The sequence below is a fragment of the Acomys russatus genome, chromosome 28 (genome assembly GCF_903995435.1).
Source record: "Acomys russatus chromosome 28, mAcoRus1.1, whole genome shotgun sequence".
NCBI lineage: Eukaryota > Metazoa > Chordata > Mammalia > Rodentia > Muridae > Acomys > Acomys russatus.
Window position 1 is genome coordinate 18722225 of NC_067164.1, and position 276103 is coordinate 18998327.

Genomic DNA, 276103 nt, shown 5'->3' on the forward strand with positions numbered 1-276103 from the left:
TTTTCCAATCCCTGAGATAAAATGTATAAGTATTTTGGGCAGGCTAAATAATAATGTTTCTCATAAAACTTTTTTTAAAAAAAGATTTGTTTCCCTTTTTATTTTGTGTGTGTGAATGCTTGCCTGCATGTATGTATGTATGTATACCACATAGATACTTATTGGCTGTGGAGTCCAGAGAGAGGGCCTCTGGTCCTCCAGAGCTGAAAGTTAGAGGTGGTTAGAGCCACAATGTTGGTTCTGTGAACTGAATCCAGGTCCCCTGCAAGAACAGCAAGTGCTCAACCCCTGCAAGGCTGTCTCTCCAGCCTCTTGCTATAGAACTTTTTTTTTTTTAAAGATTTATTTATTTATTTTATATATATAGTGTCCTGCCTGCATGTACACCTGCAGGCCAGAGGAAGGCGTCAGACCTCATTATAGATGGTTGTGAGCCATGATGTGGTTGCTGGGAATTGAACTCAGGACCTCCGGAAGATCGGTTGGTGCTCTTAACCTCTGAGCCATCTCTCCAGCCCCAATCCTTTATCCTGTTCTTAATTGATATGTACCTATTTGTAGAGCACAGATGTGATCTCTTGATACCTGCTTAGAGTTTGCAGAACCAATTCTCCCATCTGCTTTAAGTCTACACCCATTGGCCAAACTCTCCCTGCTATACCGTCCCCAACTTGACACTAGCCTCTGGGGATCACTGTACTGTTCTGCGCTGCAATGAGATCTGTTGGAAAGATCCAGCTGTTTGAGGGTGCAGTCCTCCAAGTCCAAGTAGCCTTCCTGATCTCAGTGCTAGGTGCAGGACTCCCTCTCCCCAGCAGGGCCTCCTGCTCTCTGCCTGACCTCATCTGGAGAGTGTCTTTAGGCACAGATGCTCCTAACCACATTTGATATATGGCCTTTGACACAGTTCCCTGCTAGCGCTCCCCTCCCTGCGTCTATAGGATAATTAGGTACTGTGTTCCCTTTCATATGATAGGAGAACGCTGCCAAATGTAAACCAAGCATCATTAAAGTTTCAACCAATTATGTATATTATACCTGTCCTGGGAGCGTCCCCCCCCCCCCAAGGACTATATAGCCCTAAATATCCCTAAATAAAGTTGAACTAGCTCCCTGAAGTGGTTCCTGGAGTGGTGCTCCCTTCTGCCTGCCCAGCCCTGCACTTCTTCTCCTCCTCCTCCTGCCTTCATGGGCTGGTGGCCAACAGCCCCCTAGGGAAGAGGAGACCCACAGAGGCCAGATTTCTTAGATTCTACAAGTGAGTGTCATCAGGCAACATTCGCTGCTCTGTGTCTGCCTTATGTCACTTAACGTAACTTCCTCCGGTTCAAGCCACGCTGTGGGAAATGACAAGACCCTGTTATTTCTATGGCTGAGTCCTATCCCATTGTGCATAGATCGCTCACACTCCTCAGTCAGGAAGCCAGAAGACCACTTTCCTGTGCAGATGCACAATAGCAGATGCAAAATGCCTGAACCTGGAGCTTGCAGGACCAAATAACTAATGTGGCCAGAGCCTTTGGCTGGGACATGAGATGGGAAATGCAGGCAGGGGCCTGTCAAGAAGGCCCCAGCGACTCACTGAGCCGGAGTTAATGGTGTTTTCCAAGCAGGAAACAGCTTCTCCTGACCTCATGGACAGTCCCATATGATTCCAGATGATTCTAAATTGAAAACAAGCCTGGAACACTTTGAAGACCCACTACAGATGATGCTCTCTCACTCTACCCAACGTTCCTCCCCTCCTCAGCGCTCCTCTGGAGAGCGGAGCACAGCGCAAACACTGAGGTGGGAAGCCTCCTGCTAGCTCTGGTGTTCACAGTGTCCCTCGAGGGCTGACACCGACACGTGTGCAGGCCATGCTGCCCTCTGGTCTGTCCCGCAGACGCAGGGGTGTTTTGTTTCCCGCTTGTATATATCTACAGCTCTTTAATTTTTGGTGACTTGGAAGCAGGCCTCCTCCACCATTAGGAGGCTCTGCCTCTCCGCTGGGACATCTGCAGTGCCTGCCGTGACGCTTGTTTCGTGTGGCTTACACACTAAAAAGCACGCCTAGAAGGCTGCACGCTGCGTAGCAGAGGCCAGCGGAGTTCCCAGAGCCTGGGCCTCCTTCTTGGCCTATCCCCAAGAGATGAATTCCAGATGCTTTCCTTCTGTAGACATCCTGCTCTCCCCCTCCCTATTTCCTGTTGGGCCCCCCCTCTCCCTGCTGCTCTCTCCAACACCCCCAAGCCAGGCAAGACTTAAGGTGGAAGGCATTACTGACACAGGAGAGGAACTGCTCCTCTCCAGGAAGCAGACCACAGGATGTGTCACCTTGTCTGGGGTGCCTGGGGTAAAACAAACATTCTTCATAGTTCCTCTGACCAGTTAATCCCTCATGCCTCCCTCTGTCCCTCATTTCCCTTTCCCACAGGAGTGACTGACTGGCCTGAGGCCTTTCTCCTATTTACTGAGTGTTTTTCAGACACTTTCAAAGCCTGCAGATAAAGATCCTTTTGCAGTGGGGGTGGGGAGTAGCAGAGATGGAAGATGAAGGGTTTCCTGGAAAAGCTAGGAGCAGCCAGGCAGAGGTGGCAATGTCAGCTAGTGGCCCAAATCTTTAACCCTAGCACTTGGGAGGCAGAGGCGGGGCGCATGGGGAAAGAAAGAAATGCTAGGCGCTGGCGAGCCATACCTGGAGCCTGTTTCCATCTCCTCCCTCTGCACTGCGTGGATTATAGTTGTCTGTTTTCACCTCTTACAGGCTAGTAACTCATCTGAAAAATGGGCGTATTGACTTCTACTTCTTGAGTGGGGACTTTTTATCCCCTTTGTGGTAGTATTGAACCAACCACCCCTGAGCCTTTTCTGGATGACTGCAAGCACTCATCTTCGTGTCAGTCAAGGTCTTTATGAGTGTGTTAATTGGGAAATATACACTGATCACACTGTCCACACTACACAGACGAAGAAACTAAGTCCTAGGACATGAAGATGAACGTAGGCTTTGATCCACTGCAGCGCTGCACAGCAAACAAACAAGGACAACCAAACCCGCACACAAGATGGTCCCTGGGGTTTTACTGTCACAGACCTGAGAAGCAATGGGTCACCACCAAACTCCTAAGTCCTAACCCTTCAGCGCCTTGCCCACTGCGTTTCCCAGGAGGAAAGAACACTACAGTGGCCTGTGAAGAGAGACTGTCCCAATCCAGGCCGTGGAAGGAAGGCCTTGGGTGTGAGCCTGGTGACTTCTGGGGTTTATCCTCCAGCCTCAGGGAGCTGGAAGAGACAGGCAGACTGGCTGATAAGGCCAAGCCAGGCCCTGCCAAGTAATGCCTTAAAAATGCAGCTGCCACAGCGATAATGGATTTAAAAGGGGAGAGAAACAAAACATCTAAAACCAAAGAAAGCCAATGCTGTATGTCTCCAGTGACAATCCTTCTGAAGGCAAGCTTAAAGGCCAAGAGGCCATTCTCCACAATGTCAAGGCTGGGGTTGTATTTTATAACCCTGTCTTAAAAGACAAAAAACAAACCAAAAAACCCAACAAAACCAAAATTATTTTATTGCCACTTCATAACTATAATTTTGCTACTATTATGAATCGTAATTTAAATATCATTTTTGCAGGATATCTGATAAGGAACCACTGTGAAAAGATCGTTCAACCCACCCCCTTACCCCAACTCCCCCCCCCTTGCCCCCCCCCCCCCCCGCAAAGGGGTCGCGACCCACAGGGTGGGAACACTCTATCGCTAAAGAGTCTTGGCCTTTCCTTCAAGCCTTGGAGATGGTGGCATGGCTTCCTACCAGGAAGACCAACTAATTGGTTCTGGGTGGCAATCAGTGATTTCCTAAATAAGAACCGAGAGGAACAAGCTGAGCGTGGGTTCCTTGATGAAAATAAACAGGAAGGGGGCAGCACGCAGGGAGCCGCCAGGATTACGCAAGTGGCACATCTGGTCCTATACACTCTTTAGAAGGCTGAAGAGCAAGTCTTTAAAAAAAAAGAAAAAGCCTCAATCTGTTTTCCTAGTGACTCCTTCTGAGGCTTTGAATAAAATTAAAGCTGATATTTTCTTTAGGGTAGCTGGCTGCTTAGCTAGATTGCAAGGCCCTTCGACTCAGCAGATCTGAAAATAGGAAGCTGAGTTTGTCATCTCCCTGAAAGCACATTCATTGTCCTCCAGCCCACATCTATCTCATCCCATGGAACTAGTCCCCCGATCCAGAAAACCGGGGGCCCACTTGGGTGCAGCTCCTCCATGTCACCCTCCCCTTGGGCCACTGAGTTCGATTGTATGCAGCCTAAGTTAAATGATTAAGTTCCACCATTTCTCTCCATATCTATCACCTACATTGCTAAGTAATAGCTATAGATTTCCCCAGGCCCCATACCTGAGCCCTAGACTGCATGCACTTTGTCCTGTCCAGACCTCAGCAGCCTGCATGACTTACAGCACTCAGCAACAGCACCCACCACACTCCTCCTGACCCCAGCATCTCACACAGCCCAGGGATGAGGATCCAGCGGGGGAGCGGGAAGAAATGCCCAAGGACCAGGAGAGACGCAAAGGTTGTACCACACAGGAACAAACAGAACTTCCCCATGAATGTGCCTCTGCCTTTGTCACTACACTCGTGTGTGTGTGTGTGTGTGTGTGTGTGTGTGTGTGTGTGTGTGTGTGAATCTATAGCTCTAGTTTTTCTTGTTAACCATTTATTTGCTTTTCTTGGTTTTTCTGAGGCAGGGTTTCTCTGTATAATAGCCCTGGCTGTCCTGGAACTCTCTTTGTAGACCAGGCTGGCCTCGAACTCAGAGATCCACCTGCCTCCCGAGTGCTGGGGATTGAAGGTTTGTGCCACCCTGCTGGGCTATGCTAACCATTTTTAATTGTATCATACATCTTGGCAAGTTCCTTCAGTCCCAGTTACTCAGGAGGCTGAGGCAGGAAGATAGTGTAAGTCCAGAAGTATGGGGCTAGTCTAAGTATTACAGGAAGATAGACAATTTTTTTTTTCATTAAAAACAAGGTTTCAGCCGGGCGTGGTGGCGCACGCCTGGCCAAGGCTACACAGAGAAACCCTGTCTCGAAAAACCAAAAAAAAAAAAAAAAAAAAAAAAAACAAGGTTTCATGTAGTCCAGGCTGACCTTGAATTTACTTTGTGTCTCGCGGTGACCTTGAACTTCGGATCTTTCGGTCTATACCTACTGAGTGCTGTGGCTGTACCTGTGAACACCATGTCCAATTTGATTTGGTGCTGGAGTTCAAACCTAGGGCTTTGTGCATGCTAGGCAGGCACTCTACCAGCTGAGCTACATTCCCCAGCCCCGAGACTTTTCACAAAGAAATGATTGTACAGTTTAGTGGCACCAGACACATGGACGTTGTTACACATCAGCATTACTCACCATTCTTCTCTCTAGAACCTTCTAACCTTGCAAGCTGAAACCCTGTGCCTCTTACACATTAACTATTGCCAGGTGTGGTGGCGCACGCCTTTAATCCCAGCACTTGGCAGGCAGAGGCAGGCTGATCGCTGTGAATTTGAGGCCAGCCTGGTCTACACAGCGAGTCCAGGACAGCGAAGGCTAAACAGAGAAACCCTGTCTCGAAAAACTAAAACCATTAACTATTTACTTTCCTTCAGTCAGTCCCTGCCCCCACCCCGACCCTGAAGGCACCGTTCCTTTCCCTGCCTCTGTGCATACGGTCTTGACATCCCATGTGATTATTTTCACCCTCTCAGGGGAGGGGGGGGTGACATCTGTGTGACAAACCAGAGTTCAACCCCGCCCAAGGTCACCCGAGGGAAGCAGTGAGTTTATTAGGGTTACTTGCAGAGTATGGGTGAGGAGGGGTTGCAGACAGGAGTGTGGGTGGCCTGCCCCCAGCATGGATGATGATGTCCCCATGGCTGTGTAGCCGGAGCCCCGCCCCCTAGCTCTTCCCCCTTTATATACTTTACCCACTCCCTGAGACCCCATGGGCAATCAGGGCAGAATTGCGTATAAGAGATTGGGAGAGCCGACTGGATGCTCAGATGAGCCTCCCATGACTCGCCCCAGTCAACAAGCCCAGCTAGGGTGATCTTTTGGGAGCAGATCCAGCCAAACCCCTCAAGATGGCAGCAGCGTGGGCCACAGGATAGTCTGCATGGCAGAGGTCAGACCGCCATTCCTTTTGAAGGCTGAGTAGTATTTTATTACATGTGCATACAATGTGCCCAATCATCCTTCCTCAGGATTTGGGCTGTTTTCCCTTTTTGCTGGTATGGACAATTTTGTTATGAACATCAGTTTACAAAGTGAGTGCCCATCTTTTAATTCTTTGGAGGTAATATACTCAGAAGCAGTCCCCGCTGGGTTGCCTGGAATATCTGTCCTTTAGCTTCTTGTCTTTTCAGCTACACTGGGAATTTTTTTTGGGGGGTGTGTGGTGTTTCGAGACAGGGTTTCTCTGTGTAGCTTAGACCAGGTTGGCCTTGAACTTACAGAGATCCATCTGCCTCTGCCTCTGCCTCTGCCTCTGCCTCTGCCTCCAAGTACTGGGATTAAAGGTGTGTGCCACCACTGCCAGGCACTACACTGTAAACTCTTAAGAGACAAGGAGTGAGCCTGGACATAAATATTTGCTGGGTAGCCATCATTAGCTCAATGAGAAGGATTCTGTAAGAGACAGAAAGCTGAGATAAGGGTTGGGACGACTGAAGAGACTCCAGGCCCTCGTGAGGTTTGGCTTCTGATAAGCTTACAGAGCAGTGATTAAGATCTTGGGAAAGGAAAGGCCAGCAGGAGTCCTGCCTCTGCTCAAGCTCCCAGGCTTCCAGAGCCTGACTGAAGGGAAGTATAGGGAGTTAGTGTTTAACCCACATGGAGTCTCAGCTTTCCACACTATCAACCAGACAACGCTGCTAATTAAACTATGTATACCATTGACTTGAAGATGCATCTATACTCCCAAGATGTTAAAATGTTTTTAATGGTGCCCTTGAATGGAGTCTTGCTAATACATGCTACAACATGGATGACTCTTGAGGACAAACGTGCTAAGTGAAAGAAGCCAGCAACTACTGGTCTTACATTCGTGACTCCACTCATATGAAGTTTCCTAAATACATAAAGCTACAGACAGTAGTTTAGTGGCTACTCCACTAAATATTAGTGTGTGGGAGTTATAAAGTCCAAGGCTGCCTTGTAGGACAATATGAATAGTCTAGAACTGATTGTGGGGGATGATTTTACAACTCTGTGGTATACTAAAAGCCATAAAGTGATTGACTTAAAATGAAGGTCTTGGGCTGGAGAGATGGCTCAGAGGTTAAGAGCACTGACTGCTCTTCCAGAGGTCCTGAGTTCAATTCCCATCAACCACATGGTGGCTCACAGCCATCTATAATGAGATCTAATGCCCTCTTCTGTCATTCATGCAGGCAGAGCACTGTATACATAATAAATAAATAAAACCTTTTAAAAAATGAAGATCTATGTCTTGATATCATTGTAACAAGAAGAAAAAGAAGAAGAGGAAGAAGAAGAAGAAGAAGAAGAAGAAGAAGAAGAAGAAGAAGAAGAAGAAATGAAAGCAAGCAAGCCAGGTGTGGTGGCACATGCCTTTAATCCCAGCACTCGGGAGGCAGAGGCAGGCGGATCGCTGTGAGTTCGAGGCCAGCCTGTTCTACAAAGTGAGTCTAGGACAGCCAAGGCTACACAGAGAAACCCTGTCTCAAAAATAAAAAACAACAAAAAATAATAATAATAAAAGAGAGAGAAAAAAAGAAAGAAAAAAGATGGCTCTTAGAATGCAGAAAATATAATAGCACAATGGCTTTAAAAGAGAGATTAGGTCTGTTAGAGAAAGATTTAGAACACTTTTGGAGTACGCATGAAAGCTATGGACACAGGCAGAGAAATGGCGTCAGAGATGTACAGGCAAAGGTGTGTGGGAAAGGTGGTCAGATTAAGGAGGCAGCTGCTTATGTAAAGGCTGGGAGGGGGAGGGGAGCAGAGTGAAGCACAGTGGAAGCTAAAGAAAGCAGCTACGTAGGAGAAAAGCAGTTAAAAGGCGGGCTGGCACATGGAGGTGGGCTACTGGAATGTGGTTCTTTGAATATGCCTTGGGAAACCTTACAGGTGTTCCCAAATGTCCATTTTTAAAGCCCTGTCACCTCCGTCCACAATGGAAACATCACCAAGGCACCTTCTAGCTCCAGGGCTCTGCTGCCAACCCGACTGCCAGTAAAATCCCTTGTGGATCTTAAAGCTAGATGACCAAAAGGTTACAAGAGCAAAGGGCACTGACCCCGGAAACACTGTGTTTAACCAGAGGCTGGGAAGAACCGGCGTTTCTTACCGGAAGCCAAGACATTCCAGAAGCCGCATCTGCAGAGCCAGGAAGCAGAAAGAACTCAGTACTAAGACACAGCGGAAGAATCAGAGTCACCCCTGCGACGCCAAGGGAACTGAAATCTGCCACAAGGAAGAAACCTGCCTGTCCAGGAAGGGAGTGAAAAGATGCCAGGGAAGCTTACTGTCCCAGGTGAGGAACCCGCCAAACCAAACAGCAACCAGAAATCCTGAAAGCCTGCTGCGACCGTGCACAACTGTAATTCCTGCATGTGCCAGGCTGAGGCAGGAGAGTTGGGAGTTCAAAGCCAGCTTGGGCTGCAGAGAGGTCTAGTTAAAGGTAGTCTAGACCATGTAACGAATTAAATAAAATCCTATGGGTTGCTTTTTTTTTTTCTTTCTTTCGAGACAGGGTCTCTCTATGTAGCCTTAGCTGTCCTGGACTCGCTTTGTAGACCAGGCTGGCCTCGAACTCACAGCGACCTGCCTGCCTCTGCCTCCCGAGTGCTGGGACTAAAGGCGTGCGCCACTATGCCCAGCTTCCTATGGCTTGTTAGCTAAAGATTGGGACTGCCTGACCTGAAGCAAGCAGCCTGAGGGTGGACCATGAAACAGAGCAGAGAACTCAAATTAAGCCCAGCTCTAATTTCATAAACCTCTCTGCCAGGAAACACCCAGGCAGTCCAGCCCTGAGGACATGGACTCTGAGTAGTTGCAGACCCTTTATGGATTCTTAATCTGGGAAGAGGATTCCAGGTAGCTCGGCTGAGGAGGGGGCAGGCCAGGCTGGCCTCGAACTCACAGGGATCCATGATCATTTACAATGAGCAGCTGTGTCCACTGTCATCCTTTCTAAAAGTTCTGACTCATTCCCGAAGTGTACAGAGTACCATGAAAAAACGTGCTCAGGCCTGAACACTCCTATTTCAAGAATATTGGCTATGCTGCACAACACAGAGCATGGTGGCAAGGGGTGAATGAAAAAAAAATGCCCCAAGCATTGTGGGTAAAATCAGTTGGGGGGAGGGGAGTGAGGTGGCAGGTGATGTACGCGTTTAATTCTAGTCCATGGAGGCAGAGGCAGGAAGATCTCTATGAGTTCAAAGCCAGCCTGGTCTACAGAGTGAGTTCCAGGACAGTTAAGGCTACACAGAGAAACCCTGTGTGTTGGGGGAGGAGGTGCAGGAGGAGGAGGAGCGATCAAACAGAACCATTTTCACTTGACATGTGAGCCTGCCCAGTGCCACGAAGGCTTGGTGGCCCCCAGTCACCCACTGTACCTGTTAGCTGGAGCATGCAGTCTGACTTCTTCCAAAGGAAGCTAGAATCCTTTCCATTCGGTCTCTGCCTCTCTCCTCATAAAGAGCAGTCCAGGAAGATCATGGGTAAAGATGGGGATCGGGCACTCCTGCTTCCTTCCTCACTGCCTGTGAGAGGAGGCTGTGTTCGGTTCACGGTGGAAGCCAAGAAAACACATTTCAGACACAGAAGTTTAACATGAAAGCTTTATTTTCTGAGCTCAGGGAGGTGGCCAGTTCAAATCTGAACCGAGTCCTTGAGGGGAAGTTGTATTGCATATTTATATTTAAAGGTGAGAACGGCAATTAGCTCATGAGGAGGGGGGTTGCAGGGGAGGGGGTGGGGATGTGGGACAGGTGGTCAGCTCTGTATCAGTTATTTTGCTAACAAGAAGTTCTAGCAAACTTTGAAAGTGTGCCTGGAAGTTAAGGACAGCTGGGCTTGTGGTTGGGGAATTTTTGCTGATTAGTAAGGCCATAGGGCTGTAATCCCAGCACTTGGGAGGCAGAGGCAGGCATATTGATGTGAGTTCAAGGCCAGCCTGGTCTACAAAGCAAGTTCAGGACAGCCAGGGCTACACAGAGAAACTCTGTCTCAAAAAACCAAAAACCAAAACAAACCTATAGTCATGCTACCCAAAAGGAGCAGGACTCAATAGCTGTACCTTGCCTCTTTCGCCTTCTTCCTGGATGCACTCTCAGCTCTGCTCTTCCCAACCCAGGCAGGGACTTCTGGGAGACCAGGCTACAAGGATAAGGCAAGCTATGCAGAGAGGCTCAGGCTGGTGGGGGGGGGGGGGTGCAGATCTAGGGTTTTGTCTTTGGTTTTTCTCCATTTCATGACAGGGTTTCTCTGTGTAGCCTTGGCTGTCCTAGACTTGCTTTGTAGACCAGGCTGGCCTCAAACTCACAGTGATTCCCCCGCCTCTGTCTCCCGAGTGCTGGGATTAAAGGCGTGGCCACCATACCTGGCATCTTCACACCCTTTCTTGCATCACTCATATTGGAGTCTCCACTTTCATTTATAGTAGGCTGAGAACCACTCAAGCCTCACCCCATCACAGCTTTGCTCTTCACCTGACTGCTTTTCACAAGGCCCATCCTAACTGGCTACATCAGATCCAACTAGAACATGGCACTTAACCCGAGGCTAGCCAGTCCATGATTGACGCGACCTTTCTGTTGGCTTGAAAAATGGCTTTTCTGACCTAATTTTAAGAACCACTCTGATAAGTATGCTTCCAGAGCAGTAGGCTCAGAGTTTTCAGATGATGAAAGACATAGAAAGGCTGATTATAGAACTAGTTTCTTTGCTTCTGGTCATGGCCCTGACTCAGCCCACAGAATACTGATTCAGAAGTTGGATAGATTCTGGGCGTGGGCCTTTAATCCCAGCCCTCGGGAAGCAGAGGCAGGCGGATCGCTGTAAGTTCAAGGTCAGCCTGGTCTACACTGTGAGTCCAGGATAGCCAAGGCTAAACAGAGAAATCCTGTCTCGAAAAACGAAGAAGAAGAGGAAGAAGAAGAGAAAGAAGATGTTAGATAGACCTGTACACTCCTCGGTTTTATGAATCAGGTGTGCCTTAATTACTTGTTGCTATGATAAAATACACTGACAAAAGCGATTTTAAGGAAAAGCATGGGTCTCGCAGGGCAGGCATGGAAGCAGAAGCTTGAAGAGACTGGTCACATATGTCATCAGCCAGGAAGCAGAGGTGATGAACGTAGGCACCCAGCTCATTTTCTATTTCTATTCAGTCCGAGACCACAGCCCACGAGGAGCCACTCACAGTTAGGCTCCACCCACCCCCATTAATCCAATCTAGAAGACCTCTCAGGCGCATGCCCAGAGGCTTGTCTCTGCTAGGTAGTTCCATAGACTGTCAGGATGGCAATAGTAACCACCACAAACTATCTTGGCATTGGGTGTGTCAGGAAGCCAGGCAAGCAGCTGCCTCTTTGGTAGAGGCTGTGTGTAATCTCACTGAAAGAATCAGTGATTCTCAGAGTTAGGTGAATGGTCCAGTTGCGCGGATCACCGCAGACCACAGATCTGGACTGTGGCCCTATATCAATCATCGTTTCATCCCGCAGACAGTGGTCATGTCTGTCCAGCCTGGAGAAGAACCAAGCTGAGATGGTTTCATGCTTATTTTGATTCCCTCCCATCAAGAAATGGCATTCTTTTTATGAAAAATAAGCAATAGCATGAGAGCATTTCTAGAAAGTATGAGTCACTCTAGACAGGAGATACAGCAGTTGGACACTTTTGGGGGAGAGGTCGGGGACACAAGGGCAAATTTTCAGGCTTGCTCCAAATTCCTTCAAAGGAGCCCTCATAGCTGACTCTGCCACTGTATGTATATTGGATGCAGCAGCCGTCGCAGCCACAGGACACTGAGTGCCTGTAACTTGTATCATGGCAAAGACAACAAACCACAGCTTAAAGGTGTGGAGTTCCTAGGATCTCCTTTTTAGCCTTATACCAGCTTGAGATCAGGATGCCTGCTTCCAGCAAGGTGCTCGCCCTTCCCATCAGCCACCTGTTTTCCCAGAAGGCCCCACGCTGTTTGCTGTTCTCCTTCCTGACAAGAACCTGGTTACCTGTGCCAGTTTCCTCAAGAGAAGAGGGATTCGTTTCTTCCGTGAGAGAGTGTGCTTTAGTCATTCTCAGAATTCACAAGGAGCAAGATGGGGTGTGATAGTGCACGCTACATCAACACTTCGGAAGCAGAGGCAGAAGGATCAGGAGTTGGAAGCCAGCCTGGGCTACATAGCCTATTTCAAAAAGGAAAAAGAAAGAATGCACAGTAACCTTCCACCTCCTGGCTTCTCTCAATCCAGTCACTACTTTTGGGTCTAGGCCTATGTGTTTTTGTTGTTGTTTGTTTTGGTTTTTGGTTTTGGTTTTTCGAGACAGGGTTTCTTTGTGTAGTCTTGGCTGTCCTAGACCCACTTTGTAGACCAGGCTGGCCTCGAACTCACAGCGTGCCTCTGCCTCCCGAGTGCTGGGATTAAAGGCGTGCACCACCATGCCCAGCTAGGCCTACACGTTTTAAGAGATAAATAGCCATTTGTGGTTGTTAGTTCGTTTGTTCCCAGCCAGTTGACAGTCAGCAGGATAGTGTGGCTTAGTCAGGGAAGTGGCAGGTTCTAAGGCTCAGGGTTAAGAGGAAAAATGTTATCTAGGGAAGCAAGAGGCACCGAGGGCAGAGGGACAGTCTTAACGGAAGTCTTAACGCAGAAGGGCTTCCAGTCCCCAACCCTGAGGAAAATACACAACAGAACAAAGAGGCCACAGGACAAGAATAAGGGTAGAACCAGGAGTCCAGAGCCTGGGCTCAAGGTCAGAGGTCAAGGGGGTAGGTGCCAAGTTCTGTTTCCTGTTCTTCTCCCCTAGTAAACTTAGCATTTGCTGTGGAATTGGGGTGTGGTAGCTCATGCCTCTAACCTCAACACTCAGGGTGCTGGGGCAAGAAGAATAAAAGGAGTGCCAGCCTGAGTTATGGTATGGATGAATTCCAGGTTAGCCTGAGCTACAGAGGGAGACCCTGCCTCGAAAGAAAAAAAGAAGAAAAACCCTTCTGGATAACTTAGCATGGAAACTTTGGGTAGGTGATCCTAAGGAGCCAAAACTCAAGACAAAGCAAACTGGTGACAATGGGCCTGTGTGCCTGGACTTTTATGTACGGAACTGGACAGACTCATGGCCACTGAGGAGCCTCTTTTGAATCCCATGGTTCGTTTCTATTTGGAAATACCCAGTCATACAGATAAGTAGCAGAAGGAGACTTTCTCATCGTCAGTGTCCCCAGATGCTCACACTGCCTCTCTCCCAGTATGCCTCCCCGGGCTGCTTGAATGTACCTTGTCGGTATAAAGTGTGAGCCCCCTATGCATTCCGTGCATATCTTCCAAAAGCAAGGACTCCACTCTCATAAAACAAGGGAGAATTATCAAAACCAAGAAACACGCGAGGATGGGCTGGTGTACGTTAATCTACAGCTCTCCCCAGGAGGTCAGCCCTTGCCCCACTAATGTCCTCTGGAACAGTTTGTGGGAAGCAGGGTGGGGCTCCAAACTCCAGATGTGCAGTCATTGGCTGGGATTGCGTGGTGTGACTCCTGCAGTGGGTAGGGACAGCTGGGGACTGTCAGTCACATAGCAAGAGCCCCGACTGGTGCATTTCCACAGTTAACACAGGCAGCCTTCTTGTGACCAAACAAGAACAGGAAAGAGAGTTGCAGAGGGCCAGAGAGCTGTTCAGCGGCTAAGGGCACATGCCCCTCTTGCAGAGGACCCAGGTTCAGTTCCCAGCACCCACAGGGTGGCTCACAACTAGTTGTAACTCCAGCACTAAAGAATCCAACACCTGTCAGGCGGTGGTGGCGCACACCTTTAATCCCAGTACTCGGGAGGCAGAGGCAGGTGGATCGCTGTGAGTTCTAGGCCAGCCTGGTCCAGGACAGTCAAGGCCACACAGAGAAACCCTGCCTCAAAAAACCAAACAACAACAACAACAACAAAAAAGAATCCAACACCTGGGGCTAGAGGGATGGCTCAGAGGTTAGGAGCACTAGCTGCTTTTCCAAAGGTCCTAAGTTCAATTCCCAGCAACCACATGGTGGCTCACAACCATCTATAATGAGATCTAGTGCCTTCTTCTGGCATGCGGGTGTTATATACAGGCAGAACACTGTATACATGATAAATAAATAGATCTTCAAAAAAAGAATCCAACACCCTCATCTGGCCTCCTCAGGCTCTTTGTGTATATGACACACATGGATTAACACACGCAAGTGCGCACGTGCAGACACACACACAGTCTCTCTCTCTCTCTCTCTCTCTCTCTCTCTCTCTCTCTCTACACACACACACACACACACACACACACAGAGAGAGAGAGAGAGAGAGAGAGAGAGAGAGAGAGAGAGAGAGAGAGAGAGAGAGAGAGAGAGAGAGACCACAGCTCTAGACCGCCCAGCCTCCTGGTATCTAAGCCACTGGAAGTTGAGTTTCCTGTTGACTGAAGCCGGAAACATCTCTGGCCTGACCCTCTAGACACAGAAATGCCAGATCTTTGTACCCATGTGAGAGTGTGCCCCACATAGACACCAAAACAAAAACAAAAGAAAGAAAACACTAGTCTCCATCTTCCCCTTAGCAGTGCATTCTATTTTTATCACTTTAATTTATTTGGTGACTTTTAATAGACATGACACCTCCCTTTAACAACTCTCACAGGTTCACAGAATTTTCGAGCGACAAGAAATCTGAGATATGATCTCATCTAACCTACCTCCCTCACACACATGCAACTTAAAGAGCTCTGTTCACACATAACAGAAGTACCTATGAAGCGGGAAAGGGTGGCCTATGGAAAAGGATGCAAATATACTTCAATTATCTCCCACCACACAGTCTACGCAGGCATCTATCAATGTGCCCAACAAATAATACTTGCTACAGTTTTTTTGGGGGGGGGATTATTTCAGGTTTGGATTTGTTTTGTTTTGCTTTCTTTTTTCTGAGACTGGGTTTCTCTGTGTAGCCTTGGCTGTCCTGGACTCATTTTGTAGACCAGGCTGGCCTCGAACTCACAGTGATCCACCTGCCTCTGCCTCCCGAGTACTGGGAATAAAGGCATGCACCAACACAGTCTGGCCTCAGTATTTTTAACAGTCAATGTCATCAAACTCTGTGTGTGTGTGTGTGTGTGTGTGTGTGTGTGTGTTACTGGGCATCTCTTCTAGATCCTCATACTTTTCTTTCACTTTTTTGGGGAGGGGAGCAGACATTTCAAGACAGGGTTTTTCTGTGTAGCCTTGGCTGTTTTGGACTTGATTTGTAGACCAGGCTGGCCTTGAACTCCCAGTGATCCACCTGCCTCTGCTTCCCGGGTGCTGGGATTAAAGGCGTGCGCCACGACCGCCCGGTTAGATCCTCACACTTCTAAGGTAAACACTATTCATTAAGCTCCACTCTTTCTTACAGGTAATAAAATTAACAGATTTTACCAAAATGTACATATTTCAACATCAGAACTGTACACTGTGGTGGAAGAAAGCACATTCTTTGGTATCAGCCAGGGCTATGTAGAGAGACCCTATTTCAAACAAACAAACAAACAAAAATTACAGATTAGAATGCTCACAGGAATTCCTACTTCCTAAGGGGCTTATGACAACTTGGAATAGTTGCATTTGTTTTACAGTATGTCACAATTATTAAGGTGGGTGGCTCCTGCCCTTTGGTTACATTTACCACAGGAGGAGATGTGGGCTATGGCTTAAACTGTATTGTGGGCCCTGGCTACTCAAGGGTTAATGAACTTTGCACTCTGCCTTTCCCGGAGTCTGACTGGGGCCAGCCTGCATGCCTTTCCATTAAGGGCAGGAGACTAGGCCTCAGATCTTTGGAGACCTTTGAACCTAAAATTGCAACAAAGGGAGAAGCAATTTACTCAAAGGCTTTATTCATGTTGCCACAGAAACTGATCCTTCCTCCAGCCTTCCCTGGTTGGAATGTTTCTCAGCAGATTCTGGTCTGTGGAGCTCCCCTGAGCATCTCGCACTCCCAAACCAGGGCCTGCCACTCTCTCTGAGAAGCCCTCTTGTCACCTCAACAGAGCTGTTTCTTAAAGCTTAGGTGAACACAAGGAAGTGTTTTATACCTTAAAAGGGAAAGCTTTTTTGGGCCTGTGCCCAACTGAGTTGTTCCATGCCAGAAGCAACAGAAATGAATTCCAGCTGTCCAAGAGGCCAGAAAATTCTACCATCTTGGAGCCATTCCTGAAGGCCTTATTCCAGAGTCAGGAGGGATAGCTCAATGGCGGAGTACATGTTTAGTAAGCACAAGGCCCTGGGTTTGATTCCCTAGTACTATGAATGAATGAATGAATGAATGAATGAATGAATGAACGAACGAACGAATGAACTAACTTACCCCAAGGAACGTTCAACAACAGAAATCAACAGTGGAAAACGTAGGGTATGAAGAGCCATCAAAGCCAACACTGAAACAACTAATAAAACCAACTTCCCAATCACGATAGTTCCCAAAGTAGCTGTGCTTGCGTTGTCTACTTTATGCAAACTAGAGCCACCTGGGAAAAGGATGCCTTAATCTAGGAATTGTTTCCATCAGAGTGGCCTGTGGCACATTTTCTGGATTAAGGGTTGGTGTTTGAGGTCCTGGCCCAGTGGAGGCAGTGCCCCACCCCCACCCCCCAATGTGGTCCTGGGTTGTATGAGAAAACAACCTGAACAAGCCATGCAGAGCAAGCCATTAAAAAGCCTTCCTCCACAGCCACTGCCTGCAGATGCAGCCCTGGCATCCCTCCACCATGGCCTCTTAACTGTAAGCCACATAAACCCTTGCCCAAGTTGGTTTTGGTCAGTGTTTTATCACAGCTGCAAAAAAGCAAACTAGGACCAGAAATTTAAACAGGACATTTCTTGAAGTCAAACAAGTTTCTTGTTTGTGTTTACTAAGTAAGAACTAATAATGCTTTAATTCTAGGTTAAGTGTATTTCCCCGCCGTGTAAAAATGACACACATAATGAAAAACATGTTGCTACGAGGAGTGCTGTTCTTGGCCCTCAGACACTAAAGGACAAAGTGCAAATGCTAACCCAGCAACCAGCTCTGGGTCCATAAATTATCAGCTATGTAATCTTAGACAAGTGACCTTCCTGCTCTCTGCTCAGGTCCTTGATTTAGCTGCATTCCTCAGGAGAGGGAGAAAGGGGGGCCATTCTAGCTCTTTCTAGCTTGACCTTGGTGAGAGGAAGGGCACCCAGGAATCCAGGCTTCTGAAGTGTAGACCCAGTCTACAGTGTATGGAGTGACACTGGCTTGTGAAGTATAGACAGTGTGTGTGTGTGTGTGTGTGTGTGTGTGTGTGTAGTGACACTGACTTCTGAAGTGTAGACAGTGTGTACTGTGTGTGCAGTGACACTAGCTTGTGAAGTGTAGACAGTGTGTGTGTGTGTAGTGACACTGGCTTCTGAAGTGTAGACACTTTTACTCGTCCTCTTCTTGCCCTGTCTCCACAGCTCAGGAGCCTGGAGAGCAATCTTGGGAGACTCCAGCAGGCAAGCAGCCAGTGGAAGGAACAAAATAAGATTGTGAGCCCCCAAAGGACACTTCTCCGAGAATCATCATTTGATGAATTGTCAAGTTCCCTAGAGAACTGTACTCTATGCCCTAGTCTTTATTTGAATTGACTCAAAGCAGCCTGCCCCCAGGAATGTTGTCAAAAGCAATTCAGAGCCCAGTTGGCTAAGGCAGCAACTACAGCCAGAAGCTGACCAGAAAGCCGAGAAGGAGAAGCCAGGGAAGAGGACACTGGAGGTCTTATGAGACTCTGACATGTTTCTGGGGATCTGTGGGATGCAAGTGATAGGCCTGTGTCCGTGTTCAGGCAAGACTTATGTTAAATGGGAAGGCTGCAAGGCTTAGTAAGACAATGTTTTCTGCAGGGCGTGGCAGCAGTGCACACCTGTGATCCCAGCTCTCAGGGAGGCAGGGGCAGGCGGATCTCTGTGAGTTCAAGGCCAGCCTGGTCTACAAATGGAGTCCAGGACACTCAAGGCTACACAGAGAAACCCTGACCCCCACCCCCCAAAAGGACAGTGTTTCCTAAGCTGTTGACAGGTTTAAGGCAACCCTATTCTTTATTCTTTTGTTGTTGTTGTTGTTTTTCGAGACAGGGTTTCTCTGTGTAGCCTTGGCTGTCCTGGACTCACTTTGTAGACCAGGCTGGCCTCGAACTCACAACGATCCACCTGCCTCTGCCTCCCGAGTGTTGGGATTAAAGGTGTGCGCCACCACCACCCAACTCTATTCTTTATTCTTAAGAATAACTCCTTTATTCTTAAGTCATTCCTATGATGCATACTGAAGTGTAGCAGACCCTGGAGAGCCAAAGAACTTTTGAAAAAGAAAAGTAAAATTTGAGGAACATTTCCCAAGTTGTAAATACAGTTGCCTATGGTGATCAATTCAGTGTGATACCGTCCTGAGAACAGATAGGTCAATGGAATCCAGCAGAGTCCAGAAGTGAACCACATTTCTTATGTATACTGATTTCAACAAGGATGTTGAGACAACTCAGAGGGCAAAAGAACGGCCTCTTCCAGCGTGTTGCTCAGGCACGGTGGCTCATGCCTGTAATCCTAGATCACAAGCCGCAGTGGAGGGCTGCTCAAGGTCATCCTTGGATATCTAGGAGTTTGAAGGCAGCCTGGGCTACATGAAAACCTAGCTCAAAAAATAATTGATCTTACAGAAGACATGGGTTGGGCTCCTAGCACTGACATGGGGGCTCACAGCTGTCCATAACTCCAGTCCCAGGGGATTTTAAAGCCATCTTCTGGCATCTGAAGACCCCCAGGCATGTGTGTGGTGCACATACATACATACATGTAAAACCATGCAGAACAAATGGCCTACACTAGATCCTACTTGCTTTTGCTTTTATTTTTGTTTTGTTTGTTTTTTGAGACAGGGTTTCTTTGTGTATCCTTGGCTGTCCTGGACTCACTTTGTAGACCAGGCTGGCCTCGAACTCACAGAGATCTGCCTGTCTCTGCCTCCTGAGTGCTGGGAGTAAAAGGAATACACCACCACACATTTACACTTACAGGTTTCTAACTAGCTACTAGCATACCATAGTACTAACCACTACCACACCAAGAAGTGTCTCTATTTATAGTTGATAGAAGCACAAATCTATTGGTGTAAACATACACTTCACCACTTATGTTGTTCCGGCTGTCCTAAAACTTACTGTGTGCTATGCAGACCAGGCTGGCCTCAAACTCGCAGAGATCTGCCTGACGTTGCCTCTCAAGTGCTAGGTTTAAAAGTGTAAACCACTATGCTTAGCTATAAATATAAGTATTTTGATAGCATCTTGGCAACCTGACCATTTAGAAAAACAACATCAATAGCACCTTCCACACCAGGGCTTGTTTACAGTAGCAGGCACGGATGTGCTGGCCTGAAACCCAATCAAGAGAGCCATGCCCGTTCCCACAAACAGCCTTGCCACTGTTATACCAGTTGGCACATCTTGTCCGGTAGGTCAATATTATAGCATGCGGCACCCAGTACTAGATAAGACCACTGATATCTTTTTCAGAGACACCTGAAACATTACAGACTACAGCCATTGCTCTCGCATGCCCTCGGTAATAGAAAGACTCTATTGCTGAAGATATCACATCCTGACCAGAAAACTCTCTCCCCGGTGGCTAATTCTCACAGTGCTGAGAGACGCTATGCAGGCAGCAAGGGGAGAGAAGACAGAGAACACTTCTTAACATCACCAGCTGGAGGCTAATATTCAATACCTGGGTTGTGGTATGTACATTCTCCCATCCACTTTATCCCTATACCATAACAGGCTTTATACCTGGCGGGGTTGCTGGACCATATTGCAACCACATGTGACTTTATGAGGAATTGCCCAATAGTCTTCTCTTATTGGATGGTCTCACTGGCCCCCAAGACAGTTCAAACGGACCATTTCTTACCTTGAAGCAGTCATGCTCTCAGCCTCCTGCTTAGACATTAAATCCCATGAGACCGCTTCCCTGACCTTCCATCTTAAACCAGACGTAACTTGGGACATCGGGCAGGCAGTAGCGTGGCACATCTACTACATTATTTTCACTTACCCTCTTGCTCAGAGGGCTCTGTGGAGAGGGGGGCAGGTATCTTAGTCTTTAGCTCAACGAGGAGCATCTGAAAGGCACTGGGGAGAAGCCGAGACCGAATGACAGCGTGCATTCCATGCTTCAAAGAACCCCACTGCTTCAAAGACTTTGTAAATTGACTTATGGAGTCACTGAAAAAGAATGGCACATGGTATATAGGTGTGCACATATCTATGCATATCACACCAATATTTATGCTGGTCATGTCAGTGAAATACACACACACACACACATATGTGTATGTATACCGACTAAAACAGGGTCTCCCTCTTTTTTCATGGAACCTCTATGTAGACTAGGTTAGCCTTAAAGTCACAAATCTGTCTGACTCTACCTGTGCTGGGATGCTGGGATTAAAGTCATGACCCACCATCCCTGGTGTGTGTGTGTGTGTGTGTGTGTGTGTGTGTGTGTGTGTGTATGTGTGTGACTCCTTTGATCTAGTAATCATTTTTGATATTAGAAATGAACTGCATCACAATTTGTGTGAGTTTAGTATCATTTCACTATAGACTCAGTGTGTAACAATTTTATAAAACTTTTATTAACCTTTACTTGTGTCATACACACACACACACACACACACACACACACACACACACAGAGGAAGAACAGTAAGAAGTTGGCGTCCAAGTCTAACCCTCAAAGACATGTCTTCTTCCCCCAAGACCTAATTGTTTCAGTTAGGCCTCATCTCAAGTTTTCAGGTTCCCCTGAAATAATGCCACCATCTGAGGACCAAGTATTCAACATCCCAGCCCACGGGGGACATGTCAGACTTAGTCAGCACACAGGCAGGTGCCACATTTAATCACACCCATCCTTTCTGCTGCTCGCTCTGTTCCTCGCTTCCTGTAATCCCCTCCCTTTCGACTGCCTTCTTCTCAAGCCGTCACCCTCCACAGATGAGCAAAAACGTGCTCCACTTTTCTTCTGGTGCCTGGTGAATTTCACTTATCATAACCTCCTGTGCCACCCACCTCCTGCAAATGACATGATTTCATGCCTCGTTATAGCTAAATAAAGCTCCATTTTTGACACCGGTACCAAAGCTGGTTCCATAGCTTGGCTATCAAACAGTGTCGCTGTTTGACATGTATAATATGAGTGGTTTTCTTTTTGTGTTCAGGGATGAATCTGGGGACCACCTGTGTGGAGAGTGTCCCTGTATATTCTATTGCTGAGTGCTGACTCGCAGAGAACTGAGCACTGTCTGGACTTCGATATTGACATCATATTTTGTAAACACTCTTCTCCCTCACCTTTTGATTGGTTTAATAAAGAGCTGATGGCAGGAGAGAAAAGGCGGGACTTCCGGGCTGAGAGACAGGGTCTCTGTGGGAAGACTCAGACAAGGGGGATTTGCCAGTGTGGCACAGGAAGGAACAGGTGCCAGGACTGAGTGAGAGAGAGGTGACAGGCCACATGGCAGGATGCAGGCCAGGATTTGGGAGGTTAGAATACCTGAAAGTCTGCCCCATAGTGCCTAAGCTTTTCTAAATAATAATAATAATAATAATAATAATAATAATAATAATAAAATAATAATAATAATAATAATAATAATAATAATAAAAGTCTCTGTGTCTTTATTCATCCACTGGTAGGTCTAAGAAAGTCCTGTCTTGGACGTTGTCAAGATGAAAACTACACTAATACATACAGCGGCTGAGGCTCTTCTTGACCTTTTCATGTCTCAGCGTATGCTGTGGGATTACAGGCCTGCACTACCATGTCTGGCTCATTTAAATTTTAAGTGTGGGCTGGGCGTGGTGGTACACGCCTTTAATCCCAGCAGAGGCAGGCGGATTGCTGTGAGTTTGAGGCCAGCCTGGTCTACAAAAGCAAGTCTAGGACAGTCAAGGCTACACAGAGAAACTCTGTCTCAAAAAACAAAAATAAATAAATAAATAAAATTTAAGTATGGTTGTATTACCTTTTTAATTTCAAAAAGCATACAAAACACTGAAGCCATTAACACAAAATGGGTTTTAAAGTCTGCATGGTTGCAGTGGAGAGCTCTGACTTCCTGGTCATCCACGGTCAAACCTTGTCTACTGCACAAGTGGCCATTACAGTGAGTGCTGTTTACGAAAGACATGTTCTGAACATCTTAGCATCCTACCTCCCCACCAGCCAAGGTGGGAGTTTCCAAAAGTACTTCACAATAGTTTAAATGTTCTTCAGAAAAACAGAAAATACAAATAGAGACAGAAAATGCCTACGCTTTATATTTAAAATTTCAAAACTGTATTATATAATGTGTGTGTGTGTGTGTGTGTGTGTGTGTGTGTGTGTGTGTGTGTGTTTGGCCTGCATGTATCTGTGTGGATCACAGATGCCCTTGGAGGCCAGAAGAAGGCGTGTGATTTCCTGGAACTGGAGTTACAGATGGTTAAGAGTCACCAGGTAGGTGCTGGGCAGTGAACTCTGGCCTCTTAATTTTGGAGCCATTTCCCCAGCCCTTGTGCTTTATGGTTCTCTTGTGACCTTAGGACACGTTGCAATAGGCAGGGACCAGAGTCTCTTCCCTTCCAAGGTGGCCCCTTTGGCAGTTCTACCTGTTGAAAGCACTAGCTAAAAAAATAAAATAAAATAACTCCTTTAGACTTTCTTTCCTAATTCCAAGAGGCTTGTGGCTCAGTCCCTGTTTAGACATATACTTTGGATAAGCAATAACAAAGCCTTGCAGGCACTTCAGTGTAATTTTACCAATCGGAAACCTGTATATTTCCATTAGAGCCTCCTGGTCTGGCAGGGAGTCATCTCCCAGGGATGCCTAGGGGTGAGAAATGGGACACACACACATCCCCTGTGATCACAGCCCCAGCATACACCAAATCTATCAGTCGCTGCTTGTGGAGTCTCTGCTGGGAAGGCAGAAAATCCAGATGGGAATTCCACTATGGCATCTACCTTTCCTTGCCCCAGAGGGCACCTCTCGCATGTTAGTGGAAAAGGGTTGAGGTCGGGGAAGACATCGTAAGGCAGGACCCTTGGGCTAACACTGGCAGAGAGGACAGGGGCTGCACACCCCTGTGAAAGCCACATGGACTGCCAAGACAGACATCATGGATGGTACTTGCCCCTTCATATACCAGGCTAACAGTCAGCTCAAGACGACCATCGATTAGCCATCCCCTTCCTGGTAATCAGAATCCTGGACTTTGCCTAGGAACAGGCCATTGGAGGGGCCCCATGGCTGAGACTGGACCTATTGAATAGTGTTGCCTCAGTATCTCAAATCATGAAATCTCAGCTGACATTTAAATGTCATTCAAGAAATGGATAATTGGCTACTTAAAAAAAATAAAAATAAAAAACAAGGACAGGGCGTGATGGCGCACACCTTTAATCCCAGCACTCGGGAGGCAGAGGCAGGCAGATGGCTGTGAGTTTGTAGCAGCCTGGTCTACAAAGTGAGTCTAGGACAGCCAAGGCTACACAAAAAACCCTGTCTCGAAAAAACAAAAACAAAATCAAACAAACAAAACCCCCAAAACAACAACAAAATCAAGCAGCTTCTTACTTCGAAATAACTTCCAAGTGTTAAGTGCTTTACAAAGAACCTCTGTTTACCCTTTATTTCCATTTCTCAAATGCTAGTGTTTCATCATCTTTTTGTTGTAGTTCCCTTCCTATCTTTTCTTTTAATAATGAACACACACACACACACACACACACACACACACACACACACACACACGCCAAGAATGGAACCCACTTTCTACCTACCACTGAGGTACACTCAAGGCCTTGTGAAAAGACAGTTTAGGGATGCTTGAGGTTAACTGAAAAATTGAATAACAGTATTATGATGTAGTCTTAGGACACACCCATACCCACCCATACAGTCTCCCACATCTAGAAGCATCATACTTTAATATAGCTGCTATAATTAGTCAACCAATATGAACACACTATTATTAACTAAAGCCCTGCATTTACTCAGCTCTCCTTCTTTTTGCCTAATGTCTTTTCCTCTTTCAAGACCCCATCCCGGATGTGTTATGTGTAGCTACCCTTTCTCTTTAGGGTCCTTCACAGTGACAGTTTCTCCTACTTTGCTCACTTTTTGTTTTGTTTTGAGATAGGGTTTGTCTGTATAGCCCTGACCTTACTGGAACTCACTCTGTAGACCAGGCTGGCCTCAAACTACCTCTGCCTCCCAAGTGCTTGGATTAAAGGCGTGCTCTGCCACTGCCCTGCTGACTTGGCTCACTTTTGATGACCTGAGACATGGGCAGACATGTGATAGGTCCTCTCTCCTGAAGTGTGTCAAATATTTTCATGAGGGTTGGACTTGGACTATGTCTAGCTGGGAGGAGGACTGCAGAGGTCAAGTGCCTTTCTCCTTATATCACGCCAAGGTACTCATTCATGGTCAGAGTGACTCAACGCCACTGCTAGGAAGTGGTGACAAGTCTCCCCACCTTAGCCTACTCTTTCCTTACTTTCTACAAGGAAGTCAGTGTGATCAGCACACACTGAAGGAAGGGGGCCTGTCTTCCACTGTAGGGACAATCAGCTTGAATTCTACATGAGATCTGTTTCATTGCTCTCGCTTTATGGTTCAAGTCATAGTCCACTTTGCCTTGGTTTTTCTTGCTCGGCCTGTCGATGTAACATAAGTGTTTTTTGGTTTGGTTTTTTTTTTTTGGTTTTTCGAGACAGGGTTTCTCTGTGTAGCCTTGGCCATCCTGGACTCACTTTGTAGACCAGGTTGGCCTCGAACTCACAGCGATCCGCCTGCCTCTGCCTCCCGAGTGCTGAGATTAAAGGTGTGCGCCACCACGCCCAGCTGATGTAACATAAGTGTTAATCCATGAAAAATTATAACCTAAGATGTGAAAACTAGAAACTCTTCCCCTTGTCGACACTAGTTAAAGAGCTATCCGTGGTTATGTTTCTTTACCTTAAAATTGTGTTGAATTTTGTTTACTTTCAAATGTTTAAACACTACCAAGAAGAGACTTGATACCCTATGAGCATATACAGGGGGAGGAGGTCCCCCTCAGTCACAGTCATAGGAGAGGGGAGTAAGGGGAAAATGGGAGGGAGGGAGGAATGGGAGGATACAAGGGGTGGGATAACAACTGAGATGTAATATGAATAAATTAATAAAATATATTAAAAATAGAAAATCTCAATAAGATAAAATAAAATAAAATGTTTAAACTAGCTTGAAGATTCAAGACTCAAAACGGGAAGAGGTACTCAGAAATCATTCTCCCATGGTGAAATGCCTCCACGGGGAAATGCACTTGGTGCTGCCAAGTCTGGTGACCCTCAAACCTACATGGTGAAAGGCGAGAACTGACTCCCACTAGTTGTCATCTGACCTCCATATGTATACCATGACCTGCATGTACACCTTCCCACATACAAACAAGCACACATACACACATACACACACACACATACACACATGCCATGTGTGTGATAGTTTTGAAATGTGTTCACAAGTCTATGATAGATTGAGAACCCCCCTCCCCTCACCTGTGGACATCTAGACTGAATGACTCTTTTTCCAAACAGAGTCTGACAGAATTGCCTGAGTGTGGCTTCCAAGATGGTATCGGAAGACTCCATGGCCTTTGTCATGTCTGCCGTGAATCAGTTGTTCTGAAGGAAGCGAGCAGCTAACACGAGATCCCCTCACAACAAAGCCCTGTGGATGAGCCCACTTCCCACCATGCCCCAGATGTGGCCAAGCCTGCAGCAGTGGATGATGTCTTGACTAGGCTCTCCGGCACCTTGCTGAGCTTCAAACCACGCCCCCCCCCAACCCGAGGCAATGAAATGTGAACTAGTGCATGCTTGATTTATTTTTTTCAACTGCCAAGTCTTGGGGTAACGTGTTATACTGCAACATATAAGAAATAAATTATAAGCCAGGTATGGTGGCCTTTAATCCCAGCTCTTGGGAGGCAGAGGCAGGTGGATTGCTGTGAGTTCAAAGCCAGCCTGGTCTACGAAGCAAGTCCAGGACACTCAAGGCTACATAGAGAAACCCTGTCTTGAAAAAAAAAAAAAAAGTAATACATCATAATATTACACTTATGTGACCTAACGGTGAGGCCCTTAAAAAGATCAACAAGAAGCTGGGCATGGTGGCGCACGCCTTTAATCCCAGCACTCAGAAAGGCAGAGGCAGGTGGATCGCTGTGAGTTCAAAGCCAGCCTGGTCTACAAAGTAAGGTCAAGACATTCAAGGCTAGACAGAGAAACCTTGTCTCAGAAAAAAACCAAAACCAAAACCAAAACAAACAAAAATCAACAAGACAGTTTTGCTAGAAAGAGAAGGATATGTAACCCAGTGTAAAAGTTTGCTTTTCTATACATTAAAGTGTGTAAATAAATTAAAACTATAAAGTGCACTGTTGGTAGGGCTTCTGGGAGATAACCTCCTGAGTGGTACTTTAGTTAACATGATTCAGTGCCTCTGGAGGTGACAGATGCAATGGATTCTATAAAGCTATGCCTGGGGCAGGAGCGGGAAATAAAAGAGCCTCATACTGATTTTTACAATGATATTCTATCAGTACTATTTGTACTAATGAGAAAAGAGTCAGAAACCCACAAGTAATAAAATCATATGAATATGGGGTATGCTTTCTCACTGTTAGTTATTGAAACAACCTGGGTTAATCCCTAGCACTGCAATAAATAAATGAGTGAATAAAATATAAACAGGAAAACTCATTTACATGCGCTCATTTACATATATGCAGGTATGTCAGCATGTGTGCTCCATGTCATGTGTGAAGTCAGAGAACAACTTTCTGGAATCAGTTCTCTCCTCCTGCCATGCGGGTCCCAGGGATTGAACTTGGGTCACTAGGCTTGGTGGCAAGTGCCATTACCAACTGAGCCATCTCACCCAATCCAGACAATTCTTTAAGAGCAGGGAGTGATGGTCCACACCTATAGTCCCAGAACTTAGAGGCAGAGACAGGAGAATTGCCAAAAGTTCAAGCCAATCTAGTTTGCACAATGAGACCCTGTCTCAGAAACGGAACAGAATAAACCCAAAACGTAACTATATGATCATATGTACAGATAGGTAGGCAGGTATAGAAAAGATAGGGGATTGGTAGATAGATTATAGATCAATAGATGGATAGATAGATGATAGAGACAGATAAATGATACATAAATAATAGATTAGATAGGTAGACAGATCTCTTTTCCCACCCTTGTGGGTTTTTTGTTTGTTTGTTTGGTTGGTTGGTTGGTTTTTCGAGACAGGGTTTCTCTGTGTAGCCTTGGCTGTCCTGGACTCACACTGTACACCTCGAACTCACAGCAATCTACCTGCCTCTGCCTCCCGAGTGAGTGCTGAGATTAAAGGCATGCGCCACCACCGCCCGGCTTTCCCACCCCTATGTTACCTGATAAAGAGGCTGTGAAATATTCTCCCTAGGTATTAGGAAGAAATAAAAAGGTGAAATCCCACCCAGTAACACTGGCAGATCTGACCCATTTTAAATTGTCAGGTCAAGCAAAGTCCCTCCCTCCCTATCTGTCTCCTTAGCTTCACTGCCTTAAAAGCAAACAGAAAGACTCAGGTGTCAGGTAGCTGCTCTGCTCAGCAGCGGCCAGAGGTCCCTTTCTTTGCTTCCTGCTGGTTGCAGCGGGGGTGGGGGGTGGGGGGGGGTGAGAGTGGGGGGGGGGAGGTGGGAGGGCGGTTTCCTGAAGGTGGAGCCTTCTACCTGATAAGTTCCAGACCTGGAACACTGGCAAAGAAGCTGGACGAAAAACCATTATTCATGTCATAGGCATGCAAAGAATGATTGATGGCAGAGCGTGTTCCAACAAGTCAGTCTGGTTTGTGTGAGGTCTAGGATTGGTCCCCAGAACCGCAGGCAAAGAGCACGCACGCACGCACGCACGCACGCACGCAACTTCAAGCTTAGCCCTTGGAGGGTAGAGAAGGAAAGTGGCAGCCTGGGCTGCTCTAAAAACCCCTCAGCTGCTGTCTATCGCCTGAGGACACAAACACATAAACATTCTCTGTCTGCCTCCATCTGCAACATCCAGTTCAAACAGAAGATGATAATGATGAATTTGGCCAAATAATAAAACCAGCAGTTGGCACGTGGAGTGGGTGCCACTTTTGTTCTAGACGTTGGACCGGCACACACCGAAATGCTACCAATGATTGGCTCATGCTGATGCAATCAGAAGATGGTTGTGCTTTCTGTTGTTGTTTGTTGTTGATTTTTATGTATAATAGACAGTTATCATTTCTATGGTTTTATTTTATTTTTATTTTTAAACATAAAGGTAGCTGTAAAGTCAAGCCTTACAGCACATGGTCTGAGAATCACCTGCGTTTACAAGTTCAAGACCGCCCTGAGCAACACAGGTGGGATCCTACGTCAACAATAACAACGACAGGGAGAGTTACAGCTCAATGGTAAGACACCCGCCTACATGGGCAGGGGCCTAGGTTGAAGGCCCCAGAGAAAATAAACAAACAAAAGCCACTCTAAAACGTGTAAGATGCCGCCTTTTATTAACCACGCAATTTTAAAGATTTCCCCCTCAAAGGTGAATAAAGACAAAGTGCTTCAAAAGCCTACCCTCTCTTTTTTTGTTGCTGCTTTTGTTTTTCGAGACAGGGTTTCTCTGTTGTAGCCTTGGCTGCCCTGGACACCCTTTGTAGACCAGGCTGGCCTTGAACCCACAGTGATCCGCCTGCCTCTGCCTCCGGAGTCCTGGGATTAAAGGCATGCGCCACCACGCCCGGCCCCTACCCTCCCCTTTTAAATAAGCAAATTACTGTTTGTCTTTGTTTACATACTTGGCGTATTTTGTGAATGTACACGTGTGAGTGCGGGTGCACATGGGGGTGAGTGCATGGGAGGCCAGAGGACAACCTCTGATTTTTGTTTCCTATAAATCATTATCCACCCTGTTTTTTGAGACAGGGTCTCTCAGTCTCCTATTCTACTAGATTCACCCTGGAGTCCCAGGGAGCCACCTTCTGTGTGCTCACCCCCAGCTCTGGGCTAAGAAGCATGTGGGACCACAGTCAGCTTTATTATGTAGGCTCTGGGAATCAAACCCAGGTCTTCACACCTGCACAGTAGGTTCTTTACTGAGTCAGCCATCTTCCCACTGCTCCAAATATATTCACACACAGTTTTTTTTTTTTTTTTAAATGTTTTTGCCAGACGTGGTGGCGCACGCCTTTAATCCCAGCAGAGGCAGGCGGATCTCTGTGAGTTCGAGGCCAGCCTGGTCTACAAAGCTAGTCCAGGACAGCCAAGGCTACACAGAGAAACCCTGTCTCCAAAAACCAAAAACCAAAAAAAAAAAAAAAAAAAAAAAAAAAAGTTTTCAAACTGTCACCATGTAAAGGATATATAAGAAATCCCTGTCAACTAAAATAATTTATTAATCAAAATATCCCATTTCCACCAGAATAAGGTAGGATAGTCCCAAGTTTGAGAACAGCCTGGGCTACAAAGTGAATTAGAGGCCAGCTTGGGCCACCCAGCAAGACCTGGCATTGAAAATAAAAATGAAACAATGAACACACAACAAAAGATCCACTTGCCACAACTTTTGCTGTAGTGCCTTCCACTGCTTGGATCCCTTCCCTGGGGGGAAACTTAAACAATAGCCACCCCATTCCTAAGGCCCTGAAACAAACCCAGACTCATTCTGCCAACTGTTTTCTCCGGAGGGGCAGTGAGTGTGTTGGGCTTTACTTACAGAGCTGTGGGTGAGAGGTTATGGCCAGGAGCATGGATGACCTCAAAGCAGCCACCCAGGAAGGCCTGCACCCAGCATGGAGGATGACTGAAGAGATGCAGGCGATTCTATTCCTTCCCAGGGTAAATACTTCCTGCTCTTCCTTGAGGACATGCGCAATTAGGTCATCATTGGGAAGAGTGGCTGTATACTCAGGGTGGAATTTTAACCTCTTTCTGTCGAGGAAGATCAACAGTCAACACACCTGGCTGTGATGATCCTCTACAAGTGGGCACAGCTGAACTCATGAAGATAGTGGCAGTTGCTGGGTTGGCAGAGACAAGTTCAAGACCACCCTGCACCAAACAAGGACCATGCACTGAGAGGACCTAGGCCCCCTCCTCAGATGTAGCTGGTAGGAAACTCAGTCTCCTCCATAGGGGTCCCCTGGTTAGGGGAGCAGGGGCTGTCCCTGAGATAGACTCTGTTGCCTACTCTTTGATCACTTCCCCCTGGCGGGGTGCCTTACCAGGTCACAGGGGAAGAGGATGCAGGCAGTCCTGATAAGAGTTGGTAGGCTGGGGTCAGTTGATAAGGGAGAAGGGTCCCTCTTCTCTGAGGACTAGGGGAGGGGCATATGGGGGAAGAGGGAGGGAGGGTGGGACAGGGAGGGAGGAGGCTATGATTGGAATGTAAAGTGAATACTTTTTTTTTTTTAAAGAGAGAGATAGCCGCATTATATCTTGGAGAATAATCCTGTATAAGACCTTCCGCCCCCCCTTCCAATCCTGTAAAATAATTTGATTTTCTTTGAATTACCAACTATTCGTAACTTCAAAGCTATTTTCCAGCATGCTATAGCTTTAAAATGTGAAGAGATCGGATTTTATTTTCTCATCCCAGAAACATAAGTAAGGACCCTCAGAGTTTTGAATTTGAGAAATGCCACACAAAGATCCCCAAAGTGACTTTGAGTCAACAGTGCCTGTAGCAACACAGGCACAGCAGGAGACCTGTGTCCAGGATGCTGAGAGTGCCAGGAGAGGCAGGTCCACCTGCCTCTGATCTTCCAGGTGGTCTTGAGGAAGTTTATAGAAGGAAACCAACACCTGGACCCAGAAAGCACCTGCAGGTGTGAGGTGACACACAGGTAGGGGTATAGGGTTTTGGGCAGGTGGCACCTACGGCAACTAAGGCTGCAGATGTCTTTGTCCTGTGCCTAGATAATCGCCTCTTTTCCCTTCTCAAAGGATTCCAGGCTGTTCCAGGAGGAGGGACTTCTGTGGTTATGGAGCCAGCTGCCTCGCTCCTTCCTTTCTAAGAATCCAAGAGACTTCGTAAGTAAACACAATAAATCTCCTGGCACAAGAACAGAGACACAGCCAATTTGATGTCTCATTATCCACGCTATAGGAGACGCATGCGAGGGGTCTGATGGTAGAGAGCACTGAAAACCGAAACCTCAGATGTATCAAAACTCTTTAACGCGGAGCAAGTTCTCTTGAGTTTCAAGCTTCTCCCTCTGTGAATTCCTAACTCTGAAGTTAGCAGATAGAAATAAAGGCCAGAAAATAAAACGCTGGAGAGAGGTCATCTTCTAAAAGAACTCTGTAATAATGGTTCCAGGACCCAGCTTTGCAAGGCTTATGACAGGCCTCAGCAGTCACGCTTGAGGAACAAGGATGTTCTTTTTGTGATAAATGCACAGAAAGATGGTCCATCGGTTAGATACTACTGCACCATGCTGCTTGGTGGCATCTTAGACCCCTTAGGGATGGAGTTCAAAGGAGAAAGCAGCCAGTCTTCTGGGGTTCCCTCCTTTTGCTGTAATGCATTGGTAATACTGCACATTTGAGACTTGTCTATCCTAATCTCTCTCACTTTCACTTTTATTTATTTTAATGTGTGTGGGGACAGGGGAGTGGGCAGCATGCCTGCCTTGCTGTGCATGTGGAAGCGAGGGGAAGAGACCTGGGTGCCAGGTCATCAGGCTTCGTGGCTCATGCCTTTACCCACTGAGTCATCTCCTTGGTCTCACTTCTCGAGTATTTTTTTTCTCCTCATTTATTTATTTAACCACTTTATGTCCTCCCTCCTCTCCTCCCAGTCCCACTCTTATGCCCCCCTCCTCCACCCCCCTCCCCTTCTTCTCAGAGAAGGGGAGCCCCCCCCCCATGGGTACCAACCCACCCTGGCACATTTAGTCATAGCAGGACGAAGTGCATCCTCTCCCACTGAGGCCAGACAAGGCAGCCAAGCTAGAGGAAAGGGATCCAGGGGCAGGCAACAGAGTCAGAGTCAGGCCCTACTTCCATGGTTAGGAGACCAACATAATGACCAAGCTGCACATCTGCTACTCATGTGTAGGAGGCCTAGGTCCAGCCCATGCATGTTGGTGGTTCAGTCTCTGTGAGCTCCCATGGGCCCAGGTTAGTTTACTCTGTAGGTCTTCTTGTGGTGTCCTTGACCTCTCTGGCTCCCTCGATCCTTCCTCCTATCCTTCCACAAAAGTCCCCAAGCTCGGCCTGATTTTTTGGCTGTAGGTCTCAGCATCTGTTTCCATCAGCTGCCAGATGAAAGCCTCTCAGAAGACAGTTATGCTAGCTCCCGTCTGCGAGCACAGCAGAATATCATTAATAGTGTGAGGGGCTGGGTCTCTCCCATGGGCTGGGTCTTAAGTTGAGCCAGTCATTAGTTTGCCGTTCCCTCAATCTCTGCTCCATCTTTATCATTACACTTCTTGTAGGCAGGACAGATTTTGGGTCGAAGGCTTTATGGATGGGTTGGTGTGCCTCTCCCTCCAGTTGATGCATGTATCTGCCCACTGTTCCAGTGCTGGAGTTATTTTTCAGTGACTCTACTCTCATAGCTCCCACCTCTGGCAACCAAAGAGCCCTGCTAGGCAGGACAGCTGAAATGATATCCTTATGGCAAACTGGGTGCTCAACAAATTCCCAGTAAATGTACCCAGACTTGGTGGCATGGCTGCAGCTGCAGTTACTTAGGAGACTAAAGCAAGAGGATTGCCTGAGCACAGGAGTTGGGACTAACCTGGACAAGATGGCCATACCCCTCCACCCTGTTCTCATTCAGCGGAAAGCTACTAACCTGCACTCCCGGCATACTCAGGTAATCAAATGTATTCCTTCTCAAGTCTCTGATGGGGTTGAAGACAAGGTAGCTTAGTTGTTTAGGGGGGTAAGATGTTTTTAGATAGAATGTTTTAGATAGATGTTTTAAGTTGATAATGACAAGATGTGATGGAGACTGATTTACATTCAGAATTTTAGATGCACCAAGATAGGAAAGATGTTTTCTTCAAGGCTGTCAAGTACAAACAGTCAAAACACTAAGAATGTAACATTTATGTAATTCCTGCTTGTGTCATGGTTCTTCTTGCTGTAGGTAGTTTATTGTATATATGTGTAGTAATATAAATGTATATGTGAAAAAATTAAAATGTTTAATTAAAAAAACAAAGAGAAAGAAAACAGCAGTCAGCCTGGTATATTCAGTTGAGTTCAAAATGTTTTCTAATCTTCAAAGTCTCAAGGGACAATCAAAACACTTTGCTTAAACACATGGGATAGTCATATTACACGCCATGGTATCTGCTTGTAATGCCAGCACATAGGAGGCTGAGGCAAGAGGAACAGAATCAGGGCCAGCCTGGGCTACATGAGACATTGTCTCAAAAAAGTAGAAGATAAAATCAAAATACTATGATAAGTGAGCAATTCCAAGACCTGCACAGAGCATTCTGGGAATTCTAGTGGAATAGCCTGGCCTGCATCTGGAGGCCTGCACCTTGACTCTTCTACTTCTATTTTTTTGGGGGGTGGGGTTTCGAGACAGGGTCTCTCTGTGTAGCCTAGGCTGCCTTGGACTCACTTTGTAGACCAGGCTGGCCTCGAACTCACAGCGATCCGCCTGCCTCTGCCTCCCGAGTCCTGGGATCAAAGGCGTGCACCATGCCTTGACTCTTCTTTACAGGTTGTTTGAGCTATTCCTTGAAAGATACGAGCAAGTTTAAGGAGAAAGTAGCAAGTGCCTTCTAAGCTGAAGGAATCTAGGACAAAGACAGTGAGTGGGTAGGGCCTTAACACGCCCCCCCCCCCCGTGGGTGTGGTGCTATCTCCTGCAGGGTTCACAGCAGGGAGAAGCCAACTGAAGGCTGAAGGTCCTCCCCACCAGGACTTTGTAACATGAGCAAGAGGCTGAGCTCTTTCACCTGGCCCTCCACCCCCTCCACTTCCCTCGTGACTCCACACCCCCCGGCCCCCCCTTCCCTCGTGACTCCACCCCATCTTCCATCGCGACTCCACCCGCCTCTTCCACACAGCACTGTGGCTACTTGAGGGAGTTCTTCAGACCAGGTACAGCAGACAAAGGCAGAGGGACGGCCAAGAATAAGTCCTGATGAAAGCTAGTCTGTGACTGTGCTCTGACCACTGAGCAGCAGGCCAACACTGGCACTGTGTGGAGCCACACTGAAGCAGAGGACAAGAATGTGGAGGAACCAACAAAGCTGGTTTCTAGGGAAGGCCAGTATCATCACTCCTGGCCCGAACCAAGCCCATCTCAGCGTAAGGGATTCCCCCGGCCCCCTCGACTCTCAGAATCTTTCGGAAAGCGTAGTTTTAACTAAGTCTGGCACTTTGGAGTGCTACATTACATTGGTTTGGCTTCATTCCGGATCCCCTGATACATACACTTTTCTTTCTCTTACCGATTATTGCAAACTTCTCTGTGTTGTAATGTGGCTTTGAAAGACACCTTGGGAACAAGTCAAGATGGAAAGCAGCCAAGAACAAATAGTTTGGATTTTTTCTTTTTTAACTTTTTCTTTTCTTTCTTTCTTTCTTTTTTTTTTCTTTCTTTCTCTCTCTCTCTCTCTTTTTTTTTTTTGTTGTTGTTGTTCTGTTTTGTTTGAGACACGGTTTCTCTGTGTAGCCCTGGTTGACCTAGACTCACATTGTAGACCAGGCTAGCCTCGAACTCAGTGATCCACCTGCCTCTGCCTCCCAAGTGCTGGGATTAAAGGCGTGCGCCACCATGCCCAACCCGGATTTTTTAGCTCCTGTATCTGGGGAGACATCCTGTTCCACTCACCTTTATAAACCCCACAGCATTGCATTTGTTGAATAAGCTGTTCTAGTTGCGACAATATGGTATATATCCGCTGGCTCTCAAAAGGAGCTGTTCGCCCTCGGGAGGCAAAGGCGGGTGGATCGCTGTGAGTTTGAGGCCAGCTTGGTCTACAAAGCGAGTCCAGGACAGCCAAGGCTACACAGAGAAACCTTGTCTTTAAAAAAAAAAAAAAAAAAAAAAAAGGAGCTGTTTTCTAGATTACTTGCATAGATGTCTGCTCTGTAAATTTAAATTCTTACCCTCCACCCCACCCCAGTCATTTTCTCTTGTTTTCTGATTTGATTTTCTAGTTTCACCCTTTACGTACGGGATGAAAAGGCCATGTAGTCAGAAAAGTTCATAGAACTGACTATTTTGACAGTGCTGGGGGCACTTGAGTAAGACTCACAAGGTTCCAGGGTCCATCCCCAGAGAAATGCAGAGAGATGGACAAGAGAAAAAGATGGATGTCAGCAAAATTATAAAGCTAGGCTACAAAGAAACAAAGAGATTTGACAGTCACTGAGGCCATCATGTGAGGACATTAGCAGGAAATCAGCTGGGTACAAAATAATTCCTTATAACAATCTGCTGGTCTTTTAATGCAGGAAAATAACCTGAAGAAACACAAGAATATTTTAAAAATACAGCATCACACATGAAAATATTTCCATAGAAACAGTGAACTTTCCAGCCCTCTTTGGATTCCCATTCAGTGACTTGCATGTCCTTCTGGGGTTTGCAGAGACTTTACTTCAGCCAGGGACCCACACTGATCAGAACTGAATGGGACACTTCCTGTCAGACATTCGGTACTTCGAGGCTAATATTTAATCTTAATTGGCAAAAAAAAAGTTTAGTGCAAATAAAGTTATACTTAGCAGCTTAACAAAGTTCTGGTGCCTTTTAACCCTTACCGCTCCCCAAGAGTGAACCCTGCTCTCTTTCCCTGAGTACCAATGTTGACCTTTAACCTATGGAAAGCCCTCAGAGTTGACCCTGTTTGCTACTTAGAGTCTCCCTGCAGTTCAGCCATTACATAAGTATTACAAAATACTTTTATACTTGGGAAGCTCACTTTGAGTCAGTGCAAATCCCAACAAACAACAGCAAAAACAAACCACAAAACAAAACAGGGCCCAATGGGTGTCATTTCTCTAGGGAGTAGAACCAAGCTCCTACCTGTAGCTCACTCGGCTTGCTTCTCTGATCAATGGCAAAGACGCCCCGAGAAGACATCAATTTACAGCAAGCAAAGGCAGACGATTGCCCACAGGGCTGAGGAAGTCTCCTCAATCAAATCCTACACTCTCCAGTCACGCTTTTACCTCACTGACTGGAATTGCCAAAAGGCACATAAAGGAAATGAAGGCAAGCCATCTGACTTCAAACCTGCTGCCTTCCACTCAGCCAACATTTATTCTAGAGATGAGTAGAAGCCAGAGAAGACTGTGGGCTGTATCAGTTCTACCCACTGCCTCTCCTTGACTGCCATATCCGGTCCCTTTCTAGTAAGGCCTGCTTGGCACTACCTCAGAAAACACTGTGCCTACCTGGAACCAGACCCCCCCCCCCAGGCTTGACTGCCTCTGCTTTTGTCTGGAGTTCACAGCTCAAACATAGGCGCCTTCAAGAAGCTGAGATGACCCTTCACACCATTTCACTGGTCCTCTTTACCAACTCCTAGCAGTTTGTGCTTCCCTTTGGGCTCTCTCACCTACCTAGTGGCTTGGGAAGGGGGTGGGGCGGGGCGCTGCCTTCCGGAGAGAGGAGCCTACCTCAGTCACTGTATTCGTCTCTCTCCTTTGGGGTATGGAATTTCTCATACTGGCTGGCCAGCTTCCATTTGTTGTGTTGAGTTTTGAGCAAAGCAGCCAAGGAAGTCTTCCGGGTGATATGTCTAGACATTTCCCGGCTCTTGACCTTTCTAGCTGGGGAAGAGCTTTGGACTAAGGAATACACAGGGAAGATGGGTTTACCCCGGGGTGCACCCAGGAGCTGCCATGTTTCCCCAGTGGCACTGCTGTTCAGATACTGCCAAGGCTTCTTGCCACTGCAGTCCCGGATATTCACCCGAGAAGCCAACCTTTTAACTAGCAACTTGATGACTTCCTGGTGGCCATGAATAGCGGCAAGGTGCAGTGGGGTATAGCCACAACTGGACCTCACGTTTACATCTAGTGCAATCCCCGCCTTCTGGGCTCCAGAGACCAAGTCCTGAAGGGCACTCAGGTCGCCATGCTTTGCTATCCAGTGCAAGGCCGTGTACCCTGTCAGGAAGTCTCTGTGTAAAGCCCGCTGAGGGTCCTCCCAGAACAAAGTCTGCACTTGGGACCAGGAGCCAGTGGTAAGCCTCACAATCCACTCATGCTCCCTGGCATCTAGGGGCACAAGGGGTGACCTGTGTTCAGAAGGTCTGTGGGGTACCAAGTCTGCAGATCCATCCCTGCTGAGGACCCACGAGGAGTGTGGATGACCTGCCACGGAATGAGCGTCTGCCAATTTCTGCATTAAAACAACATCCACACTTGGACTGGGCAAGGCTCCTGCCTTGGAAGGTTTCCTGGACCGAGGTGGGCGCCGGCTCTTCTTCACCAAGTCCTCACCAAGATGCTCCTCATCAGAGGAAGAGGAAGATTTCGTTCTCCTTGTTCGAGAGCTTCTCCTGAAAGACCTCCGAAACTTGGGGGCTGGCCAGGGCGAATGCTCCTGGGGGTGGTCTCCAAGGCTTACTGCCACTGTTGGGACCTTCCGAGAACTAGGTGTGTTCCCTCTATTATTCCCGAGGCCTGGACGGATCAGGCAGGGGCTACCTTGGTTTGGTGACACAGACAGGACCTCAACTGCATCCCTGAGCTCTCCCAAAGAGGAAGTTTCCAGGACTGGTTGCAGCCCCTCCTCGGGGGTTCCGGGAGACTCTTTGGGTCCACTGCTACTCTCCTCACTGCCGTGGCTTTCTTGATCCACAAAGTCATCCAGATCCTGGAGGGACAGCTGACAACGAATGCTTCGAAAGACAGTGGGTAGAAGGCTCCCCGGCCAGGATTCTGAGAACTCATCAGCAGCCACAGGAAGGAAAGAATGAAAAGACAGAGCGGGCTCTGGCAGCGCTGAGCTTGTCTCCGAGACCCCAAAGGCGGTTTCTGAGGGTAGCTGGAGGAAGTTGTCTGGCAACACCGACCAGGCGCGAGTGGGCACCTGGTTCCCGGCCTCAGGAACCTGCGGGTATCTGGCTACCCACTCTCGAGTGCGCTGCTGCTGCTGCAGCTGTTGGACTGAATGGTTTGGGTAGCCTGCGGTAAATATCTCCAGCGGCTCTCTGGAGGGAGCCGGGAGGGGCAGGAGAGCCGGCGGGGGCGTCCGGCTGTTAGCAGGCTCGACGGGGACGGGAGGCCAGGCAGGCGTTGCAGACGCCAGCGCGCGCTCAGCCGAAGCTCTTTCCCGCAGCCACCCTGGAGCTCCCAGGTCATCTAGGGCAAGCGCAGGGCGCTCCGGCTTCTCGCTGGCGGCAGTAAGGTCTTCGACATCTCCCGGCAGCAGCTGTCCCGCGGGCTCCCCCCAGCCGTTCTGCTCGCATTCCCAGCAGCAGCGACCCCGCGTCTCCAACGCCGCACACCTGCCTCTAGTCTGGGCAGCCGCTGGCTCCGGTGTCCTCAGGTTCGGGCTGCCCCTTGGACTGCGGGCTGCCCCGGCCGCCTCCGGCGCGCCACTGCCCGCTAGCTCATCGTCACCTGCGTCCACCCGGGTCCTGGCACCTGCCGGCGGCTTCTTCGGCTCCGGGCCTCGCTGGCGGCGGCGGCTCCGCTGCGGTCCCTCTGCAGGGGCGGGTCGTTGCAGACCCTCTTCCCCCAGCAGGTCCCTGTACCTCCTCTTAAGCACTACGTACTTGGTGCCGTCGGGGTCTTGGCGCACTGCAGCCACTGAGTTCACGAAGCCCTTGAAGAGCTCGCGACGTTCTTGCAGCTGGTCAGGAGGCACGTGAGGGTCGCGCAGGAAGCTCTTGAAGTGGCTCAGCAGCTCTGCGTTACGCACGCGGCCCCCTGCCTGGCACAGAAAGTCCAGCAGTGCCTCTTGGCTCAGCTCTCTGGCCATCGCTGCCGGGTCCCTAGTTCCTGGAGCGATTGCGACTCAAGCTTCCAGAGCACTTCCCCTCCGGCAGAAACCCAGGCCTGGCGAGTGTCACCTGCGCCCGGGGCGGCGCCACCCGCTTCCATCTGCCGCGGAGGCCCGCGCCGCCCGCATCCCGGGAGCGCTACGGGAGGGCCGAGGGTCCCCAGGGGCGGGTACCTAGGCTCAGTCCCCGCGCGCCGCCCGGGTGGCAGAAAGGCGGCCCCCGGGCCGCCCCTGTGCGACGCTGGCCTGTCGCAGCGAGTCCCCGCAGCGAAAGTTCCCGGGATAGGTCAGAGCTGGTTTCACCTGCGCTCTGGCTACGCCTCCTCCCGGGCTCTGGGGGAAGGGCTCAACCCGCCTCCTGTACCTCCGCCCTCTAAGGTGTCCCTCAACCCCCGCCACCCGTCCGAGGTGACTCAGGCTGGTCACAGCGGGGGACAGCGCGGGGAGGTGAGGCCCCGGGCGAACTGAGCGTGAGGCGACTAGCTCTGCGTGACGCGCAGCCGCCCCGAGGCCTTGGGAGGTGGCAGGCAGGTAAGCGAGTGCCCGCCAAGAAGGAAACAAAAGCAAAGCAAAGTAGGCTCCCTTCCTCTCTCCCCGCTGCACAGGTAACATTTTGAGGGTAGGGGGTCAGTAGACAAGCTCTACACTGTTTCTCTTTCTTTATTAACGCGGTCTGGGAAGGGGCTTGGGGTTCCCAGTGGCAGGATTGAGACCCAGAAAAAACACCATGATCCAAACCAAATCTCTTTTGGTTTGGTGATACTTAGATACTGGGAAGGCCGCCCCCAGGGCACCGGCTTTAAGGAGTTCAAATACACCTGCCTAAGTCTGTGCAGAGAGCAAAATCACTCAGAAAGAAAGCTACAGACCAAGGTTGGTTTCTGACACACCCCCCCCTCCAGGTTATTGTCTTAAGTTACAGTGCAGGGGTTGCGGGGCGGGGGGAGGGGTGTCGGGGGGGGGGCAGATTCACTGTCAGGGAGTTTTATTGCCTAGGAAGCTAAAATCCATAGGAACGATCTCTTCCCAGCTAAGGTATTTGATACCCAGAGCTATTTTGTTTTTATTTAGTCTAAGATTTGCGAGCAGAAGAGATTCATTCCGCCTGTTTCGTGTTGACTTCTTGGTGAAGTCTTTGCTTTGAGTGGAAGTTTTCCTCCACACATTTAAAATGTTGAGCACGTGACAAAGGTTTGATTCCACCCCAGGGTTCCCCCTTCGAAGGAGTCCACCCTGGTTCGTTGACTTCTCCTAGTGTGGAACTAAGTATTTCTTTAACCTCTTTTGAAGCGGGAAGAGTTAACGCATAGCATCATTTATTGCAGCTGTTACTGCCCTCCATTTCTGTCTGGCCTGGGCGCCTCTATTCTCTATCTTGAGTCTATTTGCATGCTGTGCCTTACCAACAATATCTACTATTGCAGTCTCAAGCCCCTTCCTTCTTTATGGAAGCCTTGTTGCAGCTGTCCCCGCCCCCGCCCCCACCTTTCCCTAACTGCCAGCACAAATGTCCTATATCTCAGCATCCTCTCAGGACTGCCCCGTTTCTAGCAATAAATTCTCTACTTTCCTTTCCCTTGGCATTCGACACCCTTTCTCCTGTTGTCTTTTCCTTTACTTTGCTTCACTAAGAATATCTCCAGAGGCGAGGGCGTGGTTGGCACAAGCGGGAGGCAGAGGCTGTTAGAGGCCAGCTTGGTCTACAAAGTGAGACCAGATAACAGAGAACCCTGTCTCAGAAAAAGAAAAAAAGGAAATATATATATATATATCCACAATGTTGGCCTAAAAATTGTCAACATGTTTTAGTATGGACACCCTCCATTTCCACTCCAGCACTGGGGATCAAACCTGGGGCCTCACTTGTCACTCATACTAGGCAAGCCCTCTGTCACTACCACAGACCAATCTGAGTGGCTGTCAGGCCACATCAGCAATGCTTTATTTAAAATCCCAACAGAACCCTGGTACTTTTCCATGACTGACTTGGAATCCTTGGCTTTCAATTATCTAGGTCAGAAAGGACTGTTTGTCTATTTGGGGCAGTTTCTAGAACTGAAATCTAGTAGTGGGTTGACATGGAGAAACTGTTCCCACTCCATCTAACTTTGAGGTCTTAAAGTAGTTACGGAAACAAATGGTTTTTTAAAATATTAGACTTGAGCTCTCTCTTGTACTTATTTACTGGTGTTGAGTCTCGGTGGGGTTCACAGGTGTGGGAGGGGTCTCCAAATGGAAACCTCAGGTGGGCAAGTCAGGAGAATACCCCTTTGGTTCCTTGCACAAACATAAATGTTGCGTTGCACAAGCGGCAAAGAGGTAGAATGGGACCATGGCTTGTATCACTTTACGACAAGAGAGAAAGTGGAGGGTCAGACGCCAAACGTTTTGACATCATTCACCTTCTCTTTTGGGTTGAATTACCAAGTCTGCAATTGTTTTGGAGTCTGGATACGCAAGTGGTTTACCGGCCTCTTGCTTGTCTTAGGTAAGGGCATGGTTAGGTGGAAGGATCTACATCTTTATTTTTATTTTTTAAAAGTTTTTCAAGACAGGGTTTCTCTGTGTAACACCCCTGGCTGTCCTAGACTTGCTTTGTAGACTAGGCTGTCTGTGGACTCACAGAGACGCACCTGCCTCTGCCTCCTGAGTGCGGGGATCAAGGCGTGCGCCACACCACTCCCGGCTAGGATCTACATCTTATATACATGAGCGGCACCTTCATGCTTCCCTCCTGTTTAGTGCATTATTTCCAAAGGTGTTTTTTTTTGGCTGTATTGCTGGGCGTTGCTGGAAATGGGTATATATAGAGAAGAATGTGTGTTCGAGAACTCTGTGCTAGTACTAAAAGACAAGAGAAATGAGGTGGGTTTGTATGCTGCCTGATTTAGGAGCAGCACAGGCTGGGGGGTGGGGGTATAGCCTAGGCTCAGGTCAGAGTGAGAGCAAGCACTGAGACCTTTAAGGCAGAAGACACTTGTGTGCAGAGGGCTCTGGCTTCATTTAAGTGTTTTGGGCAACTAGCTGCAAATATCTCCACTTGGCTTTCAGGCAGAGGGTGCATCTGTGTAGGAAGGTGGGGGTGGGGGCAGAGGAGGAAGGTTTAGGAAGCAGGGGAGGGGGGAATAGAGAGCCCCTCTCCTCAAGGCGGAGCCTTTTAAGAATTTCCCAGAGAGTCGAAACCGGATCAGATTTGCACTTTAGAAAGATCTGGAGGTAGACGCTGATTTTTGAATTATGGGTAAAAAGAATGTGTATCAGAATGAGTAAAAAAGGAACAACTCGCTCACGCCTTTAATCCTAGCGCTAGAGAGGCAGAGGCAGGCGGATCTTTGTGAGTTCGAGGCCAGCCTGGTCTACAAGTGAGACCAGGACAGTGGGGGGGGGGGGGGCGGGAAGAAAAGCAATTCACAACAGTGTTGCGTTTAACCAAACCAAAGACTGTATCTCTACTTCAGAGGTGTTAAAATGTAAAGAGAAGTACCTCTGAAAATACAGGAATCACCAAATGATCAATAAATACGGCTGGGAATGGCGGTGCATGCCTTTAATCCCTGCACTCAGAAGGAAGAGGCAGCTGGATCTCTGTGAATTAATTCCAGGCCAGCCTGGAATACATAGTATAATTCCTGACATGCCAGGGCTACACAGTGAAACCCTATCACAAGAAAAGGAAGAAAAAAAAAAAAAATAGGAATTGCAGGATTTTTTTTTTTTAAACTTTCTTTAAAAAATATGTATCTGTATATTAGGGGTTCAGATTTGAGGTTTTGTTTTTGTTTTTGTTTTTTTTAATTATTATGTATACAGTGTTGTCTGCTTGTTTACCTGCAAGCCAGAATCGGGCACCAGGTTACATTAATAGATGGTTGTGGGTCACCATGTGGTTGCTGGGAATAACTCAGGACCTTTGGAAGAGCAGGTGGTGCTTTTAACCACTGAGCCATCTCTCCATCCCCAGATTTGAGGATTAACTTTAGTGTTTCTTACAAGCTTAACAGCCTTTACCTATTGGACTATATGTTCATTAATCTTTCATGTGAAAAGACACTTAAAAACAAAGTAACAGGGGCTGGAGAGATGGCTCAGCGGTTAAGAGCACTGACTTCTCTTCCAGAGGTCATGAGTTCAATTCCCAGCAACCACATGGTGGCTCACAACCATCTATGATGTGATCTGATGCCCTCTTCTGGCCTGCAGGTGTACAGGCTGGCAGAGCACTGTATGCATAATAATAAATAAATAAATCTTAAAACGAAAACAAAAACAAAGTAACAAGAGGTGGTGTCACCTCTTTAATCCAGGGGCCAGGAGCTAGAGAATTGTGAGTTGAGACCATCCTAGGTTAAAGGGTGAGACCTCATCACGGAAGAGAAAAAGACTACGAGGAGGTGGGGGAGATGAGGCTTCAACAAGAGGAAGAGTCCAGACCCTGCTGAGATGACCCAGGAAAAGGTTTAAAAAAAAAAAAAAAAGAGTTCAGCAGAAGCTGAGAAAGGGAGATGAACAGATGGAGTCAAGAGATATTTAGAAGGTGAATTCAATAGGACTTGGCACCAGAGTCAACCAGGGGATAAGGAACAAGGTTGGCAAGCTCCTGAGTAGCTGAGAGATGGTTGGCATGAGAGATGTTTGGCACCATCTCTCCGCTTAAAGAGAACATAGAGAAAAGGTAGTTCGTAGAAATACATAAAGATGGTAAATTCAACTTGGGGCATATTGAATTTGAAGGGCCATAAAAATAGAAATATATAGAAGTTAGTTGGCAATATAACTTTAGGTCACCAAAGGCATGGCATTTACATCTATAAATGGTCATTTAAACCATAGGAGAGGAAATTGCTTTAAAAAACAAACAAACAAACAAACAAACAAGAAAAAAAGAAAACAAACAGAAAAACAGTATACAGGCAAGTGGCAGGTGCAAGAGGCCAAAGTAGCAGTTTCCAGAAAGAGGAAAAGCCTCCCTTGGGGACTTGGAAGAAAACCCCAAAAGGAACACCTGTGAACCAGAAGAGCAGGCTGGGGAGGGACAGCTCTCTGGAGACACTGCCAAGGCTGATAAGAAGGGAAACAGGACGAGATCTGGCAGGTCACTGGGGCTAATCTGGAACAGTGTCAGAACAGTGGCAGGGACCGAAGCCAGGTCACACAGAAACCTGAGGGGTGTGATGGGGGAGAGTGTGGAGAGAGGACTCACCCACTCACCCCTGGATAGAAGGGAAAATGGAAGGTTTAGAAACAGAGACCCTGGTCAAATCATGGAACCTAGGCTTTCTTCTTAAATGGACAGGATATGATCTTGCATGGGTGCTGAGGGAAACAAGCCAAGGAAGGCTAAGGGGAGATCAGAGCCAAGTGAATGATTGATGCAGTAGGAAAAGGAGGTGGCCTTGGAGCCAGAGAGAGGGGGTGGGGACACTACCTCATTAAGAATCAAGAGGACAGCCCAGTGGTGATCCCAGCACTCGGGAGGCAGAGGCAGGTGGATCTCTGAGTTGGAGGCCAGCCTGGTCTACAAAGAGTCCAGGACACTCAAGGCTACACAGAGAAACCCTGTCTCAGAAAAACAAAACAAAAAGAAGAGAGAGGACAAGGATGTACCTTGCCTAGCACCCACAGAGCCTTTGGCTCCATCCCCAGCACGGGGGGAACGGGGGGGGGAGAAACAGAAGAAAAGTAGGTATTGTATTTGGGGTTGGAAATGTTGCTTAGTTGGTAGAGTGCTTACATAGCATGCATGGGGGTGGGGGGGAGTTTGATACCCAGGACTATTCAATCCAGGATAAACTTGGCATGGCGCATGCCGGTAACCCCAGTACTGTGAAGGTGGAGACAGGAGGATCAGAAGTTCAAAGTTATCCTTGGCTACATAAGGAGTTTGAGGCCAGCCTGGGCTACATACTGGGTATGTCTCTTCTCCTGTCTGTAGCCTTTATTTATTTGTCAAATATTTATTGAGTGTCTACCAGATGTATGTATTGGGAAGCTGAGAATGTGAATCAAAGAGGCAGTTTTAGTTCCAGGAGACTTAGGAAATAGAGTGACAATAAACGTAAAATAAACCGAAACGATCACTATTGGTAAGTGCTCAGATGCAAAGGCCAACCAACGGACTGATGACGCAACAGCAATGGTGACCAGGGAAAGCGTGTCGGCAACTAGAAGTGGGCAGAGATCACAGTGAAATGAAAGCAGCTGTGCACGGAAGAGGAGCAGGCTAGGAAGAGTGTGCCCTGCCCAGAAGATCTCTGTGTCCCTCGTATTTACTCTCTTGAAATACTAGAGGTTAGACACGGGAAACCACAGTACTGACAGAGCGCCTTTCTCTTGGAGCCATTGGGGGCATCTTCTCTTCCTCTCCCAGCCTTGGGAAGGGCCTGCTTGCCTTACTTTCTACGGCTTGTACTTGTACCACGCCAATCTCTGGTCCTGCGGCTGTTTTCACACCTCCTCCTCTGTATGTCTTTCTTCTTCTGTCCCTTGCAAGGACATTTCTCTTTGGAGTTATGGCCGAGTCCATAATCTAGGATGCTTTTATTACATCTGCCAGCTTGACCTGTAAAGTAACAGCCACAGGTCCTAGGAATCTTACACGTGACATGCCTTTTGGCAGCCTGTCATGCGATCCTTTAGATGAAGAAACAGAGACGTTCAGAAGTATCTTTTCACTGCCTTTCCTCCTCTCTTTGCTCCAGCTAGCCTGAATTTCAAGATCTGACTCAGCCATGGCCAAATCTGTCCCAGCAGATGTCCCTCCTGGGACCCAGTAACTTGTGCATATTCGACATTTGTTTCTTATTTTTTTGTGTGTATGGACCTATTTCTTGCTACAAGCCTCTAAATTACCCCCCTTGGTATGGCTTACATGGTCTGTTTTGTTTTCTCTACTGACCCCTGGATCTCTTCTAGGACAGCAAGCCCGATGGAAGCCACCCCTCCGCTCCTAACACCTGTGGCGGCACTTCAGGCTCCTCAGGCTCTCTGCAAAGGCTGCATACAGAATCCATTGAGTGGCAGAGTGATAGCTGACTGACGGTGAATGGTGGAGGGTTTTGAGTTACAAATGAAGACGTTTAGATTATTCGTCTGTTTGCTTAATGTGTGTGGGTATTTTTGCCTGCATGCGTGTTTGTGCACCACTTGCAATGTCTGATGCCCTCAGAGGCCCTGAGACTGGATTACAGGTGGCTAGTGGTTGTGAGCTCTCTTAAGGGTGCTGGGGATTGATGTATGCCATTAATCCCAGCACCAGGGAGGCAGAGGCAGGTAGATCTCTGAGTTCTAGGCTAACTTGGTCTGTAGAGTTAGTTGTTCCAGGACAGTCAAGGCTATACAAATAAACCTTGTCTAAAAAAAAAAAAAAAATCAACCCTGGGCTGGAGAGATGGCTCAGAGGTTAAGAGCACCGGCTGTTCTTCTGAAGGTCCTGAGTTCAATTCCCAGCAACCACGTGGTGGCTCACAACCACCTGTAATGAGATCTGGTGCCTTCTTGTGGTGGGCAGGCACACGTGTGGGCAGAATACTGTATAAATAATAAATAAATCTTAAAAAAAAAAATCAACCAACCAACCAACAAAAAACCCCAAAAAGTCAAAATCGCATCCTCCAGTATACTCTGTTATCAGGGCTTCGCCAACAAGATTTAAAATAGGCCGATTCTCATAAAAGAAAGCATAGATTAAAGATAGCACCAAACTTCCAATCCATGAGATAAGCCTAAGAGGCAGACATCTGTCCCTAGCATGAGCCTTCAGTCACTTCCAAAACTGAAATTGTGGAAAAGAACATTTGAAATAGGATTTTCCATTCTCTATCCTCAACGACATATTCACCTTGTGGTATTGGCGACTACAGTGCTTAGAACTAACCAAGGTTAGCAATATCTTGAGAATGGCTTGGTTATTTTTCTTTTTTACATATTTCCTTTTACAATTTGTACTTTTGTTTGTATAACTCACATACTATTAGTTCATGCATTGGGCAGCTTTCCATTGCTGTGACAAAAATACCTAAGACAATAACTAAAGAGAGGAAAGGTTTCGTTTCTTGGCTCACAGTTTCAGAGCGTTTGGTCCAAGGCTGCTGGGGCCTCTGGCTTTGGGCCTGAGACAGAGCTGATTGTCTCGGTAGAAAGCACACTGTGGAGCAAATATGGCTATAACAAATGAAAAACTTAATTTTAACAACTTCTTGTCTTTATTAATTACATGGCAAGGACATGGACACCACAGGCTTCCCGGCTTTAGTTTTCACATGAAGCTATGCATGGTACTTATCAGTCATCAATAACCGTGTTGTTAAATGTTGGTATTTATATACTACAGTTGGCACGTATCTGAGGAGAGCTCAGGATACTAATTTAGCATGCTATTAATAAGTCTGGCTGCCCCAAAAAAATCCTTGGCAAACACACTCTGGCAGATAATTGGATTTCCCCCAAATTTCAAAGGCTAATTTCTTTTTTATATATATAGCATTTTTTATTAAGTCTTGGAGAACTTAATACAATGTGTGTGGATCGCATTCATCCCTTTACCCCTTTTTCTCCCCCCAACTCCTCCCAGACTCATGCCCATCTCCTCATTCCTGCCTCTCCACCCCTCTTTTTATTTATTTATTTATTTATTTATTTATTTATTTATTTATTTATTTTTTGGTTTTTCGAGACAGGGTTTCTCTGTGTAGCCTTGGCCATCCTGGACTCACTTTGTAGACCAGGCTGGCCTCGAACTCACAGTGATCCGCCTGCCTCTGCCTCCCGAGTGCTGGGATTAAAGGCGTGGGCCACCACGCCCGGCTCCCACCCCTCTTTTTAATTTTTTTCCTCAGAAGCTAATTTCTTAACACATATAAACTATTATATTAAGGCAGTGGCGATATTAACTACAGTTCTTTTTTTTTTTTTTTTTTTGGTTTTTCGAGACAGGGTTTCTCTGTGTAGCCTTGGCCATCCTGGACTCACTTTGTAGACCAGGCTGGCCTCGAACTCACAGCGATCCATCTGCCTCTGCCTCCTGAGTGCTGGGATTAAAGGCGTGCGCCACCACGCCCGGCTTAACTACAGTTCTTATAGCCACAGAATTATAAATGGATATTAGTTTTTTTTTTTAATGAGGGGTGGGCAGTGAGAAGGCTGAAGTAGGTAAAGACACTTACTACCACCTCCTGACCTCAGTTCAAGTCCCCAGACCTTCATGGTAAAAGGAGGGGATGGATTCTCAGAAGTTATCCTCTGGCCTGTGTACTGTGCAGAGTCACGGGGGAAAGTCTGGGTACCAAGGGATACAAGCCAGACAGCTGAGAAGCTGCCTGGCACACGGTACATACATCTGCTAGGACCTGGCTCAGCACAGAGTGACAGAAACTAATGGTGACCGTAAGTTAGGAATCTCTTTCCCACACACTCATGGCAGCGCAGAGTCAGTGTACCGCGACTGTCATTTGCCTGGACTCCTGTCATCTTTTGTTCAACTTGTTCTGGGGTTTCTATGCCAGAGTCTAACATGGCTCATTGTATCTACATTCCAGCCGGTACAAGAGAAGAAAGGCGGAGAAGAGGACAAACTTGCTGACTGGAAGAATTTGCCCACAGCCAGGCATAGTGATATGCCTCTAACCTTGAAACCTGGGAGGCTGAGACAGGAAGATCATGATTTTAGGTTGGCCTTGAGCACACACCAGCTTTAGCATAGCCCGGAATACAGAGTAAGACCATTTCTCAAATACACGCACACACACACACACACACACACACACACACACACACACATACACACATGCTGAGTGCGGTGACATGAGCCTTTAATCCCAGCACTCAGGGAGGCAGAGGCAGGCAGATCTCTGTGTGTTCTAGTCTACAAAGCAAGTCCAGGACAGCCAGGGCTACACAGAGAAATCCTGTCTCAAAAAACAAACAAACAAACAAACAAACCCACAAAACAAAACAAAAGATATATAGATAATATATAAGATATATATTTGTTTAAAATGTTATTATTTGCGTGTGTGGGACAGTTGTATATGTATGTGCATGCACACATATGCCATAGTATGTTTGTATGCTGATCAAAGGTCAACTTCATGCATGATTCCCTCCTTTACCTGTGTTTCAGGATCAAACTCAGTCCCAGGGATTAAACCTGGGTTGTGAGGCCTGTGGGACAATCTACAGAGCCATCTTGCCAGTCCTGAAAGATTTTATTTTGTTTTATTTCATTTTATTTTTTTGAGACAGGGTTTCTCTGTGTAGCCTTGGCTGTCCTGGACTCACTCTGTAGACCAGGTTGGCCTCAAACTCACAGCGATCCACCTGCCTCTGCCTCCCAAGTGCTGGGATTAAAAGTGTGTGCCACCATGCCCGGCCTGAAAGATATTTCTAAAAATAAAAGTGAAAAAAAAAATAGTTGCCTACAACACTGCTGGTTACATTCCAATGCCAGAATGTAATCTCACAGCCACATGCAGGTGGGGAGAAAGATGCAGGAGAAAACCTCTTTGTTCTGCATAGGCGTGCTCACAATTGAGAACAGGAAGCACATTATTACGGAACCGGCTTTATCATGTAGAGCACTACAGGCCGTTTGCGCAGGCCAAGTCTTTACTGAATGACATCATCTTGGATATTTCAGGTCTTATCCCTCTAGGGCCCAGATACCTAAACACCAGTCACGCCCTCTCAGTCACAGTATCGACGCCTATACGTTTACATTACCCATAGGGAGTGGCACTGTCCTTAAACTTCAGGCTTCTGTGGAAGGCATCTCTCATCACATGGCAGTGTCACGTTGTCAGGGAGACTCTGTAGCCATGTGCTGAGCTAGACTCTGTGGGTGACTCTTCCCTTCAGTTACACAGAGGGAAAACCAGGCCGGTGTCTGACCCAGGCGAAGACAAATAAAAGCTTTCCCTAGGTTTTAAAAACCAGAACCAGGGAGAAAAGTTTCCATTCCTCTGTGAGATCAAAGACCCCACGTCATCAGAGCATTGCTGGGAGGGAAGATGGACAAGTCCTTTGGAAAATAACAAGGCATCTCTGGTGCCACCAGAGGCACCAGGTGACATAGCAGCTGTGCTCCTGAGTCTGTGGGCTAGTCAGCCAGTAAGGGTTAGTCAGCTAGGTTAGGATAGTCAGCTAGTTATGATTAATCAGCTAGTAAGGGTTAGTCAACTAGTTATGGTTAGTCAGCTAGGTAGGGTTAGCCAACTAGTTATGGTTAGTCAGCTAGTAAGGATTAGTCAGCTAGGTAGGGTTAGTCAGCTCGTGTGCATGTGGAAACCAGGGGTTGATGTTAGATGTCTTTTTTTTTTTTCTCCCCAGAGACACGGTTTCTCTGTGTAGCCCTGGCTGTCCTGGACTCACTCTATAGACCAGGCTGGCCTTGAACTCACAGAGATCCGCTGCCTCTGCTTCCCGAGTGCTGGGATTAAAGGTGTGGGCTACCTCTACCCAGCCAAGTATTGGCTTTTTAAAGTAAAAGCAGGTATGTGTGTGCCAGTTGCCAATGGCCTGTTCAGGGGGTCTTCATTGTTTGCCATCATGTTCTTCCTACACCACAGTACACTTGATTGTTATGCTATAACAAAATCCATCTACATAGACTTGGTCTTGGTCTCTGGTTCCTCCAAAAAGTCTTGTGAACTCAGGAGTGATAGGTGTGTCCTTGGTCATTCCTCATAAGTCCCTTTCTACCTTTCTGAACTCGTACCAATGCAGCGACTCAGACTAGACCCTGAGACAGGCACAAGAAAGGAGCTAGTCACACCAGGAAGACAGAGAGCATGGCTAGAGGGTTGGAGCTGTCAGCTCCCAGGAACTCGCTGCTTTTCTTGTCGCATGACAAAACACCTGGCAACTTGAGGGAGAGAGGCTTTATTTTGGCGGTACTTCTGGAGATCAGGGCTAATGGAGCGTATGTGTCAGTAGATGGGGGAGCCTCAGGTGGTATCTCCTCACATTTTAGTAGATTAGAAAGCAAGGAAGTAAGCCGGGCATGGTGGCACACACCTTTAATCCCAGCACTCTAGAGGCAGGTGGATCACTGTGAGTCTGTAAGTTCCAGGCCAGCCTGGTCTACAAAGCGAGTCCAGGACGGTCAAGGCTACAAGGAGAAACCCTGTCTGGGGGGGGGGCGGGTATAGGGGAGCAGGAAGCAAGGAAGTAGACCAGAAACAGAGTCAAGCCCAAGCCCCACCCACAGTGGCCTAAATCTACAGCTAAGTCCCTAGCCCCAAAGGTTCCAGAACCTTCCAAACCAGCCAGAGATCAATCAAATGTCCCAAAACATGCACCTGTGGCGACATTTTGCAGTGGCGTTATATCACCCATTTCCACTCTTGGGGGGCCAGACATGAGTCCAGTCATGTGGTTAGTAGTCAGCTCAATTAAACTTCCCAGTAGATGACATGGCAAGTGAGAAGTGGTCATGTGTCACACTTAGGGACAGAGCTGCCACCTTCTGACTTCACCTAAATCATCTTTAATATGGTTCTGTTTCTAAAGCTGGGCAAGGTGCAGGTACCTGTTATCTCAGCAGAGGCAGGAGATCAAGAGTTCAAGGCCAGCTTCCTCTAAATAATGGGAAATTTCAGCCTGGGCTACAGGAGACAACAACCAACAAAACAAAACCACTGGGTGCATGCCTATAATCCCAGCACTCTGGGAGGCAGAAGCAGTAGATTTTTGTGAGTTTGAGGCCAACCTGATATACAAAGTGATTCCAAGACAGCCAAGGCTACACAGAGAAACCCTGTCTTAGAAAACAAACAAACCAAAACAACACAAAACAAGCATGTGACTGTTTCTAATTTGGACCATTTACAGTAAGATGGTGCTGCTTCTGTGAGTCAGAGCAGGTCCTCAATTCTAAAGTGCACTCTTTGGAGCCCCTGATAGCCACACTGGTTAGTAAGAACCCTGGGTCATCCCTAGCGTTACTCATGCTGGTGTCAATCTGTGGGCTGAGCTCCTGACCTGTGGGATCTGTGTGAACTGCCTCCTGCCGGTACTATGGAAACTGAGTGTAATTGCTGGGCACCCATTTCTGCTGAGGAAGTGTTGACGCACACTGGGGCAGGCAGCACTCAGACATTATGCAAAAGCTTAGTGAATACTACCAGCAAGGACCTAGATCTTAAACACGAAATAGAAACTACTGTGATACTAGAGACGCTTCTTCAAGCGAGATTAAAGTATTGACTCTTTCACAGCTTATCTTATGTGGACGAGTGTCTTGCCTACCCATCTGTCTGGAGTGCCTCATGCAGACCTCACGCCTGTAGTGAGAAGAGGGTGTCAGATCCCCTGGAACTAGAGTTACAGATGGTTGGGAGCCACATCGTGGTTGCTAGGACCTGAACCCACATCCTCTGCAAAGAGCAGCAAGTGCTCTTTACCTCTGAGCCATCTCTCCAGCCCCAGTGTTGGTGTAAAAACATTATTGATTTACTTTGTGTGCAGGGGCAGTGTAAGGGGGGATCCATTCTCTCCTTCCTCCATTGTGTCCTGGGGATAGAACTCGGGTCCTCAGGCTTGCCAGCAGGCATCTTGTCCTACTGAGCCATCTCTCCTGCTGTTGACTTAATTCGAGGGAAGTTGTTCCTCACTACACAACTGCTACAAGGTCTACAATAAGCAACAATAAGGAAACAAACAAACAAACAACTGTCTCTTCTTATTGTTCTACTGATCCCCTGAAAGATAAGGACTCTGGTTTACACAGATTTATTCTGAGGTGTAGATCTGGCTGAAGGCTTCATTTTACTTTTGTTCTATCCCATCTGAAGTGAGCCCGCAGAGATCTTGAAAGGAAACAGCCATTGCCTCAAGTGACTAGGCACCGCCTCCCTGAGGGTAACAAATTATATTTCCTTCAATAGAAATGTTCTTTACATTGATTCTTTTAGAGGAATTCATTGTCTCCACACTTGCTTCCCGCCCTCCTCTCCTACGCAGCCTGTTATTCAACTTGTTAAATACGAGTGAGTTTCACGTGGTCTTTGTTTTAGCCTAGGCTCCGGGACCCCACCCAACTGAACTAAAAATCTTATTAAAGTTCTAGGCCACAAAAGGGAAACTAGACTGCTCTCTGAGAGATATCACGAATAGCCAGTTTTCCAAGCAGACCAATTCTAGTCGACTATGCTATTTCCCCCGCTTCGCTTCCACCCTCCTCTTGATAAGGAGCGGAAGTTAAGCTGCTATGATGCAATCCCTTGGTGGTGCTGGGTTTTCTATTACTTTGTTTCCCTGTTCCTGGTTAAAAGCAAAGTAACGTTAAAGCAACCAGGCCAGGTTTGGGGCTGTAAACTCAGTTGGAAGGGTGCTTTGAGTAGCGTGCCTCAAGCCCTCGCTATTTCCCCAGCACCACATAAAACCATGTCTGTTGGCAAACACCTGTAACTTCAACACTCAGAGGGTGAAGGCAGGAGGGTCAGAAATTAACCTCCAGTCTCAGCTGGAACATGCCACACAGGGAGATGCAGGACCACTAGACACGAGATCTGTTTTTAAGAAATGTTAATCCCAGCACTCAGCAGAGGAGAGGCAGGCAGATCTCTAAGAGTTCTAGGCCAGCCCGCTCTTCAAAGCAAGCCCAGGATAGCCAGGGCTACACAGAGAAACCTTGTTTCCAAAAACCAAAACTCAAAACACCCCTCCCCCCCCAAAAACCCCAAAATGAATGAATGAATGAATGTGAAACCCTTCTGCTCAACCCATTGCATTGAAATACATGGTCTACTTTATGGGGTGAAATTATTGTCAGATTCTGGAATCATTAAGAAAAATCCATTTAAGATCTGTCAGCCAAACTGTTTAATTTTTTTCTTTTTCTCTTTCTTTCTTTTCTTCTTTTTTTGTTTTTGTTTTTTGTTTTTTGAGACAGAGTTTCTCTGTGTAACAGCTCTGGCTGTCCTGGAACTCACTCTATAGACCAGGCTGGCCTTGAACTCACAGAAATCCGCCTGCCTCTACCTCCCAAGTGCTGGGATTAATAATTATTTCTTTTAGGACATCTTTCACCCTCACATAGGAAGGACATTAGAAAGTCAGACTATTAATAGCACAGTGGCAGAAATATTCAAGACGTTAAAGGGACAACGAATAGTTCATTACAAGGAAACTGCATCTCTATAAGAAGATAGGGAAAGGATTACGTATTACTTGTGTATCCTTAGGGTGTGAGCAGGCAGGCAAAGGACAACACGTTTAGAATTGCAGAAGGACAAAACTTCAAACCAATTCATGAGGCACAACACTGTAAAGTTATTTTTATAAAAGTATGTTTTTCAGTTTCTTTCTTACTCCAGCTAACATTAACATAATTGAGACTCTATTATATTTGTTCAAGAAGCTTCAAAACACAATAACTGAGCAGTTATTAGTCTATTCTTAAACTTCGAAGGTAATCTGGTTTCCTCCCAGCGTACATCCCAGAGATACTTGCATTTTGTGGCTTTCGTGCTCAGCTGACTCTCTCCTGTACCTCTGCCCATGGCTCAATCGCCTACTTCCTCCTCTAGCTCCTCCTCCCCTGGCTGGCAGGAAGTCCAGCCTTATATTCTCTCCCCTGCTCCGTGACTGGCTATAGGGGCTTTATTGGCATTTTAGGCCACAACTGGGGAGAAGTGTTTTCACAACATTGAGACGGGAGATTCTCAGAACAAGGACTGCAACCAGATATTGGGGGTACAGAAATCGGCATTGGAATTACACAACAACGTTATGCCTACACAACACACTAAATATTTGCAAAGTGGCCATTTTTAAAATAGGTCTTATTTTCTGCGTATGGGTGTTCTGTGGACACATATGTCTATGTATCACATGTGTGCCTGGTGACTGTGGAAGGAATGAAGAGGGTGTTAGAACCCCTGAAATCGAGGTTACAGATGGCTGACAGTTGTGAGCCACCGTGTGGGCTCTGGAAGAGCAGCTTAATGGATGTTCCACCTCCAAGACAGATTTTAAGAAGTTGAAGCAGGTGCAATGGCGCACATCTTTAAGCCCAGCACTCAGGAGGCAGAGGCAGGCATACCTCTCTGAGTTCAAGACCATTCAGGTATACACTGAGTTCCAGACCAGCCAGGGCTACAAAGTGAGAATCTGTCTGAAAGAAAGAAAGAAAGAAGTAGCTAAGGTGTAAGAGGCAGCGAATGTACAAGAGGACAGAGTCTTCCTTTTAAGGCATAACATCCTTATCACAATGGAACTTGATCTTACAAAATGAGTTAAGGTGTTTTTGTTTATTTGTTTTGGGGGGTGCTGGGAATTGAACTCTGGGTCTTGTCCACATTATTACGTCTACCTCTAAGCTATATTCCCAGCCCTAAACTTGTAATAAAAGACTTGCTTTACCCCTGGTTTCAAGCAATGGTTTTATGATTATTTCACATGGAAATATTAATGATTTCACAGGTTTATTTCATCAAATCATAATTGGAAGGACATAATGACATTTTTTCATATCATGATTTTCAGTCTTATCATGATGTGTCTTTATAAACTTTCTTTTGTGCAAGAGGCAGTATCATGCATCACTTTTCTAATATTTTAAAACTACACAAAACTGTTTATAACACCTTCAGAAAATTGTGAACATGAATAAAATGATGCAGTTTTTAGCTTGCTAACTTAATAACACTTTAGTTCATCTAAAATGTTCCTAGAGACTATAATAAGTAGTTCATCTATTTTTAATTGCTAATTTAATTCCAGCAGTAACAATTTTATTTAGGAAAATGATTTCACAGGAGAAAGCAAAAGTCAGCAAGAAGAAAAAATAAAAACCCAACTACACAGTAAGTAGTCTTTAAGATTCCATTAAGTAGGGGCTGGAGAGATAGCTCAGCAGTTAAGAGTACTGGTTGCTCTCCAGAGGGCTTGGGTTCAAATTCCAGTACCAGTGGCTTGCAACTGTCTGTAACTCAAGTCCCCAAGGAGCCACCCTCCTCTGGACTTGGGCATGAGGCACACACTTGGTGCACAGACATCCAGGCAGGCAAAATGCTCATACACATAAAACAAAAACAAAACAAAAATTAGGTACTGGGTTTAGGATACTACTTAGTATTTTTTGGTGCTGTTCCCATCCCAGGGAATAAACTCTATGCAGTGTCTATGGAGTTCAGCTCCAGATTTCCATGCTGAAGTACATGTTCCCTGCAGTGTCTTTCTGATGGTGATGATGAGCACGGCCTAGGGCCATATGCAGCGATGCCCAGTGTTACCACTTGCCAACCAGGTAACCTTTCTGAATTCCCAGTTTCTTTAACTAATTCTGGGCTAACGGCGTGATAGCAGAGGACGTTCTGCTTCATAGCCCCTCAGCCTACTGCAGCCGTGGGAGACAGCTCCTGTATAGAGATGTTTACTAGGTTATGTGTAATAATAGGAGGGGTGAAAGGAAAGAAGAAAGGAAGGAGAGAGGAAAAAAGAAACTGGGGGCAGGGGGACCAGCTTAATATTTAATAACCATAGAATGATGAAATACATTTCCATGTTCTCATGTCATGGATTTTTTTCCCTCCACAAGCCAGAGGGATGACTTCTACCCTGTGTGCACAAACATTTCTATTGCTCAGGAAAGAATTAAATACTCTCTTGGATTTACAAAGGAGAAAATGGGGCTGGGGAGATGGCTCAGTGGATAAATCATGTGCTGCACAAGTGTGAAGACCACGGTTCGAATCCCCAGAGCCCATTTAAAAGTAGGCAGGTATGGGTTAGAGAGATGGCTCAGAGGTGGAGAGCACTGACTGTTCTTCCAGAGGACCTGGGTTCAATTCCCAGCACACACACGGCAGCTCACAACTGTCTGTAACTCCTGTTCCAGCATATCTGACACCCTCACACAGACGTGCATGCAGTCAGAACACCAATGTACATAAAATGAAAATAAATTATTAAAGTAGGCAGGTATGGCAGCCAATGAAATCCTAGTACTTCAAAGTCAGATAATGGGGAGTTTCAAGGGCAAGCTGGCTAGTTAGACAAGCTGGAACTGGTGACCTGGTGAACTCTGGATTCAGTGAGAGACCCTCTTCAACAAATAAAGTGGAGAAACTTCGAGGAAGAAACTCAGCGTCAACTTCAGATCTTCACCCATGCATACATGCATGCACTCACACCACATATACACATACTCAACAGAAAAAAAAAAAAAAGAAAAGAAAAGAAAAAGAAAAGTTTCTGGAGACATTTTAAAAATCAATAATTGTCAAATAAAGCGGTAGAGAACTTTTAATCCAGCAACATGGCTGCTCTGGCATGGGATCACATCCAAAGACGGTCTAGGTCTATGTGATCCGACTGGAATGCAGACACTCTCTGGATTACAGTATGATATGGCTGGAATTACGGACACACCCTTAGTGCCCACCTTTAATCCCAAACAATGAAGGTAAAGTTAGTTTATAGAAGTGTTCGAAAGTGATGTCCAATTTAGAGGCAGACGAAGTGAGGAATCAGAGAAGGAGTTGATAGAATGAGTCAAAGATAGGATACACTCAACCCTCACGAGAGCAGGACGGGAAAGAGAGGCTACTTAAGAGCAGCGCAGGGGGCTGGAGAGATGGCTCAGTGGTTAAGAGCACTTACTGCTCTTCCAGAGGACACAGGTTCAATTCCCAGCACCCACCTGGCAGCTCACAAGTGTCTGTAACTCCAACTGACACCCTCACACAGACACACAAGAGCGTAGGCATACTTTTTTATCTATTTTATTTATTATAGTTTTTATACCTATACCTCCCGTCTCTATTCCAATCCCTTCCAACACCCAACACCAGGTAGGAGAGAAAGGTTAGTGGGGAGACGGGATGCAGTTCTCTTTAGCTGCTTCCTGCTGGTTAGGGTAGTCGAGTTCCTTGGGGCAAGTCCAGTCTTTGATTCAGGATATCTCCAATTTCTGATCAGACAGCATCCACAGCGACCAGGAGCAGTGGGGTTGGAGAGCAGCAGCCTTCCTCCTCAGAGCCCTCTTCTCTCCCACACCTGCGATTAAAACAAAAGCATGCTCACATAACGTAACTGAGTGCTGAATGATTATTAATATTTAATATTGACTTATTATTTTAATAAATCAGCTGTTACTCCTTAACCAGCTACATACCCAAATAACCACACAGAGAGACCAGGATATATTTAATTAGCCTAGAGCACAGGTTGTCTAATCATTACTCCATCCTAACCCTCCAAGCTAGCATAGCTCCCTCCCATTCAGATTCCCCACATTATACTTGCTTTTTACTCGTATCCTAGGTCCAGCTCATTCCTCCTGGTGTTTCCCAGTCCCCTCCGTGTGCATCCCTCTTGTCCTTCCTGCTCTTTCTCCTCCTCTCACTGACCAGGATGTCCCGCCCTATTCTCTGTCTTGCTCAGCGTTGGCTAGTTGGCTTTTATTGGCAATACAGAGAACAAATGGTGACATGTTTACACAAACTTGAGACAGGAGATACATGGTGGTGCACCCCTTTAATCCCAGCACTCGGGAGGCAGAGGCAGGGGGATCGCTGTGAGTTCGAGGTCAGCCTGGTCTTCAAAGCAAGTCCAGGACAGTCAAGGCTACACAGAGAAACCCTGTCTCAACACACTGCCCCCCAAAAGAATAAACATCACAATGCAGTGTCTAGATTGACACTAGATAGAAATCAGCACTTGAATGAACAAGGGTAAACCGTACACAGTCCACAAGGGCATTATGCCAACAACTGAGTTTTTAAAGACACCAAAACTTCCTCTACGGGAGAGAAATTTTTTTGTTTTGTTTTTTACCAAGAGTTTATGACCAGGGCAGTTTTACAGAAACAGGCTGCAGAGAGAACAAGCTAGACACAGGTGAAGACAGAAGGAGCCAGAAGAGTAGAACAGATTGCTAAAACTAGTTTGAGGCCAGGCAGAGAAATTCAGTCAGAAGCTGAGAGAAGCCAGATTGAATCAGTCAGCTTGGAGAGGCGTTTAGGCCAGAACAGCTGAGTTAAAGCAGTCAGCAAGAGTTCATAAAGTGCCAGAAAGGCTTGGGACTGGCTCTCATCTCATCCCTTCGTCTGAGGAAATAAAAACAACATTTATATAAAGTTGTTTTTTTTTTTTTTAAAAACTATAATCAAAAGTAGGGTGTCGTGGTGCACGCCTTTAATCCCAGCACTCAGGGAGGCAGAAGCAGGTGGATCAGTGTGAGTTCAAGGCCAGTCTGGTCTACAAAGTGAGTCCAGGATAGCCAAGGCTACACAGAGAAATCCTGTCTCAAAACAACAAGAACAAGAACAATAAACAAACAAACAAAAAGAAACTATAATCGAGTTCGGCATTGTGGCATATATATACATATATGGCACGCACGCACACACACTCACACATAAAATATACATGCCTATAACCTTAGCACTAGGGAAGAGGAAACAGAAGAATCATGAATTCAAAGTTGGCTTCTGGCTATATGAGATTTTGTCTCAGAAAAACCAACCAAGCAAACAAAGCCCCATTAAACCTTGTCTGTTTGGTTTTGAGTTTATCCTTTAATGGCTCAGCCATCTCTCCAGCCCTATCTCAAACCTTAAAAATGGGACTCTAAAAAAATGTATAAATTAAAAAAAAATTAAACTCCCAATGATCCTCTGCTGCCAATGCTGCCAACCACAAAGCCTGAGCCACCTTGTCAGCTGATAATTAAGAATTCCTAAATGTTTTCTTTTTCTTACAAAAGACTTTTTATTTTTATTTTATGTGTAGGGGTGTTTTACTTGCATATATGTATGTGTACCGTGTGTACAGTGCCCTCAGAAGGTAGAAGCTGGCATTGGGTCCCCTGGAACTGGAGTTACAGGTGGTCATGAGCCTGTGGGTGTTAGAAATGGAACCCAAGTGGTCTGCAAGAGCAGTTCAGTGTTCCTAAATGCTGAGTCGCCTCCCTAGAAACTTCTTTTCTCTTAAAATTACTTTGTTTGTATCTGTGTGTGACACCTATGAACGTGTGTGCTATGGCATGCATGTGGAGATCAGATCTATTCTCACCAGCCTCCCTGTGGGTCCTAGGGATTAAACTCAGATCGATGGTGTTAGCAGCTGCCCCCAGTCTGCCTAGTGACCTATGATGTCATTACCTGACTGCCACTAGGTGGGCCAACTGCCCAGGATATAAAAAGGGCAATCCCCTATAGAAAGATAAGGTAGGATAGTTAGATAAGGTCTTCAAAAACCTCAGAGACATGCAGAATATGGCATTTAAAATGTTTTTATTATTTGAAAGATCCACTGACAATGAGACAGGTTAAATCCTCTCAACACCCAGCCTACCTCAAAGAGGATGATGAACATTAAAGAACCTCCTTATGGAGATGGCTTCAAATGTGACAAATCAGCCACTGGGGAAAATGTCCTTATTTCTACCACAGACAGAATTCTCCCTTAAAAAGGGCAAGCTTGGATGCAGGCAGAGTCGATGGCCAAACTCTGCCAAGACAGGGTAAGCAAGTCCTCAACAGTTCCTGCTTCACAAATATGTCTGTCAGATATATTGGGCCAGAAGGCTGAAGAAGATGCTCCAACATTCTAGAGAGTTTTGGGTGACTATTCAGGTAGAAAATTGTCTCTGTCATCTTCTCATTTGGAAAGTTACTAACCTGCACTCCCAGCATACTCAGGTAATCAAGTTTATTCCTCCTCAAGTCTCTGATGGGATTGAAGACCAGGTAGCTTAGTTCTACAATGAAGTTTAGTTGTTTAGTGTTTAGGGGTTAAGATGTTTCTAGGTCTAGATAGATGTTTTAAGTTGATAATGACAAGATGTGGTGGAGATTGATTTACATTCAGAATTTTAGATGCACCAAGATAGGAAAGATGCTTTCTTCAAGGCTGTCAAATGCAAACAGCCAAAACACTAAGAATGTGACATTTATATAATTCCTGATTGTGTCATGGTTCTTCTTGCTATAGGCAGTTTATTGTATATACATGTAATAACATAAATGTATGTGTAAAAAATAAAAACTGTTTAATTATTTAAAAAAAAGGTCAGACCTACCTCGTCTCTCTTCCTCTCTTGTTCTGACTCTGCCTCTCTGCCTCTCTCTCCCCTTTGGGGCACCCTTCCCCTTTCCTGCTCTCCCTCACTCCTGCAATGAACTTCTCCACATCATATCTGCTGCCTGACATCTTATTTTTCATATTTAATAATTGGCCTTAGCTGCACAAATGTCTTTATCCTCTGAGCCATCTTGCTGGCCGTCTCTCGAGTTAGTTAGATATTGAAAGATTATTTAAAAGTGCCACTTATGCCCTCAGTCTGAAAGACTATATAAAGAATGTCCATTTCCACAACATCCCGGAGAAGGCGGAACTACAGGATTTGTAAAGTTGGTGGTTGTGAGGTACTTATGGGAGATTGCTGACTGTAATGCAAGGGAATTTGTTTCAGTGTTGTGAAAATTCCCTTGTATAACCAGATAATCAATTGACTATTAAAAAGCAGTGTTCCTCTGCAGCCAGGGAAGATAATCAGCTTCTTTTTCTCAGGGGGACCTGGCATGCAATGGCTGCAAGCAACAGACCCCTTGGGAACACATGCAGCCTGTTGCTTGTATGGGTAGCCCTAAAGAACCCTGAAGACCACCATTTCTGGTGGAACGTGTGTCTCTGATCTCACCCTTTCTCCATTTTAGGCTCCAGGCAGGTGGTGGGATGCCTTCGGAAGGCCAAGGGCACACCGGCCAGGTTATCACATCCAGTTAGGGCCCCGCCCTGGGCCAAGGCTGAGTGCCCTCGCTGACTGACAGAAAAATTCCATTTAAAATGAGCAGTGTAATTCTCATTACTTAGTATAATTCACCTAGTGTAATGCCCATTACTTTGAAGATGTGGGAGCCAGGGGCTGGAGAGATGGCCCAGCAGTTAAGAGCACTGACAGCTCTTCCAGAAGTTCTGAGTTCAATTCCCAGCAACCACATCGTGGCTCACAACCATCTATAATGGGATCTGATGCCCTCTTCTGGTGTGCAGGCATATACAGGGTGATATATTTGAATGTTTTGTCACTAGGAAGACTCTTTAATAACATTAGAAGGACTAGGGGGCGTGGCCTTGGTGGAGGGAGTATGTCAGGGGGCAGGGGCCGGGGTGGGCTTTGAAGTTTTCAAAAGCCCACAGCCCTAGTAGTTTTCTTTTTCTTTCTCTCAGCTTGTGGATTAGGATGTAGCTCTTAGCTCCTTCTCCAGCACCACACCTGCCATGCATGCTGCCATGCTGATAATGGACGAATCCTCTGACACTGAAAGACTGCCCCAACTAAATGCTTCCTTTTATCCAAGTTGCCTTGGTCATAGTGTCTCTTCACAGCAGTAGAACAGTGACTACGAGTCGAAGGATTGGCTTATCCTGACTGGAACTGGATCAAACATATTTCTAAACATGATCCCCTCCAATAGTGGGCCCTGCACTTCTGAAGGCTTCCATTATGCCTAATCCTGTGCGCGCGCGCGCGCACACACACACACATACACACACACACACACACACACACACACACACACCCCTAGCCTATCGTATTTATGAATCAATCTTCTGTCCAGACCAAAAATTTTAAAAAGTAAAAGCAATATTCTTGAAGGATTTTCAACAATATAAAAGTAATATTAAAAAGTGCTATTTTTGGTATCACTGTAATTCTATAAAAAATATTCACTGTTTTGGAAGAAAACAAACCCATATTTTTTATGTGCTTTTTTAGTTTAGACTAAAGATTCTCAGAGATTGTAAATTAATAACCAAATTTAAACCCAGGATCAATATAAACCTCGATGTTGTAAACAGAGGCAGACTTCACTTACAAACTTAAAGTCAGTCCCTTTCTGATTGGGAAGAATGAGGAAAGAAAACCAGAGGAGGAGAAGAGAAGAGGAAAGAGAGAGAAACCAGAAGAGGAGGGAGGAGGAAAGAGAGAGGAGAGGGGAGACTTGGAAATTTAGTGTGGGGCTAACTCTAAAAAGGACTAGTGAGCTGAGCCTCAGTTTCCCCAACCCCTTCTTTGTGGGCCCATTTGATTCAGTCAGTCACTCTTCTAGTACCTTTACTTATTTGTACAATTTTCCCTTTGCTGAAACTATAACATTGAATGTGCATAACATAATTGACCATACACATGCACGCCCTGTTAGCCCCCAGCAGCCTTGCTTCCTACTGACGAAGAAAGCCACATCTTCCCACTGTGAGTGTCCTTTGCAAACTGGTGCTGTCTGTGCCCTCAGTTGTCAACTCTGCTTTTTGCTTCACCCTTGTGCTTAGCTCCCCTTTATACCTACTGCTCAGGCTCTGCTGCCTAGGGAGTGCTGCCGCTCACAGTGGGATGGGTCTTCCCGTATTAGTTAACTCGGCTCCCCACAGACAATACCCATAGATCAGTGTGGATAATCTCTCACCGAGCTCCCAGGCGATTCTAAGTTGTGTCAGGTTGATACCTAAAAACAACCACCACACGTGGATAGTAAAAAACTCAAATATCCATTTAATAGTAATACAACCATGCAAAGCCAGGACCAACAGTATAGTACCACACCAGAGGAGGAAACACAGTGTTAGGCCAGGACTCAAGAGTCAAAGTGCATCACTTCCTGCCACTCTCGACCACTTTCTTATCCATGGCCTGATGTTTCCCATCAGTGAAATGGAGAAACTAGCTGTCTGTGGATTCAACTTCCAAGATGGTGTCCAGTGAGTCTTTCTTCTCGGCACCTTCTGTATTAGAGTTTATACAATAAACAACAGGCCAGTATAGGAAGGCAGGAGGTTATTTCTAAAGCTAGTCCAGAAAAGACCTTGTGGTTCCTGCCTTGGTCTTTGCTTATTCTTGGATCACTTGTTTTAAGAAAGTCAACTGCCAGCCAGGTGTGGTGGCCCACACTTGTAATCCCAGCACTCGAGGGGACACAGAGGCAGGTGGATCTCTGGGAGTGTGCAGCCAGCCTGGTCTACAAAGTGAGTCCAGGCTACACACAGAAACCCTGTCTCAAAAAACAAAACAAACAAATCAACAACAACAACAACAACAACAACAACAATCTGGACCCTTGGCACAGCAACTAGTTCTGCCTTCCCAGACACATTGCTTTTAAAGGACTGCTGTTCCAGACAACGTATAACTGTTACCTCCAAAGACGTTCTGTGCTAAGCCACCAGGGTGAGCTGCTTCTGACCTACCTGCACTGTTCGTTTTAAGCTACTACATTTTTGGGGGGCAATTTGTTATGCAGTAATAGCTAACTGGTACATGTAATTATTTTGCTTTCTTTTTTTTTTCCTTTTTTAAAATTATAATTTATTCAGATTACATCCCGCTTGTTATCCCCTCACTTCTATCTTCCTGTTCCCCCTCGCTCCCTCTTTCACCCTATTCCCCTCCCCTCGACCTCAGACAGAAGGGGACCTCCTTCCTTACCATATGACCACAGCCTATCAGGTCTCCCCTTCTGTGTGCCACTGCCGGGCCTCCCTACCAAGGAGAAGTGATCAAATTGGGGGCACCAGAGCCAAGTCGTTTTGCTTTCTTTAGCTGCTGGTCTAACAGAAGATGACTGAGAAGGCAGGGTCTTGGGGCCGTATTTAGGGAAGGAGAAGGCTATAAACAAAGGTACCAATTTGTCCATGTAGGGACATACGAATACGCTGGTAGGAAGACGCAGGTTTTTTTTTTTTGTTGTTTTTGTTTGTTTTTTGTCATCAGAAGGAAGCACAGAGTAGCAGCTAGAGAGAATGATGGAATGCATACACAACACTACAAATGATGAGGTGTAACAATCAGCACATTGGGCTCTTGTGTCTGCCAGTCCTCTATCAACTAGGGCAGAAGTGATAAAATGGTACCCGGAGGAAGCCCAAGGGAAAAGTTCAGCAGTGGCCTGGCTATTCAAGACACCAGCAGGGAGAATGTGGTTATATTGACTACTGAATCCTTGCATAGATAGCTCCAGGGACTTGGCCTGATTGGGGCAATGAGGGAATGAAGAAAAGACCAACACACAGACACTCATGCAGCTGGATTCAGGTGCACTGGGACCCTCTGATGGAGAAGCCACAGCACCCTGCAGCTGCAGAGTGTTGATCATACAGAGTTGAACAGAGAGCAGTGGCTATTGCATGCAGCTGAACAAGGAGGCAGGGTTGTTATAGAGAGACAAACAATAGACAGGGTTGTTCAAATCCGCTGTGTAAAGAGGCAGGGTTATTGAGCTGGGCATGGTGGTGCATGCCTTTAATGCCAGCACTTGGGAGGCAGAGGCAGGTGGATCGCTGTGAGTTCGAGGCCAGCCTGGTTTACAAAGCGAGTCTAGGACAGCCAAGGCTACACAGAGAAACCCTGTCTCGAAAAACAAAAAAACAAAACAAAAAAACAAAACAAAACAAAAGGCAGGGTTATTACATACAGGTAAGTGACAGGGTAGGGGTATTATCTACCATTGGATGAAAGACACAGGTTTAGCTGATAGGAACAGTGTCTGTAGGGGGCAGTCTTCAGGCTGTTAATATCTGGAGGAGAAAGCTAAGGTGGACATGGTCTGCATGCACGGTCTATCAATACCCACATTTGGACCTTGAGGAAGGATCTGCTATCTTTTCTGACCCTGACCCCAGGAGGAGGGGCTTTGCCATCCTCCCTGGGCCATGTCAACAATACACATTCACTCAGGGCTTCCTCCACTCCCCACAGTGGCCCCAGCTTAGTTCTTTGTACTGTGAATTTGCTGATATTTAATCGCTTTGACCTACATAAAAGCTAGCTTCGCGTAGGTCGATCTATGTTCGCTCTGTATGGATAAATCAAACAGGAGTAGGGGCGGCTGGCTGAGTCCGTCTGAAGGAGAAACAAATCTCTTTGGAAACCACATTTTCTGGCATTTGTTTTTGCAAAGATTAAAGGCTATTTTCCCTGAATAGTCATTGATTTCTAGTACTGAAAGCACACTGCGTACTTTTAACATCTATTATCTATCTATCTGTCCATCCATCCACCTATCATCTTTAATCTATCATCTATCATCAATCTATTGATCTATCTCTACTATCTGTCTATTTATCATTACCCATCTATCTATCTATCTATCTATCTATCTATCTATCTATCTATCCATCCATCCATCCATCCATCCATCACCCATCTCCAGCCACTCAACCACTGCATACATTCACATGATTGTAAAAGAAAAATATGGCTGGGGGATGTTTCATTGGGTAAAAGCATCTGTAGTGCAGCCTCTGATAACCTGAGCTCAATTCCTGTGACACACATACAAAGCTGGATGCGGTAGGCACATCTATGATCCCAGAACTTCTGAGAAGAGAAGACGTGGAAACAGGAAAATAAGCCTGATGTGCAAGGGCCAGCTAAGCTGGAATACACTGAAAAATACAGAGACCTTGCTTCAGCAAGGTGAGAGGAGAGAACTCACTCCTGGACCTTGTCCTCTGACCTCCATACATGGGGCTGTGGTGAGCACGCAAGAATGCACACACACGCACGTGCACACACGCAAACACACACACATGCATGCAAAAAACAACAAAACACACACGCTCACACATACACACACACAAACAAACAGAACAAAACAGAGTACATAAAAAATCTTCTGCTTTAATGTTGTTTTTTGCTCCAAATGGTAGACCCTGAGGCCTCTCTCTGCCTTGAGTGACAGGAAGAGTGTTCACTCAGTTACTGAAGGTAGGGGAGATGGTTCTGTTGATGGGGAGGCTGACAGTATTGCACAGAGGCCACTGTTCTTTCCTCTGCTCTCTAGTGTATGGCTGCAGTCTGAGGCAGGCTCCTTTCTAAAAATAAAAGCAGGTGAGCTTCGTGCCTCCTTTGTTGGACTCCACAGGAGACAAGAGAACATGACATCCCTGGACTCTGTCACGGCGTGAGAGCACATCCCAGGGGTGTCGGGCATGCCTCTTTTCTCATTTTACTGCACAGAGCTGGGTCACATAGCCATCCCTGAAGAAGTCACTATCAAGAGGAAGGAGATTGTACTTAGCCCATCAGAGCCATCCCTGGAGGAAATGGTCAGTTTCCAAAGCAACTCTGGGTGAAGTGGAGATGGCTGAGGCACCTCAAGTGTCTGTATCTTGCCTCATACCTGCCTGTGTACCCTTCACTGGGGCAAGCACTGTTCCCAGCTTCCTGTGTACCTTATGGACAGTATTCTAGAAGAATCTTCTCTTTTGTATAGGAAGGATGGCATAGAGTACACATCACCTTACACAGCTTCCATTGAGACACTGTTGTTAAGTTCTTAGTAAAAGATATGAGTAGACATGTGTATTTTGTTAGTCAGGGTAGGTTTATGATCTAACTATGCAACTTGTCTACTTGTCTTATGTGCCTGACTAGTGGTAGTCTTTTTTTTTTTTCAAAGATTTATTTTATTATTTACAATGCTCTGCCTACATGTGTGCCTGACCTCCAGAAGAGGGTACCCAATATCATTATAGATGGTTGTGAGCCACCATGTAGTTGCTGGGAACTGAACTCAGGACTTCTGGAAGAGCAGCCAGTGCTCTTAACCTCTGAGCCATCTCTCCAGCCCCGACTAGTGGTAGTCTTACTACTATTAATTAATTAATTAATTAATTATCTATCCTTGAGTAATTTTTTGGCTGGCCCCTGGCAATGGCAGTATAAAGAAACAGAATCCAAGACCAAGCCATACAAACAGTAGCAATAGTAATAGATGGCCATTTTATATATATTCTCATTCATACATATTTATTTTATACATGTGCCTACTTATACACACGTTGCTGGATGTGTGTTCGGCCAGACTTGGAGGCACACATCTGTAACTCAGCACTCAGGAGGCTGAGGCAGGAGTTTTGAGTTTGAAGGTAACCCTGATTACATCATGAGCTGCACCCGCTCCCCAAGGGGGGGGGGGGAACCTAGTTAGCTTTGCTTGCGCAGCCGTTTCTTCACACAGCTGAAGATTCTCCCTGACATATTCCTAATGTTTTAGTGACACACGTGAGTCTTGCAGAGTAAAACTGCAAACAAGTAGACAAACCAAACATCCGTAAGGCAATTTTAAAAACCCAATTTTCCCAGACATGGTGGCGCATGCCTTTAATCCCAGCACTGGGGAGGGAGGCAGAGGCAGGCGGAGCTCTGCGAGTTCAAGACCAGACTGGTCGACAGAGTGAGTCCAGGACAGACAGGGCTGTTATACAGAGAAACTCTGTCCTGAAAAAACAAAATAAAAAAACCAAGCCAAACCAAATAAAACAACAACAACAAAAAAGAAATCAAACAAATTTACCTACAATTTTTATTTTATATAATTTGTATACAACATTCCATACCCATTTTTAAGATAAACATTATTGTCAGATTCATTCCCTGCAGGCATCACCAGGCTAGCTCAGTACATTCTAAGGGGCCTTCTTCCCCCCACCCGGCCCCCTCCCCCCAAGACAGGGTTTCTCTGTATAGCCTTGACTATCCTGGACTTGCTTTGTAGACTAGGCTGGTCTCGAACTCACAGTGATCCGCCTGCCTCTGCCTCCCGAGTGCTGGGATTAAAGGCGTGTGCCACCACTGCCCAGCTTCTAAGGGGGCTTCTTGAGGGTTCTTTCCAAGTCAATCCTCAACCTAAGACCCAGGATCACCACTGTCTGCCTTCTGCAACTATAGATCAGTTTTGTGTTTCTTACAGTTTCATATAAGCAGGATCATACTCTATATTTTGAGATTTATCCACATTTTACAGGAATCCATAGTTGTATTTCATTGCTGAGGAGTGGCTGGGGACAACAACCACATAACTTGTTTATTCATTATTTACTGAGGAACTCCAGCCATTCCCATTATTTAACTATTATGAGTACTAAATGAATAAAGCTATCATTTTGATGCAATTTTTTTTGGGGAGGGGGGTAGGAACATGCTTTTCTTTCTATTATATAATTACCTTTGAGTGTAATTGTTGAGTCATATGGAAGTATATTTTTAACTTTTTAAGAAGTTGCCAATCCGTGTTCCAAAGCCTGTTACACTTTATAGTCTCATCAACAACACATCAGTGCCGCATTGTATCCTGAGGAACACTGACGCGGTCAGTCTTCCTAACTTTCCGTTTCCACCAAGACTAATGATATGACTTTCATCTCATGTACACTAGGCTGAACACGTACCATCTTCATGATGTCTATGCTCACGTATTTTGCACATTGAGTTTATATTCTGCCCCCTGCCTCTGACCACCAGTCTGTGGTTTGCTTCTTTAGTTGTTTTCCCATTGTCCTAGGTGCATTTTGGTTGTTGTAGCAAACACTCTGACCAAAGTCACCTTAGGAGAGAAAAGATTTATTTGGCTGATAATTCCAGGTTACAGTGCTCACAAGATCTAGGATTTGGGGGGAGGGGGATGGGGGCGTAAGAATTATTGGGAAAAGGAAATAAACTTGGAAAAATAAAACACAATACGAACACAATCCACAGGCACTGGTACATGAGGGAGCCAGAAGTCATGAGTGAAGTAAATTGAGGACATCTTACACCACTCAACCAGAGGATCAGGCCATCAGTGAGAGAGATGAGATTCCAGAGGTCTCCATGCATCGGAGCTCATCAGCTGGTGAGACTGAGGAGGGTGGAACAGTGGGTCACAGCAATGAACATGTGGTAAGACTGAAGTGGTTCCTGTCAAAATGTACAGGCGTGTATGACTCTCTTCATTTAGAATCAATATTTAGTATTCACAGAGACTACGTGAAGTTTCAAGGCTCATAAAAACAACAGCAAGCACATGACTACTGGTCCCAGTAAGAAAGGAATTACCTAGGAGAGAGAGATGCCAGAGCTAAGGGTCCCTGATGGAGCTCCAGGGCTGGCTGCCAGGAACAGTGGCCAGCAGGCTGTCATCAGACCCCAGGGAACGCCCTGCTGCGTCACAGGGCAATTCTTTAGGAGATGGTAAGAAAGCACAGGCACGAAAGAGCAGCACAAGTCCACAAAAACAGACACTTCTCCACAGGACTGGATGGCTTTCATCTTTAAAAGAATGCAAAGAAGTTTTTAAAATGTTGCCTTTTCTTTTATCAAGTCATACTTGCCAGACCAGGGTGACTAAGGATGAAGGTCGAGCTAGGATGCTGATGATGACTTGAGAATAGGACAGCATGTACGGTAACCTTCTCAGGAAGTGAATGTCTTAATAATAAGCCTAGCTAAAGGGCCCCTGAAGTCCAGTATGGTAGGCAAGCAACCACTTTTTTTGGGGGGGGAGGGGGTAGGTTTCGAGACAAGGTCTCTCTGTGTAGCCTTGGCTGTCCTGGACTCGCTTTGTAGACCAGGCTGGCCTCGAACTCACAGCGATCCGCCTATCTCTGCCTCCCAAATGCTGGGATTAAAGGCGTGCACCACCATGCCCGCCCCCCCTTTTTTTTTAAGCAACAGAGAGTATGTAGTATCACTGGAATCTTTGATACTGCTAAAAGTCAGTTCTCAGGCTGGAGAGACAGCTCAGAGGTTAAGGGCACTGACTGCTCTTCTGGAGGTTCTGAGTTCAATTCCATGGTGGCTCACAACCATCTATAATGTGATCTGATGCCCTCTTCTGGCCTGCATGTGTACATGCAGGTAGAGCACTGTATACATAATGATAAATAAATAAAGCTTCAAAAGCCAGTTCTCCTTACACTATAGATTTAATGCAATTCCAGTTAGAACTGCAACGTGTTGGGGCAGAATTTCAGAAGCTTGCTATAGGATGTAGGTGGCAAGAGAAGGGAACTAGGGCAGGCAAAGAAAGAACATTATGGAGTCGGAGAATTCATTTTTCGTGTGCTCACCGCTTAAAGCTACCCTGACTAAGGCAGGGTAGTCTTGGCAAAATGAAAAGCACACAGATCAGTGGCGCACAGGCAGAGGCCCACACCCTGAGCAGCAAGCTACCGACTAACTCCTTCCTTTGCCTCTGAGGAAGGAATTCAGTGGCGGGAAAGGGGTACAGGGGCAGGGGAGGGAGAGACTTTGCTACAGATGATGATGAAAGGAATGAAAAGGCTAAAATCTCTTCTTATCCCACACACAAAATAATTTTAAAAATTATATTTAAGTTTTCTCATTTATGTCTCGTGTGTGTGTGTGTGCGCCAGAGCACACATGTAGAAATCATAAGGCAGACAGCCTGCAGGAGTTGGTTCTCTCCTTCCACATGAGTCCTAAGGAACAAACTCCAGTTGGCAGGCCTCACAGCAAGAGCCTTCATCTGTTGAGCCGCGCCCTCCCCCAGCCCTAGACTTAAAACTAACAGGAAACATAGGCCCACACCTATAATCCCAGCAGACAGGAGGTAGATGCAGGAGGTTTTCGAGTTCCAGGCCAGCCTCAACAATCGAACAGCAGCAACCAAACAACATAGAACTCCGAGAACCAGGAAAGGTCGTCTAGAGAATGCCAATAAACGTGTCAGACTCCTTAAATATAAAACCCAAGCCAAAACATAATCCATAAAGAAAAACAAAAACCAAAAATCTCTGCTTTTGACTACTAAAAAAAGGGAAATGCCATGTCTTGGACAGAGTAAGTATGTGCACAGCACACACCTGCTAGAGGGTTTGTACCAAGCATCTATGATGATCCTCAAAGCTAACAGGAAAACTCAACTTAAAAACCTGAAGAGGATAAAAATTGAGACGTACTCTGAATAAATTAATAAACAAAAAAAAAAAAAAAAAAAAAAGATTACGCAAAGCAAAAAAAAACCCAAAAACAAAAACAAAACCCAAGGGAAAGCCAACATGGTGGCACGTGATTACAATCTCAGCACTTGAGCTAGAGAGGCCAAGAATTTCACGATTTCAAGGCCTGTCTATCTGATTAGGCCAGTCAAGGCTCCACAGTGAAACCTTGTCTCAAAAAAAAAACCAAACAAAACCAACCAACCAACCAACCAAAACCCAAAACCTAACAAGAGGTAAGAGAGAACCTCATCAAAGAAAGCGTGTGGTTGGCAAGGAGCTGCTGAACATGAATCTCCAGTAAATTAAAGCCACCTAAGGGAACAGTGCCAACCTACCCAGATGGCTACAACTTAAAATATACTGACCGCACTGTGGCTGGAGAGCGGGGTCGTGCTTGCTTTATGTATCATAGCGGGTTCTGTCCTAGCCACCTCAGAAGCGAACCCTGCCTCCGCCCCTCTAACAATGAGCTGTCTGTGTTTAGACTCAGGCATATAAGTGGAGTCATACCATGAGCGCTCTTTTGAGACATTCCCCTTTCACATAACATAATTCTTGAAAGATCCATTCATGTACCATGTTATCAGTACTTACCCCTTTTATGGGAAAATAAATACCCTACTGTATGGATATAGCGTATATTATCTGTTCATCAGTTGACAGGGTTATTTCCACTGTTTGGCTATAGTGTTGAACCCTGTGAATGTCACTGTGCACACTGCTATGTGGACTGTGTTTTCATTTCCCTTGGGGTTCTACCCAGAAGTGACATTTCTAGATCATAGCATAACTGTGCTTAACTATGTGAGGACCGTCAAACTGCCTTTCCCATGGCTGGGATGTCATCCCTACCAACAGTGTGTGAAGCTTCTGAGTTTCCCCAAGCTTTCCGAACACTATTATTTAAGCCCTTTGATGTTTTTGTTGCTATTGTTTTCATTTGTTTGTTTTTGAGACAGGGACTCTCTCAATAGCCCTGGAGGTCTCGGAACTCATGTAGACCAGGCTAGCCTCAAACTCATAGAGACCCACCTATTTCTGCCACCTCAGTACTGGGCTTAAAAGTGTCTGCCACCATGCCCAGTGGCCTTCGAGTTACAGCTGTCCTAGTGGATGTGAACTGTTATGCCCTAGGTTGATTCCCACCTGCTTGGAAGGTGACTCTTTGCCCACTGACTGGTCTTACCACCCTTGTTGAAAATCAGTTGACAGCAGGCAGGGATCTGGTTTGGATCTTAGCTCTAGGCCGTTAGTAACAGGGCTGTCCTGTATCTGTGCTACTCAGGCTCCTGTGGTTTTGAGGTCAAGTTTGAAACCTGGAGTGTGAGTCTTGGCATTTGTGGCTCTTTGGGTCCCTCAACTTCCACAGGAATGGTGGGACTGAATTACACTTTCTAGCAACAGGTTAGCTGAGTTGCTGAAAGGACTGTGCTGAATCTATAGTCTAGTTTGGAGAGTCTGTCACCTTAACAATGCCATGTTTTTTAGTTCACGCACATGAAGAGTTTTTGATTTATTTGGATTCAGAACTTGGGGTGGCGGGGCTGGGGGGTTTAGCTCATGATAGAGTGCTTGCCTGGAAAACTCTATGCATGATCTTGGGTTCAATTCCCAGTATCTAAAATTTGTTTTCAGAAATATTTTTCCTTGTCTTTAAAGCCATTCCCCTAAGTTCTTCATTTTGCTGTGAATATAAATGAAATTGTTTTCTAAAATTTATTTTCGTATGGATCATTGCAAATGTGTACAAAAAATGATTAAAAATTTTTTTGGCCGGGCGTGGTGGCACACGCCTTTAATCCTAGCACTCGGAAGGCAGAGGCAGGTGGATCACTGTGAGCTCAAGGCCAGCCTGGTCTACAAAGCGAGTCTAGGACAGCCAAGGCTATATAGAGAAACCTTGTCTCAAAAAACTAAAAAAGGCTACAACAGAGAAACCCTGTCTCAAAAAACAAACAAACAAACAAACAAAAATTCGAGACAGGGTTTCTGTGTAGCCTTGGCTCTCCTGGACCAGGCTGGCTTTGAACTCACAGAGACCTACCTGCCTCTGCCTTTCAAGTGCTGGGATTAAAAGCGTGTGCCATCACCGCCTGGCTACAATTGATTTTTGAGTATTAATCTTGTATCCTATATAATCTTCTGAGCACACCTATTAGTTTTAATGGTGTCCTAGTATCCTTAAGATCTTCTTTATAAAGTTCATGTCATCTTTGAATAGAAAGTTTTATAATTTCTTCTCTAATTTGCATGTATTTAAAATGTTTCATTGAGCACCTTCACATAATGTTTCAGAAAGAGTCCTGATCTATTGTTTTACTCTCTAAATGGAATGTGGTGATGGTTTCTAACTCTCCTTTTTCTTCCTCTTCCTCTTCCTCCCTTTCTTTACTTAATTTTTTGACAAGATCTCACTATGTAGCCCTGGTTATCTTGAGACTGGCTATATACGAGGTTGGGATTAAAGGCCTGTCACCATGAGGAGCCTCCCTGTGTTTTATTCTATCTTCTTGTATCTCATTGTATCTGTACTGTTTCTTATTGTATCTTTTTAAAAATTGTATCTGTGATATTGTCCTCATTGTATGTTTTGTGCTTCCTTAATGTATCTCTTTTTTGTACTGCAGTCAAAGGGCTCTTACATTACATTTTTAAAAGGAAAGGGGAAAGCTATAGAAACAATGGAGATAATTTAACTAAAAACTAAGAATAAACTGGGTGTGGTGATGCCTGTAATCCTAGCACTGGGGGGTGGGGAAGGAAACAACCTAAGAACGCTGGGTGTGGTGGCACTCGCCTTTATTTTATTTTATTTTATTTTTTTTAAAGATTTATTTATTCATTATTATGTATACAGTGCTCTGCCTACAGGTACACCTATAGGCCAGAAGAGGGCATCACATTACAGGTGGTTGTAAGCCACCATGTGGTTGCTGACAATTGAACTCAGGACCTCTGGAAGAGCAGGTGGCGCGGCACTCGCCTTTAATTCCATCCCTCCCGGAGGCAGAGGCAGGTGGATCGCTGTGAGTTCTAGGACAGCCTGGTCTACAAAGTGAGTCCAGGACAGCCAAGGCTACACAGAGAAACCCTGTCTGGGAAAAAACCAAACCAAACCAAACAAAAAAACCAACCAAACAAAAAAATAACAACAACCTAAGAACAAACTATAGAACGCAAAAGTTCTGTCTTCAAGTCACTTAACTCCAGAGTCAAATGTAACAGTGGCTACTAAACAGTTTAGATCACGTTATCTCTTTAGGGCACTAAGGGCACCACTTTCTACCAAGGTTCACCATTCACTTAAAAATCTCAAATAATCAGAGGGTCCCACTGAAAAGAGGCAAGGATCCTACATAAGTAACAATGTTAAACCCGCACTATATATTTTTTCTAAAATAAAAATTTGAGGTCATGTCTATGCTTACACCCCTAGGGCTCTTCATTGCCCTCAGGACCAACTACTAAATTCTGCCTATGGCAATAACTGATTGTTTGCAGCCTTAGTCCCTAGTTCCATCTCTGTTCAAATGTGACTCAACATTTATCGAATTAGTAAATATTTATTGATCATTCAACTTTATTGATATTGCAATGTTTTTCAAGTTCCTTCCTGGGATGGGGGGGGGGGTGCGGCTTAAGGAACATTTATCTAGCCTTCCTCCCAAGGTCCAGAGACAAACTGAGGCACCATGCAATCAAAGTTCACCCTGGAAGCCAGTTGAGTTTTTTTGGGCTTCCTTAGAGCACTGGTGAGGGCTTATGTACTGGAGGGTAAGTGCTCCCTTTCTAGAAGCCACTCTGAAAACCGACATCACCCAGCAGGGATGAGGGCTTTCCGACAATCTCATGGGTGGATGCTCTCTGTCCTAGTCTTCCTAGCCTGTACTCTATCCCTTCCTGGAGGCCACGTGCAGTTAAGGCAGATGTACATTAAAAAAAAAACAAAAAACAAAAAACAAAAACCTGTGGTGCTGGATACTCAGCAAGGGTCCCCGGAGTCTCACTGCCCCTCTATGAGGGGGTGCAAACAGTCAGCAAACACAGCTGGGATGGCTGTTTACAAACAGGCACAGCTGAAGGCCCCCCCCCCCCCCAAGATGTCAGTTGTTTGGCTCTGAGGGTAGTCCTGTGCAATATGTACATTCTGTGCTGGACGCCAATAGACAGATAAGCACTCTTGAGTTCACAGTCCACTTAGGGATGTGATTACTATGACAACCTCTCAACTGCCGAGTTCATCAGCAACAATGGCTGGGATGACTGTAAATCCTAGCTCCTGCCTGTTGTCATCTGAAGTTATAGATGGCGCCAGCCTCCCTTTTCATCTTAAACGTTTTTAAGTTTGGATAAGAAATTATACACAATCCTCTTCTCCACCCGTCCAGATGAGCACCCCTCCCCAACCAAAGGGCAAGAGGGCATCCCGTTAGAGTCTCAGAAGAAAAGAATCCTTGTTTTTGAGAGCTTTTGCACAGCACGCATTCATGTGACAATCTTAAAACCTTGGCAGGGTTTTGCTTACTTTGTCTTGGCATAAATGAGGTCCCCGGTTCTCAAAAGACCTGATAGCTATAGAACAGAAAGCGATCAAAACAGAAGTCAGTGCTGTCCAACTCTGAGTGAGCCAGAATCAGGCTTTATGTCAGAGCCTCTCACTTTTCCCTCAACACACTATTCTCTAGGTTCTACCGCCAAGGGTGGGGATGCATTCTGGAGGCTACTAGCGCCTCACTTACCCAGTGGTGAACCAGCGTTGCCTGGCCACTTACCCTCAGCCAAAGGCTAGGCAGGGCATTGGAATCCTGCGGCCCACAGTGGGTGGTACAGGAGAGGCACACTTAGGGCCCCCATTAACTTGGATGTTTGAAGTCTCAGGTCAGACTCTGAGGTCCCCCAGTTGCCCTGAGGGCGCATTCACGTGGGCTGAATACAACCCTTTAGTACCACTTTCCCTGCGCTTCAACCCACCTGGTTTCCTCAACTCACTCAAATAGCAATCCTCTTGTGGTCGTGGGTCCTCCCACGTGGGTGGACACCCACAGCGCGTGACATCCCTCACCGTTCAGCCTTTGTCAGATGCGTGCGCAAAGACCCCTCTTGTTTTTGAGGGGTTTGCTTGTTGCCATTTCGCCTGCCACCCAGATATAGTAATCCTCCAATATCTGCTGGAAAAATCCTTCCTTATAGCGGAGGAGCTCCCCAGTCCCATGCACCATGAGTCGCACCCACTTGTCAACCGCTTTGCGCATTCCCCACATCCCCCACATCCCGCAACCAGGGTTGAACGTGCACGCCTCTGGTCCCTGGGCCATCTGGTTTGTCTCCGGGGATCCAATAAAGTCCACTGACCTCTCCAGTGATGCGGTGGGAAGCGCTCTCGAGCAAGCCCTCAAACGGCCTAAATTCTCCAGCAAGGATGGGAGTTTTTCTCTTCTGTTCCCAGCAGCCGGTGGTTGGGGTCCTCCACCGATCAACTACTGTGATCTCTTCCTCTCCAAAAGCGGTCTCCAGCCCGGCCACACGCCACAGCGACGGCTTGCGGTAGCTTGTTTAGTCCCCTTGCTGATAGGAAGCCCAGCAGACCGGTAATTATTTCCTCGTGGGGCGCGCTCTGCCGTAGTGGGTTACCCATCACACTCTCTAAGCGGGTTCCTTGCGGTGCGAGCGTGTCACCAGGGCAACTTTTCGAGATGCAGACCCTTCACCCGGTAGTCCCCTAGCTTCCCTGCCCCACCCCATAGCAGCTCCAGGTGCCGGCTCCGCGCAGCGCGTGGCAGCTCCGGGTTGGGACCTCCGCGCCTAGGCTTTTACGCGGATTCCAGCACGTGTTACAGCAGGGGGGAGTCAAGAAGAGCCCAGTCTCGGGACACCTTAGTGGCACGAAAGAAAGTCACAGAGGGGAAGGTGGCTGATTTCAGAAAATATCATCCTGCCAGCTGACTAGGATCATGGTCCACCCACCGCGTTCGGTTGGTCGGCTGGGGTCGGGGCGCTCTCTACACCCCCGTCCCGGGGCCACTAATGGTCGAGTCCAGGCGGGAGGCCATGTTGCTGGAATAAAGCGGGCGGGGCGGCGCGGGCGAGCAGATGCGGCTGGAGGCGCGCGGGTGTCGGGCGCGAGCAGGGCGCAGCCGCGAGGGAGGCGCGGGGGAGACCAGCAGGAGCAAGGGCGCTAGCAGCAGCTTGTGTCGGCAGAGAGCAGCCGGGCGCAGCCGGAGCCGTAGTCGCTATGGCCGTGGCTGTGGGGAGACCGAGCGTGAGTACCGCGGCCTCGCTTCCCCAGCATGCTGATCCCGGGGTGCCGAGTGGGCTCCGCTTCGGGGAGCATGCGGGTGGAGACTTGCGGGGACCAAGAAGGGGCTCTGGGTGGTGGCTGCTGGGGCTGTGGGTGTGTGCATGCATTTGGGCGCGCGTCTGTGGCGGAGGGGAGCTTGGGGAGCCCGCAGGCTCAGAGCCTACCTGATGCAACATTGGGTCGCCTTGGCGCGCCCCTATTTCAGGGATGTGGGAGAAAAAGGATTCCTCTTTGAGGCGTCCTTAGATGGGGTTGCTTGAACTGCTGCCTTCCCCAGCTACCTCCCTCTACCAGCGCACAACGTTTGGCCGGTGACAGTGGAAGAAAGCGCCGGCTGCGGAGGGTTTCCTCGAGCCCCGGGGGCTATCGGGGCTTGAGAATTGGGTGCTGAAGCGCGGTGTCACACGGCTGTGGAAGCAGATCCAAGGGGTAGGATAACCGTAGTGGCTTACCCCCGGTGCATTGTGAAATTCCGGACACCCTCAGGCGCCCACCCGAGTGACCCGGCCCTGCCCAGGATGTGGACAAAGCCCTAGGCATACACACAAAGTTTTCAAAGGGCTCTCTTTCGGGGTGGGTGGAAGTCCTGAAATACTCTGTGGCTACCAGCCGGGGGCGGCGGTACTGAATGCGGGGCGGGAGGGAGGGGCCCTGGAGAAGTGCTTCAGCACCCGAGGCCAGGGACGGGATGCTCCTGTCCGGACTCAGTCTAGGCCGGGGCACGCGCTACCCGACTGCGCCTCTGGGAGTAGACGGACTCTGGGTTCGCAACTCCGGAGCCAGCCAGAGCGAGTAGGACCTCGAGGATGTAGTTCAGGGTCTGCTCCCCAGCCTCGGGTGAAAAGGAGGGAAGGGGCGGTGGCGGCGGCTTTTCCTTTTTATTGAAAGGAACCCAGCCCAATGGGAAAGGCGGAGTCCTCTTTTCTCTTTCTCAGTTTCTTTGTCGACTTTCATAGCCCACTTTTGCGTGGTCTGCCCTTGGGGCGCCTCCAAGAGAGTCCTTCCTGGGTAGTGCCTCATGTTTTCCTTCCCTTTCGAACTTTGCAGCTAGCTTCAGGTGGTACCCTGGCATTTTACAGATACAGAGAAAAGTCTTAGGTAGATGCTGAAAGCTGCGAAACCCCAGATGCTCAGAATCTTTGCTTTTCCCTCTTTCTTTCTCCGTCCCTCCCCCCCCCCTCTCTCTCTCACACACACACACACACACACACACGTTCTGTAACCTGAGGAGTCTCAGCCCAGCAGGGAGTCCATGGGGTCACCCTTTGCAACATTTATCTCGATTTGGTGGTTCGGTTGCTTTTTCTGCTGTTTGAGGTGCTCCGAAAAACTTTTTTCCGACGGTCAGAAAATGAGCGCAGGTCATCTCTTAAAGTGTTACCATGGGTATTTTCAGCCTTCCAAATGCTGTTAAGTGACACATTCTTCAGAACTTTGTCTTCCTCTTGACACAAATTACGATCTTGTTAATTGGTTAGAGGCTGTCATTACTGAGGGAATTCGCATAGTCCCTGGGCTGATCTCTTTATTACTATGGTAAGAAAGCCAAGGTTAAATCTCGCCCTCCCCTCACTTATTTTAAGGGCACAGGTTCAGAGAGCTAAAGTAACAATGTATGTTTTAGATTCCTCAGCAAGCGTCTGGGAATGTAAGTGCTTTGTGTAGGGGGTGTCTTTTTTGGTAACATCCACTGCCAGTGAATTCTTGAGGGCTGGGGGAGGTGGAAGAAATAATTTGCTGCACATTTCCAATAAATTAGTAAGTTCCTATGTGCCAGTTAAATAGGAACAATACGTTGGTTTGAGATTTAGCTGTGTGGCCGTGATCATATCCAACTCAGGGTCTGCCGGCCATATGTGAGTTCCTGTGGCAGACCTCTCATTCAGATAATAGGGAGATTTTGAAAGTATGTGTATACAGAGGAGATTGCTTCACTGGAATTAATATCACATTTCTTAAAGCTTGAAAACAAGACACCCTAACACACACACACACACACACACACACAGTTGTAGGAGTGATCAGGAGGGAGAGTGTGTGATATCATTTGCATAGGATGGTCAGAACACAATCTTTTGTTTTTGGTGTTTTTTTTTTTGTTTGTTTGTTTGTTTTTTGTTTTTTTTGTTTTTTTGGTTTTTTGAGACAGGGTTTCTCTGTGTAGCCTTGGCTGTCCTGGACTTGCTTTGTAGACCCGGCTGGCCCCGAACTCACAGCGATCCACCTGCCTCTGCCTCCCGGGTGCTGGGATTAAAGGTGTGCGCCACCACCGCCCAACTCTCTCTCTTTTTAAAAAAGATTTATTTATTCATTATGTATACAGTGCTCTGCCTGCATGACAGGAGAGGGCACTAGATCTCATTATAGATGGCTGTGAGCCACCATGTGGTTGCTGGGAACTGAACTCAGGACCTCTGGAAGAGGAGTCAGTATTTTTAACCTCTGAGCCATCTCTCCAGCCCCCAGAACATGATCTTTTAAAGCGTGATCTCTGTAAATTGGTTGGTTCAGAACAACTCCAGTCCGTGCAGAAGATTCTCCAAACCCAGCTCCTAGAAGTCTGGGCCAAATCTTTAATGTTGACATTTTCTACCTCTTCAGCCCCTTTATTCTGTCCCATGGTTTGGACAAAAGAAAGAAAAGGGGGTGGGAAGGGAAAGAGCCATGGGAGTGGACTTATTCATGAATGGAGTTGCCTTAGTTCTTTAGAATTTGTTTAAACAAAAATTTTAGATAGTTGTTGAGGAAACCATAAGTCTTTCTCCTGTCTGTACAAACCTCTGTTCCTGTCCAGAGACAAGAGGAATGCAATCTGAGTGAATTGCTCTCAATTTTAGACATTTTAGTGCGACGTTTACAGGGAATAACGATTCAGTTTTTAACAAACAGAATGCTTGTGTGTAAATGCCTGGATTTTGTGGTCGGTTTACCATGCTGAGGATTGAGTGCAGGGCTTTCTTCTTGGTCTACCACTGAGCTACCCAGCCAGTCCATCAAGTGCTGTGTTTTCTATATAAATGTATATACTCAGTTTACAAGTGCTTAAATTTCAAGTCCAGGTATGTTGTTGGTGACCAAGCAGAAGCTGTAGTTTACTGTGATGTTGTGTATTCTGTTTTTAATCTGCATCCCCAGCTTGCCCATTTCCCCGCTGGCCTCAGGCCTGGGCCCTGAGAAGACCCGAAGCACAGGTCCGGCTTCTGGGGTGTATCTAGTTTAGCAAGAGTGCTTCTCTCCTATGGACACGTCTCCATTTTCAATGGCTTAGTATTTTTGCTTCCATATCCCAAAGCAGCTGTTGATTCTGAACAAAGCATGTTAGTTGCTCTGCGTGGGCATCAGGTCTTAGGTAGATGGTGTGTGCCCTCTTTGGGCGTGGTGTTTATGTCATAGAGTCTAGGAACTGAGAAGAACTCCAGGAGTGTTATGGTTGAGTTACTTTCCCAGCGCAGAAGCGTTTCCTACTCCCCCCCCCCCCCCCCGCCCCCAAGAAAAGGACTGTTTCAACGCTTCCGGTGGTGGAAATGGCAGATGATGTCCTTCAAGAAATTTGTTTAATTGCCCTTTCATCCATTCAACTAAAAGAAATGGAAAAGTCACTTGTTTGCCCACTTAATACCACTACTGAGTACCTGCTTTGCGTCAGTTTCAGTCCTCGGTGTGAGAGATAGCTGTGGACAAAAAGCCCCCTCCTGCCTTGCAGCAATTTTTCACTTCTGTATTTATTCATTTTTTAAAAAAAGATTTATTATTTATTATTATATATAGAGAGCTCTGCCTGCATGTACATCTGCAGGCCAGAGGAGGGTATCAGATCACGTTATAGTTGGCTGTGAGCCACCATGTGGTTGCTGGGAATTGAACTCAGGACCTCTGGAAGAACAGTCAGTGTTCTTAACCGCTGAGCCATCTCTCCAGCCCCAATATTCATTTTTTAAAATGTGTAAAATCCCCGAGTATTAAAGCCACAGACTTCTGTGGAAGAATCTGTGAACTAGGGAGAAAGTAAGTGTGTGCCGATTGCTACCAACAGTTAGGAGTCAGGTAGCATTTTTCCGAATCCTTTCAGACAGTTTTCATTAATGATAGACTTTTCAAGAGGTGGGGGCTGTGTGAGGAGTTAGTAACAACAAAGTATTGTTTTCTTTTGTCCTAAATTGATGTTTCTGTGATTGGAAAAGGTGATGGAAGAATCCAGATTGGTGTGTCTGGTGAAAGGTTGACGGAGCTGCAGAACATTCAGGGAGGAGCCATCTAAACAGTATGTGGACCCTGTGGCTGGGGTGTGTTCTAAAAAGTCCTAACTCTTGAGCGAATGATATGAACTACATATGTTCGGGAGCCAACAGTCACCATGAAGAACAGTTTAAAGTGCAGTAATGCTTCTTTTAAAACTGTTTGAAAACGAATTAATTTTTTAAAACCTTATTTTAAATGACCTTTAGCAATGAGTCTGTAGTGTAGTGGTTGGTGGTCAGACTCAAGAACTCTGGAGCACACCCCACCATTGTGGGGTGCTGGTGGCCAGATCCCTGTTTCCATCAAAAAGAGGTTTACTTCAGCAAGCATATCCCATCCTGCTTAAACTGCTAATTAGAAACCAAACTGCCTGGCTGGCCCTGCTGGAACATCCAAACACTTTAGTGTTGGGCATGGGGACAAAGGGATGAATGCTGGTGAGACTCCACATTGCTACAGTTTGGAGGGCTGGCTTTGATTGATTGCCAGAGCGCTAAGTGTTTCCGCCCATCCAGGCTACCGCTGGGGGGGGAGCTCCTGTGTTTTCTCTTTATGGGATCTTAATTTGGTTGGGGTGGGGAAGGAGGCTGCTTCTTGTTCACTGGGATTTGTCTTGTGAGGCCTTGGCTATGCCTGCTGTCCTTGGGGTCAGCAACGCTGAACCATTATTTAAGACTCAGAGAATCTAAGGCTTCTATCCTTTTTCCCAAGGGGACCTACTTTATACTATGATTGATACCCTCTCTCATATCTTTTAAATCTAGACTGACAGAAAACTCTCTTCCAACTAAGCAACACCTCCCCCAAACCCACTCAGCCCTGCTGGCTGTCCATTAGTGCAGCTTCTGTTGAATGTAAAGATCGGTCCATGGGTAAAGGTGATACAGGCAGGATTCTAAAAAAGAATTTGCTGGGTGATCAGAAATAAAATTTGCATTGCCTGAGTTAGAAATCAGGAGTGTGTTCCCTGATATGACTAAAGTCAAACCCTAACGCGTTTTTAGTGTCAGTGCCAGTGAATGAGAGAACGCTCTCAAGTCCAGTGACACAGCTGTGCAGACACTGTCCACCTGTGGAACTGTGACCCTGTGGGATGGGGAGTGGTGGTGTTGACAGAGGGAGCAGGCTGGAGAAGCCGGAAGGAGTCATCCTCCAAGAAGGTAACTCTCTGGACCCTACAAGTTGGACATCTGTTCAAAACAAATAAAACTTTCTTTTTTTTCCTGTTGTGCAAAAGGAAATTAATTAATATGGAATTTACGTTCTTTCTTTTGATAAGTAGCAGCACTTGGAAGAATTTGTAATTTTCTTAGAAATTGAAAATAGTCATTCTTTTCTGTAATATGTTATTTTAATGTGTTGCTCACTCACTCTGTGTGCGAGAGCAGAGGTTGTGAGGTGAGCGTCCACACGTGGTCTCCAGATTTGTGTCCTTCATTGAGGTATTGGTCCAGGTGGCTGAAGCCGGCCTGTTAGCGTTCAGGAGGGAGTGGATCAACATGAGGCAAGAGGTACAAGTCATGCAGGCATTTAAAAGGTATGTATGTATGAATGTATGTAAGTATGTATGCATGCATGTATGTATGTATGTATGTATGTATGTATGTATGTATTACATGCACAGTGTTCTGCCTGTACACCTGCCCACCAGAAAAGGGCACCAGATCTCATTATAGACGGTTGTGAGCCACCATGTGGTCGCTGGGAATTGAACTTAGGACCTTTGTAAGAACAATCAGTGCTCGACCTCTGAGCCATCGCTCCAGTCCCTCGTGCAGACTTTTTATATAGCCAAGTCTTCACTGTTGTTACTCACTAAATTCCTTGTATCCTATTCACGCCTTGTCTGAGGGAAGACATGGGAAGTGTGTAGACTATGAATTCTTTAGGTTTAATGTCTGCAGAGGAGACACGAGGACGCACTAAGAGATGAGACGCCTTTCACGGTGAGCCCTGAGAGGAGGACTGGATTATCAGAAAAGGGAATTCAGAGCCCCCTGGGTCCTATAAGAATCGGAATATGTATTAAAGACCAGAGTTTCCATTCATCACCTTTTTGTATTTTTGTGCCATATACGTGTGTGAATCTCACTAAGAGTGTCTTCTGAATTTATTTCGACCTAATTTTGAAACTTAAAAAAAAAAGAAGCCATTGAAAATCTTTGTGCATGAGGAAATAATAATAATAACATTATTATTATTATTATTATTATTATTATTATTATTATTATTATTATTATTATTTAAGCCAGGGTCTTACTATATGAACTACCAATGTAACTGCTAAGTGGCCTAGCATGTTCTCGAAATTCCTGGTCCTTCTGCTTCTCCCTCCTTGTACTGGCATTACAGGTATGTGTCACCATCCCTCGTAGCAACTTGTTTATTCTATTCAAATTTCTGTTGCGACAATTATGCCTCTAGTCTCACAATATACAGTACACAGAGTATGTGTGCGATATGCAGGTGAGAAGTAATGGACGCAGGAAAGTGAGATGCGAGCTTATCACTCACCTAGTTGGAGTTGGCCCATTGGTGGGTGAAGCTTTAGAATGGTGAATGGTGACAGTTGCCTTTCCTATTGCTGTAGACAAAAAGTAACGTAAGACAGGGAGGATTTCTTCTTGCTAAAGGTCTGAGGAGACATAGAGACCATCCTGTTGCAGAAGGAATGGTGGTGGCCAGCTCCATGACTTCTTGTTCACATCGCATCACGGAGGACCAGGACTCAGATTCCGAGCCTGGGAGTAGATAGCCCTCAAGGCTGTTTCCTCCAGTTAGGCCCCGCCTCCCAAAGCTCGCCCCGCCTCCCAAAGCTTACCCCACCTCCCAAAGCTTGCTCCACCTCCCAACACTTGCCCCACCTCCCACAGCTGCCCCGCCTCCCAAAAGAATGCTACCAGTTCCAGACCAGGTGCTGCCAATTCTCTATCCTTGAGAACAGCTTTTAAGATCAACGTGCGCACTGGCCTGCCATCTGTGTCCATTAGGTTGAAGTGTGTTGAGGTAGCAAATTGACCCTGAGATTTGGTAGCTTACACAGCCAAGAGTTACTTCTCATTGAAGATTCTTATCTGGTCTGTCTGTGAGGACTGGCCTGTTTTACGTTGATTCCAGCACCCGGCCCAGGCTTTTGTTTCTGGTGGCCAAAGAAAAAGACATACTGGATCCAGAGCTGATTTACTGATCACTTCCCCATGAGTTTCATTGGCTAAAGAAAAGGGTCCTCCGCACATTCATCAGAATATGGATGGGTAAGCTTCTGGTAAAGGGCAGCCCTGTAAGTTACGTGGCCAAGCTGGAGAGCCATGGGATGGGAGGTCAATCCTCCAGGGAGAGGCAGCTAGTATTTCCAATGACAAATTGACCATACTGCCCTACACACTGAATCTTCTAATTTCTCTATGAAGCCAAGGGTCATTATGATGATAAGGATGAGGGTGAGGATGATGGATGGGGCATTGATTTACTCAGCAAAGGTTCATTCCTCAGTCAAGACTCTTGGATTGAAATCCAGGGCCCTTTATTTTTGTTTTAATGATTGGTCTGTAGTGATTTTCCTCACATTCTTAGGCCTGTTCTGGTTGCAGCTGGCCAAGGTGGTGTGATATAGCAGGCTAGTAAGGAGAGCTAAAGAAAGGGTGAGTTGAGGGCACAGCGTGTGACCACGCCTTTGTCCTCTCATGATGAGCTTCCAGTGGTATCATCGCCAAGTGATGTGGCGACCTTCTGAAAGACCTTGTGTACTCCTTGCTGGCGGGCCCCAGCGTGGGGCTTTACTCTATGGGAAATGTCTGTGGGACCGTTAGGAGTTCCAGCTGCTCGACAGAATTTCTTCCCTTGGGAAGCTTCCCAAGCTGGCCTTTCCCAGCTGGTCTGTCCTAAATGCAGATGTCCCACTTCCTCCCCTTGCTTCTCCCTCTGCGGAGAGGGGTGAGGCGTGTGCCCTCCCCCCCCACCCGAGCAGTTTGGGGAAGAACACAGCCTCTGAAGCCAGGATGCTACAGAAGGGCTCACCAAACCCTGTGACCTTAGGCGGGCTACTTGTTTCCTTTGTCGAGTAGCAACAGACTTACCAGTGAAACAGTTGATACTTGGATACAGTGATACTATGAAACATAGTTGGGGGGTGGGAGGGGGCAGTAAATGCTGACGTAGTAACAGCTTTGTGCTGAAGGCTGGCTTCAAACTTACACTGCTGCCCCACTCACTCCAGCTAGAACTGAGGCCTGGAAGTGTATAGGCCCCAGTTTCTAGTTATCATACCTTTGACTTGAGTATTAAAACATTTTAAAAAATAATTTATTTAATTTTATTTTAGCGTGAGGGCGTCAGAGCCATTGGAACTGGAATTACAGACAGTTGTGAGCTGCCATGTGGTGGCTTGGAATTGAACCCAGGTCCTTTGGAAGAGCAGACAGAGCTCTTAACCGTTGAACCATCTCTCCAGCCCGGAGTATTAAACATTCTTGCTCCAAAGCGTCATTGTGAAGCTTTGGCCAGTTTCTTTCTTTGAATTTCCACAATAGTGGCTGACTGCAACACTTTGGCATTTCACTTACAGTTCTTGGGAATATGTCACAGTGTCTGTGCATACTCTTAGATTCCTTTGTCTTTTTAAAGATACTAGCAAATAGTTGGGCATGGTAGTGTACATGTATTCGTAGCTCTGTGGAGAATGAGGCAAGGGGATTGTTGTGAGTTAGAGGCCAGCCTGAGCTACAGAATGAGACCATCCCCCCCAAAACCACATAAACAAATAAATCTGTAAATAAATAACAAGGGTCATCAAATATTGGTGGGAATGGTAAAAGGCAACAGAGCCTTCTCACACTGGCAATGTGTCTCACCAGCTCTTGGGCATGGTTCTGTAGTTGCAGTCTGGGTGCCCTATAAACATTGCTGCCTTCCCTCTAAACATCGGCGGCCGAAGAAGCGAAACTCATTCTCCAAGTGTGTTTGTTGTCTAAGACTTGCTTGAACACGTGTGTGGACCTCACTCCCACCACCTTTGTCTGTTGCTCTGTGACCCTCAGGTGGTGCAGACTCACAGCTGTGCTGACAGACCCCAGGCTTAGCTTTACTGACCTATGTCCACATCTGGATGTGCAAAGAAATGCCATCCCAAAGCACATCTATGAGTGAGGGCGTGGGAGGTTGGGCAGTTTTGAGGTATAGGGTAACTACCTTCTGAGGGTCCCCTAAGGAACCTCAGTCTGCAGCTTCCCAGTCACTTTCCTATCTTCTTCCGGCTTCACTCTTCCTGGTCCATTTTCCGGTTCTACCACATCACACAAAGCAGCGGTCCTTGAGTTTTAAGGAAACCTGCATGAAATCTCATTGATTCTTGTTTGGGGGCCTCTTTGACTCCATACAATAAAGGAATCTGCGTATCTTATAATGTCAAACTACTCCAGGTGTTAAAGTGATGCTCAGGCAAATTGACCATTCGCTAGGTTTTTACCACTATTTCGTGAAGGATGGATGTCAAACTTAGAAACAGTAGAGTCTGAAAGGAAGTGAGTGTAGACGGAAACTCTTGTAATTTCCGTGGGTAGATCCTTGGAATGGAACTCTCACGTCGTTACTTTTGAATGGATAACATTCATTTAAAACTGGATTTATCGCCGGGCGTGGTGGTGCGCACCTTCAATCCCAGCATCCGGGAGGCAGAGGCAGGCAGATCACTGTGAGTTCGAGGTCAGCCTGGTCTATAAAGTGAGTGAGTCTAGGACATCCAAGGCTACACAGAGAAACCCTGTCTTGAAAAACAACAACAACAACAACAACCAAACAAACAAAAACCCCAAAACAAAACCTGGATTTACCTATTTCAGGGATGTCACTTTTTTTTTTTAACTAGTCGAATTTAGAATGATTGAGCGCCTTTGTCTTCCTCTGTATAATTTGCTTGCTAACGACGAGATGGGAGGCAAACAGATCTTCAGACTCTAATGCAGTCCACTCAGATTGCCAGCTCTCTGACTAAAACACAGCTGAAAGATCCGATCCATGGGCTTTCTCTCTGTGACTTGCAGCAGGGCCTCTTATCCTGTGAGCTCATAGATGCAGCAGCCGGGTCTTGTTTAGAAGACAGTCTTTCAGAATTTCTCATCTCCAGCACTCACATTCTTTCTGTCCCATCTTCTTCCATCGTTCCCAGAATTTGAAGTGGGTCCCAGAGATGTCTCACTCTAGGCTGAGCTCTCAACAAATACTTAACTCTCAGCACTTCCAAGAATCACGAGGCTCTGTGTTTACAGAAGCTGCTCTGACCGAGAGCAGCACTGATCTGTGGGTCTGGATGGAAACATTTGCTAGGCAGGTTGACACTGTCCATTGAGCAAAGCAGCAGTAGTAGGCGCGCCCCTAAGGCCTGCGACCTCTCAGTCATGAGCTTTTAACCAGGTGCACAAGTACCAGCCCCGAATTCCTCGCTGTGGGGGCAGGCCTCAGTACTGGGCAATTTTGAGGCTCTGGATTAGTTTGTTTGCCCAAGAGTTTTTAGGGTAATTGCTCAAATGATCTCTTTACTCAGCCAGAGGCTGTTTTTGAAATCCCGGAGAGATTCTTAGAAAGGTCATAAACCAAGTGGATTCATCTTTGCATCACATTCCCCTCGATGTTAATTGACATCTTCCCCACTTTGCTTTGACCTCTCGGCTTTGACTTGTACCTGCTCCAGCAGTCTGCGACTAGCCAGCACCTTGGATGAGCTTGCTTAATCTGTTAGTTACATGCTGCCTTGTTTTCAGTCTCTCCCTGCCCCACATCAACCTCTTAGTTAGCCCTCCCGGAGGGATGCTGTTTGCATCGTTTGTAGTTGAAACATATATTCATAGTTGAGGCCTCTAAGGAAGTTTTGTAATTGTTGGTCGTCAGATTTGCCTCATTGTGAAACTAAAATTCCTAGGTCTTTTTATGGTTTTAAGGCAGACAATTGAGGTTACAGGCATTGAAATGAGTAATTAGTTTGCTATCTGGGGCTGCAGCTTGAAGCTGGCTTTTAAGTTGTATGGTTGAGGATCTGCAACAACTAATCTGGGTTTTTAAGATGTTTTATTTAGCATATGTTAATTATACATAGTGATGTGCTGAATTGTGACATTTTCATGCATGTATGTGCCCTTCTGCCCTCCTCCAGCATGTGGCAATCCCATTTTTCATCTCACCTACTCTCTTCCACTTTCATGTCCTTTTTTTTTTTTTTTTAACTTTTTCAAAGCTCTTTTTCAGTCTTAAAAATTTTTTATTTTTATATCACTGTTAATTAAAAACGATTACATCACTTTCCCCTCCCTTCATCCATCTCCTTCCAAATGCCTTCCCACAACTTGATAGCCTCCTCTTCCCTGATTATTATTATTACATACATGTATTTACATATACACAAAAATAAAATGATGATGACCCAAAAATGATGGTCCATTTTTGTTGTGTGCATATAGTTTTAGGACTGGCCGCTTTGTATTGGATAACAAATTCTATTTTTGTTTTTGTGTCTGGTGACTCAATGGCTTTCATTAGAATTGAGCATAGAGATGTGAATGAAGATTTATTAACAGCAGCCTGGGCACCTTACCCGTGTCTACATTATTGAAGGAAATTCCCTCCCTCTCCCATCAACAATTAACTGGTATAACTCCACAGAGGTACCGCCTCCTGAGCCCTTCCTCTTTACACAACAGAGGTTGGGGAGGGGCATTGTATGCAGTCTGTGCTGGGGTGGTCACAGCTGCTATGAGGTCATACATGCAACGGCCATGCATGCTTGCAGGACTGCGGTCCACAGCACCTCCCGGCTTCTGGCTCTTAGTCATTCCATCCCTGTTTCCGCCATGTTTCCCGAACCTTCCAGCGGTTGATATAAATCACTCACTTGTGGCTGAGCAGTGAACAGTAAGCTGGGTTTTATATCCCAATCAAAGTGGGGGATGGTGTCCTTTTGACATTCTACAGTGGGGTTCATGGGGGGGAGTTGGCGGATCTCCCTCTTTTTAAAAATTGGTAATTTAATACATCTGTATTTTGATCACTTACCCCTTCTCCTTACTGTGTCTTATTCCCTCCTACTTACTCCCTGTGGACTCCTCCTACTTTTTTTCACCAAGTCTCCCTCCTACTTTCATGTCTTTAAAAAAAAAAATCCCCACTGAGTTTAGTTAAGGTCGCCTGCGTGAGTGTGGGTGTGATGAAAGCTATTTACTGGAGCACATGCAGCTAGATGGTGGCTCGGCTTCTTCAGCAGCCGCTGACCAGTGGCGGGGCCTCGGGAGTCCCTTGCTCATCCCTGCTGGACACCCTGCTCGCTCCTTCTCAGGAGCTGTTCTCATTCTTCACTGGCTTTTTCCTGTTTCCTGTTCTTTGAGTCAACAAGCACTGTACTCCTGCTGGCACCAGGCAGAAAGAAAGAAAGAAGCCCAAGTCGGATTCCTTCTCGCTCTCCCGCTACGTCCTCACCAGATCCACGGTCTGTCTTTGGCTTCGGGCCTGGCTGAGTTATCTCCCTCCTCTGCCTTAACTGGTTCTCACAGGCTTCCTCAACCAGTATAGGGTCTGAGACCCTCCTGAGTTGTGGACGGTTGTGACAAGAGAAGGCTGAGACTCAAAACGCATGCCCGGCATCCAGTTCTTGCCTGTCTCTTGGATAAATGTAGGAACTGGGCTCCTATAATCAGAAAGGGGGGGGGGGGGCTTATTTTATTTCGCCTATTTTACTAGGAATTTGAAGAGCTTGACAGATAACCACCAGCTTCTTTTTCTCTTGGGCCGCCCTTTTGTATGAGCATGCTTTGGCTTTAAGGCAGGGGCAAGGAGTGAGTGTCTCAGAATCTGGAGGGGACATTTTCTGACTCTGTTCTGCACTGCCCATCCTTTCCGCAGGATGCTCTGGCAGCCCGCCCACCACACACCAACTGGTTTTGACCAGCACACTAGTGACAGTGACAGTTGTGTAGCTGAGGCAACAGGTGTGTGGGTCTGTATTCACAGTTGTCTGCTTTTGACGTGTACAAGCCACCATACATGCATGGCTTAGTTTCATGTTCAGTAAATCTATGAAATATAAGTGTGAATCGACTTGCTCTTAAATTAGACGTGTTGGAAAGATTTGGTAAGGGTAAGAATTTTGCTAAAATAAATCTTGTGAGTTTAATATAGGCAAAGTATTTATAAAAAGAGAGCAAAAGATCGGGTTTATGTAGAGCTGGGTGCTAGAGGGGTGGCTTAGTGGTTAATAGCACTTGTGCGCATGCTGTCTGTCCGTCTGTCCATCTGTCTGTCTGTCTGTCTATCTGTCTATTAACCAATCATCTATCCATACACACACACACACATACACACACACACACACACACACACACACACACACACACATGCACTTGGAGACAGGACCTCTCTACGTAGCCCTGACTGTCTTGGAACTCACAATGTAGACCAGGCTGGCCTTGAACTCACAGAGATTCACCTGCTTTTGCCACCTAGTGCTGCCAATAAAAAAATGAGCCACCAAATAGAATACCCCCTCGCCCCCCCGGCTGGCCTGGACTCGCTTTGTAGACCACCAGGCTGGCCTAGAACTCACAGAGATCGCCTCCCTCTCCGCCTCCGGGTGCTGGGATTACAGGCATGCGCCACTGGACCCAGCTTAAAATACCTTTTTTAAAAAAGCAAAATAAATGAAATCACAAAAGATGTGTGTGTCTGTATTGGAAGTGTAACCTGGGCAAATTTTTTCAGATTCTTGTGACTTAAAAAAAAAAAAAAAAAGCCTTGGTTCTTTGTCAAAACAAACAAACAAACAAACAAAACCCCACAAATGAATGCGTGTTTAGATGTTTTGAGGTAAAATGAAATATTTCGGCTGTGACTATTTTTTGTAATATCTCAGTCTTTAAGTACCTTTTGAGATAAATTGTCCAAGTCTTGATCCTCACAGCTTTGGACAAGGGAACTTGTCCTTAAGTAACTACCCTTTTCAGCTTCTGCCCCATCTCCTGTGCTGGCCTGCACTGTGCACAGTTCCCCTCACATGCGTCAAAGGGGAAAATGCTTGCTTTTGAATGGTCTGCCCTGGGATCAGATGCACTTAGATTATTATGTCCTAATACAATAATCAGGCTTTTTGTTTTATTGTTGCTGCATTTATTTGATATGAGATTTAGAGATAAGAGGATCCTATTTGATAGACTTCTTTTATAATAGCCCAGAACAGAGGGACTGAGGGTATAGATACAAAAATAAAAAATAAAAAATAAAAAAGCCCTTATCCTATAAAGGCAACTTTAAAGGGTGTTATTTTGTTTTGTTTTGTTTTTGAGATAGAGTGTCATGTAGCCCAGGCTGATCTTGAACTCCCGACTCTCCTGTCTTCATGTGCTCCGCTACCTGTAAGTGCTGGAATAACAGGCTTCTGGTACCATGCTTGGCTAAGTCCCATCAGTTCTTTCTTTGAGATGCTCTGTGGTCTGCTTTGTCTGGGAAGGGGAAGCTGTTTCATCATGTGTAGGTGAAATGCTAGGACCACAGTCTGAGCTGATAATCTTCTTGCACTTTTGCATTCATTCAAATACTTTGATTTCCTGAGTATCAGCCCAGCTAGTCTTCTGTTATTTACTTCTTAATCTGTTAAAAAAAAAAAGTATTTACTGTGTGTGTGTGTGTGTGTGTGTGTGTGTGTGTGTGTGTGTATGCACGCGCGCCTGCATGCGTGTGTGCATGTAGATGTGTGTCGGTTCTCAGAAGAAGACCTCAGATCCCCTGCAGCTGGAGTTAGGGGCTGTTTGAACCATCCTATGTAAGTGCTGGAAACTGAAATCTGCTCCTCTGTATGGATAGTTGTACTCAGCTTTAACCACTGAGCCATCTCTCCAGTCCCTTAATGCTTAACCTTAACCACGAGAAAATTAGGTGTTAAAAAAGCAAGTAGCTCCATGTATAGCGCATGCTTGTATGAAAATGCCCTTGTGTAAAACATATGTATGTGCACAGTATGCGTACAATACACAACGAACTCAACAGACACCAATGCAAGCAAGTAGGATCCTGGAGTATGGACAGGTCCAGGCACTGGGAAAAGGAGGGCAGGAGCGTCAGGGGTTCAAGGTTATCCTCAGCTATGTAGTGAGTTTGAGGCCAGCCTGAGCTTAAAAAAAAAAGAAAGGAAGAAAGAAAGAAAAGGCAAGTAGGAAGTTATTTTCTAAAATAAGGACGGTAGATGTAGAAAATTGGAAGTTGAAATGTGTGACGCCCTCGCTTCTGAACTGGAGCCGCTTTGACCTTCCTTTTTGTCTGTACATGTACTCTGAGAATGTTTATGGTACCTTGCTCGGGGGTGGGGTTGGGGTGGGGGTTGGGCCTTGCCCCTAGACTCACTGTACACATCACAGCGCTCTCCTAATTGAAGTTGTGTAACCACACAGATTTCTCCTGTGCTTAGGGTTCATTCAGTAGGTAAATGTTTTCCTTAACAACAGCTTTGTGAGTGGGGCCATTAGCTGTTATTCTCAGCCCGGTGCCCGCAGCTGCTACGTGATGCATCGGGACTGAGATCTGCCCGTGGTAGCCTGCAGCGAAGAAAGGCCAAGTCCTCGGTATTGGTTCAGCCCCCTTCTAACTGTGGCGGTTACTGATATCAGCCTCAAGTACAGAATACTTCCGGCAGATAGGATTTTTAGTGACGATGCTAGTATTCTACTGCAGTCAAATATGTCAGTCACTAGTCATGTATGGATGGCTATTGTACCTTAAAACAGGTCTCGTATATAGCTGCAGAGCTGAAAATTCAATTTAGGTAATGTTAAAATTATTATTAGGTGCGTATAATAAAATTCATGCCTGATAGTTTTGCCTGCATGTACATACGTGCACCCTGTACATGCTTGGGTACCAGTGGAGGGTAGAAGACGGCATTGGATCCCCTGAAACTGCCGTTACCGATGGTTGTGGGTGCTGGGAACGGTCTCCAGGTCTTCCACAAGAGCAACAGGGCTCTTGTTGCTGAGTCATCTCTTCCCTAAAATCCAGCTTCATTTTCATTAATTTACACTAAAGCAGCCACACGGGGCTACTTGCTCCCATATTGGATAACACAACGTTGTTAGCACTGCAAGGAAATAATTATGATCTGATCTTTCTCTCTGCTTTCTATGTTTTATTTATTTTTTACTTTTAAGAAAAACTCTGAAGCAGGGTCTCACTGTTTAGTCCATGTCGGCCCGAGCTTGCTATATACAGGCTGGCCACTGGCAGAGCCTGCCTCCTGTGTCTGTCAGTCACCCAAGTGTTAGGATTCTATGCGTGAGTTGCCATGACAACAACAACAAAAATTAAAAAAAAAAAAATCAAAGTTGAGAATGGTGTGATAAAACCTTCTGTCCTGTTACCTAGTAGTTCCTAGTCCCTGAGCGGTCTCGTGTCATCTGTTTTCCAGTGTGTCTGATCACCTCCCTTCTCTAAAGGGTTTGAGATGATTGGAGGCACTGACCAATCTCTTAAAGAGCTGAGCTGGTGGTTTGGGAGAGAGAGGGAAATGAGTGGCATCGAAGAGAAGCCCTGGGTACTCTCCAGAGGATTTTGTGATGTCACAGTAAAAGTATATAGATAGTGAAAGTTATCCTGTGACAGAGCCCAAAGAGATGTGACCATCTTTGTTGTTGTTGTTGTTTTGTTTTGAGACAGGGCTTCTCTGTGTAGCCTTGGTTGTCCTGGACTCACTTTGTAGACCAGACTGGCCTAGAACTCCTAGTGATCCACCTGCCTCTGCCTCCCGAGTACTGGGATGACAGGCGTGTGCCACCACGCCAGGCCCGACGTGTGACCATCTTTGCCCTTGAACTCTTTCTCCACCACCACTGTCCATCATCACCAACACCATAACCCTTATCACCACCGCTACCAAACATGGTCGGCAGCAGCAGCACCCGCCGCATCATAATCAAAAGCAAGCTGAATCCCAGTGGTACCGTCACTTGTGCCAGGCCTCTCTTACCTGTCCTTATATTGAACGTTGGGCTTATGCATAATTTAAAGCATTGAAACAAAATGCTATTCATATGCAATATTTATTGACGGGCAGCAGTGCTGAAGCAGGGCAACTTTGGAAAGAGCAAAAAGGCTGAGGAGGGTCATTTTTAGATAAGACTCCTCAGAAAACTTTGCCAGCCTGACCCGGGGTCGCACCGGCGTGGTCCACTGCTCTGTGACTCACTTGCTGGGCCTAAAGTCGCAGCGCTCAGTCATTCTCACCTAGGTTTTAAGACAGGCGTGACCTCTGGAGGACAGAGACACCATGCCCCAGCCTACTTGCAGCATTGCAGAGACTTTGGTGGGGACAGGGGAAGACATGTTTCTACCATTGATGAGCAGTAACACGGGGTCTTTTGTGAAACTTGTCTCTGTGAGGTTGAGCATTTATATCTATTACTGGTAGAGTAATTGTGGGAAGTGCCATTAATAAAAGGCACCCTTGTAGCAAGGACCTGGGAGCCATGTGGACACAGTGAAGGAAAGAGTGCCTGCTTCGAGGACATTGGAAGTGTCTTTCCCCTGAAGCGTAAAGCAAGGCTTGTAGCTGAGCAGCTGATGCTGAATTTCACAGTTAAAAATGGCTTTCTCTTTGCGATAAGGTGCGGAGTAGGGATATGCTAAATTTGGAAGCCTGTACCTGGATCTCAGGACTTAGGGGGGTTGGATTTGTGATGGCCAGGGAATCTTGTGTCATCTGACATACTCCCAGGCCTTGGCTAAGCAGTTCTATTGATAGAAGATACTACATTAGGGGAAGGGCTGTGTGAAACTGTCAGCTCTTTGTGGACCACTGCATGCCTTCAGCTGCAGCAGGATGTGGTCCTTTTCCAGGTCCATCTCTCCTGCAGACCCCACCCATTGGCTTCTCTTGCCTCTGGGAAATGTTCCTGGGAGATAGGATGGGACTGTGTTGTGTCATCATTTCTTGTTCCACGCTTCATGGCCATAGTGGACACTCGTGTAGTGAGTGCCCTGTGCTAGTCACCCTCCACTGCTGTCACAGTCAGCCTACAAAAAAATGAGCCGTTTTAGTTCTCAGCTCTGGAGGTCCCCATCTGTGAGGCATTGATGGGGTCTGCACTGAGGGAGCACATCGTGGGGAGCAGCAGGGTGAGACCAAGTTGTGATCCGACATAAGACCTCCCTGAAGGTTCTATCTATCTCTTAAAGTTTCTGCCATGTCACAATAGCACCAAGATGGGGTCTAAGTTTTAACACTGATCTTTGTGTGTGTATTTGTGGCACATTTAAGGCTCAAAGGGCAGCTTGTTCTTTTTTAGGTCTTTCGAGACAGGGTTTCTCTGTGTAACAGTCCTGGCTGTCCTGGACTCGATTTTGTAGACTATGCTGGCCTTGAACTCACAGAGATCCACCAGCCTCTGCCTTCCAAGTGCTGGGATTAAAGGAGTGCACCACCACACCTGGCAAATCATTGACCACCTCAGGCTGCTTTTTTTTTTTTTTTTTGGTTTTTCAAGACAGGATTTCTCTGTGTAGTCCTGGCTATCCTGGACTCGCTTTGTAGACCAGGATGGCCTCAAACTCACAGCGATCCACCTGCCTCTGCCTCCTAAGTGCTGGGATTAAAGGCATGCACCACCAATGAATGCTCAGCCCTGCTCTATATTTTAATAAATGCCTTCTCAATCAAGATCTCTGCCGTTTTATGTGTAATACTCTGTGAAGCCAATCTTATCCTTGTTTGACAGGAGGCCTGGGAATCCGTGGTAGAGCTAAGCCCCAAGATTGAGGATGAAGCCTCGTCATATCAGTTGTGCTGTCCTTTCCTCAAAGGAAGCCATTAAGGCTTTTAACGGGACTGTGGCCTGATGAGACAAATGCAGCAACTATTTTCAGCAAAGAGACCACAAGACCAGTATGAGCAGACTTTCTAATGTTGATTTTCTAGATTTTCAAACACTTTTATAATAGTCTCGATTTAAACCAGCAGTAGCACATCTTTAAAAAGGAGATACATTTGCATAATCCAAATCTAGTGCTTATACATGATTACAGTTAGTAAAATGCTCAATTTAATATTACCATAGCATTAATAAGAAATGCTTGCTTATTCTTTTAAGTAGCTCATCTCAATGGTTTATCATGTAGTTTTGGTGCATTTACGTAACTTTTGAATTGCATCACGAATGGCATATATGCTAAAGTTATAGAAGAGGGGCAGGAGCCTTGGCTCAGTGGTTAAGGGCACTGGCCCAGGGGACCCGGGTTTGATTCCTCAGCACCCACATGGTGTCTCAAAACCATCTGTAACTCCAGTCCCAGGGGGACTATAACTGCCCCCCCAGTACCCTGCACATATGGTACACAAGCAACACCCCTCCCCTAACCACCACATATGCAAGATAGTAAGGAGTCAGTGAGGGGGGTCTGGCCTAGCACCACCGTTGACTCAGGCAAGTGCCATCGTTGGAGGCAGAAAGAGGCAAGGACAACACTCAGATTCTGTCACCACACAAGCACACAGCACACTGCTCTGAAGGGATGAGTGAGGGCTACCGAAGCTTAGATTCTGTGTTGGAAAACAAAACAGACAACTAGATTTGAAGTGAAAATTCTTCCTTAAATTTTGGCAACATTAAGCCCACATAATTGGAAAATAATGTGTGGGACATATAAACACATTTGTAATCTGACTCTGGTAGTTTGAAATCTGATTTCCATGGGAGGAAATTCATTTGTTTTCCTTGTAAATAAAGAGACCATTAAAAATTGACATTCCTTGACCAGTTGTGGTGGTGCACACCTTTAATCCCAGCACTCAGGAGGCAGAGGCAGGTGGATCACTGTGAGTGGAGGCCAGCCTGGTCTGCACAGTGAGTCCAGGACATCCAAGGTGACACAGAGAAACCTTGTCTCATAAAACAAACAAACAAACAAAAATCCTGGGCTAGAAGGATGGCTCAGTAGTTAAGAGCACTGGCTGTTCTTCGGTCCTGAGTTCAATTCCAGCAAGCACATGGTGTCTCATAGCTATCTATAATGTGATCTGATGCCCTCTTCTGGCCTGCAGGTGTATGTGCAGCCAGAGTACTGTATACATAATACTAAATAAATGAATCTTTGAAAAAAAAATTGACATGCCCTATGCAGATAAGGTCTCCTGTAGCCTAGGAGCATCTTGAACTCACTGTGTAGTCAAGGATGAGGGACTGCGGGTGCCTCCCATGCTCTCACACGTGCTTGGGCTTCGAGGATGCACGTGTCACTGTACCAGAGCTCCTTCTGCTCTAGGCAGGCATCTGGCCTGCTGAGTTACATCCTCAGCCCTGAGATGCCTTTTAGAATACAAGAAACCTGGAAGCACTAAAGCCTTCTTTGCCGTGTGTGCGAGCATGCACACACATGTTTGTTCAATGTGCATTTGTTTTCAGTAGAAATGAAACAAATGCTTGGACCATAATCTGATATCCAATTGGAGAAGAGGAGTGGAGTTCAAGTATGGTTGAGTATCGTGGCAGTAGAGCCAGAGAGTGAGTCTAGGGTGTGTGGGAGGTAAGCAAGTGCACGTTCGGCGAAGCATGCACTATATATAGGGAAGGGTTGGGTCTCCCTCCCCACCTTCCCCCACCCCCACCCTCCCCCGCAGCCCCCAGCTAGGTCCAATGACAGTTAATGGCTGTTCCTACAGAGTATAAATTATTTATGAATCTGGCAAGATGATGCTATAAAATGCAAGTGGATATAGGAAAGAAGAAAGTCTGTTGCCAAATTCCAATAAACTGTTAGGGCTGGAGCCAGAAGAGGAGTAAGAGGCCACCTTATCCAGGACTCTCCCTTCCATGAGGATGCTGAAGGCTGGGAGTTGAGCTGTGTTGTAAACTGTTCGCTCTCCCTTCCCTTCCAGTAGGAGCCAACATTTTCTGTTTTTCTGTAGAAAAACAGTCCATGTACTGTTGACGACAATAACAGAGTCCAGGATGGATGAGAAAGGCAATTGTTTAGAAAGTTTTTGTTGTTGTTTTTTTTTTGTTTTTTGAGACAGGGTCTCTCTTTGTAGCCCTGGCTGTCCTGGACTCGCTTTATAGACCAGGCTGGCCTTGAACTCACAGCGATCCACCTGCCTCTGCCCCCTGAGTGCTGGGATTAAAGGTGTGCGCCACCATGCCCGGCTTAGAAGGTTATTTTTAAGATGTTTTCCTAGGAGGTTGACTTCGCTTACCAAATTACTGTTGTCTTTCTATGGGTTTTGATACACTCTTTCCAAAGCCCACTTTCTTACATTTCTGTGACGAAAAACAGAACATCAGATCATCAATAGTAATAACACGGGCAGTACCTAAGCATGGGCTACAGAGACTGAACCAGGATTGAGGCCCGCTTGGTCCTTGTATAATAAGAACTTTAAAAAGAAGTGGCAAACATCCTAGTAGAAGATTGAGTTTCGTGAAATAGTTGATATTCAGCCATGCCGTAACCACAAAAATGGTAGGTTTTTTGTTTTTTTGAGACTCCAGATGTCAGTGTGAGTGAAAAGAAATAGGCAGTGTCAGGACATCTTGCTTGTAAATGCCTTGGGCCCCTCTGCCCCTGGAAGCCTCCTCTGGAACATGGAACATGGCGCTGAGTCAAAGGCTCTCTGGATGTGTGGAGCTGTCCGCTGCTCTCCTGTTATGTTTGGCTGAGGCAGCTCCCTGGCCTCCAAGGAAAGACTCTAGTTAAGAGTCAGGTGCTGGATTTCTGCCTCATTTTTCAGGCAAACAGAAGCGAGTTGAAAATGGCAGTGTTGAGCATCGGTCAACAGCACAGTGGCTTTAGTAGTTACCAACGCCACAACTCCGCCCTGAGGTCTGGTACTTCCGGAAGTGTCGCTTGTTATTGTAACTGTTCCCCTTTATGTTGCATTTGGGGATGAATTGGCCCAGAGAGAGGAGCTTTTTATCTGCTAGTTTTTGAAATGGAGTCTGCTGAATATTTGCGTGGGCGACATCTTGAGTGCTCAACACTGAAAGCTATGGAAAACACGAGATGGTATGACCTTCGAGTCATATTTCAGGCCCCCGACCAAACAAAACAAATCTCTAACTTTAGGCATTCAAGGGAATTAATAAATGCATGCATGTTCATTTTTTCCCCCTCAAGAAATTAGAGCAGAGAAACCCGCCCAAACTCATTTGGTAGATAGGAGCCACGTTTTATGAAGTCTGTGGCTCGTAAGCTCAGAATGCACTGCAGCTGAACAAACACAAGTGCGGCCTTCGTGGTCAGCGCCTTGGATGTGGAGTTGGTTTTATTGCCTTTAGCCACGGGCTTATGAAGGGAATCACTCCTGACATTTCCAGGCCCTTTGGTGATTAGTTAAGGCTTCAAATGCTCTGAGTTTTTAAAGCAGGGACTCATACTGTAGCCCAGGCTATCTTAATGCCCTTGAGCCTTAGCCTCACAAGTGTGGGAATTACAGGTGTGAGCCACCTTGCCTAGCTAGCGTGGTTTTTATTGTTGTTGGTGGTAGTGTGTGTGTGTGTGTGTGTGTGTGTGTGTGTGTGTGTGTGTGTGTGTTGAGTGGTGGTGGTGGGTGGTTTTGAGACAGGTCAGGAACTAATTATACTATTGTATCCCAGACTTCTCTTGACCTTGGAATCCTCTTGCTTCAGGCTCCCAAGTAGATTCCAGGCTTAGCCCACCATACCCAGCTTTCGTAGTTCTTTAAAAACATAACAAAACAAAACAAAAAACCATACACCCTGTAATTCTGTCACATAAACTGTAGAACTAAGGGGTCTTTTTGTTAGGACTAAAAACTCCCCAAAGGAATGCCAGTTGTCAGAGAGGCAGAATTCTATTTTTAAACATCTTAAATTATTTCTGCAAAAATGCCCTTCAGGAGACACAAGGGCTCACCTCCCCTGGCGGCATGCTTGCCCTTCTGTGCTCTCTGGGCCCAGCCTGTGTCTGCCTCCTCACGCTTTTCTGTCCGTGCGTCTCTTCTCTACCGTATTCCTTCTTCTGTGGGTTTTCATCCTTCTAGCCTAGCTTCCGAGCTTTCCCTCACCCAGGCGGAGACAGGCTCACTCTGAATTCTTGTTTAGCTTAGGTGCCTGTAATTAGCAGACATCTTGCTGTACTATAGTATTTTCCCTGCTTACTCACTTCTGGATTTTAAATTCGGTGCCGAATGGCCGGCACAAAGGAATTGCTTGGTGAATGCTTCAAAATGAACCGCCATTCCAAGCTCACATCCCTTCTTGTGAAGAGGAGTTACCGTACTTTTCTGACCATAAGACGCACCTGACCGTAAGACGCACCTGACCATAAGACACACTCAATTTTTAGAGCAGTAAAACAAGAAAAACAAGCAATCAGACCATAAGCTGCACCTTCATTCCCCCCTCCCTACTTTTTTAGGGGGGGGCCGAAGTGTGTCTTATGGTCTGAAAAATATGGTAGGTTTGGAGGAATTAACTGTGGCATGACATGCTTGGAGAATGTTCTGGAAGTAAGACATTGTTTGACAAGCTGCTGTTTCCCCCAGGAATCCTCACAAGGCCACCAGTGCTCAGGGGCTGAGACAGTCTCAGCAGAAAGCATTGAGGACTGAGAAAGGAGCCTGTGTATCAGGCAGTGGTGGTGCACACCTTTAATCTCAGCCCTCGGGAAGCAGAGGCAGGCGGATCTTTTTGAGTTCGAAGCCAGCCTGGTCTACAGATGCAGTTCCAGGATAGACAGGACCACACAGAGAAACCCCGCCTCAAAACTTCTCACTTCAACTCTTTGTCATCTCAGGTTAACTTTTGTCGGGGCTGGGTTGCCCAGGCTGCACCGACTGGGTGACATTTTAGTGAAATTTACTCCTGAGATTCAGAAAACACAACTTTGCCTGGGTAGGGCAGCCACTTCAGATGGTGTGACTACTTAGTTCTCTTTGATGCTGTGTCCAGGGCCTTCCCTTAGGCTTATTTTTCCTAATAATTGAAATTATATGTACAGCAACGAACCCTGATGCTGTTTTGCATGGAAATTAGCAGGTTGCTTTTGGGATTTTCATTTTTGCCATTTAATTACCTTCCAGAGAACTGCCAACACAAACAGTGAAAGTTCTAGAAATAATAGAGTCAGAGGTGGCTATTAACAGATGCCTGTGGTCCTCAGAACTGGGGACCACGGGCTTCAAGGAAAGAACCCTATTCCCACTTTGCAAGCTTAGGTGTCACGTGTGCCTTATAGAAACATCAGCGCCTGTCAAAGTTGAGAGAGAACCTCGTTTCCTTTTGAATTGCTTACACCTGGCTAAGACTGCTTGGTGATGAGCTTTCTCTCAGTTGAGTCAACAGCAAACTTACAGCATTCAGTTGTTAGCCTGGCTTAACAATTAGAGAGACTTACCGCCAAGCCATCCAACTAAAAGGTACCAGAGACGGAGTTTTTGTTGTTGTTGTTGTTTATTTGTTTTGTTTTTCGAGACAGGGTTTCTCTGTGTAGCCTTGGCCATCCTGGACTCACTTTGTAGACCAGGCTGGCCTTGAACTCACAGCCATCCGCCTGCCTCTGTCTCCCGAGTGCTGGGATTAAAGGCGTGCACCACCACGCCTGGCTAGAGACGGGGTTTTTAATTGCTGATTGACTCCCAGCCAGTGCTACAGCACTGTACACACTGCTTCCTCCTCCTTCTCCTCTTCGTCCTCCTCCTCCTTCTCCACCCCTCCCTTCTCCTCCTCTCCCTCCTCTTCCTATCCCTCTCTTCCTCTTCCTCTCCTCCTCCTTCCTCTTCTTCTCCTTCTTTTAATATGAGTTACATAGAGTTTTTAAGCCTGCATGTTATTTAACATATTCAGTTTAGATACTAGATTCCAGGCCGGGCGTGGTGGCGCACACCTTTAATCCCAGCACTCGGGAGGCAGAGGCAGGCGGATCTCTTGTGAGTTCGAGGCCAGCCTGGTCTACAAAGCGAGTCCAGGACAGCCAAGACTACACAGAGAAACTCTGTCTCAAAAAAACAAAACAACAACAACAACAACAACAAAAAAGATACTAGTTTCCATAATAATGTGTTTCGTGCAGACCAGTCTGGGTGTATATTGGTAAAAGGAAACATTGACTATTTTAAAAATTGACATCATTTTACATGTTTTTCTGGAACACGAAGTTGAGAAGGGTTAGTGAGGTGCTTCCTAATTATGATCTTAGAGTTTGTGTAGGCGTGGCACCATCATTAGGAATAGGCCAGGGCTTTTATGAGTCTCATAATACGGTAATATTCACTTGCGAGAGTGGGAAAGAAAACCACTTTAAAATGAGGGCAACTTTGGAGGTAATCAGTGATGCACTGTCTATTGAAAGAAGACCAAGCAAGGAAGAAGGTCCTGTTGTGAGGTCCCAGGTATACCCCTCCCCTTTGCTGAGGCAGCTTCCCCCAAAGTCAGAGTTACCCTAAACCGACACTGCCTGTGTATGACCCACCTGCCTGCCTGAACCACGCATGGGAAACTGTGCACAGATCCCCAGCACCTTGCCATAAAAAGACAAACCCCCACTCCTCAGGAGGCCAAGTCGGGAAGACATCCTGAGCTCCTTGACCAACCAACTTAGCTGAGTAGACAAGCTCCAGAAAGTATGGCAGCCGGGGATGGAAGAACACACCAGTGTTGACCTCCGGCCTCTGTGTACATGCAGACTTGTGCATGTGTACCTGCGTGCACAGGTGGATGCACTTACGCAGACACGTACATATACTATTCACCATGCACATAGCTTAAAAGGGAGGGCGGAGAGTCCTGAATGCACTGTGTCATATGGAAGGCCGAGCTATGTATGGTGACGTTAGAGCTTTGCTCCTACCTATCCCTCGTAGTCTTTAGGTTAAGCTAGATGTGGCCCACGCCTCTTACCCTGGTGAATGTGATCCCCAATTCCTACACTCTAGTAGTCAGACTGGGCTCGCTTATTTATTTGTTTATTATTTTTGTGAATGACTTGTTTCTATCCATACGGTCCCCCAACCCGCCACCATTAGGTTTTCTCTTTGTTGACACTCATTCTTTGTTAAGTCTAAATATCTTTCTACCCACACATCCCTTTACTTTTCTCTCTGGTGTCTCACATAGAAGCCTAAAGCATGCCATCTTTTTCTCGGTGGCTTGGCCTTTTGGTGTCTTCTTTTGGAATCTAGTTCACTTTTCACCAGTTTATTAAATTGTACTTAACTGTCTCAGCGTCTGTTACACGAACTGAGTATTCACTCATGTGGGAGACGCCCTGAACTAGTAAGTTAGAAACAAGTCAAAGAGGCCAGAAAGGGAAGAGCCTGGATCTCAGGACATGAAAGGAAGACACTCCAGAGCCCAGCCAGTTTACAGGGGGCAGGCACTTAAGCTCTGTAATTTGAGGAAACCTTTACTAGATAGATAATTAGCATGTAACTCCTAATTAGCCGTTGGGTAGAGGCTGAGCTGAATGGAAGAGAGCAGGGAAGGTAGCAAGAGGGTCTTTTAAGAGGGTCTTTCAAGAGGGTCTTAGCTGTTTGGGGCAGCTTTGAACACCTTTCGGATGGTTTCTATGGAAATGACATCATCATCAGTAGTAGTAGTAGTAGTAATTAACACTAACCCTATGCGGACAAGTCAAGTGTCGCAGCTATTCCAGGGCTTCTCAACCTGTGGGTCGAGACCCCTTTAGATATCTAATGACCCTTTTACAGGGGTCACCTGAGACCATTGGAAAGCACAGATATTTATATTACAATTTATAACAATAACAAAATTACAGTTGTGACATAGCAACGAAAATACTTTTATGATTGTGGGTCTCCATAACATGAGGAATTGTATTAAAGGGTCGCGGCGTTAAGAACACCGAGAACCGGGCTGGAGAGATGGCTCAGTGGTTAAGAGAGCCACCTGCTATTCCAGAGGTCCTGAGTTCAATCCCAGCAGCCACATGATGGCTCACAACCATCTATAATGTGATCTAACACCCTCTTCTGCAGATAAAGCACTCATATGCAATAAATAAAATAAATAAGTCTTTAAAAAAAAAAAAAAAAAAGAAGAACACCGAGAACCACTGATTACCATCCCACACTTCCTCAGCTGCCCCTGTGTGGTACCATCAGGAGAAAAGCCCACGAAGGGCCAACAACTTGCCTGTTGGGCAAACAAATGCCTCAGGCTTTTAAACTCAGGTTTTGATTCTTTGTTTTGTTTACAAAGAAATAAATCTACAGATGTAGGTCAGGGGTTGTTGCATGCTTGTTTGGTGTTACTGTTTTGTGACAACATTTTACTATGTAGCCCAGGCTGATCTGGAACTTACTATGAAGAGCCAAGGGTAATTTTGAACTCACAGAGCTCCACTAGGTCTAGCTTTTGAGCGTTGGGATCAAAGGTGTGTGTCACCGTGCCTGATTGATGGTTGGATGTTTTTAAAATAAAAATCCTAGCGCGTCTTCTCAGAGGGAAGATTCCCAAGTCCCTTTGCAAAGTGGCGTAATATTTGCCTGTGGCTTCTTCATAGCTTGTGAGCTTTGCTGGTTTGAGATAGGACCTTAGGCTGGACTTGAACTGGTGGTCCCTCTGGGGAGCTGATGCTTCTGTTTGTGTATCAAGACATCTTCGTGGCATCTACACCATCGTTTGAACCCCAGATGATGGCCCTCGCTTCCTGCCTCCCATTTTCACCAGTTCTTTAAAAAATTAAAAAACTATTTTCTATTTTCACTCTTTTTTTTTGGGGGGGGGGAGTGTTTCGAGACAAAGTTTCTCTAGGTAGCCTTGGCTGTCCTGGACTCACTTTGTAAACCAGGCTAACCTCGAACTCACAGCGATTCACCTGCCTCTGCCTCCCGAGTGCTAGGATGAAAGGCATGCGCCACCATGCCCGGCTTCACTCATTTTTTAATCGCTAAGTTTGTTGAATATTCATCAGTTTTATTAGTAATTTCAAGACTTTTCTAATATTTGTTGTGACTTTCAATACTTATATTTTATTTATTTTTGAGAGAGTCTCACTGGACTTCAGTTCACTGGTAGCTGAGGGTGGTCTTGAACTGCTGGTTGTCCTGCTGGGATGAGAGTTGTGGGCCACTGTTTGTCATTCTTTCCTTAACTTATTTTGGTTAGGATACAAAGTGATTGGTTTCCTGATGGCATTTTTCTTGCATACAGATACCCTTATACATTAACTGATTACACTTTTATTTATATTGTTATTTGCCTCTCTCTCCTGCCTTCTTTATATCACATCTGTTCTACAACCTTGTCTTTTTTTTCCTTTCCTTTCCCTTTAAGCCTCTTCTTCCTGTGTGTGTGTGTGTGTCTGTGTGTGAATTTAAACCCAGATTCTGTATGAGAAATGTTATTTCTGAGCCTGGACATTTTTCTTTTTCATCATTCTTGCTCACTCAGATGTTGTCCTCTCATTTAAGTGTGGCCTGTCAGGACCTCGTCCCTTTGGTGTGGGGTTTGCAAATTTTCTATCCAGGGGCCTATGTTGAGATGAAAGCAGCCAGGATGTCCCTGCGCTGGCTTTCTCTTCTACCTCTTTCTCTTGGCTTTTTTTTACTTCCACTCAGCCCTGGTGCTGTTGACTGGTTAGATGCGCATTGTTGCTCTGCCAGTGCCTGTGTGAGCTGCTGTGGGGGGCAAGTGAGTGCCCCTCGGGCTGCTGTTGTTCAGGGTTTTATAGTGTGCTGGCGCAGGAAGGATTTTTAAAGAACTCAGTCCTCCAGTTCTTTTCTTGTGCAGAGAAGGAAGCTGAGACCCAGGAGAATAAATGACCTGCTTAAGGCCCACAGACCCAGAACTGAGCCAAATCCCCTGACTTGCTTACACTGAAAATTCAGGGATAGTAGAAGGAAAGGCGGTCTAGATAGTCCGGAGGCAAGTTTTTCTCGCTGGTGTCGATCCTGTTCAGGGGCCTGTTTAATGTTTGCACTGTGGAGCTGGCTGCAGGTGGGATGGGTCAGGTTTAACTCAGGTTCTCAGAGCAGTTGAGTGCTCATGGGAGCCACTCTTGGGAAACAATGCAGGCCTTGCCAGGGCTGTGTAATGCAGCCTGGGTAAATTGGGTTGCTCGTGTGACCCCCTCAGCATAAGCAGTGAAGGGCAGTGAACGCCTTACAGATAATACAAGGCATGTTTGTTAGCACTCTGCCATTCAGTACATGTGCTGTGATAGTGTTAGCTTGGAACATTTTGGGTTAGTTGGTATACTTTATGCTAAAACAAAGCCTTTCTTTTCGGCATTCCCAGGGCTTCTTGCTGCAACTCCAATCTACTGTTAACCAAATTTAAAAGCGTTTGCTAAATTCATTTAAAGGAACAATAATAAACTTATCACACATTGACATAAATAACATTTTTCTATGAGAAAAAAAATAACCATTTTTTAAACTAAGAATGTAGAGTTGATTCATAATGTCACATTTTTGTAAATCTTTTCAGTGGCAGCTGGTCTTTGGATCAATTTACCATTGGCTCTAATGCCGTATGTTGTTTTAGCTGAAGTACGTGAAGCTGCCGCCCCCAGTGGATGTGAGGCTGGCTCAGCAGTGTAGGGGATCTTACCCAGGGCCTCACACATGCTAGGCAAGATCTCTGTACCTCAGCCACATCTGCTAGGCTGTGGGGGTTGGGAAAAAAAAATGATCCCCAGGGATCTTCTGACTACATTTGGAGGGACACTCATGAAGTAACCCCTGGCCTCTGTGTTCCGGTTCCCTCTGCTCTGGGTGGGAGAAGCCTTTCCCTTGAGGAAGGAGGTGTGCATTCTGTGACTTAAAAGTTAGGACTTCTGGTGACTACGTGAGTGGAGTGGCCTGTAAAATAACACTCTAAAGAAAAACAAAATATCTATCATCTATCTATTTATGTCTGTCTGTCTGACTATCTATCTATCTATCTATCTAGGCTTTTATTTTGCTCTGGCTGTCCTGGAAGTCATTATATCATCATGGCTGGCCTTGAACTCACAGAGATCCACCTGCTCCTGCCTCCCAAGTTCTGGGATTAAAGACATATGCTGCCACACCTGGCACGATATATCTTTGATTTATGTGTCTGTGTGTGCAGTCTGAGTGAGTTTGTGTGTACCACATGAGTGCAAGAGCCCACAAAAGCCAGAAGAGGTGGCCAGATCTCTTGGATCTGGAGTCTGAGAGGCCATTTGAATGCTGGGAACTGCACCTGGGTCCTCGGCAAGAGCAGCAAGTTCTCAAACTCGGCTGTCTCTCCAGCTCCAATTTTGGCTCTTTGAGGCAAGGTCTCCTGTAGCCCATGGGAAGCAACATTGTAAAGAAAAACAGAACATGGTTTTATGTACTGATTTCATGAATAGGCTTTTTGGGGACAGCATCTCCTATAGGCCACAGGAAGTAGTAACGTAAGAACAAAGTACAATTTCCTTTCTTGCCTCCCATCCCTCTTATGGATGATGAGACTAAAGGCCAGAGGGATACTATTGAATGTCTTTGAGTAGACTGTATCACAGAGTTGGGTGGGTGCTTCATTGCTATGCATGAGGCCCTGGATTCCATCTGCAGTAGTGCGCACACGATGGTGGTGATGATGACGATGAAGCTGGCTCTGCAGGCGGAGCATGGGAAAGCCTTGGGGGAATTTTAGCTGTGGGGTGTAGTGGTGAACATAGCTTTATTCTTGTGCCTGTTTGTCTGTCTTGAGGTAAGTCCAGTTGCACAGTATCGTGTGGGATGAGTTGGAGAGAATGGTCCCGCATTTATTCTACAGGAAGTGGGTTTGGTAGGAGAGGAATTTAAAGTGTAGGAAAAGGCTCCAGAGAAAATGACTGCTGATTTTCACTGGCAAGCAAATATGATATTACATAAGATGTGATTTGAAGTTTATTTAAGCTTGGTTTTAAAATGTGTTTCCACTTGTTACACTGCACTTATGGAAGAATATTAGTGCCTAAGTAAATGACACCTGGATGCGATTTCCAAGGCCTGGCCAAATTGTAAGGGTTCTGGAGATCACCAGACAGTCAGCACAGTGGGTGTTTGTTTTGGTGTCATCGCGGCTGGTGACTTGAACTTTGTTCCCAAGTGTGAGCCACAGAAAAGTACATGTCAAAGAAGGTGAGTGGACTTAAAATGTCTTCCGAAATGGGAGTCTGAGTAAATAAATAAGTTAACTGAAACAACTTAAGTGAAATTCCACTAAGCCCAGGCTAGCCCACCCTGCAGAAACATAAATGTTAGCCAGTGAGGGTAAAATATTATTAGTTACTAAAGGTTTTTTAATTTTTAAACTTATTATTGTGCATATGTGTGTACTTGATGGGAGAACACACGTGTAGTTAAGGACAACTTCATGGCTCTGGTTCTTTCTTTTCTGGGGATTGAGCTCAGGTCACTAGGCTTTTGTGGCAAGTAACTTTATCCACTGAGCCATCTTGCCAGCCTTATAGGTTTGCTTTTTATATAAGCTCAGGAACATATAATACTGTTTCATCAGGAAACCTCTGTGTGGTGTGTGTGTGTGTGTGTGTGTGTGTGTGTGTGTGTGTGTGTGTGTGTGTGTGTGTGTGTGTGTGTGAATGCGTGCTCTTGCGCACACGCATATAATTTTAAATACCCAAGTACCCAAAGTCCTTCACTTTTCCTCTAACAGGATGTGGGAATGAATGTGGACCTGCCTTCTTTCCCCCAAAGGTTCATCTTTTCTTTCCTTAGTATTAACTCGATGGGGGTGGGTGACTTCTTGCGTGTGGGAGGTGGGAGGATGGAGAACAGTTGTTCTTCCTTACAGCCCAGAGGGGGTTTGGCCACATCTGTGTGCAGTTCCTCCCTGAGGGGGAGGCCAGGAATTTCCAGGCTTGGGCATGTGGTTTGAATCAGTTGGGATAGCTTACTGCATCCCGCCTTCTTCTGCCCTTCTCTGCCTGTTCCTGCTTCCCTACTGAGAGGCTCCCTTGGTGATCTTACGTGAATGGTCCCTGCAGGCTGCTTAACCTTGACCCATCATCCTTAGATTAGAATTTTTACTCCTTTGTTTGGTCTTGTTTGTTTTTGGAGAGAGGGCCCTGTGTAGCCCAGGTTGCCCTTGAAGTCGCATTCCTCTGGCCTCAGCCTCTGGAGGTCTGGAATTATACGCACGCTCTATCATTCCAGTGCTGGCTTTCTCCTCTTCTGTGTGGGAGTGGTACAGACTCCGTCCCAGCAGTGGCTGGGGACCCCCCTCTTCCTTCCTGCTGTGACCCTGACCCATTGTTCTTGCCATATAAGCTCCCACATGGGGGCCATTGCAACTGAGAGCCTTTACAGTTCCCCATCTCAGAAGATGATGTTACACCCTGAGACCGGCTTCGGGTACTCTACTGTGGTCGAGTGTGGCCATGTCCAGGAACTGGCTTTATACACTCCCTAGGGCGGCTAATACCATGGTGACAAGGACTTTTACTGCAGCCTGCTTGTCACCGGATCCTTACAACTATTGGGGGTTAAGCACTGGAAGAGTCCATACTGAAGCACACGTCTAGAGGGCTCATGTCTCGTTTTTTTCCGATGTTCCAAGTCCCATTTAAACCTGACCTCCATCAAATGTACCAGAGGCATTTCAGCCCATACTGAGCGCTGTAGGTTTTCTCCTTGTATTGCTACTCAGTCACCTTTGTTTCTTTGGATTTTTTGAGGGGGAGTGGGATGGGGGGAAGGCAGGTCATAATAGACTTTATGACAATTCAGTGTCTACATTCATTGTCTGTAAACATACAGCCTTTGTTGTAGATGGTTTCTGTTATAGTGGGTAAAGTTCAAAGTAAGATGCTCTTAAGAAACACTCTTCTGTCCGGATGTGGCAGCACTCACCTTTAATCCCAGCAATCAGGAGGCAGAGGCAGGCAGATCGCTGTGAGTTTGAGGCCAGCCTGGTCCTCAAAGTGAGTCCAAGACAGTCAAGGCTCCACAGAGAAACCCTGTCTCGAAAACAAACAAACAAAGAAACACTGGGCAGTGGCACACATTTGTAATCCTAGCATTCAAGAGACAGGGGCAGGTAGATCTTTGTGAGTCTGAGGCCAGCCAGAGTGAGTTCTGGGGCAGCCAGGACTATACAGAGAACCCCCCCTCTTGAAAACAAACAAACAAAAAACAAGAAACACTCTTCTGGGACCCCAACAAGTATGGAAACAGTGTACTGCTAGTTGTAAGATGTGACGAATGGTCCAGATACGGTGGACATCTGTAAAAATAGAAGGAAGTGAGGGACTCTTCACTGAAGAATGCAGTGTTTGCTTACAAGTTAAGGATGCAGAGGAGCTGACGTGTGGCGTGGTGCAGATTGGGCATCCTTTGAGAGATCTGGTTTTACATTTCTTTCTTTCTTTCTTTCTTTCTTTCTTTCTTTTTTTTTTTTTTTTTTGGAGACAGGGTCTCTCTGTGTTAGCCTTGGCTGTCCTGGAATCGATTTGTAGACCAGGCTGGCCTTGAACCCACAGTGATCCGTCTGTCTCTGCCTCCCGAGTGCTGGGATTCAAGGTGTGCGCCACCAACACCCAGCTCTTTTTTCTTTTTCTTTTTCTTTTTCTTTTAAGATTTATTTATTATACAGTGCTCTGCCTGCATGTACACCTGCAGGCCAGAAGAGGACATCAGAGAGAGATCTGGTTTTAACTGTGCAGTGCAAGGTGTGAGTGGAGACAGACCTGGAATCTGGTAGAACTGGTTCAAGCTCCGGCTTTGCCATTTAATCGAGTTTGGTTTCCCCATCTGTGAAAAAGCAGCAAAACTCCATCTGCTTCACAGGGTTCCAGAGTGGGATTTTCTTCAGGGTTGGATCTGGTGCTCGCCTGTAGCTGTTACTACTGCTGGTTGGTGGTGGTGGGGACGAGTCCGCTGGTAACTTGAAGGGTGGATGGCAGGGCAGCCTCCGGGAGCCTTTTCGCTGTTGCTAGTGCCTGTTGTAAGTCCTGGCTTGGTCGAGAATGGTCCATGGCTTTCTGTTGGTTGTTTAAGGGAAATGTTAGACCCTCTCTCTCTCTCTCTCTCTTTTTTTTTTTTTTTTTTTTTTTTTTTCTTCTTTGGGTGGTTAAAAACAAACAAACCATAGTAGAACTTGAGGCTGGAAAGATGGCTCAACTGTTAAGAGCACTGGCTACTCTTAGAGAAAACTGGTGGGTTCAGTTGCCACCAGCCACCTGGCAGTTCACAATCATCTGTAACTCCATTTCCAGGGGGAGCCAACGACCTCTCCGCTGGTTTTGAGAATCAGGCACATATATGAGGCACACACATACAGGCAGACAAATGCTCAGACTCATAATAGTAAAAACAACAACAACAACCTTTTTAACAAGTGGAGGATTTCATTTGTTCTTTTCTGAGTGTCTGGCGCTCGCTGTAGAGCTTCTTTCTGCTCTGGATGGGTTTCCCTGTGTTTTCCCGCCCTGGTGCCCGAGTAACAGGCAAAACTGTGAGACAACTTGACTGTTGTTCTACCCTCCACGGTGACCGGGGCTTCACCAGTTTCCTCAGGTGCCTGTGAATATGCCTCATGAATTAGCATGTGGTTCGAGTGGGCGGGAGGTTGGAGTGAGACGGACCCGGGGATGAACTGCCAAGTCTCATTCCCTTACCTCGCGGTTGCAGCTGCCACCGCCGCTTTGTGCCAGCCCTGCTCCTGGTCACAAGTGTGTGCGTTAGACACAGTTGTGGCAGAGGAGGTTTTAACTGGGGAGCTAGGGTTACAGGAAGGTAGGCGGTTTGAGGCTGTCCGGGTGGATAAGGATTTGAAGCTTGGACTTTTCTCAAATTCAGACAGCCAGGATTTTTTTTTTCTTTTGCCAGTGTTAATTGCCAATTACTCCCCTGCTTGCCTTTCACTTTCACTCTTTGGATAATATTCTGATAAAAGCACTTGGCATTGGGAGTGTTTAATGGCAGCTCCTTGGACCAGTGCCCAAGCCTTATGCTAATTCTGGTCTTTTGTTCGCTGTGGGTCTCGGCTAACTTTCTCTCTTTCTGTCTCCTCAGAGTGTGTGAATTACAGCAGGGGTCTCCTGCGGAGCTCTCTAATCTTTTGGGGTTTGATTTCAGCCTGATCCCTTCTCTGTAACCATGTGATCAGAGGCTGTCAGAAATATCCCTCGTCATAGCTCCCCTGACACTTTAAATCAATTAAGCTGAGTCTGAGCGGTCCAGGGGAACTGGATGCCGCCTCATTTGCTGAGCCCCTGGGTTGCTGACCCAGCCCTTAGTGCTGTGTGTGATAACTTGCTCGGATTCGGAGCCTGTGACGTCACATGTAGTTCAGCAACTGTTTTTTTTGAGGCTGATAGGGTTTATATAGAGTTATTGTCTGTAGAGAAGCATTTCCCCATGATCTACTTGGGTCCTCTGTGGTTATTCAGGCACACGAACCCGATAATAATGAAAAAATAAAAAGCCACTAAGTTTAGGCAACAATAGAGGGCGGAGGAGACTGTGGGAACATTCTTGCAATGCAAGCAGGCAGCCTGGGAAAAGAAGGCTTGTTTTGCCTTAGCTGAATGAGACAAGAAAGCCAGCATTTAAAATCACCCAGCCAGAGGACACTTAAAATACAGTACAGCCTCTTGGGTCTGGTCAAGGAAAACCCCTCAACCAGTTTGTTTCCCCAGCTAGACAGATGCTTCTAGGATGTGCAGTTAGCCTTGCAAGGTAGAAAGAGTCCCCTTCTGCTACAGAGGGCGTTGATTCTCTTGGGTCCTTTAAAAAAAAAAAAAAAAGAAAAAAAGGAAATAAAGAAATGGAAGCCTTCAGTGTGTCTAGAAGGACAGGGGTTACAGTCATAACTAACAGACTGTTGTCACTCTGTCAGGTCTCTGCAAGCTGTGCTCCTGCCCGGAGAAAGTTTGCACCAAATAGCAAACTGTGTAGATAGGTTTTCCCAGTCTGGTAATGTGGGCTAGAGCCTTGGACGGAAGACAGTTCTGTACTGTGTTCTGCTGGCGAGATGAGAAGATAAGATCATAGCTCACTGGGTGGAAAGAAACGGAAGAATCTTCCCAGAATGCCTGCTCACCCACTGCTTGTGTCTGGATCTCTGGAGCGTGCGGTGGCAGGTTGGGGAGGTACAAAGGCCACCACTTGGGTGTGTCTCGTGATGTTTTCTTACAAGAAGCATTTAGCAAACGGAACTGTGAAGCTGCTCACAAGTCCCAGGGCTTCAGCTTGTGGTGGTTGGTGTTTTCTAGTTCATTCTTTCTGTGCCTTTGGAGTTGCTTTTTGCTGCCTTCGTGGTCGGATTTAGCGTCTTTCTCTCCTGTAATCTCCAGTAATTTTTCTGCAACCACTCTGATCACAGCTGACCTCCTGTAAGGGAGGCCTTGGCTGTGCGAACTTTCATCACCCAACCCTGTAACATTCCCTACTATATTTCATCAGGAAACACTTGGAAGTCATCTTCTCTTTTATCTTGCTGACTTATCTCCCAAGTAATCACTCCATCCCTGGGATCCCTGTCACATGACCAGCACCTATCAATTTGCAAAGTTCTCTTGTACTAGATTCTTCCACAAGGAGGAAAACTCCAGGCAGGCAGTCGGTGGCCCGTGTAGGATTGTCAGATTCAGTGTAAACAAGAGGGGACACCATGCTGACCTGGGACCATCTAGTTTGCTATGTCAGTGCTAATTTCTGTCCTCTCCCCCAGAATCTTAGCTGTAGTCTTTCCTGAATTGAGGATATTCTTGATGATGTCCTGTCCTGACACATTCTCAGGTTTGCCAGATCCCTGAGGTGGCCTTCAACCCCAGCTGCCTGGCATACACACACTCCGTTTGTCTCCCAGGACTGGTCACCACAGTGGTTTAGCAATGAAGCGATTCAGTTATAAGTGGGGGGGGGGGGTATCCTGGGTGGACTTGGTGTGGCCAGGCTGTTCTTTATAAGGGACTGGACCCTTCCTGATGAAGGTTATCCCAAACGAGAGAGGTGCTCAAGGGGACTTTCCATTGCTGGCTCTGAAGTGGTGTGGGGAAGTACATGGCTAGAAACTGTCATGACCTTTGGAGCTAAGCTTACACTTCAGCAGCCAGCAAGGAGAGGCAGTCTTTAGTTTCATAGCTTCAAGGAATTGAGGCTTTCAACCACCTGAACGGTTGTTTGTAGACTTTGCCTAGGCTAGGCTCGGCTCGGCTCAGCCAGCCTGTGGTGCCAGACTTGTCTTCTCCTGAGCAGAGACCCCAGCCCTGTGACCCCCCTGACTCATGACCTATGAAACTAAGAGAGCTAAAAGCAAGTGTGTTATAAACATCTAGGTTTCTGGTAATGTGTTACGAGGCTATAGGAATGAATACACACCCTAAATTTATGCGAACAACCTCTGTTCTGTCTGGGCAGTGTTTCCTCCAGAGCTGAGCCTGAGACACCATGAAATCCTTTACAAGGGCTTACAAATTTGGGCCATAATCATTTAAGTGCTATTTGTAGAATAAGGTCAGATGTCTGCCTGCCTGCCCCCCACCCCCACCTTGGTTTTTCAAGACAGGGTTTCTCTGGGTAGCCTTGCCTGTCCTGGATTTGCCTTGTAGACCAGGCTGGCTTTGAACTCACAGTGATCTGCCTGCCTCTGCTTCCCAAGTGCTGGGATGAAAGGCATGCACCAGTACGCCTGGCTTTTTTTGTGTGTTTATTTCTTAAGAGCGTATTTATTATATGCTGAGATGCTTGTCAGGTATGTCAGAGGTGACTGGGTCAGCTTCGCTTAAGGATTTGAATCATCTTAGGAGGAGAAAATGGCCAGGTTGTGACTGAGGATGAACCCTGGTACTTTTACCCCAAGCCCTGACTGTTTTAGTATTGCTTCACTTGCTTGCCAGTCTGTGTTCATTGCTGTAACCAGTGTGTGTGTGTGTGTGTGTGTGTGTGTGTGTGTGTGTGTGTGTGTGTTTCCTGCCGCCAATCCCACCCCCCTTCACCTTTTCATAAATGGACAGAAATAAATGGTGTCTTTGAAAAAGGAAGTGCTAATTTATGTCCGGTGATAGAAACGGTGGCCTGGGGAAGGAAGTGTCCCATCCATGTCTTATCATTTGCTGACTAATGCATTCAGTGAATAAAATACATAGACTAAGCCACAGGGGTTTTGAAACAGGAAGTGCTGGGGAATGGATTCATGAACAGGAGGAATAGAATGGTGCATAAAAAGTTGAGGGGGAAGACTTCCAGCGCACTCCGACTGCGCAGTTCTCTGGATGGTGAATTCACCCATGTTTTTAGAAAACTGTTCTGAAAGGCCCAACGTGATCCCCATGAGGAATTAAACAGCGGTTGTGTGGTAGACACCTGGTATGTCTTAAATGGAGTTGGGTAGCTGGGCGGTGGTGCCACACCCCTTTAATCCCAGCACTCAGGAGGCAGAGTCAGGCGGATCTCTATGAGTTCGAGGCCAGTCTGGTCTACAAAGTGAGTCCTGGACAGCCAAGGCTACACAGAGAAACCGTGTCTCTCAAAAAGCAAAGCAAAACAAAACCCAACAACAACAAAAAATGGAGTTGGGTGGTATGGGGTCCCACAAGAAAGCCTGAGGGGTCTGAAATGATGGGTGCTCTATGTATTAGCTTTCTGAGGTGACTGTGATGGGGGGGGGGTTGGGACAGCTGCAGCATCTGCCCCTAAGCCACTGTACCCATGTAAATACTTTGCATCTGTTTGCTTCCCTCCCACCCTTCTTCCTCAGAGCGCTATAAAGTGTGTACGCATTCCTGGAATGCACACATGGATCCTGTCATTCCTAAGCGTGGGACTTGGCTCTGGTCAGCACTTTGGGGATCTGTGAGGCTCTTGCAGGCATTAGTCACCCGACTCCAGTAGAAAGGCTGTGGTCTCTAGAAATGTAAGAAATGGCCTTTTGTTGTTGTTAACTCTTGGCTTCCAGTGAGTTTGGGCCTCTTGAGTTTAAATAGACTTTTTGAAAGCATGGTGTCTGTAAGGGGAATTTTGCTCCCACTTGGATGTTTTTTGGGTCATCACACTTGGCGGCTATTTGCCCATGGGCTGTTTTGTTAACACTTCCGAATCTTGGATCTGGGGTTGGGAGTCACAGCTGTGGCTCAGGACACTTCAGTGGTGTCTTTTCGAGTTGCTGTCTGGAAAAATCTAATTTTGGACGGAATGAAGGTAAAATGCTAGCCCCAGACAAAGCAGATGGGCCTTAGGAAAGATGAATATTTGTTCTACAGAAAACAGAAAGAGCTGAAGAATGGTGTGGTGTTTGCAGACCTTTTATATTAAATAGGCCTTTACCAGCAACCAAACTGACCTCCTTAACCAGTCTATGTATGGTGAAGGGGGAACCATGGTCCAGGGCGTTCATTCTCTGAAAGGTCTGCCTCTGTTTCTTTGGCCCTGTGGAAGGGAGCCGGTGGTACCCAAGTTCTCATCTGAGAGATGGCAACTACCACACTGGAGGCAGGCTTTGGTGTCATCTAGATGGAGAGGCGCAGGGAAAGGCAACGCCTGCAAATGCCTGGCTTTTCAACGGTGTAGAAATAGAATCTAGCTGGTGGACTGACAGCACCGATGCCAGTGAGGCAGCAGATTATTGCACGTGGACACAGATGGGAGACGCTAACTTGCAGGGAGGACTTAAGCCCCCACTGACCAAGTCAGAGCATAGGGGACCCTCTGGAATGGTCTGAATGTGGATGGACTCTTCGCTTTTCTCTACAAGACCTACAGCTTTGTGCAGATTTTATCAGATGCGTACCTCCCCCCCCCCGAAGATCTAGAAAAGTAGAATTAGTACCTTTCCTGAAAGTCTTTTTTTTTTTAAATGATTATTTTTAAAGATTTATCTATTATATATACAGTGCTCTACCTGCCTGTACACCTGCAGGCCAGGAGAGGGCACCAGATCACATTATAGATGGCTGTGAGCTACCGTGTGGTTGCTGGGAATTGAACTCAGGACCTCTGGAAGTACAGTTAGTGCTCTTAACCTCTGAGCCATCTCTCCAGCCCCTCCTGAAAGTCTTTTAAAGGAAACAATTACTAGAAAGTAGCATTTGTAGTGGGGTCCGTTGGTCAGGGCTTTCTATGGTGTCCAGGGTGGGTGGGGTGGGCAGCGCTGGCATTTACCACTGGCCTGCTCTGTGACCTGGGAGCTGGCCCTGGATGCCACTTTTCTCAGTCTGAGCTCTAGCTGGGCCTCAGAGGGAAACCAGCATCCTTTTCTTCCCAACGTACCCCATTCTCTCTGGCTCTGTTCTGCTGTGTGTGCGCACACGCGTGCGCGCGGAAGCATCCCCAGGGGCTTTCTTGGCTCCAGCCTTTGGATTTCATGGTATCAGATGTTCAAATCACCCTTAAAGAATGTGACCCTCAGCGGTAATGGGAATGCTTGAGACTGCTCATATTCTGAAGGTCGGTCCGTCAGTGAGCGTCATAGCTGTGGCTTCGGTCTGTGACTCACATTCCACTGCTTTCCCTTTCATTTGGGAACTGAGGGCCGTTTTCATCTCCACACCAATCTTTTTTAAAAGAGGGTCTGAGACCAATTCAGTTCTCTCCAGATCACAGTTTGATAAGGGTACGTGTTAGAGTAGTGGTATGGGGGGCAAGGGGCGGGAGCTTAGCTCTTGGGTAAGTTTGTGAGGCCAGAATTTCTTCAGGTACTGGGAGGTGGCTTAGTCAGGTTTTGCATGAGAATTTTGCCTTTTCTCTTCAGCTGGTGGCGCCTGTACTCCTGAAAGAGGACCACCCAACAGAAACTCACTAAAGTGAAAAGTACCTCTCCTCTTCCCCACAGGGCTGTCTTCCTGGGAAGGAGAGACAGCAAAGTGGGTGTGCCCTTGCTCTTTCCATTGATGCTGTCCAAGAGTCCGTCTGTGCTTCGCTTGGAGTTGTCCATCTGTCCTCTTAGGACTCAAACCAGTCACTGCTGCCTCCTCTCACTCCCAGTTTTCACTGATGATATGGCCTGAAATATAGAGCCTGCATTTGCCTCCGTTGGAGTTAACTGCTTAATTAGTACTCAGAAATACTTGGGTGCTTATATATGCTTCCACATATGGTAGGTAGGCTGGCGAACTTTCTTGAAGTCTGAGTGGTTACGTGAGTTACAGAGTTGCAAAGCATTGCTTCCTTATTTTCAACACAGGGTTCCCCCCTCTGCCACTGCACTGTTCCACAGTTACAGAGGCTGTTTTCTCACCGGCAGATCCTCCGGCACTTGACTCACAATGGTGTGTGCAAGCGGTAGGACTCAGGAAGTGTATGACACCTCTGTGGCCATCTGACCAGCATCCACTTGCCTGAATCATAGCATGATGTCTAGTGCACATTGCTACTCAGGATAAATAGTACAAGGGGGATAAAAACATCGGTAAAGATTCTCTTTGATCACACACACACACACACACACACACACACACACACACACACAAGCTACTGGGGTTCTTCTCAACTTTTCGGAAAGACTGCAGACACAGGGGAGGTTAGAAAGGACAGTTGCTGCAGGACAGTTGTGAAGAATGAGGACAGAACATTCTCTCCCCTTCCTCCCTACCCCTCCCTTCCTCTCTCCCTTCTCCACGCCCCTCCTCCTCCTCCCCCCTCCCTTCTCCCCTCCTTATCTTCCCTCTTCTTCCACTAGGCCTACGATCCAACCACACAATTTTGACTAATTGATAATTATTGCAGGAAAAGCAGAAATGAAAAGTTCAGGTGCACAAGGGCGCGCGCGCGCACACACACACACACACACACACACACACACACACACACACACACAATCTCTACTGGTTGCCAGCCATCATCTCTTGAAATGAAGCTGTCTTGATCTGGCAATCAGAACTGTGCCACCTGGAGTTTCTCCCATGCTGCCATTCCTTAAGCAAGCGACAGCTGTGGCCTGAGGCATCTCTGATGTCCAGACTAAGGAAATCTTAGAATTGGTGATAGGACCAGAGACTTTAGAGGGGAGGGGGTGGGGTGGTGGGGAGGGGGGTTGGGTCCTTTGGCTAAGTCACATGACTTTACAGATGTAAAAATCTAAGCCTCAGGATGAGGCACACTGGAGCACTATGATTTACTGTATACAAACTGAGGCTATGACAATAATTTAATCACCATATCTTGTACACAAACATCTCCAGTGCTCTTATCTGCACAGAGAAAATATATGTCAAATAAAAAATATATGTAAACTCAGAGGAAGGATAGCAGGCTACCAAGATGCCTGTGATCATATAGAGGGGGAGGAGGTCCCCTTCAGTCACAGACATAGGGGAGGGGAACAGGATGAAAGGGGGAGGGAGGGAGGAACGGGAGGATACAAGGGATGGATAACAGTTGAGATGTACTGAATAAATTAATTAAATAAAAAAGTATATGTAAGAGGAGGAAACTCTTTTTCACCTTAAAGGTGAAAATTATCTTGCTTGCTTTCTTTTTTTTTTTTTTTTTTTTTTTGAGACAGGGTTTCTCTGTGTAGCCCTGGCTATCCTAGACTCGCTTTGTAGACTAGGCTGGCCTCAAACTCACACACTGCCTCTTGAGTGCTGGGATCAAAGGCGTGCACCACCACGTCCGGCCTCATAGTTGTATTTTAATGATAACAAAACAGTACCTTGGCAACGCTCTCTCTTGCTCCCGCCCCCTGATAAAGATCAAAGCGCACAGGCCACTTTGCTAACCACATCTGATGCTGAACAGTTTGGTTTTTCAAAGTAAAATAGGGGGGTATCACTTGGAACGTAGACAGTAGAGCCCATCTGGGCGCATTGAACTTGTTAATTTCCAGAGTCTGGGATGGATTAAAATAGAAGCGGGAGTGCGGGTGGGGAATGCAGAATGGCGTCCAGCCTCCGAGGCTGCTGCTGCTGTTAGAACAGTGAGCCTGCAAACAGGAATGCATTCTCTGTGTTCCTCCAGCTTTGTAACCGAGCTTACTCTCGGAAGGTGGGTTGTTTTCCTCTGTGCCTGAGCCCTCAGTCTCTCTCCTACCCCCTTTTTGTTCAGTCTGCCCTCCTCAGGGTGGCTTTAAGTTATTGTTTAGTTCATGAGCTTTGCAGATCCTTTCTCCTGCAATGTCTAGCAGCAGTCACGGAACTAATTCATATCAGATTTTAGAATTGGAGCTGTCTCTTTCTCCCGCCTCCCTTGGGAAAAGGAAACTCGTGTTTCCTGAGGACCATTAAACACAGCCCTGCCAATTGCTGCGCTTTTTTTTTTTTTTTTGTGACAGAATAAAGACAGAAAGCAAGTAGGAAACAAAGCTGGGATTCAAACCCACGTCTGCAGACTCAGGGCTTTTTGTCATCCTACTCGGCTTCAGTATGATGCGGACCCGTGGAACAGTCTAGAGAGGCATTCCGAACTGGGTGTTGACAGGCAGGCATTCTTAATATCAGCTGTCCTGTAACTGTCTCAGCAATGAAGTCGGCTGCGCGTCTTCTAACAACTTTCAGATTAGAAACTTCAGAGTGTACACTCATTGCCAAGAGAGCTCTTGGACACATGTGACTGTCACCTAGAAAGGCCCCTGCAAGTCCCACCCTTGTCTCACTAATGTATTCAGGAGTGCTCCAATGATGCTCCAAATTTCTTCTTCTTCTTCTTCTTTTCTTCTTTTTTTTTTTTTTTTTTTTTTTTTTTGGTTTTTCGAGACAAGGTTTCTCTGTGATAGCTTTGGCTGTCCTAGACTCACTTTGTAGACCAGCCTGGCCTCGAACTCACAGTGATCCACCTGCCTCTGCCTCCCAAGTGCTAGGATTAAAGGCGTGCGCCACCACGCCCGGCTGATGCTCCAAATTTCTATAGCCAAAAGCTATTTTCCCTTGTCCTTCTGTTAAAATGGTATGTATCACTTTTCTCTTCAATAGTATTCTATGTACTATGACCTGACTTTACTGCTACATTGTAAAACTATTTAGGGCTGGGAACAATGTTTATCAATGAATAACAAAACGATCTACTTCTACTTTAGTGAACTTAGTAGCAGGTTTAGGGGGAACAAAGGGTTATACACCCAAGACGACAGGTTCTGAAAAGAGAAAAATGAAGCAGTCAAATTTCAAACTGGCTGTTTTGTACAATCGAGTTCCATTCAAGATGAAGTGGGCTCTGGAGTTCATTTAGTACCAGATCTTCAGCAGATAGATTAGCAGGGCGAGCCTCATCAATTAAGGTCTTATACTTGCTTACTTAATGGCTTCATGTTGCAACTTTTGTTTTGAAAACGGTGAAAACTCAGCCTTCTATTACAGGCTTCATGTACCATGGCTGTAGAAGTCAAAATGTGTTGGCATTGCCAAGGCAGTGAAAATATACCAGGGACACACTGCCTACCCTGATTCTCAATTTCCACCTTTTACGACTGCCAAAGAACAAAGGTTTGTTTGTTTGTTTGTTTTTTCCCTCCCTGAACATATTAGACATCCATAGTAGCTGAAAGCATTCTAGTGTCCAAGGCTGTCTGGCAGCATCACAGATCACCCTGCCTGCACTGGCGATGGCTAAGTGCAAGGCCTCCGGCTGGAGATGCTGACTCCTCGTATTCAAATTTCTGTCTAACCCCCCCTCCCACCTTCAAAAGATTTCATAATAAAGATGAATTTGGTGGTAATGTTTGAGTGGGGTCTGTAAGGTATAGCTATGGATACAAGGCCCTTGCAGATCAGAGCAAACGGGAATTACTGGCGTCTAGTGGGAAGATACCTGGGTTTGTCTCAGGCTCTGAAGGCGGCTCGTCAAGGTGTCAAATGCAAAGTTGGAGATGCAGAAAGAATGGAGACCTGGACACCCTTGAGGTGGCAGGGAGTTTGGAGGGAACCTCTGGCTACCGAATCCCCTTTAGAATCACGGCAGAGAGGAACGGGTAGAAAGGGTTAGAATCAAGGCACAGAAGCCAGGAGAGGCCGTGAGGGAGGAAGTGGCTAGAATTGATAAGACTTGAGAGTTGAGGTGAGAGCGGAAGTCTCGTCGCAGGTAAATCCCACTAATAGAAACAAGAAACTCTGGGGAAAGGGGAGTTAGGACGGGAGGGTAAGATTTCAATGTTGTGTCAGTTTGCAGCACACATCGGGAAATTCAAGAGAACCACCGGAAGTCAGGCGGACACCCAAGTGGGTGGGGAACTCCTACCTGAAGTCAGGCGGACACCTGAGTAGTGAGGGGGAAACTCCTACCGGACGTCAGGCAGACACCCTAGTGGGCGGGGGTGGGGGACTCCCACCGGAAGTCAGGCGGACACCGGAGTAGTGCGGGGGAAACGTAGGAGTCGTTCCCAGTTAGTGTCGATAATGTGGGAATGCATGCAGTCCATTGAAACTTGGCCCTCTAGACTGTGAGTTTCTTGGATAGTGACTTCTATGATGAGTGTCGTGGAGTGCGGGGGAGAAGGACTTCATTCCGCTGTTGTACGAGTTACCAGGGGAGCGGTCCTGTGGTCCGTCCGATGTCTCCAGTTCTTTTTTTTTTTTTTTTTTTTTTTTTTTTTTTTTTTGGTTTTTCAAGACAGGGTTTCTCTGTGTAGCCTTGGCTGTCCTGGACTCGCTTTGTAGACCAGGCTGGCCTTGAACTCACAGCGATCCGCCTGCCTCTGCCTCCCGAGTGCTGGGATTAAAGGCGTGAGCCACCACGCCCGGCGTGATGTCTCCAGTTCTTAAGCTGGGTAAAGAACTTCCCAGTTACTCTTTACCCACCACACACAGAGATAGCAGCGACTCTTCTTTAACACAGGGAAGAATCTGGCTTACATGATAAAATTTAAAGGCACCTTAAAAATCATGTATCTCATAAGACAATCTAAGGGCAAAGGACGGGGCTTTATTTATTTATTTATTTATTTTTGGTTTTTCGAGACAGGGTTTCTCTGTGTAGGCTTGGCCATCCTGGACTCACTTTGTAGACCAGGCTGGCCTCGAACTCACAGCGATCTGCCTGCCTCTGCCTCCCGAGTGCTGGGATTAAAGGCGTGCGCCACCACGCCCAGCTAAGGACAGGGCTTTAAATGTCAAAAATCTCAGGGCCAAAATGTTGTGTAACTCGACATTTTGTGTGTGGTTTCCAGTGGGTATAAAAATACCCAGTGGGCGTGTGGGTAGCTTCTCGTGTTTTGGGTAACGGTGAGAATATGAGATGCTAGGCTTTGGGCTCTGGGCTGAGAGCTATAATTACTCCTCGACGCCTTCCTGGGATTTGGTTTATGGGTGGATATCGGGTATTTGGGAACCCAGCAAGCCAGAGTCCATAGCATCAATCCCTCTTTCGCCCCAAAAGTTAAAATCATGATTGGCAGTATAAGGACATAGCCATTTTCTCTGCTGTGTAAGAACACACGCACGTGGGACAGAACTGAAGTGAAGGCTGGTGTGATGGCTTCTCCAAGCCTAGTGCCCACTAGTCACCACACAGCTGCTATGGAAACATTTCTAAATATAATCCAGGGCTGGCTTCACATGCTCCTCCTCCCCACGCCTCAGCGGATGTGGTAAACACCCTAAAAATACCTATGGTCTGAATGAACTCTTGAGGTATCTGAAAGGAAAAGGCAGGCCCACGGGCTGGAGCTAGAAGTCCGGCACTGTTGCTGAGGCTCACACGTCATCCAGGGCCGTTGCCCACTGGGCCTATCTGTGAGGGAATCTGTTTGGTGTGCTGTGGCCCATGCTGTTCCACTCAAGGCTCAGTGCTCGCTCTCTAGTCTTGTAGCTACTGTTGGCAGGTTTCAAGGGGACTATTCATAGACTGGGCATCTGTTCTCTGTCCCATTGACTTCAAACCTGCAGCTGCCACCACACAGGCAAGGCCTCAAGTTTTCGCTTTATTTCATAAAATCAGAATTTTAGAGCTGGTATGTACTCAGTCTAGTGTTCACAAAACCACTAAAATCTATCAGTCTTAGCATTTATGAAGTCACATTTCTATGCCCATGTAGCAATCATAGAAATTTGAGAATGGAGCTAGCTTTGGTTATGAAGACATACTCATAATCCCAGATACAGAAATAGGAGAATTTTAAAAAGTCTTTGCAAATCATTGACTAAGTTATTGTGCAAAGCCTTTTCTCTTTTTTTTTTTTTAACCTAAAAACCAGAACTGTGAGGTTGGGGAAATAGCTTATCTGGCAAAGTGCCTGTTGCACAAACATAGGGCCTGAATTCAGACCCTCAGCACCCATGTAAAAAAATGCAGCCTATTGGATGTGTTCCAGGTTCAGCAAGAGGCCTTGTCTCAAAAAATAATGTGGAGAGTGATTGAGAAAGCCAATCAAAACTGACCCCAGGCCTCCACACATATTCGCATGCACACACATGCATGCACGTTGTCAAACACACACACACACAGAGGTGGGAGCAGCAGGAATAAGTCAGTAAGCCTAACACTGAGGTTTGTTTCTTCATCCAAATTCAGTATTTGAACACAAAGTCAGTTGGTGACGTAGCCAGAGCACCAGCAGTCTTGTCTCCCAGAGACTTTGCATGTTCATCTTCGTGAAAGCATATCTTGGATGCTTGTGGTTGTTGCTCAGGAAGAAAAAGCTTCACAGGTGATCTCTAATGCCCATGAGATGTGCTCAAAGTTGTGGAACCGGTCAGCACTGTCACTTAACACGGGATGAGTCTCTCAACTCCAATGCCTGACTGCCCCTGCCCCCAGTCTTTACTCTGAGGACACTATGTGTGCAGAGCCTGCATGGAGAAGTGCCACTAAGCCTGGACAATGATAAAGATGGACCTGCTTTGTGTGTTGAGAAGTTTTAACTATGTTGCATTATGGTAGTTCCTTCATCCTGGCCCTTTGTTGTTGTTGTTGTTGTTTTTTTTAAAGATTTATTTATTTATTTATTATGCATACAGTGCTCTGGCTGCATGTACACCTGCAAGCCAGAAGAGGGCATCCGATCACATTATAGTTGTGAGCCACCATATGGTTGCTGGGAATTGAACTCAGGACCTCTGGAGGAGCAGTCAGTGCCCTTAACCTCTGAGCCATCTCTCCAGCCCCAGTTGTTGTTGTTGTTTTTTTAAGATTTATTAATTATTTATACAGTATTTGGCCTGCATGTGAGCCAGTAGACCAGAAGAGGGCACCAGATTTCATTATAGATGGTTATGAGCCAACAGGTGGTTGCTGGGAATTGAACTCAGGACCTTTGGAAGAACAGCCAGTGCTCTTAACCTCTGAGCCATCTCTCCATCATAGCCCTTTGTATCCTCCGCTGTATCTCAGATATCTCAGAGCCCTGTTGTGTGTCTGGAAGAGTGTCTGTTTGCATGTATAGAAAATAAATGCAAAGTTTTTCTTTTCTTTTCTTTATTTTCTTTCTTTCTTTTTTTTTTCTCTTTTTCGAGACAGGGTTTCTCTGTGTAGCCTTGACTGTCCTGGACTCGCTTTGTAGGCCAGGCTGGTCTTGAACTCACAGTGATCCGCCTGCCTCTGCCTCCCAAGTGCTGTGATTACAGGCGTGTGCCACCACACCCGGCCAGAAAGTTTTTCTTGATGGAAGCTATTACATTTTTTTCTTTTAATGTCACCTAGCACATATCAGTACTAGTCACTTTTAAATTGGTATTTCCTGGAAGTGTACACTTAATGCAAGGAGAGCTGCCCCGGGGAGGTGGTCTGCCTTTAGAGGAAGGCTGTAGAAGGAGGAGATTCTGAAGCTGGTAGTAAGGAAGCCAAGTAAGACATGGACACCAGGACATCTGCTTACGTCACAAGGATCGTGGAAGTAATGTCTGGGGGTGTAGTTCATGGTCCCTCAAGCATCATCAGGACATCTGCTTACGTCACAAGGGTCGCAGAAGTAATGTCTGGTGATGTAGTTCATGGTCCCTCAAGCATTTCTTGTCTTAAATTCCAGAATGAAGAGCTTCGTAACTTATCGCTTTCTGGCCATGTCGGATTTGACAGTCTCCCTGACCAGCTGGTCAACAAGTCCACATCCCAAGGGTTCTGTTTCAACATCCTGTGCGTGGGTAAGTGAAGGTGTCACCTGTTGCACAGCAGGGGACATGGTTGTGGGAACGGGTGACGATAGTTTATTCCATTTTCCTCCCGTGCAGCGAGGGTATAATATCTGCTCTCTCTGCGCGGCTCCATTGTGAAGATTCAGGGTTATATCTGATAAGCGCTATGTAATGTTGTAGCACAACTCAAATTGTCTATTTCTGTCCTGTGGCCGTGCAACTGGCCAGTCTTACATTGTTATGAGAGCATTTATCTTAATTTTTTCATGGAGAAGAGGAGCTAACCCCTAATTAGGCTCTATGAAGTTGAAGGAGCTCGGATAGTGTAAAAGCATACAAAAGCCTTTAAGCCTTTGGGGGGCGGGGCTATCTGACCCTTTCACAGGGGTCAACCAAGGTCATTGGAAATATCATATTTATTATGATTCATAACAGTAGCAAAATTACAGTTATGAAGTAGCAAAAAAAGCAATTTTATGCTAGGAGGCCACCACATCATAAGGAGCTGTATTGAAGGGTTGCAGTGTTAGGAAGGTTGAGACCGCTGCTTTAAGCAATATATATGGGGTTTTTTTTGTTTGGTTGATTGGTTTTTTTGTTTTTTTGTTTGTTTGTTTGTTTGTTTTTGTTTTTCAAGACAGGGTCTCTCTGTGTAGTCTTGGTTGTCCTGGACTCACTTTGTAGACCAGGCTGGCCTCGAACTCACAGCGATCCACCTGCCTCTGCCTCCCAAGTGCTGGGATTAAAGACGTGCGCCACCCTGTCTCAAAAAACAAACAAACAAAAAAGAGTATGACAGGAAAGACCTGGCCAGGGCAGCCAGCTCGAGCTGCCCCATCTCCCGGTGTGCAAGCCTTTTGGTAGTGAACAGGTCCCTCCTGAGTTACAGCTTAGTCCTACAGCATGGCATAAAGGGATTTAGTTATCTTTTGGTGTGCGCTCACTGCGGAGCAAGGCGGCTGTTCACTAGTGTAGCAATTTGCTGGCTTTGTATTGCAAAGTGTGCTAAATTATAATTCCGGGCCAATTGCTATTCTGAGTTCTCTTCCAAGCCCCCCTAGCTCCCCTTCCAAAATTGGCTTCATGAATCGATGTAAGAGCCGCGCTTTGCCTCCTGCACTGTAGCGGAGAGCTGCATGGGGTTGGGCTTGCTGTAGGGCGGGATCTAACTGGGTACATGGCATACACTGGCACAGAGGCTGGACCAGAGCTTCATGGTAAACAGCACAATTTGATGCAGGTTGGATTTCCTTATGTTAATGCTCTCCTATTAGATTTAGTGTCTGCCATGCTGCCTCTCCTGGATAAATAGTAATGCCACAGGCAGTTTGCTTTCATCCATAAATGTAGCTTTTCAAAGTAATTAACATAACACGGGCTTATTATAGAAAAGTTACAAACCTCCCACCTGAATTCGTGTTCCTCACAGGTAGCCCTGGGATGCTTCTAGGAGCTTTCCACCCCTTTCTCTAACGAGAAATTAAGTGTGGTGGTTTGTAACCCAACCACTGTATCATCTTCCAGTTGTGTAGGCAGGGCTCTGACTGCATCTGTGCCTGGCACCACTTACAGGAGCCTTAGGAAGAATGAATCCCTTACTTTTTATAACTTCAGCAGATGCCTGCATCCTTAGCGCTTGGACCCTTTTCATCATCTTCCGTGCAAGCAAAGCCTTTCTTTCGTTATCCTTCTTATAATGGGGAGTTCTTTTTCACAAAGAATTGGAGAAGTTCAGTTTGAACATAGCAAGGAGCGCCTTCCCCCAGTATAGTCTCCAAAACTAACATATTCAATAATAGATGTAAGAGCAGCTGGCCCCAGAGCTGGGGACATGGCTCAGTGAGCAAGCACACTTGCTATCCAAGTGTGAGGACCTGAGTTCAAATCTCTAGACTCCCTGTATGATCTGGGAGCATCAGGCAGGCTTCCGTAACCTAGGTGCACCTGCGTGAGATGGAGGCAGGAGGTCATGGCAGCTGGTCTGGCGCACACAGTCAGAAAACAACAGAAGCCCTCCCTGTCTCAGTACACACACAAGTGCTCTCACACACATGAATGTTTGCGCGCACACACACACACACACACACACACACACACACACACACACACACACACACACACAGCTCCTAGGATGGAAGCATATGGTCAGAACACTGTCCACTCCTTGGTGTTGCTGGCTGCTACTGCTGGCTTATTTGCAGTTTGGACCGTTTCTTCCCAGCAGTCTGGCCTCCAGCAATTACAAGCTTAACAACTGCAGGGAAGAAACAAGCCATACCCTGACACAGATCACTGAGCACCACAGATTTTTTTCTGAGTGTAGTGCCTGTCCTGGCTAAGAGTGGAGGCCAGCGTGCTCCAAAACAGAAGTGGCTCCCTCCAGGAAAGAAAACTTTATCAGAAAGAAATCGCGTGGGGCCCCCACACACTGGACAGATAAGGACCCCTCGTGGGTGCTTAGGTATTTGTGGTTCCTATTCACACAAAGGATCATGCTGTTTCTGTGCTTTAAAAAAAAATGGTTTTTTTTTTCACTTCATAATAAATACCAGCTATACTTCCAAGACAAGGTCTGCAGCTCTCCAGATTTTCCAGATTTCCTTTGCAGTCTCCACAATTTGACTGTGGTTTGAGTCTGTTACCCCAAGAGTTCATGTGCTGGGGACCTGGCTTGCTGAGACACTGTGGGACTTTTAAGGATGGGGCATCTGTGAGAGGAGCTTAGGTTTTGCCTTCAGAAGGGATTAAAGTGGTTCTCCTGGGTCCCCGAGGCTGATCTTCTGAGAGGGCGTTCCCTAGCCTCTGGCCTCCTGCCTGGCCATGAGCTCTCTCACGTGTGCCCCTCATACTCATTTGTTGTCGTGCCATCTGCCATTGGGTTCTCACTAGCACCACACTGAGGCTGGCGCCATGCTTTCAAACCTCCACAGATGTAAACTAAACAAAACTTCCTCTCTATAAAATTATCCTGTCTCTGGCCTTTTATTATAGTAACAGGAAACTGACAGATACGGGGCTCTTGGTTAAGAAGCAACATAACTTCTTTGGAAGCTGGGAATGTCAGCATTAAACACTAGCACATCAGAAGTGAGGCACATTTAAGCTCTTTCCCAGAGGTATTTCATAGCAACAACAGTGAGAAAAAAAACTCCCATTAAAGTTTATTAGAATGTGCTCTGGCCAATCAGTATGTTTGGAGAACAAGTGGAGGAGGAGCCATATTTGACTGAGTGCCCTGGAGTTCCTTTGCTGCTTTTCTCTTTTTGTTTGTTTGCTTTGTTTTTGTTTGTTTGTTGTTTTGTTTTGTTTTGTTTGAGACAGGGTTTCTCTGTGTGGCCTTGGCTGTCCTGGACTCGCTTTGTAGACCAGGCTGGCCTCGAACTCACAGCAGTCTGCCTGCCTCTGCCTCCTGAGTGCTGAGATTAAAGGCGTGCGCCACCACGCCCGGTCCTTTGCAGCATTTCATCCAACCCTGTCTATTGCACTTTTGACACAGTATACCCACCCATGATATTTGAAGCATCATTTCCCTTTTTCTTTTTCTTCTTCTCTTTTCTTGATTTCTGGAGACAAGATCTCACTATGTAGCCTTGGCTGGCCTAGACCAGGTTGGCCACACTCAGAGATCTGCTGCCTCTGCCTCCTGAGTGCTAGGATTAGAGATGTGTGCCACCACACCCTTCTTGCTTTACTTTCTTGTCATTAAGGGCTAGGTAAAAGTTATGATGCCATTAAGTTTAATTTTTTTTTTTTAAACCAAAAGGCTATTGAATCGTAATTTTCTTTTGTGAGTTGAAAAGAGAGAAAATGAATCAGGGCAGAAGCTGATCTCAGCAGGAACCCAGCCTGGTTTCAGAGCTGCTGTGTTAGCTGGCTGCCATTAGAGCCCATTGGTGCTGAGTCCTCGGAACAAGTGCAAGGAAGATGGAGCAGTTTGCACACCTAGGATGAGACCCTGAGTTACTGGCTTCCCACTGCATCAGCACCTCCAACCCCCTTCCCCACCTCCAACTGCACTTTCCTTTAAATAAAGCCTTGCATTTTATGTAGGAAACATTTTAGCAAAGATTCTTCCGTTCTCATTCAACCTTTTGTCACCAGTTTAGGTTTTTTTTTTTTTTTTTTTTTTTTAAGATTTATGTATTATTTATACAGTATTCTGCCTGCATGTACACCTGCATGCCAGAAGAGGCCACCAGATCTCACCGTAGATGGTTATGAGGCACCATGTGGTTGTTGGGAACTGAACTCAGGACCTCTGGAAGAGCAGCCAGTGCTCCTAACCTGTGAGCCGTCTCTTCAGCCCCAGTTTAGATTTTTATAACTGTCATTCATTCTCCAAAATGATGCTGATCCTCTCAGAGGTTCCAGCCACACCATCTGGCTAAGTGTCGCTTGTTATGAACATACAAAGGTGAATGAGATGCTGTACCGTCCCTGCCTGAAGAGAAGCCAGTTCAAAAGAAGAATCAATCAGTAATATATTTTGAAAATGGATTAAAAAAAAAAGTCTAGGCCAGGCATGGTGGCACACATCTTTAATCTCAGCACTTGAGAGGCAGAGGCAGGCAGATCGCTGTGAGTTCGAGGCTAGCCTGGCCTACAAAGCAAGTCCAGGACAGCCGAGGCTACACAGAGAGACTCTGTCTCAAAAAAACAAAAAAAAAAAAAAACTCTAACGTCATTGTCATTGTTTTGAGGGCATGAGAGGAGAGGAACAGAACACACACAAGTTTACAGTTGCTTCAACCAAGTCTACGGTGTCAGAGTACATCAGATCTGGTACATCTTGGTCCCTCCTTTCCCCAGGAAAAGACCCTGTAACAGCTCATAGGATAAAAACAAGTGAAGACAAAGCTGACCCCACAAAATAAAGGGAAGCCCAGGTTAGAATCAGAGCTCAAGGCCTGTCGCCAGGCTTGTCTGCAACAGTTACATGCCCAATACAAGTTAAATGTGTAATGTGTGACAGATTTATTAAGTACAAGCAGAAATAATTGCTTCAGACAAAAAACACCTAAAATTTTTTCGTATGGATTTTTCAGAAAATGTATGCTTTGGTCAGGGTTTGGGAGTATTCCGGAAGTACTGCAGCTCTGGCTGCTCTATTTATTTATTTTCTTTTTATTGGCTTTATTATTTTTCCATATACATTTATATTGTTACACCTATATAAAGTAGAACATTCAGGAATTACATTCATGTTACATTCATAGTGTTTTGGCTGTTTGTATTTGGCAACCCCGAAGAAAACATCTTTCTTATCTTGGTAAGTCTAAAATTCTGAATATAACTCAATATCTGTCATATCTCATCTCTATCAACTTAAAACATCTATCTAGACCTAAAGACATCTTAATCCCTAAACAACTAAGTTTCATTGTGGAACTCAACTATTTGCTCTTCAACCCAATCAGAGACTTGAGGAGTAAAATTAATTACCTGAGTAAACTGGAAGTATGGCTTCCTAATTTAATAATAATTTTTAAAAAATGACAGAGACAGTTTGCTGCCTGAACAGTCACCCATAACTCTCTAAAACGTGGGAACATCTTCTTCAGCATTCTGGCCCAATGTATCTGCCAGACATATTCGTGAGGCAGGAACTACTGAGAACTTGCGAGCCCTGTGAGGTTCTCAAGCTGTGGGTTGTGACCCCACTGGGGGTTGCATGTCAGATAGCCTGCATACCAGATATATTTACATTACAAGTCACAGCAGCAAAGTTACAGTTATAAAGTAGCAACAAAAATAATTTTGTGGTTGGAGTCACCACAACATGAGGAACTGTATTGAAGTGTTGCAGCATTAGGAAAGTAGAGCTCCGCTGGTTTAGACAGAAGATTCAAAAGCCAGTGCATTGAAAATATGCCCGGCATGATGGTGTGGGGCCTCGTCAGCCTTACACTTGGGACCCAGAGGCACAAGGTTGCAAGTTTGAGGCTTGCCTGGGGGGCTACATAGCGAGTTCAAGACCAGCCTAGGCTATAAAGCAAGACCTTGTCAAACCGACCAACCAAACAAAAGGGATAGCCAGGTGTGGTGGCACGGGACTTTGGGTCCTAGCGCTCTGGAAGGCAAAGCTCAACAAACCTCTGTGACTTCAAGGTCAGTCAGGGCTCCACAGCAAGACCCTGTCTCAAAAGTAAAGACAAACAGAGGACAGCCGAAGGTTTGGCACACGGCTGAGTGATAGGGCCCTTGTGTAGTCTGAACAATGCCCCAGACCTGCAAAAAGACAAAACCCCCTTAGTTCTGTGGCCCCTTTTACTCCCAGCTGCTGTTTCCCACTGACAGTGTTTGGTGAATCACACCAGCTGCTAGCTGTGCATCTCATTACAGCTCTTAAAGGCACAGAACCTAGGCCTAGAAAGCAGAACAGGAAATCCAGAGAAAAGCGGGTTGTTTTTTCCACCGCTTGATTGACTCTGTGCAGTAAGTAGGTCCAGAATCCTAATTGTTCACCATTTCCACCTTAGTGTAAGTGATTGCTAAGCATGCCGCGTCTTTTAAAAAGATGATGTATGGGGTTCCTGATTCACAGGGGCTTAAGTAATTCTCAGCTAGGAAAAGGAGATAGTAATTTGAGTCTCAGGTAGCCTAGAATCCTTGCCTTGCAAATGGGAGTTTTATTGCTGTCCTTGGGGAAAAATGAGAGAGAAGTGGGTCACTCTCCTGACAACCTTTGTCAGAGTGGAAACTTCTGGGGCATGGTCAACACTGCTTGCCTCCTCACCAAGGTCCTGCAATACAGTTTTCTGGGAACCAAATACGCAACACATGCCCGCAGCGGTGGGGCCACTGCCATCCACAGGCTCCTACTGGACCCCAAGCCTCTCAAGGGGAGGCATCCTCCTCCTTGTCCGTGTCCATCACACAGTAATTTTGTTTTGCTCATAGCTCATTTGTGAGGCCATGAATTATGGCTGTGGGTTTGGGAAGGGCTGCTTCCTAAGAAGCGGACTGGCTTATTTTTATACTGCTGTGTGCGCGCTTGTGTGTGTGTGTGTGTGTGTGTGTGTGTGTGCGCGCGCATGTGGTACACACAGAAATGCATATTCAGAAAAGTAAGGGAGCTCAAACGCAGCCTCAGATACTATCCGGCCAGGCGCCTTAGAGCCACCTGAGATGATGCTCAGTCAGTAACTGAGGTGCAAAGCGTTGATATTTGTTTTCATTCACCCTGTCGTCCCCCATGCATCGTAAGCACTGAAAGACTACCCTTTGAGTGCCAGTATTTTGTTTCTAGTATTTTGCCCTCCCCGTCCATCTGCTCTCCTATATTCCCAGCTAACTCTCTGTCTTCACCATGGCTTCCGTGTGCTTGCCTCCCTCGTCATTTCCGTGCATTTGCTTCTCTCTATACACCTTTCCTTCTTCATGCCATGCCGGTGTGCCACTGTCGCTCAGTCATAGAAGTTCTACTTGGATGGTCCTCTGTATGCAGTAGCATTGTAGCAGCCAGGCCTCTGGTTGCCTGTGGGTCAGAGGCCCAGCTGTAGACTAGTTTGGACTCCCAAGGTCCCAGGGGAGAAGGTGTGGTCTTGCTCATAAGAAGAACTTGACTGTGGCCGGCACCTGGAGCTTGCTTTCCATAGTGTTCCCCCTAACTGCAGATTCTAGGATATTTGAGAACACCATATCAACCAGTCCACTGTTGTATTCCTAGAACTCGGCACAGGGTTGGGTTCATAGTAGGCACTGGAAAAATCCCGGCTGGCTGAGGGCTGTTGAGGGAGGAAATTCTATGATTTTAGATCTGCCGGGGACACATGGGAAAGGTTAAAGGGCGAGGAAAATGTAGTTGAACGACCTCTTATTTGAAGAAAGGAATCAATGCCCAATCACCCCGAGTGAGAGAGTCGCCTTAAGGCTACAGGTTCTAGGATCTCTCCTGTCCCTTGAGCCATGTGGAAAGTGATTGCTGCTTTCCTCCAGATGAGGGATGGATGCCCAGGATGACTCTCAGGGCGGGGCTTTGCTGAAGGGGGCTGATGGATGTTGACACATGTAATTGAGTCTAAGAGGACATCTTGCTGATTACATTTTTAAAAAGCATCCATGGCCAGTGTGTCTTGTTGTACCTACCTCCCCTGACGGTCATGCCTACGTGCAGCCACTTTTGCCAGCGACAAGGCTCGGTGCTCTCTGAGACTCAGCAGATGAACCGCAGGCATGCGAGACTTTTGCTTGTGCTAAACTGAAGACTTAGAATCTTCAGTGCATCCTGGCCTCACACTGGGCCTCCTTGTTTGAATGACATAGTTGTTTTGGTGACCTTCCTCTGCTTTGTGTATACGAGGAGCCTGTATCCTGACTTGAAATGTCACTGTAAGTCAATAAAGTCATCACCACTTCAAGTCATGTTTAAAATGTCATCACAATTGTGACCGTGAAATTCATGAACTAATAAGTGCTTATTATCCTGACTTCAGCTCAGTAGAGGGGAGAAAGAGGGAGGGATGATATCCAGCCTAACCGAGAGTCAGGGTTAATGGGAAGTCCAGGACCATATAAACTAGGTTAAAACCATGCCTCCACCACTTTACATTGTGACTTTAAGCAAGATACTTAGGAGCCTCAGCTCTGTCTGCCAAGCGCAGGAACTACAATGCCTGGGTGATGATGAGGGACCAGGGAGTATGTGAAACCTCCCATCCTGGGGCGGGCACAAAGTAAGCACTTAGCAGCATTAGTGGTTATTGTTACCAAAGAGTTGTTTTGAAATATATAAATCTTTTTTTAAACATTAAATCCACTAATGTATTTTTCTTTAAGAAATATACTTTACAGGATGATGTTTTTTGGGAAAAAAAAAAAAGAGATAGTGTTTATCCTTGTGGTATACAAAGTAGCTATAGGCAGATTCACGGGTACTAATATCTAAGGGTTAAATATGTTTTGTTTTGTTTTGTTTTTTCCATACTAGGGAACAAACTCAGTGCCTCTGTGTGCCAGGCAGATGTTCTGCCACGGAGCTGTATCTCCAGCTATTTCGTTTTACTTTTTATTTTGAGACAGTCTCACTAAGTTGTTCAATGTGTAACCCTCCTGCCTCAGGGTCACCCTCCTACACCATCAGGCCTGGTTATTAGAAAATATCCTGATCTGGAAGTTCAAGACCCCTTCTACTGAAGAGTTTATGGGCTTAGAGGCTTTTTGAAGGAAGTATTCCTCTAGGGCATCCAGAATGGTGGAATTTCTGGCCATATTACCTTCACCACCTTTTAACCCAGTTTTGATTTTCTTTCCTCTTGTGGTTATATAGGTGAGACAGGTATTGGCAAATCCACATTGATGGACACTTTATTCAACACCAAATTTGAAAGTGACCCAGCGACTCATAACGAGCCAGGTGTCCGGTTAAAAGCCAGAAGTTACGAACTACAGGAAAGCAATGTGCGGCTGAAGTTAACCATCGTCGACACGGTGGGATTTGGAGACCAGATTAATAAAGATGACAGGTATGTCTTAACAGTGTTGACGCTGTGGAAATGGGTTAGGATATTGGAGGCTTTACCTCAATGAGGCTTCATCCCAGGTAAATTCCAAGGTCTAGAAGACTCCAGGCTCAGAAATACCAAATAGTGTCTGGGAATAGCAACTGGGAGGGTTAGTTGAGCCGAATGAGGAATTTAGCTCAGTTGGATGGATTAAAATTTCCTCTACACAGAAAGATTACCTAATTAGGTAATTTGTGCTACAAAATCCTGTGTATGCATGGGAAAATAACTCTTAATTAAGAAGCGAAATGTTTTAAATCGTTTGGGCACAGTGGTTTTTGTGTGGAGGTTGCTCGTTACCAGTGGATTCTTGTATAGTCATAAAATCTGGCTCTGATTCATCGCATAAGCTTGACTCTATATTGTAAAATACTGCAGTGAGTTCTTATTTTGTAAAACACATAGCCCATTTATAAAGCCACAGAAATGTGAGAAATGTGAGTCTTCACTGTGAGTGGCTAGTTGCCTCTGCTTGAGGGGAGCTGTTATTTCTTACAACCTGCCAGGCTGTAATGTGTACGCTAACTCCGCTCTCAGGATTGCACCCTCGCTCCTCTCAGGGTCAGTGAACCTGCTCTTCAATCTTAACTTCAGATGTCTTGACTGTTTAAAATACTTCATTTGTTCTCCAACTGTTATCTGAACCTCCGATCCATAACCCCTGCCTTAGTTTCCTGGTAGTTTAAAGGGAATGGGTTTCTTTACAGTTTGGACAAACTGAAGGGAGAAAGAAAACCTAATGTCTACCACGAGGCCAAGGCTAGATCATGTAGATTTCATGGTCCTTCTGTGGGTGGCAGGCAGACATGGGGACTGAACCCCAGGATGCCTCACTTGTCTCCATCACTAGCAGGCTGTCTGCATTCTCAGTATGGAGGCCTGCTAGACTACAAAAAGAGATTTAAGAAGGTTAAAACCATCTCAGACCCAAAGATGATCCTGGAAACATTTTTGGATACCTGACAACATTGTAAGACTGCCTCGGCCCTTACAGTGATTAATATGTGCAAATAAGCTGAGGGACGTTTTGTTTGTAAATAGTATCAGTTTTCAGAAATCTTTTCCTCAAAATGGGGTGTGTGTGTGTGTTTCTGAGAGTGTATTCTGTAAAGAGGCGTTTGAAACCTTTTTATGTAGGAATGTGTGCCATCTAGATACATTTTAACAGTAGCTGGTAGAAATGAGTCCTACAGTTCCATGGCAGGAATATGTATTCCATTCTTTAGCTGAGCATTGAGGTCTTTTTTATGTGCAGAGTACATTAAGCACTCTTCCTTAGATGTTGTCCCATGGTAACACAGGCAACGGTTACTTTAGTGAAAAGGACTTTATTTGCATACGATCAAAGTGGGGCCATCTGTACCACGCTGGGGAGGGGACAACCAAGCTCTGACCTTCTTCTGACCCTCGGTGCCAGGGTGTGATGGCGAGGTGGCAGCTGAAGGCCATTTTAATGCCAAATGGAACAAACGTGAAAACGTTGGGGACCAGGAGAAGGGCACAGGTACATCGTGGGAGCTGGAGAGAGGACCATGCACAGAACAGAGCTTGTCTGTCAGCTCTCTGCTGGGTAGATTTCTTCTGGGAGTTAGGGAATTTCATGTTGATGCATTCCCTGGCTGGATTCTTGGCTTCCCACAGGACTGAGAACCGGCCTTCCTCTAACATCTGGCCGCAGCTTGCACTCACGGCCTCGCCACTGCCCTGTTTTGCTCACCCCTAGCTGAGAGGGCCTCTCAGGCTGGTAGGTTTTCACTGGCCAAGCAACAAGCTGCAAAATAGCAAAGCCAGCACAGTGCAGATCCTCACGTCTGCATCTGGAGTCCTCTTTAAGACGTGATCTGACTCATTTGGGTCAAATAATAGTTTCCAAGGCGACACTCGAGAGAGAGGAAGTGTGATATTAACCTAACCTAGATACCAAATATTTTTTCTTCTTCTTTAGAATTTCTCGACAACTCTTGCATAACCTCTTTGAATGGCTTTGGGAGCTCTAGACCTGTGCCTCAAAAGCCACTGCTGCCAGTTGACTGTACAATTAGATGATTTATCTAAAAATAGTTGCTGCACAGTCTGTTTCCATCAGTATATTGAAGGTGGGATATGCATTTTTGCATCAGAGTGTAGCCATATAAGAAGCGATGTGTAACCCTTCTCAAAGCCAGGATTATCTTTTTTCCGTTAGGCAAGCTTTTCTGCTATAGATTCAGGACATCAAGAATGTCCCCGTGTGTTTATAGACTTGGGATATGTCAGCATTCTTGATACGTTATCTGCCTCTGACTTGGCTAGCTAGAAGGAGGGAGGAAGAGGGGTCTGGGAGAACTTCCTGTTATGTTTAAGTCTCGTTAAGGGCTTCCTTGTCTGACTGTCTGTACTCATGGATGAGGGAAAGGGGTCTGGAGAGGCAAGGACCAGCGAAGTCTTGCTGCCTAACCAGAACCAGAATAGTTTGCCCGCCTTTGGGAAGGGCCATGAACTCTAAGGTAACCAGCCTTATAGTCCACTCCACAGAGTGGAGTGGGAACCCTGGGTTCCCCCACAGTTATGCAACAGCAGTCAAGTGCAGTGTTTGACTTCTCGGCTCCCGAGTTTTTATCCAGCTTCCTGGCAGAGGAGTTCAGAGGTCAGGAGAATGGTGTTTGGTGAACAGAGAGCAAGACAAGAGGAAAAACACGCTAACACTTTAATCCTGGAAAATGGAGTCAGTGTCCAAGTAACTGTGGCTACTGTGCAGGAATGATCGTAGAGGGAAACCACACCAAATAGCTTTTCCCTGAAATTTGAGGTCAAACCCATCTCACTTCACTGCATTTTTGTTTTGTTTTGGTTTGGTTTTTAGTTTTTGTTTTTTGAGACAGGATCTCTCCATATTAGCCTTGGCTGTCCTGGACTCCCTTTGTCGAACTCAAAGTGGTCCGCCTGCCTCTGCCTCCCAAGTGCTGGGATTAAAGGCATGCACCACCAAGCTGGGCTTCACTGCATTTTTTTAATGGCTAGAAGTATATGAATAAGGCACACAGTGATAAGGAATGCTCCCCTTAGAAGGAAACTGTTAAATAAAGCTTAGCAACTGCTTTGTTCTCCCCACCTCCTGCAAGTCAGGGAGGGTTGAATCGCCACCCAGCATAAACAGTTGAACTTTCTTAGCAATGAAAATTAACAAAAAGTTCTGACTGTGAATGCGGAAGTGAAAGCCATCGAGGGGCAGTGGGACTTGTTTCAAGGATACTGAGGCCAAAACAGCCGGCCGGCTGGTTTCCCCACAGGAAGATGTTTCATTGTTTCATCCCCATAATGAAACTTTAGCCTAAGAAAGTAGTTCTCCAAGAGTACAAGTCTTTTGTTTGTTTATGATGATGTCATTTCCTCTCTCCTTTTCTTCTTTTAGGTCCTTTTTCTTCCTCCTCCTCCTCCTCCATCTTTACTTTAAAAACAAAACAAACCTCATACCACTTTCCTTTTAGCGATTGGATGTTTACTTGGCTAGTGATGTTGGTGGGGAATAGTTAACATCTTTCATGCACTAGGCCTTCAGGGATGCTGGATGGATGGAGGAGGTTTTATTCTTGGCTGTGAAGGGGAGAAGGTCTCCATGTTGAACTCCAGGGTCCTGGCACCCACAGCCTGAAGATGACAAGGCAGGAAGGAAGGGCTCCTAAGGGGCCCAGGAGATCAGTTGGAAACACTCCATACATAGGCAGTTGAGTGTGTGGCTCTGCTGCTTAGTGGGAAGACTGGGTGGGGCTGGAGGTCGAGAGCTGACACTTGTCATGGAAGAGATGGGAAAGGAAACTCAGAGGAATTGTGGTTTCCCAGGGAGACCACAGAGGGAGGAAGGACAAGGACTGGCAGCAAAGAAGACGTAGGGTGCAAAGAGAAGAGAGGACTCAACAACCCAGCTCTGAAAGGGTCCTGTCCCCCTCCCACCTCTCTTCTCTCCCTCCACCCTTCCTGCCCATCACCCCCTCCTCCCCAGCATGGAGGCTCATCAAGACAAGAGGCAAGAAGGAAAAACAGAAACAAGCTTGGGCTGCTCCTGAGGCAGGGACAGCCCTGACTCAGAAACAAGGCGACAAGGACACACTGGGAGTGGCTTTTCCTCCCCATGGGATAAGAGGTTGCCAAGGAGAACCTAAACCCTCAATCCGCCACAATGTCAGCTCCAAGACATGATGGGTGGATGTCCTTGGACCGCCCTCTCCCCCCTAGGATGGGGCTCAGCACTAGGGAAGTGGGTACTGAAAAGGGTGTAGAGTCCTTGTGTCTCTCACTCCCTCCTTAAAAAACAAAACAACTCCAGCCACTTTCCTTAGATTTGCTGCAACCTGTGTTTATGATTCTATGAACTGAAATATCCCTGCTGTGCACACACTTTACATCCACTGGTTTCACTGTAGTTCTCTGATTTAAAAAAAAAAAAAAAAAAAGGCAAAACAGTATTTTATTTTATTTTACCTTTTTAAAAGACAGGGTCTCTTGTATAGCCCAGGCTTGTCTGGAACATGTTGTGTAGCTGTGGTTGGCCTTGAACTCTTGATCTTCTTCCTTCTACCTTCTAGTGCTGGGTACACCTGATTTATTTGTGGGGAAAGTGAAGGCCGTGGAGCTAGTGACTTGGTGACAGGAATGCTTGCTTTTGGCCTCAGGCACTTTGGCCTGAATCCATGATTCTCTTACACGACCAGCTCAGAATAACAGCTGTGAATATTGTGATGTAATTTGTGCCTGTATTTCAAAATTGGGAAACAGGGGAATCTTAGCAATCACTGTCTTTTGCATTAGAATTTTACAATTCTAGTTTTAATTGCTGAGGCATTCTACCTTTTTTTTTTTTTTTTTAAACCTGTAGAGACTTTACATTCTGCCAGTGATTTATGATCACAGCATCAAAGAAGGAACCCAGTGAGCAGCTGTTTAGTAGCTGGGTGTAGGGACACATGCATGTGGTCCCCGCACTTGGGAGGCTGAGGCAGGAACGCCACAAGTTTGAGCAGAGGCTAGCCTAGGCTATATAGCAAGTTCAAGGCTAGCTACAGATCAAGACTCTGCCTTAAAATACCTAAGCAAGGGACTGGGGCAATAGCTCATTCAGTATTAAAACACATATCAATGCCAGGCGAGTGGCGCACACCTTAATCCCAACACTCCGGAGGCAGAGGCAGGCGGATCACTGTGAGTTCGAGGCCGGCCTGGTCTACAAAGCGAGTCCAAGACAGCCAAGGCTACACAGAGAAACCCTGTCTTGAAAAACCAACCAAACAAACAAATGAAAAACACTTATCAAAAAGCAAGGTATGGTGGTACAAACCTCTAGTTCCAGCTCTGGGGAGGCAGAGACTGGGGGGTCCCTAGGCCTCAGTGGCCAGCTAACCTAGTCTACTCAGTAAGTCTCAAACCACTAAGAGACCCTGTCTCAAGACTCCTGAGGGGCAGTGCGTGCGGTTGACCCTCTAGCCTCCATGCACACAGACACCCACAGTGCCGCCGCCCCTGCCCCCCCAGCAAAACAAAAGCTTCTTCTCAGTCATGTTGTCTGCCACCCTCCTTAGGACGACTGCTGCCATCCTTACTGTTAGGATTTGTAGAACCCTGATGGGGCTTTCAGTTTATTTATGAGTCTGGATTACGGCTGTTCAAAAACTTTTGTTTTTTTCCAGCTGAATTGTTTGTTCACCAGAGAGTAAGTTTGGAGAGAGAAGCAACGCCTTGTGTTTCTAATAGAGCTATCTCTTTGTTGCTAAAATGGAGTCCCTCTAATTGGTTCCCATGGAGACTGAAAGGGTTAATGGATTTCCCCACAGTAATCAACATACTGGTTACTTCCTGGAGAATGTGTCTCTGATAACACACTGTTAATGAATCTCATGGCCAGTTAAAAGAATCATACATAGTTATGGAAAGCAGAGTTAACTCTGGCTTGGTGAAGAAGAGGAGAACATGAAGTTTATGATCAAAGGATAACATTTCTAATATTGGAAAGAGTCTTTTTTTTTTTTTTTTAAGAGTTATTTATTATTATGTAGACAGTACTCTGCCTGCATGTATACCCACAGGCCAGAAGAGGGCACCCAATCACATTATAGATGGTCATGTGGTGGCTGGGAATTGAACTCAGGACCTCTGGAGGAGCAATCAATGCCCTTAACCTCTGAGCCATCTCTCCAGCCCCTGGAAAGAGTCTTAAATCACAGTTTCCCAGGCTTTTCAGTGTACAGAGAGCTCAGCCTGCTTACCTCTGGGGGGTGGATGTGCTGAGTATCAGGGAGAGCTCCTGGGGCAGTGATATCTGGTCCGTTCTGACACAAGCTGATTTCATTCATACACCATTGCCACGCAGGCATTAGAAGCTGTCAGGCCCACTTTACTGCTCTCTTAGAGGCTCTAGCTAAAGGACACATGGTAAGTGGAGGCCAGCGAGGACTGCCATCTAGGGCCGATCTAACTGATTTATCTCCCACTGGAACAGAGAAGGGGTCAGCGCAGGAGAGGTAAGGAACCTGGGTCCTAGCTCCTAGGGCAGAGTATCGCCCATAATGGTTAGTGAAAGGCTGTTTCACCAACCTGCAAGAGCTTTGAGAATAAAACAGAACTTGAAAATGTGTTTTTAAAATGTTCTTCTGCCCGGGTGTGGTCGTACACGTCTTTAATCCCAGCACTTGGGAGGCAGAGGCAGGGGGATCGCTATGAGTTCAAGGCCAGCCTGGTCTACAATGCAAGTCCAGGATAGCCAAGGCTACAACGAGTGACTCTATCTCAACAAACAAACAAATAAACAAAAAAAAAAAAAACACACACACACACACACAAAGTAAATAAAATGTTGTTGTGCATTCCAGCTATAAGCCTATCGTGGAATATATTGATGCCCAGTTTGAGGCGTACTTGCAAGAGGAATTGAAAATCAAACGTTCTCTCTTCAACTACCATGACACCCGGATTCACGCCTGCCTTTACTTCATTGCCCCCACGGGACATTCTCTGAAGTCCTTGGACCTGGTCACCATGAAGAAACTGGACAGCAAGGTACGGGATGCGCTGCATCCACACTCCTTCGCGCCACCATTTCCCCGAGGCGCAGGTTGTTTTCTGTAATGCCTGCGTGTAGTGAGGTCTTGCTGTTGCTCTCTTTTTCCTTGGATTACAGAGCCTTAGAGTTTGGCTACGTGAGATAAGAGCCTAAAAACCTCTTCTGGAAGAGAAGACGAAGCCTTCTTTTTGTGGTACATGAAACTACACTTAGTTCTTTTTTGTTTGTTTGTTTTTTATTTTTTTATTTTTTTGAGGTTTTTGTTGTTGTTGTTGTTGTTTTGTTTTGTTTTGTTTTGTTTTTGAGGCAGGGTTTCTCTATATTATCTTGGCTGTCCTGGACTCACTTTGTAGACCAGGCTGGCCTCAAACTCACAGCAATCCGCCTGCCTCTGCCTCCGGAGTGCTGGGATTAAAGGCGTGCGCCACCGCGCCCGGCTACACTTAGTTCCTCAATGGGGGCTGAAGTATAAACATGCCGTTTATTTGCCCCCCTGGAGCTCTACGAAATGCTGGCTTTAGTGTGGAGTTTAGAGTAGCATCGGGTTTTAGTGTTTTACCTGCTTGAGGACAGTCAGCCTTTTAGATTCCAGAACTACACGTGTCTCTGTGGAAAGTAAAGTCTACCTTTCATTTTCAGCCCTGGGCCTGCCATGTTTGTGGCCTCTGTTTTCACAGTTCTCGAAAGAAGGGTCTGTTCGGTGTAATAAAATCTGATGTCCAGTTTTATGATTAATTCAGTTTTGTGTTCTGAAATGAGACAGAGGGCATCAAGACCCCACCACCAGCTAAGCCGTGCCACTGTCTCCTGGATTCTTAACTACCCTTTGTACTCAGTGGAGATTTCTTACTGGATAATCGTTATTGGGTGCACCTCCCCCCAAAAATACTGCCTAAAAGATTCTGTCTCGGCCAGGCGTGGTGGCGCACGCCTTTAATCCCAGCACTCAGGAGGCAGAGGCAGGCGGATCTCTGTGAATTCAAGGCCAGCCTGATCTACAAAGTGAGTCCAGGACAGCCAAGGCTACACAGAGAAACCCTATCTCCAAGAACAAAACAAACAAACAAAAAAGATGCTGTCTCTTTAGAGAGCTAACTAACCTGTCCGCAAGGCTCCTTTCTGGACCAACCAGCACTTTTGGCTTCCAGCATCCACAGGCACAGAGCTTTACAGAAAGATACTCTACTGGCCTTAAATCATTGTATTTAACAATCATGTGACGCTCAATGTCTCTGACTACCCTGATCAGTTTGGCCAAGAAGCCATGACTGGATGTTGTTGGCACCGTCTTAGTCCGGGGTGTACACACAAGGCAGTCACTAAGCACACCAGGGAAGGCTTTGCCTGTCAGGTTCTGATCAAGCCCTTTCTTGTCAGTCAGGGATGCTTCCCTTGACGGGAGGGAGTCTGAGCCCATTAGGTTTGGGAGAGTGGGACAGAAGACTTTTTGTCAGCCCTATCTGTTGTTCTGGTTCATCAGGGGTTTCTGATTTGGCCCCTGGAGAAGAAAAGCAAAAAATTCAAACCTGGCTGAAAATCCGAAAGGCCGTGAGCTCCTGTGCTGGGCGGAGAGTGTAGTCTAGATTACAGATACCCACAGCGTTCCACTAAAACGTCTGTGCCTCTGAGGGAGAGGGTGAAAGGTAATTTTAAAGGTCTTTAATCCCAGCAGTCGGAGACAGAGGTAGGTGGATCTTTGTGAGTTCGAGGCCAGCCTGGCCTACAGAGTGAGTTCCAGATCTACCAGAGTTACCTAGAGAAATCCTGTCTTAATAAAACAAAACAAACCAACCAACAACAACAACAACAACAACAACAACAACAACAACAACAACAAACAAAAAGAAGGGGGAAAAAAACCGTTTCGAAAGAATTGACTCCGGGTTTGAAATTTGTAAAAATAGGTAGTTTTAAATTATCTTTATTTAATTTATTTATTTATTTATTATTTTAGTTTTTGGCTTAATACTGAATGTCTTCCAGAAATTTTTAGGTCATCAGAAGAAAGGCAATGCCTCATGGCACTGATAATGCCCTGCTGTGACCAGCACTGCATGGCATCCAGAAATCATGCTCCTAGGAGGAGTGGCTGTTTATTCCAAGAGTGGGCTCGCTTCTTTGTTGTTACTGTTTGTCACAGCGTAAAAACACTTCCTTTCACTCTGTAAAGGGGAAGGTGGTACAGGAGAGGAAATAACAAATAAACGTCAGCGTGGGATGCAAGGAAGTCATCGTTCAGAGGGGGAGCTTAGATGATTCTGTGTCTGAACTTCACATCTGGAAGGAAGCCTTCTGTCAGCATCGCCTGGGTCTCGTGGTGCCGCCCTGCAGCTTGGATTGCATTGCCGAGTTGGTCTCATTGTCTGGGTCTCTTTCTTGCAGTGGGGTTGTGTGAACATGGGCGTGCTTGCTTTGCAGGTAAACATCATTCCAATAATTGCAAAGGCTGACACCATTGCCAAGAACGAGCTGCACAAATTCAAGAGTAAGATCATGAGCGAACTAGTCAGCAACGGGGTGCAGATATACCAGTTCCCCACAGATGAGGAGACGGTGGCCGAGATTAACGCAACGATGAGTGTAAGTCTTCAGTAAGCGGGGACAGGCGGGAGGCCGTCCGGGAAGCTCAGGTGGTGGCAGCACTGCAGAGGGGCTGGCAAAGCCTACACCAAGGTCCAGCTGCCCTGACTCCGGCGCTGCTGCTGCTGCTGTAAGTCATTGAAATGACCGGTATCTCAGTTTCCCTCACTGTCAAGTGGGAGAGTTAGGATCATTTCGGCTTTCTACCCACTCTGATTTCCACGGGGAGTCTTCTAGGAATGTGACACAAGAGCAGGACCTTACACAAAGCAGCTCAAAGAACAAGCGCCCTCCTCTGTCAGAGTTGGCAGAAATACGGCTGTTTGCCTCAGAGCTGCCTTCCTCTCTGTGCTATTTCACTGTACTTTCCTGAATCTGAAGGTACACCAAAAAGTGAGGGGATGCCGTCCACAGCAGAGAGAGGTAGCTATTGGGAGCCAAATGAGCTAGCTGCCTGACTGGCCATTTCACTGTTTTCATGACCAGGTCTCCACTTGCCCAAACTGGCCTCAAACTCAAAGTATAGCCAAGTCTGGCTTTCAATTCTTGAGCCTCCTGCCTCAGCCTCCCGAGGGCTAGGATTATAAGCATAAATCACCATGCATGGATTGTTTACCTATTTTGGGTATATGGGGGGTTTTGTTTTGTTTTGTTTTGTTGGGTTTTTTTTTTTTTTTTTTTTAAGACAGGCTTTCCCTGTGTAGCCTTGGCTGTCCTGGACTGAATGTGAAGACCAGGCTGGCTACAAACTCACAGAAATCCAGCTGCCTCTGCCTCCTGAGTGCTGAGATTAAAGACGTGTGCCACTACACCTGGCTGCATTTTTAAAATTAATCTTTAGTGTACAAAATAATGGTTTTCAAAAGTATATGCCATTGGACTTTGCTCATTATCCCCCTTGCTTGTGGGGCACCAAGGAAGCCATGAGTGTGTAAGGAGCTATTGATGTCCTGAGGGAATTGTACTGTTTGACATGGGGATGGCACTATTAAAAACCGATGCCTCAGATCCATAGCAACGCTGTTGGCGCATGCGCACGCGCGCGCGCACGCACGCACGCGCGCCTCACCATGAGGCTCAGAGGGACGCCAAAGCCTTTCTCTAGTCTTAGTGTCGGTGTTGACAGCGTGTACAAGCATGAATATACACCCAGTGACTGATGAGTCTGTGCAAAGACTAGCCACTGCAGCCTCTTCTATGAGGATGCTAAGCTCACCTACAGAGACCCTCTCCTGCACAGGCTCGCCCCTTCCCGTGCAGGACATAAGCAGCGGGCATAGGAGCCAGGCACTGTATAGTGGTGGGTGTGTTCCGTCACTGCGCACAGCCTACCTGACCCCACTTTTCTGTGTGTGTGTGTGTGTCTATGTGTCTGTCCCTTCTTAATTCTCTTGTTGCCCTAGTTAGGACAAAATGCCATGTTGAACATGGTACCAACTTTGCAGTTTTCTTTCTTCTCTTGCTATAATCTCCTCTTCCTTTTGACCAATTTCTTCCCATTTATAGGGCCCCTGCCACTTTCATGTCACATATACTTATTAATTATTAAATCTAGACGTGGCACTTGACCCTGTCACAGTGAGCAGGGACTTTTTCTAGGTTGTTGTGTCAGAATATTGTCTGGAAAGGTCCCTTTCTCCTTACCATCAGGGAGGAAGTATATTTTGCTTTCAGATTTGAGAATTGAGAAAAGAAAGAATGCATTCTCTTTCCTGTAGTGTGGAGATAGATTAGGAAAAAGTTTTAAAGATTTTATTTTTAGCTGAGGGTGGTTGGCACACACTTTTGATGCCAATCTGGTCTGTATAGCAAATACCAGACCAGTCAAGGCTACATAGTCATGCCCTGTCTGAAAACCAAACAATTACTTTTAATTTTTTTTTTTTTTTCTGAGACAGGGTTTCTTTGTATAGCCTTGGCTATCTTGGATTCGCTTTGTAGACTAGGCTGGCCTCAAACTCACAGAGATCTGCCTGCTTCTGCCTCTCAAGTGGTGGGATTAAAAGCGTGTGCCACCACGCCTGGCTACTTTTAATTGTGTGTATAGGTGTGTATCTATATATGAATATATACACATGAGACCAGAGGCTTTGGATCCGGACAATGGTTATAAGTTGCCTCAAAGAATAAGTGCTGGGAACAGAGCTCTGGTCCTCGGTAAGAGCGCCAGACTCATTCGTAACTGCCCGATCAGAGTTCCCTCGACTAGGAAACTCAAATATCTTTGTGTATCACCCAAAATGCCACATATGCAGCCGGAGCCGTGGATTCTGCCAGATTCTGTGTGGAGGAAGACTTATCCTGAAGACATTCTCTGTCTTCTCAACAGTGGGTAGGCAACCAGAAACAATAATTCTCAGAGCAGCTCTGAAGATCTCCTGTGTGCTGATAGCCGTTTTCTCTCCCACGCTCAGGACGTAGTCATAACTACCAGATAACCCAGTGTGGAAGTTTCCGTTGTCTTGGACACCATACCATTTCTGCTCAAGCTGAGCTTGGGCGCAAGGCTCGAGCCAGTATTTTGGGCTAAAGTGTACTTCTGACTTGACATTTGTGTATCGATGGGCCATCTCAAATAATTCTGGAGCCGGGGGCTCAACTCAGTGGTCAGTCCTCACCTGGCATGTGTGAGGCTTTGGGTCTCTCCTCAGCCCTGCAAAGCCAGGAAGTGAAACAGCTGTATTCAGTGGAAATACAGTGAAAGCTGGGCACAGTACAGTTAGAGCTCACCAGTGTGGGGTTTCCGGGCCAGGCCTTTGGAACCCAGTGTGTCCTTCTAATGACCCCCAACCTCAAGTTAGATGTCATATTCATCAGAAACAACTGATCTGCATGATGTCATGAAATTATAGTCAAGAGGCAGAGCCATGTATTGGTTATTTCTAACGTGCTTGAGAGTTTTTAAATATGAAGACAGTTACCTATGATAATTTTTCTTAACATTTCCATTGTCTTCATAAAACTGTTGGTTTTTTTTTGTAAGATTTGATTTGAGTTCAAAGCTAAATGAAATGCAAACTCCTACCGATGAATAAATTTAATATTTAATGGGAAGACATTTTGCATTGCTTTCATTTTTAACTTGAACTGTGAGTCAGTGAAAAGCAAATGAAATTTAAAAGTGGGCGTCTTGATTCCACAAGCCATATATATTTTAAATGATTTACTTAGGTTTATTTTATGTGCAGTGCCCACAGAGGCCAGAAGAAGGCACTAGATCTTCTGGAACTAGAGTTACAGATGGTTGTGAACCACCACCATGTGGGTGCTGGGAATTGAACCCAGATCCTCTGGCAGAGCAGCCAGTGCTCTTAACCACTGAGCCATCCCTCCTGTCCTCCACAAGCCAAGTTTTAAGTTTTATGGACACTGTGTCACAGAGTGTCAGCTCTGACAGGTGGCATGCAGCTCAAACTCAAGTTGCTCCCTAAATCTGGTTTGTATTTGGCTGAGGAGAGTATGCTTCATGAAGGGCATCCCCCTGTAGTCAGCCTCTAGCCATTCTAAAGGTTACCACCTTTTCTCTTGCCTCTAAGGAAAGAGGCCCCTCCCTGGCTGGGAGAGAGATAGGGTCAGGGCTGTGATTGGAACTGTGGAAGATGACCATTTACCTCTTCTGTCGCCTGGCAGGTCCACCTCCCATTTGCAGTGGTTGGCAGCACTGAAGAGGTGAAGATTGGCAACAAGATGGCCAAGGCCAGGCAGTACCCCTGGGGTGTGGTGCAGGGTATGTGTTGTCATGGGACAGGGACTCTCATGTCGGTGCCTGTGATGAAGAAAAGGTGGCCCCATTTTCTTCCCTCCCTGAGTTGTGTGGGAAAATGTCAACGTGGGGCATGTGGGGGAGTTCGAGGGGCTGTGTGTGTTGGGCATGTCATCCCCTGCCCATCTCCCACACCCCGCCCCCGCATGTGATTAACCACGTGAGGAAGAAAGAAATGGTCAGCCCCACAGGCTGTCAGGTTCTTTAGGAAATTAGTAAAAACTCCTAAAAGAGGAAAGATCCCTTCACGGGACTGTGAACCAGTCGCATCAGCAAAGTGCCAGGAAGCTGAGAGACTGAGGAAGTCTTATTTCTTCCTCATCTCCGGGAAAGTCGTTTTCCAAGGAAGTTGTCTCAGCAACTGTCTGGCAATCAGGAAGGACAGTGGCATTTAAACGCTGCCCTGCTGGGATGGGGCAGCATGGCGTGGGCATTACGGGTCTGACCTTGGAGCCAGATGTTACAGCCCTGCTGGGCCGTCAGCTGCCACCTCAGACCCAGACTTCTGCCTCTGCAGGGTCAAAATTTGTGAGGCAGAATGGTTGAAAGGTAAAGGAAAGATTCGTGAAGCCCCTTCTTCCCTCAGCACCCTCTTTCCACAACCCTTAGGAATGCAAGGAGGAGTCAGCAAGGCACCCTCCATGACTTTGAGACCTTGGGGGCTCAGGAGGGACAGTGACACCTCACTGCTGACGGCCCTTCCTCGCCTTTGCCTTTTTTTTTTTTTCTTGTAGTGGAGAATGAAAACCACTGTGACTTCGTGAAGCTCAGGGAGATGCTGATCCGAGTGAACATGGAGGACCTGCGAGAGCAGACGCACACTCGTCACTACGAGCTGTATCGGCGCTGCAAGCTCGAGGAGATGGGCTTCAAGGACACCGACCCGGACAGCAAGCCCTTCAGGTAGGAGCAGACTCTGCCGGCGACAAGGTGGCTCGGGTAGTGGCCGGGCGACGATCGGTGCACCGCAGGAGCAATTGTGGCCCTGAGGCTTTGCTCTACAGTAGCTTGGTGAAGGGCGGAATAAAGGGCAAATCGTGAGGCGCTGCCATAACCGCTTCTCGCTGTTGTCTCAGCTGAGCGATGCGGTGCATGCTGTCCTGCCTGCCCACAGCCACAGGCGCTAACATTCAAAGCACCGAAAGTGTGAGCGACCCGCCTGAAGTCCTAGTAGTTACAGAAAGGAGTTTGGTGTTCTGAACTCTTGCCTCCTTGGCCCCTGTGCCCTGCCTCCTATTTATGTTTGTGGGGTGTAGTGACTGCCCCCACACCCTCACAGGATGCAGCTGTGGACTAACATTTGCCCCCATTCATTTTTGCTGGACAGAGTCAACTTCCTAAGGCTCTTAGCTCTTCAAGTACTCTTTAAAACAAACAAACAAACAACCAAAAAAAAAAAAAAAATGAGGCACCATTTTGACAGAGGGTAGGAAAGGGGGAAAAAAGCTTAGAAAATGTATGTATTTCCCACATCACAGATGGATGGATGTGTAAAGTGTGAAAGGGTTAATGTGGCAGGAGAGGCTGGCTCAGTGGTTAGAGATTCCCAACACCCATGTGGTGGCTCATGGCTGTCTGTAGCTTCAATTCCAAGGGATGTGACATTCTCTTCTGGCCTCTCTGGGCGCCAGGCACACGTGCGGTCCATTGACAAAAGGCCCATACAACATAAAGATACAATTTTGAAAACTTAAAAGGAGATAGGCTCAGGGCCCTAGCAATTGCTACTGTGGAAGGCGAGGCTCAGGGTAGGTCGCCACCTTCTGGTAGAGGAAGGGACTATCTAGTTTGAGCCCAAACTGTTTCCTATTAGGGATCTCAGTGGAGCCAGCATGGGGTTTGCCTGCGCTCTGAGCCTCCTCTGATGAAGCCACAGTGCCTTTGAGCGACACCTGTTTCCCCATCGTTAGTGGCTATTCCTGGAACACACTCTGAACTCTACAAGCCGTAGAAGTGACCGCCGGCCAAAGAACCTGAGGCCGCCAGTGCTTGAGAGCAGCCCTTTGGTGGAGGTGTTATCTCTTGGGAACACTTTGGAGAAAGGTCAGCCCTACCACACAGTGCAACTGTGCGCTCCCATACGCATGTCTGTGTTCGCTGAGAACAGAGACAAGTCTCACAGAGAGAGGCCGGCTAGCCAGGAAGTTAACTTCCAACCAAGTTTGCATCACTTAATCCAAGTCCTGCAGGCTTGGGAAACTCTCTTCAACCAGATAGGACCAGGCTCTGTGAAGGCAGGTGGAGCAAGTCCTCTCTGCGCTTGCAGTGTATTTACCAGACATAACCCCATAAAATAAAGCCCATACTGGCTTATAAAGTCTGATGAAAAACATGCCTTTTTTTTTTTTTTTTTTTTTTTTTTGGTAGCCTTGGCTGTCCTAGGCTCACTTTGTAGACCAACCTGGCCTAGAACTCACAAAGATCCACCTGCCTCTGCCTCCGGGGTGCTGGGATTAAAGGCGGGTGCCACCAGGCCCGGCAGACCATGTAGTTTTATCACAGCTATTCAGTTCCATCCGTCTCCACGGAAAGCAGCTGAGACCATAATACCAGTGAATGGGCACGTCTGTGTGCCAGCCAGTCAAACCTCACTAACAAAGACAGGATGGAGAGGGCTGGACTTGTTTCCCGGGCTGTGATCTCCCAACGCCGGGACCGGGGTCATGGCCTGGACTCCTTTGCGTGTCAGGTTGTTAGAGGTGATTCGTTTCTCATTGTGTTAAGAACCATTCCATACACCTGCATTCTTTTAAGTTCTGGGATGCTGCCCGTGCCCACTACCACTAGGAAGGGCTTGGTGGCCTGTCCGCCTTTCATCAAAAAGACCAGCCCTTCCACCAAGATGGCCAGGGCTGCCTTCCTGCAATCAAGCAGCCCCCTGCGGGCTCTGTCGCTGGCATTTTTTATGGAGGCAGCTCCTACAAGCCCCGGGAAAGGGTCTGCCTGGAGGATGTGCAATGGGGTAGGTCCAGCAGGGTTCAGTCAGCCCGCCACTCAGGGCGCATCATCTTCCGGGCTTCAGAACTGGCAGGAGAGGACACTCACGCCGTGGACATGTCCCTTCTTCCCGTTTAGTTCCATTCCTACAGGCCCTACATTTATTTCTTCTTGGATGTTGAAATGGGAAAATGTTTATACCTATAGGTTATTACCAAGGCCTGTGCTTTTTTTTTTTTTTTTTTTTTTTTTTTTTTTTAAGTAAATTCATGGGTGCATACCTTTAATCCCAGTACTTGGGAGGCAGAGGTGGGTGGATCAAGGCCAGCCTAATCTACAGACCAAGCTCCAGGACAGCCAGGACTGTTACACAGAGAGACCCTACCCTAAAAAAAAAAAAAAAAAAAAAAAAAAAAAAAAAATAATAATAATAATAATAATAATAATAATAATAATAATAATAATTTTGGTTTTCCGAGATAAGGTCTCTCTGTGTTAGTTGTTGTTGTTATTATTATTTAATTAAAAATATTCATTCCATTACCTCAGTAACTAGGATAGGGTTTTCCATTTAATGGAGATGGTTCCTCCTTGTACAGTCCCTCGCTCACTTAGATGTCCCTCTTGCTGTGGGAAGAATCACCACAGGAACCTGATGCTGGTACAGGGTGATGTGAGTGTGACACCCTTTCTTGGAAACACTGCTTTAGGAGCTCAGTCTCTGCCCTTGGGGGAGTATTGGGCCTGCAGAAGTCCCTGTGCCCTTGGCATGGTACTGAAGGGTGAGAGGAGGTGGGTGACCCTGTAGCAAGAGGAGCAGAGCTAAAGACAGGCAGAAGCCACAGCTGACCTACGACAGCACCATTTCTAGATGGTCTGGTTCTCCTCTCTTCAAACGTCAATATTTTCACTGCACTTCAAGTGCCCAGTAACTGGCCAACGTCACACCAGTGTCTTCGCAGGCTTTTTTCTCTAAACACGATCTCACTGTGTAATCCTGACTGGCCTGTAACTTGCTATATAGACCAGGCTGGGTTTGAACTCACAGAGATTGTCCTTCTCCTTCCTTCCCAGGGCTGGGATTAAAGGTGTGTGCCACCAGGTCTGGCCTTCTCAGGCTTTTTTCATTCAGGTAAATTGAGATGCTTCTGTTGGGTTGGTCTCCAGCTGTTTTTACTAGGAAAAAACAAAAACAAAAACAAAAACAAAGAAACAAACAGAAAGAGAACAACAGCACAATCAGAGCTGTCACACTGTCTTTCTTTAGTAATTCAGTGTTGATTCCTTCACAGCAAATAATCCACTGAAGTTAAAACCTTAAAGGCCGGGTGTAGTGGCGCGTCTTTAATCCCAGCACTCGGGAGGCAGAGGCAGGAGGATTGCTGTGAGTTTGACACCAGCCTGGTCTACAAAGCGAGTCCAGGATAGCCAAGGCTAACACAGAGAGACCCTGTCTCAGGGCAAAAAAAAAAAAAAAAAAGAACACGCATTGATGTTAAAACCTTAAACTAACCACTACTAGCTTTCATTAGCTCAGATCACTCAAGATGAAAATACTCCCGGATGTGCTTGGGAATTCCCCTCCCTGGGTGAACTTGGCATGACTTAGAGCAGCGTAAGTGAAGGGCTGAACGCTATTTCAAATTCTTTAAGCAGAGGTCTCCTACAAGGCGGTACAGTGAAGTTAGTCCTCTCTCTAAGCATGCTATGGCCTTCCAATGTGTAGGTATCGGAGCCACCGAGTCTAGTAGTAGAAGCCGTGGCGAGCCAGTGGGAGACCACACAGAGTAGGGCTGCGTGGGGCCAGGCAACACTTGATTACCAGAGCTTGCCTGTGGCCCTGGAATTGTCCTTGACCCCACCTAGAGTTAGACAGCTGCCTTTCTTGTCCTCTAGAAGAGTACCTTGGTATCTGGGCACCAGCCACTCTTTCCCATGCCTACCTTTCCCATTTGCCCCTGTGTGTCTGTGGGTGGGGGGGTGTCTGTAGCCTTGGGACTCAGTTCCACTAGCCAGAGCACCTGTTTCTTTTCTGAACCAAGGTCTCTACGTGCCTCCCCCTTCTGCCCCCCCACCTCTTTCTGGCTGGATATTAGGATAAGTTAGAGGGACAAAGGTTACCATGGAGACTAGTCATGCGTCTCTGAGCTTTTTCCTCAGACACCGTTGCCCTTTGTGATATACCCCCGTTCTAAATTGTTCACCCCTCCTGTCTAAGTAGCATCTTCTCTCTGACTCACAGATAATGTTTGAGGACCACCCTTCTCTCAGGACTCAGAAAGCCCCCCGGCCTATTTTTAGGAGTGCACAGGCCTTGGCTCACCAGCCAAGTGAAAAGTGGGCGGGGCTCCCATCTCACTGAGTGGCCTAGGTTCAATCCTTGACATCCTCGTAGTGCAGCTGAAGCAAACGACTGCTGTTGAAGTTATTTTTATAAAACAGTATTTTGTTTATCTTAGTCTCTCTCTCTCTCTCTCTCTCTCTCTCTCTCTCTCTCTCTCTCTCTCTCTCTATATATATATATATATATGTTTGTTTGTTTGTTTAGGTTTGTCAAGACAGTTTCTCTGTATAACAGTCCTGGCTATCCTGGACTCAGTTTTGTAAACCAGGCTGGCCTCGAACTCACAGTGATCTGCCTGCCTCTGCCTCCCAAGTGCTGGGATTAAAGGCGTGTGCCACCACACCCGGCTTTAGTTTCTCTCTTAACTTGGCTGTCACACAAACAATTGAGACTTACAATACAAGGCTCCACAATGCAATCTGAGCAGCTTAAGCCTGTTCCTAACCCTCTATGCTATCCTGTCTTACTCCCCACAAACATCTCAGCGATACTTGGCACTTGTTGCTTTCCTCGGCTCCAGCTCCTTCCTCCTGATCTTCCTTGGACCTCTACCCATGGCTCAATCCTCGCTTTCTCCCCTAACTCCTCCTCCCCTGGCTGGCAGGAAGACCAGCCCTATTCTCTCTCCTGCTCATCGATTGGCTGTAAGCTGCCTTATTGACATAACAGGGGAGCAATGGGGAGCCGGGTTTACACAGTGACCTTATGCCTACAGGCTACCACTGTGTCCCCATCCCTCCATCTATAAGATGAGGAATCGGAGATATTTATTCTGTTGCCTTATTATAAGGATTAATGCATGCGTGTATATAAAGCCTTCATAAGTCCTGGTAGCAATGATCAGACCCTGGCATGCCCTCCGTCATATTCCAGGAGAGTCAGACAGGGAGAAAATCATTCTGTGTGAACCTCTAAGATTTATGATGAGGTCAGGTGCCTACATTACTACCCTTGTATATACCTGTAATCACTACATTTGTATTCTTTCCTTGATGCCGGCAAAGAAGACCTTGTCCTAAGGGTTGCTAAAAGGAAAGATCATTTAGACCAGCTGAAAACCTTGTGAAAATCGCCACAGTGTCTCACTTAGCAAAGGGAGTCAGCGGTTGCCGCTGGAAACTGCCAAGGATGCCGTTATTGTAGTGCCCATGAGTGGGGAAAAGCAACTTCTTCTGAGCTGGTAGGGTCCATGCCTGGAGACATCCATTGGGGGGTTATGGTGTTTCCGGTTCATGGCTCAGTAGGCAGTGCTGTGTGGGGAGTATGATTCTGTGTTATTCGTAAGTGACTTACAGCAGTTTTGAGTCTCTGGGTTTAGGCTTTGGGCATTTGTCTCATCAGTTGCTATGATTGTTTCCTGTGTTATCATTTGAAAGCTGGTTCACATTCTAGGATACAGTGATACAACTGAGCAGTGTTGGCTGAACCCATTTTCATCCTTTGCCCCAGGATGGCAACATTTAATAGACTCAAGGCTGGGGCTAGTCTTACCTTGGGCCAGTGTGGCCCTCCGGCTTTGTCTAGGACCGAGGCATTCCAAGTATGGACATGAACTTTCCACACACAAAACACTTTGCCATGTGATCCAGTGTCCACAATTTAGGCAGAATGCTGGCTCCTCTTATCCACTCAGCTATTGTCTTACCCAGGCCTCTTAAACCTTGTCTTATAACACTGGTTAAAGCCTATGATTGGCTGGGCATGGTGATGCATGTCTTTCATCCCAGCACTCAGGACGCAGAGGCAGGCAGATGGACCTCTTTAGTTCAAGGCCAGCCTAGCCTACAGAGTGAGTTGTTTCAAGGCATCCAGGGCTACACAGAGAAACCCTATCTTGAAAAACCAAAACCAAACCAAACCAAACAAGAAACCCACGATTGGGTCATGATCCACAGTTTAAAAATAGGTTCAGATTCTAAGGCGCACATAAGGCTGCGCTTGTACAGGATGTGGCCGGGGCTTTCTGAAAGCTCTCCTCACGTGAAGCGGGTTCTTGTCTGAATTACTTCAGAGTCCATGCCCAGCCAGCTCGAGGAGCTCCAAGGTAATAGATAGCAGGTATGGATACTCCCAGGCACCCTTAGGGGCCACGCACAGAATCAAGGTTCTTTTTTACTGAAGAAAAGCATCGGTCATCAACCTGGTTGCAGGTCATCACCTGGAAGTCATTCCAAAGCAGACGGCTTGGATGTGGCCAGGTGTTCAGAACCAGCACCCTCAGGAGTAGAGCTAGATGGGTATCAGTATTCAGAAACTGCACTAAGATGTGGCTCTGGGGTGCTGCCAGGGTAGGGACCACTGTGCATGACCAATCCCCTGAAGGAGTAATGTGCAGCGCTCCTCCTTACTATTTCGACTCCACAGCTTGTGAGGATCTTCTATGGAAGTTAGGTCATGATCTCTGAACACAAGTTGGGTGTTGTTTCTGTATAAGGTTTATTGCTTAAAGAGAGCGGTCCATCTATTGTACTAAATTTGAAGCTGAGCTTCCTATAAGATTTTTGTAATAGAGCCAGGTTACCCTCTGCCTTGTGCAAGTCTGATGCATAAATAAAGGTGATAAAGAATTTATTACAAGCTGATGGAGTAATTTTTAAAAAGATTTATTTATTATTATGCATACGGTGCTTCTACCTTCATGTACACCTGCAAGCCAGAAGAGGGCATTAGATCTCATTATAGATTGTTGTGAGCCACCATGTGGTTGCTGGGAATTGAACTCATGACCTCTGGAAGAACGGTCAAGCCAGGCTGGTGGCGCAAGCCTTTAATTCCAGCACTTGGGAGGCAGAGGCAAGTGGATTGCTATGAGTTCAAGGCCAGCCTAGTCTACAAAGAGAGTCCGGGATATCCAAAGCTAACATAGAGAGACCCTATCTCAACAAAACAAAACAACAACAACAACAAAACAAGAAGAAGAAGAAGAAAAAACAAAAGTCAATGTTCTTAACCACTGAGCCATCTCTCCAGGCCCCTGATGGAGTCATTTTAAAGGTCAGCTGTTAATATAATCCTAGGTCTCTGAGTATAGCTCTTAAATTTGAAATCTAAACATTGCTATTAATATTAGCCAATATTAATGTATCCAACTTGTTTTTGTCTCATAAAGGAAAAAGAACTTCTGAAACCCAGAACACTTGGTTATCAGCAGAGAGGGTGTGGAGGTAGAAGAATTTATTTTCTGTGAGCCAGTGAGGTTATCAGTTATAGAAATGTGACCGTCCTGCCTCACTGTACTATTCATTTATGAGTGTGTGACTGTCACTGCGTTCCCGCACCCGAGTGGATGGACCGGTGTGAATTCTGTGGGTTGGCATTACACGGTGCCTGGGAGTAGCCACAGCTGCTATCTAGTCTGTAGTGCGCCCTTGAGGTAAATTTGGTCTGTGTTAAAGATGGACTCTACCTGCAGGCTCTTAACCATCCAGCTGATCTAGAGAGACCGCAGAGAGAAGGGAGTGCCTGAAAACACCAGCCACTGTTTCTTTGTCATCCGTATGGGGGGGGGGGCGGGGGCGTGTCCTTTGTGTTACCAAGGGTGCTGTAGTTGAGTCATGGCCTTCTTGAGTTCCTCAGGAGGGAAGTCCAGGAGTCAAAGTGAAAACAAGACCTCCTTATAACCACTTGAAACTGTGCTGTGGTTTGAGAGGTGCGGTTTCCCACCCCCACCTTTAGAAGGTCCTCCTCTCACTAAGTCTCTTTCCCTTTGGAGGTTAGAGGGGGCTGACGGGGGCGGGGGAGGAGGCCACAGGGGGCATGGGGCGGGGGGCCGGGGAGCACGCGGGTGGTCTCAAGCACTGCTGTACGTCCAGTGCTTTTCTTAAGATCCTTCCAGCTCATCTGCAGTCTTACCCCATGGAGGTAAGTACATTGTGTCTAAAACCCCTGTGAAGGGGACTAGAGAGCCGGGCCTACCAAGGTCAGTCAGCTGGTGAGGCCACTCTGTGTGGCTGCAATTCCTGTCATTTCACCAATGATATTAGGCCCTGCCTGCGCATTAGCTGCCCTGTTAGCTTGCAGGCCTTTGACACAGCATTGTGCTTTTGGGCGTGCTTGTCTCTGCGATTTCAGCATGAATAGGAATAAAGCGTTTTATACGAGCTTTCGTGTGGTAAAGCAGCAGCTATCTCTTTTGGAACGAGGGAGGGAGAGATGGCATGAACTGAAATGGATGACACGGTCTTACGCCCTGTCTTGGGTTTGTGGATTTTTGATAGTCTTCAGGAGACGTATGAAGCAAAAAGGAACGAATTCCTGGGCGAACTGCAGAAGAAGGAGGAGGAGATGAGACAGATGTTTGTCTTGAGAGTGAAGGAGAAAGAGGCGGAACTTAAGGAGGCGGAGAAAGAGGTGAGCTGTCTGTCCTCCTGGAGGCTGCAACTGGCATTATTTTGTCAGTACATTGCAATTAATGAGACTTTGCACAGGTACAAAGTGGATCCCCTTTATCACAAGAGCTGTTTCCAGGCAAGGATTACTGACCAGTTTTGTTTTGTTTTTTTGAGACAGGGTTTCTCTGTGTAGCCTTGACTGTCCTGGAGTCACTTTGTAGACCAGGCTGGCCTCGAACTCACAGCAATCCTCCTGCCTCTGCCTCCCGAGTGCTGGGATTAAAGGCGTGCGCCACCACGCCCAGCTGACCAGATATTCTTTTCCCCATTTAGCAGATGGTAAAGTGAGAGACATAAAGCTGAGTGAGTTTTGCAGTCGACAAGGCTAACACCAGACCATAGGTCTCTACCTCTGATCCTGTGGTCTTTTCAGCTTTGAGTTTCCTCAGTGTGTAAGTCTTCTAATGTGAGATTTGAGATTCAGCCAACTAAGAGAGTTAAACAGTAGAGGCGCTTTGCATTATGGTCTCGGCCACACCTCCCACTCATGCCCACTGCTCCTGTGCCAGAACATTTCCTGTTATGGCATGCTCCAAGTCCGCCTGGTTCCCCACCCAGGCCAGCCTTACTGTTAATATGGATTTTACTACAGCACTTCCCTATGGCTCAATACTCTTCAAAATAATGTTTGCATCTTATTTTGTTTTTCTAAAAGACTAGTAAAACTTACACTGACTGGTCTTCCCAAGGACTGGTTACCAGTTCCCAGCACCCACCTGGTGGCTCACAGTTCCAGTTCCAGAGGAGCCAGTGCCCTCTATGGGTACCAGGCACAGTGATGCCCAGACATACATGGAGACAAAGCACATATGCGCATTAAAAATAAATCGTTTTTAAGAGGCTTGTAAAACTTAGAAGCCATTTACGCAGCTAAGCACTTAAGATGGTTTTGCTGCGGAGAAAGGAAAATCGAGGCATTATTATCTGACCTTAACCAAGTGGATGATGAGACAAAATTCAGGGTTTGGTGACATGCCGCCTCCTTCTGGTTTTGTTTCTGACTGGTGGTGGTGTTTGGTTCTGAAAATGAAACCAGAGCATCATTCTTCTATGGTGGGCAATTCTACCACTGAGCGGTGCCCGTGACTGTGATCTTTTTTTGGCCAAAAGCTGAAAGTTCTTCATCTTATTATTTAAACAGTTAGTATGTATATAGCTAAAACATATATGCGTGCAAATGTATAGAAAGAGAGGGAATAACATCCATGTATGAACACTGTGTTATCTAAGGCCCAGGAACAAGAACCACTTTTGTCACAACGGTGACTCTCTTATTAGGATCATGGTTAACTTTTTACCTTCTTCATGCTTTAAAAAGATTACATTATTTAAAATATATGTGTATGTATGTGTGCACGGGTAGATCAGAAGACAACTTGCGGAAATTGGTTTTCTCCTACCATGTCGATTCCAGAGATTAAACTCAGTCAGGCTTGGCAGCAAAGCACCGTTACCCACTAAGCCACCTTGCTGGTCATCTTTGTGCTTTCAAAACTGATGGACCGCTAGGCATGGTGGCACACACCTTTAATCCCAGCACTCGGGAGGCAGAGGCAGGTGGATTGCTGTGAGTTTGAGGCCAGCCTGGTGTACAAAGAGAGTCCACGACAGGCAAGGCTACACAGAGAAACCCTGTCTCGAAAAACCAAACATAAAATAAAATAACAACAACAACAACATTAAGCTATATGAGCCTATGGGGGCCATTGCTGTTCAAAGCACCACAAGGCAAGAGCGGCCATGGGCTGCTCATTCTGAGTTGGCGCAGGCGCATACTGGCCACGCCGCTCAGATTTCTATTCCTTTATCCCTCTCAGCTTCACGAGAAGTTTGACCTCCTGAAACGGACACACCAGGAGGAGAAGAAAAAGGTGGAGGACAAGAAGAAGGAGCTTGAAGAGGAGCTGAACAACTTCCAGAAGAAGAAGGCGGCAGCACAGCTCCTGCAATCCCAGGCCCAGCAGTCTGGGGCCCAGCAAACCAAGAAGGACAAGAAAAAGTAAGCCGGTATCACCCGCCTCCTGGGGACCGCTAACAGTCTCTTCCTTCTGCATGTCTACCTTTCCTACTTACAGACTGGGAACTAGTCTGTCGCCAGAAAAATTTAAAAGCGAGTATTTTTCTCTACAGTGCGGGGAAGAAGACAGAGGTTTTAGAGCTTTGTTGTTTTTTTTAAGGGTACAAAGGATTAACTTATAGACGTCACTATGGTGACCGCAGGCACTCAGGCCCAGAGTAGCCTGTGAGCTTCCTGTAGCTTCTGAAGCAGCGTTTGGAGGTTCAAAGACAGGCAGTTTTCTCATAGTGCCTCTGGAGGCTTTCTCATGACTCTTGGTAAAAGAGCATTCTAAAATTGGCATTGTTTGTGTGGGTTCCCTGCTCTGTTAGACTGTATGGCAAGCCAGCTACTGAATTTTTATATTCCTAACTGCAGCTAGTGGGTGCTAGTTTTTCTGGAGGATTACCGTATTGTGAAATTCAACCAGAATGCTCCTCTCCGCCCCTTCCCCCTGCTCCGTTTAGCAGAGTCCTGTCACCCCAGCATCCCACACCAAGCAGTTTCCATACAGCCTTGATTTCATGTGCCAAAGGGCCAGAGGCCGCTCTTGAGTCATCACCTCCTGTGGCATCCCAGTAGCAGCATTCAGATACTAGAGGCGAGGTGCACTTCTTTGAACTTCTATGATTTGTAGCTATCCTTCGAGTCACCTTAAAGAGCCGAGGGGACAGTGTTGTGACAGTAGCTGTGGGTTTGATGAGGAAGCACTTGGAGAACTTTTCCATGGCCCCATAGCAAGCCCTGGGGTGCCACCGTCCTGCCCAGAACCTGCTGAGCTAGTGTAGCTGCACGGGCAAGGGGCCTACTTTCGGGTTCTGGTTCTTAGATGCTAAGGTGCCGGGAGGAAAACTGGCAGCTAAGTTACAACAAAAATGGTGGGACTGATGCAAGCAAGGAATCTCCTTCTTTGAAAAAAAAATGTAGCCCTTAGGATTGAGTCTCTGAGCAATCCTGATGGAGACTGTCTGAGAGAGGGCGAGCCAGCCCAGTGCTATTGCCACTTGGTCCTGGCTTGCGTGCAGTGGCCTTGCCCCGAATGAACTGTGGCCTTTGCACTATATGGGGACACTGGAAGACTAGTAAACTGTGCTCTACACATGTTGCCTCTGCAAGCTCTGAGGCTCCCGTAGGGCATGTCCAGAGGAAAGAGGAACAGGAAACTGGTCCAAGCAGCAACAGAAATGATCCGTGTAGATAGCGAATGGCTTTAACTGAGGTGGGTATAGATCCGGGTCATTAAGGGAGTGCAGCTGCCCACTCTCTGCCTAGAGTGGCTTATGTCCGAGAGAAACCACTGCCCTGATGGGCTAGTTCAATACAACTCTTTGTTGCTCGGTGTTAGAAAGTTTCTAACAATGATAGTGGCGCCCCACACGGTAAGCCAGAGTCAAAGCCATTCGGCACTGAACTCTGATCCAAATCCTTTATCTGGGGAAAAAAAACCACAGAAGTGTTGTATGCACTTGTGTACGTGTGTGTTTGTCTGTGTGCATACATGAGAGGAGCAGACTGCTGACTCACAGCTTAGGAAGCCCAAAGGGTAGGCTTTCTTACCCTGACGCACTAAAGTGTAGGTAGAGGTACAAGTCTTAGACTAAAAAACGTTCATAAAAGACCAGCAATGTTAAAAGAATATTTCATGTATACTGGATGTGCCTTTTAGCAATAAAAATTGCAAGAAGTGATGGTTATTGTACCCCCATTAGACCCCTCCATTTAGTAGTGCTGGAACACACTGGCCTGTTTCCTTCCCACTCTAGTCTTTACCAATGTACAGTGCTTTTATAGTTTACATGATGACCGTGTTAAAATCTATTTTAGCTTTATTTATATATTCTCGTTCATTATTGATGGTGTTACACTTGGGTCACAATAGTCACCAGGTTCAGTGACTGACTGTGGCACATATGTTTTTGTGTCACTTCTTGCTTCTTACCCTTTTCCATACTTACGCTTTACATAATGAAAACAAAGGCTGGTTGGAGGGCTGAGTTTTTTTTTTTTTTTTTAAAGAAAAAGTAAAAAAAAGAAATAAACTTGGCACTCTTATTATCAGCGGCAGTGGAAGGTTTTGGCCAGAGAGGACCACAGAAAGACAGTTACCAGGGCAACCAGATCAGCGCTCTGAACAGAGAAAGGAGGGTTGTTCATCCTGGTCATGGCTGCAGCAGGTGCAAGCGTTACTCCAGGCCTCTTAAGAGCTGCCTGTGCTGAGCAGAAAGCGTCAAAGGGGCTCTCTTCACCCGCTGTGCGCCCCACTGCCAGTCTTAATTCACTTTCTAATAGTTTTTAACTCCTTTTCCCTATTCTAACAACTCACTCCTTTTTTAAAAACATAGGTAAGGCTTTATACCTCTCCTTGACCTGTAAGTGGCATGAGAGTATGTAACATTCCCTAAGGTTACAAAAGTAGAACTAGCCCTGGCACTGCCATTAGCTGGACCCCACCTTCTCTCATCCCTGGCCACCAAGCCACTTTCCTCGTTCGGGGCTGCACTGCTGTGGTAGGACTGCCTGAGGGTAAGTTTTCTAGTGGACAGTGTCCCTCTCTCTCCTGAAAACGATTTACAGAGTTGCCAGGAGGCATTTGCTGGGTTGCGTCTGACCCCAAAGAAACCTTTCAGTGCTGTGGTCGTAAACCGGCACCCAATGACTACACTTTATACCGCTAGCTACTCACCCCCCCCTTTTTTTTTTAAACAAATTTTTTAATTGGTTTAGTTTTGCTAAGTAATAAGGTTGCATGTTTTGGAGTTACCTAAAATTAAGCTGTGCAGAGCTCAGGTTTGGCATTGCTTTGGTCATAAGACGGGGAAAGCCTGTGGCATCGCTGTAGCTCTAACTATGTTCCTTTTCAGCTCTGCCCAGCCGGGCCAGTAGCATGTCCTCCATCCACTGTATTCCAGTCTGCAAGCTGCTTTAGATCTCTTCTCCAAGTCATCTATACGAGACACCTATTATATGTTTATTCTCTGACTCCTCCCAAAGCCCGGAAGCAGAAGATGAGGTTTCTGCTCAGTCCCATTGTGATCTCCGCTCCTCACAGACACTAGTTTTGTGTTACTTGAGGAAACAAACTAAACAGTGGCTCCTTCCACTGGACCATGCCTTGGTTTCAAGAAGTCACCCATGAATATAAATTCCATGCAAAAGGGAACTGTTGTTCAGTGTTCAAGGTCCGCTTTTGCTTTTCCCATAGAATAGCCTACTTGGATTTCTGCCGTTTAATTTCTGTCAGTCCCATAATCATTGCATGAGCGTTCGCCATCACTGAATGCTGGTGCTGGCGCTCCTGATTTTTCCTTTCAGTTAATTTGTTATCATTTCTAACTTTTTCGTTTTGTTTTGTTTTTTAACTTGCAGTGCAAGCTTCGCATAAAGGCCTGGCAAGCCAAGGACGCTCCCGCATTCACCTGCTTTTGCAGTAATAGTGTACCTCTGTCATCTGTGTCCTGTTTGGTTTCGTTGTTTCACACCCCCCGCCCCCCAAATACCAGTAGCTCTTAGCTCATCTTTGCTGAATGTTGTCAGGTGGTGGAAAAACCATAGACCAAGGGGATAACAGCAGACGCTCGTGTGGCTGACGTTGTTTCTGGAAAGTCAATGATTTGCCTTGTACACCTGTTCCAAGTGGCAGCAGGAGGCGTGGCTGTCATTTGTATGTCGCTTTGGACCAAGGAAAGTGGGGTGTAAAATGCTCCCTGTACGTCTGATGTGAAAACAGCACCGGCTCAGCCGCTGAACTAGAACCCTGGGTAGCCATGACAACAGCTTGCCTTTTCTTGGTTATGCGTCTCATGCCTGCACAGCCCCTGAATCCATTGTCTCTTCTTCACACTTTGCCACACACCAAAGGTGGACGGGAAAGGAGGCAGAGAGGTGAGCGGGCATCATAGATAGCCTTTCGCCTGTGAGGTTTTTTTTTTTTTTCATTTAACCACTTGGTTATTTGGCCCGAACCTGTGGTCTTGCTTAAACTGCCTTAGGGATGGAGTCTGCATCTGAATGCCTGCTTCAGAGCCTGGCCAAAGCTGCTGTGTGCTGGCATAAGAAGCATGCTTGCGTTCACGTCCACCAGGGTCTCCCTGCCTGGCACTGTAAGGCGTTGCTTAGCTAGGGTACCTTCTATTAAGGATGCTGGATTCCCACATACAGGGAGGGGATACTCCCCACCTGTACCCTCCAGCCCCTCCCCACACACCTGCATTTGCCTTTAAGCCAGCTGAGGGGAGGCCTGGAGGTGGATTCCAGGATACGGCTACTTGTAATAGAAATCTGAATGAATCATAATGAGAAAACTGCCACGGCTTCAACTAGAAAACTGGCTATACATTGTACCGCCTATAGCACGAATCTGAAACGATGACCTCAGTTTAAGGTAGGGTGGCAGTGAACACAGTGCGGCCGTTACTCGAAGTAGAGACAGACAAGGCTGAGGCCGGCTCCCTGCTCCCTGCTGACACTGAGGTTCAGTTGCCCCTAAGGAATTGTCCTCACTTGTCCCCTCATTGTGACTAGTTCCTCCTGCTCTATCTCTGGGGCCATCGGTTGTGCCACCTCACCCTGGGTCAGGACATGCCCTGCCTACTTGCTGTGTAAGAAGGGAAAAGGGCACATTGTCTATCGCACCCTTTTTTTTTTTTTTTTTTTCTTCTGGTGCTCATCCTGTCATCTGCTTGGCTGCCCGCTTCTAACCAGATCCCCAGCTTTCCCCTCTGTCATAATGGTTCTCACGAACGCAGTCTTTTATGCCTTTGCATTTTCCCTAATGTCACCAGCTACACACAAATGGGATAAAACATGCTGCCTTTCCCCTCTGTGACACACACTTAAAAAAAGAGTCCAGCCAGTTGCTATCTGATCCCAGGCAGGTTTTTTTTCTGTTATCTTTTTCTTTATCTCCCGGTCATAAGAAAGCAGACAGAGCCCTTTCATAAACTGGCTTAGGCTTCCTTAAGCAAAGTATGGACATTGGCTTCACTGGGGTGCAAACCAGGGTGCCCAGAAGCCACAGAGCAGCCGCAGCAGCCGTCTTCACTGGTGGAGGAGGAGCTCCTATGTAGGCACTGGCTTTGCTCCTGTCTTCGCAGCTAGCTGAGGAGCGGCAGGTACTAACGGCATGTGGGCTAACTGTGGCCGCCTTTGCTTCCTCACCGGGCACCACACAAGAGCTTGAGCATTTGTGTTGTATGCTTGTGTGTGAGCCACGGCTTGTGCGAGCGTTTTTTGTGCCTTGTAATAGAAAGTACCCCTTTGCATTCAATTTCTTGCATCCCTAAAAGCTTTTTAAGATTAGATTTAAAAAAAAAAAAAAATCCAATTAACTTCTTGATGCGAAGATTATTGATTTGAGATTTTTTTTTTTTTTTGCATTACTTTTTTTTTTCACAGTCAAACAATATATGGAGAGTCAGGGAATAAAAAGCTAAGAGAATCCTAAAAAAGTTTTTTTTTTTTTTAATTTTTAAAGTATTGTTTCTGAAATTATTTCCTCCTGCTACTCCCAAGCCTCCCGTAGCTTGTTACTGCGTGCTCTTTCCTTTCCGTATCTATGCCTTTCTTCACAGTAGTCCCTGGCTCTGCACGGAATAAGCGATACTCTCCAATGTAATTGGACGTGCTTTCGCCTTTGCATGTAAGTACAGGAGCAAGAACTCTGAGACCTTTCTGTTTCCAACGAGGGAAAACAAATGGCCCAGAGGAGTTTTTCTTTTGGAAGGTGTCCCGGGGTTAACAGTCTTGAGTAGTTGCCTTTTTTCTTTTTTCTTTTTTTTTTAACCTAAACGCATCAATCCCAGCCATGTTTTATCTTTTGCCCCACAATGTATGCTTCCACTTAATGTCAGAGGGAGTGGGGAATGATTGGTGATTGCAGCCATTGCTCTGTGTAGCATCGTGCAGGTCATGTAGTGGGCCTTTGAATGTGACACGGGATAAAGCTGGGAGAGAAAACCCCACCGTCCACTGGACACAAATCCAGAAAATGACACCTCTGCCAGGCTGCCTGTCTGGTCCTTTACGTGTGATAATCTTAGGCTGGTGGCCTCTCCTTTGTACTAAATGCCCAGTGGCCATTCTTTTTATTTATTTTTTGTTGGACAGCTTTGGCTGGCCTCTTTCTCTGTATCTTGGGCCCCAAGCACAGTGAGCATCTTTTGCTCCATCTGGACTGTACTCCCCTGTGACTGTCATACGAGCCATGGGGGGACAAGGGAATGGTCAGCATGGGAGCTGAGTGGCAGTTCAGGACTGTTTTCCCAGCGTGGGCATCTCTCGGCCAGGGGACCTCTTCTCCCTGCTGTTGGGCGTGGGTTCCTTGTTTTCTTCCCTCACTTTGCCACTCACCAGCAGCACTTCCTGCTTCCTCTCCATCCTGTGCACCTCTAATGGACGGACTGGCTGCCTCACGTTCCTGACACACCCCTAAGCGTTCTGCAGAGTCAGTGTTCAGGCGTCCCCCACCCGCATCATGCTGTCTCTGTGTGGTCCTACCAGAACCATCCATTTGAACCCCTTGGCTTTGCCATTCATAAGTGTCTGGAGTTGCCAGGTATCTGTTTCCAAATGTCCTAGTTCTATCGCCAGGACATTTATTGTGGAGTCGTTAGCTGAATTGTGACCTACAGAGTCTAGTTTGTATGTAGGTATGAAGGGAATTTTTTTTAATAAATTGAAAATTAAGCTGTGAGCAGCATTAGAACTGTCTATTTCTTGATCATAAAATATGCTGATAATGCCTTAAACTGTAGTTGCAGAACTGTCTTTTTTTTTTTTTTTTTTCCTGTTTGAGGATAACCAATGTTTTCTAAACTGTTCTGTAATCTCAGTGTTAATGCAGATTGTCATATATGTAAGCTGCATGTTAGACCCTTGTCTTTTTTTAAGAACTAAAATAACTGTATTGATGTGAAGAATATTGTTCCTACAGTACGGAAGTGCTGGCTCAGCTGCGCACTGAGTAACCTGGTGTCTGTTAACGTAGTGTGGTGACAGGTGACCTATGCATATATCACTAGTGCCAAGACTTAAAGGGGGGAAATATATTTTTACCCAACCGTTGTTCTGTGTGTGCCCATTTGTGAGTTCTTTCCAGTCCCTGCCTGACACGCCTATGTACACACACATGTGCTTGTTAACGTCACATAATGAAATGGGGATGGCCGCTGTCTCCTGCTTCCTTGCCTTGTGTGGTGGACTTTGCTGATGCTGTCCGGATGGCCCAGCATCTCCAAGCCACTTGCCCTGTGGCGTACCGTAGTTCACACGTTCCTCACCACACTCGGCCTCCTGTCCCTGCCTACCCAGTGCATCCATGACTCAGTGTCCAGCAGAGGCATCCTCCCCTCCCTTGGCCCCCAGGCGCCCACGTTGCTACCCCACCCCACCCCACCCCACCCCATGATGCCACTGGCTCTTTAATTGACACACAGCTGCTTTCACAGCTGGTTGTAGAGAAGCACTCTTTTTTTTTTTTTTTTTGCTTTAAGAATCAATTTGAATCTGAACCTTTTCTTTTTTCTCTTCTGTAGCTTCTTCTTTATGTAGCCATCCCGTTGCCAAGCCCTACTCTCTCTTAATGGACAGCATTAGAAGAGCAGGAGCTGTCTGTCCACACAAGTTGGGGAAGAGTTACCTCATTTCCACCATCGCCTCCTGTTCTTTAAAGTCTGGGTCAAATATTGCACTGCTGTTTGTGTCTTTCAATGTCTGTTTACAAACCACCACCCTCGGTGGCTACCGAAGTGACTTCAACTACCAAAACCAGTAACGGTCATATTAACTAATTAAAAGAGTGAAGTAGAACACTTAGGCCCAAACCCCGGGGACTTGGGCTGGAATCCTCTTGCTTAGCTGCCATTTTCTCGAACATCCTAATCTAAGACCTATGGGCCGAAGAGAGCATGGGCCTCCACTTGAGGTTGTCATCACCTGTGTGGCAAACATAGCATGTGGCACCCCCTGGTCTCCATCCTATGGGCAACTCCCACCAGCCCCAGCAGGATCCTCAGCCGTCAGCAGGTCCTCAGAGTGGGGCAACCTGTGCTGCCTTCTGCTAGTTTTGTGGGTTGTTTTGGTTTGGGGTTTAAAAAAAAAATTGCTATTGCATGCGCAGAGGTGGCTGCAGTTCTTCCTCTGGAACGTCCTATTGATATGGTGTTTTTATTTTTCAGCTGACCATCTGCCTCTTGAGAGAAAGAAGTGGGCATCCTACCTTTAAAGTCAGGAGCCATTTTTCCACTTGACTCTGTTACCTGCATCCCTTCCATAACTTGTTTGGGGAGGGGGTTCTGCTTGTTTTGGGGGTGGGGGACTCCCAACTAGCCGGTCCTGCTTTTTTGTATTTGTCATTCAAACTTACTTTTGGTATCAAATTATGCCAGTGCTAAGCTCACTACAAGGGGAAATTCTGTTTAATATGTTCATATCTTAGATGCAATTTTAAAATGCTCCATTTTGTTACTCAAGTTTTGATCTACAAGTCTTAATTATGTTTGAATTGTGCCAGTGTTGGGTAAATGACTTTTCTGCCTCTGGGGCTCAATTTATATTTAAAGATATCTTAAAATACTTTCTGGCCCATCCCTGCCTTCATATTTGTTGTGGAGCTCTGCTTTGCCTTCCTCTCAGGGCTTTTTTCCCCCCCTTTCTTTCTTTTTTAAACCATGGAATGAACACTAAATGTGCACATAGCCCCTCCCAGGAAGCTGCATTGGTCACAAAGGTTCAGTTCCTGTTTTCTCCGAGGGACTCACATGGTTTTCTTCACAGTGTCTGAAAAAGGCCTGCCAGGCAGCAGTGTTTGCACTAGACCGCTTACAACCCACGCACATCTAGAAACACCTGTGCCAGTTGCGCGAGCTTGTGATTTCTCATGCTAACCTGTCTGTGCCCAGTCAGGCTCGGGGCTAGAACACTTAAATCATGGTCACCTCTCAGACACAGTCAGAGAACAACTTCCAGACTCCTGTCTGTCTAATGGAACTACCTGAATTCCTGTCTGTAAAGAATGGTTGACGTTACCTTCCAAATTCACTGCTTGTCTATAGCTTTGCTTGTTTGCATCTTAAAATATTTCCATCTCCATAGGAGGTAGCTCATACCACTGGGGTCAGGATCCTTTTGAGCGGTTCCGTCTGTGAGAAGGGTACAGTGCTTCTGTGGGCCAGTGAAGACACACTAGTCCTTTGCCACTCTTATTCCTGCGAAGAAGTCCCTTAGAGCAGCTGGATGAATTTGTTGGCAAGCAGCTTGTGTTACTAGAAAGTATTTCTAAATGTAAGTAAAGTTAGTCTTACTGGAGCTAGGAAGTGACGCAAACATCCCTTCACAGTATACAGTGGCAGACATTAAGTGTTGTGACTAATGGAAGGGATGTGGGTACCAACTCTGATGCCAGAATATAGCTTTGCCACGTTAAACATGAGGCCATGTTGAAACCACTATGTATGATTCACTTTATTCTTCACTTTTTATTATCATTTAATATCAACTTTATACCATTGTTCATTTGTTTTAAAAAACATTCTGTTTCATAGTTTGAGCAATGTTTAAAAATCTAGCCAGATAGCAGGATTTTTGCCTAAGAAGAGTGAGTAGTCTCATTGTTCTTCCCTTTGTTCTTAAGACCCTAGGTGAGAAGTGGGTGGAGACATCGTCATGGGATCAGGAAGTCCCAGGCAGGCTAGCGTCCATTCATTGGCCATAGGGAACCTGGTTGCTGGCATCACCGGCCAAGTACCTTGTAGTCTGTCTCCTAAGACTGACTGCCATTGGCCTGGCATTTTGCTTCACGTGGTTACTTTTCTCAAATGTTGACAAAGCGGCGGGTCCTTGGATCCTCCTGTGAAATTACGCTGAGGACAGTTACTGGCAATAATAAAAGCATGGGCTTCTTGTCCTAATCTAAACTGTGGGAAAGAGAAGCAGGGAGTTGAGCCACTAGAACCTGCTTCTGCTGGCAACAGCCTTTTATTTTTCACTCAAACTTAAAAAAATTACACAGTTTCTAATTCTTGCTTATCCGGGTGTAGTCTGGCTGTTCTACTTGAGACCAGCACAGTCCATTATGACAGAGAAATGTCCTGAATTAGTGAGCTGAGCTGGAGTGTTTTAAAAAGAAAGAAAAAAAGCTCATATCTCATCTCATTATGTTTGACCAAACATTTCACCATTAATGGTACCCACCAATTGTAAGAAACTTTCTTTTGAATTGTTTTTGTTTATGATTGACACAGGCTTCAGGGCAAACATTTCTGGACTTCTAAGAAGTACCAAACTACGACTATATTTAATGACCTACACAAAGCCCTTTGCTTTGCAGATAGCCATCTTTCTGCCATGGATGACAGGGCACCGTGGCTGCTTCTAAGGTCCATATGCTTGAATGCCTATGGTGACACGTAGTCTGTTCCCATCAGTCGCTACACCATTGTGTAGACTGGCAACTCTTAACTGCAATCTCATGGATGTGGGCAGAACACGAGATGCAAAATATCCATGTTTGCCCCACTGTTGGTGGTGCCTTTCAGTCCACTGTGGAAAGTGAAAATTGTGGCCCCCAAACTTGTGGAGCAGAAGCTGTCACCATGAGCTTGTCCCTTTCCCACAAATCACAACTTAGTGTATGAGCGGGGTAGAGTAACATTCCAAAAAAAAAGCTGGATTCAGCAGAGTAGCAGGAGCAGCTCTCATAGCTGTATTTACTCTCCACACCCCCCACCCCCTGTTCTAATACTTTACTCAGTGCCATGTGAGCAGCCACACACTTCCTTGTACTTACCTACACTGTTCCTGAGCACAGCAAGTGTGGAGCAAAGGACAGTGGAATGCCATGTCCCTTACTCTTCTATCAAAGACAAATCTTACTCTGAAAAGCAACAAGGCTCCATCCTGCCTCCAGCACATTTCACGGCTGTTTGCTAACATTGGTTTTTCATTCGGGAGTGGCCTACTGTTAACAAAGTAAGCTGTTGCCACCACCGAAGAGCAAGTTCACTGTGCATAGTGTTTTCTCTTCTGCTCAGCTACATGGAACACAGTAAGCTGAACAATTCTGGTATTTGATGGGCTGTGAAGGTTATGAGTCAATGGAAGGGTGTTCTTTTTACCCTTAACCCAAAAGCTTCCATAGCAGATAAAACATTCTCAGTTACCTCTTACACCTTGTCAAGCAAGCGTTTTTAATCTCTATCCTACTCCTGCATCTTACACACTAGTATACCCCAAACCCAGGGAAACAAATCTAGCCTGAATAGAAATTTTCCCGTCTAGTTCCTTAAGGACAGTTGTATGACATCTCTCATGTCTCAGTGGTTGGTTAAATCCAACTCAAACCAGTAACAGCAAGGTTCTGGGATCTGGCCACCTTCACACCTTTTCAGTCTGATTATTTCTATTCTCCTCTGTGGGACTACACTCGGCAGGACGCTGGATGACAAGTGGTTCTGGGTTTGTTTGCCTGAGACTTAGTATGCACCCACCTATGTGCCCCTTGCTAATTTCTCCAGTCTCACAAGCCCATGTACAACTGAAACCACAAAGGCCAGTGAGGTGGCTCAGTGAGTGTTCTGGCAGATCTGAGCACTAGCTTGGGACCCCAATGCTCTAAGCTGTCCTCTGACCTGGTAACCAGGCCATTTGCTTAGTACCATAGTCAGCACAAACAACTCAATTTCTCCAGAATGTTAAGGTTCCTTTCCTGGGAGCACCACCTGGTGGCCAGAACTCAGCTCATTTAATAACGGGTATAGATCTCATCAGCATAGCTTCAAGGTTCAAGAATCTGGGGACTTTCAGGGGTAGTAGTCCTGATAGAACTTCCTGTTGGAGAAAGGTGAGGATCTAACATGACTTGGAAGATAAACTTCATTCAGAAAACATCCCTCAGCCCTCAAATTTGTTATGATCTGAGGATAGTTAACCCCCCACGACTAAGACCATTCGGCACAGTAACTCCCTTTGCCCTGGAGAACGTGTTGGAGGAGCACCAACAGCTTAACCACCTTTCCTCAAGGGAGAAGGGCCATCACATTGCTTTGGGCCGTGATGCTCAAGGACAGCCTGTTTCACATCAGGATCTTGAGCAAAGCAGACATGAGAAGAGCGGAGAGCAGTCACTGCAGTGCTCCTGGGCAGGCAAGCAGTAGAGTGGTTCTCACCAGCGTCCCTCAGAGCCAATCGTGGTGTCAGAACACTCACAAAACTTGTATCTGATCTTTCACGGCAAATGGTCCATGCAGTCCCAGCTCCCCTTTTATAGAGAAAGCATTTGGTTCTCCAACAGCCAACGTTCCCAGCTTCAAGAGGACACAGTAAATAGCTTCTCGTTGCACTTGCAAATACGTCATGGTCCTCTGCTATTTCTGTGGATGAATTCCCTTGCCCATCCTTCCACCTTTCTGGAGGGCTCAAGGACAGCGCATCTTTTAACCACCAGGAGGCAACAATTTTAACACACGGACTTCAAGCATCCCAGCTGTGATAGTTTGCTAAGCAACGCCTCAGGAACTAAGAGGACAGCAGGAACATTCTTAACGCAGGGCTACCTTTGCTGTTTCAGTCTGGGGCCGAAGTTCTAAAGCGCGGGATTTGGAGAATGACCGAGAGAGAGCTCTAGATAGTTACTAGGTTTTGCTGAAAGGAGAGCAGCTCAAATTCAGTGCCCCCATGAAAACAATACTCCAAACTCACTGTCCTGGTTTTTAATTTAAAAAAAAAAAAATTTTTTTTTTATGGATACAGGTATATTGCTTGCATGTATGTATATGCCCAGAGAAGCCAGAAGAGGTACTGGGTTCCCTGGCACTGGAGTCATGGTTGTGAGCTACCATGTGGGTGCTGGGATTTGAACCTAGGTCATCTGCAAGGTAAGTGCTGTAAACTAAACCACTGAGCCACTTCTTCAGCCCCACTGTTTTGTTTTGAATTTTATAGTCACTTTACATCCCGATCGTAGCCCTCCCTCTTCCCCATCCTCTCCTCAGAAAAAAGGACCCCTGCCCCCTCACCAACCTACCCAGCACGTCAAGTCGCACCAGGGCTTTGTTCATCCTAATCCACTGAGGCCAGGCAAGGCAGCTCCACTAGGGGGAAGTGATAAAAAACAGGCAACAACCCATGTCACAGCAGCCAGTTCAGCTTACTAGAGAGGACCCACATGAAGATCAAACTGCCCGTTGGTTACGTGTGTACGGGGTTCTACTGGTTTTTAAGGTCTCACTATTGCCTGGGCTGCCCAGACTACAGCAGTACTCTCGTCTCAGCCACTTAAGCAGTAAGGACCACACATGCAGCAGTTTACTATCAGCATTAGGAAACCTGAAGATCAGTAGCTAAAGTCCTATTTCCTCCCACTTCTGCAGTTTGCAGCTTCTGGATTATAGATTAGTTATGCAGACTCCAACTTTATACCCATCTAAGTGTGTGGAAGGGAGCTCCCATTCATATTACACACCTTATGAACATAGGGAACTGTGTCCTGTAATTCAGCAGAGAAAGCTGAAAATCCATTTGTGTGATTTTATACAAATATGCACCTGTGTGTGACCAATCCCTTCCACACAAAACCATTTTTTCATGTCTCCGAACTGCCATCTTTATACATGTAATGCTTCCCCCAACTGGATTTTGAAGGTCATTTAAAAAAAAAAAAAAAAGCAGTTAAAAGTCTTGCACAACTTTCTAGAAAGTCAGATGTTGACCTGAGACCTCCTGCTCTGCTAAAAATGGCACAGTAAATGTAAGCTTGGGCCTGCCCTCATAGCAATCCATTGAGCAGCTGCTGATTGCAGGTCCATAACCCACCAGCAAGAAACCACCGTGAATATGTTCAGTCAACCCCCTCCATCTTTTACAGTTCAGTCAAGAAAGCTTATTTTTAGGCTTCTTACTGTTTTTCCTTAATTGAAAACAAAGTGCCCAGGAAGTCAGGATATGTACCTTCTCATAAACAGAACAAACCTACAGAAACAAAGGTTACGGACAACATTTTATTGCTACCAGAAGCATTATCAGCAGCACATGGCTCTGACTGCAGTGCCGTCTTCAGACTGCAAAGGGAGCGCAGGGTCCAGAAGTCACTCAGGGAAAAACAAAGGACTAAACTCATTATCAAGAAAATCCTAATAGCTTAATATAAAACTAGTGTACTGAATTCAATTATAAGTTACAGACTCAAATCAAGGCTGCCTCAATATCTAGACAGTTGGCTTCTACTGATTATAAATGAGCAAAAACAGATCAGTTACAAAAATCTACATGTATATTACATACATGTTTCTTTGGTGAGCACCTGGATATATTAACTTTATCAGAAACTGTTATACAAATGCTGAAAATGTTCAAAATGTCCTAATTATGCCATTTTTAAGCTTTAAGATAAACAAAAAGGACAACAGTAATCTTGTTTTTAAACTAAAAAACTGAAACAAGACACACAAAAAGATAACTTTCTCTATTGCCACTGATTCATTGGGGATAGCCTCAAAATGCCCTTTTCAAACTAGCAAACTTCAACTGTGGGCTAAACAGGGCTGCCACACAAAAATAATTTGCTTACTGAACTGCTTTTAAAAAAAAGTTGGGGTTACCTTTTCAGCGGAATCCAGAATACACAGATCAACAAGCACACAACTTAATTCAACAGAGGCAAGAGAAACGACGCTGAACAAGGTTTCTAGCTATGAGTTTTTCAACTTTCCCCCCTTAAGCATTGATTTTTATTTATTTAGGACATGGGGCAAACTTATTTTAACAAAGAAAAAAGTGGAACTGACATAGCAGAAAGAACTTTTTCTTTACTTTTAAATACATTTTGGAACTTGAGTCTATAAATATATGCCTTTATATTAAATAATGTTGAATTACAAGTAACTACACAAAAGAATAAGGGTGGTTTTCTTTTTCCCTGGCTCACTTCAGGTCAGTCTGATACAGCACATGCCCTTCTCTACAGCCTCTGCTGGCCTCCTAGTCTCACTTCTGAGTAGTGAGCCTAGTGTGCACTGGAAAGGAACCCCTGACCTACATGACAGAAACAGGCTGCAAAGGTGGACAGGGGGAAGCATGCCCCTCTTGCCTTGATAAGTCAGTGCCACATACAGAACCCACATTTTCAGGAGCATTATCTTCATTATACAGCCGCTTGATCCCGTCATAGAAGTCATCCACTTCCATTTCCTCCACTTTGCGTTTAGCAGAGGTTTGCTTGCACCCACTGGCAGCTGGGAGATGATGGTAGAAGGCTGTTGGACCTCTGGCTGGCACTTCTGGCTTGCTGTTGTCCTTGGAGAAATCTGGGCCTGAGACAGAGGAGGGATGCAATTTGAACGCTCCCTTGTCGCAGGTCACCAGGGTGTGCTTGAGGGGACGGTAGACATAAACGGAATTTAGAGGCAGGGAAGACTGCAGAGCAGAAAGGTGATGTGCCACCAGCTCCCGACAGTGGATCAGCTGGGAACTGTCCATCTAAACCAAGAGAAAAACAAACCACATTGATCATGAATTACCATACAACCTAGTCCCCTGTAACCTATACTGGCCACTGTTCTATCCTGTGCCCTCTCCCCTTCAGCCTTTTCTTCAACATCTTCTCGCTGATTCTTCTACGTACTGAGCATTCTTCTGAAACATGTTCCCATGAATATTCTGAACATAAATCTACATTTGTGCACTGGGCACTTACACGAAGGGAGAAACTTTCTTTGTTCCCTGCTGTCTTGGCTATGTCTGCTTTCTTCTCGGTCTGTAAGGCCTTTACCCCACTCTCCTGACCATTCTAACTCGTCAGTGAAAGCCAACATTGTGATAGGCACAAGCAGGCATCAAACAACATGGGGAACTCTACACTAGAGATGATAGGGAAGGTTGCCTAGCTAAACATTTTTTATATTTAGTATTTTGTTTTAAAACATTTGGAAATGTTAAACAAGTCATTTTTGCAGAAAATAGTTAAGACCTTAGTAATGAAACTATGTAGTTTGGGAACTGATGTTTCCTTATCCTTTGGAATAGTTGAGATAGTAGTCCTTTCTGGAGTAACAAATACTTTGACACCCTCAACCTCTTGAACACCCCCAACTTCTATGATCACGTGTTTCTATTTTAACATGCCCTCACAGTTGAGCAAACCGTTACAATCATCCATTTAACCCATCCAGCCTTGTATCTGGTGACTGCGAGACTCAAGTTTTAGGCAATGACATCATAGCCACTGCTTTATATACCAGTGGTTCTCTGTAAATCGAGACCCCTGGGGGGTCATCAAGTTAAAACCATCCGAAAACACAGATATTTACATCATGGCTTATAACAGCAGCAAAATTACAATTATGAAATAGCAATGAAAATAATTTTATGGCTGGGTCACCACAACATGAGGAACTGTATTAAAGGGTTGTATCATTAGCAAGATTGAGAACCACTGCTTTTTGTCAAATGTTACTGACTGCCATGGAAGGCCTTCAAAGTTTTACCTATCAAGTGCCTGCCTTACTTCTAACTTGTAGCACTGTCTGGGTGACCTCTGTTACTATCCACTTTTCTTTTATTCAACACTTCTTCAGAGGCATGGTAGTGCCTTTAGCGTAAGCCAAACACTCTCTAGCGTGATATGAACAAGGCTCTTTATAAATCTGACACCTTATTTCCTAGACTCCTTTCCCGGTGTGTCCCCACATGGACGTTCTACACTCCGGGCAAACAGACCCGATCTATTTAACAGACCCTGGGCCCCTTTCCACTTTCCCTTGCTTACCTGCTTCTACATGCTAAAACTGTTACCTTTTCCCACCAGGAAGCTTATCTTGGTCATCTAAGTACAGGGGAAATCACTTTTTCCCTGGTGCGTCATTTTCTGGCATTTTGAAGTTAACCTTCCCCCATTATTCTTTGTTCTGTGTCTAGCTCAGGCTGGCTTCCGCTCTTGGCTGTCCCACCTCAGCCTCCCAGGTGCTTGGATTAGGGCATCACAATCAGCTTGTCTTGGACGTATCTTACCCACATTTAACTCCCCTCCCCAGCCTCAATACTATGGGGAAATAAGTACCACTCTATAGGAACACACTTTGTCACAAAATTAGCTCACCTTTAAAGATATTCACTATGTTAAACAGGGAAGAATACAAATGTAAAGTTACATGAAACTATCAGAATATGTACCTAAAGATGTTGGCACCCACCATTTTGCTCATTTAGTTTTCCCCTTTGTAACACACTTCAGAAGACACTAAGACATCAGAATCTATTTTCCTTGAAATGAAGACCATTTTAATAGTGCCCAATTAAGGTTTTTAAATTTTTATTTTTTGTGTGTGTACATTCATACATACTTATGACGTCTGAGTGGACAAGTGTGCCGTGGCACACACGTGGAGGTCAGAGGACAGCTTTGTAGAGTCCCTTCCACCTTTACATGGATTCCATGAGCTCAGGTGGCCAGGCTTGATGCAGACTAATCTAATTAGTACAGTGATGCTGACCCCTGCTAAACCTAATACAAACAGGTGGGAAGCGTGGCTTCCAATATTTCAGGTAGCACACAACAGAGAACCAACACACAGAAAATAGGCAGGAAAAGGTACCTGGCATCCCACAAAAGTACAAGTGCCACAAATGTTCTAACCCCTTGTTGACTGCTCATGATCCTACAAATGCATTTAAAAGGAACACTCACTGTTATCTCCGGTGGTAAGAAAGAGGAATGAGAGCTATTATTTAGAGGTGAAGACTACCACCACCCGCCAAAAAAGCTAAGAGTAGAAAGTACTTTTTAAAAAAAATAACATCTATTTGAATTCTACTTTTCACTGGGGTCCCAAAACAAACTTTGTCCAAAATAAAATCCTAATCTCCTTTTAAAATAACAACAAATCAATCCCAATCTACTAGTTCCGTAAGAAAGTGCACTTGAGTGCGTGCACTACGATTACCGCAGCTCTAGATGCAGGCAGGTCCTTGACCTTGCTCTGAAAACTTAAGCATTTAAAAAGGACCCACCTATTATGAGAACCAGAAGAACCTTACTGGCCATCATTATGACTGTCTTATCCAAATTTCAATATGGTGACAATTTCTAAGTATCCTTTGTCAAAAACAGCACCAAAAAAAAAAAGGCTGAGCACTTAGCTGACCAGGGCAATGTTCAAGCAGCAACAAAACAGGCACAGGTTCCCAATGAAGAGGGGGAACAGAATAGCATGACATGTGATCAAAGGACCCACATGTGACAAACAAAGTCAAACACTGAAAACAGCTGTTGGAATATTAGGCACTTTTCAAGAGTAACCAGGAGCCCGTGGCAGGAGGGTATGCATTTTAATCCTCTATTTCATTTTGGTTTTGGTTTTTTGATTTTTTTCAAGACAGGGTTTCTTTCTCTGTGTAGCCTTGGCTGTCTTGGAATCGCTTTGTAGACCAGGCAGGCCTTGAACTCACATCGATCCACCTGCCTCTGCCCTCCCTAGAGCTGGGATTAAAGGTGTGAACCACCACACCCGGCCTCTATTTTACCTTAAATAAGAACATCTACCTTGACCACTTAGCAGGCAGCTAGAAAGACCACAATAGAATTTAGACCCTGACAGTCAGGGTGGGTCACTATTGGTCAGAAAGCAAGGGACATGAGCATAGCAATTATAAATAAACTACAGTAAAGGAGATCAACAGTGGTACAGAAACATTAGTCGGCTGTGTAGGGGAAACCTAAGAGGAACAAGAGGCAGCTTGCCTTCCAAACCAGAGAATATGTGTCAAGTTCAGAAGGGGCACAGGCAGAGCTAAGACAGAACACAATGCATGCAGAATCGGGTGTAACTCAACGGCAGAGTACTTGTGAGCATCTGCAAAGCCCTAGGTTTGATCCCCAGTACTAGGGGCAGGGGGAGGAGGCAATACTGGCATGATCTGACGTAAAACTTCTGATACTAGAACCTCAAGTGGAGGTCTTATCATGGGTCTACTTACAACCAAACAAAACCTTATATTTCAATCCAAATAAGCACAGGTGAACCTAGCAAAGACAGAACCAAGCCCAGAAAAACGAGCAGCCCTCATATTTGAGTTCCAAAGATCAGTCCTTACGCTTGCACACATACAAGAACCTCACCCACTGATCCAATTCTGCAGCCCTAAACTAGACTCTTTACGGTCTGTGTGCTATCAAAATGAGAAGGGTTGAAGATGGCTCTGTGGGGAAGACAACGTACTGCTCCTACAGAGGACTCAAGTTCAAACCCGAGCACCCACATCAGGTAGTTCACAACATATACAGCAAACTGCAACTGGCTCCTTCTAGTCTTCACAATCAAAGAGTTCTATGTCACTCTACTGAGCTCGAAAATTCCCTAAACTGAAACTCTATTTGATGAGTAAAATTACTTGTAAGATTCTGCCAAGTTAAGCAAGTTTAAGTGAGGAGTTTCTTTGCACACAACAGCCCTAGAGCCATGCACTACAGAAGAGTCGAGTCATCAGTCTCTATGGACACCAGTCGGCAAATCTAAACTTGAGTTCTCTTAGGTGGCATGAGTACAGCAAAGACTGTTAAGTAGTTCCTGACACAAAGCACCAAGACTTTACTACATTTGAATAGAATTTTCTCTAAATTTTCATTGTACTGAGGTGGTTAATATTTGAAACATTTGAAGATGCCAATTACAAACTGGTGTTTTTGTTTTTTTCTTTTTAAGCTGAAGACTGAAGCCAGGGCCTTCTCTACCCAAATCTCTTACCCTTCAGGTTTTTTTTTTTTTTTTTAAACAGTACACTAACCCCCTCAATATCATTAAAGAAAAAAAAAAGTGTGATGAACAGAAGTTAAGCTGATAGCTACCTGTGCTTTCTGAAGCAGATCAATTGTAAGAGGAAGCCAATCAGGAATGAGTTTCTCCATTTCCAAACTAACCATGGCCAAAGCGAGCAAGGATCCTTTGAACTGCAGAAGTTGGCTGCAGGCCATACAGTGAAGTAGCTGCTTGGTCAGGACTGCCAAATGCTGAGATGGACTCACTTTGGGCAAACTGAAAAGTAACTGAGGCCTAGTTGACACCGCAATGGCATGGAACTGGAGGAGGAGGGAGGAAAGCACAAAAGTGTTATTTAAGGAAAATATCTAAGAAAGTGTAACATCTCAGGTACTATGCAAGTTTCTAGCTTCAGCTTTTGATAAATTATCAGAGTCTAATTTTCCTTGACTAATTTCAGTAGTTTTCCCCAAATCCATATGAAAAGGCAACCTCTGTCCAAGTTACTGGACCAGGACTATACTAAGAACTATAATGCATATACTTACAATGTGAAGAAAATCCAATGGTGTGGCCATGTGAAGATCCCAGTTCAACTTATCCAGAATAATTCTCTCCATTCTCAAAATCTCAGATGAGGAACATCCACAGAAACTATCTCTTGCCAATACTTTTAGCACTGGAATTTTCTATCCATGGAAAAAGGAATGGGGGAAAAAGGCCAGAAATGAAAATTTTCAGTATTTGTTCTGACAAACAAAATGTAAACTAATAGAGGAAGAAAAACAAAACAAAACAAAACAAAACAAAAAAAAACAGAAAACAAAATGAACCAGAAATGTGGCTCAGTGGGTAAGAGCAGTAGCTGCTCTTCTCAGGCCCAAGTTCAATTCCTAGAACCTGCATGGTGACTCACAACTGTTGTAACTGTGGTCTTAGGGGATCCACTGTGTCCTTTCCTGACCTGTGTGTATCAGGCATGCATATACATACATTTAGGTGAAACACTAAAGCTCAGAGGCAGAGGAGGCAGATCTCTCAAGCAAGTCCTTGGACAGCCAAGGAGAGACACACACACACACACACACACACACACACACACACACACACACACCCCTGTCTCAAAAAATCCAAATAAATAAATAAGCTAAACTTTTAAAGGGAACAATGCAACTAAACACTTAACTAAACTTGGAGTTTCTATAATAAGCCCCTTGAGGGGCAAGAGGCCAGGCCCTGCCCCCACAGATAGCACTCCTAATGGCTGTGTCTAGCCCCTTAAGATGTAGGCACCCAAGCTCTGCCCTACAGAGAAAAAGAGGCCAAGATCAGGCCACAGAATCCCACCAATTCCAGGCTACCCTAGAAAGCTCCGCTCCCCATGCCCTAAAGAAACCCCGTGTGAGCCTGCCTCCTGCTCAGTTCTTTGCTGATTCTTTCCCGAGCAAAGGCAGCCACCCTCTTGTGCCTTTCCCAACTCTCTTGTGTGAGGTTTGTTGCGCAGTGTTGGCTTTGTGGTGTTCCTTTGCTCCTGACTGCCAGGGTACGTTTCCCCTCAGAGCTGTAACACATTTAGTAAAGATTTTGGTAGAAACAAAGAACCCTGCAAGCAAACTACCGAAACATAAAAGAATAAACCTTGAAAGGATCCATTACCTCATCTTCTTCAACAGTCTTAGCAGCTAGAAAAAAGCAGCTGATTGCAATACAATTCAAATATTTTGGATGGGCCTAAAATTTTGAGGAAAAAAAAAAAAGGCAACATTAGTGATTATATTGAACTCATCTCTTTGTTTCTAAAACCTAAATAAACATCTAGTTCACAATTCTCACAGCTTATATCTTCCTAGGCACAAAAACAAATTTCTTTTCTGTCTTTTCATGCCTGCCGTTAAATAAATGCTATGGAAAGCTTTAAACCTACTGAGTCACTTCCAAAATTTTACAACAAAATACTGTCCTCATGAAATCTCTACATCTGGGGCTAGCGAGATGGCTGAGAGGTTATGAGCACTGTCTGTTCTTCCAAAGATCCTGAGTTCAATTCCCAGCAATGACATGGTGGCTCATAACCATCTCTAATCAGATCTGGTGCCCTCTTCTGGGCTGCAGGTGCACATGCAGCCAGAACACTGCATACACAATAAATAAATCTTAAAACAAACAAACAAACAAAACCCCCTCCAAACCCTACATCTACTGCCATGACAGCATGCTCACTAGTAAGCCTGCAGTTAACACATACATCCTTGAAGAAGAGGCTGTATTTGAGTGCATCTTACAGTACTTACTTTTACTGTAGCTAAAAACCTGTCCAAAAGACTGCTTGCCAGAGCAAATGTTTCTGGGTAAAGGTTGAACTGGTATTTGAGTTTGGCCAACCATTGAATTACTTCATCTCTCTGGGTTGGAGAAACATTCTATAAGGGAATAATTAAAAAACAAAAGATTACAAAGTTCCAGTTGTCATTAGGTGTACTTTTAGAGTTCTCTAAATACAGGGCTGACTGACAGCTCAGCAGGTAAAGGCACTTGCTGCCAAACTTGATGGCCTCAGCTCAATCATTTGAGATCAACTCCCAGAGTTTCCTCTAACCTCCACCATGTGCTATGGTATATGCATAACCACATCAAAAATAAATGTAACCATTTTTAGATGTAGAAAATGCAACATCACATTTAATATCACCTGATAAATTGCTTTATTAAAGTCTTCACTATCCATTTTACCAAATATCTACAATTTGAATTAAATTCAGATGTTCAGGAAACAAAACATTTAAAATTTATGTAAATTACTACTTATCACTAATTTAAGTTTTTTCACCTCTTGAGAATAAAATAATTTAAGTAAGGAAATAGCCATTAACTTATCTTAGGACTATGAAACAGAAAGATTAGTCGACTACAAATAAAAGGCTTAAGTTTTAAAAGGTATATATACACTTTAAGTAGCAGTGGCTATTTTACTTTTGAGTTATAGTCATGACTGAACATTTAGGGTACTACTTACTGGTGCTAAGTGAAACCGATCCTTCTGACTACTACTGACAGGGCCATATGTTGCCTAGGCTTGTCTGTATAGTAGAGGGTAGCCCTCCTACCTCTCAGCTGCTGGGAGGCAGAGGGCACCAGCAGGCCCAGGCCACAGAGTGCTTGGGGTTCTAGAGTTCATGCAGGGAGCAGACTTTACCAACCAATCCCCACACCCAGGCCCTCACACCACACTGTGCCATGTGATACAATGAAGTACAAATGACCTGACTTGTGTGGTTATGGGAAAAGAGTATTTTCCAATAAAGGATTATCCTAGAGATTTATGCAAGCACTGAATAATGCTAACTTATCTTTATGAAGTACAGGATAATGATCATAGCACATAAACTTCTGATGACTGCCAACCTAAGCTAATTCTTTTTTTTTTTTTTTTTCTTTTTTCTTTAAGATTTATTTATTCATTATGTATACAGTGCTCTGCCTGCATGACCGAAGAGGGCATCTGATCACATTGTAGATGGTTGTGTGCCACCATGTGGTTGCTGGGAATTGAACTCAGGAACTCTGGAAGAGCAGCCAGTGCTCTTAACCGCTAAGCCATCTCTCCAGGCCCTTTTTCTTGTTTTTTTGAGACAGAGTTTCTCGATGTGTCCTGGCTGCACTGGACTCACTTTGTGGCTGGCTTTGAACTCAGAGATCTGACTGCCTCTGCCTCCCAAGTGCTGGGATTACAGGCATGCGCCACTACGCCCAGTTTAAGCTACTTCTTTATCCTACAAAAATACCCAACAGCTCGATGATTGTATGTAGGATCCTCAAACAGGAATTCTAGCTAGAACCGCATTATCGTTTTTGGTTTTTCTCTAGTGTTGAAGGGATTGACTTCTACTCTGCCGCTGCATCTGCAGACTTCTCTCGTTCCTACTCCTCCTCCTCTACTTGCTGTCACTTTGCTTGTCAGCTTTGACATGACAAAGTGTTCTTCTACATTAGCCAAACCAACTAATACACTTACATAATTCTTCCATCTAGCTCTACACTCAGTTACAACTGGTATTTTTAGTAGGGAATTAACATACACCCACTTTCTGGTTAACCCTTTTTGGAAGAACTTCACAGTGAATAGAAATACTAGTAAGATAAAGATGATTTAAAATCTGCTTTATTAACAACTCACTACAGAGTTGGTAAATGAGTGAAAGTTGTTTACATTTCAAAACTTAAGCCTTATAATCCAGCACACCATAAAAGGGTATTAAAGCAGAGTTACACATGGCGCCCTGGAGACCCCTGGCCTGGTGTGGAGTGTAATGAAATCTCAGATGATGTGAAGAAGGCATGAGTATTAATTTCCTTGCCTACTTCTACACTACCTAAGGACAAAACTTCATAAAGTGTTCTACACCATCGTTTGTTTTTGAGACAGCATTTCTCTGTGTAGCCTTGGTTGCCCTAGACAGACTTTGTAGACCAGGCTGGCCTTGAACTCACAGCGATCCACGTGCCTCTGCCTTCTGAGTGCTGGGATTAAAGGCATGTGCCACCTCACCCAGCACATTATCATTTTTTAAACAGGGTAATTAAGTCACTTTATATTCAAACCCCAATACTTATTTCCTCTTACAACATTTCCTAAATGAAACCCTAAAGATCTGTTGTTAGAAAGCTAAAGACCTAAATGTGTGTGTGCATGCACATGCATACAGCTTCACCCCTAGTAACAGGTGACGAAGTCACATCTAACTGTGGCTGAGCCCTCAATTAGCCCAGTCTTTCCTTGGACTGAGGTGTTTAGTCCTCATTCAGTTTGCCCACCTGAGCCCTACAACAGGCTAAGAATGTAGCTCAATGGCAGAGTGCTTGCTTGATAGGCAGAACATCCTGGGTTTGACAGCCCCCTTCTCCCCCAAAACACACACATTGCACCATAAAGACAAAAGTGACTAAGTCTATACCATTTAAAAAATAATAGAATGTAACTCCGGACGTGGTGGCGCACGCCTGTAATCCTAGCACTCAGAGGGAGGCGGATCTCTGTGAGTTCGAGGCCAGCATGGTCTGCAAAGTGAGTTTAGGACAGCCAAAGCTACACAGAAAAACCTTGTCTCAAAAAACCAAAAAAAAAAAAAAAAAAAAAAAAAAAGAGCTGGAGAGAGAGCGAGAGCTCAGAGGTTAAGAGCACTGGCTGCTCTTCCAAAGGCCCTAAGTTCAATTTCCACCAATCACATGGTGGCTCACAACCATTTACAATGAGCTCTGGTGTCTTCTTCTCATGTGCAGGCGTATATGCAGGCAGAACACTGTATACATAATAAATAAATCTTCAAAAAAATGTTCAGTGTTGATAATCAAAAATTTATCAGGAAGAAAAAAAGAACCAAATAAACAAACTAAAAGCCAAGAGAAAAAACCAGGCAGTAGGAAGACAGATCTTTACCAGAATAAAGGACTTTCTTTGCAATTAAAAGGACTTTAGCAAAATAAATGTAGATTATCTGAAAGTGTCACTGTTTTCAATTTTCCCCTAAATTCATTTAATACAACCATTACAAACTTTAACTACTCTACAGAAGAAGTTTTCTGTAAGTACCAAGACCAATACTGAATACATTATGAAGAAGCCATAGCCATTCATTTAAAAGTTTAACTGGTTACACACACCTGAATCCCAGCACACACTGGCGGATCCGGAGTTAACACATCAGAAGTTAAAGGCAAAGCAAGTCTGAGGCCAGCCTGGGCTACATGAGACCCTGATTCAAAACATCATTATAACAAATGTGTAGTGGATACACACTCTTACACAAGTCTGTTTCACAATCCACATTTGGGATCAAAACAAAAACATGCTTACATCTACCACACAAATGTTTACTGGCAATCTACAGTATGTCAAAACACAATGACACATCACCACCACGAAAACTCAAATTATATTGTGTGATCACAAGGGAAATACAGAGTTCTAGGGGGGAAAGGCAGGAGAGGCACAGGTCTGTCACATTTTGCTCAACATTTGGGGTGGGGACTAAAATGAAAAAAAGAACTATGAGAATGACCTTGCACCTGCGGAGTACAGGAAGGGGAAGTAAAAGAAAGCAGAAGCAAGCAGCATAAGAGGAAGCTCTAAAATATTGCACTTTTCTATTTTTACTAGCACTTAAACTATGTAACAGGAGAAAGGCCAGTCCATGACCAGGAATTAGAACTGCTCTTTTAAGCCTAAACCTGTATCCTCTCCTATTCCATCAGACCAAGCCACTCAAAGCTTTAAGTATTAAGAAGAACTATTTGGCATTACTAAAGCAAGTCTTTAAATAGTTAAAATGCCACCCTGTCTGGATCCATCCTCTCTCCTCCCAACAATCACATCTGCCTTGGCAACACCCATGAGAGTTCCATGACCCTGACCATGGTCCAGATGTATTAACCAAAGTAATTAAAATTAACTAGAAAAGATGTTAATAAAAAATAATTGGCATGTTATATATAAAATAATTACTATACTATGCCAGGAATGAAGGTTTCAAGGTTACTCTGAGCCTCCCTTAACTTTGATAGAAATTATGATCTTTGTGGGTTTTGCCTTTAAAAACTCTGTACCCCTGAGCTTGGGCACTAAGATACTTTTCAGAGGCACAAGCCTGCCCTTGATCTGGCCATCAATAAAAAGGACTGTGACTTTTAACTGCTTTTATCAGTGTGGCTGTCAAGTGGGTCGTCAGCTCTCAGTCCCTAATCAGTGGGTAGGAAGGGCAGAAATGATTTAACAAGAAGTCCACTCAAGGATTTTGTATCCAAGCCTTAAACAACCTTGTTACCTGGGGCTGGAGAGATGGCTCCGGGGTTAAGAGCACTAACTGTTCTTTCAAAGGACCCAGGTTCAATTCCCAGCACCCACATGGCAGATCACAACTGTCTATAACTCCAAGATCTGACACCCTCATGCAGACATACATCCAGGCAAAACACCAATGCACATAAAGTTAAAAAAAAAAAAAAAAAAAGCTTGTTACCCAAAACAATGAATGCTGATTGTCAAGTTGATGCAGAAAATCACGTAGAACAGAAGAAAAAAAGAACATAACAATGTTGGAATGCACACTTGATCGTTCTGTAAAAACAGATGCAATTAAGGACAAAATCTGAAGCTGAAATTAGAAAATCAACTCCTTGGACAATATATGCAAAACCTTAAGCCCACCTTCAGAGTTTTTCACACAGAGGCAAAAGAAAGTAACAATCTGATTTCTTGTTTTCTGGAGTTGCTACTTTGAAAACATCTTTTTTATTTAGAGATTTTTCTAAGGAACTGTATTATCATAATAAGAAAATGTGTTACTAACTCCTTTTATACAAAATAACACATTTGCTATCTGAAAATATAGAAGCTCTGATCATGTGTGTTGGAAGAGCTGCTTGGCAAAGGTTTAGGACCAGCTGAGCCACCTGGAAAGGACATTCTTCATAATGTTAGCTGTCTCGAGGCTGTGTGGTGTGTGCCAGATTTGCAAAATTTTTGAGTTGTCACCCATGCTGGGGTAGGCTTTGGTATAGCTGTGTTTGAGTCTTTTCTGATCCTCTAAGTAACCCCAATAAAGCTCACTAGCTCACCAAATTGGACTTTGGGGCATCTGTACTTTTGGCCTGTTGTGGACTCTACCTGGGGACAAGTAGACATGTGTTGTGTCTCCTTAGAAACAATCTGCCACACATCAGCAAGCTTTATGTTAAGAGTAACTACTTAAGATGGGAGGCAGAGGCAGGTGGATCGCTGTGAGTTCGAGGCCAGCCTGGTCTAGAAAGCAAGTCCAGGACAGCCAAGGCTACACAAAGAAACCTTGTCTTGAAAAACCAAAGACTGACTAACTACTTAAAGAGTTTGATCTCAAGGAGAATTTGTAGCATTCAGGTCATCTTTTGTAAAATGAGCGTGAGTACACTGGTATTAGGTCAGCAGCTGAGGCCTTTGCAGCTCAGACCAAGCAGTGCTGGATCTCCAGAGCAGAGGCAGAGCACAGCTTCCACAGGTTGTCCTTCAACTTCCACACAAACACTGCGGCACCCACATACATAAATAAAATAAATTAAAAGTGTATTAGCATCAGAGCCAAGAATAGGGGTTTTGTATGTGTAATAAATGTTAATCTTAGTATTTTATCTCACGTGTCCCAGAATTTTATGTAAACTAAACTACTTGAAGAATTCATCCTTTAACAAATTTTAAAAATGTAGTTTGTAGATTCTATTTGCTAAGGAATCAGTATCAGAGATAATACAGAAATGTTATGAGAGATCCATTAATATAACTTGATTACTCACTTTGGAACACTTACATATTAGTCTAAGTGACTTCAGCTGTATGAACCTGTAAACACAACATAAATACTCTTTTTTATGACCAAATTATACTTTAAACTGTGTTGTAATTGCCTTGCTATTTAAAGAGTTGTTTTAGAAAGGGAGGAGGGGGGAAGTAGGTCTGTCTAAGTTTTCATCCTGTCTACCTTACTGATAACTGCTAGCTTGGCTACAGACAAAGACCAGGGAACACAGTAATTCAGACATTTACTGCAGTCATGGTAAAACAGCACCTCCACCGCCGCAACTACACTGCCAATGGTTATCAGGGACTGACCGCTGCTCACTGACTTAAGATGCAGAAGGAGAAAGGGAAGGCTTTGAATCCCAACACAGTAAAGAAGCTTGGAGTTTTCTCCATTCCTATCTTCAATGTGCAGAACTGTACCTGGAGATACAGCAAACGCTCAGTAACCCAGCACTGTCTCATGACTTATCACTGGTATATATTACCCATGGCTTGGCCTCTTCTACACCCCAAGCACCTAGTTAAGAACTAGAGATAGAGAGATATACAGGTCTTATGTAGTAAACTGCTGGAGTGGATAAACTTTCACTTATAAAAATGTTAACTACTAGAATATGACTAAGTATAAAAATGTCTAAAAGGAAAAGTGTACAGGGGACTGGAAAGATGGCTCAATGGTCAAGAGCACTTGTTGCTCTTGCAGAGGACATGTGTTCAAGTCCTAACACCCACACGAGGTTCCAAGGACCTCTCTTCTGACCTCCAAAGGCACCAGGCATACACAGGGTACACAGACATACATGCAGGCAAAATATTGGCAGACATCGTGTGCAGCAACAGCAGAGTTCAGTCAACTACCTCAAGACTTTCAGCACTGCCATTACCGTAGGAATTCACTGGAATGTCTTATAAATGATGACAAGAGGTTTTTGCTGCTGTTGTTCCCTAAATGTAACAGTATGAACATGTTCCCTCCTCAGGGCTAACTACACATTTAGAAATAAATGTGCTAGCCTTTGATTACCTGTAACTCAGATAAAACCAGAAAGTCTTATCTTTCTTTGTTTTGGAAAAATGATTATTCTAAAGGAATGTTTTTGCTTGCTTTCCTGAGACAAGGTCTTGTGTAGCTTAGGCTGGCCTCCAACTAATACTGGCCTTCAACACCTCTAAGTGCTAGGATTGTGGTATGCACCACCACACCCAGCTGAGAACATGTTTAACAGTACGACTACCCCCAATGTAGTACCAAGATACATATATACAACAGTGCACTTCTAATAAAAAGCACATGTCTCAAAAAAAAAAAAAAAAAAAAAAAATCACCTGATTTGTAGGTATTTTCGGCACATTGACCTTCCACATCTGGGCTTCCCTGGAGATTGCCCTTTCCAATAGGAAAGACAATCTCTGGTTTTCCAAAGGTCCTGGAAACTTCATGATATCCCTTTGGATCTGCCTGCCACCCAGCTTGATGTAGCTACCTATTAAAAGCAAATATAAATAATGTTCATCACTTAGAGAATAACTATACTATATACATTTACAAATGTCAGTTATCTATTAAGCAATTTATAAAACAAAACAAGAATGTTATAAGGCAGTCTAGGATTTTACAGCTCTTTAAAATACCACATATTAAAGTTAGCAACAGTGTTATCTAAAGCACTCTCACTTTAAATTTGAAATTCAGTTATAATTCAATATTATGTAAAACTAGCAAAAAACTAAGACCACTAGTTTTTTGTTAGAAATTCTTAGAAATAGTTGTCCCAGTCTCCCTAAAAATAAAATAATCAACAAGGGCCATTGATTTTACTTATCATTTAAATGTACTGATTTAATAATTACATTAAACCATTTGAAGTCATATGAGCAGATAAGACTGGTTTGAGGGAGTGTCTGCTCTACAATTAAGGCCCTTAGTAATATTTTTCAAATATCCAGATGTTATCAACTAAAAGAATCTAGAAAATATTTTGAGATGAGTGAAAATGAAGACATCAAAAACTTTTAAGATGCAAAGAAAGTGAGGCTAAGGGGAAAATTAGTTCTTAAAAATGCTTGTATTAAAATATCCCAAATTGTTTGCCTAACCTCTACTAAAAAGACAATATAAGTCATATGTGGTGGTACACATTTGTAATCTCAGCACTTCTGAGAATTTGTGCTATACAGCCAGATATCATCTTTAAAAAAAGAAAGAAAGAAAAGAAAAAAGGAAATTTTCCTTCAACTTAAAACTCAAAAACCTGTAAACAAGGCCTTGTGGTGCACACCTGTAAACCTGGAGGTAGAAACAGGAGGATGAGAAATTCAAAGTCATCACTGGCTACATACAAGTTTAAGATCAGCCTGGGCTTTTTCTTTCTTTTTAAAAATGTATTTACTTTTTTTTTTTTTTTTTTTTTGGTTTTTAGAGACAGGGTTTCTCCATGTAGCCTTGGCTCCCCTGGACTCACTCTGTAGACTAGGCTGGCCTCGAACTCCACAGCGATCTGCCTGCCTCTGCCTCCCAAGTGCTGGGATTAAAGGCATCCGCCACCACACCGGCCCACAGCCTAGGCTTTTCAAATAGTTAATTAATTGCTGAAACAATGAGCTGGGGAGAAACAACAATGAAATTAATTGAGAATTAGTGTGAAGAGGGTCCAATTAAATGTAGCTGTAACTGAGTTGATCCTGTCCTGAAAGCAAGGCGTATTTTAAGGTGCATTACCAGATCAAGAAGCTAATGGAATATCAAATGTAGGTTATAGTCTATATACATGAAAACTACATTTACTAAAATTTAAAAATGTACTGTAATTCTGTAAGGAAATATTCCTATTCATAGGCGATACTAAACTCTAGGAGTATACACCACAAAAAATGGGCTTAAAAAGGGAGGGGGGGAGAATCTGTAAAATCAAGTTGTAAAATTATTTGCCAAATAATGTGGAAAAGGCATTTTTATATCCATGTCAGACAGTTACTGATAGGCAAACAACAAGGCATTCCACTTTTGCTTCTTTTACAGACAATTTACAGGTCCATCCTCTAATATGTAAGAGATTTAAGCTAGATGAATAATGAATTTTGCTAACACAAACACACAAAGTATTATAATACTCTTTACCTTTTTTTGGAGACAGACACACTTTTGCTATGTAGCCCAGGCCAGCTCTGAATGCCTGTCTCAGCCTCCTCCCAGGCAATTTTTTTTTTTTTTTTTTAAATTTTTGGTAATAAGCCCTAGCTTTTAACAGCTGAGCCATCTCTCCCGCCCAGCAATTATTTTTTTAACGATAGAACTTTATTGTTTTTTGCTCACATATGCCCACTATTAGTCACATGTACAAATGACAGAGGCTGGGTATCCTTTATATGAAATGCTTGGGTCCAGAAGTGTTTAAGATGGGGGGGTTTAGAATATTCACAGTTACATAATTAGAAGGGAGCCCAATCTAAATATGAAATGCATTTATTATATACACCTTAGACACACAGCCAGGTAATTTTATATAATTTAAAAGTAGTTTTGCACATGAAAAGTTCAAGGTACATAATTTTCCACTTGTGGACTCACATTTCCTCCCCCAAATTTGGACTTGGCATGCTCAACTTGAATTTTGCTTGACATATTCCACACACGTCTAAATGAATTACAGCCTTAAACTTAAATTTTTTCTTAACATTAATTTTTTTCTTAATGTTTAAAATGGCTTTACATTTTCCTAACTGCTTCTATTCTGTTCATGCTTATTAAACGGCTTGATTTCTGATTTAGCAAGCTTTTAAAATGCTTGCTATACAACATAAACTGTACCACCAACGTGCATCCAGGACCCCCTGACTTCCGAGTTAAGAGTGCAGCACAATGCTGGAACACACACCACCTCATTAATAACGAACAACTTCATTAACACATAATTATCCTCTTATGGTAAGCACAATGCCAACTCTATTAATAATCCTGTACTGGCTGTTGACTTCGGGCTCTTCCTTTTCTAAACAGGGATTATCAATGTGAGCCTTTAGGGTTCTCATACCGACCACTCCCTCCTGCCTGACTTATGTGCCAGCAATACTGGGTCACAGGAGATTCCAACACAGCGGGTTCAATCTCCATGTTATCCAGTGCCTCTTCCAACTTGCAGTGATTTCGATAGGTCGAATTCCTCCCACTAAAACTGCAATCGATCTATTAATATCACCGTTTGGAATTGTGCAGGAACACCCTACCCAGCCTTTCATCTCTCCATGACCACTGCCAAGCCGGCTCTCTCAATTAATCATGAGTTTCTTGGCCACCAAGTTTCCAGAATTTAGCACTATGCCCAATAAATAATAACTTAGACTTGTCAGGTGCTTATCACATAACAGCCCTCGATGATTTGCTATTTGGCCAACTATGGCTCATATTAGCCTAGGTAATCATTGCTTAACCCTAGACGGTGGAATTACTAAATTCATTTAAAAGATGAAGAACAACACACAGGTCAGTTGAACACTCTTCATTTGAAGAATTCCATGACCAGAATAAACAAACACTCCTGGCTTCTCATCGTGAACTCACCCCAGCCCCTTTTAAGGCAGGGTTGCACTAGATAGCCCGAGCTGTCCTTAAACTCGCTAGGATAGGAGGTGGCTGGTCAAACGCTCAATGGCTGCTCCCTGACAGAATGAAATCAAAGTATTTTACCTTGATATTCTAAGACCTTCTGTTGATCCAACTGCCTGATCCCTTCCACTGTTTTACTGCAATGTTCGACTTCAGCCTAAATGATGTGCAGTGGAGCGGGTAACTCAGCAGGGAGCATTTTTCTATCCTTTACGAGGCAACTCAGTTCCCTCACCTCCCTAGTTTTCTCCACCCGCCCATGTCCTAAGTTACGCTACCCGGCTGCGGCGATGGGGGTGGGGGGGGGCGGGGGGGTGGGAGCGTGTTGCACTATCCGCTTGGCAATCACTATGCTTTGCCCCGTAAACTATCCCCGGTGGCCTCGGAGGGTGGGGGTGTGTCCCCTTCTTTATTAGCACCAGCTCCAGGAGGCTGGAACTGGCACCCCCGTCGGTGACGCACTGTGGCTACAAGTTACTTGGGACAGAAACACCGGGCTCAAATCAGGAAAGCCGCCGTCCCGCCAGCACAGCCAAAAGTAACAAGGTGGGGGGGGGGCGTCTCCAAGGTTCCCAGGAAAGGACCGCCGGGGGACCGGCCCTCGGGGAGCGGCGCGCGCTCCCGCGAGCTCCCACTCCGGCGGCGCGCACGACGGCTGCGCCGCGCCCCCGCGCTCACCTCCTCCTCCTCTTCCTCCTCCTCCTCCTCCTCGGCAGAGCTGTAGGCCTCACAGTGGTGACGCGGGGTCATCCGGGGGCCCGCTACCACCTCATGATCCTCGGCGCGCGGCGGCGGGGCGCGCGGGACCAGGGCCGGGCCGACTGAGGAGGGAGAAGAGGGCAGACCGGGCCGGCGGGCGCGGGCACTCGGGCGGGACGCACGGCTGCGGCCGAAGGGTCAGTCAGCGAACTAATTCCATGATGACCCTGGGCCCGAGGCCGCCGCCGCCGCCGGTCCCACTCCTCCGACCGCCGCCGCTGGTGGTGTCCGGGTGAGGAGGGGGCGCCCTCTCGCCATAGGGCGGCGGGGGCCGGGGAGAGGCGCGGGGTGAGGCCGGCTCTGCCCCTGCCCAAGGGAAGCGCCTCCGAGGGGAAATGGTGGAAGGGGGGAAGGGGAAAAAAAAGAAAAGAAAAGGAAGGGGGAAGGGGGAGAAAATAAGAAAAAGCGAGACAGAGGCGCTGGCGCGTCCGCTCGCGGGGGAAGGCTAGGGAGGGAGGGGCGAGCAAACGAGCGCCGGCCGCGTAGCCCCGCCCTCGCGGACTGATCTCGGTCGCGCGCGTCTGTAAACAACGCCGCCGTTCGCCTCGCCGCAACCTCCGGTGTCCGACGGACGCACAAGAGACTTTGAACAAAAGCTGAACTTCCGGGAGAGGATCTAAGGAAGACGCTAGAAAAGAGATGGAAAGAGGAAATGTGATCTGTGCGCACAAAGAGAAGGAAGGGTGCGCGGACTCGTTTCCCTCGGAGCGCGGAAGAACCCCTCTCCCCTCTGTGACGTAAGCGTCTTGGTTAGCCGAGGAGGCGTGCAGCGGCCGGAGAGTGTGCTGCGCATGCGCCTCTGAAAAGAAAGGCGTCGCTGAGCGCTAGCCTCAGGGAAGGGTTTCTGGGTGAGTGCCTTTACCCGACGTACTTGTCCTTAGAGTTCCTAAACGAATTTCTTGGACGCGGCTGGTGATCTTTTGTGTAACGGAAACAGTCTTTACTGACCTCACACGAAATTTTATTTTCCCCTTGCTATTGACTAGTGTGGGCGGATGGCTTTTTACCGTCCTGTGGCCGGCTGATGGGAGACTCTGAAGCACTTTAGAAATCAGAATATTTAAGGCCACTTTTAAAAACAGTCGATTACACTACTGACGACTTGGCTGTGCGCCAAGGGAATTCTAGTCACCAGCCAAATAGGTCTAGTATTTCAGAGCCCATTTTTATCATTGGGTCCTTAAGGACTGTGAAATAAATGTTTTATTTACTTGGAGTTTTTTTTTACTCCAGATGGTAAATTTTGCTTATCTTATAGTGGTCCTAATTATGGAAAAAAAAAATGCCACCTTAGCAGCTTGGAAGAAAGGGGAGATGACTGGGTCTTAACCATTTAGGTAGTCAAATACTCATTTTACATTAGTGGGGGAAAATATGGACAAGGTTCTTACAACACTGGAATTAGCCTGAAGACAGAGAAGGCCCTAGCCTTCGAGAAATTTGCAGTTGAAGCGCACAGAATAGCCATTGAGCTAATTATCACGATCTGAAGTTACCCAAGACACTATTTTACCATACAGACATCCCCTCCCTAGAATATGAGGTCATAGGTGGCATGGGTCGTGTGGACTTCGTTTTATACTGCATTTGTATATGTGAAAGGCTCTCAGTATTGGATTACTGGCTGAATAAACAAGTACCAGTAGCAGAAAGATTAAGATGGAAAATTGCAGACTGCAATGGAAATACCTTTCGCCCGGTCTGGGCTATCAGTGGAGGTTTCTCTGAAGAAATGACATTTAAGATGAGACTTGAAACCACCGTGCGAAGAAAAGTACAAGCAAAGGAAGGAACATCTATCTGGGAAGGCTCTGAAACTGACCTCCCTGTGAGAGTCCAGGGGGAGAAAGCTGAGGCCAGATAGAAAGATTCCACTGGACACAGTGGGGGCTAGGGAGCGCTAGACGGGTTTCAAGTAGGTTCTGTGCGTTCCCACCTCACATAGTTTTTTCCTGTATTGTTACGTGCCTTTATCTTATATGACCAACATTTTTCTGGAGAATGTTCTCAAGAGTATGGCCCTGTTGCATAATTTAGTGGAACAGAACTATTGTTGGACCATGGAAATCACTTCTGCTGCTTATTCCTGCCGGGAAGACTAGGTCACAGTGCAGCTCAGCAGTACCCCCACTTCCCAACTTGTGCAAGGGCTTGGATTCAGTCCCTTACCACAAAGTGTGTGTGCGCGCGCGCTCGCATGCATGTGTGAAGAATTTATATACAGGGGCTAGACAGATGACTCAGGAGTTAAAAGCAAATAGCGTTCTTGCAGAGGACCCAACTTAGAGTGGCTCACAGCCGCGCACACCTCCAGCTCCTGGTGATCTGACGTCTGCATTTGTACCAGCACATAGCTCCCTCACACAAATATACACGTAATTAAAAATATATTTTTTTTTTGCCCGGTGTGGTGGCACATGTTTTTAATCCCAGCACTTGAGAGGCAGAGGCAGGGGGATCTCTGTTAACTTCGAGGCCAGCTTGCTCTACAAAGCCAGTCCGGCTACACAGGGAAACCCAATTTAAAAAAACCCTATAAAAAATATTTTTTAAGGAAGATCTATATGGACGGTCACAGAAGCATTGTTCATAATAGGTAAAAGGCGAAGCGACTAAAACGGGTTCCTCAGCCAGCTATTGATTATTTGTATTTCTACTTCGAGTACTGCGAATTAAACTGCCACTGGCAGTCATGAACTTCAAAAAGAATAAGTTTATAATTAGGTGAGAGCTCTTAAATACTCCTGGTTACAGTTTCATTGCCTTCATTCTTCTGTCAAACAACTTGGCAAAATACTCATCAAAAGCCATAAAAATGTTAAGTACTTTTGGATGCAGGAATAACCTCGAAGAAGGTTATGCATAAAGATGTTACTTTTCGAGTAACAGCTTTATTAACATATAAACCACCCTTTTAACGTGCATGGTTCACTGGCTTTCAATCTATTTGGAGCACTCATTATCAAATCCATTTTAGAACATTTTTCTCACCTTGAAAATAAACCCAACACCCTTCAGGTGTCACCTGCCGGTCCCATGCCTGCCCCAACCCAAAGCATGAGTTTGACCTTTTTGTTTGCTTTTGTTTTTTGAGGCAGAGTTTCTCTGAGTAACAGCCTTGGCTGTCCTGGAACTTTATAGACCAGGCTGGCCCCAAACTGACAGAAATCCGCCTGCCTCTGCCTCCCTAAGTACTGGAATTAAAGGCGTGCAGCACCACACCCGGCTCCTTTCTTTCTTAATAACTGTATTTTGCAATGAAGTATAGTTACATAGTGAAAAGTTATAAAGTTCCCTGAGAAAGTGTCTTATAAAGACAAATATATTGGTTAGGAACTTAGGGGTTTTTTAGTATATTTTTAGAAATGTTTCCCAAAAAGTAAGTTTTTAGCATGCCCTTCTACATAACATTTGAGACCGTGGCTTACTCTGTAGTAGGCATCTCACTAAGCAAGCACATCATACACGGCCCCCATTTAAATGTTTTTGGTATTGTTATACATTCTTTTTTTCCTTTTATTGAAAATGCATTTTTTCTCATATAATATATCCTAATTACACTTTCCCTCTACTGCCCCCAGTTCCGCCCCACTTCCTCTCCCTTCTGGATCCATCTCCTTCCAGCCTCTCGTTAGAAAACAGGCAGGCTTCTAAGAGATAAAAAGAAAATAACATACAACAAACTAACATATCCAAATAGGATAAAACAAACAGAAGAAAAAGCCCAAGAAATGGCAAAAGAGGCACATCCAGATGCAGAGACCAGCGGGCAGTCTGGGCAGCAGCCTGGGTTGATTGTGGTTTCTCGCGGCCTCTTTCTGGCAAACAGCTCACTGAGACATAACCCTTCCCCAGTACTGGAAGCCTCCTTCGGTGACTAGCTCCCCCATTATTGGCAGTTTCATTTAGATCGCCTTCATAAATGTATATATTGTACAAAGCTTCTACTGTTAAGTTTCCATACTATCCCTCAAAGGGCTCTTAATTTTAGCTGTCTCTCCCCATATTTCCTCCTTCATCAGACTCCTCTCTCCCTTCCCACTTGATCCTCCCCTTCCAGTCCCCTCCCCTGTCTATTGTATTTTTTTGTTCCCCCACGCCCACCATCCCTTACTCTATACCAAATCTCTGTAATTCTTGGTTATCACTAACTTAATGGCTTATATTCACATACAAGAAAATACATACCGTATTTGTGTTTCTGCTCTGGGTTACCTCAGAGTGATTTTTTTTTTCCTAGTTCCATCCATTTACCTGTGAATTTCATCACTTCATTTTTAACAGCCAAGTAATATTCCAGTGTGTAAATGTTCCACATTTTCCTTGTCCATCCTTCTGCCGTTGGACATCACTCTGTTGACCAGACTGGCTTTGAACTTAGAGATCTGCCTACCTTTGCTTCCCAAGTGCTGGAATTAAAGACACCACTGCCCAGCTACGGAAAGATCTCTTAACGCATATGAAATAGGAAGAAGGGTTCAGAGGAGCATGTCAAAAATCAAACTGCTGGGGAAAATGAAGTGTATATGACAATGCCACAAGGAGGGCTGGAGAGATGGCTCGGTGGTTAAGAGCAGTGACTACTCTCGCAGAGAACTGCGTTTTGATTCTCAGTGCAAGCAGCTGCAACTCCAGTTCCAGGAGATCTGACACCCTCTTCCGGCTTTCAAAGACACAAGAAACTGAGGCAGGACGACCATAAGTTCAAGGTCTCCCGGACTACTTAGTGAAACCCTATCCCAGAGAAATAGAAAATTCCAGCTGAGTGCGTGCCTAGCATGTGGGAAGCCAACATCCAGTCCTCAGCACTGAAAAACTACTCTTATTAAATTAGTAACCACTTGCCTTTTGAAGGAAAATTACACATACCCCCCATATACATATATATATCCAAAATCAACTATTCTAAAGTATAAAATATTTATTCCAGAATCTAAATTGCTTGCTGAATACTTGAAGATAATGTTGGATATTGAGGGGAAAAATAACGCCAGAGATATATGTAAGAGAAATCAATCTTTATGTGAGAAAAACTCCCAACTCCTCGCCCAGCGTCAGATAGTCTCCACCATGCCTGCCTCTTGGAGACAGCCCCTGATCGATCTTTATCGGTCCACTGAAACGTGGCCTCTATAACTCAGGAAGTTACAGCATATATATAATAGAAAATGAATATTAAAAGACTGATTTAGATGCTGTCATTTTTTTTTCTCCCAGAGTACCACTGAATGGATTTAGAACAGACTGCATCTGACAGCTACTCCCACATCTCTTATACACCACATTCCTCAAAGTAGAAGGTTTGAATTAGGGTCACAGGAACTGGATCTTAGCTGTACGGGGGGGTGGGGGGGGGGTAGGGGTAACTATGTCAGTAATAGTATCTTTAAAAGTTTTTTAAATTGTGTTTTTGTTGTTTATAATTATTTGTGTGTGTGCTAGGTATGTGTGCACGTGTGTATGTGTGCGCATGTGCCCACTCTCCGTGTATGCAGGTGCTCAAAGAGGCCAGAAGAACTCACCTGATATGAGTGCCAGGGACCAAATTTGGGTCCTCTAGAAGAGAAAGAAGCACTTTTAACCACTGAGCCATTTCTCCAGCCCCAGGGATATAGTATTGTTTTTCAAAAGGAGAGAGAGAGAGAGAGAGAGAGAGAGAGAGAGAGAGAGAGAGAGAGAGAGAGCGCGCGAGAGCGCTTCATACTCACACCCACACCCCAGTCCCTCCCCTCCAGTTCCTCTCAGGTTCCCACCCCTAGACCTTTCTCTCCCAACTACACGAACCTTTTTCTTTCATCCAGTGCCAAATTGGGTTTGTGTTTGATATTTTCCAGAATTTGACCAGATCAGCAAAGGAAGCAAATGCCCCAAACTCATAGGCCAACTGACTACTACCCAGTGGTCTTGTATGAAATATTGACCAAAGTGGAGTCCTCCACTCCTACTGGCTTTCTAGTAGAATTGTGTTGACTGGATATGTCGCTCCTAAGCCCATATGCTAAGCCCGACCCCCAAAGTGATGATACTTAGAAGTGAGGCCTTTGTAATTTTGTCAAGAGAGTGGACCCATCATGAATGAAATTAGTACCTTTTAAGAAGACCATGGAGAAGCTGACACCTCTCAGCCTTTGGCGAACCTGCCAAATGGCACTGGCAACTGGCTCTCAGATTTCCCAGGCCCCACAAACTAGATTGTCAGCATTTAAGTTTTAATAGGTTTTGTTTCTGTAACCCTTTCCAAACGACTTCTTCCAAAGACAAAGTCAAAACTAAGAAACTGTTTCTTGCTGGGCAGTGGTGGCACACGCCTTTAATCCCAGCACTCAGTAGGCAGAGGCAGGTGGGTCACTGTGATTACAAGGCCAGCCTGGTCTACAAAGTGAGTCCAGACAGCCAAGGCTACACAGAGAAACCCTGTCTCAAAACAAAAACAAAAACAAAAAAAAGAGAGAAAGAAAGAACGAAAAGAAAAGAAACTGTTTCTTGTCAACTATTTTGTGTGTCTTCTCTTACCTGTTTGCTCATTGAACTTGGAATTAGTCCTCTCCCTACATCAGGTTTCTACGCCCCCAGGTATTCCTGAGCACATGCATTTTTTGAATGTCGCACTATAAGCTAGTGTGTCCTGACCTCTCAGGACTCTTTTTTATTACCCCGGGTCTAAGCCCATTGTACAGTGGTGTATCTATCCGCTCTCTGTTCTGTGCTCTTCTCATAAATTCCTGTTAGGTTCAAAATGTACCCAGAGAGAACCTTCTCTATTGTGCCAGCCTGGATTCCATAGGCGTTAGCCAGCAGATTTGATACGGACAAAAAAGACCCTCAAATACGAAGACCTCCAAAGGGCCGCTCAGTAACAGGGAGTGGAGCTCCTTCACCTTGCCTCTTTGCTATCCTTAGGGGGTTGGCTTCCTGGTGATGCCCCAAAGTGGCTTTTCCAGCACATCCTCCTTCCAGCTCCTCAGAAGGGAAAAGAGCAAATGAAGCACTGGATTCAGAGGTCACATCGCACCTCTGTGTACATCTGTTGACTGCAGTCAAGCTAGACTTGAACCCATCTTTATTAGTAGTGCAGAGATAAGAGAGGACACTGGCAAATTCCACCCCCTGCTAGCATAACACAGATCTCCTGTATGTCAGCCTTTGAAGCTGTAGCCAGCGCTGGTGCTCTGGCTGGCCCAGCACTGCCGTCCTCAGTCCTTGGGAATTCCTACTTTGCTGGGAGATGTCGAAAGTAAAGTGGAGCTAGATGGAAACAGTAAGACTTTTTTTTTTTTGGTCTGATTTCAGTCCACTGTGCAGCGGTATTGCTTTGCTGACCTTGAAAAAAGTGTAACTGCAGCCATATTTTGATTGACTGATTACCAGAAAATACATCAAACGGTCTAATACATTAAAGCTAAAATGACTGCCAGTAGCACCAGGAAAATGAATATGTATATGTATGTGTATATGCATATACATATATACATATATATATATATATAGGGATATATAGAACAGACACAAGCTGTGGCTGATGAGTATACCATTGTTTAATTAGGCTGTTGATGGGAACCAAAATTTCAACTCCGCTCCACAGGTATAGGTGGGCATATGAGGGAAGCTAATGTAAAGACATTTGAGTGCTATCTCACAGGAGGCACGTGCATGGCAGCTACCCTTTCAGGGGGTCAGATGTCCCCATTTCTGCTTCTGTGGGTTTGTCCACTTGCTCTTTTTCCTTTATTGTATCCTTTTTGACCTCCCAATGCTACGAGGACTCACATAGGGCTTTGATTTACTGTAGCAGTGTTTGTGTCAATGCATCCGTACCTCAGAGCACTGCACAGTAAAAACAACCTTGAGCTCTCTCTGCCTTTTGGTTCAAATTCTCACAAGAGAACATGTGATGGACTCACCTTAAGTCAGACATTTTCTCTTCCTTCGGTAAGCATGAATCCTGGCATTGTGGGCAGGAAGATGTTGATGGGTACCATCTTAGTCTTTTCCTCTCTTCCCTTCTACCCCTCTCCGCCTTCCTACTTTCCCATTCTTTTCCTTATTTGTTGTTTTTAAGGCAAAGTCTCACTATGCACGCTGGGCTAGCTCAGTACTTTCTATATCGCCCAGGCTGGCCTTAAACTTGTGATCTACCTGTACAGCCTCCTACATGCTAGTATTTTACAGGTACCAGCCACCATGCCTAGATCTTCATATTTTTTAGCCCAAGGCCAAATTTGGGATGAAGGAAGTCAGTCCCAAGTCCCTAGTCCCAGTCTAGGTCTGGTCAAGTACAAAATACTATCAGGCCAAATGCCTCTGTTGGTATGGGTGACCTTTAAGGCATTACAAGTTAGCTGCTCATTTGGCCAGATTACCTGCACCACCACCCTTCATCTACTTATGTCTGAGAACTGCCTGCTGCAGACATTCCTACTCTGGTAACAGCTCCTGAAGATGAGCGGCACCTAGGCCCCAGGACTCCTCCGAAATAGACAAAGCTTTTCCACATCTCCCTCTGCAGTCTTCTTTCCCATTATGGTTTTCTTTGTTTGTCTAATTATATGATTTATGAAAATCATTTAGGAATAGAAAAACATAGATTATAAACTCACCTACAGTAGGAGTAGGTTTTCTGGTCAAAATAAGTTGAACATTATCAAGACGAAATTATGAAAGTGATCCACAAGAAACGACACACAATGGGTACCTTTCGAATGAGCGATTCTTCCACTTCATTAGAAATAAAAATAGCACAACAATATTACTAAAATACACATTCCGGGTCTATTCTAGACCTACTGGAAAAGAACCTGAGGCAAAGTTTTGGAGCCTATATTTTAGGGCACAGCCCTCGGCAATCTGAATACCGCGATTTAATATGATCTCACTAATATGCTAGCAGGATTGTGCTGGTATTCTGATGTTTGACGAATATGTTTTCCAGGAATTCCAATTATCACTGTGTGACAAAAAGAAATAACGGAAGTGGAACAGGAAACTCATTAGGGATGTCTTGGGGTGGAGAGAGGATGAGAGAGGGAATTTGGGTTAGAAACGATCAAGATGGCGCACACATGTATGAAATTGAAAAAAGAAAAATATTTTTTAAATCTACTGAGCCATGGCTCAGTGGTTAAGAGCACTTATGGTGCTTGCGGGGGTCCGGGGTGTGGGTCTTAGCACCCACACTATGGCTGACAACTGTCTATAAGTCCAGTTCCAGGGAATCTAATGCCATCTTGAGACAGCCTTAGGCAGCAGCCATATATGTGGCGCACATACATTCACGCAGGCAAGACAGCTATACACATGCAAATAGTCTTTAAATTTTTATATGGAACTATCTTAAGACAGACACACACACCAACAACAACGACAAAAAAAAAAAAAAAAAAAAAAAAAGCCAAGACTAGATTGTGTATACAAAGCTTATGTAGGACATGTCATCAAGTATTTTTTTCCTTTTAAAAAGATTTGTTTTTATTCTAAATGATGTGTATTTGTCTATATGTGACTGTGGGTGAGTACATGTGGGTGCTGGTGCCATCCAACATCAGAGGCACTGGATTGCTCCTGGGACTGGAGTTACAGGCAGTAGTGAGCCGCCCGATGTGGTGTTAGGAACCGAGCTTGGGACCTCTGCAAGAACAGTAAGCGCCCCTAGCCCCTAAGCCATCTCTCCAGCCCTATCAAGCTGTTTGTGTTCATCTGTTTTACTTTACTTTTCTTCCCCCCCCCCTCCCCACAAGACAGAGATTCTCCGTGTAGCCTTGGCTGTCCTGGACTCCCTTGGTAGACTACGTTGGCCTCGAACTCACAGCAATCTGCCTGCCTCTGCCTCCTCAGTGCGCCACCATGCCTGGTGCTCATCTGTTTTAAAAACAGGAAGAAAAGCCAGTGAAGAAAAGGGCAGCAGAAACCTCAAGTGACAGTGAGGAGCGTTGCAGTGCTGCACAGGATGCTTTGTTATTTCACAGATAAACTGTCCCCCAGGGGCCATTTGTTCATGTCATCAAATAAGGAACAAACAAGAATACTAAATGAAACTTAAAAGGATAATGAGATTAATTTTTTAAAGTTACTAAAATTGCCAGGCAGTAGGGGTGCACGCAGAGGCAGAGGCGGGTGGATCTCTGAGTTCAAGGCCAGCCTGGTCTACAGAGAGCATTCTGGGACAGCCAAAGCTACACAGAGAAACCCTGTCTGGGTGGCAGGCGGCGGGAAATGACAACAAAAATTACTAAAATTATATTTTCTAACAATTATATGTGTTTTTATAATGCTTCTGATAATTGTATGATACATATATAATGAAAATTTCCCAAACCAATTTTGACTAATTGGCTTTTTAAATAGTCATTCTCATTTCATCAAAAATAGAAAGGCTGTCCAATGCAATGAGCAGAGCAGAAAAATAGAAAGGCTGTCCAATGCGATGAGCAGAGCAGAAAAATAGAAAGGCTGTCCAATGCGATGAGCAGAGCAGAAAAGCCTTAAGGAAGTGAAGAAAAAGGAACAAGAAGCAGACCAGTTACTACAGACGTGCTTTCCTGATAGAACAGAGGGGACGTCTTCACCACACAAGGCAGATGCGCCAGCCCTCCTATCTCCTTGCTGACAGCACTGTGTTTGTTGTTGTTTTACAGTACCTAAAGTGAGAGGCTTCATTCTGATTAGGTCTTGTCTATCAGGGTCCAGTACAAGAACTCAGTCTGAAACAGTGGCTTCCCAGAATTATATTTATTTATCAATGAAAAAAAAATATAATATATATACCAGGATGTTCAAGTAGTATAAATAAATTCTGGCTACCCTTAGCTAAGAATGGTTTTTTGTTTTGTTTTAGCAGACTAATCGTCTAATTACACTAATTACTAATATGCATAAAACTTTAAAAAATACAAAGAGTGTTTATATATAAACGTTTGGAATAAAACAGTTGATATATTGAATTAAACTAATGAGATAATTTAATAGCGTGGAATATAGTATCAATCAAAAGCCCATGGAATTTATACATAGATGAAAATATTTCTGAGAGAGGGGAGCCTAACTTTATGGGCATTTCAAGGAAATACCAATATAAAAATTTAAGGAACCTTGGTTAGCAAATCCTATGGCTCGCCATAGAATTATTACACGTCACTGATCATTGGAGCCTCACAGTCTTGGGACATAAGCTTCATGGCCTCTAGTACAGGGATTGGCCTCTCCTGAGTGCCCTCTGGGTCTGGGTCTCCCTGGCCTTAAGAATAAAGAGCAGAGTTTCATATCAGGCTTGTGAATGGAAGGTCATGTTCCAAAGGGCTGGGAAGGTGTAAGCCAGCCAAGAATAGAGTCTGGTAAACCTGAGCATTCTTGGAATGCAAGTTATATTTATGTTAGACAGAAGACTCTCTATGTCCAGTCTGGAAAAGAAAAGTCTTTTTTATGTTATAAAGAAAGGTCATTTTCTGCCAGAAGGCCAGGAAACAACTGAGTCCAAACCCAGAGGCTCTCCTGCCCATTTGCCAACTTTCTCTATGATTCTCAGTGCCTTCCTGGCCCTGTACCAACAAGCCATTTTCTCAGTCCTGATTGGAGCTTACAGACAAAAACAAGGCTCCATTGCAGGCCACATTCCCCAATGAGTCTGTCCACCTGCTCCAGGTTAGTGATTGTGTCCCAAGAGAGTCCTTGGGACACAGAGAACCCATTGTACCCAGTGAATGCAACCCTGTCATAGGCCCGCTTTTAGTACCTGTCATTAGACAAAATCATGGCCCTCTGCTTCCTGGAAAGGCTCCTGCAAGGGTTTTAAAGCTGTAGTGTGTGATTTACCACCTTATTAATTTTAGGTGCAGGCCTGAGCACATATGGATGTGCTATTTAAACCGCTCATAAACCTATGCAGGGCTGAGTGAGGTTGCATTCATGAATGCATTTGTGTTTATCACAGTATCGTGAAAAGAAATTTAGGCACACAAAATCTTCCAACTATGTAATCCCAGCAGTCTCTCTTTTGGGCAGTCCCCATACATTTGTTTGCTGTTCCTTTAAGGCTTGGTTGGAAGCCCTAAATCTAGAGTGATCTGCCAGACACAGCACCTGAGGCAGCCCATTTGGGCCAGCAGCCCATGTAGAGCAGGGATGAAGCTGCCTGTGCTGGGCAGGAAGCTCAGCAAACACTGGAACCCAGGTAGCAACTAACAGTGCTTCTTTTCTGATTCTACTTCAAGTGGCAGAGCTAGTAGTCTGCCGCCATCCCTCGCTCTTTCATCCTATTTTACCTCTGGGAGCACTAAGATGGTCATTTCTGTCTTCTAAGCCGGAAGCTCTCAGCAGGCCAAGAGCAAACTCACCTTTTTGACAGTTCCGCTTTTCACTGTACTCTGTGAACAACCCTGTCTCCTCCTAATGAATTTGTTTTGAACTATTTATTTTCTCTCTGAAGTCTTTCCCCCTGACTCAGTAAATGGCAACTCCATTCTTCCAGGTTTTCAGACCAGAGACACCTCGGAGTCATCTTTGGCTCCTTTTTACCTAGCGTCCGGTGTCTAATTGTTTATATTGGCAATATAAACAACCGTGGCATACTAAGGGTTTCTTAGGGAAACTCAGTGGGTTATTTACCAATGTATGGTCAAGTCGAGGGGAACTAATAAGAAAGGGTGACACAACTAAGAGGCAGAACCAATAAAAACCAACACTGCCCCGAGGCCAGAAAGAGCAAGGGTAAGGAGAGCTTGTCAAATTAGCAAGAACTGTGGCCACCAGTACACAGCTGCCCGACAAGCCACCACAGCTGTCAGCGAAGGAAAGCATCCATTGTCAAGCGATATCCTGGCTGAACAAGAGAAAGGAGGAGGGGAAAAAAAAAATCTTCCCTTCTTGTCCTGCCTTCCCATCTCTTTTCGGGTAATTCTCTTGCTTGAACCCAACCAAAAGAGAGCGGCGGTTGGGGTTCAGGTAATAAATATAGCTTCACCTTCAGGCTCATCCGTCGGCTCTGTTTTGAACTGCATCCAGAATCTAACACCTCCTCCTTACCTGCCTGATCTAAGCCATGATTTCTCACATGAGAAAATTCATTATTCCCTCCCCACCCCACCCCACATCTATCCAGAGTTTTAAAAATTCTGTGATCCCCTAAAATATATGACTTATTTGCTTGCTCCTTTTCCATCACTCTCCACTCAAATGTAAATTTTATGAAAGGACAAACTTTGTCTTTTCAATACATATCAAATTAATTTTTAATGTAATTTGGAGTTGATTGTATTCAAAGGCCATTATGTGATTCAGATTCATATGGTGTGATGATTTGTTTATAAAAATGTATTTGTGCATATAAACATTCTGGAAGTATTTTAAACTTCATTAAAAGTGAATGTCACTGAAGACTGGGATTATTGGAGATTAAAGTTTGGGAGTTATTATATATTGTTCTTGCAGTAACATGAATGTCTTTACTTTAAATTACTATTGAAGGTTAGTCTGATGCTATATATTTTACTGTTAATTACTGGCTCCCAAGATCTAGTTGCTGCCCTGAACCTTGCCTCCCTGATTGGCTGAATCAGATGCCCACACCTGGGCTAGGCAGGAGGAAGGGGCGGAGCAAAGGCTTGAGGGCTTTGAGGGGAGAAGGAGCTTGGGAAGGAGAGGCAGACAGGATGACTAAGGAAGAAGGAGAATCATCAGGGCATAGGAAAGAGCTACGTGGGCCAGAGAAGGAACTCTGAAGTTCCACAGGAAAGAAATGACCCAAATGAACAACCTTAGCAAGTATAGCGGGATTGTGGATGGGAGGTAGCCCAAACAGAAATTATTACAAGCAGATGGCATGGGATGGAGACTGGAATGTAAATAAAGTTAGCTTAGGAGGTAATAGCTGCCTTGCCCCAGGTGAAAATAGACTATTTTAAAATACATCAGGTGTCTGTGTCTTTAGTGATTGTAAAAGCGGGTTAGATGATACTGCTGTAATGATTATAACCACAATAATAAACATTTATTAGGCCATGCTTTTAAATTAATCACAACAAAATGCTAATTGGTGTCAACCAATTTTCTAATTTACCTTGACAGTTCCTTATCATCTCTTGGCTCCCTATCCTTTTTCTCACAGTGACATTTCCAACCCTCTTTAATTCTTGTTAAGAATGTGTGCTGCTGCAGGCACACCTTTAATCCCAGCACTCTGGGAGGCAGAGGCAGGAGGACCTCTGTGAGTTGAGGCCAGCCTGGTCTACAAAGCGAGTCCAGGACAGGCAGGGCTACACAGAGAAACCCTGTCTAGGAAAAAAAAAACAAAACAGAACAAAAACAAGACTGTGCTGAGTTACTCTGTCTCACTATCTCTTTTGCTCAGACTAAACAATTTGATCTATACAAATCACCACGTTACTCCAGGGCATTGTCACTTCTAGATGGGGTCAGCCGAGAGCAAAGTGGGGTGGGTTATCCCTTCCCTACCAGATACCCCCAACTTAGTTCTCTCTTAGTTCTCACTGCCACAGCTCTTGTCTTCCCCAGTTTTCTCTGGGTCCCGGTAACTGATTGCTTCCCTACTCCACCAGGATAACAGTTGCTCATGCTTGCTAGCTCCAGACCAGCGTAGCGGCTTCCTTCACAACTCCATGTAAACTCTGCTCAACCTCAGTGTCCCATGTCTGCGCTGCCAGGATCCCGACAAAGGCAACACTGAACTCCCATCTTCTGTTCACTCTTAGCAAATGTTCCCTCCTCCTCCTCTCTCTCTGCTGCTTTGCCGAGGCTGTTCCTCAGCACAGCGGTGCTGGCAGTGGTCTGTAGAATGGCCCGCTCACATCTGCATCTCCCAAGAGAACATGGCAGCCGCATCCCCTTCCCTCTAGAGGTGTCTTTCCTCGATCAGCTCTTCCACTTCTCCCCCTCCCCAGCTCGGAAGTCCTCAAGCTCTGTTTTCATCCTTGTGGTAAAAACATTTTAGAGAAGACTTTACAATTGGTGCTACTTTGTTATTTTTATTCAGGTGATTTCCAAATGTGCTTGTCCTAATATGTCCAACTCCGGGCTTTTTTCTGATATTAGACGCTTCGTGCAGATTTCCAACTGTCCCTTTAAGCTCATCTTGTCATGCCCTCATCTTCTCTCCAGCTGGATTTTCTCCGGTCATCCATGCCCTTGGTCCAGTGAGCCCTACAGCCTCTTAAACTCATGTTGCTCTTCTGCTTTTTTAAGGCAGATTCTCATGTAGCGGAAGATAACCTTGAATTCCAGATCCTCCGCCTCTGCCTGCGAGGTGCTGGATTTACAGGCTTGCCCCACTACCCTCGGCTTTGAAGGTGTTTGGGGGTTTGTTGTTCGGTGTGTGGTGTGGTGTGGTGTGGTGTGGTGTGGTATGGGGCATGCCTGTGAGTGTGTGGATGTGCCTCCCTGAGCAGGACATCTGTGGTCTTCTTCTACCACCCTTGGCCTTGCTGCCTTGAGACAGGCTCTATCTCTAACCGGAAGCTTGCCTTTTTTTTTTTTTTTTTCTGCTAGGCCACTTGGCAAACAAGCCCTCAGGTCCACACGGCTCTGCCTAGAATGCTGGGATACAGGTATACATTAGCCATTCCTAGTTTTTTTATATGGGTGATAGGAATGAATATACTGGCTCTAATGTTTGCAGAGCAAAGGCTTTTACCCACTGCGCCAGCCCTCTAGCTCCTTAAAGTTATTTTCAATGCCTCCATTTTCCTTTTGTTCCACACTTACAAACTTTATTAAGTAGGAGGCAGGAGCTACCCCATTGTTACAGTAAGGGCAGTGGCCCATTGTGAAAATTACATGCTGGTCACATATGCGACAATGAAGGCAGCTGCTGGCTTAATGGAACATCAGTGTTAAAACACTGAACCCAGGGACGAGAGAACAGCTTGCAGCCAGGTGTGAGAGAGCTAAGCTGCTGGGTAAGAGGAAGGGCAGGGCTCTGAGCAGTGCTGGCAGGCAGGCTGGCTCCTCCGAGAACCTTCTCCTGGGAAATAGATGCAAGGGCAAAGTTGCCCTTCCATACAATCTTACTTTTACTGTAACGAGTTATAACAGACTTATTTGTGCATGATGGTGGCTTCTAACAAGATAGCTTCCCCACCCACCCACCCCCATCCAAGGGGCGGGGAGACCACCCCAAGGAGTTAACTGTGAGAGAGAGAGAGCCAAACATAAGTGCAGCTGCATTTTGGTAGCTACGACAGAGTTAGGTTCAAGGTAAAGCTACGAGGCTGGCCATGTGACCGTGAGAATAAAGAGAACACAGTTTAATTGACAGCCAGGCAGACACCTGCAAGGTCAGTCAGTGGTAGCAATTGATGGCCAGGGCTGGCTAGTAGCCAGTGAAGGTTAGCAATTAACAAAGCATAAGTCAGAGATGGACAAAGGAGGGTTTCAAGCACCTCTGACTGGGTAGATGATGTGCAAATAACGTGTGGATGGGCCAGGGGGACATGCAGAGACCTTATGGGCCCCCAACACTCAGCTCATGATAGCACAGAGAGTTAACCAATCCAAAGGAAACCTTAGTCTTTGTCCAGTTTCTGTAATGAGTCCCGTAAAACCCCAGAAAGAAACCACTACAATGGGCAGCACTTGTACTTTCTGGAGTTCTCTTACCTTACTGTCTCTTTAAAAAGCGTTATCTCGCTTTGTTTACTCCCACCCACGGTCAGCCTTCAGCCTTCAGCAGCATTAGAACACCCAACTCAAGAGCCATTGTCCCGGGTTGAACTTCAGTGGCTACTGAGTTTCTGGCATCCTAAGTTGCTGAGTCAATCTCATCCAGGCCGAGAAAGGTCCTGCCATTCCCAAAAACTGAATCTAAATACAAACAGGTAGCTCATTGTCTTATATTCACTAACTCAGATAAAAATAGGTTTGTTTGTTTGTTTTTAAATTCAGGATTTCATGGCTTAATCATTTAAAACATCAGAATGTGACTTAAAACCACTTTGTGATGTTCACCACAAAGTTCAGCGGTTTCAAGTGTTTTCCGCGGCAAGGAAAGGCCGTCAAGGAATCAGTCAAGTGTCAACTAGGTCAGTGTGGGTGGGGTGGGGGGGACCCTAGTGCTGTGTTTGACCTATGCCTGCAATCTAGCCTCCTCTCCCCTCCCTGGCCCCAGAGTCAGCCTAGAGATAGATGGTCATCAGGAACAACACGTCGTCAGAAAACAGATCACAAAATTCATCACAAAACTCACTTTGGAGACGGTAGTTGAGCTCATTGCATTAAAAACCCTTTGCCTATGGGTCTCGGTTCTTGGAGATGCATGCTTTGTGGCCACCGGGGCTAAGTGCTGTCCAGGGACCAATCTTGTCCTAGGCGTGGCAGCCAACCGATGTAGGAAAAACTGTTCCCAGGACATTGTTTTTAGTGTTTTCAACTGGTAGAAAGTGAGGTGAGGGCCATTTGAACCGCTCTGAGCCAAGGAGTCATCTTTGACACGATCAGTCTGCCAAACAGTCCTGAGCCAGTGTCTCCACTCTCTGTGTCTCACAAGTCAACGTACTCCCGAGTTCTAGAATTTCTGCCTTCGACTCATTTCTAGAGGTATTTTCTTCCCACTCACAGGATTCAAACTGTCCTTTAAAACCTTTAGGTCAGGATTACTTAAACAGTAGATCACCCTCAGATTCTAGGTCTCCCAAGTGTCACAGGATGACTGGTCTTTCTAGAACATTTCTCATTCAATGCAGTTTTAGCGGACAGCTCCAATTAATAACAATTACAATATCATTAACTGTAAAAGCAACTTTTATTCTCCTGGCTCAGTTGTTGCCTGCAAATGTAGGCCTAGTCCTGAGAGCTTCTAGCCTCTGTACAATTTAACCTAGGCCTAGAATATTTTAGTCTCTGAGACTTACTGCTTAATAAGCTCACCCTTACTTGTTCTTTCTTAGCTCTGGACTGGCTGGTTCAACTCAGCTGTTCTGGCTCTAACTCCTCTCCCAGCTAACTTACTCAATCCAGCTTTTCTCTGGGCCTGGAATTGCTCTGCTTGGCCTCACACTACCTCAGCAATCGACTATAACCCTTGGCTTCTTCTCATTTCCTGGCTCGTTCGGTCTTCACCTGAGTTCTCTCTCTCTCTCTCTCTCTCTCTCTCTCTCTCTCTCTCTCTCTCTCTCTCTGCAACCCATCTCCCTATTACTGTCCCAGTAAAAACTGCCTCCTCTCTCTGTAAAACTGCCTCTTAAACACCTTCCTTTCCTCTCTCTTCTCGTGAGAGTTGAGCATATCTTATTTTGACAAGTCTTTCTCTGACTTGTCGCTGTTTCTGCCACTCAATTAGACCACACCTGGACCTAAGCTTTTCTTTACCTGATATTTGGCCTTGAACTCAGATCTGTTTGCCTCTGTCTCCTGGATTAAAAGCATGTTTGTATTCCAGCAGGATCACACAGACCTGGAAGGTCTTTGGATGTGATCTCTTGCCAGAGCAGCCATGTTCTGAATTGACATGCCTCTACAATTAACTAATAATAACTGCATATTTACTATATGCCAATGGTATGCCAAGTTCTTTTCACAAGAACAAATCACTACAAGCAGAAGAATGCCAGTAAGAAATAGCTCTACAGGTGGAAGCTCTCTGGTTCACTTCGTACTGGTCATGCCAGGATGAAAACTTCACTTGAAACCTCAAGTTGTGATGTTAGGCTTTCTCCTCAGCTTTACAAACCCCTCAGGGTGACTCCCAGAATGCTCCCCAAACTGCTCTGTCCTTCAGATCAAACCGAGCTTTCATTTCTCTCTGCATTATCGTAAGGCTGAACTCTCTAATGTGCCACAACCACGCCCCGCTCACTCCATTTCTTCTTTTTCTTTTTGTTTTTTTTTTTTTTTTTTTCGAGACAGGGTTTCTCTGTGTAGTCTTGGCTGTCCTGGACTCACTTTGTAGACCAGGCTGGCCTCGAACTCATAGTGATCCACCTGCCTCTGCCTCCCAAGTGCTACTCGTGTTTTCTCCTACTGTCAGATCAAATTCTATCTCAGGTTAAGATGTAGCTCCTGACCACAATAAAATCCTCAGAAAGCTTTGCAGTGAGCATGGATCCTGAATTCTCAAATCTCTGGAAAATGCCTTCCTGTCTACCACACACGTGTATGCTCTATCACAAAGAAATTTGAGTTTTTAATTGAACTGTTAAGTGCACGATTGTCATGTATTCATCCTGGAAGAACATACAAGACTCGGGGCTGGAGAGATGGCTCAGAGGTTAAGAGCACTGGCTGCGCTTCCAAAGGTCCTGAGTTCAGTTCCCAGCAGCCACATGGTGGCTCACAACCACCTGTAATGAAATCTGGTGTGCTCTTCTGGCCTGCAGTTGTACATGCAAGCAGAGCATTGTATGCACAATAAATAAATAGATAGCCAGGAGATGGTGGCATAGGCACTCAGGAGGCAGAGGCAGTCAGATCTCTGTGAGTTTGAAGCCAGCCTGGTTTACAGAATGAGTTCCAGGACTGACAGGGCTACACAGAAAAACCCTGTCTGGAAAAACCAAGGGGAAAAAAAAGAAAGAAAGAAAGAAAGAAAGACACAGGGCCTTTTATCACCAGATACTGTATAGGTGCCAAAAGTAGCTAAGATGATTTTCTTGTGCTGAGAGTTTAATTCAAGAGAGCAACGAGCTCAGCTGTTACAATATACTGTGCCTGTCGCCAATGGGGAGACATTGTATGCGGAATGATGGCGCCCAAGTCTTGGAGTCACCCAGATCTATGTGTTTTCAGCTCCCTCCTCAAGAACTGAGGATGACATGGCCTCCCTGGGATTCTGTTCCCCCGTGTGCAAAGTGTAGACACTAGGGGTGTCTTCTGATCCAGGTTCTTAACAAAGTCAGACAGGTGTGAAGCATAGAGCCATGGTCCTCACCCTTCCTAACGCTGTAGTCCTTTAATACAGCTCCTGTTTTTTTGTTTTGTTTTGTTTTGATTTGATTTGGTTTGGGTTTTTTTTTTGGTTTTTCAGAACAGGGTTTCTCGGTGTAGCCTTGGTTGTCCTGGACTCACTTTGTAGACCAGGCTGGCCTCAAACTCACAGCGATCTGCCTGCCTCTGCTTCTCAAGTGCTGGGATTAAAGGCGTGCGCCACCCCCCCCCCCCCCCGGCCATCAGACTGTTTTCATAGCTCCGTCATAACCTTAATTTTGCTACTGTTAGGAATCATAATGTGAAGATCCGTCTTTTATGATGGTCCTAGGTGACCCCTGTGAAAGGTTCATCCCAACCCCTAAGTAGTCAAGAGCCTCAGATTGAGAACTGCTGCCCCCTAGTGTGCCTGTTGTGTCCTAAGTAAGTGTCCCACCACCTCTTAGCCTTTGATCCAAGATCAGGTGTAGGAATATCCCTCCTCATTAAAAAAGAGCACCTATATGTACATGCTTTTTATGACTTCTGCAATGTATGCCACGTGTTCCTCAGTGTAGAGTAGAAGACAGAGTGAATGAAGTGGGGGAGGCGAGGGGGCGGGGTGGGGGTGGTCAGTGAAAAGGGGAATCTTGACTTTGAATTCTTAAGGCATATTTAAAGGGTAAGAAGAAGCTTGTTAGACTGTTGTGATGTGGTTAAGGTGCAGGAAGAAGAGCTGGAGGGATGGTTAAGGGCCTACCCTGGCCTTGCAGAGCTCAGTTCAGTTCAGTTCCCAGGAGTCAGGTCGGGAGGCTCAGGGCTGCCTGTAACTCCAGCTCCAGAGGATCCAGTGGTTCCTTTGAGCACCTGCCCTCACGTGCACTTACCGCACACTGACACAGATGCATACACAGAATTAAATATGAAAACAAATCTCTGGGTTTTTTTTTTAAATAGTTTTCTCGGTTTGTTTGATTTGTTGTTGTTGTTTTGTTGTTTGTTGTTTGTTTTGCTTTGAGACAGAGTTTCACTAGTAGGCTTGGCTGGCCTGGGACTCTCTGTGTAAACAGGCTAGACTTGAACTTATAGAAATCCACCTGCCTCTGTATCTTGAGTGCTTGCTGCATTTGCAGAAGACTTGGGTTCAAGTCTCAGCATCTGTATCTGTAACCTCAATTCCAGGGGATCCTATGCCGTCTTTTGGTCTCCACAGGTATCGGGTACGCCTGCAGTGCACATACATACTGGCAGGCAAAACATTCATACACATAAAATTATTTTAAATGTTTTTAGAAAGAATATGGAGAGTTTCTAGTGAAATAAGCCTGGAAAAGTCATACAGGCATGTGATAGATAGCACTGAGTCTGGTGTCTATACAATGGACATACTCCCTCAAAGGCTTTGGGGTTTTCAAAGTCATGGCTCGGCAACTAACACTACTAAATTATAAAAGCATGTGGATTTAGCCATATATTATTATTATTATTATAGATAATATTTGAATGAATAAGACAGCCATCTGAGGTACTTCTGAAGTTGTGACTTTGTGGCACTTGACATTCTACTAAAGAACGACTCCTCAGATCGTTTGGTGTGTGTGCTACCACACTCACATGATTGGTGCTCCCACATATAAGCAGTTCTAGCTGCCACCGCCACTTTGCCTGCAAATCCCTCCCTCCAGAGCTGCAGCTCCCCATGTACAATGTGCATACACATTCCCCTCCCCTCCCCCTCCCTCCCAACTAGGGCTTTTACATCGGGGCCAGGCCATCATCTACAGAGACTCCTTCTTTCCATCTCAGAGAGCCTCTGCCATCCTGGGTTATCATGGTTCTAACTCCTCCCTCTCATCCTATGGAGCACCCACCTGGCTAATTCCCACTCTTAATAGGTTGTTGTTGTTGTTGTTGTTATTATTATTATTATTATTATTATTATTATTATTATTATTGAATTGCTCAGACAATGAATAACTGAATACAAGGAAGCATCAATAGAAGGAAGAGGAGAAAGAAAAGAGCATTTCTAATTAAAAAGGTTTTCTTTAGCTACAGTCCCTTTTTTGTACCCGGTTGTCCATATGTTTAATTCAGGATTTTTCTCATGGTAGATTCCCAGAAATGGACTTACTGCATCTAATTTTGTAAACCAGCTTCTCTGCAGCATAACACAGCAGCTCTTTTCTGGCGGGCAGCTTTGAATATGATAACTAATTCAAAGAGAATTTACAAGTTTTTTTTTTTTTTTTTACATGAAAATGGAACATTGTTTTCTGTTTCCATGACAGCTAGTGAGTCTAAATAGTTTGTTATTTGTTTATCAAGCCATTTTAGCTTCTTACAAGTTATCTGTTTTGGTTGTTTGTGAAGCCAGATATTTTTCTACTTAAGATCGTTTTTAGTTTCTTGGTTATGACTTACCTATTCATTTGTTCATTCACATTTTAGAATTTCTAAAATTGTTGGTATACTGTTTACATAAACACTTAGCACATCATTACCATAAATAAGAAAGATTAGCTTTGAAATGCATTTCCTTTCCTCTGGCAACTGTCTACATTCCTCTTCACCTCTCCCTGTCCTCATCTCTGCAAGACCTTCTGTCAGAAGCGGTAAAGCCAAGGCGCGCTTTCTGGGGCCTCTGAGAGCAAGCAGTCCTCTCTGCTGCCTCCCTCCTCTCCTATCCACTCCTGTCCGGACCCATCCAGTCCTATCCGGTCCCCTCCCTTCCTGTCCCTCCTCTCCTTTCCTCGGTTTCCTGAGACCTACTAAGGAGGATATCCACAGGTGTCAAACTGACTTGGCATATCAACTTGGAGTGGGACCATGGCATCTTCTCCCGTTGAGGCTAGACAGGCAGGCCAGTTAGGGGAAAGGGATCCAAAGGCAGGCAACAGAGTCAGAGACAGCTCTTTTTCCATTTGTTAGGGGTCCCACGTGTGGACCAAGCTGCACACCTGTTACATATGTGTAGGGGGCCTAGTACTGTCCCAAATATGCTCTTTGCCTGGGGGTTGAGTCTATGTGGGCCCAGACAACTCTTGATTTTTCTTTTTTCTTTTTCTTTCTTTTCTTTCTTTCTTTCTTTCTTTTTCATTTTTTTCTTCTTTGGTTTTTCGAGACAGAGTTTCTCTGTGTAGCCTTGACTATCCTGGATTCACTTTGTAGACCAGGCTGGCCTTGAACTCACAGCGATCCACCTGCCTCTGCCTCCCGAGTGCTGGGATTAAAAGCATGCGCCTGGACCAACTCTTGATTCTTTTTTTTTTTTTTTTTTTTAACTCTTGATTCTTAAGAACCTGCAAAGTGCAGCAGTTTCATTGCTCCTGTTATCTAACTAGGTCCCCATTTCAGATTGGTTCCGGGCGTACACAGATTTTTTTTTCTCTCTCAGTTCTGTAATGCATTTTAAAAAGATGTTTTGCATATTCTAAGTGGAATTTTGGTGGCTTTCAGCAGGTGGCTTGGGCAGGATATGTAATCACCATGTTGTTAGAAATAGATTCTGATATGAGCTGAATTGTACCCTGCCCCCTTCCTGCCCCCTAAATTCATATGCTGAAGTTCTAACTCCCAGTGTCTCAGAACGTGACTGTAATTAGAGACAGGATTTGGAAAGCAGCAACGAAGGTAAAATGAAATCATCGGGTGCACATGATCCCACATGACTGGTGTCTTTATAAGGAAATGAGGATGCATGTGCAAACAGAAGGCCGATCCCACGGACAAGCATGGGTTTGAGAGCACCTGTTCTGTGCCTTGGTTAAAACGGCAGTTCCTGAGAGCAGGGGAAGAGGGAATGTTAAGATCTGGAACTAGGGAGCTGGAGAGATGGCTCAGAGGTTAAGAGCACTGTCTGCTCTTCCAAAGGTCCTGAGTTCAATTCCCAGCACCCACATGGTGGCTCACAACCATCTTTAATGTGATCTCATGCCCTCTTCTGGCCTGCAGATGTACATGCAGGCAGAGCACTGTATACATAATAAATAAATAAATCTTAAAAAAAAAAAAAAGATCTGCAACTAGAGAGGGGAGCTTGATGTTCACCTGTAGCTGAGAAAGGTGGGGATTGGGAGATAGAAGAGTGTTTTCTGCCATGGCAAGATAGTGTCTAGGCTTTGAGGACAGCTCAGCTACTGCTAAGGGCTCCAGTGGCTTTCCCAAGTCACCACCAGCTTGCAGATCTTCGTGTGTGGGAGGACAGAGATAGGGAACGCTGCGGTTTTAGATCTTCACGCCCCGAGCCCCTGCTAGCAAGAAATTCTTTCCGTGAGTGAAGAACAATTCTTCAGTCTCACGATTTGGGCCAAGCTGCCCAAAGTCCTTGTTTCCCGGCTCCTCCATCACCCTGAGTACCCACTTAACAGGTCAAACTACCTGCAATGCCACGTTTAGAGTTTGGAGCTTTCTGAAGAAATTCCTGGTTCTGGAATTGAATGAGAGACCCTCACTGTAGCCAAGTGTGGATGTTTCTCAGAGAGAGAGAATCAAGTACTGATAAAGAGATTGTGAGCAATTTGGGGAGAGAGAGACAGGTGGAGGCATCCAGAGGCAGAAGACTGGGGAAACAGGAGGGATATGCCTTGGCTCTTTTACCCCTTTGGATCACTTTACCTTCCATGTTTGGTGAAACAGGAATCTGGGGGAGGTTTTTACTTTATTTTTATTTTAGTTTTTGAAACAAAGTCTCTCTGTGTAGCCATGGCTGTCCTGGATCTCAGTATGCTGAACAGGCTGGCCTTGAACTTAGAGATCCACCTGCCTCTGCCTCCTGAGTGCCAGGATTAAAGGTGTGCATCACTAGATGCAAATGGAAAGGTTTTTTTTTTACATGCAGGTATTTTAGGGCCCATGGTGCTGCCAAGACCATGAAATAGAATTTATGAGGCTGTTTTTGTTGTCCTGTTCACCTGTGCATGCTACCCACGTGCACGTTCCCAAGCCTGGCACGATGGTGCAAGCCTAGAATCACAGCACTCTGGGAGGCAGAGGCAGGCAGATCTCTGTGAGTTCAAGGCCAGAGTGTATCACATGGTGAGTCTAGGACAGCCAAAGCTATGCAGAGAAACCCTGTCTTGGAAAAACCTAAATAAATAAATAAATAAATAAATAAATAAATAAATAAATAAATGCCATTCCCATTAGAGTTTAGTGAATCTGTCTCAGAATTCTTGCAAGTAATCTAATTTCTCTCTCTCTCTCTGCTTAGCCCTGGCTGTCTTGGAACTCAGTCTATAAACCAGGCTAGCCTCAAATTCAGAGATTCTCCTGCCTCTGTCTTCCAAGTGCTGAGATTAAAGGCATACATCATGACCACCTGACTGGTAGAATATTCACTTCCTTCTTTCCTTCCTTCCTTCCTCCCTCCCCCCTTCCCTCCCTCCCTTCCTTTCTCTCCCCCTTTCTCTTTCTTTCTTTTCTTCATCTTAACAGCTACTCTTAGTGAAACTGAAGGCTTGTAGAGACATAGAAAATGGGCCAGAAACTCATATAATGCCCCCACCTACCATAGATTAGGAAAGACACATGTCACTTCTGCCTCCAGTACACCGACTGGAGCTTATCAAACAGCTCCATCTTAATGTTAAAGGGCGCTTTGGGAATGGTCAAGTGTGTCCTGGAGGAAGGGAAGGAAGCCATTATGACAAACACCAGAAAGAACTGCCTTGTTTCAGTGTCCCTTCCTCCCCTGCACCCATGCGACCAACAGTCATGGCCCCACACTTCCAGCTTATTGACTGTGGGTGTCCATGCTCAATTCTGAAGACTGTTTCAGCAGTGAGCTCTCTGGGAGCAAGTTGGAAGCCAAGAGAGAGGAGAGTTGGGGAGTGGGAGGGAGGGATGGGATGGAATTAGGTAAAAGTTCTGCCAAGAGAAAAGCCAGCTAAAACTGCCTGTTCTTTTCCAAGACCTGTTTGCCACCTGGCTCTGCCAGAATGTGACAGGTGGCACAGGAGGGGTCTCCATCTGGCCCGGCCTCTGCCTAGTGAGGGCAATGGTGCAGTCCTCCTCAGTGAGTGTCCATTTCCCTCACCGTTTTCGGAGGTATGATTAACAAACTGTCCACATTGAAGGCCTATCATGTGATGGCGTTACATATGTGTATGTTGTAAGATGATTACCACAAGCCGATTAGCATCCCTGTTGTGTGTGTTCAAAACTCTTAAGAGCTGTTCTTCTAGGAAATTCGTGTGTGTATGTATGTGACTATCAATTATAGTTACCACACTGTAGGCTCAATTTTCTTAACCAATATATGTTATTATAAACTTATTAACCGAGCAAATGTCACTTATAACCCGACTAACCAAAACAATAGGAAAAGAGGATTAAGGAACACAACAACAAAACCATAAGGATATCAGTTCCGAGGAACAATTCTCTTGGCGTAATCAGCAGGATTTCTTCTGCTGGAACCTGGAGTAACCAGAACCCGGAACCTTAGTGGAGCCGGAGTCCCAAAGCCTTCCCTCGTACAGTTCTCTCTAGGAGCATGTCGAAGTGGAGCGATGAACAGCCAAAACTATCCAAAGTCTCCAAAAGGCCACGCCTCCAGTTTTGGGCTCATTTATATATCTCCTCCCAGAGTCTGTTCATGACATTTTTTCAGCTGGCAACAATCAAGCTCCTGCACAAGGTGGTTGGTCTTCAAGTGGATTAACATCACCTGTTCTCTCACAGGACCGTTCCAATCCCATATTCTCTCCGTTATCACACTGTGCATTAGAACGCATAATTTACTCACCCTACATGATTAAAAGTTTATGCTTGCATAATATTCTGTTTTCCTGCCCCCTAACCTTTATAGGCACCTACAAAGATTTTTCAATGAGGTACTTTTATGAAACTGGTTTTTCAGATTTCACATGTGACATCACATGGTATTTGTATTTTTGTGGCTCACATATTTCATGCAACAGACTGTCCTCCAGAGCTAACCAGGTTGTTGCAAAGGGCAGATTTTCCTCATTTATTTTGAGCTGTCCTGGAACTTATTGCATAGCCCAGGCTAGCCTTACCTACCTCTTGAACCTTGACCTTCCCAAATATGAATTGCATGAGTGACTTTTTCCATCTTAAATGATGAATAATATTTTACAATGTGTATATATGCATGTGACTTTTCCCCACTCTGTGTAGCCTTGGCGGTCCTGGACTTGCTTCGTAGACCAGGCTGGCCTTGAACTCACAGAGATCTGCCTGCCTCTGCCTCCCGGAGTTCTGGAATTATAGGCGTGTGCCACTGTACCCAGCTGACATTTTCTCTTATTCGCTGATCTGTTGATGGATATTCATCAATACTGAAATGAATAGGTGCACACAAATACTCTTCAGGACAGTAACTTCAGGGCTAGTGAGGCGGCTCGGTGGGTAAAGGTATCTGTTAACAACACTGGCAACCTGACTTCAATCCCTGAGGACCTACAACTCCTAAAAGTTGTCCTCTGACTACCACATGCACACCATGGCCTGTGTGTGCCCACATACATACACAAAAAGTAAAGTGAAATGATTTTTTTTTTAAAAAGATAGTGATTTCATTACCTTTGACTATATACTCAGAAGTGGGATTGATGGACCACATAGTAATTCTAATTTTATTATTTTCCGAGTCATCTCTATGCATTTCCCATCATGTTTGCACTTATATATCAACAGTGGTATGCTTTTTATTGGCATCTTTACCAACCATGCAACCCTTTGGGTCTTGAATGCTTTTTCTTTTCTTTTTTCTTTGAGGGAGGGAGTCCTGGGGTTGAACCTAGGCCCACACATGTTAGGCAGACAGAGACACTCTACACTAGACTATAGCTCCACCTCTGAGCATCTGTTTCCAAGGAGGGCAACCTGAGTTCTATGTAGTTATCAAGAGAATAGGGAGCAATATAGAAAATGGGTTTTTTTGGTTTGTTTTTGTTTTTGTTTTTCAAGACAGGGTTTCTCTATGTATACTTGGCTGTCCTGGGCTCACTTTGTAGACCAGGCTGGCCTCGAATTCACAGAGATCCATCCACCTGCCTCTGCCTCCCGAGTGCTGGGATTAAAGGCGTGTGCCACCACCGTCCGGCTTAGGAAATGTTTTGAAATAGCAAAGTTTGCCCCCCAGAAGTCTATGAACATTCCCTTTACTTGCTTCCAAAATATTCGCTGCTGCTTTAGTCCTCTCCTCCCACCCCAGCTCTGCCTCCCTCCCTCTCCTTCCACCTCAGCTCTGCCTCCCTCCCTCTCCTCCCACCCCAGCTCTGCCTCCCTCCCTCGCCTCCCTCCCTCCTAGGCATCCCTCCCTCTTCTTTCACTTAATGACACTCAGTGTGCACACATTTACAAGCAAAGCCAATTCCGGAAATTCTCTCCCTAAATCAATTTCCAAAGCTGCTTCTATTTTTCCCACGTGAAACTTTCTTCAGCTCTGGTGAGGCCTGGTGATTATTCATGAGCTACATGCCTGCCATAATGTGGGGTTATAAAAGCATTTATTAGTTAACCATTTAATCTAGATGTAATTTATGAGCAAAGTTTTAATTAGGCAATTAATTTCATTAGTGGTTTGGGCCTCATATTTCCTATGCCAAAAAAAAAAAAAAAAAAAAAAAAAAAACCAAAAAAACATTTAAGGCTGGGTGTGGTGGCACACACCTTTAATCCCAGCACTCTGGGAGGCAGAGGCAGGTGTATCGCTGTGAGTTTGAGGCCAGCCTGGTCTACAAAGTGAATCCAGGACAGCCAAAGCTACACAGAGAAACCCTGTCTTGAAAAACAAATAAGCAAATGAACAACAACAACAAAAAGTTTGGGTTTTTTTTTTTTTTTTTTTTTTTTTTTTTTTTTTTTTTTTTTGAGAGAGGAGAAAGAAAGAAAGAAGAGGTCATGGTGGGTTATTGTGGAGAGAAGCACATGGCTAGATCAGCATGGATGGAGGAAAACAGCCCGGATGAAGAACATAAGCAAGTATTTTGGGATTATGGATGATTAGGAATCATTAATACTAGGATAGGAATGATTAACCCTGGGGCTAGGAAGTGATAAGGACAGTTTAGAGGGTCAATATCTGCCCAGTCCCAGGTAGTATGAGGCTGTTCTAAAATACAACAGGTGTCTGTGTCTTCAATGATTATGAAAGTCGGTTAGATAATACTGCCATGAGAATTGTAGGCTATCATATCTGACCATGTCCCCTAGAGGGGGAGACCTGGTGGCACTCAGAGGAAGGATAGCAGGCTACCAAGAAGAGACTTGATGCCCAATGAGGAAATCCCCCTCAGTCACAGTCATAGGGGAGGGGAATAAGGGGAAAATGGGAGGGAGGGAAGAATGGGAGGATACAAGGGATAGGATAACCATTGAGATGTAACAAGAATAAATTAATAAAAAATTTAAAAAAAAAAGAATTGTAGGCTAATTTTATAACAAGTATTAGATATTTTAAGTTTTCTAAAGAAAAAAGGTTTTGTGTTTTCTTATTATTGAATGCCTTCTGATACAGTTTAATGCTACAATATTTTGGGCAACCAGTCTCTACCCCTTCAAAATGATAGAGTTGCTTGTACATAATCCAGCTCCTAGTTCCATGCTCTGTGGACAGTTTGATGACCTCAAATAGTGAGATAATGCCTACCAGTCAATTTCTCTGGAACTAGAAGGTTCATCAAAACATAAAAGAACATTAAATATTAAGATCCTAGACACATTCTCTGGCTCTTAGCTCTGTCAGGTGCTTAATGTAGCATTCACACACAGTGTTATATTTATTGTTGTTTATTCATTGTTTATATTATTATATAGTATTGATTTAATATTTTAATTATCATTAAATATATTGCTTACTTCTATTAATAAATTATTAAATATACTATTATTTATTGTCATTATTACAGTTATTTATTGTAAATAAAATAATGCAAAAGGTCTCTGTGACCACCACAGTCAGCAGGGTGTTGATCTGTGAAAGGCAAGAAGGCAGTTTGCTTCTTACACAACTCAGTAGCTGGTGTTGGTTCAAAGTTCGAGAGTCTGAGCTGGGTGTGGTGGTGCACGCCTTTAATCCTAGCACTCAGGAGGCAGAGGCAGGCGGATTGCTGTGAGTTCGAGGCCAGCCTGGTCTACAAAGCAAGTCCAGGACAGCCAAGATAACATAGAGAAACCCTGTCTTGAAAAACCAAAACCAACCAAACAAATAAAAAACAAAACCTTTGAGAGTCTGACCCCCAAGACGTTTATTTTAGGCCTGTTGAAGCACAGCACAATTTGGTGAAAGAAATTTCCTGGTGATATAAACTCGATCCCACATGCACAACAAAAGCTTAGGACATGACTACATCAAAACTCTTCGTAAAGTATGTGGCATCTTCCATAAAGATATGTCTATAGGGGCTGGAGAGATGGCTCAGAGGTTAAGAACACTGTCTGCTCTTCCAGAGGTCCTGAGTTCAATTCCCAGCAACCACGTGGTGGCTCACAAGCATCTATAATGAGATCTTCTGGATCTCTTCTGGAGTGCAGGTGTACATGCAGGCAGAACACTGTACACATAATAGTAAATAATTTAGGTTCTATAGGTTAACTGAGACAAGCTCAAGATAAAGCTCTGGGCTGCACATATAGCACAAAGGTCAGTAGACTATTAACACGTCTACACTGAGCCTTCTAGGTGGAAAACAAGTTGTGCAACTCTTCCTTTGAAGAGACATCACTGCACGTTTGACTTTCCTCGTTTCCCTGGTGCTTGTCAGTGAACACTGGGACCTCTCTGCCTCCTACAGAATAGGAAAGAGCAAAGTATTAAAGGTGTATACATCGGAAGTAAAATGTATCATGCACGGATTGTCCTTCTAACACTGCAGGCTCTGGGTCTGGTGTCTTCCAAGTCACCCAGAAACAAAGAAAAGGCTTGCCTCTCAGCATTCTCAGACTGCTGCTCCGACCACAAGACCACACTTCCTTCCTCTCACAGCTGAGATACAGAGAGAATACAAAATGTACACAGCCTCTGAGGTTATGAGAAAGAGTCGAGAGGAAAACATGATATTATTTCTCAAAGCTCCAAGATAAAATCTGAATTTAGATTGCTCTTGGAAGAAAATTGCTCTGCGAGTTCAATGGGCATCTCTTAATTTATAATCTGAATGAATAAAGCAATTTATTAAAAACCCAATCACAGGGGCCTCTTGTCTGGCAGAGGTGCTTGGCACACAACTCCGAACTGTGTAAAGTGCATCCCTGTAGCCTACATGACTGTGAAGAAAGAGAAATGACGTCACAAAGCTATGTCTCTACTTCCACGTTTGTACCACTGGATATGCCTTCCCACCATACACATGATAATAAATGAATCAAAGTGTAAAATGTGCCACTGGTTAAGCACTTTGATAAGGTACCAGGAATGCATAGAATGTACAGAGTGCTTCTATCTTTAAAAAAAAAAAAAATCACCACTGATTATCAAGAGCAGTGAGATGGAGGTTGCTGCCCAGCCTGGATCTGTTTTATACACCCTTTTATACACCCTTTTTATACCTCGTTTTATACACCCTTCAGCCACTCAGCGCTGTGGCTAATCCTTCACAACGGGCAGCGTCTTTCTCCTGAGCCTTGACTGTCTTTGTGGACCTGACTACCAAGACTGCTTTGGGATTCTCAGTAAGAACTTGCCTCAAAAGCAAGCAAGCAAGCAAACAAACAAACAAACAAAAAAAAATTTTTTTAAAGTTACAGGAATGTTCAAAAAAACTTTTTTTTTCAAAACAGGGTTTCTCTGTGTAGCCTTGGCTGTCCTGGACTCTCTTTGTAGACCAGGCTGGCCTCGAACTCACAGCGATCTTCTTGCCTCTGCCCCCCCCCCCCCCCCCCCAGTGCTGGGATTAAAGGTGTGCGCCACCACGCCGGGTGAATGTTCATTTTTTTTTTTGTAGGGCGCTGTTCTAGGCTTTGCAATGTTGCTCTGGGTTCACCGAGCCTTCTGGGTGATGTTATCTTCTTTGAAGATAAGGAAACTGAAGCACACAGCAGAGAGCAACTGTTTACTTCTAACTCCCCCCAACTCTGCACTGAAGGATTTAGAGTCAGTTCCCAATCTGACCATTAATACGTATTGCCTTTTGATTGGGGGGGTGGGAGTGGGCGCTAAGGAGATTGAAAGCTTAGGCTTTTCCAGATACGGATTTTATGGCAGACAGAGTGAGCTAGACTATCTGAGGAAACAATTTATGATATCATCTTGATTCTTACATCATGGTAACAGACTTCTAGGGTAAGTGGGTCAGTGTATTCGCTGATGAGAAGGGAGATTAAGGGCAGGTAATACTTATTAAACTGCATGGAAACGCCACTGTTTTTATTAAAAGGCCCAGCTGGGTCTTACAATATGTTTCTATATTTGCATTTTAAGTGGATGGAAACTGGAAAAAGGAGTTGAAAACTCATTTTGAAATATTCCCCTTACAACGTATTACAAATTGAAATTGTTTATCATTTAGAAGATGCTAACACAAATGCAGACTCCCCAGGATTCTGCAAACCTTGACTTTGGCCTACACTGTTTATTGTGCAAAGGGCATAGTATATTGCCTACAATGGGAAAACTCCAGGACAGCATTGCTGTGGGTCTAGAGAGCAAGGCCATCCCTTTGAAATGAGAGCAGAAGCCCAAGTGTTGCACATCAGGAGAACACTGCCAGGAGCACTTGCAGCGATGGAGCAAGGGAACCTTCACACATCCTTCCTCTCACTTCCCAGCTCAAGGTTGCTGTTATAATCCCAACAAGAAGCTCTAAGGCTGGGTGGCGGCACACAAGCAGAGTCCTGACACTAGGAAGGTGGGAGCAGGAGCCTTGAGCCCAAGAGTTTGAAACAGATCAACATTCAAGGCTCTGACGCACAAGTTAATAAACATAAACAGTGACTAAAAACAAGAAATTGTGTCTAGCAGGCATTCAGTTTATTTGGAAGGCTCCGTTGTACCAGACTGTGAACGCTCTAACACAGGGTACTGTTCCAGGAAGGGAGGGGGAAACAGGGAAGGGAGAGGAGAGTAAAGGGGAGGGAAGGGAGGGAAGGGAGGGATAAGAGATGCAATCTGGGGTATTATTATGGGGGACAGCAAATTCAGCTGGAGTAACAAAGACAGGCGCTGAGAAGCGCAGTATAAGAGCTGGAAGACCTTATTGCCTGGGTCAGTGAGGGCGTTTCGCCTGCTTGATTACAAAGAGGTGGATCAGGACTCTTCCTTTCCGAGATTGTAAGGCACGGCCTCCTTTTGTTAGGTGTTGTTTTGCCCAGTGTGGTAGAGATAGTTTCATCCCTAATAATAACCCAGCACACACACACACACACACACACACACACACACACACACACACACACACACACACACATTAGCTGTTCCCTAATGATCCAGGTTGCTAAGACCAACCACTGCCCAACTCCACACGCTCCAGCCTTAAGGCTGGCCATGGAAAGTCCAGGATTTGGATTTTCCCCATTAGCCACCTTAGCAGACCACAGTTGAGCTTCCAATATTATACTATGGCCACTTGTGCCTTTCCTTCCTTCCTTCCTTCCTTCCTTCCTTCCTTCCTTCCTTTTTAAGACAGGGTCTCATGCAGCTCAAGCCGGCCTCAGCCTTGCTGTGTAGCCAGTACTAGCCTTAAACGCCTGATCCTCTTGCCTCTACTCCCCAAACGCGGGGATGACAGGCAGGTGCCACCACAGCTGGTCTCTTTGTGCTTTATTGCTTCTGCCACAACTGCTAACCCTCCAGCCTCTTTTATGGAGTTACAGTAATCCTATCCTACTTAACTGGACACACATTTTTGCTAGGTGCGCTGGCTAGTTTTTATGTCAACTTGGCACAATTAGACTCATCTGAGGGCAGGAAGCCTCAGTTGAGAAATGCCTCCATAAGATCTGGCTGTAGGCAAGCCTGTGGGGCATTTTTCTCAGCTAATGATTGATGGGAGAGGGCTCATCCCATTGGACACCTGGGCTGGTGTCTATAAGAGAGCAGATGCGCTATGATATAGAAATGTAAGTAAAATAAGCCCTTTCCTTCCCAAGTTGTTCTTGGTCATGGTGTTTCATCGCAACCAGAGAAGTCCTAAGACACTAGCAGTATCACGAATTAGTGCTAAAACTGCTGGGTTTTCACTGTGACGCAAGGCAGGAATACTATACACACCGTTAAAAGGTGCTCTCCTTAGTGGGGATGTGTAACGGCTGTGCTAGGAGTTGCTAATGGTATCACAGTGTAGAGAAACTTCCAACTGTGTGATCCAAAGGAAATTCAATCTCTCAAGATTCCAAAAGGCAGCCCAAATATCCAGAAACAGGTTCAACCTAGACTATGGGAGGGTTTCTGGTGGTTATATTAAAGCCAGCATTCCTCAGGAGCTTGTGAAGCTTGTTCCCCTCTGCTAGAAAGAGTCCCTGGGAGAAGGGACACATGGCTACCTTCAGTGACTTTTAGCATACAAAAGCCCATGCTGGCCTCCAGGCTCCCTCAGTATCACAAATCTCGTATTTTTTAACACCACCCCCCTGGAAAATCCATGTCAAAGTTGGGGGTCATCTTATACGCTGGGTATTTACTTGCAGCTTGTTTCCCTTGCTTCATATGTCTGGCACATATAGTGGGGGTGCTGCGGCCAATTCCCCACTCTGTGCAGGGAGTATGAAGCAGGGAGGAACAAGCTGTACACATCTTCCTGTATTGAGGAGGAGAATGTAAGCATGGATTGGCTCCACCAGAACCCGCCCATTTGACATGGAGGGCTGCATCTCCAGGTTGAGTGTGGAACGTGCTTTGAAGGGGCAGTGTAGGCTGGCACTGACTGTCTGCTGGCATTTAATAAAGCACCTGAATATCTGTGCCCTGTCTGCAAAATAGACACATGCCCGAGTCTGCTGCACATGGTGTGCATTGGAAGAGGGGCAGTCTTATATGGCGAGAATATTTTAACTGGAAAAGTTGCGGTCATCTTATACGGCCAGTCGTCTTATACCTCGGGAAATACGGTACCGGTACCTGGTACACATTTCAAAGTCCATGCTAGTAGGATACTAGTCCTTCTCACCTGCTCTAACCTAGCTCCTCTCTCTCTCTCTCTCTCTCTCTCTCTTCCTCGCTCTGCTCTGCTCCTGCTTCTGCCAGGTCCAATCTGCTGGCTATGTTTAGTCTACTACTTTCTGTTCTGGACTCTTCCAGATTCCTCTGACTGTTCTCATAGCTATAATAAAAGCCTTCCCCTTAACCATCCCATGGAGCAGTCGTGTCATCAGTTTAAACATCAACCTCAACCATGACAGGGGCAGAGGAGGTAAGCCTGTGTCGGTGTCTGACTCCATCAACACCTCCTCAGAGAACAAGACCACACTCAGAGAATTTACAGGAAACTGCAAGGTCCAAAGTTACCTATGTAACAAAAAAAGATCAAGGGGGGAAACAGGTTATTACAGAAGTATCAATTGCAGGAAACAGCTGCCACGTTGAGAGCAGGACAGGGAGAAAGATTACAATAATTAAAGTTTAGAAGCTTTCGCAAAGTCCCGTGGAGCTGAAATTCTGACATCAGCAGATGAGGGAGGCACTGTTCCACCTGATGAGTGTGGTCTCTGAAGTGGAGCAAAGTGAAGACGGTTCTGGAAAATAAAGGGAAAACTGCAAACTGAATTAAGCTGCTGTGTGGGAGGAAAAAAGAAGGGCTATGTGTGGAGAAATGTAAGGTGCACATGTTCCTGGCGAAGACGCCTATCCATGTTCCTGTGAACAAACCTAATGAAACTCACTGGGAGAAAAAGACATGAGAGCAAATGAGATTAGTTGGGACTGAGGAAAGGGATCAGGAGCAGTTGGAGGGGACAAGAGAGGTAGTGGGTGAACATGATCAAAAGGCATCGCATCCATGTATAAAGTGTCATAATGGAAATTATTATGTGTAATGAATGTGTCGATAAAATGTTTTTAAAAAAGAAACAGCTGGAGTAATGCTCAAAAGCAGGAAACGTACGCAGAAATAAAACATATTTCAAGGCCGTCCATTCTTCTTCTCCCTCCAGTATCCTAATAGCACACCCTATGAACAGAGCTGGCAAGACAGGCAACGTGGTTTGAAAAGGTCTTGAATGCTATCACCAGGCAGCATATGGGATCATTGTGACGCCTTTGAAGCTGAGAAATAAGAGCTCAGCAACTGACAGTCTACAGTCATCCAACCTCACCACCAACCCAAAGAACTCTATTAACCGTCCAGCCAAATTCTATTATCTGAGCTTGATGTGGTGATATAGTGGGACGTTTGACCCACCAGGGATATAAATAATGACACAGAGGCTTGTTAATATTTGATAATATTAAAAGCTTAGGCGAGCCTGGTCTACAAGGCAAACCCAAAATAGCCAAGGCTACGCAGAGAAATGCTGTCTTGAAAAAACCAAGGGGGAAAAAAGTTTATGCCAGTAGCCAGGCAGAAAGTGGAAAGCAAATCTTCTAGGCAGAGAAAGAGACTATGGGAGAAGAAATCAGAGGTGAGATTTGCCAGTGGGACACTGCACATCTTTAATCACGGCACTGGGCATGCAGAGGTCAAGGTCAGTCATAGGCCACACAGGACCTCATAGTGAGATTTTTTTTCCTTAATTCTATTATGCTTGGTATGAATGAAATTTTTTGTTTTTTGTTTGTGTTTCTGTTTTTCTTTTTTTTCTTTTTAATTTTTTTTACTAATTTATTCTTGTTACATCTCAATGTTTATCCCATCCCTTGTATCCTCCCATTCTTCCCTCCCTCCCATTTTCCCATTATTCCCCTCCCCTATGACTGTTCCTGGGGGGGATTACCTCCCCCTGTATATGCTCATAGGGTATCAAGTCTCTTCTTGGCAACCTGCTGTCCGTGTTTCTGTTTTTCGAGACAGGGTTTATCTGTGTAGCCCTGGCTGCCCTGGACTCCCTTTGTAGACCAGGCTGGCCTCGAACTCATAAGAGATTCACCTGCCTGTGCCTCCTGAGGGATGGGATTAAAGGCATGTGCCATTGCGCCCAGTGAATGAAGACTTTTACCATCTTCCAAAATGAGGAGACACAAAGTGCTAGTCAGCAGCCAATGTCTGGGAAGTGTTATTCTATCCCTCTTTACACCATATCCATCCCTCCCCCGCCCCTCCGCAAGTCCAGCCACAATGTCACCTAATGTTCTGCCCTGGAAACGTAATTGTAAAATGAGCACCAGCCGGAACTTGTGAGGACTGAGGAGGAGAGAGAAGAGTCTGTGCCTCTGTCTCTACGGTCACAAAAACACAGAAAACTCTGAAGAACAGACAAAAGAGTATTATTGATAGCTGAAATTTCTTTCTGCTCCATTTGGCACCAGGTCAAACTGCAGGGGGAGCTTTGCCCGACAGTGCGATCCAAGCTTTTATACAGAAATATATGCATATCTGCCTGCATTGATTTTGTTTTTCATTGCTGTGGTTTTTTTTTTTTTTCATTAAATTTCATTACTGCCTATTGAATAACTAAAAAGACACTTAAGGAACCCCTTAGCTTCAGACATGGTGTTCTCTGCCACTGCCGTGTTGCTGCAATCCATTTTGTCCTCAGTCACTGGAACAGTCATCCCAGCCCACAATAGGAAGAGCCAAAATAAAGATTATGTCATCTCAATTTCCAATTCTGTTGAGCCATTGTTGTGTCTCCTGGCAAAAGCATTTTCCCCTTGTTCCCAAGCAGGATGGCAAAGCTGCTGTGACTGGCCATAGGTATATTGAGGGAATCCGTTCCCGCCTCTACCTTGTTTCCTCCTCCTATGTGTTTTGGTTACAGAAGAAAAGAGCATCCTCTGGTTGCTGATTCAAAGATTAGTCCATCTTGTGTTAGACCTCAATCACTCTATGCGAATACAGACGGTGATTCCACCTACTGTGTGAAAGCAACTGCTGGAAGGTAATGTGCCAAGACAAAGCTGACCCTGCATTTCTCTGCCTGTGAAATGGGTTATTTGATCACAGGCAATGTCAGATAGAATGCCATGACCAAAGGTCCACAAACAGGGCACGAGGTGGGTAAATAAACTCGCATTAGTGTCTGCCAGTTGTGCGCAAGGCACCGCTGCAGTCAGTGGCTGGTGTTCTGGGACAAATTGCTAGTGTTTGAGTCTCCGATGCTGCTGGCCCCTGAGGCATACATCACCCATAGTAACCTCTATTGTTGCCATTTTATATGTAGCAGCACCGCAAGCAGACTCTGGAGAAGGAAACATATTGAAAATGAACGGCATGCCGTTTGGAAGTGCTCGGAGGAGTTGACAAACGCTCTCATGCTGCGCCCACTTACAGAGCTCCATCCGCATGCTCCTCCCCAAGACCTTTTGTTAACCAGTGTTCTGAAAACTGTGTTCCTGCTGTGTTCTTCAGCATCCCCCAAACTGCTGATGACGGCCCACAAAACAGAGTAAGTCCACACTGAAGAGCATCACCCAGCGAAGGCAAAATAAGCAACCCGAATGCACGGTCTAGATCCCACCTTTGGTGTGTACTTTATTACTGTCCAAAGACATGCATGTGGAACTATTTGCAATTGTTCTGTCAACTGTAACAGCACACTGGGTGGTTTGCCATCTGTCTTAGTTACTTTTCTGTTGCTCTGATAAAAAAATACCATGATCAGAAATGACTTGTGGAAGAAAGAGTTTATTTTGACGCCAGACAGATTAAGTCCATCATGGCAGCAAGGTAGCAAGTGACAGGCATGGTGACAGGAGCAGGAAGCAGAAAGCAGAACACGTTGGAAGTAGGATGAGGCTTTAGGATTTCAAAGCCCATCCCCAGGAGCATATTGTCATAGCCAACTTAAAAAAGAAAACTGCTTCACTAAGCGCTTATAGGTCTGGAGAGAAGAGCCAGACTGACACTAAAGAAGCCTAAGTCACGTGCTTAGGAAATTCAAGTGTGCCTTCTGGATCTCCTGGACCTCAGGTTCTCCTGTACTACTTTTTGTATGCAGGTGTCCGTACCCTTGCACACGTGTGACGGTGCACACACATGTGGAGGCCAGAGCTTGATATTCAGGATCTTCCTCAATTCCTCCCACCTTATTTTTTGAGACAGGGTATCTCACAGAACCTAAAGCTCATTGAGTTGCTGACCCTGGCTGGCTGGGGAGCCCCAGGGACCCTCCCCAGACTGTCTTTCCAGTTCTGAGATCGCAGATGCATGCCGCTAACATTGGATTTTTAAAGGCGGGTGATGCCGTTCTGAGCTCAGATTTTCATGTTTGCACATCAAGCACGCATGGTACCAACTGAGCCATCTTTGTCATTTCTGTGCTACTTCTGCTCAGTCGCAGGTTGCTTCTGCACATACCCAGCTATAAGAGGCTTTATTCATCACTGGGTCAAAGCACATGACAGAATAGCTCGAGGGACAATTTTGGCTTACTGTTTCAGAGAGTCCGGAACATTCTCCATTGATTCTGAGCCAGAATGGATGAGGTGAGACAGAACAGCATAGAGTGGTGGGATTACAAGGAAGGAGCTATCGCACCATGGATAGGAAACAAAGAAGAGAGAGAGAGAGAGAGAGAGAGAGAGAGAGAGAGAGAGAGAGAGAGAGAGAGAGAGAGAGAGAGAGGAGCCAGGGACAAGCCACCCCAAAGACTGATCCCCAGTCATCTCCTTCCTCCAGCTAGGTGACACACCCTAAAGTCCCAGTATGTCCCCAAATAGCACTGTGAACTAGGGACTTAGACTTCTACATGGGAGTCTGTGGGACACACATTGTATTCAAAATATTACTGGAAAATGGAAGTTATATGTAGGGCATTTGGTATTAAAATCAAGGCAGAGCTGTTTCCAGGAAGGAGAACAGCTGTCTGCAGAAAAGGGAAACATTTGCTTCAAAGCCCCGAAGGCAGTGAGTGCTGCACTTGTTTGCTTGTTGCTTCCCAGAGACCTCACTAGGCATTTTATGTGCTAGAGATGCTCCGAGTGTCACTGGGTCTGGTGGGTACCGAAGAAGAGCAATCTAACCTGCGCCTACCCTTCCCTAGTTCCCCTAGAACTGGCAACCGTAGATTTAAGTAGCATAAACAAACATACCGTACACTGCCTCCAAAAGCCCAAAAGGGGATGAAGGGTGTAGCCCAGGAGTAGGGTAACAAGAGAGAGGCCCTGGGTTCCATCTCCAGTATCCCCCTCCTCCCCCAAAACCCCAAAAGCTCACCTAGTGCCTCTTCTTTAGCAGTGGACCATGCATGCAAGACACACAACTTATCTTTTATTTGGGAAGAGATGCCCCATATCATGTGACTCTCCGAAATTTCACCCCGGTAATAGGCTCCCTTGGGCTTTCTTCGGGTTTATCTCCTCCTGTGATTCTCACATGTCAAGTAAGTTGCCTGAAATTCCATTCAGCTTCCTATTCAGGACCAGAGCAGAGAAATACAACACTAGCAAGTGCCATGCCGGACCAGTGTGGTTTGCTGAGAACTGCCAAGTTCATAAGCTCTGTAGACACATTATGTAAGAAATCAGGAGCATTGTCACAGTCTTAAGTGACATCAGGTTACAGCGAACTGTTTCTGGTGGTTCTTGCAGACTGGCATGGGAGAAGAAAATTTTGCCAACCAACAGCGGTGTAGGAAGTAAGATGCGGAAGTAAGAGCAGACTTAAACAGTGGCTGCAAGTGGAGTCAGCTGTTGAGGTTCACAGCAGGGGCTTCTGCTTGCCCCATGCACACTTAGTCTCTTGATCTTTAGTGGGTGGAGACTCATCATAACCTCCAGGGAACCTGTCGGGTATCTTATGTATCCACCCAGTCTGACACAGAGGCTGGAGACAATGAACATCATTTACTATAGTTAAATGGACAAGACAATGTTTAAATTTTGTCTTGAATATGTTGAAAAAGTAATGCTATTTAGAATGGTGTTGGATCAGTGAGCCCACAACGCACACTAACCCCTCCTCCACACTCCTTAGGCTCCGGCATAGCTCTGGCATAGCACTTGCTCTGTTTTGCTTCAGTGTCCTGTTTATGTCCTTGATTTTTGAGCAGACCATAAATACTGTGTGTGTGTGTGTGTGTGTGTGTGTGTGTGTGTGTGTGTGTGTGTATGCTGGAGTGGGAGCATGCACATGTGCATGTTGCATGAGTGAGTACATGTGTGTACATGTGCTCACTGTGGTACCTTGCATACACTTGCAAATAGGTATTCATTAAGAGTTTATTAAGGGCCAAGTGGTGGTGGCGCACGCCTTTAATCCCAGCACTTGGGAGGCAGAGGCAGGTGGATCGCTGTGAGTTCAAGGCCAGACTGGTCTACAAAGTGAGTCCAGGACAGCCAAGGATACACAGACAAACCCTGTCTCAAAAAATAAAAAAACCAAAACCAAAACAAACAAAAAACCAACTAATGATGGTGTTCCCTTAGTTACACTAACAGACAGGTACCCATGTAGCTGACTGGGTTAAGGTCCTAGGTTATCATGAGTCAGTGTCTTCTGAGAGCTCACAGAGAACTAAAGCAATAGCTAGTTGATTTACATTATTATGGTTCTATAGGCCACGGATTACAATACATCAAAAATTCTATATTTTAAAAACTGAATGTCCCCTCTCCTTTCCCCCCAAATGAGCTCCTATAAAAAAGTAACTTCACTCTTATCTGGTTTCCTTGGCACATGGCAGATCTGAATCTGGGTCATAAAAAGCTTGGAGCTGTGTGACCTCAAGGGTTGTAAGGCCAAATGAACCCAGTGTGTGTGAGGTAACACTTGGCTCGTCTCCATGGTGACCCACTTTGACAGCTTCTCAGAGCAACATGGAAAAAAGACAGATGGATGGTGATGGCCAGAGCTGCTTGGTTATAGAAATGGCTGATGAGAAAGTGCAGAGCACAGATTTGGAGGGACAAGCGGTTAGATATGAAAACAAAAGAGAAAAAAACAGGTAGCCCTGAAGTGGCCTTATGAGAAATAAGCAATGCCAATTCCTATCCCAACACCCCATGAGTGTGTTATTCATTTGACTGTACTGATGGCCGATCCTTGATTGATTGGTGTGTGAAATCTGGTTATATAGTTTGCATCTAGGTTGGCTCACTCAGTTACCTAATAAGGACAGGGTTCAGTTTTCATGTTGGCTGCTGAGCTCTATACAGAGAAAAACGACCCGCCTCTGCACTGTAACTTACGTGGTCTCCTGTGGGTCTCTCCGAAGCCCAGGCCACTGGTCACGTGAACAGTTTTAGAGTCACCATTACCGAGGCCTTCTAAGCACACTCACTGTGATTTAGCAATTCCTGCGACTTGTCTTAGCTAGTCCTTACAAAACCGCTCTTTTCAGGTAAGGAAATGTGCTAACTGTGGTGGGACAAGCCCTTAAGCTAGCACTTAGGAGGCTGAGGCAGGGGGATCATGAGCTTGTACTTCCCTTTACCTGCATAGTGAGACTTGCTCAGGACAGTTAAGGAGATATGGATGGGCTTTGGTAGAGTGCCTGCCTGGCAAACAGGTAACCCACAACGCTGGCATGCGGCCCAGTGCTGCATAAACTGGATTTGGTAGGTTCATGTCTAGAATCGCAGCATCTAGCAAGGGGAGGCAAGAGGATGAGATGCTCAAAGTCATCTTTATCCCAATAGACACATAGGGAATTCATAGCCAGACTGGAATCATTGAGAGCCTGTCTGAAAGAGGAACAAGAGTTAAGGAATTTACCATGTAAGTCACACAGATATTAGAAATAAAACTGAGACTCGAACACAAATATGTTTAGCACCTCATGGCCAACCAGTCGCATTTACACACACATGTCCTTCATCTTCTGTACTGATTTCCAGACAGGAGTTACAAATGTGGGGGGATGGGGTCCCTCGGCTAGCAGGTGTCAGGGCCAGTCCTAAAAGGCCACATTTCTGCATGTTTCAGGTATTGGGCAGCCAGCCCCAAGAGTATGTGTTTTTGGGTTTTTTTTTTTTTTTTAATTTCAAAGCTGCAGAGCACAGATAAAAGTATGGTTCCATGGTGCCCTCTCTACTCAGGCCCCACAGAGCTGAGCCACTTAATTTTTGTTTAATAAAAGTAAGACCACAGATGAAATATCATCAATGGAGCAAATGTGACACCTTAAATTGTAGATGTATATGGAAAACCGCAAGGCTGATTCTAGGAAGCTCATTCTAGGACCCTCTTTTACTAACTCCACTGTTTTCCTTAAAAAACACTAAACCATGTGTTTGATATGTTAGTTATGCGTATACTGCTGGAATGGGACACCACAGCTCAGGTCACTTGGTCACTTGCAGAGGGAAGGCAAGGGGTTTGGACTTGTGATTCCGGATGGATAAGAGTCCATGGATGCAGCAGGAGTGAGAGGCATGAAGCAGGAGAGAACGCTGGGAGCACTGCACAGCTCTGAATGCCTGAGGATTATTCAGACCACGTGTGTGTGTGTGTGTGTGTGTGTGTGTGTGTGTGTGTTTATTAGCATGATGTGTATGCGTGTATGTATGTATATGTGTGTATGTGTGTACATGGACGTGTGTGCGTGTGCCACAGCACACCTGTAGAGGTTAAAGGACAGTTTGCAGAAGCTGGTTCTCTCCCTCCACTACGTGGGTTCTGAGGATTGAACTCTGATGGTCAGACTTGATGGCAAGTACCTTTATGCACTGAGCCATGTAGCCCACCCTCCATCATATTTTCTAACTGGTGAAGCAAAACTCTATAATTGAAGTAGGTTAACAGTATTTTTTTTCCTACCTCAAAATTACTAAATAGCAAATGCGCTTGTCATATTCTGTCTACTGTATTGTAGTAGTAACAATTTTAACTTTAAGAAAATAATTAAACAGGTGTGGTGACACACACCTTTAATCACAGCATTCAGGAGGCAGAGGCAGGTAGATCTCTGTGAGTTCAAGGACAGCCTGGTCTACAAAGTGAGTCCAGCTCAGCCAGAGCTGTTACACAGAGAGACCCTGTCTCGAACACAACAACAAAAACAACACAACAAAAGAAAATAATTACATATTTGACTAGTAAGAAAAGACTAATTTGTTGTTTGTTTGTTTGTTTTTCTAAACAGAGTTTTTCTTATAGTCCTGCCTGTCCTGGACTCACTTTGTAGACCAGGCTGGCCTTGAACTCATAGAGATCTGCCTGCCTCTGCCTCCTGAGTGGTGCGATTAAAGAGTGCTCCACCATGCCCAGCTCAGGACTCTACTTTTTTAAAACTATAAGTTAAATTTATCTTTTGCTGATTGTTGACATTGAATAATTCCTTTAAAGTCTCAAGGTTTGTCTTCAAGTTGTTTTGGCAGATAAATACACATTTTATATTTTAAAACAAAGCTGGTTTGAAATTGGTCAGGATAATAGGATGATAATCTGTTGTAGATAGAGAAAAAATATATGTAGACTTTCAGATGATTCACTGAAGCATGATTTTGGCTTGGCTGGGTTCATATTTAAACTTACTTTAAGTATGTTTAACTTGACTTGCATAGAAATTTATAATTTCGAACCTTTAGTCAGTGCCTCCAAATGATAAGCGTGTAAAATGGATTCCTGTGTTCACATGCTAGTAGAGTCTACTTACTCACATGAGAAATGTCAGGAAATTCAAATATTCATAACACACATCCATGCACATGTGTGCACACACAATGCACATGTGTATGAGGTAATAAGGTTTCAAGTGTCTCTTTGCCAAAGAAGGGCTATTGAGGCGGGGCGGGGCTGCACATGCCTGTCACTGCAGAACTGGGAGATGCAGACAGGAGGAGCCCAGGAGCTCTCTAGCCAGGCTACACCAGATGGAGAGCTTGGAGTCAGTGAGAGGCAGTAGGGTGGAGCACAATGGAAAAGAGCATCTGAGGTTCTAGCACTTTTGTGTACAGAGAGGGGTGAATGCACCTGTACACGCACATGCACGTCACACTCACACATGTGCCCACAGGTGCTATTTATTTGTTCCCACTTTTTGTTAATAAACAGCATGCCTTATGGTGTTTTCATATAAATGTTTATGTATAAAATATTCTTTTTAGTGTATAACATTTTAATTTAAAAGTGAAACAAACTTTGGGCCTGTTATATAAACAATTATTGTATGTTTAAGGACATACAATAATTAGCTCAGTGTGGAAGTGCATGCCTTGTAATCTTGGCACAGCAGAGGTGGAGGTAAAAGGTTCATGAGTTCAAGGCCAGCTTTGACTATGTAGTGAGATTGATGCTAGGCCTGAGCTATATAAAATTTTTTTTCGTTCTTTCTTTCTTTCTTTCTATTTATTTTTTATTTATTGGTTTTGTGAGACAGGGTTACTCTGTGAATAGCCCTGGTATTTCTGGAGCTTGCTCTGTAGACCAGGCTGGCCTTGAATTCACAGAGATCCACCTGCTCCTGCCTCCTGAGTGCTGGGATTAAAGGCATGTCCTCCCATCGCCCGGCAAAAAAATTATCTTTTAAAAAAGATATAGTTATCTTTGACTTTAAGCAAGATTAAATCAAGCAAACAGCTGGAAAATGTTTCTTGCGTACCTGTTCTGTATAAAACGCAGGACACAGAAGCATATGCCATTCTAATCCTTGTTTTCAAGTATTATTTACTTCCTCCCCACTGGCTAGCATCCTTAGTGCTGAAAGGGTCTATGAAGACTGATGGAACAGACGTGAGAATAAGACATCAGTGTTCTCATTCACAGCTGGACCCTGCAGCAAGATGTGCTCACGGTGCAATGGTGACATGGCTGTTATAGGAGTGACCAAATTGCTCTCTGACCGGATTTGAGGTTGGCTGCACAGGAGGGAATTCATGCCTGGCACTGAAGACCTAGTCAAAGGCCCATAGACGGAGAGGTCCTAGGCCCTAGAGGGGAATCTACTATTGTCGTTTTACTAAATGGGCATGGTGCCAAATTGCCTTCTAAATATTTATGTTTATACTCATGGATTGCATTGGCAGCAGTTAATGCAGAGAATCATAATAGGTAAGAGTTAGAGACTATGAGTGCTCAGCCCTAAGCAAGGCACCAATCTCACCACCCATCTCCCTAAACTCAGAGACCAGCACCAAAGAGAGACTAGAGAGATCGAGGGAGCTGGAGGACGGTGAAAAGTGCTGTGAGATGCGCACTCCTGCACACGACATGCCGCTGCACCCGTGAGCTCAGCGCAGCTGTGGCTGGTCACCTGTTCAAGATCAAGCCAGCCAACCTTCCAACAGGGTTGGGAGAGGGACCCGTGAGGCCCCATCCTAGCTGAGGAGCTGTTGGCAGGTGATGGCTGCTGAAACAAGAGTCATTTGTCTTTGTGGGGGAAAAGGGGAAGTGACCATGGTACGTTACCTATCCTCCAATGTGTAGGGGAGAGTGGCTGGAGAGATGACCCAGCAGTTAAAAATGAGTACTGTTCTTCCAGAGGACCCAAATTCAGTTCCCAACACCCTTGTTGGGTGGCTGTAACTTCAAACTCTAGGGGCTGTTAGACCCTTTTATGACCTCTGCAGGCGCATGCACGCACGCACGCACACATACACACACACATACACACACACACACATACACACTTAAAAATAAAGAGAAAGTCATGAAATTAGGAGGGAGACTTGTTAGGGGTATCTAGAGAAAGTTAGATGGGGCAGTAGGAGTGGGATATGATCAAAATATTGTGTATCAAAACATGTATGAAATCCTCAAAAATATAATAAAAGACACACATACACACACACAAAGAAAAGAGACCAGAAAATTTTAGCACAATATTACCTTTGTAAACTGTTTCTAAGGTGATTTTTTTCATATTACATTTTCAAATTACACTTTCATAATGTAATTTTAGCCCTTCCATAATTTATATACACAATTCATTTATAGGAAATAAAAAATATCATGAATTACATAGATCTGTGGGAAGCATAAGCTCCAGGAAGGAACACTCAGAAAGTGGACGCTCTATCAACATGGACTCTTGGGTCACTCTGATTGTCCTAAAATGAGTGTCCATTTTGAGTTGAAGAGAGATGACAAGGGCTGGAGAGGTGGCTCAGAGGCTAAGAGCACTGTCTGCTCTTCCAAAGGTCCTGAGTTCAATTCCCAGCAACCACATGGTGCCTTACAACCATCTACAATGAGATCTGGTGCCCTTTTCTGGTGTGTACATGCAAGCAAAACACTGTATACATAATAATAAATAAATAAATCTTTAAAAAAAAAAGAGAGAGAGAAGACAAAGTCACACAGTAGAAGCAGCTTTTTAGAAGTATCCAAGAAAAGGTTTTTAAAACATGTATCTTTCTCTTTTCCTAGCTTACTTTGTATACATGTCTTTTTTTTTTTTTTTTTTAATACAAATCCCACAGTAATATTGCTTGTTGCCTGGTCTCTTTCCTATTGGCCTCTGAGCTCCTGGAGAGAAATATAAACCAAAGTCATTTTATATCTTTGTGCCAACCAGAGACACTCTGTGCTTAGAAGAGGCCCACACACATATTTTTGTTGGGTGCAACAGAACATACAAAAGAGATTTTTAAATGCAGTAAAACATACAGCTAAGGACAACTGAATGTCTTAAAACTGTGACTCTCATGGATGATGAATCCGTAAGTTTCTATCATATTTAATATAAAATATTAAAATAAATATATTCCTATGTCCTCCCAAAATTTTAAAAACAGGGGTCAGTGGGATGGCTCACTGATGAAAGATACATTCTGCTAAGCCTGACGACTACTGCGACCTTCGTGGTAGATGGCAGAAGGAGAGAACTAATTCTTTCAAGATCTTCTCTGACTACCATGTGCATTCTGTGTTTTACACACACACACACACACACACACACACACACACACACACAATTTTTAAATTTTAAACCAATAACTTCACAAACATGAAGCAACACGGCAGCCGTAGTGATCGCTGACCTCTGGCTTCCTCCTGCTGTGTGCACGCCACTTTCATCCTCTCTACTGTCCTAATGCTCTTAGTGCGTGCTGGGGAACTCAAGCTTGCTATTTTTAGCAATACATTATCAGAGACTCTTGGACTCTCTGGAACCATGACATGCAGAGTCTGAAAACGGGAGCAGGCCCAGCCATCGTGGGGCAATCGGAGATTTGCTGAGTACAACTGTCTGTTAGGAAGAATTGGAAAATGTTTCCCTGTCATAAGTGCTGTAATGAAAGAACTAAAAGATAATATGCACAAAAATGGAAATGTATATGTTCAGATATCAAGAAACAGATTTTTCAGCCGGGTGGTGGTGGCACTCGCCTTTAGTCGCACTTGGGAGGCAGAGGCAGGTGGATCGCTGTGAGTTTGAGGCCAGCCTGGACTACAAAGTGAGTCCAGGACAGCCAAGGGCCACAACAGAGAAAACCCTGTCTTGAAAAAAACAAAAAGAAAAAAAGAAAGAAAGAAAGAAAAAAAAAAAAAACCCAGATGTTTATGTTGTATGTTATATAGCTAGACTAATACATACAACTACTCCTCCTCCCTCCTCCTCCTCCTCCTCCCTCCTCCTCCTCCTCCTCCTCCTCCTCCTCTTCTTCTTCTTCTTTCTTCTTTTTTCTTCTTCTTCTTCTTTGGTTTTTCAAGACAGGGTTTCTTTGTGTAGCCTTGGCTGTCCTGGACTCACTTTGTAGACCAGGCTGGCCTCAAACTCACAGCAATCCTCCTGCTTCTGCCTCCCAAATGCTGGAATTAAAAGGCTGCACCACCACGCACAGCTAAGATTTTTCTGTAATTGGGAAAGAGTGGAGGATAATTTTTGGGGTGGTGGTGGTGATTTCGAGACAGTGCTTTTCTGTGTAGCCCTGGCTGTTCTAGAATTCACTCTGTAGTCCAGGCTGGCCTCGAATTCAGAAATCTGCCTGCCTCTGTCTCTGCTTGGACTAAAGTTGCATGCCAGTGTGCCTGGCTATGGAGGGTAATTTTAAAAGCAGTATTATTCTCTGTAAGAGGGAAAGAAGCAAAGGAAAAAGAAAGAAAAGAAATCCTTAGAGGAACCAATGGTAGGCTCTTGGTTTCTGTGGGAATTAATGAAAAAGAAGATGACATCTGGGGGAAAAATAAAAGGATTTCTTGGTTGATTGTTTTTTGTAATGATGGCTTATGGCAACTAGTTATCATAGAAAGGGAAGCTAATTGAACTCCAAATGAAGTACCACATTCAATACTTCTCTGGCTTTCTTCTAGGGCCATCACCACGCCATGTGGAAGCAGAAAGACCATATGTCAAGAACACACGTGGAAGTATTCTGGCCAGCAGTTTCACTTGAGTGTCTGCCCACACCAGCCCCTGAGATTTAACATGATTATGCAGTTGCTGCCATCTGACTGCAAGCTCCTAAGCAACCCTGAAACAGGAGTGCCCAGCTGAGCTCGGAGTCCCCAGAGCTAAGATACAGTTACTAGTATTTTAACTTGCAACATTCAATTGGGGTTCCATGCACTTTAGCTATAGATAATGGGAATAGTAAATATATGCCAACTTTTATAGATTTACGGTTTATCTAGATTCATCTCATGTTAAATAAATGCTAACTTTCGTATATACTTTTATATTTGTAAATTCTTTTTTTCTCCTTAAAGAAAGGCCTTCCTAATTACCAATTCCCCCCACTCTGGTTTTGCTCCCACTTGTAGCCATATTTTCTTATTCATAATGTGTTTAAAACTTAATATATGCACTTTAACAGATTTGTGAGTCTTTAAGGCAGTCTTTCTTGTTGGAATTTTAAAAAGCTCTTCATTTGGAAAACACTTTAAAATGTTAACAAAAGCAAAATTTAAGCTTACATTCTTTATTCATATCACTTTAAATGTCAACTGTCTTTTCTCTTGAGATCCAAACAAGAGGTTCCTATTTTCCCAGATAGTGAAACTTCTTTTTGGGATAAGATGATGTATTCCACAGATGGCTCTCAAATGGTCCTTTGCTGAAAGTGGCAACTTTACATAACATTGTGATGTCAAGACAAGACGTGAAATATTTGACTTACGGTTCTTGGAACAAATGAAAAAAAAAAAAAAAAACCAAAGAAAAAAGACATAGTCTATAATGTGCAACCTCCCATAATAGAGCCTGGGTCTCTTAAAATGGGAGTTTGGAAGCTGATAATGTGTCTTGAGTCTGTGGTCCCAGCTAGTAGGTAGGCTGAGACAGGAGGTCAGGGAGAGGCTGGACATCTTCTATTACATCGAGGCACAGCTTCTTAGAGTATTTCCTTTGGGATTGAGTCACTATTCTGAAATAATCTGTATTTTCTGTATTCTGTTGTATTCTTCTTTGCCAGCTTTTCACATCATGTCAAAGCCACTTACTTTGTTAACGTCAGTAGGCTTGCAGCCTAATAAAAAGAGTTTTGGATAACAAACCTGTGGGCCCTCGTCAAATGAGTTTTTCTCAAGGCAAACTTACCTGTGAGCTAATGGAGGTGGGAATGCAGAACTGGCTGTCTAGAAACACTGGCCCTCTTGCTGCTGGTCCCCAAGGCGTGGGGGACTCCCACAATTGAGTGGCTGGGCACATCAACATGTGGGAATCCGCTGCGTTGTGGTTAGTCCTTTCATAGGTGTATCAACACTTCCCCAGAAAGATAACAGCTTCTAGGGGTTGGGCCTTTAGCTCAGTGTTAGAGCGCTAGGCAAGCAAGTGTAAGGCCCTGAGTTCCGTCCTCAGCTCTGAAGAAAAAAAAAAAATTAATATTGGAAGCAACAGAGTATCAACATGGTAAATTGCTGGTGGTGTGTAGGAGAGCCTCTAGCCTGTAACAAAGTCAGAAAGGAGAGGGTATGAGGTGCCTCCCTTGATTGTCTCTGCTGACTGCTTGAGGGAAGGCAGGGATAATGATGCAGATTATCTTATTTTTTTTTTTTTTCCAGGTTCAGATTCAAATATGAGCTCTTGGTTGAAAACAGAACCACTTCAAGCCTCTCTCTGTGTCTCTCTCCCTCCCTCCACTCCTCTCCCTCCCTCTTCTCTCTCTCCTCTCCCCTCCCCTCCTCTCCTCTCCTCTCTTCTCATCTCTCCTTTCCCCTCCTCTCCTCTCCCCCGCCTTCAGAGACATTCCCGGCTCCTTTGTGGCTTCTGCTAGCCAGAGTTAATCAAAGCAGGAAGCCTGAGCTGCAACCACTGCTGGACTTGGAGCCAGAAGAGCAGCGACACTGGGAGGAGAGGCACAGACTCTTCAGTGAGTGACCAGGGTCCTGAGGTTCCCTATACTCGCAGGGCTGCTTCCTATCAGATTTCTTTGAGGTTAAACGCGATTCCTTTGGGGAACATCATGGGAAATTTTAATAGCTTATTGTGTGGGCAGATTGTGCCCATGAACAAAGGAGTCAGAACTACCAACCCTCCCCCCCCCGCCCCGCCCTTAACATAGTAAGCTGATGTTCACGGCAAAGTGAGCTATCGAAGGTTAATATCCCCAGTGAGTAGAAAAGTTGGAACTCAAAGCCATCCTGATCCCTCAGGTAGCTACATTAGAACAGAACCTAGGGCCTTCTTATATATATATTTGTATTTCTGAGCACTTATGTGTATTTTTTTAAAGATTTATTTATTTATTATATATACAATGTTGTGTCTGCATGTACAACTGCACTCCAGAAGAGGGCACCAGATCTCATTATAGATGGTTGTGATCCACCAGGTGGTTGCTGGGAATTGAACTCAGGACCTCAGGAAGAGCAGCCAGTGCTCTTAACCGCTGAGCCATCTCTCCAGCCCCAGCACTTGTGTGTATTTATTAAAGGCTTGTAGTATAGGGTTTGGAGAGGGGCCTTGGTGTTGGAACACTAGCCCAAGCCATACAAGTCCCTGGATTCATTCCAGCAGCAGCACTGCCCAAGTCCTTCAGTGTGTCTGCCGAAGCGAAGGTTGAGATCTGCTGGCAGGTCTCATGTACAGTAGACTGGCCTTATATAGAGTCATTATATAGATTATGTAGGTAAAGATTATCCTGGAGCCATGAGCTTCCTGCCTCCTCACCCCCAGATTACAGGCATGTGCCACCAGTACTAGCACGAGTCATTATTTCTGAGGAGAAAGATTATGTTTGGAAAGTTATGAGAATTCTGATGCTCTTCTTATTCAGTCTAGAGACGCTCAAATGTGACTTGCCTTGGAGAGCCTTGAGGCAGCCCTTTGGGACACCCAATTTTCTTTTTGGTTAGAAGCTGGCCAAGAGCACTTTGGGTAGTTTGAAGGCCACCCTTCAGGATCAAGAGTGGGCTGAGTTCCAGCTTTGTTCTTGTGTGGCTGCTGTTGCTGTTTGCCATCTGGTTCCCACCTTCTAGTGTCAGTGTCTCCGTTCAATGTCAGGCCTTCAGATGGGGCATTGATGATAGCACATCACCTAATCCTAATGTTACAGAATCCATATACCTCCCCAGTGAGAAATCACTCCACACAACTTGAAAATTAATAAAGGGGAAAGATCTCTAATATAGTGAGTGACTGACTCTGGCTGTTGCTCTCAAAGAAGAGCCAGCCACAAGTAAAAGACTCTAACTAGCTTATATATACCTTAGACATATGCATTGTACATGTGCTGTCATTCTTAAATATTTTCCAGGTCCCAGGTTACACTTCGAACAATTTAAACAGAGACAGGAGACTGCAAGTCTGGCCACGTGGGCAGACAGGAGATTTACACAGCAAAGATACTGTCAGAATTATTTAGGTACACCAGTATTATTTTCAAACAGCTGTTTCCTGGGTTCATCTTGCCCATCTGTCAGAGTTATGCTTTTTCTGATAAGAGCACAGGGGACTTATGGTGGTTGTGGCCCTGAATTGTCCCTTTGAGCTGCCCCTTAGAGGCATGTTCTTTGATATGGGGGTGCTCCTTTTTATTTATTTTTTGTTTGGTTTTATTTTGGATTTTTGGTTTTTCAAGACAGGGTTTCTCTGTGTAGTATTGACTGTCCTGGACTTGCTTTGTAGACCAGGCGAGCCTCGAACACACATTGATCCAACTGCCTCTGCCTCTGCTGGGATTAAAGGCATGCACCACCACATGCCTGGCTGGTATGGAGGTGGGCCTAATGGCCAGTTGAAAGGGTTGTTCCCACCAGGCTGTGGTGGCGCAAGCCTTTAATCCCAGCACTTGGGAGGCAGAGGCAGGCGGATCTTTGTGAGTTCGAGGCCAGCCTGGTCTACAAAGCGAGTCCAGGACAGTCAAGGCTACACAGAGAAACCCTGTCTCCAAAAACAAAAGCAAAAAAAAAAAAAAAAAAAAAAAAAAAAAAGGGGGTTGTCCCCTTTTGTTATAGAAATGGAGTCTCATCAGAAGTCAGTCTTGGTGAATAAACAGTAGAAGCTTTCTCAGTGGCCCTAAACTTCAATTTTGGCACACAGTTTTCTTTCTCGGCTTCTAACACGCCTGGTGAGTACATTACTATCTTCCAGTCATGTTGAAGGCAGCGGCCCTTTAGACAAATCCTACTTTCTATAACTTAATATTTCCTAAGCAAGTTTATTAGTAAATCCTTCCTAGCATTAATTTTGCTGCTTCAAGTTCCTCCTGCATCTCTCCCGCATCCCCATCACTGTGCTGCAGAAGAGCCAGTTTGCAAGGGCCATTGTCCAGGAATGTGGACAATTCCTCAGGAAAGGCAAAGACGAGCATAATGGGTAGTCTTATCAGCATAGCAGGCTGCTTTAACAAACAGCATCAACAGCTCTGGTGCAGGTAGCCAAGGAGATAAGGACCAGTCTGCAGAAAGACCCATTTACCAGAGGAGGTGGGAGGTTAAACAAACAAAAGTCAGCAAAGAGAGAAACTCTGCCCAATTCTCACCTCCTGGACTGTCATAAAAAACAGATTGGAGTTGGGTGTAATTTCTGGGCTAGTATTTTAATGGACTGCTGTCTTTGTTTGTTTGTATTGAAACAGGGTTTCTCTGTGCAACCTTGGCTGTCCTGGACTCACTTTGTAGACCAGGCTGGCCTCGAACTCATAGAAGTCTACCTGCTTTTGCCTTAGTGCAAAAGTGATTATAGGCGTGCGCCACCACGCCCAGCATCAGGACTGCTGTCTTAATATTAAAGAGTTAAATGGGTGGAAGTGTAAAGTATTCTCTTTTGTGCTGAGCAGTGAATTCATCATTATAAAATGTCTTACTCAAGGGGACTGTTTACATCATTAAATAAAACCAGCATATGTTTTGTATAACTTCATACCCTCTAGTGGTCTAAGCAAAGGATAATTTCTAAATCCCGTCTCCACTGCCCTCGTCCCTCCCTCTGCCCCCCCCCCATCCCCGCTGCGCCCGCCACAACCTCCTTCTGACTAGCTCTAACACTGTGGCCCCAGCTAGCCTTGCACTCACAACAAATCTCCTGCCTCAGCCTTCCAAGCGATGGCTTTGCAGACGTCATGAGCCATCACCCTTGGCTGGCTCTCTTCCTTTTTGTCTCATACGGTGTGTTATTTATAAAACTCTCCTGCCACATACTTTTACACTTCCTCTTTCCCATCACTTAGTTTATAACCCAGACCTCTTTTTCTCCCTTTGCCTATTGAAAAACAAATACCCTCTCAATCTTCAGGTCCCGCTCTTAAACTCTTCTCTCACTTGTGTGTTTTTATTCGGTTGCTTCTTCCTGTCTGTGAACACTAGGAGCTGAGCTTTCCCCCTGCTGCAAGATGCAGGTCTGAACTTTATTTATTTATTTATTTATTTTATTTTATTTTTATTTTTTGTTCTTTTCGAGACAGATTTTTCTCTGTGTAACCTTGGCTGTTCTGGACTCACTTTGTAGACCAGGCTGGCCTTGAACTCACAGCTATCCGCCTGCCTCTGCCTCCCGAGTGCTGGGATTACAGGTGTGCACCACTACCGCCCCGGCTTAGGTTTGAACTTTCATCAGAGCTCCAGCCTCCAAAGGAGTTCCCTACTGCTTTGCGTGCTTATCAGCATGGACTTTCATCCATATGCACCTCACAAAGTACTAACTTAAATAATGCTTAAAAGGCCAACTGCACCTTGAGTAAAATTATGTAACCTGTAAATCATTTATAAGTGGTATGCTAATTTTATTTTATGTTCTAAAACCAAAAAAGGCACACCTCTCTGCAACAGGAGTGCCAGCCCTGGTTGCTCTGTACTCCAAACAGATGTCTTCTAGTTCCGGCTGATGCACAGAGCCACCTATCTGTAGAGTTCTTCAGCTGTTTTGGAAAGAATGGAGTTGCTGTTAAAGCAATATTATGTGCCTCTCACATTTTACGAGCTCCAAAGTGACTCACAAAAAATAAAAAACAAACAAACAAACAAACAAAACAAAACAAAAACCCACCACACAGAAGAGCAGAAAACTCATTTCCCACAGGCTAGTTATTTAGAATCCATGAAGGTGCTAAGTTGCATGTTTGGTAGAAGGTGGAGATTTGGGGAAACAGAAAGTTAAAAAAAAAAATCTCTAAATGTTTTAGGGACGTTTCCTACTTCCCTAAAGATACTCCGTGTGAAAGTTTGTCCTGCCTAAGGCATCTAGTTGGTTTGGTTTTTGCTCTGCCTCGGGAGAGGTGTCGCCTTAATAATAACGCTAATTATAATAGACAATAAATGATAATTTATGGGTGACCTAGGACCAAGTGGTTGTGGAAACCTTCATTTAAAAAAACAAACAGCACACCCATAACCTCTGGGAGCATGCTATTTTAACTATTAGATATTTATAGGCTCTCATCAATGTGCGATTTTTATTTAAAAGTCCCTTCTTGCGAGGGGGGGTGGTTCGAGACAGAGTTTGTCTGTGTAGCCCTGGCAGTCCTGCAACTCGCTCTGTAGTCCAGGCTGGCCTCGAACTAAAGGAGATCCACCTGCCTATGCCTCCCAAGTGCTGAGATTAAAGGCGTGCGCCACCATCGTCAGGCTTGAACTTTTTATTATGGAAAAAAATTCAGTGTACACAAATGCATTAAGAATTCTGTAGTGCAACCTCTAGGTTCACTACCCAGGGTCAACAATTCACTTTTGTCTCCAACTAGTCGACTCTAGCTTTTTTTTCTTTCCTGAGTCAGATTTTTTTTTTTTTTAAACAAATGCCAAAGCACCAGAGAGTTTTCCTGGTATTTCAGTAAGCATCTCGAAATGTTATTTGCTTACTGCAAAATACATCTGTGGTACAAGTAAGACGCATAGAACGCTCTTGTGCACTGGTGGAAAATCTGTCACAGAGTTATGTGACCCCGGATTTTCAGGGGTGTGACCCGAGGCGTCAGTTTTCGGCCTAGACTGAGCTAGATCTGGTAGGCAGTTGTGGACCCCCGGCACGTAGTCGAGAGCTACAAATGACACCCACTCAAGCATGCGCAATCCAGACCTTGGAGTTGCTAAGGCCCCCTCGCAGAAGATGAGACTCAGGATATAGTGAGAGCCAATCAGAGGACCCAACAGCCAAGGAGGCAGCCAATCCAGATTCGAGATTAAATCAAGGCCTCAGCAGTCTGCGGGCCCCACCCTTATCCAATCAGAGAGCCCGCTACTTTGGGCGGACTTTTCAAAACAGCGAAAACAAAACAAATCGGGGGGCCCTTTAAAAGGTGTGATGCGTCAAGAGAAGGTCTCCTTCCGCTCTCCAACCGGCTCGCTCATCTTTGCTCCCTCCCAATTCCACCATGAAATGAGGCTGAAATCGAGGTTCCACTGTCCAGTCCAGAACCTGGCTCGGCAAGGCCAAGAGGAACAGAAGAGGCCAAGAGAGTCTGGGCACTGAGGCTTGGAGCAGGGACTCTTTTTCCAGACCCATTCAGCGAGAGAGAATCCCTCCGCGCGGAGTCACACGCCCCGCCCCTTGGGGGCGTCGCAGACTCAAAACAAAAACAAGGGGTTTGCTGAGCTCGGAGGCTGCGGCGGAGCCGGGAGGACGCGGAGGTGTAGGGCGGGTGCTGAGCCCCGCGGAGAAGCAGGATGCGGCCGGGGCTGTGAGGCCGGGCAGCGGCCGGGAGGTCGGATGCGGGGTCCGGGACACCGCTGAGGAGGCTGGTCCCCCCCTACCTCGGAGAGACGGGTCCCTACGCCCCCGCCGCGCCGGTCCGCGACGCCGGGGCCGACACAGTGAGTTGGGCCTCCCGGTTACTCTGGGTCTGGATCGCGGGTTGCTACGATGGTGGAGCGGCTTGGTTGCCGCTCCGGGTCCTCCAGCCGCAGCCCAGGGACTGACATGGGTTCCGCGGGGGAGGTTCTGAGCCTGCACCGGGGTTGACAGCCCTGGGGCTCCGCACCGTTGCTGGACCGAGGTATTGTGTTCAGGGCGGACGGGCCTGTGGGCAGCCCTCTCTCGAATTTCGGTCTCCTCTAAGCTGCCGAAGCGGAGGGGGGGAGTCTTGGAGGTGGGCTCCGCTGGGTGGGTGGGTGGTGTCCCTGGGGCGGGGCTCCGTAGCCTCCTCCTTCCAGTTCTTTGTTCAGTCTCGAGACTCCCCCCTCCCTTCTCTCCTATTGTGCAGCGCCCCGCCCCAGAACCCGCTCCGGTGGCTTCAATCTTCCGGTCCCCCACATTCCTCTAGGACCTAGTGTCTAGGCAGAAATCCCTCCTGTGCTGTCCAGGTGATGCGGACAGTTGGAGACATTACGCTCCTTTGGACTGTTTTCCTGTTTGTCAAACCCGGTTGGCCACAGGGCTGGTCAGATCCAGCTGTGGCCGGCCTTGGTGACCGCGATCCCTCCGCCCCCCCCCCCCATGCCACGCCTCCTCGACTTCAAGGGAGGATTCCCCCTGAGGCTGGCGGACGAGACTGATCCCCCTTCACCGGGTTCTGGCTAGTGTGAGCCGGGGGTGTCCCTAGCCTGAGGGATCTCGGCCAACCATTTTTCTTTATTTCATACCCGGATTATATTCTTAACCCGCCGCGGTGTTATTTCCTGCAGATGAAGGATTTGGGGGCCGAGCACTTGGCAGGTGGCGAAGGGGTTCAGCTTCTTGGATTGTTGAATTTCTACCTGGAACAAGAACAGAGATACCAACCTCGAGAAAAAGGGCTGACTTTGATGGAGGCTACCCCAGAGGTAAATTCTGAGAGTAGATAAGCCTTGGGGAAGGTACCTTTCTGTTTTCTTCGGTTGAATCAATACCAAAGGCAACAGTCCAAAATCTGGCCTTCCTGTGCCGAGAAAAACCTGAAACTTCACAGGGTTATGCTTTTGTTTTTAGTGAAATGTGGAAGTTATACCAAGTGTACTGCTGAGGCGTTTCTTCTGGTAGTGGGAGATTCCTAGGGAATACTTATAATAGGATCTTAAGTTTTAGAAAGCCGAAGCCTCATCAAAGAACCCTCTCTTCGTTTCGAGGGGTTTGAGTTCTACTGTAACTGCCTGGAATTTCGCCTTATAGAAAGCTAAGGCTCTTCTGTATGGGATAATTTTTAAATGTGATTTACTTATTATAGTTTTAGGAGCTTATAAGATATTGAAAACTAAAGGGGGAATGTAGTTTTTGAACCTCTGTATTTAATTCTTAGAAAATAAACCTTGATTCTCGGTTTTGAATTTCAGAATGATAACACTTTGTGTTCAAGATTGAGAAATGCCAAAGTAGAAGATTTAAGAAGTTTAACTAATTTTTTTGGATCTTGCACTGAAACTTTTGTTCTGGCTGTCAATATTTTGGATAGATTCTTGGCTCTTATGAAGGTATTTGATAATTTTTTAAAATAAAATCTACATTTTCGGGTATCTTTATTTTTAGTTTTAGTTTTTTGAGACAGGGTTTCTCTGTGTAGCTCTGGCTGTTCTGCAACTAGCTCTGTAAACCAGGCTGGCCTTTAACTCAGAGATCTGCTTGCCTCTGCCTCCCCTTCCCAAGTGCTGGGACCAAAGGTGTGCGGCTACCACACCTGACAAGTCTACATTTTTTTTTTCAATGCCCAGTGCCTAAAAGTATGTAACACATACAGGGCTCAATAATATTTGTCAAATGGATGTAATAAAGACTTCTGCTTCACAAACTTAATGTTACCAGTTTCGTGGTCGTTCGTGCCAGGTAGGTTGTAAACTTGTGTTTCTGGATTTTTTTGTTTTGTTTTTGCTTTTGTTTTTCAAGACAGGGTTTCTCTGTGTAGCCCTTGACTGTCCTAGACTCACGCTGTAGACCAGGCTGGCCTCAAACTACAGAGATCTGCCTGCCTCTGCCTCCTGAGTGCTGGGATTACAGGTGTATGCCACCATGTCTGGCATATATTCCTGGTTTTGTTGCACTTCTTAAACAGGTAGACATTCTCTTGGTAGACATTACAAAGGAAGACTATTATCCTTTAAGTACTCAGTTTACACGTTTACAGGGGCTTGGGGAGGTGGGAAGAATCTATTAATATTCACCTTGCTGAAAAGTGCTATGATGGTTTCTGCTCCAGGGTCGCTCATAAAACTGCCCAAAGTGACATGAGAGAAAGCTGGACTTTGTATTAAAAAAAAAAAAAAAAGTGAAATACTGTGGGAGAGGCTAACCTTGTCATTTTTTATGGGTTTCTCTAGGAGCCTGTGAGGGCTGACCCTGAAGTGTGAGGAGTGGGGTGTGACATTGTATTAGAGCTGACTGTGCCTTCACTGGTAGGCCTTTCCAAGCAGGTAGCCACAGTCTTATTAATAGTCAGCAGCAGCTGTTAAAAACGTGCAAATTCTCTGGCCAGTAGAATCTCTGTCAGCTGCTGGGTCACTCCTTAGGGCCCTGAAGAGAAAAGAGCAGCCATCTGTCCATGGCAGCTTTACATATGTCCTCCACGCTGCACAGCTAATGGGGGTGCTTCTCCCAGGCAAGATTACAACATGTAATGGTAGAGTTTTGTACAAAAGGAGACAATGCAGAATAGTTTTCCTTTATCCAAAGCAGGAGAACGATGTGTGGTGTGTGTCAAAGGATCATTTAGAGGGGAGACGTACTGTTCTCGGTTTTACTAAGTCTGAAATACAAAGTATAAGTCAGTGCCAGAAAGCAAGCTTTGAGGGTTTTTGTTTGTTTTTACCTGCATTTAAATTTAATAAATGCACGTATAGCCATTTTTTTTCTTTTAAAAGAGAGGTTATGCTGGTCTAAGATAGGAAAGTAGTTGTGGGTAAAGGCAAGTGCATCTGAGAGAAGCAGTGTGAGGTTATCTCCACTGCCTTGTGGCTAAATCAAAGTGAGCGCTTTCTTTCCTCTGTTTTTTAGGTGAAACCAAAACACTTGTCTTGCATTGGAGTCTGTTGCTTTTTGCTGGCAGCTAGAATGGTGGAAGAAGAGTGCAACGCTCCACCCACTCACGATGTGATCCGGATCAGTCAGTGTAAATGTACCGCTTCTGACATTAAACGGATGGAGAAAATTATCTCAGAGAAATTGCACTATGAGTTGGAAGCTACTACTGCCTTAAACTTTTTGCACTTATACCATGCGATTGTATTTTGTCATACTTCAGAAAGGTGAGTGGGAGTCGGTGGGCTAGCCCCATGCCTTCAGCACTGCTGCACTAGCAGCAGGGAATTAGATTGCCAATAAAGCCATGTTTTTACTCTGCCAGACATTTAACTCAAACTTGAGTCCTTATAAAAATCAAGTGACTTTCCAGAAGGTGTAATGAATCTTTCTGTTTTGCTTTGTACAGGAAGGAAGTGCTGAGCCTCGATAAACTGGAGGCCCAGCTGAAAGCTTGCACCTGCCGACTTGTCTTTTCAAAAGCAAAAGTGAGTCTGTCTCCTGACTACATACGGCTCAGAGTTCCTGTTTCAACTTTTCTACTAATGTTTGTTTATTTCTTTGTAGCCATCTGTATTAGCTCTGTGCCTTCTCAATTTGGAAATAGAATCAGTAAAATCTGTCGAATTGCTGGAAATTCTCCTGCTTGTTAAAAAACACTTGAAGGTAAATATCTTTAGGCCTTATTTATTAAAGCAAGCATCTTTTATGGTATTTTCTTTTTGTTCTTGTGGTGTCTTAAATATTTTATAAATACTTCGTGACGTTCTCAATGTCTGTGTTCATTTTTTTTTCCTTGTATGTCAGGGGTTATAATTCTTTGACCCAGACAGTGTTAAGCCAGAAGAAACTCACTAAGCCCAGCTTCGTTCTGAATGCAGGCACTCGTCCTGTTGACTTGTGCCCTGTGGCAGAATGGCTGTGTGTACTTCCCGTGCTTGTCTCAACGGTGCTCTATATTAAGTACACTAAACACACTCGTGAGATAGGCATGCACAATGGCAGGAGAGCTGTATATACTCCCAAGGCTTGCTCTCTACTGCACTGAAAGTAGTCTAAATGCATGTAAGCAGTAGATGGTATCTCCTTACATCTGTATTTGTAGACCTGACTCATCTCAGTAATACTACCAAAAATAAATAGCAATTTTTAAAAGCCCCTTAGGTGGGCCACTCTTATAAGTCTTTGTAGTCATGGTGAAGAACAAAAGCACGGTGCTTTTTCTTACTTAAACTAAGAGTCTGGTTAAGGACATGCGAAGTTTAACATGAAATGATGTGCTTGCTGTATTGTGACTTACGTTAGACAGCGGTGAGTACGAGAAGTGCTTTGGGGCTATTAGCAAAGAAGTGGGCAGTGCAGGAAAGGGCTCTGACTCGGAGCCTGGACCAAAGGCCTGGACAGCAAAGGCTAAGAAGTGGAAGTCAGTTTAGGGTGGACTTGCGGGTTGCAGGGTGGGCAGCAGTCACAAGCAGGGGTAAATGTGTCCAACTGACAAAGAAGCGAAGTGTGAAGATGAGTCAAGGAAACACGGATGTCTGTTTGCATTCAATACCCAGAGTCCACAGTGAGAGAACTGACTCTACAGAGTTGTGTTCTCTCTCTTTCTCCCCCCACCCACCCAAACAATAGTTAGTGTGATGGCTTCTTGGGCTAGGTGAGCCTGTCAGAGCGTTTGTAGAAGCGTATGGAGAGTGAAACCGTTGTTGGAGATGTTAGCTTCTGTCTGTCACAGCGTTATTTCTCTCCCAACTTGAGTATATGATACATGAAAGCATCTTGGTGTTTGGTGAAATCAGTCAATGGGGCATTCTCTAGTTGGGAAGGAACTGCCCTTTTGGGGAATTTTCTCTCTGATAGTACTAATTTTAGTTTGTATCTGATGCCATAATATACATTTATATTATAAGCAATCCAGACCTTGATTTGTTTAAGAAACATTAGAAAAATTTTGTAACAAAGTTGTTAAATTCCTTTATTAGGCAGTATACCAAATAGTGCAGTTGGTGTTAGGTCTGTATTTCCGTAGAATAGGCAGGATTGTTTTTGTGGATTGAGTCCCATGTAAATAATACTTGAAGTGTTATTTCAACTAGTAGTTTCCACGTTTTAGCTTTACATTACAGTGACCTCTAGGACTTTAAGGACTCTTAGTCCCCAGGTCATATTCTCCTCAGTTACACCAGGAGTCCTGGCACCAACTCCCTTGTGATTTCAGGGGCAGCAAAGTGTGAGAGCCGTTGCTGTAACATGTCCATTCATCTCTTTGCCCAGGTCAGCGAAACTGAATTCTTTTACTGGAGGGAACTAGTTTCTAAATGCCTAGCAGAATACTCTTCTCCTGAGTGCTGCAAACCTGATCTTAAGAAGCTGGTTTGGATCGTTTCCCGGCGTACGGCACAAAACCTCCACAACAGCTACTACAGCGTTCCTGAGCTGCCAACCATCCCAGAAGGGGGCTGCTCTGACGGAAGTGAAAGGTAGGTAAGCAGGCATCTTCCACAGACTAAATATAATGATGGCTTTTGCGCATAAAAATAGCTGTGGGGGTCAGCACGATTTCTCAGCAGGTAAGGCCACTTGCTGAGGAGCTGGGGTTTGGGTCCCAGAAAACTCACATGGTAGAAGAGCCAAATACGGAAGTTATTTTTCTCACCTCTACACGTGCAGTGATACACACAGTGCTCCCTCTCGTTCCCTCTCCCCTCCCTCTGACCCTAAATAAGTAAATACATGTAATTTAAAAATTAAAGAGAAAAGAACTGGGGTGGAGATGCACCTCAGTTGGTAGAAGGCTTCCTAGCATGCTTGAAGCATTGATAGTGATCCACAGCGCCATTAAGCCAGGTGTGGATGGATGCCTGTAGTCCCAGCACCTGGCGGTAGAGGCGGGAGGGCCAGAGATTTGAGGTCATCCTTGGCTATGTAGGAGTTCCAAGATCACTGTCTCAAAAAGAATAAATAAATCCTCTGTGGAGAGTTGTAAGAGAAAAATCCCTTCTCACGTGGCAGTGTTCTTTCTTTCTACTTTTCTTTCTTTTTTTTTTAGTTTTTTGAGACAGGGTTTCTCTGTGTACCCTTGGCTATCCTAGACTCGCTTTGTGCTGTTGTTGACTTGCTTTGTAGATCAGGCTGGTCTCAAACTCTAGATCTAGATCCACCTGCCTCTGCCTCCCAAGTGCTGGGATTAAAGGTGGCATTTTTCTTTTAAACCAGAAAATTAGCTAGTAGGTTTTTTATTTTGTTTTGTTTTTTTGTTCTTAATTGAAGTCCAGCTTCGATGTTAACTTGGAAAAACTGAGGTGGGACGTGAATCCTCTGGCTGGCTGGTGACCCTGTAGACTTTCTCTGAGGGTAACCTTCCAGGCTGGAACTCATAGGTACCGGCAATAGCTTCCACTGATAGTGGCAAGCTGGGGCTAGAGCTGATGGCTCCTACCGAGGGCTTCCATTGATGGTGGCAAGTGTCTAAAAAGAAAGGGAAAGGGGCTGGAGAGATGGCTCAGAGGTTAAGAACACTGGCTGCTCTTCCAAAGGTCCAAGTTCAATTCCCAGCAACCACAGGGTGGCTCACAGCCATCTGTAGTGAGATCTGGTGCCCTCATGCAGGCACACATGCAGGCACACATGCAGGCACACATGCAGGTAGGATGCTGTATACATAATAAATAGAATTAAAGAAACAAAAAGGAAAAGAAAGAAAAGAACCAACTTATACTCACACCTGACGATGAAGTAAGAGAGACTGCAGCAGGTAGGCTGCTGCTTCTTATTCTAGCTTTATTTTTTCTCCCACAGTTTATGCCCCAACAAAATCTTTGAAGCAGTACAAAAATCACAAGGTGTTTACATTCTATCTCTCTATAAATCAGTGATTACAATGAGTATTCGTAAGAAAATCCTGTTCCCCAATACCTTCACATGATCAGATGTTTTACGTATTATGGGTGAAGAACAAACATGAATAACAAGTTGTTTTTTAAGAACTCACGTACATTTGTACATAAGCAACTTGTTGCATATTAACAGTGTAAGCAAGCAAGGTAATTTCTCAGCCAGCTTTTCTTCACTGGCAGGCTGCAATTTGTGGTTCCAAAGAAGGAACCAATTATCTTAAGAAGTAATCTTATAAAGATCTTAAAAGAATCACAAATCTAAGCTTCTACATAAAAATAATCAGCCATTTCTACTTTTAAGTCCTAAAGGTGCTCATCTATTTATGAATATGTTTTATTAAATCATATCAGGAACTGAGGGCAGAAAAATAGAATAAGGAAATCAGTCATCTCAGTCACCAGCCCAGCTTGGAAGAGCACGCCAGCCAGTGCTGCCGTGGGCCATTGTTCTTGCTTTGCCAACCTCAAAAAGTCCCCAGCTTTACTAATGAGAGTGTGCTTTCTCCTGACTTCAACTGTCCCCTAAGATTTCCTGCATCAGGACCAATAGCAAAAGCATCTTCACCTAACCTTGTTGAACAATGTATTTTTCCAAATCTTTTCTAAGGGTAACAATCTTTGTTAACAATCTACATCATCAGGTTTTCAAAGGAGGTGGTTGAACCATCAGTCTGCTCCAGCAGCAATGCCTGAAAGAGATCAAGCATTGTTATTACATATACCAATGATACTGCCCAGTGAGGGGCTGGAAACCCCCTTTAAAGTGCTCACACAATTTATATATTAAGGGGATTATAAGGACCGCAAAGGTAGCAAACAGAGCGATGCTCCATAACAGCGTGAAGTCCTCAGGACACGTGGTTCTCGGGGTCATGCCTTGCCGAGACACACCTATTGTGGGTTTGCTAACCGGGGGCCATATTCCATGAGTTCTAGAGCTGCTTTGCTGTTTCTTTTGCACGGACCCCAACAGTTTTTAAAAATAGAGAATTTGTACATTTTACTTCAAAAAACCCTTTTGTCTTCTCGTTTTCTTTACTCTTGGAGACACAGTTCAGTTATAAAAACAAAACCAACTGGAACTATATTCAGGCTTTTCATTTGGTATGGTCATGGTGCTGTGGGAGGGAAGTGGGCTACAGGAGCCGTCTCAGTACCACAGACACATCAAGTGTTGCCAGTGCGACCACTTTTATTTGTAAAGTGAATTTTACTAAATTTGGTGGTTCTGTGCTATCAGGTAAGGACTGGAAACTGTAGTTTCAAAGTGTGTTCTTGTTTCGGTGTTTGAGAGAACCAGAGTCAGAGTAACTGATACAAGGAAGACCTTTTGCTAGGTGGTGGCACATGCCTTTAATACCAGCACTTAGGAGGCTGAGGCAGGTGGATCGCTGTGAGTTCAAGGCCAGCCTGGTCTACAAAGTGAGTCTAGGACAGCCAGGGCTACACAGAAAAACAAACAAACAAAAATAACCTTTAGACAGACTGCAGTTTAACCACTGGGTTGGAGAGACATAGAATTCTGTTGTTGTCTGCTACAATTAATAATGGTACAGGAACAGTAGATGGTGAATGGTAATTTGGGCAGCTCTCTTAAGAAAACTGTTGTTAACTGGACGTGTTGGCACATGCCTTTAATCCCAGCACTTGGGAGGCAGAAGCAGGCAAATCTCTGAGTTCAAGGTCAGCCTAATCTACATAATGAGTTCCAGGACAGCCAGGGCTATGCAGAGAAGCCCCGTCTCTAAATGAATGAATGAATGAATGCAAACTGTTGTTAAGGAAAAAATATTTCCTACTAGGAATAGACTTGACTTTAAGCTCAATTCAGCTTTGTAAATAATGATTAGCTTTTGACTACAGTGTTCATGTCAACTGCAGCAGGCTCACTTGTATTTTGCCTATAGACATCTATGTGTTAAACAATGACACTCTTTTATCTTTTCTTTTCAGTGAAGACTCTTGTGAAGACATGAGTTGTGGAGAGGAGAGTCTCAGCAGCTCCCCTCCTGGTGATCAGGAGTGCACCTTCTTTTTTGACTTCAAAGTGGCTCAGACACTGTGCTTTCCATCATAGAATTCACATGGTCTGTGTTAGGATTTAAAGTATGTGCACCTGTTTCAAAGCAATAAGTGGGGGAGTAGGTAGTTTTCTAGTCCAGCCCCCATCTAGACAGGAATTTCACAGACTGGAATACTTACCTTCTATTTATTATTCAGATCAGATCTGGCCTATTTTCATATTTAATCCTAAGCCATCGAATGGGTTAGTGCCTCTTAACAGTACTTTAAACATTGGCACTTTATTTTCTTGTGACTTTATCTGTTGGGAGGAGGGAAGGTGTTGGTACCTTCATCACTTGTCAAGACCTAAAGCTTAGTAGTGTAGCTCATCTGCAGCTGCAGAGTCTATCTAACTAGACTGGGGGCCTGCAAGTCCTCCCTACCAGGGACACTGAGTAATCCTTTCCTGGCTTGTCTTGGATTTCCTTCTCCCCTGTTCTCAGAACAGAGACCACTTCAGTGTCAAACACCAATGTTGTTTTCCTAATGCTAGTGTGATGTCTGATACAGATCCTGTGCATTAAGAGCTATATTGATGTGTCTGTGAACTTTAGTTGTAAATGTCTTGAGATTTCTGCTAAAGGAGAAATTGTCATCAGGCTAGGGCTGTGAGTTGCATTCTTAATACCTAAGTATTGTCAGATTGTAGTGTTATTTTATTGTTATCTGAAAGGTTCATAATCTGCTAGTTTTGCATGCACCTGTATGAAAGTGGAACAGGAAATGGGACAGATATGAACAGAACAGGAAATGGAATTTGATAAGTGCTAATTTAGCTCATCTCACTTTCTTGCATTAAAAAATCTGCATGATTACTTTCTAATTGTTTTAAAACTCATGTTTCATAATGTATATGGGTGCCAAGATTTGACTATGAAGTGAAAGAACTGCAGTGTTTGTAGTGTGTGTTTAAAGCAGTTCTGTGTGGTGATGCAGCCATAGGGTGAGGATGTGTACACTCTGTACACAGAAGATTTTGTACAGAGAATTTTTAACTTTATAAACCTATGTGAAAATGTAAATCTTTTAAAATGTACATAAAATACTGTATTTTTTTACCTTGTGTGTGTGATAATCTGGTCAGTGCATGTAAATATAATTTATTGTGTATTCTGTATTATACCCAGATATCAATAACTTACTTTTTCATCAGTAAGTCAACACCCATTGAGGTATTTTCCAGAGTAGATTTTTTTTGAGTCAGAATAGGTTATAATTGAAAATAAAAATATTAATGAAGTCTCCTTACATGTAGTCATATATCAGTTTTTAATTGAATTTTGGTAAAAGTACTTGGAGGGTTGTAATACAAAGGTTTGAAGTGAGGCTGAAGGCTTCTACATCAGCCCTTCAACTGCTGATGAGCCCTCTGGGTTGTAGCTCCTCATAAGTTTGGCCCTTAGTTTTGGAACTACCAAAAGGGAATCTCTTTCTCTAGTTGGTTAGCAAATCAAGCATACTACTTCTAATTTTTCATTTGCTCTCTCTGCCCTAGAGATAAGGGCATGACTTCTGTCTTAGTGCTCTATTGCTATGAAGAGACACCATGACCACGGCAACTCTTTTAAAGGAAAACATTTATTGAGGCTGGCCTACAGTTTCAGAGGTCTAGCCCATAATTGTCATGGTGAGAAGCATGGCAACACATAGGCATGTGTGGTCCTGGAGAAGGAGTTGAGTTTTTCATCTGATCGGCAGGCAGGAGGAAGAGAGTGACACGACCTGACTGGCGTTAGCATCTGAAACCTCCAAACCCACCCCTAGTGACATATGTCTCCAACAAGGCCACACCCACTAATGGCCAATGTTCAAGTCTCCAAGTCTATGGGGGTCATTTTTACTGAGACCACAGCTTCCTTCCTTCTCAGTGAGGAGTGGCTCTAGAAGACCCTTACTGAACAGCTTTGGCAAGCGACAATATACTCTGCTTCAGATTTTGATGTATTGTGATGTGCTTGTGGCCTTCCTAATCTTTGTGAGTCTCTTCAGTCCCTCAGATTGTATTGTTCTTACTAGAGCTCAGTGGTTCAATCTGCCCATGGCTCCATTTCAGTTTTTGGCATATTTAACCTAGACCTTTTCATTGAGTTTATTACCCACCCTGGCCATTCTACTTGGAAGTTTCTGATTACTCCTAAACCTGTTCTTGTCTGTCTCACTGAATCAGAGTTCTGCCCATTCACGGTGAAAACTTGGCTAATATCTTCGTCTCCTGCTTGCTTACTGGAGAGTCGTCAGCCTCATTTAGAGGGTGTCGTTTATGCTGTGTATGTCTCCTTACTGGCTCTCCTGTTTTTCTACCACTGGTTTGGTGCACACACACTTATAAAGATGTTTACTATGCTATCCTTGATATATTTTATTCCAGGTTTGCTTGGTTCTGGCCCCTACTTGCTGCCTATTTAAGTTTTAAAGACATGCCATTAAGACTGTCTTGAAAAGTTGTTCAAAAGGCCCCATTCAATAAGAGGGAAACCTGTGTTTCCTTGTCTGAATCTATTGCTGGCCCATTGGTGGCCTGTTTTCCTTTGCCATTTCCTGGTGCTAAAAATGTTTTAAAAAAAAAAAAGCTGACAAGCTAGCAGCTGTGTGAAACATGGGCTGAAGCTGTGTGTGTGTGTGTGAGAGAGAGAGAGAGAGAGAGAGAGAGAGAGAGAGTGAGAGTGAGAGTGTGAGAGAGTGTTTGTGTGTCAGTGTGTGTGTATCATTTTGAGGGGACTCAAAAGCTTGGTGGTGTTGAATCAGATGTCTTTCTCAAGGCATTGATAAGTTGGATTAAGACCCAAGCATCTGCACACATGATCTTGGTGTAAGGAGAGATTTGGTTCTCTGGGCTGGAGAGATGGCTTCGAGGTTAAGAGCACTACTAACTGCTCTTCCAGAGGACCTGAGTTCAATTGCCAGCAACCACATGATGGCTCACAACCGTCTATAATGTGATCTAATACCCTCTTCTGGTGTGCAGATGTACATGCAGGCAGAGCACTGTATGTCTAATAAATAAATAAAATCCTTCAAAAAATAAAAGCTGGGTGTGGTGGCGAACACCTTCAATCCCCAGCACTCGGAAGGCAGAGGCAGGCGGATCGCTGTGAGCTGCCAGCCTGGTCTACACATCAAGTCCAGGACAGACAAGGCTAAACAAAAACCCTGTCTCAAAAAAACAAAAACAAAACAAAACAAAAATTGTTTCTTTTGGTTTTGATGCTGTGGGTTATGGAATAAGTTGGGTATGCTTTGCTGTTTTGCCTAGTAAGATGTCATGCCAGGTTCTCGGTCTAAAGAAAGTCTATCATATTCTGGGCCAGAAGGCTAAAGATGATGTCCCCAACATGGCTGAGGAATACTGAGTAACTGTCCAGGCAGCCAGGTGTTTCTCATTTCTATAGTTTAAGAAGCTGCTTGCTCTGCACTTCCTGTCTACTCAGGTAATATTTATTTATTCTCAAGTCTCTGATGGGTCGAACACTAGAAAAGTTACACTCTCACAATTAAGCTTTCGTTGTTTAGGACTTAAAAATATTTTTAAGAGATATTTTTAGGTCTAAATAGATTTTGGGGGGATTGATAAATGCAAGTTATGATAGAAATTGATTCAAGTTCAAAACTCTGAACCTCAGCAAGGTAGGACAGATAGCAGAGCACTTTCTCCAAGGCTGTCAAATACGAATGGGCTGAGCACTGTGAATTTAATTCTTACCTGGTAGTTTTTATAATTGTTCTTATTGTATACAGTTTATTATTGTAAGAAAAAGAGCCCCCCCCCTTTCACTAAAAAGATGAGACGATTGGGGATGATCTTGTGCACTATATCCAGTGCTGGTTTCTGTGTGCGAGAGCTGGTTGAAATCTGGATGTGGGCATTGTCACATCAATGTCCTGTACGGAATGCTTCCCCAACTATCTCTGATTGGTTAATAAGCTGATCAGCCAATAGCTGGGCAGAGAGGACAGGAGCGTGTCAGGTAAGGCGGGGAGGAGGGGGGAGGAGGAAGAGGAGGAGGAGGTTTACATGACTGGAAAATAGTTCGGACTAGTGTAGATGGGTTAGAATAAATGAGTATGTGCCCAGCTTAGCGCTCTAAAGCTCATTAACAAATTTAATAGGTCTATATATCATTATTTGGGAGCTAGACGGTGATAGAAAAAACTACTGTGTTTTACATCTGACCCTACAGCCACCTCTTGTTCCAGGATGTAAGAATATACAAGTATTGTGTTTTAATAAACCCTTCAGACTTAACAGAAATAGCATTCGAGTTGCTTGTGGAGATGTTGACTGCATACTTCTCATGGAACTTAAACCATTTTTCTTGATGTAGGAGCCTTTTTCCTATTTAAACACTAGATTGCAGCATGGTGTTTTCCCCTGCACCCTATCTCCCCCACCACACATGCAGGTAATCACTTTATACAGGCGGTCCACTTCATTTTTTTATATAGATGAAGACATGGATTTTGTCCCTCTTTTTTTTTTTTTTTTTTTTAAATGCTGAGATTGAATCCAAGATTTTGTACATGGCTAGTCAAACCCTTTATCCCAGAGCCACCAGTCCAGGCTCTTTGGAATACTGTCTTCCTGTAAGTACCACAAATACCCAACAACTACTACTCAGTGCCTACTCAGTGCAGACTGGTGGACAGTCTCCCAAAGTAGTAGCCAGGGCTTTGTCCCACCCCTGGCATCCATAACATTCTGTTGTCAGTGAATGGCTCCTCTTCCCTTTGAGTTGCAGCCACTTTTTGTTAGCTTGCCTGCCAACTTTAAAGTGCAGCAGGAGAAACTGTGTGTGAGCACGCACCAGGCTTTAAGAAAACTAGTAGCTATTCTTTTTTTTTTGCCTACCTGGCCCTCTGCTTTGCTACAAAGGAATGTGCACTGAGCCTGGAAGACGACCACGTGAAAAGAGGGTGTTGAGAATGAGCTCATCTTCATGTTCTGTGCTTCCAGATGAATACCCTGGACCCTCACCGGCAGATATCAGACAAACCCCACAATTGGTCTCATGGCTTCGTATAAGTTTTTGTTTTGGGTTGTTTTGGTTTTTGGCTTGGTTTTGTTTTGTTTTTTTCAAGACAGGGTTTCTCTGTGTAGCCCTGGCTGTCCTGGACTCACTTTGTAGACCAGACTGGCCTCGAACTCACGAAGATCTGCCTGCCTCTGCCTCCTGGATGCTGTGATTAAAGTCTTGCCTGAGAAATAAGCCGTTTTAAGCCACAAGGCTTTGGGACAGTTTGTTATACAGAAATAAATAGCTGAAAACAAAATACCTATGGCCAAATAGTGGTTATATGAATGTAAATTTTTTATTCTTGAAATGGATTATGTCATCGGTGTTTTACATAACACAGAATGAACTGTGAAACACACATACTGATCAACTCCCTTCCTCAATGAAACCCTAAACAGATTCTCAGATCCTTAGTTTCTGGTTCAAGCTCCTTACCATGACTTGGCACCCACCACCACCACCACCACCACCACCACCACCACCACCACCACTTGTGTTGCGCTGCTCCAGACAGGTGAGGTTTCCAGCTTTTGGCTCCTTCCCGTCATCCTACTTTCACTGCCTTCATTGGCGCTACACACACACACACACACACACACACACACACACCTGCCTGAAACACCGTGTCACCTCCACGTGTTAACTGCTGGAAGAGTCGCTCCATTCATTGGTTCATTCACTCACTGGATGGACGTCTGCATGTCTCTTGTTTGCCAAGACTAAATTAAGTGCTTGCTCTCTAACACCACACTCAACCCACAGCATCCCCATCCTTAGGAAATTGAGGGGTGAAATGCAACAACTTGCAGCAAATCCTGTAATTTTAGTCCACCTGTGTCATGTGTCTGTTGTCACCCTCCCACCCCCCCACCCTGGGAAAGGGTTTTTCTTTGTTACCTTGGCTGTCTTGGACTTGCTTTGTAAGCCGGGCTGGCCTCGAACTCAGAGAGATCCACCTGCCTCTGCCTCTCCAAGTGGCCCGGCTAAATGCTGTAATTTAAAAAGCCTGTGATGATGCTTCTTTTCAAGAACTTCTCCCAGGCCGGGCGTGGTGGTGCACGCTTTTAATCCCAGCACTCAGGAGGCAGAGGCAGGCAGATCATTGAGAGTTCGAGGCCAGCCTGGTCTACAAAGAGAGTCTAGGACAGCCAAGGCTACACAGGGAAACTCTGTCTCAAAAAACAAAACAAAACAAAAATAACTTCTCCCAGAACTTCCCAACTTTCCACTCCTTGTCAGCACCGTGTGCTTTTTTTTTTTTTTTTTTTTTTTTTTTAAATAAAACTTACATAGAAAACAACAACAACAAAACTTACACAGTATTTTTCTTCTCAACAGTGTTCACCCTTTGCTGAATGCCCGGCACTAGGTATAGTATCTGACCCCCACTTTTTCTCTGGCTGCTCCATTGCTTTAATATAGGCAACAGGCAACTTCACTGAGTACTTATGACATGCCAACATGGATTATTCATTCTGTCTGGAAAATTCTGGCACAGCACTAGGCTATAAAGAAGTTAGGTCCGAAGACATGGAGGTAGTAACTGGAAGGCTATAATCCAAACCCATCGGCCTGCCAGAATCTGTGCTCTTAGCCTCATTGCTCAGCTGAAGAGTTGGTACTCTTCAGTTATTGACTCAGTAGCAGAAACCCGTATGAAGCACAATAGTGGAAAGAGTAGTGGAATCAAATTTGCACTGTTTTCCCACTCTGTTTTTAAGTGCTTTCACTCATATGAAGGAAACGCAGTTAGGATTTAGAGCTTAGCTGTCTTTACTTACTCAGGAACCAGATTAGAACAGAATTGGAATGGTCCGGGGAGGTCTAGTGCCACAGCAGATAGGACAAATGCAGGCCTTTATGTGTTGATGCTAGCTAGGGTTGAGTCCGGGGCCAGCCCCTGCTCACTCTGTACATTCACACTACCACTGAGCTCAGCCCTAGCCCCAAAGCTAGGAATTTTAATTTGACCCCAGACCTTTTGGTAATTCAGCCCTAAGTACCTTTCCAAACACAGAGCCATCCAGTCCTTACACTGAATTTATAGTTGATGCCTTATTAGTATATTCTGGGCCCAGGACCTGGAACAGTTCAGGGTTAACTAGAGTGGGAACTCTGCAAGATGAGTGTCTTGTCAAAGGCTTGCCTACTCTTGACCTGTGTTGCTCTTGTCCAACATAGTAATTCCCTCTGGAGTATGTCCAGTAAGTATTTCACAAGTCTGTGGGTTATTCTTTTCCCTTAATTGGGAACTTTTTGTGAGAAGAGATGATATATTCTGTTTCCCCTTTCTCCTTCAACCTGCCTAATGTAATCCTTGGTTACAGACATTTTCCTGTGTTGATAATTATGCCTGGTCATGTCTTTGCTATTCTTGGCTACAGTGATCTATAGTTTGCGAGGGCAGGCTTCTATGCTTGTAAGGACGAAGTCAGGGCTTCGGTAGAGCACATGGGAGGTCCCAGCCCACTGTTCTAGATGCTACCCTCCACTATGTCAAAGGGGAGGTGTGGAGATGAAGACCCACATCCAGAGGTGTCGTCAGGGTGGTAACTCCAGCAGCTAGAGTGTTGGTGGTCAAGCACTGTGTCAGGTAAAGTGCTGGGTGCCTCAGTTTCTTTTGTGTATAACAAAGCTAGTAATAGTGGCTACTTCCAAAGGAGACAGGGAAAGAGGCACAGCCTGTAGCACCCCAAAGAGTTCCCCCAACCTGTTAGGGACTTTGGCTCAAGCCAAACTGAGATTTGTGGCATGGGTACAGAAAAATCATAAGTTGGCAATATAAAGCAGAGTTAAAGTGTAATAAAGGGATTTTAATACAGACTTCATCGTGGGTTAGGAGAAAGAGGGGTACTCAGAAGAAAAGTGAGGCATAACCTCACTGAGAAGCATGGTGCGGGCTTCTCAGGGAGGAGCTCCGAGTGTGTTGAAAGCACTTAAATGTAAATATTAAGCATGGGTGTTGGGAGCTGGCAGGTGCTGTTAGGAACAAGAGATAGGATTGAAGAGATGGCTTAGCGGTTAACAACACCTGCTGCTTTTGCAGAGGAGCTAGGCTCAGTTCCCAGCACCAACATGGTGGCTCACATGTGCAGCACATACACAACAGGCAAAGCATACAGATAAAATAAATCTGAAAAAAAAAAAAAAAAGAATGTACGGGGAAAAAAAGAAGAGATGCTAGAAAAAGTAGAAGACATCTGTGTGCAGGCGGGCGTTTCTCAAGAAAAAGGGACACTTTGCCGTCTTCACAATAGTCATGTAGGATTTGGGTGACCTTTGACGCTATAGTCTTCCATCTTGGAGGCTCTAAAAGAGGTGGGAGATGCAAGGTGGTTCATAAGGGGCGTCTTGCAGCATTTACCATGGAGAAGCTCTCAGGAATGCAGGAAAATTACGTGTCTCTAAACAAAGCTAGCAGTTGTGGGTTTTGAAATTGCCAGAAAATGTAAGGGGTGTTGACCCTACCTAATGTCATACGTGGTTATGATAATAAATCTGCTTTGTAAAAATACAAAACACTTAGAAACATAGATCGTGCTAAAAAAAAATGCCACTTCTCAGAGATACTCCTGTCAACTGGAGTGCTTATCTTCACTTTTGGTGTGTGTGTGTGTGTGTGTGTGTGCGTGCGCGCGCGTGGGTGTGTGTATACAAATGAGCACCTGGGGATGTCAGATGACAACACTGATGGGTCCATCCTCTCCTCCCAGCGTATGGGTTCTGGGGATTGTACTCAAGTTTGTCTGGCTTGCCCAGCAATTGAAGATATCCGCTGGGCCATCTCTCTGGTTTCTCATTTTAGTCTGTGTGAACATATAAATATTGGACTCCTCTGTCTTTACATAGGTAGGGTCCTACTAGTTTTTTCTTGTACGTTTTGATTTTACTGTTTATGCCTATCAGGCCAATGCTAGCCATGCAGCTTTCCCTTTCGTGGCTACAGTGTGTCTCCTCATAGACTTGTGCCCTCGTTAGTGAATGGATCCATCTCAAATGGATGCTTGTGTCATTTCTCTTTGTTCAGTCTGTAATACAGCATCAGGAAACATCCTTGTAAATGTGTTTCTGCTTTACTTGCATACTCTCCTCTTTTGGAGACAGCTCGACAAGTGAAAGCCTTGGGCTTATGAGAACAAGCAGTTAAAATGCGTGTCTTCGGCCAGCTCTGTGGAAGGAGTACAGCTCCACACCCCTAGCGATAGTGCTAGTCAGTGAGTTTCCTTGCTTTCATGCCAGAGACTTTTGACATAGGGGAGGTGGCCTCAGAAAAGCAAAATGAGCTCATTAGTTCCCTGAAGGGCCCAGTGAAAGATGTCACTGAAAGGCAGGAGAGAAAAGAAATATGGGTCCCCAAAGGCTAGGCTCAAAAAGCAAACATGCCTGTTTTCCATTTAGTCCCAAGTTCCAGCTCAGCCAGTGTTGGGCAACACCCATCGTAAGCCACCAGAACACCCAGACTCCTTTGTGGGTTATAGCAGGCAGGCGGTTAGAGCCAGCTGCTCCCCTTGGGCCTGGGCAGGCCAAAGCCTTTCAGTTCAGCAGTGCAGAAAGGCCTGCCTTGCAGCTATGCCTGCCCAGCCTGAGCGCTTGTCCTGTCTTGTACATTAGAGGAGCAATTAATGCCTGGAGAAGCAGATCAAAGGCTAGCCAGGCTGCCAGCTCTCAGAAGTGGTGCTGTGCCTGAACTTGGGGCCTGGCTCCAGCCGCAGATTTTCATCTCAGTTGCTTGAGGGAAACAGTTCATAGCATTTAGGGGTAGGACATCAAGGAAAGGGAAAAAGGTGAGAGTGACAAGGCATTTATCTGTCCTCATGTTTGTATTATACCAGCTTTCACAGTCCTTCTCTTTTTTTTTTTTTTTTTTTTCTTTTTTAGCTAGGTTTTTTTTTTTTTTTAAGTTGGAAAGATTTGAGTGTAAAATGTTTATAGGGGAAATTCTTTCTTTCTTTCTTTTTCCTTTTCCTTTTCTTTCTTTTTTTTTTTTTTTTTGAGACAGGGTCTCTCTGTGTAGTCTTGGCTGTCCTGGACTCACTTTGTAGTCCAGGCTGGCCTCGAACTCACAGCGATACACCTGCCTCTGCCTCCCAAGTGCTAGGATTAAAGGCATGCGTCACCACACCCAGCTGTTGGTATTTTGTTGTTGTTGTTGTTGTTTAGTTTTTTTTGGTTATAGGGGAAATTCTTAAAATGCTGTCCTAAATCTTACCCCCACTCATCTATTTGGATACACAAATGCCTTCATGGTGCATGCCAGCTGTTTTCTCCAGGGATTGGGTTTTCCTCAGGCACTCAGGGGGCTTCTTTCTTTCCTGAGCAGCTTACACAGCACATCGGTGCAGCTGTGGAACAGCTGTCGCCTGGACTTAGGGCTGATTCCCTCATTGGGCATCAGTGGCATGGCTCCTTCACATAGTTTCCAGCCCTCTGTGCTTCAGAAACAAACAAGGCTTCTGGACAGACCAGAGGAGCAGAGAGGAAGGGGTGTTTGCCTGCCCAGAAGCTCGCTGCTGGCGGCTTGTCTTCTCTTGGTGCTGTTAGAACAACATTCTAGAAGCTGTAAGGAAGGGAAGGTCAACCTAGTCATTCATTTCCTCTGTTCTAATACACACGACTCCAGGGTTGGTGAAGCCAACGAATGAAGCTGTCTGTGCTCCATAAGCAAATAGCTCGCTACACGCAAGGCCACACCTTTGTGCTCAACAGGTGCTTGCTGTTTTAGCCATGCAAAGAAACCAGAGAAGGGCCTGAAACTCTAGATGTTTCCCTGACGTCCCGAGGGCCTCTATGCGATCATTCTGAAACCTGTTTTGCCAACCCGGAAGTGCTTTAGCACTTGGCTGGGGAATCCAGCAGCACGGTCCCCGGTGGTGCTTCTTTCTGCACATGGATCATCCGTATCAGAAGCTCGGAAACCCAAAGCATGCCATGGTCTGAAACCCTGAAGTGCCAACATGCTCATACAAGCGGAATGCTGCATACAATGAATATTAGTTTTATCTATAAAATGATTAGCAGTAGCGTATAGAGTCACCCTCAGGCCATCTATCTAAGGTGTGTATGGAGCTTACACAAATGCACTAGGAGCCCATCGCCAAAGTATCTGATTATGTATTAGGCTAATATTTAAAAGCCCCTCCCCACATCTCCCCCCAAAACACAACAAAACCCAGAACAACTCAAGACCAAAACACTTGTGGTTGCCCAGCATTCTGAACAACGACTCACTCCTCCCATGGTGCATTTGTAGGACTAAGATTTTTAAAGCCATTCAAGCCCTCCATGTAGATCATCTTTTATAGGTACTGAGGATAGACAGCCAAAGATACAAATACCAGTTTTCTTCTTTTGCTAATTGAAATTTACAAAAAAAAAAAAAAAAAAAAAAAAAAAAAAAAATGTAGCAGGGTGGTTGGGGCGCATGCCTTTAATCCCCGTACTCAGGAAGCAGAGACAGACGGATCTCTGTGAGTTCGAGGCCAGCCTGGTCTCCAGAATGAGTTCCAGGACAGCCAGGGCTACACAGAGAAACCCTGTCTTGAAAAAGCAAACGAAACGAAACAAAACACAAAAAGCAAAAACAACAAACAAAACAAAAACAAAAAACAATGAAAGGAAACCAGCCAACCAACCAAACAAACAACCCCCCCCCAAAAAAAAAAAAACCAAACTGATTGATTAGAATGTAAATAAAATAAAATATCTCTGGAGGAGAAGAGGGAGAGAAGGAAGCTGTGGGCGATGACCCGGGATGAAAGATAAAGACGTTGGTGCCAACTAGAACAATGGAGGGTAGAATTAGCTCTGAAGTCCGGGGAGAGCAGGCGGATCCAGGGTGGAGCAGCTGTTGGGATCAGCCCTGGAGGGGTACAGGTCTTGCGCTCTAGTCCGGATCTGTCTGACTTTAGAAAGCAACCTCGCTGTTCCGGAGTTAATTGTATTAATTGTATTCTTTATAAAAATAAAGGCTTGACATAGTGACTGTCTGAGGCCCATTGTGGCTTTGCTATTCCCGTTCTAAAACTCAAAGAAAAAACCTTCTGAAGCGACAGTCGTGGTGGGTGCGCCTGCGCCAAGGAGCCCCTGCTCTTCCCTCAGATTTGCCTAAAGCCACAGGGAAGATGGTGGGAAATTCACCGTTGCCTTTGCCAGAAAGAGCGATTTATGGCTTTGTTCTTTTCCTAAGCTCTCAGTTCGGCTTCATACTTTATCTTGTGTGGGCGTTTGTTCTCGAATCTTGGTTAAACTCCTTGGGCTTGACATACTGGCCTCAAAAGTACTGGGCAGTGGCATTGCCCGTCTACCTCCTCATCGCTGTTGTGACTGGTTAGGCGCTCCTGTTTGGAATTAACATGATGAGTACCTCTCCTCTCGACTCCGTTCACACGATCACAGATAACTATGCTAAAAACCAACAGTGGAAGAAGTACCAGAAAGATGCCATCCCAGCATTAAGAGAGATTCCCATTAGTGAAGTGAACAAAATGTTCTTCCTCAAAGCCAAACAGCTTAACACCCAAAACATCCTGTGTGTAAACATCCTGAGACCAAGCATTTATAAGTTGGGGGCTGAATAATTTTGAACATAATGTATTGACTGTGCTTTTAGTACCCAATTTGACATGTAAAAACATGAAAGCTGATTTCTTAGATTGAGTTTAATTGATAGTGTAAATATTTTCAATTGAGTTTTTAATTGACAACAAATAAAAATTACATTATTAAAAAACAAACAAAAAACAACAACAACAAAAACCTTCTGAAGCACCTAAGATGCTTGCCTTCTGGGAGAGCGTTTCTTAAATGCCACGCTGGAGGACTGTCATTATTGCCAGTTAATGATCTGTGTAAAGATTTTATCCGGTCTGTGGTGTAGTTAAGTCTGTCTTGAGCTCTGCTAATTTTTGCTTTCGAAGAGGAGGGCTGATAAATGATTGATAGCTGTGGTGGGAAAATGGACTGCCAGGTGCGGGGTAAATCAGGGAGGAGCAGATTCAGCACAAACAGACTCGGAAACCAATATGAAGATAGTAAAAGACTAAACACAGACATGAGTGTGCCACACGTGTGCCTGGTGCACAGAACCACTGTTTGGGCAGCTCCGTGGTTTTCAGATTTTGGTTAGAGTCACTATCTGAGGAGACAGTGATCAGTGGAGAGTGGCACCAGACCTCTGACAAACAGCTCAGATTGGCAGACAGTAGCCCTGCACGTATTTAATATCTGGCGCATGTAAGAAAGGCTGTGCTGCTCTCAAGGCCTCTGGGTTTTAGCTTTGACGTCTGCAGGCTGCAGGAAGAAGCTCATGAAACGAGCCACTTTTCTTTAGCTTAAAATGTAGCGCTTCCGACCTTTCATTTTGTTTCACATAAAAACAGCTTTTGTGAGTGTCTCGTTCATTGTGAGATGCCCAGTGCCTACAAGACTGCCAATCACAGAGCAGATGATGGGAACTGAAGGGGAAGTGAACAGACAGGCGAACAGAGCAGCTCCACGTTCTGCAGAGGGCGTCGTGCTCCAGAGCAGATGCTGTGTGCAAGGTTTTAACCCTGAGAACTGAACTTGTAAAGCCAACACATGACAGGAGAACCAGGTATAAGGTGATGAATCCTACAGGGAGTACAAGATGAGCAAACAACTGAATAAGGAAAACACAATGCCTTCCAGGCCCCACAGCAGAAAAGGGCTGCCCCTGCCTCCGACTTAACCTATGGAATTGGCATGGTGCAGGCCATACAGACCAGCAAAACAGAAAGGAGTGATTCGAGTTGAAACAGACCAGTTTGCCAGTGCTCACCATAGGCATAAAGTTATTGTGTGGTTTATTTTATTTTATTTTATTTTATTTTATTTTTTTCCTTTTTATTAATTCATTCATATTACATCTTTATGGTTATCCCATCCCTTGTATCCTCCCATTCCTCCCTCCCTCCCAGTTTCCCCTTACTCCCCTCCCCTATGACTGTGACTGAGGGGGACCTCCTCCCCCTGTATATGCTCATAGGGTATCAAGTCTCTTCTTGGTAGCCTGCTTTCCTTCCTCTGAGTGCCACCAGGTTTCCCCATCAAGGGGACGTGGTCAAATATGGGGCACCAGAGTTCGTGTGAAAGACAGTCCCCACTCTCCACTCAACTGTAGAGAATGTCCTGTCTATTGGCTAGATCTGGGTCGGGGTTCGGTGTTTACTGCACGTATAGTCCTTGGCTGGTGCCATAGGTTGAGCAGGACCCCTGGGCCAAAATCCACCTGTCGTAATGTTCTTCTTGTAGGTTTCTAGGACCCTCTGGATCCTTCTATTTCCCAATTCTGCCATGCTTCTCTCACCTAAAGTCCCAATAGAATGTCCTCCTCTCTGTCCCATTTTCCTGATAAGTGAAGACTTTCATGGGACATGCCCCTTGGGCTAGTGTCCAGATATAAGTGAGTATATACCATGTGAATTTGCTCATTATGATCATTTCTAGCTCGATCCATTTGTTCACAAATTTCGGAAATTCCTTTTTAAAGATAGCTGAGTAGTATTCCATAGTGTAAATGTACCACAGTTTCTTTATCCATTCTTCTACTGAGGGACACTTAGGCTGTTTCCATGTTCTGGCTATTATGAATAAGGCTGCTA

The 276103-nt window shown here is 45.3% G+C and overlaps 4 protein-coding genes, 1 non-coding gene and 1 pseudogene across 16 annotated transcripts; 4 read left to right on the forward strand and 2 right to left on the reverse strand.

The window, feature by feature from the left end:
- Window positions 1-36779: 36779 nt before the first annotated feature.
- Sowahb (sosondowah ankyrin repeat domain family member B) lies at window positions 36780-39492 on the reverse strand. Its single transcript, XM_051170477.1, has one exon. The coding sequence runs from the start codon at window positions 39283-39285 to the stop codon at window positions 36973-36975; it is 2313 nt and encodes a 770-aa protein (XP_051026434.1). The 5' UTR covers window positions 39286-39492; the 3' UTR covers window positions 36780-36972.
- A 22292-nt stretch (window positions 39493-61784) lies between these two features.
- On the forward strand, window positions 61785-61919 carry LOC127211113 (small nucleolar RNA SNORA70). Its single transcript, XR_007833390.1, has one exon. It is a non-coding gene; the product is annotated as a small nucleolar RNA SNORA70 (small nucleolar RNA).
- Window positions 61920-78121: 16202 nt separating this feature from the next.
- Septin11 (septin 11) lies at window positions 78122-170696 on the forward strand. Of its 10 annotated transcripts, none has more exons than XM_051170584.1 (11): window positions 78124-78292; window positions 127354-127468; window positions 136728-136923; window positions 143802-143988; window positions 146411-146572; window positions 150203-150299; window positions 151070-151238; window positions 159834-159966; window positions 161825-162006; window positions 167634-167701; window positions 170238-170696. In XM_051170584.1, the coding sequence occupies exons 1-10, from the start codon at window positions 78266-78268 to the stop codon at window positions 167656-167658; spliced, it is 1293 nt and encodes a 430-aa protein (XP_051026541.1). In that variant the 5' UTR covers window positions 78124-78265; the 3' UTR covers window positions 167659-167701; window positions 170238-170696. The 10 variants fall into 10 exon arrangements, with proteins under 10 accessions (XP_051026538.1, XP_051026541.1, XP_051026544.1 ...); XM_051170587.1 differs by having other exon boundaries at window positions 167637-167701; XM_051170583.1 differs by lacking the exon at window positions 170238-170696 and adding an exon at window positions 169596-170228.
- Window positions 170697-176726: 6030 nt separating this feature from the next.
- Window positions 176727-195840, reverse strand: Ccni (cyclin I). Of its 2 annotated transcripts, none has more exons than XM_051170593.1 (7): window positions 195413-195840; window positions 191458-191615; window positions 184097-184225; window positions 183462-183536; window positions 182354-182494; window positions 181967-182125; window positions 176727-177531 (listed from the first exon to the last, which is right to left on the reverse strand). In XM_051170593.1, exons 2-7 carry the CDS (start codon window positions 191569-191571, stop codon window positions 177088-177090), a joined length of 1062 nt encoding a protein of 353 aa, XP_051026550.1. In that variant the 5' UTR covers window positions 191572-191615; window positions 195413-195840; the 3' UTR covers window positions 176727-177087. The 2 variants fall into 2 exon arrangements, with proteins under 2 accessions (XP_051026550.1, XP_051026549.1); XM_051170592.1 differs by having other exon boundaries at window positions 181895-182125; window positions 195413-195608.
- Window positions 195841-252177: 56337 nt separating this feature from the next.
- On the forward strand, window positions 252178-261812 carry Ccng2 (cyclin G2). Of its 2 annotated transcripts, none has more exons than XM_051170318.1 (8): window positions 252178-252402; window positions 253213-253350; window positions 253837-253974; window positions 255488-255738; window positions 255921-255999; window positions 256079-256177; window positions 257786-257995; window positions 261361-261812. In XM_051170318.1, the coding sequence occupies exons 2-7, from the start codon at window positions 253213-253215 to the stop codon at window positions 257993-257995; spliced, it is 915 nt and encodes a 304-aa protein (XP_051026275.1). In that variant the 5' UTR covers window positions 252178-252402; the 3' UTR covers window positions 261361-261812. The 2 variants fall into 2 exon arrangements, with proteins under 2 accessions (XP_051026275.1, XP_051026274.1); XM_051170317.1 differs by having other exon boundaries at window positions 252179-252402; window positions 257786-257991.
- An 11754-nt stretch (window positions 261813-273566) lies between these two features.
- Window positions 273567-274060, forward strand: LOC127210526 (phosphatidylinositol N-acetylglucosaminyltransferase subunit P-like; annotated as a pseudogene).
- The last annotated feature ends 2043 nt before the right edge of the window (window positions 274061-276103 follow it).

Coding starts and splice junctions, on each gene's coding strand:
- Sowahb (XM_051170477.1), bottom strand. CDS start 39,285: ATGGCCAGAGAGCTGAGCCAAGAGGCACTGCTGGACTTTCTGTGCCAG.
- Septin11 (XM_051170581.1), top strand. CDS start 78,266: ATGGCCGTGGCTGTGGGGAGACCGAGC. Junction 127,469..136,727: donor TTTCAACATCCTGTGCGTGG/GTAAGTGAAGGT, acceptor GTGGTTATATAG/GTGAGACAGGTATTGGCAAA. Junction 150,300..151,069: donor CCCCTGGGGTGTGGTGCAGG/GTATGTGTTGTC, acceptor TTTTTCTTGTAG/TGGAGAATGAAAACCACTGT.
- Ccni (XM_051170592.1), bottom strand. CDS start 191,571: ATGAAGTTTCCAGGACCTTTGGAAAACCAGAGATTGTCTTTCCTATTG. Junction 184,226..191,457: donor CGAAAATACCTACAAATCAG/GTGATTTTTTTT, acceptor ATTCCCTTATAG/AATGTTTCTCCAACCCAGAG. Junction 183,537..184,096: donor GGTTTTTAGCTACAGTAAAA/GTAAGTACTGTA, acceptor TCAAAATTTTAG/GCCCATCCAAAATATTTGAA.
- Ccng2 (XM_051170317.1), top strand. CDS start 253,213: ATGAAGGATTTGGGGGCCGAGCACTTGGCAGGTGGCGAAGGGGTTCAG. Junction 253,351..253,836: donor TGATGGAGGCTACCCCAGAG/GTAAATTCTGAG, acceptor TTTGAATTTCAG/AATGATAACACTTTGTGTTC. Junction 256,000..256,078: donor TTGTCTTTTCAAAAGCAAAA/GTGAGTCTGTCT, acceptor ATTTCTTTGTAG/CCATCTGTATTAGCTCTGTG.